Source organism: Anser cygnoides, unplaced genomic scaffold (assembly GCF_040182565.1).
Source record: "Anser cygnoides isolate HZ-2024a breed goose unplaced genomic scaffold, Taihu_goose_T2T_genome scaffold_50_1, whole genome shotgun sequence".
NCBI lineage: Eukaryota > Metazoa > Chordata > Aves > Anseriformes > Anatidae > Anser > Anser cygnoides.
Genome location: NW_027103073.1, coordinates 252,184 through 499,747, shown reverse-complemented (window position 1 = coordinate 499,747; position 247,564 = coordinate 252,184). Strand labels below are relative to the sequence as shown.

General features: G+C 48.0%; 1 long non-coding RNA gene and 1 pseudogene across 1 annotated transcript; both read left to right on the top strand.

Moving 5' to 3' along the window:
• The first annotated feature begins 33,730 nt into the window (after positions 1-33,730).
• Positions 33,731-233,927, top strand: LOC136789480 (uncharacterized). Its single transcript, XR_010828213.1, has 2 exons — positions 33,731-34,396; positions 231,633-233,927. It is a non-coding gene; the product is annotated as an uncharacterized lncRNA (long non-coding RNA).
• Positions 171,870-172,019, top strand: LOC136789481 (U1 spliceosomal RNA; annotated as a pseudogene).
• Positions 233,928-247,564: the final 13,637 nt, after the last annotated feature.

Genomic DNA, 247,564 nt, shown 5'->3' with positions numbered 1-247,564 from the left:
TAGCTGCCAGCCGGGTTAAACCACAACAGTCCTTTTGGCGCCCAACGTGGGGCCCGAAGGGTTGAGATATCGACAAATCCGACCAGAGTGTGTTAAACTAAAATTGGTATAAGTATTGGACCTGCTTAATAGTTGCTAGTCACGATGTTGATTGCCTTAATCTCCAGTCTGCTGTACCTGTATTCCAAATTGAGTTTTATGGTGAATTATTTATAGCCCGATGGGCCCATGACACCTCAGGCCATCAAGGTAGAGATGCAACCTACAGATGGGCTCGTGATCGAGGGGTGGACCTGACCATGGACACTATAGCACAGGTTATTCATGACTGTGAAACATGTGCTGCAATCAAGCAAGCCAAACGGTCAAAACCTCTTTGGTATGGAGGACGATGGCTGAAATATAAATATGGAGAGGCCTGGCAGATTGATTACATCACACTCCCTCAAACCCGCAACGGCAAGCGCCACGTACTTACAATGGTGGAAGCAACCACCGGATGGCTGGAAACATATCCGGTGCCCCATGCCACCGCCCGGAACACTATCCTGGGCCTTGAAAAGCAAGTCCTATGGCGACATGGCACCCCAGAGAGAATTGAGTCAGACAACGGGACTCATTTCCGAAACAACCTTATAGACACTTGGGCCAAAGAACATGGTATTGAGTGGGTGTATCACATCCCCTATCATGCACCAGCCTCTGGAAAAGTTGAACGATACAATGGACTGTTGAAGACTACACTGAAAGCAATGGGTGCTGGGACATTCAAAAATTGGGATACACATTTGGCAAAGGCCACCTGGTTAGTCAATACCAGGGGATCTGCCAACCGAGCTGGACCTGCCCAATCAAACCTGTTACGCACTGTAGAAGGGGATAAAGTTCCTGCAGTGCACGTAAGAAACATGCTGGGTAAGACAGTCTGGGCTACTCCTGCCTCAGGAAAAGGCAAACCCATTCGTGGAATTGCTTTTGCTCAGGGACCTGGATGCACTTGGTGGGTAATGCAAAAGAATGGGGAGGTCCGGTGTGTACCTCAAGGGGATTTGATACTGGGTGAGAATAGCCCATGAGTTGAATTGTAGTATGTTAATTATTATATAATACTGTATGTCATCACTACCATGATTGCTATATACCATAGATGGAAATGGTGATTAATTACAAGGTATTGGAAAGAGTGTAACCTGAGCATGACATAAATGGTATGGAATAAGGGGTGGATATCTGTCCTGGTTCCAGTTAGGACAGAGTTAATTTTCCCTCATAGTAGCTGGTAGGGTGCTATGTTTTGGATTAGGATGAGAAGAGCGCTGATAACATGCTGATGTTTTAATTGTTGCAGAGCAGTGTTTACACCAGGCCAAGGACTTTTCGGCTTCTCGCTCTGTCCTGCCAGCGAGCAGGCTGGGGGTGCAGCAGGAGCTGGGAGGGGACAGACCCAGGACAGCTGACCCAAACTGGCCAAAGGGGTATTCCATACCATCTGACGTCATGCTAAACAATATATAGGGGTGGCTGGCCGGGGTGGGGGGGCCGGCTGCTCGGGAATAGGCTGGGCATCGGTCAGCGGGTGGTGAGCAATTGCATTGTGCATCACTTGTTTTCTTACACATTATTATTGTTAGTACTATTATCATTATCACTATTATTATTATTATTGTTATTATTATATTCCTTATATTCCTTATATTATTATATTCCTGTCTTAATAAACTGTCTTTATCACAACTCACAGGCTTCACTTTCCCGTTTCTCTCCCCCATCCCAGAGAGGGAGGGGGGAGGGTGAGCGAACGGCTGTGTGGTGTTTAGCTGCCAGCCGGGTTAAACCACAACAATTTCCCGTAAGTCTCTTGTATATTCATCAGGTCTCTGAAAAATCATTAATGTAGGTTCCATCTCTATTCGTATGCATACTGGAGTCCTTGGGTGGTCGGTCGTCTGGCATACTCTGGTGGTCTTTTGTTGAAGGCCAGAAGTCTTCCTTGCTGCTTATCTTCTGGCCTTTACTGTCTTTGACAGACTTCAGCAGTCAAGCCAGTTCTTGTTGGTTCCATTAACTATGCATACAGTCTTTTGTTCCCTTATCTTTGGGTCGTTAACATATGTTGTGGTTTAACCGGGCTGGCAGCTAAACACCACACAGCCGTTCGCTCACCCTCCCCCCTCCCTCTCTGGGATGGGGGAGAGAAACGGGAAAGTGAAGCCGGTGAGTTGAGACAAAGACAGTTTATTAAGACAGGAATATAATAATATAAGGAATATAAGGAATATAATAATAACAATAATAATAATAATAGTGATAATGATAATAGTACTAACAATAATAATGTGTAAGAAAACAAGTGATGCACAATGCAATTGCTCACCACCCGCTGACCGATGCCCAGCCTATTCCCGAGCAGCCGGCCCCCCCACCCCGGCCAGCCACCCCTATATATTGTTTAGCATGACGTCAGATGGTATGGAATACCCCTTTGGCCAGTTTGGGTCAGCTGTCCTGGGTCTGTCCCCTCCCAGCTCCTGCTGCACCCCCAGCCTGCTCGCTGGCAGGACAGAGCGAGAACCCGAAAAGTCCTTGGCCTGGTGTAAACACTGCTCTGCAACAATTAAAACATCAGCATGTTATCAGCGCTCTTCTCATCCTAATCCAAAACATAGCACCCTACCAGCTACTATGAGGGAAAATTAACTCTGTCCTAACTGGAACCAGGACAAATGAATATCTATTTGTCCCAGTAATATAAGCACACTGCCAGTAACCATTGGTGCGCAAGTTAGGTGGAGCTATCCCCCTTGCGTCCGGCATGTGTGTGCAGCGCCGAATAAACATACCTGCTTTATAACTATTCTGAGGTTATGGAGTCTGATTTCCGCAAGTCAACATGAGCCATTCCATTATGTTGTTCATTGACTTTAAATGGATTACTGCCACAATGTGGTAAATTGAAACTGCATAAAGTATTTATATTTTATTTAAATGTGAGTTACTGAATTTACTTTCTCATTATACATTAAAGTAATGATTATCCTGTTTATTAGTGTTAAATATTTCATGGACTTCACAACATTGTATAACTTACTATAAATGAATAGAGGTCATTACATTACCCATTGTGTAAGACTGTATCTGCAGCAGTTCACATGGATAGAAAGCAGGAGAAAATCTGTGATGGAAAATAGAGGCCTCGATTGCCATCAATATTTCTGAGGAATCAGTGCGGTATATCTCAGTTGTTTCACTAAGAGAAAGAAAGAAAGAAAGAAAGGAAGGAAGGAAGGAAGGAAGGAAGGAAGGAAGGAAGGAAGGAAGGAAGGAAGGAAGGAAGGAAGGAAGGAAGGAAGAAAAGTGTTAAAACAGGAATTGCACCCTAATTTTTATGAATATATTTATAGAACTTCCACCTGGAAATATCTTAAACCAATCTACAAATGGATTTTCAATGTATTTGCAGAATAAAGAAACCATTACAATCACTACCAAAATACAGCTATCTGTGTGATGATGAAATATAATTGCAGTTTAACAAAGAGACCAGTATCATGCTGCATTTTAAGAAAACACATTGACCTATAACTGAATACATCAGCATATCTATAGTACAGATACATTACCATAAAGAAAGTTCCTAGATTTGCCCACTGTTTTCTGCAAAGCCAAACAATATCACTGCAGTCTACAAAGCTATTTAGAAGATTGTCTTGCTGAAAGAAGGGTCACATTAATTTCTTTGCCTCTGTTAAGTTCTTTATAAGTCTTTCTCATATTTATATCTAGCCAGTTGTTCTGTCATATTAAGAGATATCGCTTCATTATCCTGTTTAGTGGCTACTGAGCGCTTCAACCTATTTGTGATTTTCATCAGTGTCTGTTCTTCTGTGAAATTATGGAAGCTATTACTATTTGGATATCATTAAATCTACTTCTGCTCTTTGGTGGGGAGTTCCACAGGTTAACTGTGCTGTTGTACAATTATGCTTTAATACTTGTGAGACACTGCTTGTTTCAGCTGTAATTTGTAATTACATATATCACGATATTTTAATAAATATATTAATCTTCTTTTGACCACCTCCCTTTTTCCATAGCCTAAAACTCACTTGTGTGTATGATCTGACAGTACTTGAATGTGGGAGTTTTGACAGCACTAAATACTCACATCCAGTGTGCTCTACTGCTTTTGATGATGCTTTTTTTTTCTGGTGATATTCATTCATCATCACCAAAATGGCTAGTAAAAGATGAACACAGAGACTTCCCACGTTTCTTCACCTTCAGTCTCATAACTAGACAATTTTATTTTATATAATATATATAATATATATTATTAACTGTGGGAGTGTGGCCATGGGGGTCGACAAGCCCCATGGTTGGTGATAACATCAGACTCTTAACGATGAGGCCATCAGGAATGTAAAGAGTTTAGAAGGAACAAAGAAGGGTGATTCAGGAGACGCCTTGTTGTCTCAGATTGCTTGCTCTCCAGCCATTAAGACATGGAAGTTGCTGTGTGTTTGCTGTTGTCGGGCAAAGTTGCTGACCAATGACTAGTTAGTGGAAAAGGACTGCTGTGGAGAGAATGGTATAAGAAGGGAGCCTGTCCTCAATAAAAGAGTTGAATTTATCTCATCAATAAAGTAGTAGCAGTTACTGATCCTAAAAGAACCCTGGTGTCCGTGTGGTCTTTACGCCACAAATGGTGCCCGAGCAGGGACATGAAGAACAGGAACAGGGACCTGAAGAACAGGAACAGGGACAAGCTAACAGAACAGGGACAAAAACAAAAAAATGAATGAACAGGGACAGGCTAACAGAACAGGGACCAGGACAGGAACAGGGACGCTGATTGCCTCATGAAGATAGGTTCGGCTGAACTCAGCAAACCCCTCACAGAAGTGGAACTTGAGCTGAAAGGAAACTCATAGTGTGAGAAACACTCCGTAGCCAATAACTTAGGCTCAGGCGAGGATCTCAGTGAAGTAGTAATTTATTCGCGATTGCAATGGCGGGCGCCCCACAAGCAGGAGAGCGCACCCACTAGTTCCAAAACACAGTTTATATACTTTTTGATGACAGGACCCTCCCCTGTTTCCCCATTGACTGGGTAATCCAGGTTCACAATCTATCTGATGCTTCACAGACAATGCCTGGCCTTCAGTTGCTGGCCTGTTAAATTTCAAGCTTCTTTTGACTTTTTTACTGTTTGAAGTGGTAATGTTTCATCACTTATCTGATTTGACTTGACACCGTGATTTTCACCTAATTGCTCTAAGGAGTCCGGCTGTCTGCATTTTACAAGGTTTTCTGTTAAGCTTTCTTATCACTGTAAGCATATTTCAATACCACATTCCTTCCTTCTATACAATGTAACACTGCAAAAACAACATTTCCATTCCCACAATAGTGAAAGTCGCTGAAAGGAAGCGCACCCAAGGCGAAGGAAGCTCAAGCTGAGAGAAGCGGACCAGTGCACACAACTGCCCCTCACTGGCCGAAGGTAAGCAGTTGCTCGCTATGGGGAATCATATGTCCTTAGAAGCAATGAATGTCCTGGTAACCTTCCAGTTTATTCCCTTTATTATGAATTAGACAGTTTATGATCCTGAAACATGAGACCAAATTGAGGTCAAGGTGTGGGACTCTGCTACTAAAAACGACAAGGTTGCGGCGGGATTGCTCGGCACCTGGCGAGCAGTCTGTGAGGCCTTAAAGAGCCATGTGGGACCACAATCGGAAACGTGTGCTTTGCCAGACAGTGAGAGAGCTGCGGGCTCGTTTACTGATCCGCCTGCTACGCCATCACCCCCCCCTCCCCCCGGCTCCTACTTTCAGGGAGTGGTTATGAATATGTATATTCATCCTCATCGCAGTCTACAACTTCCTCGCGAGGGGGAGTGGAGAGGCAGGTGACCAGTTCTCCGTTATCACCACAGAATCACAGAATCACAGAATCACAGAATCGTCTAGGTTGGAAGAGACCTCCAAGATCATCTAGTCCAACCTCTGCCCTAACACTAACAAGTCCTCCACTAAACCGTATCACTAAGGGCTACATCTAAACGTCTCTTAAAGACCTCCAGGAATGGCGACTCAACCACCTCCCTGGGCAGCCCATTCCAGTGCCTAACAACCCTTTCAGTAAAGAAGTTCTTCCTAATATCCAACCTAAACCTCCCCTGGCGCAACTTTAGCCCATTCCCCCTCGTCCTGTCACGAGGCACGTGGGAGAATAGACCAACCCCCACCTCTCTACAGCCTCCTTTAAGGTACCTATAGAGAGCGATGAGGTCTCCCCTGAGCCTTCTCTTCTCGAGGCTACACAACCCCAGCTCCCTCAGCCACTCCTCGTAAGACTTGTTCTCCAGACCCCTCACCAGCTTCGTTGCCCTTCTCTGGACTCTCTCAAGCACCTCCATGTCCTTCTTGTAGCGAGGGGCCCAAAAGTGAACACAGCACTCGAGGTGCGGCCTCACCAGAGCCGAGTACAGGGGGACAATCACTTCCCTAGACCTGCTGGCCACACTGCTTCTTATACAGGCCAGGATGCTGTTGGCCTTCTTGGCCACCTGAGCACACTGCTGGCTCATATTCAGCCGACTATCAACCAGTACTCCCAGGTCCTTCTCGGCCAGGCAGCTTTCCAGCCACTCATCTCCCAGCCTGTAGCGCTGCTTGGGGTTGTTACGCCCCAGATGCAGGACCCAGCACTTGGCCTTGTTGAAATTCATGCAGTTGGCCTCAGCCCATCGGTCCAGCCTATCCAGATCCTCCTGCAGAGACTTCCTTCCCTCGAGCAGATCGACACACGCACCTAACTTGGTGTCATCTGCAAACTTACTGAGGGTGCACTCGATCCCCTCATCCAGGTCATCGATAAAGATACTGAAGAGGACCGGCCCCAGCACTGAGCCCTGGGGGACTCCACTAGCAACCGGCCTCCAACTGGATTTGGCTCCATTCACCACAACTCTCTGGGCCCGGCCATCCAGCCAGTTTTTAACCCAACAAAGCGTACGCCAGTCTAAGCCACGAGCAGCCAGTTTCTTGAGGAGAATGTTGTGGGAAACGGTGTCAAAAGCCTTACTGAAGTCAAGGTAGACCACATCCACAGCCTTCCCCTCATCCACCAAGCGCGTCACTTGGTCATAGAAGGAGATCAGGTTCGTCAAGCAGGACCTACCTTTCATAAACCCATGCTGACTGGGCCTGGTCATCTGGTTGCCCTGCAAGTGTCGCGTGATGACACTCAAGATAATCTGCTCCATGAGCTTCCCGGGCACTGAGGTCAAACTAACAGGCCTATAGTTTCCCGGGTCTACCCTCCGACCCTTCTTGTAGATGGGCATCTGTTGTGGTTTAACCCGGCTGGCAGTTAAACACCACACAGACGTTCGCTCACCCTCCCGCCTCCCTCTCTGGAATGGGGGAGAGAAACGGGAAAGTGAAGCCGGTGAGTTGAGATAAAGACAGTTTATTAAGACAGGAAAATAATAATAACAATAATAATAATAGTGATAATGATAATAGTATTAATAATAATAATGTGTACGAAACAAGTGATGCACAATGCAATTGCTCACCACCCGCTGACCGATGCCCAGCCTATCCCCGAGCAGCCGGGCCCCCCACCCCGGCCAGCCACCCCTATATATTGTTTAGCATGACGTCAGATGGTATGGAATACCCCTTTGGCCAGTTTGGGTCAGCTGTCCTGGGTCTGTCCCCTCCCAGCTCCTGCTGCACCCCTAGCCTGCTCGCTGGCAGGACAGAGCGAGAAGCTGTAAACTCCTTGGCTTGGTGTAAGCACTGCTCTGCAACAATTAAAACATCAGCATGTTATCAGCGCTCTTCTCATCCTAATCCAAAACATAGCACCCTACCAGCTACTATGAGGAAAAATTAACTCTGTCCTAACTGGAACCAGGACAGCGTCACGTTTGCTAGCCGCCAGTCGACTGGAACCTCCCCTGATAGCCAGGATTGCCAATAAATAATGGAAAGCGGCTTGGCCAGCTCCTCTGCCAGTTTGCTCAGTACCCTCGGGTGGATCCCATCTGGCCCCATCGACTTGCGTACATCCAAGTGTCGTAGCAGGTCGCCAACCCTTTCCTCATGGATAGCGAGGGCCACATCCTGCTCCCCATCCCCTTCCACCAGCTCAGGGTACCAGGTATCCAGAGAACAACCGGTCTTGCCGCTAAAGACTGAGGCAAAGAAAGCATTGAGCACCTCAGCCTTTTCCTCATCTTTTGTAACTAAGTTTCCCCCCCGCAAAACAGTTTCCCCCCAGTGACAGGACCCACGGGAACGGTGTTGAGCTGAGGCAGGGGAAGTTTAGGCTGGACATCAGGAAGTGGTTCTTCACTGAGAGGGTGGTTGCACATTGGAACAGTCTCCCCAGTGAAGTAGTCACTGCACCAAGCCTGTCTGAAGTTAAGAAGCGATTGGACTGATACCTGAGTTCTCCACTGGATGCGTAAGCCTGAAGATCGAATGTCTGTCAGCCATGAGCTGGTTGAGCGTCTCTTGGGGGGCATGTGGTTCAGTCAGAAAGGAGGGATGCGTTCTACAGAACATGATTTTTGCACGGTCTTTTTTCAAGTAAAACCCTGTAGCTCTCAAATCCAAAGTCTTGGTATTCCTTTGTTCTTATGTCTGTATTGAAATACTTTAAAAGTTGAACAGAGCTGTTCAGAGCTTCTTGGGGCAGCTTGTTCCTTGGGGCCATGCAAAGAGGCAGCCAAAGACTAGGACTATCTCAATGATTCTTTTTCCAATACAGCCAACAGTAAGACTGTGTAAGATAGACAGATAAGGAGATGCTAAAGAGTTTCCCCTGAGTTTTCTTTGTGTTACCTTAAAAGTTTGAAGCTAGAGGCTTTGAGTCCTCTGCAAAAGGAAGGTTTTTTGCTGTTGTTGGGTATTTGCACCCAGGCTCTTTCCAGAAATAGCTGTCATGAACCTTCCAAGTTGTTGTGGTTTAACCCGGCTGGCAGCTAAACACCACACAGCCTATTCTCACCCAGTATTAAATCCCCTTGAGGTACACACCGGACCTCCCCATTCTTTTGCATTACCCACCAAGTGCATCCAGGTCCCTGAGCAAAAGCAATCCCACGAATGGGTTTGCCTTTTCCTGAGGCAGGAGTAGCCCAGACTGTTTTACCCAGCATGTTTCTTACGTGCACTACAGGAACTTTATCCCTGTCTACAGTGCGTAACAGGTTTGATTGGGCAGGTCCAGCTCGGTTGGCAGATCCCCTAGTATTGACTAACCAGGTGGCCTTTGCCAAATGTGTATCCCAATTTTTGAATGTCCCAGCACCCATTGCTTTCAGTGTAGTCTTTAACAGTCCACTGTATCATTCAACTTTTCCAGAGGCTGGTGCATGATAGGGGATGATAGGGGAAATCAAAAAACAAAAAAAGAAACCTGCTATCAAGTGCCACAACCCTGTTGATATCAGCAGAGCCCCACTGATGAATCTTGCTGTGAGTGTGCTCCAAGACTTTAAGCAAGCACTAGAGCACCTTAGGGAGCATGAATTCAAGGCATCAGACCGGATGCACAGCTGAGGGAGAAAACTGCACATAAAAGAGGTTGACTAAACTGCTGAAGCTTAAAGGTGAGAGCTGAACTTACCTCCCCATAGGTCCTTTTTCTTCATCTTGTCAAAATTTGTATTCTCCCCCAGTGACTCTATGTCAAATATAATTCACTGGCCAGCTCCATAGTAACTGCTTACCAGACAGAAGATATCAGTGACATGGACATGAGCTGGAAGGATGAGAAGAGCTGGAGATACCCAGGCCCTTTTCTGCCACTGCTTCTTTGGCAAGTCAAATAGACTGCATCCATCTCACCTTATTTTAGCTATCCAAAGTATATTTATAAGCCTAAAATAGTCACTAAGATATGTCGAGAGAGAGAAAATTGATGATTCCTCTTGCCTATCTGTGCATTTATCTCCAGGTGAGACAATACTACAAATTATTCTGTATTTTAGATATATGATATGTAAGATGTTCTGTGCATGTATGTAGCCAGGGGGAAAACTATAGTATATGTATAGGCATAACTAATCTGATTTCAGGTATGTTTTTATACAAGTGAGGTCTTTAGAACTGGAATTTGGAAAAATAATCTACGTTGTGGAGGAAGCTGCCATTTTCTCTCTTTTTTTTTTTTTAAGGTTCAAGTAATTTTGAATCTGGATGTCTTCAACACAAGGCTTGATTATAAAGTTTGAAAAAATTCTCTCGTGATAGCTTTATTTTGTCTTATGACATACTGTGTTTTTTTCTTTAAAAAAATCTGAAGAAGATTCACATGCTATTATTTTCAATGTCATTTACAAATGCAGATTTCATAACCATATTTATAGAACTTCCACCTGGAAATATCTTAAACCAATCTACAAATGGATTTCCAATGTATTTGCAGAATAAAGAAACCATTACAGTCACTATCAAAATACAGCTATCTGTGTGATGATGAAATATAATTGCAGTTTAACAAAGAGACCAGTATCATGCAGCAGTTTAAGAAAACACATTGACCTATAACTGAATACCACAGGCAAATATAGTCAGAAATTTTAAAAATCAGATCAAATTTAAATTAAGATTGAAAAGAAACAGTACGGAGAGCATTGTGTAGATAAGGTACCTGTTCACAGGAACAAATAATAAACCCAAGTCAAAATTTACTTAGACTTCCATGAAATTCCTGTTTTCATACAAAAATATTTACACAAGATATCTGGGACACACTACCGAATTGTCAAGACCTACATTTTCCTAAAGTAGATTTTCTATCAACTTGCTCAAACGAAATTTAAAAACAAAACAACAAAAAACAACATCAGCACAAGAAAACAGTGTTAACACTCTTCTTGAGAAACAAAGCACATACAAATCCCTCCCAACACACAAACAGCAGAGAGGACTATGCTCCCCTATTCCTTTAATGACAAAATCAACTTTTGAATGCTTTTATGAAGCACTTGCTGAAGTGGTAAGATCACTAGCATTTCTGTAACAGAGAACATTTTGCATGCAATTGAGAGTTAAAAAAGTCTTAGTGACAGTAATGGATATTTATATATAAAGAATTAGTATCAGATATTGAGTTATATACAGTGATTTCCTAGAATGTTTTGTTTTGCCTTAGCACACTATAGAACTTGCCAATGAATTGTGAACATTAAACTGAAACAGATCTCATGGGCCACTGAATCTAATTTCTTATTGCTGTGTATGTCTCAGTGTATGTCTTTTTCGTGAGCTTGTTCAAAGGCTATATTTAAAATAGACACATTTTCTGGGTGATTTGTTTCTCGGTTTTTTGGTTTTGTTTGTTTTGTGTTTGTTTGTTTTCCTCCAGCATTTCAATCATTCATCCAGGGAAATTATTATCATGGAGAAAAAGGAATAAATAAATTCTCAAACCCTGTTGTTTGTATGACTGAAAATTCAGTATGGCACCTAAATATGAAATACTGCTTACTACCTCTCCCTCACTGAGAATACTTTCAATGACAAGAATGAATACAAACAACTACTTCTATGTCTGATGACAAGTCTGTTGGCCTTCTGGAAAGGGGGAGAAAGGAGTAAGTTATAGAATTATAGAGTAATAGTTGCCTGGTCATCTCCACATACAAGATTTTTTTTTTTTCAAGAAACAAGCTGAGCAACGCAGGACCTCTGGAAGCTCCCTCAGAGGCAGTGAACACTCCACCTTATTTCTTCTCTGTATATCTGCAAGTTACGTAGGAGAAAATGAACAAAACAATCTGTAGGATGGGAGAATCCCAGACAGAGCCACACTACACTAAACATACTGTGTTTTTAGCTAGCTGGGCAACAAAAAGATGTGCTTCCAAGCAATCACCTTCAGTGTTGCCCAGTGCCAGGACAAGAGGCAACAGGCACTAACAGGAGCACAAGTGGTTCTGCCTAAACATCAGGAAGCAGGTCTGTACTATACAGATGACAGCACTGGCACAGGATGCCCAGAGAGCTTCTGGAGAATCTTCTCTGAGATCTTCAAAAGCTGCCTGGATGTGGTCCTGGGCACCCTGCTCTGGGTGGCCCTGCTTGAGCAGGGGTTGGACCAGACGGACCCTTGAAATCCGTTTCAACCTCAGCCGTCCTGGGATTCTGTGGTAACTCTGGAGAGGGTCTTAAAACTTGTATCCGGTGTGAGTTAAGTATGGCATAGCTGGCTGAAATAGAAAATAAATGGATTCTAATGTCTAACATGCTGTCTGCAGTAAACATTTTATCCTTGGCAAATGTCAAACATAGCTGAGTATTTGCGAATGTTAGCAGGAATTTGCATAGCACAGTGTGAGTTACATAGTGTGCATTATGGTGTGCAGTCTGCAACTTCATTTGTACTCCAGTTCTTTTTCAAAGCCATTTATCTGATAAGATACTGTCGTGGTTACCCTTAATACAAATTTGCTGAACAACAGTGTTAAATGGCAAACATAGCCTCAACAGGCATTTTTTATTCTCCCCAGGCCAGCGTATTTTATATTTCTGCAAAAATATATTTCTTAGTTTTTAAAATAGCTTAATCAAAAAAAAAACATATTTATTTGTTTTTTGAGAGCAGAGTGTTGTTCTTTGTACAAAACCTCAAGCTGAGAGATCAGGGTTGGATCCCAACCCTTGGTGTTCTGCAAGGATGTGGTGATATTTAACTGTTTAACTGGGATTCTTCTGGACGAAGCCTATCGTGTAAACACCTGATAAGTTTTAGATGTCTTCTGTAGAAGATGAGGTGAATCATATTTTAGATTATAAAGTGAGTCTGGATGACTGTCTCAGGGTTTGATACCTCTGCTGTGGTCACAGGAGTTATCCACCTGTGAATTTATTCATTTTCACATATATATTTCATTTCACACACAGTGATCTCTGTGCCGCTGCACAGCCAGGGATGCACAGCCGGCTCATTTAGGATTATTTGGAACATGAGCTTCATGGGCTACTTGAGCTGTATTTGCTGCACAGAATTTGTTCCTAGTCTGTAAAACAAGGGCATCACATCTCTTCAGATAGCAATAATTTTCCCAGGTTCTGTGGACTCCTGAAACTATTTTAAATACTACTGATTATGCACCATGAATAAATCAAATACAAAACATTGTAGTACATGTTTTTAATTCCACGTCACAGCACTCTCCTTCAGCTGAAGTTGATGGGTTTTTTTTATTGCAGTCACTGCTTTCCTTATCTATATTCTCAGTACCTTCACCCCAATAAACTGAACTATGGGCTTTACTAGATTTCACCTCCCGCTAACTCTGCTTTTTACACAGCTTAGGATAGGTTTTTACTCCAGAAAAGTTTCACAGGTACTCTAATTTGTCTTTCTTTGAAATTCAGTATCCAGTAAATTTTGCTTGTTTGGAATCTAGAATCTTGAAAATGTTGATAATTTCACACAAGAAGACTTTGGAGCTCTGTGTTTAGATGTCAGTGGGCATTTCTAGCTGTCACTGGTGGCTTTTCCACTGATGTGCTTAATACATTTGGATATCAGTTCCTAGCCAAAAAAAAAAAAAAAAAAGTTTAACAAACAGGACCAGAAACATATGTTCTGAGGAAACTGATTACACATTGTTGTCTGCTTTATCTTTCTTTTCAATTTTAAGGTAAGAACCATTCCATGAAAAAAAATAAGGGTAACAGCAATGACAAGAACGTCTGTTAAAGAAAGAAAAAAGATTTTATTGGGTTCGGTTATAACTAGGACAATAACAGGTTATAAATAACATGGTGTTATACTTTGACATTGGTAACAAGGTAAACAAATCACATTGTTTTCTCCCTAGTTCCAGATAGGTTGAATGGCTAACTATGAGTGCATAAAATAAATATATCTGCTAAAAGTAGCAAGAGAGCAGCTAGCTGGTCACTGTTTTCAGCGAGGCAGACACCTGGCTTTTCCTCTCAGCCAGCACATTCCTGCCAGAAGTTATGAACGACTGTTTGCAACTACCTGCTATAAACAGCCTGGGACAAATTAACTCTTAATTGGTTTTCAATTACACTCTAGTATTGGGAAACTAAAAACAAAAAACAAGTTTTACCCGACTATCTAGAATGTTTCTTCTTTTCAAGTTTGCCATTAGTCTGAAACTAACACTGCTACTCTAAAAGCACATATTTTCTCTCTTTGCAGTTTGCTTTGATGCAGTCATTTCTTTCCCTTTCACAGATTATATAGTCACGAGCAGGAAAGGCAGCATTCAATTTGGAAAATGACCTATTAGTTCTGTCTTTGATTGCATTTTAAAAGAATGAAAGCTGCTGAGTGTGACTTTACGAAACAGGAGATGCATTCAACCTGCCAGGTGTAAGCAAGTTCTTTCTGGTTGTTTGTCTGGCCTTTATCCAGAGCTCACAGTGCTGACCATGTGCTACCCACTCATGTTTGCACACCGCTGTGGAAGACTCTCTCTGTTCAGTTTTCACAGGATCTCAGAGCTGGCAGTGCTGCCTGTGCTGTTACCACAGCCAGTTCATCCCAGTGCCAGAGTGAATCCGCTTGATGCTGGCCAGATGCCTCTTCACTGTCACCTGAAACTTTTTCTTCTCGCATTTCACAGGGAATATTTCAGGGTCTGGTTTGCAGTGCAGAGAAGAAAGCTGGCTACTACAGACTGCCTCCCAGGAAACAACCCACCTCATCTTCAAAGGAGCAGCTGAAGGCTTTATGCACTCAGTGGTCTGTTAGAGTTCACTAGAAGGGCTGGATGAGCTCCTTAAAAGAGATGTGGTCTTCTTCCTTTGGGACAATTGGAATTTAAGCTCTTCAGAGTCATGCTGAAAGAAAAGATACTGGTACTCCTGGTACTGGGGCTCTCACCCAGTATGAGAAACCCATAAGGGGTGGTGATTTTGGAGAGGTGGGGCAAAGAGAGGGCAGCTCTGGTTACTGGGTGTTGTGGTTTAACACGGCCAGCAGCTAAGCCATTCAGCTAAGCCACACAGCGGTTCGCTCACCCTCCCACCTCCCTCTCTGGGATGGGGGAGAGAAACAGGAAAATGAAGCCTGTGAGTTGAGATAGAGACATTTTATTAAGACAGGAAAATAATAATAACAATAATAATAATAGTGATAATAATAGTATTAATAATAATAATGTGTACGAAACAAGTGATGCACAATGCAATTGCTCACCACTCACTGACCGATGCCCATCCTATCCCCGAGCAGCCGGCCCCCCCAACCCAGCCAGCCACCCCTATATATTGTTTAGCATGACGTCAGATGGTATGGAATACCCCTTTGGCCAGTTTGGGTCAGCTGTCCTGGGTCTGTTCCCTCCCAGCTCCTGCTGCACCCCTAGCCTGCCCACTGGCAGGACAGAGCGAGAAGCTGAAAAGTCCTTGGCTTGGTGTAAGCACTGCTCTGCAACAATTAAAACATCAGCATGTTATCAGCGCTCTTCTCATCCTAATCCAAAACATAGCACCCTACCAGCTACTATGAGGGAAAATCAACTCTGTCCTAGCTGGAACCAGGACAGATATCCACCCCTTATTCCATACCATTTATGTCATGCTCAGGTTACACTCTTTCCAATACATTCTAATTAATCACCATTTCCATCTATGGTATATAGCAATCATGGTAGTGATGACATACAGTATTATATAATAATTAACATACTACAATTCAACTCATGGGCTATTCTCACCCAGTATCAAATCCCCTTGAGGTACACACCGGACCTCCCCATTCTTTTGCATTACCCACCAAGTGCATCCAGGTCCCTGAGCAAAAGCAATTCCACGAATGGGTTTGCCTTTTCCTGAGGCAGGAGTAGCCCAGACTGTTTTACCCAGCATGTTTCTTACGTGCACTACAGGAACTTTATCCCCTTCTACAGTGCGTAACAGGTTTGATTGGGCAGGTCCAGCTCGGTTGGCAGATCCCCTAGTATTGACTAACCAGGTGGCCTTTGCCAAATGTGTATCCCAATTTTTGAATGTCCCAGCACCCATTGCTTTCAGTGTAGTCTTTAACAGTCCATTGTATTGTTCAACTTTCCCGGAGGCTGGTGCATGATAGGGGATGTGATACACCCACTCAATACCATGTTCTTTGGCCCAAGTGTCTATAAGGTTGTTTCGGAAATGAGTCCCATTGTCTGACTCAATTCTCTCTGGGGTTCCAAGTCACCATAGGACTTGCTTTTCAAGGCCCAGGATAGTGTTCCGGGCGGTGGCATGGGGCACCGGATATGTTTCCAGCCATCCGGTGGTTGCTTCCACCATTGTAAGTACGTGGCGCTTGCCGTTGCGGGTTTGAGGGAGTGTGATGTAATCAATCTGCCAGGCCTCTCCATATTTATATTTCAGCCATTGTCCTTCATACCAAAGAGGTTTTGACGGTTTGGCTTGCTTGATTGCAGCACATGTTTCACAGTCATGAATAACCTGTGCTATAGTGTCCATGGTCAGGTCCACCCCTCGATCACCAGCCCATCTGTAGGTTGCATCTCTACCTTGATGGCCCGAGGTGTCATGGGCCCATCGGGCTATAAATAATTCACCTTTATGTTGCCAGTCCAGGTCCACCTGAGCCACTTCAATCTTAGCAGCCTGATCCACCTGCTGGTTGTTTTGATGTTCTTCAGTAGCTCGATTCTTGGACACATGAGCATCTACATGGCGTACCTTTACAACCAGGTTCTCTACCCGGGCAGCAATATCTTGCCACAATGCCGCAGCCCAGATGGGCTTGCCCCTGCCCTGCCCGTTGTTCTGCTTCCATTGCTGTAACCACCCCCACAGGGCATTTGCTACCATCCATGAATCAGTATAGAGATAGAGAACTGGCCACTTTTCTCGTTCAGCAATATCTAAAGCCAGCTGAATGGCTTTCACTTCTGCAAACTGACTCGATTCACCTTCTCCCTCAGCAGCTTCTGCAACTCGTCGTGTAGGACTCCATACAGCAGCTTTCCATCTCCGATGCTTTCCCACAATACGAGAGGACCCATCAGTGAACAGGGCATATTTCTTCTCATTTTCCGGTAGCTTGTTGTACAGTGGGGCTTCTTCAGCACGAACCACCTCCTCCTCTGGTGATATCCCAAAGTATTTGCCTTCTGGCCAGTCCATAATCACCTCCAAAATTCCTGGGCGACTGGGGTTTCCTATTCGAGCCTGCTGAGTAATCAGTGCAACCCACTTGCTCCATGTAGCATCAGTTGCATGATGTGTAGAGGGGACCCTTCCTTTGAACATCCAGCCTAGTACCGGCAGTCGGGGTGCCAGGAGGAGCTGCGCTTCAGTACCGACCACTTCCGAAGCAGATCGAACTCCTTCATATGCTGCCAATATGTCCTTTTCAGTTGGAGGGTAGCGGGCCTCAGATCCTCTGTATCCCTGACTCCAAAACCCCAGGGGTCGACCTCGAGTTTCCCCAGGTTCTTTCTGCCAGAGGCTCCAGGTGGGGAGCTGGAAGGAAGCTCGTACTGAAAGACGATGAAAGGAAACGCACCCGAGCTTGAAGGAAGCTCGTACTGAATGTCACTGACTGGAAGCCCACCCGAGCTGGAATGCAGTAAGTATTGAAAGCCGTTGACAGGAAGCGCACCCGAGCTGGAAGGAAGCTCGTAATGGAAGTCTCTGAGAGGAAGCGCAACCGAGTGGCAAGACAGGTCGTACTGTAAGTCGCTTAAAGGAAGCCCACCCGAGCTGGAAGGAAGCTTGTACTGAAAGTCGATGAAAGGAAGCGCAGCAGAGCTTGAAGGAAGCTCGTAATTAAAGTCACTGAGAGGAAGCATACCCAAGGTGGAAGGAAGCTCTTACTGAAAGTCACTGAAAGGAAGCCCACCCGAGCTTCAAGCAAGCTCGGAACAAAAGTCGTTGAAAGGAAGCGCACCTGAGCTTGAAGGAAGCTCATCAATAAAGTCGCTGACAGGAAGCGCACCCGAGCTGGAAGGAAGATCTTAAACAAAGCCGCTAAAAGCACACACGAGCTCTAAGGAAACTTGTACTGAAAGTCGCTGACAGGAAGTGCAACCAAGCTGTAAGTCAGCTCGTACTGAAAGTAGCTGAAAGGAAGCGCGCCCGAGCTGGAAGGCAGTTAATATTGAAAGTCGCTGAAAGGAACCGCACCTGAGATCCAAGGCAGCTCGTACTGAAAGTCGCTGAAAGGAAGCGCACAGGAGCTCCAAGGCAGCTCGGAATGAAAATTGCTGAAAGGAAGCGCACCCGAGCTTCAAGACAGGTCATACTGAAAGTTGCTGAAAAAAAGCGCACCCAAGCTGGAAGGCAGCTCCTACTGAAAGACACTGAAAGGAAGTGCACCCGAGCTTGAAGTAAGGTCTTAAACAAAGTCGGTTAAAAAAAGCACACCCGAGCTCTAAGGAAACTTGTACTGAAAGTCCCTGAGAGAAAGCACACCCGAGCTGGAAGCAAGCTCTTACTGAAAGTCGCTGAAGGGAAGTGCACCCGAGCTGGATGGCAGTAAGTACTGAAACTCGCTGAAAGGAAGTGCACCTGAGCTGGAAGGAAGCTCGTACTGAATGTCGCTGGTAGGAAGCACACTCGAGGTGGAAGGAAGGTCGTAAGGAAAATCGCAGAAAGGAAGCGCACCCGAGCTTGAAGGCAATAAGTATTGAAAGTCGCTGACAGGAAGCCCACCCGAGCTGGAAAAAGCTCGTAATGAAAATCGCTGAAAGGAAGCGCATCCGAGATGGAAAGCAACAAGTATTGAAAGTGGCTGACAAGAAGTGCACCGGAGTTTGAAGGAAGCTCGTAAATAAGTTGTAAAAGGAAGCACACACGAGCTGGAAGGCAGGAAGTACTGAAAGTTGTTGACATGAAGCGCACCGGAGCTTGAAGCAAGCTCGGATTGAAAGTCGCTGAAAGGAAGCCCACACGAGCTGGAAGGCAGTAAGTATTGAAAGTCGTTCACAGGAAGCGCACCCGAGCTGGAAGGCAGCTAGTACTAAAAGTCACTGGCAGGAAGCACACCCAAGCTGGAAGGAAGCTCGTACTGAACGTCGCTGAAAGGAAGCGCAGCCGAGCTCGAAGGAAGGCGGTAATGAACTTCGCTGAAAGGAAGCACACCCTACCTAAAAAGCAGCAAGTACTGAAAGTCGCTGAAAGCTAGCACACCCTAGCTGGAAGGAAGCTCATTCTGAAAGTCGCTGACAGGAAGGGCACCCGAGCTGGAAGGAAGCTCGTAAATAAAGTCGCTAAAAGGAAGCACACACGAGCTGGAAGGAAGCTTGTACAGAAAGTCGCTGGTAGGAAGTGCACTCGAGGTCGAAGGAAGCTCGTAATGAGAATCACAGAAAGGAAGCGCACCCGAACGTGAAGGCAGTAAGTACTGAAGGTCGCTGACAGGAAGCGCACCCGAGCTGGAAAGCAAAAACTACTGGAAGTGGCTGACAAGAAGCGCACCCGAGCTTGAAGAAAGCTCATAAATAAAGTTGATAAAAGGAAGCACACTCAAGCTGGAAGGAAGGAAGTATTGAAAGTCGCTGAAAGGAAGCGCACCCGAGCTGGAAGGAAGCTCATGCTGAAAGTTGTAGAAAGGAAGCGCAGCCGAGCGCCAAGGCAGCTCGTACGGAAAGTCACTGAAAGGAAGGGCACCCGAGATGGAAGGCAGCTCATACTGAAACTCGCTGAGAGGAAGTGCACCCGATCTGGAAAGCAGCCCATAATAAATGTCGCTGAAAGGAAGCGCACCATACCTGGAAGGCAGCTCGTGCTGAATGTCGCTGAAAGGAAGCGCACCCGAGCTGAAAGGAAGCTCGTACTGAACGTCGCTGAAAGGAAGCACACCGAAGCTGCAAGTGAGCTTGTACTGAAAGGCACTGAAAGGAAGTGCACCGGAGCTGGAAGGCAGCTCGTACTGAAAATCGCTGATAGGAAGCGCATCCGAGCTAAAAGGAATCTCGTACTTAAAGTCACTGAATGGAAGTGTACAGAGCTCGAAGGAAGCTCGAACGGAAGTCGCTGAAAGGAAGCGCACCCGAGCTGGAAGGCAGCTCGTACTGAAAGTTGCTGTAAGAAAGTGCATTGAAGCTGCAAGTTTGCTGATATTGAAAGTCTCTGCAAGGAAGCGCACCGGACCTGGAAGTTAGCTGGTACTGAAAGTCGCTGAAAGGAAGCGCACCCGAGCTGGAATGAAGCTTGTACTGAAAATCGCTGAAAGGAAGCACCCCCAGAGCTGGAAGGAAGCTTGTACAGAAAGTCACTGGTAGAAAGTGCACTCGAGGTCGAAGGAAGCTCGTAATGAGAATCGCAGAAAGGAAGCTCACCCGATCTTGAAGGCAGTAAATACTGAAAGTCACTGACTGGAAGCCCACCCGAGCTGGAAGGAAGGTCGTAGTGAAAGTCGCTGAAAGGAAGCGCACCCGAGCTGGAAAGAAGCAAGTACTGAAAGTCGCTGAAAGCTAGCGCACCGAGGTGGAATGAAGCTTGTACTGAAAGTAGCTGAAAGGAAGCACACCCGAGCTGGAAAGCAGCAAGTACTGAAAGTTGCTGAAAGGTAGCGCACCCGAGCTGGAAGGAAGCTCATCCTGAACGTCGTTGAAAGGAAGCGCAGCCGAGCAAGAAGGAAGATCGTACTGAAAGCCGCTGAAAGGAAGCGCACCCGAGCTGGAAGGAAGCTCGTACTGAAAATCGCTGAAAAGAAGCACACCTGAGCTGGAAAGAAGCAAGTACTGAAAGTCGCTGAAAACTAGCGCACCGAGGTGGAATGAAGCTTGTACTGAAAATCACTGAAAGGAAGCACACCCGAGCTGGAAAGCAGCAAGTACTGAAAGTCGCTGAAAGGAAGCGCACCCTAGCTGGAAGGAAGCTCATTCTGAAAGTCGCTGACAGGAAGGGCCCCCGAGCTGGAAGGAAGCTCGTAAATAAAGTCGCTAAAAGGAAGCACACACGAGCTGGAAGGAAGCTTGTACAGAAAGTCGCTGATAGGAAGTGCACTCGAGGTCGAAGGCAGCTCGTAATGAGAATCACAGTAAGGAAGCTCACCCGATCTTGAAGGCAGTAAGTACTGAAAGTCGCTGACAGGAAGCCCACCTGAGCTGGTAGGAAGGTCGTAGTGAAAGTCGCTGAAAGGAAGCGCACCCGAGCTGGAAAACAAAATCTACTGGAAGTGGCTGAGGAGAAGCGCACCCGAGCTTGAAGAAAGCTCGTAAATAAAGCTGATAAAAGGAAGCACACCCGAGCTGGAAGGAAGGAAGTACTGAAAGTCGCTGACAGGAAGAGCACCCGAGCTCGAGGGAAGCTCATACTGAAAGTCATTGAAAGGAAGCGCAGCCGAGCAAGAAGGAAGCTCGTAATGAAAGTCACTGAAAGGAAGCGCACCCTAGCTGGAAAACAGCTAGTACTAAATGTCGCTGATAGGAAGTGCACCCGAGGTCGAAGGAACCACATACCGAAAGTCGCTGAAAGGCAGCGCATCTGAGCTGGAAGGAAGCTTGTACTGAAAGTCGTTGAAAGGAAGTGCACTCTATCAGGAAGGAAGATCATTCTGAAAGTCGCTGAAAGGAAACCCACACGAGCTGGAAGGAAGCTCGTACTGAAAATCTCTGAAAGGAAGCACACCCGAGCTGGAAAGCAGCAAGTACTGAAAGTTGCTGAAAGGGAGCGCACCCTAGCTGGAAGGAAGCTCATTCTGAAAGTCGCTGACAGGAAGGGCACCCGAGCTCGAAGGAAGCTCATTGTGAACGTCGTTGAAAGGAAGCACATCCGAGCAAGAAGGAAGCTCCTACTGAACGTCGCTGAAAGGAAGCGCATCTGAGCTGGAAGGAAGCTCGTATTGAAATTCGATGAAAGGAAGGGCAACCGAGCTTGACGAAAATTTGAAATGAAAATCGGTGAAAGGAAGCGCATCTGAGCTGGAAGGAGGCTCGTAGTGAATGTCGCTGAAAGGGAGCACATTTGAGGTGGAAGGAAGCTCGTACTGAAAGTTGCTGAAAGGTAGCGCACCCGAGCTGGAAGGAAGCTCATACTGAAAGTCGCTGAATGGAAGGACACCCGATCTGGAAAGCAGCAAGTGCTGAAAGTTGCTGAAAGGAAGAACACCCGAGCTGGATGGAAGCTCATACTGAAAGTCGCTGACAGGAAGCGCACCCATTCTGGAAGGCAGCTCGTACTAAAACTCGCTGAAGGGAGATGCACCCAAGCTGGAAGGCAGATAGTACTGAATGTCGGTAAATGGAAATGCACCAAAGGTGGTAGGCAGCTCTTTCGGAAAGTCGCTGAAAAAAAGCGCACTCGAGCTGGTAGAATGTTCGTACTGAAAGTCGCTGAAAGGAAGTGCACCTGAGCTGTAGGGAAGCTCGTACTGGAAACCGCTGAATGGGTGCACACCTGATCTGGAAGGTAGCTCGTACTGAACGTCGCTGAAAGGAAGCGCATGCTGTCATGACGAAGATCATTCTGAAATTCACTGACAGGAAGCGCACCAAGGCTGGAAGGAAGCTCATACTGAAAATCGCTGAAAGGAAACGCATCTGAGCTGAAAGGAATCTCGTACTGAAAGTCATTGAATGGAAGTGCAACAGAGCTCGAAGGTAGCTCGAACGGAAGTCGCTGAAAGGAAGCGCACCCGAGCTGGAAGGAAGTTTGTAATTAAAGTCATTGAAAGGAAGAACAACCGAGCTGGAAGGAGGCTCGTACTGAAAGTCGCTGAAAGGAAGCGCACCCAAGCTGGAAGGAAGCTCTTATTTGAAGTCGCTGAGAGGAAGAGCACCAGAGCTTGAAGGAAGCTCGTACTGAAAGTCGCTAAAAGGAAGCACAGCCGAGCTGGAAGGAAGCTCGTAAATAAAGTCGCTGACAGGAAGTGCACCCAAGCTGGAAGGCAGCAAGTACTAAAAGTCGCTGGCAGGAAGCGAACCCTAGGTGGAAGGCAGCTCGTACTGAAAGTCGCTGAAAGGAAGCACACCCGAGCAAGAAGGAAACTCGTAATGAAAGTCACTGAAAGGAAGCGCACCCTAGCTTGAAATCAGCTAGTACTAAAAGTCGCTGACAGGAAGTGCACCCGAGCTCGAAGGAAGCTCATAATGAAAGCAGCTGAAAGGAAGCGCATCTGAGCTGGAAGGAAGCTCGTAGTGAAAGACGCTGGAAGGACATGCACCCGAGCTGGAAGGAAGCTTGTACAGAAAGTCGCTGGTAGGAAGTGCACTCGAGGTCGAAGGAAGCTCGTAATGAGAATCACAGAAAGGAAGCGCACCCGAACATGAAGGCAGTAAGTACTGAAGGTCGCTGACAGGAAGCGCACCCGAGCTGGAAAGCAAAAACTACTGGAAGTGGCTGACAAGAAGCGCACCCGAGCTTGAAGAAAGCTCATGCTGAAAGTCGCTGAAAGGAACCACAGTGAAGCGCCAAGGCAGCTCGTACGGAAAGTTGCTGAAAGGAAGGGCACCCGAGATGGAAGGCAGCTCATACTAAAACTTTCTGAAAGGAAGCGCGCCCGAGCGGAAAGGAAGTACGTACTGAAAGTCACTGAAAGGAAGCACGCTCAAGCTGGAAGAATGCTCGTACTGAAAGGTGATGAAAGGAAGCGCACCCTACCTGGAAGGTAGCTCGTACTGAAAGTCGCTGACACGAAGCGCAACCTATCAGGAAGGAAGCTCGTACTGAAAGTCGCTGAAAGAAAGCGCACCCGAGCTGGAAGGCAGCCTGTAGTGGAAGTTGCTGAAAGGAAGCACACCCGAGCTGAAAGGAAGCTCGTACTGAACGTCACTGAAAGGAAGCACACCGAAGCTGCAAGTGAGCTTGTACTGAAAGGCGCTGAAAGGAAGCGCACCCGAGCTGGAAGGCAGCTCGTACTGAAAGTTGCTGTAAGAAAGTGCATTGAAGCTGCAAGTTAGCTGGTACTGAAAGTCGCTGAAAGGAAGCGCACCAGAGCTGGAAGGCAGCTCGTACTGAAAATCGCTGATAGTGTAAGGAATAGTCCAGCAATTCGTGCCACTAAGGGGTGTGAAGGGTTAACATTGAGGCCTGGGTTTAGGCGAGAAGAGAACAAAGGGATTTCTTCAGAGAAAAACTGCTGGCTTTGCACGGACGTGCAGTAACTTCTGACAGCCGGCCAAGAGACCACTAGATAAGGAGGAAGAATATGAGCCTCCCTGTCCGAGCGGCCCCCGAGAAACTAACAGAGACTGATAAGCAGGCGCACCTGGGAGGACTTCGGATTCGGGAAACCAATTATAATAACCCTGCCTCTTCTAGAAGTAGTAATGAATATGTATTAGCCTAGGAGCATAAAAACCAGCCGCCTTACGTAACAGGTGTGCGTCCTGGTGGAGCAGAGACTCCCGGCACACCCAGCGCTGTTTGCTTGCCTCTATTCATTTAATAAATTGTAAACTTTGATTGTAATCCTATTTGGGACTCAGTCATTTATAACAATTGCGGTCTCGTCCGGGATGGCCTTGGTTCCTGAATTCTGACTTGATCTAGGAGGGGCGCCCCCACCATTTGGTGGCTCCTGTTCGAGTCAGGTCGGGGCTAATGCCATCTTGAACCTGAATAAGGGCAAGCAAAGATTTAGATTTTTTTATGAGCTCCCTTTGCCGGCTGCAGCACTATATTTTGCCCGTAATTCTGCGCGTGAAGATCCGAACGAAGACGACGGAGTCGTAAGTATTTAAGGCGTATACCGTTCGGTTGGGTGGGATTCGGTTGCCTGTGTGTGTGAGAGTGTGACTGAGACGGAACGTAGTTCCGAAGCGATTGTGGAGGTCTTCTAACCGCGGTTCCAATCTCCCGCGAGGGACTTGGCCGGTGAAGGACCGAAGCGATTCCTATAGGATTCGTGGGTGGGTGATAGGTCCTAAACCCCCTGCAAGACACTCTCACTAAGGCAACCAAGGGCTGTAGGAATTGCCACAGTAAAATTCCTAGATGGGTCAGACAAAATTGAAGACCCGGGACCAGAGAAAAGGGAGCAAATTACCAGACATACCACCAGAAAGTCCATTAGGGATAATGATTAGAAATTGGAACGATAGGGGCCTGCCCTAACACTAACAAGTCCTCCACTAAACCATATCACTAAGGGCTACATCTAAACGTCTTTTAAAGACCTCCAGGATTGGCGACTCAACCACCTCCCTGGGCAGCCCATTCCAGTGCCTAACAACCCTTTCAGTAAAGAAGTTCTTCCTAACATCCAACCTAAACCTCCCCTGGCGCAACTTTAGCCCATTCCCCCTCGTCCTGTCACGAGGCACGTGGGAGAATAGACCAACCCCCACCTCTCTACAGCCTCCTTTAAGGTACCTGTAGAGAGCGATGAGGTCTCCCCTGAGCCTCCTCTTCTCGAGGCTAAACAACCCCAGCTCCCTCAGCCGCTCCTCATAAGACTTGTTCTCCAGACCCCTCACCAGCTTCGTTGCCCTTCTCTGGACTCTCTCAAGCACCTCCATGTCCTTCTTGTAGTGAGGGGCCCAAAAGTGAACACAGTACTCAAGGTGCGGCCTCACCAGAGCCGAGTACAGGGGCACAATCACCTCCCTAGACCTGCTGGCCACACTGCTTCTTATGCAAGCCAGGATGCTGTTGGCCTTCTTGGCCACCTGAGCACACTGCTGGCTCATATTCAGCCGACTATCAACCAGTACTCCCAGGTCCTTCTCGGCCAGGCAGCTTTCCAGCCACTCATCTCCCAGCCTGTAGCGCTGCTTGGGGTTGTTACGCCCCAGGTGCAGGACCCAGCACTTGGCCTTGTTGAAATTCATGCAGTTGGCCTCAGCCCATCGGTCTAGCCTATCCAGATCCTCCTGCAGAGCCTTCCTGCCCTCGAGCAGATCGACACACGCACCTAACTTGGTGTCGTCTGCAAACTTACTGAGGGTGCACTCAATCCCCTCATCCAGATCATCGATAAAGATATTAAAGAGGACTGGCCCCAGCACTGAGCCCTGGGGGACTCCACTAGTAACCGGCCTCCAACTGGATTTGGCTCCATTCACCACAACTCTCTGGGCCCGGCCATCCAGCCAGTTTTTAACCCAACAAAGCGTACGCCAGTCTAAGCCACGAGCAGCCAGTTTCTTGAGGAGAATGTTGTGGGAAACGGTGTCAAAAGCCTTACTGAAGTCAAGGTAGACCACATCCACAGCCTTCCCCTCATCCACCAAGCGCGTCACTTGGTCATAGAAGGAGATCAGGTTCGTCAAGCAGGACCTACCTTTCATAAACCCATGCTGACTGGGCCTGGTCATCTGGTTGCCCTGCAAGTGTCGCGTGATGACACTCAAGATAATCTGCTCCATGAGCTTCCCTGGCACTGAGGTCAAACTAACAGGCCTATAGTTTCCCGGGTCTACCCTCCGGCCCTTCTTATAGATGGGCGTCACGTATGCTAGCCGCCAGTCAACTGGAACCTCCCCTGATAGCCAGGACTGCCGATAAATAATGGAAAGCGGCTTGGCCAGCTCCTCTGCCAGTTCGCTCAGTACCCTCGGGTGGATCCCATCCGGCCCCATCGACTTGCGCACATCCAAGTGTCGTAGCAGGTCGCCAACCATTTCCTCATGGATAGCGGGGGCCACATCCTGCTCCCCATCCCCTTCCACCAGCTCAGGGTACCAGGTATCCAGAGAACAACCGGTCTTGCCGCTAAAGACTGAGGCAAAGAAAGCATTGAGCACCTCAGCCTTTTCCTCATCTTTTGTAACTAAGTTTCCCCCCGCATCCAGTAAAGGATGGAGATTCTCCTTAGTCCTCCTTTTTGCGTTGATGTATTTGTAAAAACGTTTTTTGTTATCTTTAACGGCAGTAGCCAGATTGAGCTCCAGAGGAGCTTTGGCCTTTCTAATTTTGTCCCTGCACAGCCTCGCAACATCCTTATAGTCCTCTTGAGTAGCCCCCCCCCCTCTTTTCCAAAGATTATAAACCCTCCTTTTTCTCCTAAGCTCGAGCCACAACTCTCTGTTCAGCCAGGCGAGTCTAGTTCCGCGTCGGCTCGTCTTTGGGCACGTGGGGACAGACCGCTCCTGAGCCGTTAAGATTTCCTTCTTGAGGAGTGCCCAGCCTTCCTGGACTTCTCTGCCCTTCAGAACCTCCTCCCAAGGGACTCTGCCAACCAGTGTCCTGAACAGCTCAAAGTCAGCCCTCCGGAAGTCCAATACAGCGGTTTTACTGGTCCCCTTCCTGACTTTGCCAAGAATAGAGAACTGAACCATTTCGTGGTCACTCTGCCCAAGACAGCTCTCGACCAGCACATCTCCCACCAGTCCGTCACTGTTTGTGAACAGAAGGTCTAGCGGGGCACCTCCCCTGGTAGGCTCTCTAACCAGCTGCATCAGGAAGCTATCTTCCACGCTCTCCAGAAACCTCCTAGACTGCTTTCTCTGGGCTGTGTTGTGCTTCCAGGATATGTCTGGGAAGTTGAAGTCCCCCACGAGGACAAGCGCTGACAATTTCGCGGCTTCTGCCAGCTGCCTGTAGAACTCCTCATCCGTCTCCTCATCCTGGTTTGGCGGTCTATAACAGACCCCCACCAGGATGCTTGCCTTGTTGGCCCTCCCGCTGATCCTAACCCATAGGGACTCAACCTTATCATTCCCAGCCTCAAGTTCCTCAACATCAAAACACTCTCTAATATAGAGAGCCACACCACCACCCCTTCTCTGCTGCCTGTCCCTTCTGAAGAGCCTATAGCCAGACATTGCAGCACTCCAGTCATGAGAGTGGTCCCACCACGTTTCCGTGATGGCAACCAAGTCATAGCCTTCCCGCTGCACGATGGCTTCCAGCTCCTCCTGTTTGTTGCCCATGCTGCGTGCATTAGTGTAGATGCACTTCAGTCGGGCCATTGCCATCTTCCCCGGCTCTGCCATTGTTCCCCCCGGCACAGCTCCAACAAGCCTAATTTCAGCCCCATCCCCCTTCTTTCCTAGTTTAAAGCCCTCTCAACGAGCCCTGCCAGCTCCTGGGCTAGGATCCGTTTTCCCCTTAGAGATAGGGACCCGTCTGCAGTCACCAGGCCGGGTGCCAAGTAAAGCGCCCCATGGTCAAAAACCCCAAAATTTCTGTGTTGGCACCTGCCTCTGAGCCACGTGTTAATCAGGTGGGCTTTCCGTGTCCTCTCGGTACCCCTCCCTGCTACTGCAGGGATAGATGAAAACACCACCTGTACTCCCACTCCAGCCACTAGCCGTCCCAGTCCCCTAAAGTCCCGTTTGATAGCCTTCAGGCTTCTCTCATCAATATCATCACTGCCAGCCTGGACTATCAAAAGAGGGTAGTAGTCAGAGGGGCGGACCAGGTTGGGAAGCTTCCTGGCAACATCCCTGACCCTGGCCCCAGGGAGGCAGCAGACTTCCCTACGGGTAGGGTCAGGTCGACAAATAGGGCCCTCCGTTCCCCTGAGAAGGGAGTCGCCTACTACAATCACCCTTCTGTCTTTCTTGGTGGAGGCAGTCTTGAGGCGTGGAGTCGGCTTCCTCGCCCTAGGCATCCTCCTAGGTAGACTTTCTACCTCATCCACACCCACCGGAAGGAAGCGCATCTGAGCTGGAAGGAAGCTCGTATTGAAATTCGATGAAAGGAAGGGCAACCGAGCTGGAAGAAAATTTGAAGTGAAAACCAGTGAAAGGAAGCGCAACTGAGCTGGAAGAAAGCTCGTAGTGAACGTCGCTGAAAGGGAGCACATTCGAGGTTGAAGGAAGCTCGTAATGAAAGTAGCTGAAAGGAAGCGCATCTGAGCTGGAAAGAAGCTCGTAGTGAAAGACGCTGGAAGGACGTGCACCCGAGCTTGAAGGAAGCTCGTACTGAACGTCGCTGAAAGGGAGTGCATCCGGGCTGCAAGGAAGCTGGTATGGAATGTCGCGTAAAGGAAGCACACCCGAGCTGGAAAGCAGCAAGTACTGAAAGTCGCTGACAGGAAGTGTACCTGAGCTGCAAGGCAGGTCTTTGTGAAAGTCACTGAAAGGAAGCGCACCGGAGATGGAAAGCAGCCCATAATAAATGTCGCTGAAAGGAAGCGCACCCTACCTGGAAGGTAGCTCGTACAGAAAGTCGCTGACAGAAAGCGCACGCAAGCTCGAATGAAGCTCATACTGAAAATCGCTGGAAGGGCTCACACCTGAGCAAGAAGGAAACTCGTAATGAAAGTCACTGAAAGGAAGCGCATCTGAGCAGGAAGGAAGCTCGTAGTGAAAGACGCTGGAAGGACGTGCACCCGAGCTTGAAGGAAGCTGGTAATGAAAATCGCTGAAAGGAAGCGAACCCGAGCTGGAATGAAGCTTGTACTGAAAGTCGCTGACAGGAAGTGTACCCGAGCTGCAAGGCAGGTCTTTGTGAAAGTCGCTGAAAGGAAGCGCACCCGAGCTGGAATGAAGCTTGTACTGAAAATCGCTGAAAGGAAGCACACCCTACCTGGAAAGCAGCAAGTACTGAAAGTCGCTGAAAGGTAGCGCACCCTAGCTGGAAGGAAGCTCATTCTGAAAGTCGCTGACAGGAAGGGCCCCCGAGCTCGATGGAAGCTCGTAAATAAAGTCGCTAAAAGGAAGCACACACGAGCTGGAAGGAAGCTTGTACAGAAAGTCGCTGGTAGGATGTGCACTCGAGGTCGAAGGCAGCTCGTAATGAGAATCACAGAAAGGAAGCGCACCCGAACTTGAAGGCAGTAAGTACTGAAAGTCGCTGACAAGAAGCGCACCCAAGCTTGAAGAAAGCTCGTAAATAAAGTTGATAAAAGGAAGCACACTCGAGCTGGAAGGAAGGAAGTACTAAAAGTCGCTGAAAGGAGGCGCACCCGAGCTCGAAGGAAGCTCATACTGAAAGTCGTTGAAAGGAAGCGCAGCTGAGAGCCTAGGCAGCTCGTAGGGAAAGTAACTGAAAGGAAGGGCACCCGAGATGGAAGGCAGCTCGTACTGAAACTTGCTGAAAGGAAGCGCGCCCGAGCGGAAAGGAAGTACGTACTGAAACTCACTGAAAGGAAGCATGCTTAAGCTGGAAGAATGCACATACTGAAAAGTAATGAAAGGAAGCACACCCGAGCTGGAAGGCAGCTCGTACTGAAAGTCACTGAGAGGAAGTGCACCTGATCTGGAAAGCAGCCCATAATAAATGTCGCTGAAAGGAAGCGCACCCTACCTGGAAGGTAGCTCATACTGAAAGTCGCTGACAGGAAGCGCACGCGAGCTCGAATGAAGCTCGTATTGAAAATTGCTGAAAGGAAGCGCAACTTATCAGGAAGGAAGCTCGTATTGAAAGTCGCTGACAGGAAGCGCATCTGAGCTAAAAGGAATGTCGTACTATAAGTCACTGAATGGAAGTGTACAGAGCTCGAAGGAAGCTCGAACGGAAGCCAGTGAAAGGAAGCACACCGAAGCTGCAAGTGAGCTTGTACTGAAAGACGCTGAGAGGAAGCGCACGCGAGCTCGAATGAATCTCGTACTGAAAATCGCTGAAAGGGAGCGCAACCTATCAGGAAGGAAGCTCGTACTGAAAGTCGCCGATAGGAAGCGCATCCGAGCTAAAACGAATCTCGTACTGAAAGTCACTGAATGGAAGTGTACAGAGTTCTAAGGAAGCTCGAACAGAAGTCGCTGAAAGGAAGCGCACCCGCGCTGGAATGCAGCTCGTACTGAAAATCGCTGAAAGGAAGCACATTGAAGCTGCAAGTTTGCTGGTAATGAAAGTCTCTGAAAGGAAGCGCACCGGACCTGAAAGTCAGCTCGTACTGAAAGCCGCTGAAAGGAAGCGCACCCGAGCTGGAATGAAGCTTGTACTGAAAATAGCTGAAAGGAAGCACACCCTACCTGGAAAGCAGCAAGTACTGAAAGTCACTGAAAGGTAGCGCACCCTAGCTGGAAGGAAGCTCATTCTGAAAGTCGCTGACAGGAAGGGCCCCCGAGCTGGAAGGAAGCTCGTAAATAAAGTCGCTAAAAGGAAGCACACACGAGCTGGAAGGAAGCTTGTACAGAAAGTCGCTGATAGGAAGTGCACTCGAGTTCGAAGGAAGCTCGTAATGAGAATCTCAGAAAGGAAGCTCACCCGAACTTGAAAGCAGTAAGTACTGAAAGTCGCTGACAGGAAGCCCACCTGAGCTGGAAGGAAGCTCGTAGTGAAAGTCGCTAAAAGGAGGCGCACCCGAGCTGCCAGACAGGTCGTACTGAAAGTAGCAGAAAGGAAGCACATCCGAGCTTCAAGCAAGCTCGGAAAGAAAATCGCTGAAATATTGCGCACCCAAGCTGCAAGTCAGCTCCTACTGAAAGACGCTGAAAGGAAGTGCATCCGAGCTAGAAGGCAGGAAGTACTAAAAGTCACTGACAGGAAGCGCACCCGAGCTGGAAGGCAGTTTGTACTGAATGTCTCTGAATGGAAGCGCACCCGAGCTGGAAGGAAGCTCGTACTGAAAGTCGCTGGAAGGAAGCCCACCCGAGCTAGAAGGCAGTAAGTATTGAAAGTCGCTGAAAGGAAGCACACCCGAGCTTGAAGGATGCTCATAAATATAGTCGCTGACAGGGAGCGCACCCGAGCTTGAAGGAAGCTCGTACAAAAAGTCGCTTACAAGAAGCACACCCGGGCTGGAAGGAAGCTCGTATTTAAAGTCGGTGACAGGAAGCGCACCCGAGCTGGAAGGAAGCTCGTAAATAAAGTCGCTAAAAGGAGGCGCACCCGAGCTGCCAGACAGGTCGTACTGAAAGTCGCTTCAAGGAAGCGCATCTGAGCTGGAAGGAAACTCATATTGAAATTCGATGAAAGGAAGCGCAACCAAGCTGGAAGAAAGCTTGCAATGAAAATCGCTGAAAGGAAGCGCAACCGAGCTGGAAGGCAGCTCGTACTGAAAGTCACTGTAAGGAAGCGCAGCCGACCCTGAAGGAAGCTGGTAATGAAAATCGCTGACAGGAAGCACATCCGAGCTGGAAGGCAGGTAGCACTAAAAGTCGCAGACAGGAAGCGCACCCGAGCTCGAAGGAAGCTCGTACTGAACGTCTCTGAAAGGAAGCGCAAGCGAGCTGGAAGGTAGCTCCTACTGAAAGTCACTAAAAGGAAGCACACCTGATCTGGAAGGAAGCTCGTACTAAAAGTCACTGAATGGAAGTGTAGAGAGCTCGAAGGAAGCTCGAACGGAAGTCGCTGAAAGGAAGCGCACCGAAGCTGCAAGTGAGCTTGTACTGAAAGGCGCTGAGAGGAAGCGCACGCGAGCTCGAATGAATCTCGTACTGAAAATCGCTGAAAGGGAGCGCAACCTATCAGGAAGGAAGCTCGTACTGAAAGTCGCCGATAGGAAGCGCATCCGAGCTAAAACGAATCTCGTACTGAAAGTCACTGAATGGAAGTGTACAAAGCTCTAAGGAAGCTCAAACAGAAGTCGCTGAAAGGAAGCGCACCCGCGCTGGAAGGCAGCTCGTATTGACAGTTGCTGGAAGAAAGTGCACGGGAGCTGGAAGACAGCTCGTACTGAAAATCGCTGAAAGGAAGCACGTGGAAGCTGCAAGTTACCTGGTACTGAAAGTCGCTGAAAGGAAGCGCACCCGAGCTGGAATGAAGCTTGTACTGAAAATAGCTGAAAGGAAGCACACCCTACCTGGAAAGCAGCAAGTACTGAAAGTCACTGAAAGGTAGCGCACCCTAGCTGGAAGGAAGCTCGTACTGAAAGTCGCTGACAGGAAGGGCCCCCGAGCTGGAAGGAAGCTCGTACGGAAAGTAGCAGAAAGGAAGCACATCCGAGCTTCAAGCAAGCTCGGAAAGAAAATCGCTGAAATATTGCGCACCCAAGCTGCAAGTCAGCTCCTACTGAAAGACGCTGAAAGGAAGTGCATCCGAGCTAGAAGGCAGGAAGTACTAAAAGTCACTGACAGGAAGAGCACCCGAGCTGGAAGGCAGTTTGTACTGAATGCCTCTGAATGGAAGCGCACCCGAGCTGGAAGGCAGTTTGTACTGAATGTCTCTGAATGGAAGCGCACCCGAGCTGGAAGGAAGCTCGTACTGAAAGTCGCTGGAAGGACGTGCACCCGAGCTTGAAGGAAGCTGGTAATGAAAATCGCTGAAAAGAAGCACACCCGAGCTGGAAGGCAGCTTGTACAGAACGTCACTGAAAAGAAGCGCCCCCGAGGTGGAAGGTGTGATGTATAAGAAATGTTTGTTCATTATTTTTCATGGCTATATTAAGAAGGTGTTGTGGTTTAACCCGGCTGGCAGCTAAACACCACACAGCCGTTCGCTCACCCTCCCCCCTCCCTCTCTGGGATGGGGGAGAGAAACGGGAAAGTGAAGCCGGTGAGTTGAGATAAAGACAGTTTATTAAGACAGGAATATAATAATAACAATAATAATAATAATAGTGATAATGATAATAGTATTAATAATAATAATGTGTAAGAAAACAAGTGATGCACAATGGAATTGCTCACCACCCGCTGACCGATGCCCAGCCTATTCCCGAGCAGCCGGCCCCCCCACCCCGGCCAGCCACCCCTATATATTGTTTAGCATGACGTCAGATGGTATGGAATACCCCTTTGGCCAGTTTGGGTCAGCTGTCCTGGGTCTGTCCCCTCCCAGCTCCTGCTGCACCCCCAGCCTGCTCGCTGGCAGGACAGAGCGAGAAGCCGAAAAGTCCTTGGCCTGGTGTAAACACTGCTCTGCAACAATTAAAACATCAGCATGTTATCAGCGCTCTTCTCATCCTAACCCAAAACATAGCACCCTACCAGCTACTATGAGGGAAAATTAACTCTGTCCTAACTGGAACCAGGACAGAAGGGAACAATAGGAGTTGCTCAAGCGGCGGTAAAAACCTTGAGTCATCCTGCCTGTTGATGTCTCGGATATACGGTTGAGAGAACTTTGTGTAAACAGTACAATTGCCAACCCGATAACCCACTGCCCTATCTTAAGAAAAACTAACATGACCAAATAAGGAGGAGAAACACTGCAAACTAAGCAGAGGAAGACTACTGCCTTCATCCGCACGACCACCAGAGGGACAGAGACAACCCCCTAGCAACAATCGACGCAGCCGCAGTACTAGAAAGGGGCCACGTAACCCCCGAAGAACCTGATGATAAAAGGGGACTGCGAAAGGGGGAGGGTGCGCAACATTTGCAGGAGCATGGACTCCCCGGTCGCTCAGCGCTGTTTTGCTTGCTGATCGTTTACTCAATAAACTAACCGACTTATTATAAATTCTTTCTGGCTAAAGAGCAATTTATAACAAATTTGGTGCCGTGACTCGGATAGAGGTAATTTGATCGGGAAGCCTATCTAAGGGGGCGCCCCGCCGATTTCGGCGGCCTTCGCCGGGACTATTGCCGTTCGAACCCTTTACCGACGAACCCTAAATTTCGGGCAGCAAGCAAATAAAGCCGGCAAAACCCCTAGGTAATCTTTGTGCACGAAGGCCGAACAAAGACCCACGGGGTGGGTAAGTATAGGCCGGTGAGCCGTTCGGTTGGGGTTGGTGATCCCGGAGTGCATCTGTGTGAGACGTCCAATTGAGGACGAAGTGAGTGCGGACCCCTCAGTAGTGCGGTTCCCACATCCCGCGAGGGACTGGGCCACGACCAGGGGGAAGCGGCTGCGTGTGTGTGTGAAAGGCACTCCGGAAGATGGGACAGAAGAAGAGTAAGCCTTCTGGTCCCATGGGTGGGGTAATGCCTAGTGTTAGGTTGCCCCCTATTCCCCCAGATAGCCCACTGGGGTTAATGATTAAGAATTGGAGTGATTCCCCTTCTAGGCGGGGAAAGGATAAAGTAAAAATGATTCATTATTGTGTTGAAGTTTGGGGAGGTAGGCAAATTATTGGCCCATATTTGGGTCGTTTGAAGACTGGGTTTGTCAAGCCTTAAACGTTTATGTGAATGCAAAGGAACCTTTTTGTTTAGAGGAGAGCGAATATGCGAGTCTTTAGATTGGCTCAGAGAATCGGTTAATCTGTACCCTTTAAAAGAAAAAGGAGGGGCAAAATTACAAATTGTGGAGCCAAAATTACAATTTGTGGAGCAAGAGGTAAAGTACCTGGGTCACCAGTTAAGTAAGGGGACTAAGAAGTTAGACCCAGACAGAATCAGTGGAATATTGGCTTTAGCGTCCCCGCGAACTAAAAGGCAGGTACAGCAATTACTAGGATTAATAGGCTATTGTAGACAATGGATAGAGGATTATAGCGGAAAGGTAAAATTTCTCTATGAAAAACTGACTAGAGACGGGTTGCTGAAATGGACTCGGGAAGATGAGGAATGACTGAACAAGTTAAAGGAGGAACTAGTACGCCCCCCCCAGTGTTAAGCTTACCAGATTTAAGGAGGCCGTTTTTGGTTTTTTTTTGTGAACAGCGCAGAACGCACGGCATAGGGAGTGCTGGCCCAAGAATGGGCAGGGAGTAAAAAACCTGTGGCCTATTTGTTTAAATTATTGGATCCGGTTAGCCGGGGTTGGCCAAACTGTTTGCAGGTAGTGGTAGCTGCTGCCTTGTTAGTGGAAGAAGCACAGAAGATCACTTTTGGGGGGGAAATCAAAGTAATATCTCTACACAATATATGCGGGGTACTGCAACAGAAGGCAGAGAAATGGATCACTGACGCCAGATTATTAAAATACGAAGGAATTTTGATTTCCTCTCCAAAATTAACATTAGAAACAACCTCCCTACAGAACCCTGCTCAATTTCTTTATGGGGAACCAAATGAGTCCTTAGGACATGATTGCCTCCGAAATATAGAAGAGCAAACGAAATTGAGACCTGATCTAGAAGAGGTGGAATCGGTGAACAGATATATGTGGATGGTTCCTCGGGAGTAGTTGAGGGAAAGCAAAAATCAGGATACGTGTTAGTAAATGGGAAAACATTTGAGATAGTGGAATCTGGACCTTTGAGCCCTAGCTGGTCTGCCCAAGCTTGCGAGCTATGTGCCATACTGCGGGCCCTAAAATTGTTGAAAAATAAAAGCAGTACAATATATACAGATTCAAAATATGCTTATGGGGTAGTACATACATTTGGTAAAATATGGGAAGAAAGGGGGCTCATCAATTCACAAGGAAAGGGTTTAATACATCAGGAATTGATTACCCAGGTTTTACAAGCTATCAGAGAGCCCAAAGAAATTGCCGTAGTACATATAAAAGGGCATCAAAAAGGCCTCACCCCTCAGGTTAGGGGTAATAATCTAGCGGATCAGGAGGCAAAAAGGGCAGCATTAATGAGTATAAGAATTATAAGAACGAGGGAAGATTGCCCAGACTGTGGGAAATACTTAATACTTATACTTAATACTTAATATATAATAATTAATATAACAATCAATAATAATATAATAATATATAATAATGCTTAATATAATACTTAATACTTAATACTGTGGGAAAGACTTAAAGGAATTTCCATGTTATGATTGCTGGAAGGATTTTGGTTTTGATGCCATACAATGTAGTTGTCCGTTCTGGGAAGAGGAGGAAGGGAAATATATGCATTGCTACTTACACGGGCCCATATATACATTGCTCTGCTTTACGCTGCCAGAAAAGGATAAGATGGCTCAAATGGGTATAAAAGAGACCGATGAGGGTAAATGGGTATTGCCCGATGGACGGGAGATGCTCCCTAAGTCTGCAGCTTTAAGAGTGCTACGGAGGTTTCATGAAAACACTCATTGGGGAACTCAAGCGCTAGTGGATCAATTTGCTACAAAGTATATATGTATTGGAATATACAGTGTAGCAAAACGAGTTGTGAATGACTGCCTTGTCTGTAGGAGAGTGAACACCCAGCATATGAGAAAAAGAGTGTTAAGAGGTCGGGAACTGGCGCACCGACCTTTTGCCAAAATCCAACTAGATTTCACAGAGCTTCCAAAAGTAGGAAGGTACAAATACTTATTAGTGATTGTAGATCATCTCACGCACTTTGTCAAAGCCTTCCCAACGGCAAGGACAACGGCCCATGCCGTGGTGAAAATACTATTCGAAAATATCATCCTGAGATACGAGATTATAGAAACAATTGATTCTGACCGAGGTCTGCACTTTGTGTCGAAAGTGTCCTGAGAGACTAGGAAAGCTTTGGGGACAAATTGGGAATATCAGACTCCGTGGCACCCTCAAAGCTCTGGAAAGGTGGAACGAATGAATGGTGAAATTAACACTAGATGGGTCTGTTCATCGACGGGTGTTACTCCTTGCTTATCACTCAAACTCTTTAATGTGTCTCAAGATTTCTGTATACAGGTAATAAATGTACCAAGAATTCTGTACCATTCTGAAGAGTGCGGTGTGTATGCAGACCACACTGGAGTAGTGAGGGATACAATGATGAAACTCAGAGAAGGACTGGAAAAGAGGAAACGAGAGAATGAAACCAGGCAGAATTGGTACGAATCTTGGTTTAATTATTCACCTTGGCTTACAACTTTGCTGTCAACAATAGCAGGACCCTTGTTGTTATTAAGTGTTAGGGCTAACCTTTGGACCATGTATTTTCAACCGAGTAATCGCAATTGTAAAAAGCCGTTTAGAGGCAGCGCATTTGATGCTTATCCGTGCTAAATATGAGCCTGTAACTATGGATGAGGATGCAGAAACTTTAATGCTCAGTAGTCAGGCATACCAGGAATTAATGAACAAAATAACTAGCTAAAAGAAAAAGGAGGGATTGTGATGTATAAGAAATGTTTGTTCATTATTTTTCATGGCTATATTAAGAAGGGAACAATAGGAGTTGCTCAAGCGGCGGTAAAAACCTTGAGTCATCCTGCCTGTTGATGTCTCGGATATACGGTTGAGAGAACTTTGTGTAAACAGTACAATTGCCAACCCGATAACCCACTGCCCTATCTTAAGAAAAACTAACATGACCAAATTGGCCACTTGCCGAGGCGAGGCCACTTGCCGAGGCGACCGGCTCCAGGGCAGACGCGTGCTGCAGCGGAGCGCGGGATCGGGACAGGCAGGGCTATTTTTCAGGCATCGAGCCTACGTGAGGGAGCCGCCAGGCACCGGCAGCCCTCGTGAGGGAGGCTGACGAGGCGTAGGCGGAGCCAGCAGCGTCAGCGACAGCTCCTCCCCCCGGCAGCCCTTAGGGAGCGCGAGCGACCAGGAGCGCGGCGAACAGGGCCGGCAAACAGGGAGTGACGCGGCAGTTAGCGAGGCAGTTAGCGCGGGCAGGAAGGGCGGGCAAGAAGGGCGGGGACCCATCGTCGCTCTGTTGCAGCTACCTCTCCCTTCCGTGCTTGTAACCTGCTTGCGTAGAACCTGACCATGGTATCAACCAGGCAGAAAAGCGTGGCCTCCGCATCTCGTGCGGCATCTCCAGCCACGGTCACCACGGTGGCTACTCAGACGGAGGGATCCGTGAAAAACGCAGCCGTCCAGGTCCTGGGCTGCAGAGTGTGCCCCAGCCTTCTGTCGGTCTCCGACAGCAGTGGTGGGTATGCCTGTGGGAGGTGCGCCCAGGTTGAAGAACTGCTCAGCCAGGTAGCAGTGCTCCGGGAGGAGGTGAACAGGCTCAGAAGCATCAGGGAATCGGAGATGGAAATTGACTGGTGGAGGTGCACTCTACCCTCTCTGAGGCAGGCTCACGAACCTGCCACAGCACAGGCATCTCCTGTTATGCAGAAGACGGAGGTTCCCTCCTCCTGCCAGGCAGCGGGAGGAGACCTAGATCAAGGGGGGGAATGGAGGCAGGTGCCTATTCGGGGTGGTAGGCAAGCCCTCTCTCTGCCCACCTCACCTTCTCATCTACCCTTAAATAATCGATATGAAGGACTAGAACAAGACAATCTGAATGACAAAGTAGATAAAAACCCGTCCCAGCTGGAGGGGGCGCCTAAGACAAGGCGACCTACACATCGCATTGCCACATCATCCTTCAAAAAAGAAAGAAGGGCTATTGTTATGGGGGGCTCCCTTCTGAAAGGGACAGAGGGACCGATATGCCGACCGGACCCAACCCGCAGAGAAGTCTGTTGCCTCCCTGGGGCTCGGGTGAGAGACTTTGCCAAGAAAGTCCAGCGCCTGGTACGTCCCACTGACTACTACCCGCTACTGGTCTTTCAGGCTGGTAGCGATGAAGTAGCAACGAGAAGTCCGAAGGCGATCAAAAGAGACTTTAGGGATTTGGGGCGACTACTTAGAGGATCAGGGGCACAGGTTGTGTTTGCCTCTGTCCTTCCGATAGGGGGGATCGAAGCTGAAAGGCGTGCTGTTCACATAAACTCGTGGCTTCGAGACTGGTGTGACCGGCAGAACTTTGGGTTCTTTGATCACGGGAAGGTCTATGCTACACAGGGCCTGATGGCACCGGATGGGATGTGCCTCTCTCGGAGAGGGGTAAGGATCTTTGGTCAGGAGTTGGCAGGGCTGATAGATAGGGCTTTAAACTAGAGTCGAAGGGGGAAGGGGCTAAAACCAGGCACGCCGGTGAAAACCTAAGGGAAGGTACGCTAGAATCAGAGGGGCTGGGTGCCAGTGAGGTCCTTCGGGCAGATCCACAAGGTGCTGAGTGTAAGGAGACGCACCTGAAGTGCTTCTACACAAACGCACGCAGTATGAGGAATAAAATGGATGAGCTAGAAGTCCTGGCCCAGTCCCGCAACTACGACATCATCGGCATAAGCGAAACCTGGTGGGATGAGTCCTGTGACTGGGGTGTTGCGATAGATGGTTACAGGCTCTTCAGGAGGGACAGGCAGGGTAGGCGAGGTGGTGGGGTGGCGATATATGTGAAGCAGGGGCTGGACTGTGTGGAACTTCAGGTCGGCGATGGCAAAGTTGAGAGCCTCTGGGTAAGGATCAAGGGACGAACGAATAAAGGGGATGTCGTTGTGGGAGTCTATTACAGACCGCCTGGCCAGGACGATAGCGCCGATAAATTATTCTTTACAGAACTAAGAGAGGCCTCGAGATTAACTCCCCTTGTCCTTATGGGGGACTTCAACTTGCCAGACGTTAACTGGGAGTGCCACACGGCTGACACGAGCAAGTCCAGGAGGTTCATGAAGCACCTAGATGATAACTTCTTGGTGCAGGTGCTAACGGAGCCAACTAGGAAAGGTGCCCTCCTAGACCTGTTGCTAGAAAACAGAGAGGGTCTGGTGGGAGATGTGGTGATTGGTGGCCGCCTTGGTCAAAGCGACCATGAAGTGGTTGAGTTCAAAATTTACGGTGACAGAAGGAAAAGTGCCACCAAAACCTCATCCCTAGATATGGGGAAAGCGGACTTCAGGCTGCTCAGGGAACTAGTCAGCAAGGTCCCCTGGGAAACTGCTCTTGAAGGCCTCGATGTCCACCAGTGCTGGTCATTCTTTAAGCGATGCCTCCTAGAAGCACAAGATCAGGCAATTCCTAAATATCGCAAGTCAGGCAGGCGGGGCAGGAGGCCGGCGTGGCTGACCAGGAACATTCTAATGGAGATTAGGCGGAAACAGAGAGTGTTTCGCTACTGGAAGGAGGGCCAGGTGTCATGGAAAGAATACATGGATGCTGTTCGTGTTTGTAGGCAGAAAATTCGTGTGGCCAAAGCACACCTAGAGTTGAAGCTGGCTGTGTCTGTGAGAGAAAATAAAAAGGGCTTTTTCAGATATGTGAATGGAAAAAGGAGAACTAAAGAATACATAGGGCCGCTCCTTGATAGGGAAGGTCTCCTCACAGACAATGGCATAGGCAAAGCAGAGACGCTTAACGCCTTCTTTGCCTCTGTCTTCAATGCCGATGATGGGCTTCGGGACCCAGGGTGCCCTGAGCTGGAGGACCAGGACGGTGGGGATGACAAACTCCCAACCGACCCTGAACGTGTGCGGGATTTGCTACTCCACCTGGATCCCTACAAGTCCATGGGTCCGGACGGGATTCATCCCCGGGTGCTGAAAGAGCTGGCGGACGTCGTCGCGGAACCTCTCTCAATTATTTTTCAATGATCCTGGGAATTTGGAGAGGTCCCGGTAGACTGGAAGCTGGCAAATGTTGTGCCGATTTACAAAAAGGGTCAGAAAGAAGACCCTAGCAATTACAGGCCTGTCAGTCTCACGTCAGTGCCTGGTAAAATCATGGAGAAGATGGTTCTCGAACTTATTGAGGCGCACCTGGGGGACAAAGCAGTCATTGGTCCCAGCCAGCATGGGTTTGTGAAGGGTAGGTCCTGCCTAACTAACCTGATTTCCTTTTATGATAAGATCACCCGTATGATGGATCAAGGGAAACCAGCTGATGTGATTTTTTTGGACTTCAGCAAGGCTTTTGACACGGTTTCCCATAGGATCCTACTGGACAAAATGTCCACCATACAGCTAAATAAAAACATCATACGATGAGTGAGCAATTGGCTAACGGGCAGGGCCCAAAGGGTTATGGTAAATGGGGCTGCGTCAGGCTGGCGGGCGGTCACCAGTGGGGTCCCTCAAGGCTCCATTTTAGGGCCGGTACTTTTCAATATTTTTATAAACGATCTGGATGTAGGAATAGAAGGTATTTTGAGCAAGTTTGCTGATGACACCAAACTTGGAGGAGTTGTGGACTCGAATGAGGGTGGAAAGGCCTTGCAGAGGGATCTGGATAGGTTGGAGAGCTGGGCGATTACCAACCGCATGAAGTTCAATAAGAGCAAGTGCCGGGTCCTGCACCTGGGACGGGGAAATCCTGGCTGCACGTACAGACTGGGCGATGAGACGCTGGAGAGCAGCCTAGAAGAGAGGGATCTGGGGGTCGTGGTAGACAGCAAGTTGAATATGAGCCAGCAGTGTGCCCTGGCGGCCAGGAGGGCCAACCGTATCCTGGGGTGCATCAAGCACGGCATCGCTAGTAGGTCAAGGGAGGTGATTGTCCCGCTCTACTCTGCGCTGGTGTACTCGAGTGCACCTCGAGTACTGTGTGCAGTTCTGGGCACCACAGTATAAACAGGACATGAAACTGTTGGAGAGTGTACAGAGGAGGGCTACGAAGATGGTGAAAGGCCTGGAGGGGAAGACGTACGAGGAACGGCTGAGGTCACTGGGCCTGTTCAGCCTGGAAAAGAGGAGGCTGAGGGGAGACCTCATCACAGTCTACAACTTCTTCGTAAGGGGGTGTCGAGAGGCAGGAGACCTTTTCTCCATTAACACCAGTGACAGGACCCGCGGGAACGGGGTTAAGCTGAGGCAGGGGAAATTTAGGCTCGACATCAGGAGGGGGTTCTTCACAGAGAGGGTGGTTGCACACTGGAACAGGCTCCCCAGGGAAGTGGTCACTGCACCGAGCCTGTCTGAATTTAAGAAGAGATTGGACTGTGCACTTAGTCACATGGTCTGAACTTTTCGGTAGACCTGTGCGGTATCAAGAGTTGGACTTGATGATCTTTAAGGGTCCCTTCCAACTCAGGATATTCTATGATGCTATGATTCTATGAAATAAGGAGGAGAAGCACTGCAAACTAAGCAGAGGAAGACTACTGCCTTCATCCGCACGACCACCAGAGGGACAGAGACGACCCCCTAGCAACAATCGACGCAGCCGCAGTACTAGAAAGGGGCCACGTAACCCCGGAAGAACCTGATGATAAAAGGGGACTACGAAAGGGGGAGGGTGCGCTCCGTTTGAAGAAGCATGGACTCCCCGGTCGCTCAGCGCTGTTTTGCTTGCTGATCGCTTACTCAATAAACTAACCGACTTACTATAAATTCTTTCTGGCTAAAGAGTAATTTATAACAGAAGGCAGTAAGTATTGAAAGTAGCTGACAGGAAGCTCACCCGAGCTGGAATGCAGCTCGTACAGAAAGTCTCTAAAAGGAAGCGCACATGAACTGCAAGGAAGCTCGTAAATAAAGTCGCTGACAGGAAGCGCACCCGAGCTTGAAGGAAGCTCGTAGATAATGTTGGTAAAAGGAAGCACACCCGAGATGGAAAGTCGCTGAAAGAAAGCTCAGCTGAGCTGGAATGCACGCCTTACTGAAAGTCGATGAAGAGAAGATCATCCGAGCGGGAAGGACACCCGATAGGCACCCGAGCCTGAAGGAAGATCGCACTGAATGTCACTGAAAGGAAGTGCACCCGAGATGGAAGGAAGCTAGTACTTAATGTCGCTGAAAGGAAGCGCACTTGAGCTGGAAAGAAGCTCGTACTGAAAGGAAGCGCACCCGAGATGGAAGGCAGCTCGTACTGAAAACAGCTGAAGGGAAGATCATCCAAGCAGGAAGGACGCTCCTACTGGAAGTTGCTGAAAGGAAGCGGAACCGAGCTAGAAGGAAACTCGTACTGAAAGTCGCTGAAGGGAAGCGCACCCGAGCTGGAAGGAACCTCGTACTGAAAGTCGCTGAAAGGAAGCGCACCCGAGCTGGAAAGAAGCTCGTACAGAAAGTCGCTTTAAAGAAGCGCACCCGAGCTGGAGGGAAGCTCTTTCTCAAAGTCGCTGAAAGGAAGTGCACTCGAGCTGGAAGGCAGATCGTACTGAAAGTCCCTGAAAGAAATCTCACCTGAGGTGGAATGCACCCGTTACAGAAAGTCGCTGAAGGGAAGCTCATCCGAGCTGGATGGAAGCTCGTAATGAAAGTCGCTGAAAGGAAGCGCAACCGAGCTGGAAGGCAGCCTGAAATTAATATTGCTTAAAGGAAGTGAACCTGATCTGGAAGGAAGTTCGTTCTGAAAGGAAGCGCGATTGACCAGGTAGGCAGCTCATACTGAAAGTCGCTGAAAGGAAGCGCTCCAGAGCTAGAAGGAAGCTCATACTGAAAGTCGCTGAAATAAAGCTCACACGAGCTGGAATGCAGCCCGAACATAATGTCACTGAAAGGAAGTGCATGCGATCTGGAAGAAAGCTCGTATTGAAAGGAAGCGCACCCGAGCTGAAAAACAGCTCATACTGAACGTCTCCGAAAGAAAGTGCACCCGAGCTGGAAAGAAGCTCATACTGAAAGTCGCTGAAAGGAAGCGCACCCGAGCTGGAAAGAAGCTCGTACTGAAAGGAAGCGCACCCGAGATGGAAGGCAGCTCATACAGAAAGTTGCTGAAAGGAAGCGCACCAGAGCTGGAAGGAAGCTCGTACTGAAAGTCGCTGAAAGGAAGTGCAGCAGAGCAGGAAAGAAGCTCGTACTGAATTTCGATAAAAGGAAGCACACCCAAGCTGGAAGGAAGCGTGAACATAATGTCACTGAAAGGAAGTGCACCCGAACTGGAAGGAAGCTCGTACTGAAAGGAAGCGCACCCGAGCTGGAAAGAAGCTCGTACTGAAAGTCGCTGAAAGAAAGCTCAGCCGAGCTGGAATGCACGCCTTACTGAAAGTCGATAAAGAGAAGATCATCCGAGCGGGAAGGACGCTCATACTGAAAGTCGCTGAAAGGAAGAGCACCCAAGCTGCATGGAAGCTCGTGCTGAAAGGAAGCGCGTCCGAGCTGGAAGGAAATTCGTACTGAAAGTCGCTGAAAGGAAGCGCACCCGAGTTGGAAGGAAGCTCGTACTGAAAGTCGCTGAAAGGAATCGCACCCAAGCTGGAAGGCGGCTGGTACTGAAAGTCGCTGAAAGGAAGTGCACCCGAGTTGGAAGGCAGCTCATACTGAAAGTCGCTGAAAGGAAGCACACCCAAGCTGGGAGGAAGCTCGTACTGAAAGTGACTGAAAGGAAGCACACCCGAGATGGAAGGAAGCTCGTTCAGAATGTCGCTGAAAGGAAGCGCACTCGAGCTGGTAGTGTGCTTGTACTGAAAGTCACTGAAAGGAAGCGCACCCGAGCTGGAAAGAAGCTCGTACAGAAAGTCGCTTTAAAGAAGCCCACCCGAGCTGGAAGGAAGCTCATACTTAAAGTCGCTGAAAGGAAGTGCACCGGAGCTGGAAGGCAGATCTTACTGAAGTCCTTGAAAGAAATCTCACCTGAGGTGGAATGCACCCGTTACTGAAAGTCGCTGAAATGAAGCGAACTCGATCCGGTATTGTGTTCATGCAGAAAGTCGCTGACAGGAAGCTCACCAGAGCTGGAAGGAAGCCCGTACTGAACGTCTCTGCAAGGAAGCGCACCCGAGCTGAAAGGCAGCTTATACTGAAATTTGCTGAAAGAAAGCTCATACTGAGCTTTAAGGCAGCTTGTACTGAAAATCGCTGAAAGGAAGATTATCCGAGCTGGAAGGCAGCTCATACAGAATTTCGCTAAAAGGAAGCACACCCGAGCTGGAAGGCAGTTCATAGGTAAATAAGCTGAAAACAAGCAAACCCGAGCTGGAAGGAAGCTCATACTGAAAGGAATCGCACTCGAGCTAGTAGTATGCTTCTACTGAAAGTCACTGACAGCCAGCACACCCGAGCTGGAACGCAGCCCGAACTGAATGTCACTGAAAGGAAGCGCACCCGACCTGGAAGGAAGCTCGTACTCAAAGTCACTGAAAGGAAGCGCACCCGATCTGGAAGGAAGCTCATACAGAAAGTCGCTGATAACAAGCGCACCCGAGATGGAAAACAGCTAATATTGAAAGTCGCTGAAAGGAAGCACGCCTGAGCTGGACGGCAGCTCATACTGAAAGGCGCTTAAAGGAAGCGCACCCGAGCTGGAAGGAAGCTCGTACTGAAAATCACTTCAGGGAACCGCTCCAGAGCTGGAAGTAAGCTCGTACTGAAAGGAAGCGCACCCGAGCTGGAAGGAAGCTCATACAGAAAGTCGCTGATAAGAAGCGCACCCGATTTGGAAGGCAGCTCATACAGAAAGTCGCTGATAACAAGCGCACCAGAGCTGGAAGACAGCTCATATTGAAAGTCGCTGAAAGGAAGCACGCCTGAGCTGGACGGCAGCTCATACTGAAAGTCGCTTCAGGGAACCGCTCCAGAGCTGGAAGTAAGCTCGTACTGAAAGGAAGCGCATCCGAGCTGGAAGGGAGCTCATACGGAAAGTCACTGAAAGGAAGCGAAACCGAACTGGAAGGAAGCTCGTACTGAAAGTCGCTGAAAGGAAGCGCACCCGAGCTGAAAAACAGCTCATACTGAACGTCTCCGAAAGAAAGTGCACCCGAGCTGGAAAGAAGCTCATACAGAAAGTTGCTGAAAGGAAGCGCACCAGAGCTGGAAGGAAGCTCGTACTGAAAGTCGCTGAAAGGAAGTGCAGCAGAGCAGGAAAGAAGCTCGTACTGAATTTCGATAAAAGGAAGCACACCCAAGCTGGAAGGAAGCGTGAACATAATGTCACTGAAAGGAAGTGCACCCGAACTGGAAGGAAGCTCGTACTGAAAGGAAGCGCACCCGAGCTGGAAAGAAGCTCGTACTGAAAGTCGCTGAAAGAAAGCTCAGCCGAGCTGGAATGCACGCCTTACTGAAAGTCGATAAAGAGAAGATCATCCGAGCGGGAAGGACGCTCATACTGAAAGTCGCTGAAAGGAAGAGCACCCAAGCTGCATGGAAGCTCGTGCTGAAAGGAAGCGCGTCCGAGCTGGAAGGAAATTCGTACTGAAAGTCGCTGAAAGGAAGCGCACCCGAGTTGGAAGGAAGCTCGTACTGAAAGTCGCTGAAAGGAATCGCACCCAAGCTGGAAGGCGGCTGGTACTGAAAGTCGCTGAAAGGAAGTGCACCCGAGTTGGAAGGCAGCTCATACTGAAAGTCGCTGAAAGGAAGCACACCCAAGCTGGGAGGAAGCTCGTACTGAAAGTGACTGAAAGGAAGCACACCCGAGATGGAAGGAAGCTCGTTCAGAATGTCGCTGAAAGGAAGCGCACTCGAGCTGGTAGTGTGCTTGTACTGAAAGTCACTGAAAGGAAGCGCACCCGAGCTGGAAAGAAGCTCGTACAGAAAGTCGCTTTAAAGAAGCCCACCCGAGCTGGAAGGAAGCTCATACTTAAAGTCGCTGAAAGGAAGTGCACCGGAGCTGGAAGGCAGATCTTACTGAAGTCCTTGAAAGAAATCTCACCTGAGGTGGAATGCACCCGTTACTGAAAGTCGCTGAAATGAAGCGAACTCGATCCGGTATTGTGTTCATGCAGAAAGTCGCTGACAGGAAGCTCACCAGAGCTGGAAGGAAGCCCGTACTGAACGTCTCTGCAAGGAAGCGCACCCGAGCTGAAAGGCAGCTTATACTGAAATTTGCTGAAAGAAAGCTCATACTGAGCTTTAAGGCAGCTTGTACTGAAAATCGCTGAAAGGAAGATTATCCGAGCTGGAAGGCAGCTCATACAGAATTTCGCTAAAAGGAAGCACACCCGAGCTGGAAGGCAGTTCATAGGTAAATAAGCTGAAAACAAGCAAACCCGAGCTGGAAGGAAGCTCATACTGAAAGGAATCGCACTCGAGCTAGTAGTATGCTTCTACTGAAAGTCACTGACAGCCAGCACACCCGAGCTGGAACGCAGCCCGAACTGAATGTCACTGAAAGGAAGCGCACCCGACCTGGAAGGAAGCTCGTACTCAAAGTCACTGAAAGGAAGCGCACCCGATCTGGAAGGAAGCTCATACAGAAAGTCGCTGATAACAAGCGCACCCGAGATGGAAAACAGCTAATATTGAAAGTCGCTGAAAGGAAGCACGCCTGAGCTGGACAGCAGCTCATACTGAAAGGCGCTTAAAGGAAGCGCACCCGAGCTGGAAGGAAGCTCGTACTGAAAATCACTTCAGGGAACCGCTCCAGAGCTGGAAGTAAGCTCGTACTGAAAGGAAGCGCACCCGAGCTGGAAGGAAGCTCATACAGAAAGTCGCTGATAAGAAGCGCACCCGATTTGGAAGGCAGCTCATACAGAAAGTCGCTGATAACAAGCGCACCAGAGCTGGAAGACAGCTCATATTGAAAGTCGCTGAAAGGAAGCACGCCTGAGCTGGACGGCAGCTCATACTGAAAGTCGCTTCAGGGAACCGCTCCAGAGCTGGAAGTAAGCTCGTACTGAAAGGAAGCGCATCCGAGCTGGAAGGGAGCTCATACGGAAAGTCACTGAAAGGAAGCGAAACCGAACTGGAAGGAAGCTCGTACTGAAAGTCGCTGAAAGGAAGCGCACCCGAGCTGGAAAGCAGCTCATACTGAGAGTCACTGAAAGAAAGCTCACCTGAGCTGGAATGCACCCCTTACTGAAAGTCGTTGAAGGGAAGATCATCCGAGCTGGAAGGACGCTCATACCGAAAGTCGCTGAAAGGAAGCACACCCGAGCTAGAAGGAAGCTCATACTGAAAATCGCTGAAAGGAACCGCACCCGACACTGAAGAAGTTCATTCAGAAAATCGATGAAAGGAATTGCACCTTACCTGGAATGCAGCTCGTACGTAAAGTCGCTGAAAGGAAGTGTCCTCGATCTTGTAGTATGCTTGTACTGAACGTCGCTGACAGGAAACAAACCCGAGCTGGAAAGCAGCTCGTACTGAAAGTCGCTGAAAGGAAGCACTACCGATCAGGAAGTAAGATCATACTGAAAGTCGCTGAAATGAAGCGCACCCAAGTTTGGAGGAAGCTCGTACTGAAAGTCAATGAAAGGAAGCGCACCGAAGCTGGAAGGAGACTGGTACTGACAGTAGCTCATCGGAAGCGCAGCCGAGCCTGAAGGAAGATCGCACTGAATGTCACTGAAAGGAAGTGCACCCGAGATGGAAGGACGCTCGTACTGAAAGTCGCTGAAAGGAAGCGCACTTGAGCTGGTAGTATGCTCGTACTGAAAGTCGCTGACAGGAAGCGCACCCGAGCTTGAAGGCAGCTCGTACTGAAAGTCACTGAAAGGAAGCACGCCCGAGCTGGAAGAACGCTCATACTGAAAATCACTGAAAGAAAGCTACCTGAGCTGGAAGGCAGCTCGTACTGAAAACAGCTGAAGGGAAGATCATCCGAGCAGGAAGGACGCTCCTACTGGAAGTTGCTGAAAGGAAGCGGAACCGAGCTGGATGGAAACTCGTACTGAAAATCGCTTCAGGGAACTGCACCAGAGCTGGAATGAAGCTCGTACTGAAAGGGAGTGCACCCGAGCAGGAAGGCAGCTCATACTGAAAGGTACTGAAAGGGAGCGCACCCATGCTGGAAGGCAGCTGATTCGGAAAGTCGCTGAAAGGAAGCGCACCCGAGCTGGAAGGACGCTCATACTGAAAGTCACTGACAGGAAGTGCACCATAGCCGGAAGGAAGCTCTTTCTCAAAGTCGCTGAAAGTAAGTGCACCCATGCTGGAAGGCAGTTAGTACTGAAATTAGCTTAAAGGAAGCGCACCCAAGCTGGAAGGCAGCTCATTCTGAAATTCGCTGAAAGGAAGCACACCCTATGAAGAAGGCACTCCGTACTTAACGTAGGTGAAAGGAAGCACACCCGAGCTGGAAGAACGCTCATACTGAAAGTCGCTGAAAGAAAGCTCATCTGAGCTGGAATGCACCCGTTACTGAAAGTCGCTGAAGGGAAGCTCATCCGAGCTGGATGGAAGCTTGTAATGAAAGTCGCTGAAAGGAAGTGCAACCGAGCTGGAAGGCGGCTGCTGAAAGGAAGTGCACCCAAGCTGGAAGGAAGCTCGTACTGAAAGTCACTGAAAGGAAGTGCACTCGAGCTGGTAGTATGCTTGTACTGAAAGTCACTCAAAGGTTGCACACCCGAGCTGGAAGAACGCTCATACTGAAATTCGCTGAAAGAAAGCTACCTGAGCTGGAAGGCAGCTCGTACTGAAAATAGCTGAAGGGAAGATCATCCGAGCAGGACGGATGCTCCTACTGGAAGTTGCTGAAAGGAAGCGGAACCGAGCTAGAAGGAAACTCATGCAGAAAATCACTTCAGGGATCCGCACCAGAGCAGGAAGGAAGCTCTCCCTGAAAGGAAGCGCACCCAAGCTGGAAGGACGCTCATACTGAAAGGAAGCGCACCCGAGCTGGAAGGGAGCTCACACTGAAAGTCACTGAAAGGAAGCGAAACCGAGCTGGAAGGAAGCTCGCACTGAAAATTGCCGGAAGGAAGTGCACCCGAGCTGGAAGGAAGCTCGTACTGAAAGTCACTGAAAGGAAGTGCACTCGAGCTGGTAGTATGCTTGTACTGAAAGTCACTCAAAGGTTGCACACCCGAGCTGGAAGAACGCTCATACTGAAATTCGCTGAAAGAAAGCTACCTGAGCTGGAAGGCAGCGCGTACTGAAAATAGCTGAAGGGAAGATCATCCGAGCAGGAAGGATGCTCCTACTGGAAGTTGCTGAAAGGAAGCGGAACCGAGCTAGAAGGAAACTCATGCAGAAAATCACTTCAGGGATCCGCACCAGAGCTGGAAGGAAGCTCTCCCTGAAAGGAAGCGCACCCAAGCTGGAAGGACGCTCATACTGAAAGTCGCTGACAGGAAGCGCACCCAAGCCGGAATGAAGCTCTTTCTCAAAGTCGCTGAAAGGAAGTGCACCCGTGCTGGAAGGCAGTTAGTACTGAAATTCGCTTAAAGGTAGCGCACCCAAGCTGGAAGGAAGCTCATAATGAATGCCGCTGAGAGGAAGTGCACCCGAGCTTGAAGGCAGATCGTACTGAAAGTCCCTGAAAGAAATCTCACCTGAGGTGGAATGCACCCCTTACTGAAAGTCGCTGAAGGGAAGCTCATCCGAGCTGGATGGAAGCTCGTAATGAAAGTCGCTGAAAGGAAGCGCAACCGAGCTGGAAGGCACCCTGAAATTAATATTATTTAAAGGAAGTGAACCCGATCTGGAAGGAAGTTCGTACTGAAATGAAGCGCGATTGACCTGGTAGGCAGCTCATACTGAAAGTCGCTGAAAGGAAGTGCAGCAGAGCAGGAAAGAAGCTCGTACTGAATTTCGATAAAAGGAAGCACACCCAAGCTGGAAGGAAGCGTGAACATAATGTCACTGAAAGGAAGTGCACCCGAACTGGAAGAAAGCTCGTACTGAAAGGAAGCGCACCCGAGCTGGAAAGAAGCTCGTACTGAAAGTCGCTGAAAGAAAGCTCAGCTGAGCTGGAATGCACGCCTTAATGAAAGTCGATGAAGAGAAGATCATCCGAGCGGGAAGGACGCTCATACTGAAAGTCGCTGAAAGGAAGAGCACCCAAGCTGCATGGAAGCTCGTACTGAAAGTCGCTGAAAGGAAGCGCACCCAAGCTGGAAGGCGGCTGGTACTGAAAGTCGCTGAAAGGAAGTGCACCCGAGTTGGAAGGCAGCTCATACTGAAAGTCGCTGAAAGAAAGCTCAGCTGAGCTGGAATGCACGCCTAACTGAAAGTCGATGAAGAGAAGATCATCCGAGCGGGAAGGACGCTCATACTGAAAGTCGCTGAAAGGAAGAGCACCCAAGCTGCATGGAAGGCAGGCGCGTCCGAGCTGGTAGGAAATTCGTACTGAAAGTCGCTGAAAGGAAGCGCACCCAAGCTGGAAGGCGGCTGGTACTGAAAGTCGCTGAAAGGAAGTGCACCTGAGGGGGAGGAAACTCGTACTGAAAGTCTCTGAAAGGAAGCACACCCAAGCTGGAAGGAGGCTGGTACTGAAAGTGGCTTAAAGGAAGCGCACCCTAGATGGAAGGAAGCATGTTTAGAAAATCGCTGAATAGTGCAGCTCGTACTTAAAGTCGCTGAAAGGAAGCGCACCCAAGCTGGGAGTTAGCTCGTACTGAAAGTGCCTGAAAGGAAGCACACCCAAGCTGAAATGAGGTGGGTACTGAAAGTGGCTGAAAGGAAGCGCACCCGAGATGGAAAGAAGCTCATTCAGAATGTCGCTGAAAGAAAGCTCAGCTGAGCTGGAATGCACGCCTTAATGAAAGTCGATGAAGAGAAGATCATCCGAGCGGGAAGGACGCTCATACTGAAAGTCGCTGAAAGGAAGAGCACCCAAGCTGCATGGAAGGCAGGCGCGTCCGAGCTGGTAGGAAATTCGTACTGAAAGTCGCTGAAAGGAAGCGCACCCAAGCTGGAAGGCGGCTGGTACTGAAAGTCGCTGAAAGGAAGTGCACCTGAGGGGGAGGAAACTCGTACTGAAAGTCTCTGAAAGGAAGCACACCCAAGCTGGAAGGAGGCTGGTACTGAAAGTGGCTTAAAGGAAGCGCACCCGAGCTGGAAGGAAGCTTGTTCAGAAAATCGCTGAATAGTGCAGCTCGTACTTAAAGTCGCTGAAAGGAAGCGCACCCAAGCTGGGAGTTAGCTCGTACTGAAAGTGCCTGAAAGGAAGCACACCCAAGCTGAAATGAGGTGGGTTCTGAAAGTGGCTGAAAGGAAGCGCACCCGAGATGGAAAGAAGCTCATTCAGAATGTCGCTGAAAGGAAGCGCACTCGAGCTGGAAGGAACCTCGTACTGAAAGGAAGCGCAGTCGAGGTGGTAGTATGCTTGTACTGAAAGTCACTGAAAGGAAGCGCACCCGAGCTGGAAAGAAGCTCGTACAGAAAGTCGCTTTAAAGGAGTGCACCCGAGCCTGAAGGAGGCTCATACTTAAAGTTGCTGAAAGGAAGCGCACCCGAGCTGGAAGGACGCTCAAAATGAAAGTCGCTGAAAAGAAGCACACCCGAGCTGGAAGGCAGCTCATACTGAAAGTCACTGAAAGGAAGCACACCGGATCTGTAAGGAAGCTCATTCTGAAAGTCGCTGAATGGAAACAAAACCGAGCTGTAAGCAAGCTCGTACTGAAAGGAAGCGCACCCGAGCTGGAAGGCAGCTCATACAGAAAGTCGCTGAAAAGAAGCGCACTCGAGCTGGAAGAGAGCCCGAACTGAATGTCACTCAAGGGAAGTGCACCCGATCTTGGTGGAAGCTCGTACTGAAAGTCACTGAAAGGAAGCTCACCCGAGCTGAAAGGAAGCTCATACTGAAAGGAAGCTCACCCGAGCTAGAAGGCAGATCATACTGAAAGTCGATGAAAGGAATTGCAACAGAGCTGGAAGGCAGCTCGTGCTGAAAATCGCTGAAAGGAAGCACGCCTGAGCTGGACGGCAGCTCACACTGAAAGGCGCTGAAAGGAACAGCACCCGAGCTGGAAGGAAGCTCGCACTGAAAATCGCTTCAGGGAACCGCTCCAGAGCTGGAAGTAAGCTCGTACTGAAAGGAAGCGCACCCGAGCTGTAAGGGAGCTCATACGGAAAGTCACTGAAAGGAAGCGAAACCGAGCTGGAAGGAAGCTCGCACTGAAAGTCACTGAAAGGAAGCACACCCGAGCTGGAAGGCAGCTCGTACTGAAAATAGCTGAAGGGAAGCTCATCCGAGCTGGATGGAAGCTCGTAATGAAAGTCGCTGAAAGGAAGCGCAACCGAGCTGGAAGGCAGCCCGAACATAATGTCACTGAAAGGAAGTGCATGCGATCTGGAAGAAAGCTCGTACTGAAAGGAAGCGCGATTGACCTGGTAGGCAGCTCATACTGAAAGTCGCTGAAAGGAAGTGCACCAGAGCTGGAAGGAAGCTCGTACTGAAAGTCGCTGAAATAAAGCTCACCCGAGCTGGAATGCAGCCCGAACATAATGTCACTGAAAGGAAGTGCACCCGAGCTGGAAGACAGCTCATACTGAAGGTCTCCGGAAGGAAGCGCACCCGAGCTGGAAAGAAGCTCGTACTGAAAGTCGCTGAAAGGAAGCGCACCCAAGCTGGGAGGAAGCTCGTACTGAAAGGAAGCGCACCCGAGATGGAAGGCAGCTCATACAGAAAGTTTCTGAAAGGAAGCGCACCAGAGCTGGAAGGAAGCTCGTACTGAAAGTCGCTGAAAGGAAGTGCAGCAGAGCAGGAAAGAAGCTCGTACTGAATTTCGATAAAAGGAAGCACACCCAAGATGGAAGGAAGCGTGAACATAATGTCACTGAAAGGAAGTGCACCCGAACTTGAAGGAAGCTCGTACTGAAAGGAAGCGCACCCGAGCTGGAAAGAAGCTCATACTGAAAGTCGCTGAAAGAAAGCTCAGCTGAGCTGGAATGCATGCCTTACTGAAAGTCGATGAAGAGAAGATCATCCGAGCGGGAAGGACGCTCATACTGAAAGTCGCTGAAAGGAAGCGCACCCAAGCTGCATGGAAGCTCGTGCTGAAAGGAAGCTCGTCCGAGCTGGAAGGAAATTCGTACGGAAAGTCGCTGAAAGGAAGCGCACACGAGTTGGAAGGAAGCTCGTACTGAAAGTCTCTGAAAGGAATCTCACCCAAGCTGGAAGGCGGCTGGTACTGAAAGTCGCTGAAAGGAAGTGCACCCGAGTTGGAAGGCAGCTCATACTGAAAGTCGCTGAAAGGAAGCGCACCCAAGCTGGGAGGAAGCTCGTACTGAAAGTGCCTGAAAGGAAGCACACCCAAGCTGAAATGAGGCAGGTACTGAAATTGGCTGAAAGGAAGCGCACCCGAGATGGAAGGCAGCTCATACAGAAAGTTTCTGAAAGGAAGCGCACCAGAGCTGGAAGGAAGCTCGTACTGAAAGTCGCTGAAAGGAAGTGCAGCAGAGCAGGAAAGAAGCTCGTACTGAATTTCGATAAAAGGAAGCACACCCAAGCTGGAAGGAAGCGTGAACATAATGTCACTGAAAGGAAGTGCACCCGAACTGGAAGGAAGCTCGTACTGAAAGGAAGCGCACCCGAGCTGGAAAGAAGCTCATACTGAAAGTCGCTGAAAGAAAGCTCAGCTGAGCTGGAATGCATGCCTTACTGAAAGTCGATGAAGAGAAGATCATCCGAGCGGGAAGGACGCTCATACTGAAAGTCGCTGAAAGGAAGCGCACCCAAGCTGCATGGAAGCTCGTGCTGAAAGGAAGCTCGTCCGAGCTGGAAGGAAATTCGTACGGAAAGTCGCTGAAAGGAAGCGCACACGAGTTGGAAGGAAGCTCGTACTGAAAGTCTCTGAAAGGAATCTCACCCAAGCTGGAAGGCGGCTGGTACTGAAAGTCGCTGAAAGGAAGTGCACCCGAGTTGGAAGGCAGCTCATACTGAAAGTCGCTGAAAGGAAGCGCACCCAAGCTGGGAGGAAGCTCGTACTGAAAGTGCCTGAAAGGAAGCACACCCAAGCTGAAATGAGGCAGGTACTGAAATTGGCTGAAAGGAAGCACACCCGAGATGGAAGGAAGCTCGTTCAGAATGTCGCTGAAAGGAAGCGCACTCGAGCTGGTAGTGTGCTTGTACTGAAAGTCACTGAAAGGAAGCGCACCCGAGCTGGAAAGAAGCTCGTACAGAAAGTCGCTTTAAAGAAGCCCACCCGAGCTGGAAGGAAGCTCATACTTAAAGTCGCTGAAACGAAGTGCACCCGAGCTGGAAGGCAGATCGTACTGAAAGTCCCTGAAAGAAATCTCACCTGAGGTGGAATGCACCCGTTATTGAAAGTCGCTGAAGGGAAGCTCATCGGAGCTGGATGGAAGCTCGTAATGAAAGTCGCTGAAAGGAAGCGCAACCGAGCTGGAAGGCAGCCCGAACATAATGTCACTGAAAGGAAGTGCATGCGATCTGGAAGAAAGCTCGTACTGAAAGGAAGCGCGATTGACCTGGTAGGCAGCTCATACTGAAAGTCGCTGAAAGGAAGTGCACCAGAGCTGGAAAGAAGCTCGTACTGAAAGAAAGCGCACCCGAGATGGAAGGCAGCTCATACAGAAAGTTGCTGAAAGGAAGCGCACCAGAGCTGGAAGGAAGCTCGTACTGAAAGTCGCTGAAAGGAAGTGCAGCAGAGCAGGAAAGAAGCTCGTACTGAATTTCGATAAAAGGAAGCACACCCAAGCTGGAAGGAAGCGTGAACATAATGTCACTGAAAGGAAGTGCACCCGAACTGGAAGGAAGCTCGTACTGAAAGGAAGCGCACCCGAGCTGGAAAGAAGCTCATACTGAAAGTCGCTGAAAGAAAGCTCAGCTGAGCTGGAATGCATGCCTTACTGAAAGTCGATGAAGAGAAGATCATCCGAGCGGGAAGGACGCTCATACTGAAAGTCGCTGAAAGGAAGCGCACACGAGATGGAAAACAGCTTGTACTGAAAGTCACTGAAAGGAAGTGCACCCGACCAGGAAGTCAGCTCATACAGAAAGTCACTGAAAAGGAGTGCACCCAAGCTGGAAGGCAGCCCATACTGAACGTTGTTGAAAGGAAGCGCACCCGAGCTGGAAGGCAGCTCATACTGAAAGCCGCTGAAAGGAAGTGCAACCGAGCTGGAAGGCAGCTCATACTGAAAGTCGCTGAAAGGAAGCGCACCTGAGATGGTACTATGCTTGTACTGGAAGTCGCTGAAAGGAAGCGCACCGGAGCTGGAAAGCAGCTCGTACTGAGAGTCGCTGAAAGAAAGCTCACCTGAGCTGGAATGCACCCCTTACTGAAAGTCACTGAAGGGAAGATCATCCGAGCGGGAAGGACGCTCATACTGAAAGTCGCTGAAAGGAAGCGCACCCGAGCTGGAAGGAAGCTCATACTGAAAATCGCTGAAAGGAACCACACCCGACCCTGAAGAAGTTCATTCAGAAAATCGATGAAAGGAAGTGCACCTTACCTGGAATGCAGCTCATACGTAAAGTCGCTGAAAGGAAGCGCACCAGAGTTGGTAGTATGCTTGCACTGAAATCTGCTGAAATGAAGCGCATCCGACCTGGAATGAAGCTCCTACTGAATGTCGCTGAGAGGAAGCGCACCCAAGCTGGAAGGAAGCTCGTAATAAAAGTCACTGAAAGGAAGCGCACCCGAGCAGGAAGGCAGCTCATACAGAAAGTCGCTGATAACAAGCGCACCTGAGCTGGAAGGGAGCTCATACAGAAAGTCACTGAAAGGAAGCGAAACCGAGCTGGAAGGAAGCTCATTCTGAACGTACCTGAGAGGAAGCGCAACCGAGGTTGAAGGCAGCTCGTACTGAAAGTCCCTGAAGGGAAGCGCACCTGAGCTGGAAGGAAGCTTGTACTGAAAGTCGCTAAAAGGAAGCGCACCCGAGCTGGAAGGAAGCTCTTACTGAAAGTCGCTGAAAGGAAGCGCACACGAGATGGAAAACAGCTCGTACTGAAAGTCACTGAAAGGAAGTGCACCCGACCAGGAAGTCAGCTCATACAGAAAGTCACTGAAAAGGAGTGCACCCAAGCTGGAAGGCAGCCCATACTGAACGTTGTTGAAAGGAAGCGCACCCGAGCTGGAAGGCAGCTCATACTGAAAGCCGCTGAAAGGAAGTGCAACCGAGCTGGAAGGCAGCTCATACTGAAAGTCGCTGAAAGGAAGCGCACTTGAGATGGTACTATGCTTGTACTGAAAGTCGCTGAAAGGAAGCGCACCGGAGCTGGAAAGCAGCTCGTACTGAGAGTCGCTGAAAGAAAGCTCACCTGAGCTGGAATGCACCCCTTACTGAAAGTCACTGAAGGGAAGATCATCCGAGCAGGAAGGACGCTCATACTGAAAGTCGCTGAAAGGAAGCGCACCCGAGCTGGAAGGAAGCTCATACTGAAAATCGCTGAAAGGAACCGCACCCGACCCTGAAGAAGTTCATTCAGAAAATCGATGAAAGGAAGTGCACCTTACCTGGAATGCAGCTCATACGTAAAGTCGCTGAAAGGAAGCGCACCAGAATTGGTAGTATGCTTGCACTGAAATCTGCTGAAATGAAGCGCATCCGACCTGGAATGAAGCTCCTACTGAATGTCGCTGAGAGGAAGCGCACCCAAGCTGGAAGGAAGCTCGTAATAAAAGTCACTGAAAGGAAGCGCACCCGAGCGGGAAGGCAGCTCGTAATAAAAATCGCTGGAAGGAAGCTCACCTGAGATGGAAGGAAGCTCGTACTGAAAGTCGCTGACAGGAAGCACACCCAAGGTGGAAGGAAGCTCGTTCTCAAAGTGGCTGAAAGGAAGTACCCCCGTGCTGGAAGGCAGTTCATACTGAAATTCGCTGAAAAGAAGCAAACCCGAGCTGGAAGGAAGCTCGTATTGAAAGTCGCTGAGAGGAAGCGCACCCGAGCTGGAAGGCAGCTCGTACTGAAAGTTGTTGAAAGGAAGCAAACTCGAGCTGGTAGTGTGTTCATACAGATAGTCACTGAAAGGAAGCGCACCCGAGCTGGAAGGCAGCTCGAACTGAATGTCACTGAAAGGAAGCGCAACAGACCTGGAAGGAAGCTCGTACTGAAAATCGCTTCAGGGAACCACACCAGAGCTGGAAGGAAGCTCGTACTAAAAGAAAGCTCACCTGAGCTGGAATGCACCCCTTACTGAAAGTCACTGAAGGGAAGATCATCCGAGCGGGAAGGACGCTCATACTGAAAGTCGCTGAAAGGAAGTGCACCCGAGCTGGAAGGAAGGTCGTACTGAAAGTCGCTGAGAGGAAGTGCACCTGAGCTGGAAGGAAGGTCATACTGAAAGTCGCTGAGAGGAAGTGCACCCGAGCTGGAAGACAGCTCGTACTGAAAGTCGCTGAGAGGAAGTGCACCCGAGCTGGAAGGAAGCTCATTCTGAACGTTGCTGAGAGGAAGTGCACCCGAGCTGGAAGGAAGCTCATTCTGAAATTCGCTGAAAGGAAGCACAACCTATGAAGAAGGCAGCCTGTACTTAACGTCGCTGAAAGGAAGCGCACCTGAGCTGGAATGCAGCTCGTACGTAATGTCGCTTAAAGGAAGTGCACTCGAGCTGGTAGTATATTTGTACTGAAAGTCGCTGACAGGAAAGAAACCCGAGCTGGAAGGCAACTCGTACTGAAAGTCACTTAAAGGAAGCGCTACCGATCAGGATGTAAGCTGATACTGAATGTCGCTGAGAGGAAGCGCACCCAAGCTGGAAGGAAGCTCGTAATAAAAGTCACTGAAAGGAAGTGCACCCGAGTGGTAAGGCAGCTCGTAATTAAAAATCGCTGGAAGGAAGCTCACCTGAGATAGAAGGGAGTTCGTACTGAAAGTCGCTGAAAAGAAGCAAAGCCGAGCTGGAAGGCAGCTCATACTGAAAATCGCTTCAGGGAGCCACACCAGAGCTGGAAGGAAGCTCGTACTAAAAGGAAGCGCACCCGAGCTGGAAGGCAGCTCGTACTGAAAATCGCTGACAGGAAGCGCACCCAAGCTGGAAAGAAGCTCGTTCTGAACGTCGCTGAGAGGAAGTGCACCCGAGCTGGAAGGAAGCTCGTACTGAAAGTCGCTGAGAGGAAGTGCACCCGATCTGGAAGACAGCTCGTACTGAAAGTTGCTGAGAGGAAGTGCAGCCGAGCTGGAAGAAAGCTCATTCTGAACGTCGCTGAGAGGAAGTGCACCCGAGGTGGAAGGCAGTTAGTACTGAAATTCACTTAAAGGAAGTGCACCCGAGCTGGAAGGAAGCTCATTCTGAAATTTGCTGAAAGGAAGCACACCTTATGAAGAAGGCAGCCCGTACTTAACGTCGCTGAAAGGAAGCGCACCTGAGCTGGAAGGAAGCTCGTAATAAAAGTCACTGAAAGGAAGCGCACCCGAGCGGGAAGGCAGCTCGTAATAAAAATCGCTGGAAGGAAGCTCACCTGAGATAGAAGGAAGTTCGTACTGAAAGTCGCTGACAGGAAACAAACCCGAGCTGGAAGGAAGCTCGTTCTCAAAGTGGCTGAAAGGAATGTCACTGAAAGGAAGCGCACCCGATCTGGAAGGCAGCTCGTACTGAATGTCACTGAAAGGAAGCCCAACAGACCTGGAAGGAAGCTCGTTCAGAATACCACTGAAAGGAAGCGCACCCAACCTGGAGGGAAGCTCATATTTAAAATCGCTGAAACGCAGTGCACTCGAGCTGGAAGGCAACTCGTACTGAAAGTTGCTTAAAGGAAGTGCTACCTATCAGGATGTAAGCTCATACTGAATGTCGCTGAGAGGAAGCGCACCCGAGCTGGAAGGCAGCTCGTAATAAAAATCGCTGGAAGGAAGCTCACCTGAGATAGAAGGAAGTTCGTACTGAAAGTCGCTGACAGGAAACAAACCCGAGCTGGAAGGAAGCTCATATTTAAAATCGCTGAAACGCAGTGCACTCGAGCTGGAAGGCAACTCGTACTGAAAGTCGCTTAAAGGAAGCGCTACCTATCAGGATGTAAGCTCATACTGAATGTCGCTGAGAGGAATCGCACCCGAGCTGGAAGGCAGCTCGTACTGAAAGTCACTGAAAGGAAGCTCACCTGAGATAGAAGGAAGCTCGTACTGAAAGTCGCTGACAGGAAGCACACCCAAGGTGGAAGGAAGCTCGTTCTCAAAGTGGCTGAAAGGAAGTACACCCGAGCTGGAAGGCAGCTCGAACTGAATGTCACTGAAAGGAAGCGCACCCGATCTGGAAGGCAGCTCGTACTGAATGTCACTGAAAGGAAGCCCAACAGACCTGGAAGGAAGCTCGTTCAGAATACCACTGAAAGGAAGCGCACCCAACCTGGAGGGAAGCTCATATTTAAAATCGCTGAAACGCAGTGCACTCGAGCTGGAAGGCAACTCGTACTGAAAGTTGCTTAAAGGAAGTGCTACCTATCAGGATGTAAGCTCATACTGAATGTCGCTGAGAGGAAGCGCACCCGAGCTGGAAGGCAGCTCGTAATAAAAATCGCTGGAAGGAAGCTCACCTGAGATAGAAGGAAGTTCGTACTGAAAGTCGCTGACAGGAAACAAACCCGAGCTGGAAGGAAGCTCATATTTAAAATCGCTGAAACGCAGTGCACTCGAGCTGGAAGGCAACTCGTACTGAAAGTTGCTTAAAGGAAGTGCTACCTATCAGGATGTAAGCTCATACTGAATGTCGCTGAGAGGAAGCGCACCCGAGCTGGAAGGCAGCTCGTAATAAAAATCGCTGGAAGGAAGCTCACCTGAGATAGAAGGAAGTTCGTACTGAAAGTCGCTGACAGGAAACAAACCCGAGCTGGAAGGAAGCTCATATTTAAAATCGCTGAAACGCAGTGCACTCGAGCTGGAAGGCAACTCGTACTGAAAGTCGCTTAAAGGAAGCGCTACCTATCAGGATGTAAGCTCATACTGAATGTCGCTGAGAGGAATCGCACCCGAGCTGGAAGGCAGCTCGTACTGAAAGTCACTGAAAGGAAGCTCACCTGAGATAGAAGGAAGCTCGTACTGAAAGTCGCTGACAGGAAGCACACCCCAGGTGGAAGGAAGCTCATTCTCAAAGTGGTTGAAAGGAAGTACACCCGTGCTGGAAGGCAGTTCATACTGAAATTCGCTGAAAAGAAGCAAACCCGAGCTGGAAGGCAGCTCATTCCGAAACTCGCTGAAAGGAAGCGCACCCGAGCTGGAAGGCAGCTCATACTGAAAATCGCTTCAGGGAGCCACACCAGAGCTGGAAGGAAGCTCGTACTAAAAGGAAGCGCACCCGAGCTGGAAGGAAGCTCGTTCTGAAAATCGCTGACAGGAAGCGCACCCACGGTGGAAGGAAGCTCATTCTCAAAGTGGCTGAAAGGAAGTACACCCGTGCTGGAAGGCAGTTCATACTGAAATTCGCTGAAAAGAAGCAAACCCGAGCTGGAAGGAAGCTCATTCCGAAACTCGCTGAAAGGAAGCGCTCCCGAGCTGGAAGGCAGCTCATAGTGAAAATCGCTTCAGGGAACCACACCAGAGCTGGAAGGAAGCTCATACTGAAAGTCACTGAAAGGAAGCCCACCTGAGATGGAAGGCAGCTCGTACTGAAAATCGCTGACAGGAAGCGCACCCAAGCTGGAAGGAAGCTCGTTCTGAACGTCGCTGAGAGGAAGTGCACCCGAGCTGGAAGGAAGGTCGTACTGAAAGTCGCTGAGAGGAAGCGCACCCGAGCTGGAAGACAGCTCGTACTGAAAGTCGCTGAGAGGAAGTGCACCAGAGCTGGAAGGAAGCTCATTCTGAACGTCGCTGAGAGGAAGTGCGGCCAAGCTGGAAGGCAGTTAGTACTGAAATTCACTTAAAGGAAGCGCACCCGAACTGGAAGGAAGCTCATTCTGAAATTCGCTGAAACGAAGCACACCCTATGAAGAAGGCAGCCTGTACTTAACGTCGCTGAAAGGAAGCGCACCTGAGCTAGAATGCAGCTCGTACGTAATGTCGCTTAAAGGAAGTGCACCCGAGCTGGAAGGAAGGTCGTACTGAAAGTCGCTGAGAGGAAGTGCACCCGAGCTGGAAGGAAGCTCATTCTGAAATTCGCTGAAAGGAAGCACACCCTATTAAGAAGGCAGCCCGTACTTAACGTCGCTGAAAGGAAGCGCACCTGAGCTGGAATGCAGCTCGTACGTAATGTCGCTTAAAGGAAGTGCACTCGAGCTGGTAGTATACTTGTACTAAAGTCGCTGAGAGGAAGGGCACCCGATCTGGAAGACAGCTCGTACTGAAAGTCGCTGAGAGGAAGCGCTACCTATCAGGATGTAAGCTCATACTGAATGTGGCTAAGAGGAAGCGCACCCAAGATGGAAGGCAGCTCGTACTGAAAGTCACTGAAAGGAAGCTCACCTGAGATAGAAGGAAGCTTGTACTGAAAGTCGCTGACAGGAAGTACACCCAAGGTGGAAGGAAGCTCATTCTCAAAGTGGTTGAAAGGAAGTACACCCGTGCTGGAAGGCAGTTCATACTGAAAATCGCTTCAGGGAACCACACCAGAGCTGGAAGGAAGCTCGTACTAAAAGGAAGCGCACCCGAGCTGGAAGGAAGCTTGTACTGAAAATCGCTGACAGGAAGCGCACCCAAGCTGGAAGGAAGCTCATTCTGAACGTCGCTGAGAGGAAGTGCACCCGAGCTGGAAGACAGCTCGTACTGAAAGTCGCTGAGAGGAAGTGCACCTGAGCTGGAAGACAGTTAGTACTGAAATTCACTTAAAGGAAGCGCACCCGAGCTGGAAGGAAGCTCATTCTGAAATTCGCTGAAAGGAAGCACACCCTATGAAGAAGGCAGCCTGTACTTAACGTCTCTGAAAGGAAGCGCACCTGAGCTGGAATGCAGCTCGTACGTAATGTCGCTTAAAGGAAGTGCACTCGAGCTGGTAGTATACTTGTACTAAAGTCGCTGAGAGGAAGGGCACCCGATCTGGAAGACAGCTCGTACTGAAAGTCGCTGAGAGGAAGCGCTACCTATCAGGATGTAAGCTCATACTGAATGTGGCTAAGAGGAAGCGCACCCAAGATGGAAGGCAGCTCGTACTGAAAGTCACTGAAAGGAAGCTCACCTGAGATAGAAGGAAGCTTGTACTGAAAGTCGCTGACAGGAAAGAAACCCGAGCTGGAAGGCAACTCGTACTGAAAGTCACTTAAAGGAAGCGCTACCGATCAGGATGTAAGCTGATACTGAATGTCGCTGAGAGGAAGCGCACCCAAGCTGGAAGGAAGCTCGTAATAAAACTCACTGAAAGGAAGTGCACCCGAGCGGTAAGGCAGCTCGTAATTAATAATCGCTGGAAGGAAGCTCACCTGAGATAGAAGGGAGTTCGCACTGAAAGTCGCTGACAGGAAGCACACCCAAGGTGGAAGGAAGCTCATTCTCAAAGTGGCTGAAACGCAGTGCACTCGAGCTGGAAGGCAACTCGTACTGAAAGTCGCTTAAAGGAAGCGCTACCTATCAGGATGTAAGCTCATACTGAGTGTCGCTGAGAGGAAGCGCACCCGAGCTGGAAGGAAGGTTGTACTGAAAGTTGCTGAGAGGAAGTGCACCCGAGCTGGAAGACAGCTCGTACTGAAAGTCGCTGAAAGGAAGTGCACCCGAGGTGAAGGAAGCTCATTCTGAAATTCGCTGAAAGGAAGCACACCCTATGAAGAAGGCAGCCTGTACTTAACGTCACTGAAAGGTAGCGCACCTGAGCTGGAATGTAGCTCGTATGTAATGTCGCTTAAAGGAAGCGCACTCGAGCTGGTAGTATGCTTGTACTGAAAGTCGCTGACAGAAAGTGCACCCGAGCTGGAAGGGAGCTCGTACTGAAAATAGCTTCAAGGAACCGTACCAGAGCTGGATGGAAGCTCTTACCGAAAGGAAGCGCACCCGGTCTGGATGGCAGCCTGAACTGAAAGTCACTGAAAGGAAGCGCACCCGAGCTGGAAGGAAGCTCGTTCTGAAAGTCACTGAAAGGAAGCGCAAGCGAGCTGGATGGAAGCTCGTACTGAAAGGAAGCGCACCCGAGCTGGAAGGAAGCTCATAGTGAAAGGAAGCGCACCCGAGCCGGAAAGAAGCTCATACTGAAAGTCGCTGAAAGGAACTGCAACCGAGCTGGAAGGCAGCTAGTACTGAAATTAGCTTAAAACAAGCGCACCCGAGTTGGAAGGAAGCTTGTTCAGAAAATCGCTGAATAGTGCAGCCGACCTGGAATGCAGCTCGTACTTAAAGTCACTGAAAGGAAGCGCACCCGAGCTGGAAGGAAGCTCGTACTGAAAGTCACTGAAAGGAAGCGCAAGCGAGCTGGAAGGAAGCTCGTACTGAAAGGAAGCGCACCCGAGCTGGAAGGAAGCTCGTACTGAAAGGAAGCGCACCCGAGCCAGAAAGAAGCTCGTACAGAAAGTCGCTGAAAGGAAGCGCACCCGACCAGGAAGTCAGCTCATACAGAAAGTCGCTGAAAAGAAGCGCACCCGTGCTGGAAGGCAGCTCATACAGAAAGTCGCTGAAAAGAAGCGCACCCAAGCTGGAAGGAAGCTCCTACTGAAAGTCGCTAAGAGGAGGTGCACCCAAGCTGGACGGCAGCTCATACTGAAAGCCGCTGACAGGAAGTGCACCTGAGCTGGACGGCAGCTCCTACTGAAAGTCACTGAGAGGAAGCGCACCCGAGCTGGAAGGAAGCTCGTACTGAAAGTCGCTGAAAGGAAGCGAACTCGAGCCGGTAGTGTGTTCATACAAAAAATTGCTGACAGGAAGCTCACCAAAGCTGGAAGGCAGCTTGTTTTGAAAGACACTGGAAAGAAGCGCAGCCAAGCTGGAAGGCAGCCCATACTGAACATTGTTGAAAGGAAGCGCACCTGAGCTGGAAGGAATCTCATACTGAAAGTTGCTGAATGGAAGCTCAGCCGAGCTGGAAGGAAGCTCATACTGAAAGTCGCTGAAAGGAAGCGCACCCGACCAGGAAGTCAGCTCGTACTGAAAGGAAGCGCACCCGAGCTGGAAAGAAGAAGGTACCGAAAGTCGCTGAAAGGAAGCGCACCCATTCTGGAAGGCAGCTCGTACTGAAAGTCGCTGAAAGGAAGCGCACCCGTGCTGGAAGGCAGTTAGTACTGAAATTCGATTAAAAGAAGCGCACCCGAGCGGGAAAGAAGTTCATTCTGAAATTCGCTGAATGGAAGCACACCCTATGAAGAAGGCAGCCTGTACTTAACGTCGCTGAAAGGAAGCACACCCAAGCTGGGTGGAAGCTCGTACTGAAAGTCGCTGAAAGAAGTGCACCCGTCCTGGAATGCAGCTCGTACTTAAATTGGCTGAAAGGAAGCGCACTCGAGCTGGTAGTATGCTTGTACTGAAAGTCGATGACAGAAAGTGCACCCGAGCTGGAAGGAAGCTCGTATTGAAAATCGCTTCAAGGAACCGTACCAGAGCTGGATGGAAGCTCTTACTGAAAGGAAGCACACCCGAGCTGGATGGCAGCCTCAACTGAAAGTCGCTGAAAGGAAGCGCACCGGAGCTGGAAGGAAGCTCGTACTGAAAGTCACTGAAAGGAAGCGCAAGCGAGCTGGAAGGAAGCTCGTACTGAAAGGAAGCGCACCCGAGCTGGAAGGAAGCTCGTACTAAAAGGAAGCGCACCCGAGCCAGAAAGAAGCTCATACTGAAAGTCACTGAAAGGAACTGCAACCGAGCTGGAAGGCAGTTAGTACTGAAATTAGCTTAAAGGAAGCGCACCCGAGTTGGAAGGAAGCTTGTTCAGAAAATCGCTGAATAGTGCAGCCGACCTGGAATGCAGCTCGTACTTAAAGTCACTGAAAGGAAGCGCACCCGAGCTGGAAGGAAGCTCGTACTGAAAGGAAGCGCACACGAGCCGGAAAGAAGCTCATACAGAAAGTCGCTGAAAGGAAGCGCACCCGACCAGGAAGTCAGCTCATACAGAAAGTCGCTGAAAAGAAGCGCACCCGTGCTGGAAGGCAGCTCATACAGAAAGTCGCTGAAAAGAAGCGCACCCAAGCTGGAAGGAAGCTCCTACTGAAAGTCGCTAAGAGGAGGTGCACCCAAGCTGGACGGCAGCTCATACTGAAAGCCGCTGACAGGAAGTGCACCCGAGCTGGACGGCAGCTCTTACTGAAAGTCACTGAGAGGAAGCGCACCCGAGCTGGAAGGAAGCGAACACGAGCCGGTAGTGTGTTCATACAGAAAATTGCTGACAGGAAGCTCACCAAAGCTGGAAGGCAGCTTGTTTTGAAAGACACTGGAAATAAGCGCACCCAAGCTGGAAGGCAGCCCATACTGAACGTTGTTGAAAGGAAGCGCACCCGTGCTGGAAGGAATCTCATACTGAAAGTTGCTGAATGGAAGCGCACCCGAGCTGGAAGGCAGCTCATACTGAAAATCGCTGAAAGAAAGCTCACCTGAGTTGGAAGGGAGCTCCTACTGAAAATCGCCGAAGGGGAGATCCTGCGAGCAGGACGGACGCTCATACTGGAAGTGGCTGAAAGGAAGCGGAACCGAGCTGGAAGGAAGCTCGTACTGAAAATCGTTTCAAGGATCCGTACCAGAGCTGGAAGGAAGCAATTACTGAAAGGAAGCGCACGCGAGCTGGTAGTATGCTTGTACTGAAAGTCTCTGAAAGGAAGCGCACCCGAGCTGGATGGCAGCCCAAACTGAATGTCAATGAAAGGAAGCGCACCCGACCTGGAAGGAAGCTCGTACTGAAAGTCACTGAAAGGAAGCGCACGCGAGCTGGAAGGAAGCTCATACTGAATGTCGCTGAGAGGAAGCGCACCCGAGCTGGAAGGAAGCTCGTACTGAAAGGAAGCACATCCGATCTGGAAAGAAGCTCGTACTGAAAGTCGCTGAAAGGAAGCACACCCAAGCTGGAAGGACGCTCATACTGAAAGTCGCTCAGAGGAAGCGCACCCGTGCTGGAAGGCAGTTAGTACTGAAATTCGCTTAAAAGAAGCGCACCCGAGCTAGAAGGACGCTCATACTGAAAGTCGCAGAAAGGAAGTGCACCCGTGCTGGAAGGCAGTTAGTACTGAAATTCGCTTAAAAGAAGCGCACCCGAGCTGGAAGGAAGTTCATTCTGAAATTCGCTGAATGGAAGCACACCCTATGAAGAAGGCAGCCTGTACTTAACGTCGCTGAAAGGAAGCGCACCCAAGCTGGTGGTATGCTTTCACTGAAAGCTGCTGAAAGGAAGCGCACCCGAGCTGGAATGCAGCTCGTACTGATAGTCACTCAGAGGAAGCGCACCCGACCTGGAAGGAAGCTCGTACTGAAAGTCACTGAAAGGAAGCGCACGCGAGCTGGAAGGAAGCTCATACTGAATGTCGCTGAGAGGAAGCGCACCCGAGCTGGAAGGAAGCTCGTACTGAAAGGAAGCACATCCGATCTGGAAAGAAGCTCGTACTGAAAGTCGCTGAAAGGAAGCACACCCAAGCTGGAAGGACGCTCATACTGAAAGTCGCTCAGAGGAAGCGCACCCGTGCTGGAAGGCAGTTAGTACTGAAATTCGCTTAAAAGAAGCGCACCCGAGCTAGAAGGACGCTCATACTGAAAGTCGCAGAAAGGAAGTGCACCCGTGCTGGAAGGCAGTTAGTACTGAAATTCGCTTAAAAGAAGCGCACCCGAGCTGGAAGGAAGTTCATTCTGAAATTCGCTGAATGGAAGCACACCCTATGAAGAAGGCAGCCTGTACTTAACGTCGCTGAAAGGAAGCGCACCCAAGCTGGTGGTATGCTTTCACTGAAAGGTGCTGAAAGGAAGCGCACCCGAGCTGGAATGCAGCTCGTACTGATAGTCACTCAGAGGAAGCACACCGGACCTGGAATGCATCTCGTACTTAAAGTCGCTGACATGAAACAAGCCCGAGCTGGAAGGCAGCTCGTACTGAAAGTCGCTGAGAGGAAGCTCACCCGAGCTGGAAGGAAGCTCGTAATGAAAGTCACTGAAAGGAAGTGTACCCGAGCTGGATGGCAGCCTGAACTGAAAGTCACTGAAAGGAAGCGCACCGGAGCTGGAAGGAAGTTCGTACTGAAAGTCACTGAAAGGAAGCGCAAGCGAGCTGGAAGGAAGCTCGTACTGAAAGGAAGCGCACCCGAGCTGGAAGGAAGCTCGTACTGAAAGGAAGCGCACCCGAGCCGGAAAGAAGCTCATACTGAAAGTCACTAAAAGGAACTGCAACCGAGCTGGAAGGCAGTTAGTACTGAAATTAGCTTAAAGGAAGCGCACCCGAGCTGGAAGGAAGCTCGTACTGAAAGTCACTGAAAGGAATCGCACCCGAGCTGGAAGGAAGCTCGTACTGAAAGGAAGCGCACCCATGCTGGAAGGCAGCTCATACAGAAAGTCGCTGAAAAGAAGCGCACCCAAGCTGGAAGGAAGCTCCTACTGAAAGTCGCTAAGAGGAGGTGCACCCAAGGAGGATGGCAGCTCATACTGAAAGCCGCTGACAGGAAGTGCACCCGAGCTGGACGGCAGCTCCTACTGAAAGTCACTGAGAGGAAGCGCACCCGTGCTGGAAGGAAGCTCATACTGAAAGTCGCTGAAAGAAAGCTCACCTGAGTTGGAAGGGAGCTCGTACTGAAAATCGCTGAAGGGGAGATCCTGCGAGCAGGACGGACGCTCATACTGGAAGTGGCTGAAAGGAAGCGCACCAGGGCTGGAAGGAAGCTCGTACTGAAAGTCGCTTCAAGGATCCGTACCAGAGCTGTAAGGAAGCAATTACTGAAAGGAAGCGCACCCGAGCTGGTGGTATGCTTTTACTGAAAGCTGCTGAAAGGAAGCGCACCCGAGCTGGAATGCAGCTCGTACTTAAAGTCGCTGACAGGAAACAAACCCGAGCTGGAAGGCAGCTCGTACTGAAAGTCGCTGAGAGGAAGCTCACCCGAGCTGGAAGGAAGCTCGTAATGAAAGTCACTGAAAGGAAGTGTACCCGAGCGGGAAGGCAGCTGGTAATAAAAATCTCTGAATGGAAGCTCACCTGAGATAGAAGGAAGCTCGTACTGAAAGTCGCTGACAGGAAGCTCACCCGCGCTGGAAGGAAGCTCGTTCTCAAAGTGGCTGAAAGGAAGTGCACCCGTGCTGGAAGGCAGTTCATACTGAAAGCCACTGAGAGGAAGCTCACCCGAGCTGGAAGGCAGCTCTTTTTTGAAAGACGCTGAAAGGTCGCGCACCCGAGTTGGAAGAAAGCTCATACTGAAAATTGGTGAAGGGAAGCTCATCTGAGATAGAAGGAAGCTCGTACTGAAAGTCTCTGAAAGGAAGCACACCCAAGCTGGAAGGAGGCTGGTACTGAAAGTGGCTTAAAGGAAGCGCACCCTAGATTGAAGGAAACTTGTTCAGGAAATCGCTGAAAGGATGCACAACCGACCTGGAATGCAGCTCATACTTAAAGTCGCTGAAAGGAATAGCACTCGAGCTGCTGGTATGCTTGTACTGAAAGTCGCTGACAGGAAGTGCAGCTGAGCTGCAAGGAAGCTCGTACTGAAAGTCACTGAAAGGAAGCGAACCCGAGCTGGAAGGAAGCTCTTCCTGAAAGGAAGCGCACACGATCTGGAAGGCAGCTCATACTGGACGTCGCTGAAAGGAAACACAAACGAGCTGGAAGGAAGCTCGTACTGAAAGTCGCTGAAAGGAAGCGCACCCGAGGTGGTAGTATGCTTGTACTGGAAGTGGCTGACAGGAACCGCACCTGAGCTGGAAGGAAGCCCGTACTGAAGGAAGCGCATCCGAGCTGGACTGCAGCTAATACTGAAAGCCGCTGATGGGAAGCGCACCTGAGCTGGAAGGTACCTCGTACTGAAAGTCGCTTACAGGAAGGTCACCAGAGCTGGAAGGCAGCTAATACTGAAATTTGCTGAAAGAAACCTCACCTGAGCTAAAAGGCAGCTCGTACTGAAAATCGCTGAATGGAAGCGCTCCCGACCTTAAAGGAAGCTCGTACTGAAAGTCGCTGAAAGGAAGCGCACTCGAGCTGGTAGTATGCTTGTACTGAAAGTCACTGACAGGAAGTGCAACCGAGCTGGAAGGCAGTCCGAAGTGAATTTCACTGAAAGGAAGCGAACCTGAGCTGGAAGGAAGCTCGTACTGAAAGTCACTGAAAGGAAGCGCACCAGAGCTGTAAGGAAGCTCGTACTGAAAGGAAGCGCACGCGATCTGGAAGGCAGCTCATACTGGAAGTCACTGAAAGGAAACACAGCCGAGCTGGAAGGAAGCTCGTAGTGAAAGGAAGCGCACCCGATCTGGAAGGCAGCTCATACAGAAAGTCGCTGAAAAGAAGCACCCCCGAGCTGGAAGACAGCTCGTACTGAAAATCGCTTCAGGGAACCGCACCAAAGCTGGAAAAAAGCTCGTACTAAAAGGAAGCGCACCAAAGCTGGAAGGCAGCTCATACTGGAAGTCAGTGAAAGGAAACACAACCGAGCTGGAAGGAAGCTCGTAGTGAAAGGAAGCGCACCCGATCTGGAAGGCAGCTCATACTGAAAATCACTGAAAGGAAGCGCACTCGAGCTGGTAGTAAGCTTGTACTGAAAGTCACTGACAGGAAGCGCACCCGAGCTGGACGGCAGCTCATACTGAGAGCCGGTGAAAGGAAGCGCACCCGAGCTGGTAGGCAGGTAGTACTAAAAGTCACTGACAGGGAGCCCACACGAGCTGGACAGCAGCTAATACTGAAAGCCGCTGAGAGGAAGCGCTCCCGAGCTGGACGGCAGCTAATACTGAAAGCCGCTGAGAGGAAGCGCTCCTGAGCTGGAAGGCAGCTTGGAATGAAAATCGCTTAAAGGAAGCGCACAAGAGCTGGAAGGAAGCTCGTACTGAAAGTCACTGAAAGGAAGCGCACCGGAGCTGGAAGGAAGCTCGTACTGAAAGGAAGCGCACCCGAGGTTGAAAGAAGGTCATACTGATAGTCGATGAAAGGAAGCTCACCCAAGCTGCAAGGCAGCTCGTACTGAAAGTCGGTGAAAGGAAGCGCATCCAAGGTGGAAGGAAGCTCGTGCTGAAAGTCGCTGAAAGGAAGCACACCCGAGCTGGGTGGAAGCTCTTACTGAAAGTCGCTGAAAGAAGTGCACCCGTCCTGGAATGCAGCTCGTACTTAAATTGGCTGAAAGGAAGCGCACTCGAGCTGGTAGTATGCTTGTACTGAAAGTCGCTGACAGAAAGTGCACCCGAGCTGGAAGGAAGCTCGTACTGAAAATCGCTTCAAGGAACCGTACCAGAGCTGGATGGAAGCTCTTACTGAAAGGAAGCGCACCCGAGCTGGAAGGCAGCTCATACAGAAAGTCGCTGAAAAGAAGCGCACCCAAGCTGGAAGGAAGCTCCTACTGAAAGTCGCTAAGAGGAGGTGCACACAAGCTGGACGGCAGCTCATACTGAAAGCCGCTGACAGGAAGTGCACCTGAGCTGGACGGCAGCTCCTACTGAAAGTCACTGAGAGGAAGGGCACCCGAGCTGGAAGGAAGCTCATACTGAAAGTCGCTGAAAGGAAGCGAACTCGAGCCGGTAGTGTGTTCATACAGAAAATTGCTGACAGGAAGCTCACCAAAGCTGGAAGGCAGCTTGTTTTGAAAGACACTGAAAAGAAGCGCACCCAAGCTGGAAGGCAGCCCATACTGAACATTGTTGAAAGGAAGCGCACCTGAGCTGGAAGGAATCTCATACTGAAAGTCGCTGAAAGAAAGCTCACCTGAGTTGGAAGGGAGCTCGTACTGAAAATCGCTGAAGGGGAGATCCTGCGAGCAGGACGGACGCTCATACTGGAAGTGGCTGAAAGGAAGCGGAACCGAGCTGGAAGGAAGCTCGTACTGAAAATCGCTTCAAGGATCCGTACCAGAGCTGTAAGGAAGCAATTACTGAAAGGAAGCGCACGCGAGCTGGTAGTATGCTTGTACTGAAAGTCACTGAAAGGAAGCGCACCCGAGCTGGAAGGAAGCTCATACTGAAAATCACTGAAAGGAAGCGCACTCGAGCTGGAAGGAAGCTCGTACTGAAAGGAAGCGCACCCGAGCTGGAAAGAAGCTCGTACTGAAAGTCGCTGAAAGGAAGCGCACCCATTCTGGAAGGCAGCTCCTACTGAAAGTCGCTGAAAGGAAGCGCACCCAAGCTGGAAGGAAGCTCATACTGAAAGTCGCTGAGAGGAAGTGCACCCGTGCTGGAAGGCAGTTAGTACTGAAATTTGCTTAAAAGAAGCGCACCCGAGCTGGTGGTATGCTTTTACTGAAAGCTGCTGAAAGGAAGCGCACCCGAGCTGGAATGCAGCTCGTACTGATAGTCACTCAGAGGAAGCGCACCGGACCTGGAATGCATCTGGAAGGAAGCTCGTAATGAAAGTCACTGAAAGGAAGTGTACCCGAGCGGGAAGGCAGCTCGTAATAAAAATCTCTGAAAGGAAGCTCACCTGAGATAGAAGGAAGCTCGTACTGAAAGTCTCTGAAAGGAAGCACACCCAAGCTGGAAGGAGGCTGGTACTGAAAGTGGCTTAAAGGAAGCGCACCCTAGATGGAAGGAAGCTTGTTCAAAAAATCGCTGAACAGTGCAGCCGACCTGGAAGGAAGCTCGTACTGAAAGTCGCTGAAAGGAAGCGCACCCAAGCTGGAAGGAGGCTGGTACTGAAAGTCGCTGAAAGGAAGTGCACCCGAGGGGGAGGAAGCTCATACTGAAAGTCTCTGAAAGGAAGCACACCCAAGCTGGAAGGAGGCTGGTACTGAAAGTGGCTTAAAGGAAGCGCACCCTAGATTGAAGGAAGCTTGTTCAGGAAATCGCTGAAAGGATGTACAACCAACCTGGAATGCAGCTCGTACTTAAAGTCGCTGAAAGGAAGTGCACTCGAGCTGCTGGTATGCTTGTACTGAAAGTCGCTGACATGAAGTGCAGCCGAGCTGGAAGGCAGCCCGAACTGAATTTCACTGAAAGGAAGCGAACCCGAGCTGGAAGGAAGCTCGTACTGAAAGTCACTGAAAGTAAGCGAACCTGAGCTGGAAGGAAGCTCTTCCTGAAAGGAAGCGCACACGATCTGGAAGGCAGCTCATACTGGACGTCGCTGAAAGGAAACACAAACGAGCTGGAAGGAAGCTCGTACTGAAAGTCACTGAAAGGAAGCGCACCTGAGCTGGAAGGCACCTCCTACTGAAAGTCGCTGACAGGAAGGTCGCCAGAGCTGGAAGGCAGCTAATACTGAAATTTGCTGAAAGAAACCTCACCTGAGCTCAAAGGCAGCTCGTACTGAAAATCGCTGAAGGGAAGTGCTCCCGACCTGAAAGGAAGCTCGTACTGAAAGTCGCTGAAAGGAAGCGCACTCGAGCTGGTAGTATGCTTGTACTGAAAGTCACTGACAGGAAGTGCACCCGAGCTGGAAGGCAGCCCGAACTGAATTTCACTGAAAGGAAGCGAACCTGAGCTGGAAGGAAGCTCGTACTGAAAGTCACTGAAAGGAAGCGCACCAGAGCTGTAAGGAAGCTCGTACTGAAAGGAAGCGCACACGATATGGAAGGCAGCTCATACTGGAAGTCACTGAAAGGAAACACAACCGAGCTGGAAGGAAGCTCGTAGTGAAAGGAAGCGCACCCGATCTGGAAGGCAGCTCATACAGAAAGTCGCTGAAAAGAAGCGCACCCGTGCTGGAAGGCAGCTCATACAGAAAGTCGCTGAAAAGAAGCGCACCCAAGCTGGAAGGAAGCTCCTACTGAAAGTCGCTAAGAGGAGGTGCACCCACGCTGGATGGCAGCTCATACTGAAGGCCGCTGACAGGAAGTGCACCCGAGCTGGACGGCAGCTCCTATTGAAAGTCACTGAGAGGAAGCGCACCCGAGCTGGAAGGAAGCTCATACTGAAAGTCGCTGAAAGAAAGCTCACCTGAGTTGGAAGGGAGCTCGTACTGAAAATCGCTGAAGGGGAGATCCTGCGAGCAGGACGGATGCTCATACTGGAAGTGGCTGAAAGGAAGCGGAACCGAGTTGGAAGGAAGCTCGTACTGAGAATCGCTTCAAGGATCCGTACCAGAGCTGTAAGGAAGCAATTACTGAAAGGAAGCGCACGCGAGCTGGTAGTATGCTTGTACTGAAAGTCTCTGAAAGGAAGCGCACCCAAGCTGGAAGGAAGCTCGTACTGAAAGGAAGCGCACCCGAGCTGGAAAGAAGCTCGTACTGAAAGTCACTGAAAAGAAGCGCACCCGAGCTGGAAGGACGCTCTTACTGAAAGTCGCTGAGAGGAAGTGCACCCGTGCTGGAAGGCAGTTAGTACTGAAATTCGCTTAAAAGAAGCGCACCCGAGCTGGAAGGACGCTCATACTGAAAGTCGCAGAAAGGAAGTGCACCCGTGCTGGAAGGCAGTTAGTACTGAAATTCACTTAAAAGAAGCGCACCCGAGCTGGAAGGAAGCTTGTACTGAAAGTCTCTGAAAGGAAGCACACCCAAGCTGGAAGGAGGCTGGTACTGAAAGTGGCTTAAAGGAAGCGCACCCTAGATGGAAGGAAGCTTGTTCAAAAAATCGCTGAACAGTGCAGCCGACCTGGAAGGAAGCTCGTACTGAAAGTCGCTGAAAGGAAGTGCACCCGAGGGGGAGGAAGCTCGTACTGAAAGGAAGCGCACGCGAGCTGGTAGCATGCTTGTACTGAAAGTCTCTGAAAGGAAGCGCACCCGAGCTGGATGGCAGCCCGAACTGAATGTCAATGAAAGGAAGCGCACCCGACCTGGAAGGAAGCTCGTACTGAAAGTCACTGAAAGGAAGCGCACCCGAGCTGGAAAGAAGCTCGTACTGAAAGTCGCTGAAAGGAAGCGCACACGAGCTGGAAGGCAGCTCATACTGAAAGTCACTGAGAGGAAGTGCACCCGTGCTGGAAGGCAGATAGTACTGAAATTCGCTTAAAAGAAGCGCACCAGAGCTGGAAGGACGCTCATACTGAAAGTCGCTGAAAGGAAGTGCACCCGTGCTGGAAGGAAGTTCATTCTGAAATTCGCTGAATGGAAGCACACCCTATGAAGAAGGCAGCCTGTACTTAACGTCGCTGAAAGGAAGCGCACCCGAGCTGGTGGTATGCTTTTACTGAAAGCTGCTGAAAGGAAGCGCACCCGAGCTGGAATGCAGCTCGTACTGATAGTCACTCAGAGGAAGCGCACCGGACCTGGAATGCATCTCGTACTTAAAGTCGCTGACAGGAAACAAACCCGAGATGGAAGGCAGCTCGTACTGAAAGTCGCTGAGAGGAAGCTCACCTGAGCTGGAAGGAAGCTCGTAATGAAAGTCACTGAAAGGAAGTGTACCCGAGCGGGAAGGCAGCTCGTAATAAAAATCTCTGAAAGGAAGCTCACCTGAGATAGAAGGAAGCTCGTACTGAAAGTCGCTGACAGGAAGCTCACCCGCGCTGGAAGGAAGCTCGTTCTCAAAGTGGCTGAAAGGAAGTGCACCCGTGCTGGAAGGCAGTTCATACTGAAAGCCACTGAGAGGAAGCTCACCCGAGCTGGAAGGCAGCTCTTTTTTGAAAGACGCTGAAAGGTAGCGCACCCGAGTTGGAAGGAAGCTCATACTGAAAATCGCTGAAGGGAAGCTCATCTGAGATAGAAGGAAGCTCGTACTGAAAGTCTCTGAAAGGAAGCACACCCAAGCTGGAAGGAGGCTGGTACTGAAAGTGGCTTAAAGGAAGCACACCCTAGATGGAAGGAAGCTTGTTCAAAAAATCGCTGAACAGTGCAGCCGACCTGGAAGGAAGCTCGTACTGAAAGTCTCTGAAAGGAAGCACACCCAAGCTGGAAGGAGGCTGGTACTGAAAGTGGCTTAAAGGAAGCGCACCCTAGATGGAAGGAAGCTTGTTCAAAGAATCGCTGAACAGTGCAGCCGACCTGGAAGGAAGCTCGTACTGAAAGTCTCTGAAAGGAAGCACACCCAAGCTGGAAGGCGGCTGGTACTGAAAGTCGCTGAAAGGAAGTGCACCCGAGGGGGAGGAAGCTCATACTGAAAGTCTCTGAAAGGAAGCACACCCAAGTTGGAAGGAGGCTGGTACTGAAAGTGGCTTAAAGGAAGCGCACCCTAGATTGAAGGAAGCTTGTTCAGGAAATCGCTGAAAGGATGTACAACCAACCTGGAATGCAGCTCGTACTTAAAGTCGCTGAAAGGAAGCGCACTCGAGCTGCTGGTAAGCTTGTACTGAAAATCGCTGACAGGAAGTGCAGCCGAGCTGTAAGGCAGCCCGAACTGAATTTCACTGAAAGGAAGCGAACCCGAGCTGGAAGGAAGCTCGTACTGAAAGTCACTGAAAGGAAGCGAACCCGAGCTGGAAGGAAGCTCTTCCTGAAAGGAAGCGCACACGATCTGGAAGGCAGCTCATACTGGACGTCACTGAAAGGAAACACAAGCGAGCTGGAAGGAAGCTCGTACTGAAGGAAGCGCCTCCGAGCTGGACTGCAGCTAATACTGAAAGCCGCTGATGGGAAGCGCACCTGAGCTGGAAGGCACCTCGTACTGAAAGTCGCTGACAGGAAGCTCACCAGAGCTGGAAGGCAGCCCGAACTGAATTTCACTGAAAGGAAGCGAACCTGAGCTGGAAGGAAGCTCGTACTGAAAGTCACTGAAAGGAAGCGCACCAGAGCTGTAAGGAAGCTAGTACTGAAAGGAAGCGCACACAATCTGGAAGGCAGCTCATACTGGAAGTCAGTGAAAGGAAACACAACCGAGCTGGAAGGAAGCTCGTAGTGAAAGGAAGCGCACCCGATCTGGAAGGCAGCTCATACTGAAAATCACTGAAAGGAAGCGCACTCGAGCTGGTAGTATGCTTGTACTGAAAGTCACTGACAGGAAGCGCACCCGAGCAGGAAGGCAGCTCATACTGAGAGCCGGTGAAAGGAAGCGCACCCGAGCTGGTAGGCAGGTAGTAGTAAAAGTCACTGACTGGAAGCCCACATGAGCTGGACGGCAGCTAATACTGAAAGCCGCTGAGAGGAAGCGCTCCTGAGCTGGAAGGCAGCTTGGAACGAAAATCGCTTAAAGGAAGCGCACAAGAGCTGGAAGGAAGCTCGTACTGAAAGTCACTGAAAGGAAGCGCACCAGAGCTGGAAGGAAGCTCGTACTGAAAGTCGCTGAAAGGAAGTGCACCCGAGCTGGAAGGCAGTTAGTACTGAAATTCACTTAAAAGAAGCGCACCCGAGCTGGAAGGAAGTTCATTCTGAAATTCGCTGAATGGAAGCACACCCTATGAAGAAGGCAGCCTGTACTTAACGTCGCTGAAAGGAAGCGCACCCGAGCTGGTGGTATGCTTTTACTGAAAGCTGCTGAAAGGAAGCGCACCCGAGCTGGAATGAGGCTCGTACTGAAAGTCACTGAAGGGAAGCTCATCTGAGATAGAAGGAAGCTCGTACTGAAAGTCTCTGAAAGGAAGCACACCCAAGCTGGATGGAGGCTGGTACTGAAAGTGGCTTAAAGGAAGCGCACCCTAGATGGAAGGAAGCTTGTTCAAAAAATCGCTGAACAGTGCAGCCGACCTGGAAGGAAGCTCATACTGAAAGTCTCTGAAAGGAAGCACACCCAAGCTGGAAGGAGGCTGGTACTGAAAGTGGCTTAAAGGAAGCGCACCCTAGATGGAAGGAAGCTTGTTCAAAAAATCGCTGAACGGTGCATCCGACCTGGAAGGAAGCTCGTACTGAAAGTCGCTGAAAGGAAACGCACCCAAGCTGGAAGGCGGCTGGTACTGAAAGTCGCTGAAAGGAAGTGCACCCGAGGGGGAGGAAGCCCCTACTGAAAGTCTCTGAAAGGAAGCACACCCAAGTTGGAAGGAGGCTGGTACTGAAAGTGGCTTAAAGGAAGCGCACCCTAGATTGAAGGAAGCTTGTTCAGGAAATCGCTGAAAGGATGTACAACCAACCTGGAATGCAGCTCATACTTAAAGTCGCTGAAAGGAAGCGCACTCGAGCTGCTGGTAAGCTTGTACTGAAAGTCGCTGACAGGAAGTGCAGCCGAGCTGGAAGGCAGCCCGAACTGAATTTCACTGAAAGGAAGCGAACCTGAGCTGGAAGGAAGCTCGTACTGAAAGTCACTGAAAGGAAGCGCACCAGAGCTGTAAGGAAGCTCGTACTGAAAGGAAGCGCACACGATCTGGAAGGCAGCTCATACTGAAAATCACTGAAAGGAAGCGCACTCGAGCTGGTAGTATGCTTGTACTGAAAGTCACTGACAGGAAGCGCACCCGAGCAGGAAGGCAGCTCATACTGAGAGCCGGTGAAAGGAAGCGCACCCGAGCTGGTAGGCAGGTAGTAGTAAAAGTCACTGACTGGAAGCCCACATGAGCTGGACAGCAGCTAATACTGAAAGCCACTGAGAGGAAGCGCTCCCGAGCTGGACGGCAGCTAATACTGAAAGCCGCTGAGAGGAAGCGCTCCTGAGCTGGAAGGCAGCTTGGAACGAAAATCACTTAAAGGAAGCGCACAAGAGCTGGAAGGAAGCTCGTACTGAAAGTCACTGAAAGGAAGCGCACCAGAGCTGGAAGGAAGCTCGTACTGAAAGGAAGCGCACCCGAGCTGGAAAGAAGCTCGTACTGAAAGTCGCTGAAAGGAAGCACACCCAAGCTGGAAGGCAGCCCATACTGAAAGCTGCTGAAAGGAAGCGCACCCGAGCTGGAAGGCAGCTCATACAGAAAGTCGATGAAAGGAAGCTCACCCGAGCTGCAAGGCAGCTCATACTGAAAGTCGCTGACAGGAAGCGCATCAAGGTGGAAGGAAGCTCGTGCTGAAAGTCGCTGAAAGGAAGTGCAACAGACCTGGAAGGAAGCTCGTACTGAAAGTCGCTGAAAGGAAGCACACCCGAGCTGGGTGGAAGCTCGTACTGAAAGTCGCTGAAAGGAAGCGCACCCGAGCTGGAAAGAAGCTCGTACTGAAAGTCGCTGAAAGAAGTGCACCCGTCCTGGAATGCAGCTCGTACTTAAATTGGCTGAAAGGAAGCGCACTCGAGCTGGTAGTATGCTTGTACTGAAAGTCGCTGACAGAAAGTGCACCCGAGCTGGATGGCAGCCCGAACTGAATGTCACTGAAAGGAAGCGCACCAGAGCTGGAAGGAAGCTCGTACTGAAAGTCACTGAAAGGAAGCACACCTGAGCTGGAAGGAAGCTCGTACTGAAAGTCACTGAAATGAAGCGCACCTGAGCTGGAAGGAAGCTCGAACTGAAAATCGCTTCAAGAACCGGACCAGACCTGGAAGGAAGCTCGTAGTGAAAGGAAGCGCACCCGAGCTGGAAGGCAGCTCATACTGAAAATCGCTGAAAGGAAGCGCACCAGAGCTGGAAGGAAGCTCGTACTGAAAGGAAGCGCACAATCTAGAAGGCAGCTCATACTGGAAGTCACTGAAAGGAAACACAAATGAGCTGGAAGGAAGCTCGTACTGAAAGGAAGCGCACCTGATCTGGAAGGCAGCTCATACAGAAAGTCGCTGAAAAGAAACACACCCGAGCTGGAAGACAGCTCGTAGTGAAAATTGCTTCAGGGAACCGCACCAAAGCTGGAAGGAAGCTCGTACTAAAAGGAAGCGCACCAAAGCTGGAAGGCAGCTCATACTGGAAGTCACTGAAAGGAACACAACCGAGTTGGAAGGAAGCTCTTACTGAAAGTCACTGAAAGTAAGCGAACCTGAGCTGGAAGGAAGCTCTTCCTGAAAGGAAGCGCACACGATCTGGAAGGCAGCTCATACTGGACGTCGCTGAAAGGAAACACAAACGAGCTGGAAGGAAGCTCGTACTGAAAGTCACTGAAAGGAAGCGCACCTGAGCTGGAAGGCACCTCCTACTGAAAGTCGCTGACAGGAAGGTCGCCAGAGCTGGAAGGCAGCTAATACTGAAATTTGCTGAAAGAAACCTCACCTGAGCTCAAAGGCAGCTCGTACTGAAAATCGCTGAAGGGAAGTGCTCCCGACCTGAAAGGAAGCTCGTACTGAAAGTCGCTGAAAGGAAGCGCACTCGAGCTGGTAGTATGCTTGTACTGAAAGTCACTGACAGGAAGTGCACCCGAGCTGGAAGGCAGCCCGAACTGAATTTCACTGAAAGGAAGCGAACCTGAGCTGGAAGGAAGCTCGTACTGAAAGTCACTGAAAGGAAGCGCACCAGAGCTGTAAGGAAGCTCGTACTGAAAGGAAGCGCACACGATATGGAAGGCAGCTCATACTGGAAGTCACTGAAAGGAAACACAACCGAGCTGGAAGGAAGCTCGTAGTGAAAGGAAGCGCACCCGATCTGGAAGGCAGCTCATACAGAAAGTCGCTGAAAAGAAGCGCACCCGTGCTGGAAGGCAGCTCATACAGAAAGTCGCTGAAAAGAAGCGCACCCAAGCTGGAAGGAAGCTCCTACTGAAAGTCGCTAAGAGGAGGTGCACCCACGCTGGATGGCAGCTCATACTGAAGGCCGCTGACAGGAAGTGCACCCGAGCTGGACGGCAGCTCCTATTGAAAGTCACTGAGAGGAAGCGCACCCGAGCTGGAAGGAAGCTCATACTGAAAGTCGCTGAAAGAAAGCTCACCTGAGTTGGAAGGGAGCTCGTACTGAAAATCGCTGAAGGGGAGATCCTGCGAGCAGGACGGATGCTCATACTGGAAGTGGCTGAAAGGAAGCGGAACCGAGTTGGAAGGAAGCTCGTACTGAGAATCGCTTCAAGGATCCGTACCAGAGCTGTAAGGAAGCAATTACTGAAAGGAAGCGCACGCGAGCTGGTAGTATGCTTGTACTGAAAGTCTCTGAAAGGAAGCGCACCCAAGCTGGAAGGAAGCTCGTACTGAAAGGAAGCGCACCCGAGCTGGAAAGAAGCTCGTACTGAAAGTCGCTGAAAGGAAGCGCACCCATTCTGGAAGGCAGCTCGTACTGAAAGTCACTGAAAAGAAGCGCACCCGAGCTGGAAGGACGCTCTTACTGAAAGTCGCTGAGAGGAAGTGCACCTGTGCTGGAAGGCAGTTAGTACTGAAATTCGCTTAAAAGAAGCGCACCCGAGCTGGAAGGACGCTCATACTGAAAGTCGCAGAAAGGAAGTGCACCCGTGCTGGAAGGCAGTTAGTACTGAAATTCACTTAAAAGAAGCGCACCCGAGCTGGAAGGAAGCTTGTACTGAAAGTCTCTGAAAGGAAGCACACCCAAGCTGGAAGGAGGCTGGTACTGAAAGTGGCTTAAAGGAAGCGCACCCTAGATGGAAGGAAGCTTGTTCAAAAAATCGCTGAACAGTGCAGCCGACCTGGAAGGAAGCTCGTACTGAAAGTCGCTGAAAGGAAGTGCACCCGAGGGGGAGGAAGCTCGTACTGAAAGGAAGCGCACGCGAGCTGGTAGCATGCTTGTACTGAAAGTCTCTGAAAGGAAGCGCACCCGAGCTGGATGGCAGCCCGAACTGAATGTCAATGAAAGGAAGCGCACCCGACCTGGAAGGAAGCTCGTACTGAAAGTCACTGAAAGGAAGCGCACCCGAGCTGGAAAGAAGCTCGTACTGAAAGTCGCTGAAAGGAAGCGCACACGAGCTGGAAGGCAGCTCATACTGAAAGTCACTGAGAGGAAGTGCACCCGTGCTGGAAGGCAGATAGTACTGAAATTCGCTTAAAAGAAGCGCACCAGAGCTGGAAGGACGCTCATACTGAAAGTCGCTGAAAGGAAGTGCACCCGTGCTGGAAGGAAGTTCATTCTGAAATTCGCTGAATGGAAGCACACCCTATGAAGAAGGCAGCCTGTACTTAACGTCGCTGAAAGGAAGCGCACCCGAGCTGGTGGTATGCTTTTACTGAAAGCTGCTGAAAGGAAGCGCACCCGAGCTGGAATGCAGCTCGTACTGATAGTCACTCAGAGGAAGCGCACCGGACCTGGAATGCATCTCGTACTTAAAGTCGCTGACAGGAAACAAACCCGAGATGGAAGGCAGCTCGTACTGAAAGTCGCTGAGAGGAAGCTCACCTGAGCTGGAAGGAAGCTCGTAATGAAAGTCACTGAAAGGAAGTGTACCCGAGCGGGAAGGCAGCTCGTAATAAAAATCTCTGAAAGGAAGCTCACCTGAGATAGAAGGAAGCTCGTACTGAAAGTCGCTGACAGGAAGCTCACCCGCGCTGGAAGGAAGCTCGTTCTCAAAGTGGCTGAAAGGAAGTGCACCCGTGCTGGAAGGCAGTTCATACTGAAAGCCACTGAGAGGAAGCTCACCCGAGCTGGAAGGCAGCTCTTTTTTGAAAGACGCTGAAAGGTAGCGCACCCGAGTTGGAAGGAAGCTCATACTGAAAATCGCTGAAGGGAAGCTCATCTGAGATAGAAGGAAGCTCGTACTGAAAGTCTCTGAAAGGAAGCACACCCAAGCTGGAAGGAGGCTGGTACTGAAAGTGGCTTAAAGGAAGCACACCCTAGATGGAAGGAAGCTTGTTCAAAAAATCGCTGAACAGTGCAGCCGACCTGGAAGGAAGCTCGTACTGAAAGTCTCTGAAAGGAAGCACACCCAAGCTGGAAGGAGGCTGGTACTGAAAGTGGCTTAAAGGAAGCGCACCCTAGATGGAAGGAAGCTTGTTCAAAGAATCGCTGAACAGTGCAGCCGACCTGGAAGGAAGCTCGTACTGAAAGTCTCTGAAAGGAAGCACACCCAAGCTGGAAGGCGGCTGGTACTGAAAGTCGCTGAAAGGAAGTGCACCCGAGGGGGAGGAAGCTCATACTGAAAGTCTCTGAAAGGAAGCACACCCAAGTTGGAAGGAGGCTGGTACTGAAAGTGGCTTAAAGGAAGCGCACCCTAGATTGAAGGAAGCTTGTTCAGGAAATCGCTGAAAGGATGTACAACCAACCTGGAATGCAGCTCGTACTTAAAGTCGCTGAAAGGAAGCGCACTCGAGCTGCTGGTAAGCTTGTACTGAAAATCGCTGACAGGAAGTGCAGCCGAGCTGGAAGGCAGCCCGAACTGAATTTCACTGAAAGGAAGCGAACCCGAGCTGGAAGGAAGCTCGTACTGAAAGTCACTGAAAGGAAGCGAACCCGAGCTGGAAGGAAGCTCTTCCTGAAAGGAAGCGCACACGATCTGGAAGGCAGCTCATACTGGACGTCACTGAAAGGAAACACAAACGAGCTGGAAGGAAGCTCGTACTGAAGGAAGCGCCTCCGAGCTGGACTGCAGCTAATACTGAAAGCCGCTGATGGGAAGCGCACCTGAGCTGGAAGGCACCTCGTACTGAAAGTCGCTGACAGGAAGCTCACCAGAGCTGGAAGGCAGCCCGAACTGAATTTCACTGAAAGGAAGCGAACCTGAGCTGGAAGGAAGCTCGTACTGAAAGTCACTGAAAGGAAGCGCACCAGAGCTGTAAGGAAGCTAGTACTGAAAGGAAGCGCACACAATCTGGAAGGCAGCTCATACTGGAAGTCAGTGAAAGGAAACACAACCGAGCTGGAAGGAAGCTCGTAGTGAAAGGAAGCGCACCCGATCTGGAAGGCAGCTCATACTGAAAATCACTGAAAGGAAGCGCACTCGAGCTGGTAGTATGCTTGTACTGAAAGTCACTGACAGGAAGCGCACCCGAGCAGGAAGGCAGCTAATACTGAAAGCCGCTGAGAGGAAGCGCTCCTGAGCTGGAAGGCAGCTTGGAACGAAAATCGCTTAAAGGAAGCGCACAAGAGCTGGAAGGAAGCTCGTACTGAAAGTCACTGAAAGGAAGCGCACCAGAGCTGGAAGGAAGCTCGTACTGAAAGTCGCTGAAAGGAAGTGCACCCGAGCTGGAAGGCAGTTAGTACTGAAATTCACTTAAAAGAAGCGCACCCGAGCTGGAAGGAAGTTCATTCTGAAATTCGCTGAATGGAAGCACACCCTATGAAGAAGGCAGCCTGTACTTAACGTCGCTGAAAGGAAGCGCACCCGAGCTGGTGGTATGCTTTTACTGAAAGCTGCTGAAAGGAAGCGCACCCGAGCTGGAATGAGGCTCGTACTGATAGTCACTCAGGGGAAGCGCACCGGACCTGGAATGCATCTCGTACTTAAAGTCGCTGACAGGAAACAAACCCGAGCTGGAAGGCAGCTCGTACTGAAAGTCGCTGAGAGGAAGCTCACCCGAGCTGGAAGGAAGCTCGTAATGAAAGTCACTGAAAGGAAGTGTACCCGAGCGGGAAGGCAGCTGGTAATAAAAATCTCTGAATGGAAGCTCACCTGAGATAGAAGGAAGCTCGTACTGAAAGTCGCTGACAGGAAGCTCACCCGCGCTGGAAGGAAGCTCGTTCTCAAAGTGGCTGAAAGGAAGTGCACCCGTGCTGGAAGGCAGTTCATACTGAAAGCCACTGAGAGGAAGCTCACCCGAGCTGGAAGGCAGCTCTTTTTTGAAAGACGCTGAAAGGTAGCGCACCCGAGTTGGAAGAAAGCTCATACTGAAAATCGCTGAAGGGAAGCTCATCTGAGATAGAAGGAAGCTCGTACTGAAAGTCTCTGAAAGGAAGCACACCCAAGCTGGATGGAGGCTGGTACTGAAAGTGGCTTAAAGGAAGCGCACCCTAGATGGAAGGAAGCTTGTTCAAAAAATCGCTGAACAGTGCAGACGACCTGGAAGGAAGCTCATACTGAAAGTCTCTGAAAGGAAGCACACCCAAGCTGGAAGGAGGCTGGTACTGAAAGTGGCTTAAAGGAAGCGCACCCTAGATGGAAGGAAGCTTGTTCAAAAAATCGCTGAACGGTGCATCCGACCTGGAAGGAAGCTCGTACTGAAAGTCGCTGAAAGGAAACGCACCCAAGCTGGAAGGCGGCTGGTACTGAAAGTCGCTGAAAGGAAGTGCACCCGAGGGGGAGGAAGCTCATACTGAAAGTCTCTGAAAGGAAGCACACCCAAGTTGGAAGGAGGCTGGTACTGAAAGTGGCTTAAAGGAAGCGCACCCTAGATTGAAGGAAGCTTGTTCAGGAAATCGCTGAAAGGATGTACAACCAACCTGGAATGCAGCTCATACTTAAAGTCGCTGAAAGGAAGCGCACTCGAGCTGCTGGTAAGCTTGTACTGAAAGTCGCTGACAGGAAGTGCAGCCGAGCTGGAAGGCAGCCCGAACTGAATTTCACTGAAAGGAAGCGAACCCGAGCTGGAAGGAAGCTCGTACTGAAAGTCACTGAAAGGAAGCGCACCAGAGCTGTAAGGAAGCTCGTACTGAAAGGAAGCGCACACGATCTGGAAGGCAGCTCATACTGAAAATCACTGAAAGGAAGCGCACTCGAGCTGGTAGTATGCTTGTACTGAAAGTCACTGACAGGAAGCGCACCCGAGCAGGAAGGCAGCTCATACTGAGAGCCGGTGAAAGGAAGCGCACCCGAGCTGGTAGGCAGGTAGTAGTAAAAGTCACTGACTGGAAGCCCACATGAGCTGGACAGCAGCTAATACTGAAAGCCACTGAGAGGAAGCGCTCCCGAGCTGGACGGCAGCTAATACTGAAAGCCGCTGAGAGGAAGCGCTCCTGAGCTGGAAGGCAGCTTGGAATGAAAATCGCTTAAAGGAAGCGCACAAGAGCTGGAAGGAAGCTCGTACTGAAAGTCACTGAAAGGAAGCGCACCAGAGCTGGAAGGAAGCTCGTAGTGAAAGGAAGCGCACCCGAGCTGGAAAGAAGCTCGTACTGAAAGTCGCTGAAAGGAAGCACACCCAAGCTGGAAGGCAGCCCATACTGAAAGCTGCTGAAAGGAAGCGCACCCGAGCTGGAAGGCAGCTCATACAGAAAGTCGATGAAAGGAAGCTCACCCGAGCTGCAAGGCAGCTCATACTGAAAGTCGCTGAAAGGAAGTGCAACAGACCTGGAAGGAAGCTCGTACTGAAAGTCGCTGAAAGGAAGCACACCCGAGCTGGGTGGAAGCTCGTACTGAAAGTCGCTGAAAGGAAGCGCACCCGAGCTGGAAAGAAGCTCGTACTGAAAGTCGCTGAAAGAAGTGCACCCGTCCTGGAATGCAGCTCGTACTTAAATTGGCTGAAAGGAAGCGCACTCGAGCTGGTAGTATGCTTGTACTGAAAGTCGCTGACAGAAAGTGCACCCGAGCTGGATGGCAGCCCGAACTGAATGTCACTGAAAGGAAGCGCACCAGAGCTGGAAGGAAGCTCGTACTGAAAGTCACTGAAAGGAAGCACACCCGAGCTGGAAGGAAGCTCGTACTGAAAGTCACTGAAATGAAGCGCACCTGAGCTGGAAGGAAGCTCGAACTGAAAATCGCTTCAAGAACCGGACCAGACCTGGAAGGAAGCTCGTAGTGAAAGGAAGCGCACCCGAGCTGGAAGGCAGCTCATACTGAAAATCGCTGAAAGGAAGCGCACCAGAGCTGGAAGGAAGCTCGTACTGAAAGGAAGCGCACAATCTAGAAGGCAGCTCATACTGGAAGTCACTGAAAGGAAACACAAATGAGCTGGAAGGAAGCTCGTACTGAAAGGAAGCGCACCTGATCTGGAAGGCAGCTCATACAGAAAGTCGCTGAAAAGAAACACACCCGAGCTGGAAGACAGCTCGTAGTGAAAATTGCTTCAGGGAACCGCACCAAAGCTGGAAGGAAGCTCGTACTAAAAGGAAGCGCACCAAAGCTGGAAGGCAGCTCATACTGGAAGTCACTGAAAGGAACACAACCGAGTTGGAAGGAAGCTCTTACTGAAAGTAAGCGCACCCGAGCTGGAAGGAAGCTCATACTGAAAATCGCTGAAAGGAAGCGTACTCGAGCTGGTAGTATGCTTGTACTGAAAGTCAGTGAAAGGAAACGCACCCGAGCTGGAAGGCGGCCCGAACTGAATGTCACTGAAACGAAGCGCAACAGACCTGGAAGGAAACTCGTACTGAAAGTCACTCAAAGGAAGCGCACCCGACCTGGAAGGAAGCTTGTACTGAAAGGAAGCGCACCCAATCTGGAAGGCAGCTCACGCTGAAAGTCACTGAAAGGAACCGAAACCGAGCTGGAAGGAAGCGCACCCGAGCAAGAAAGAAGCTCATTCTGAAATTCGCTGAATGGAAGCACACCCTATGAAGAAGGCAGCCCGTACTTAACGTCGCTGAAAGGAAGTGCACCCGAGCTGGAAGGCAGCTCGTACTGAAAGTTGCTGAGAGGAAGCGCACGCGAGCTGGAAGGAAGCTCGTAATGAAAGTCACTGAAAGGAAGCGTACCCGAGCGGGAAGGCAGCTCGTAATAAAAATCGTTGAAAGGAAGTACACCTGAGATAGAAGGAAGCTCGTACTGAAAGTCGCTGACAGGAAGGACACCCAAGGTGGAAGGAAGCTCGTTCTCAAAGTGGCTGAAAGGAAGTGCACCCGTGCTGGAAGGCAGTTCATACTGAAAGCCACTCAGAGGAAGCTCACCCGAGCTGGAAGGCAGCTCTTTTCTGAAAGACGCTGAAAGGAAGCACACCCGAGCTGGAAGAAAGCTCATACTGAAAATCGCTGAAGGGAAGCTCATCTGAGATAGAAGGAAGCTCGTACTGAAAGTCTCTGAAAGGAAGCACACCCAAGGTGGAAGGAAGCTCGTTCTCAAACTCGCTGAAAGGAAGCGCACTCGAGCTGGTAGTATGCTTGTTCTGAAAGTCGCTGAAAGGAAGCGCTACCGATCAGGAAGTAAGCTCATACAGAAAGTCGCTGAAAGGAAGCGCAACCGAGCTGGAAGGAAGCTCGTACTGAAAGTCGCTGACAGGAAGCGCACCAGAGCTGGAAGGAAGCTCGTACTGAAAGCCGCTGAAAGGAAGCACACCCGAGCTGGGAAGAAGCTCGTACTGAAAGTAGCTGAAAAGAAGCGCACTCGAGCTGGTAGTATGCTTGTACTGAAAGCCGCTGAGAGGAAGCGCACCTGAGCTGGAAGGCAGCTCGTACTGAAAGTCGCTGAAAGGAAATGCACCCGTTCTGGAATGAAGCTCATACTGAAAGTCGCTGACAGGAAGCGCACCCGAGCTTGAAGGCGGCTGGTACTGAAAGTCGCTGAAAGAAAGTGCACCAGAGCTGGAAGGAAGCCCGTACTGAACGTCGCTGCAAGGAAGCGCACCCGAGCTGGAAGGCAGCTAATACTGAAATTTGCTGAAAGAAAGCTCACCTGAGCTGGAAGGCAGCTCATAGTGAAAATCACTGAAGGGAAGATTATCCGAGCTAGAAGGCAGCTCATACTGGAAGTCGCTGAAAGCAAGCGCACCCGAGCTGGAAGGAAGCTCGTAGTAAAAGGAAGCGCACCCTAGCTGGAAAGAAGCTCGTACTGAAAGTCACTGAAAGGAAGCGCACCCGAGCGGGAAGGCAGCTCGTAATAAAAATCGCTGAAAGGAAGCTCACCTGAGATGGAAGGAAGCTCGTACTGAAAGTGGCTGAAAGGAAGTGCACCCGTGCTGGAAGGCAGTTCATACTGAAAGCCACTGAGAGGAAGCTCACCCGAGCTGGAAGGCAGCTCTTTTTTGAAAGATGCTGAAAGGTAGCGCACCCGAGCTGGAGGAAAGCTCATACTGAAAATCGCTGAAAGGAAGCGCAACCGAGCTGGAAGGAAGTTCGTATTGAAAGGAAGCACACCCTAGCTGGAAGGCAGCTCGTACTGAAAGTCGCTGAAAGGAAGCACACCCGAGCTGGAAGGCAGCTCGTACTGAAAGTCGCTGAATGGAAGCGCAACCGAGCTGGAAAGAAGCTTCTACTGAAAGTCGCTGAAAGGAAGCGCACCCGAGTTGGAAAGAAGCTCGTACTTAAAGTCGCTGAAAGGAAGTGCTACTGATCAGGAAGTAAGCTATTACTGAAAAATGCTGAAAGGAAGCGCACCCAAGCTGGAAGGCGGCTGGTACTGAAAGTCGCTGAAAGGAAGCGCACCCGAGCGGGGAGGAAGCTTGTACTGAAAGTCTCTAAAAGGAAGCACACCCAAGCTGGAAGGCAGCTCGTACAGAAAGTCACTGAAAGGAAGTGCAGCCCACCTGGAATGCAGCTTGTACTTAAAGTCGCTGAAAGGAAGCGCTACCGATCAGGAAGTAAGCTCATACTGAAAGTCGCTGAAAGGAAGCTCTCCCGAGCAAGTAGGAAGCTCGTTCTGAAAGTCGCTGATAGGAAGCACACCCGAGTTGGAAGGAAGCTCGTACTGAAAGTCGCTGAAAGGAAGCGCACCCGAGCTGGAAAGAAGCTCGTACTGAAACTCGCTGACAGGAAGCTCACCCGAGCTTGAAGGCGGCTGGTACTGAAAGTCGCTGAAAGAAAGTTCACCGGAGCTGGAAGGAAGCTCGTACTGAAAGGAAGGACACCCGAGCTGGAAGGCAGCTCGTACTGAAAGTCGCTGAAAGGAAGCGCAACTGAGCTGTAAGGAAGATCGTACTGAAAGGAAGCACACACGAGCTGGAAGGCAGCTCGTACTGGAAGTCGCTGAAAGGAAGCGCAACTGAGCTGTAAGGAAGCTCATACTGAAAGCCGCTGAAAGGAAGCACACCCGAGCTGGGAAGAAGCTCGTACTGAAAGTAGCTGAAAAGAAGCGCACTCGAGCTTGTAGTATGCTTGTACTGAATGCCGCTGAGAGGAAGCGCACCTGAGCTGGAAGGCACCTCGTACTGAAAGTTGATGAAAGGAAGTGACCTCGATCCGGTAGTGTGTTCATACAGAAAGTCGCTGACAGGAAGCTCACCAGAGCTGGAAGGAAGCCCGTACTGAACGTCGCTGCAAGGAAGCGCACCCGAGCTGGAAGGCAGCTAATACTGAAATTTGCTGAAAGAAAGCTCACCTGAGCTGGAAGGCAGCTCATACTGAAAATCACTGAAGGGAAGATTATCCGAGCTAGAAGGCAGCTCATACTGGAAGTCGCTGAAAGGAAGCTGTTGTGGTTTAACCCGGCTGGCAGCTAAACACCACACAGCCGTTCGCTCACCCTCCCCTCTCCCTCTCTGGGATGGGGGAGAGAAACGGGAAAGTGAAGCCGGTGAGTTGAGATAAAGACAGTTTATTAAGACAGGAATATAATAATAACAATAATAATAATAATAGTGATAATGATAATAGTATTAATAATAATAATGTGTAAGAAAACAAGTGATGCACAATTGCTCACCACCCGCTGACCGATGCCCAGCCTATCCCTGAGCAGCCGGCCCCCCACCCCGGCCAGCCACCCCTATATATTTTTTAGCATGACGTCAGATGATATGGAATACCCCTTTGGCCAGTTTGGGTCAGCTGTCCTGGGTCTGTCCCCTCCCAGCTCCTGCTGCACCCCTAGCCTGCTCGCTGGCAGGACAGAGCGAGAAGCCGAAAAGTCCTTGGCCTGGTGTAAACACTGCTCTGCAACAATTAAAACATCAGCATGTTATCAGCGCTCTTCTCATCCTAATCCAAAACATAGCACCCTACCAGCTACTATGAGGAAAAATTAACTCTGTCCTAACTGGAACCAGGACAGATATCCACCCCTTATTCCATACCATTTATGACATGCTCAGGTTACACTCTTTCCAATACCTTGTAATTAATCACCATTTTCATCTATGATATATAGCAATCATGGTAGTGATGACATACAGTATTGTATAATAATTAACATACTACAATTCAACTCATGGGCTATTCTCACCCAGTATCAAATCCCCTTGAGGTACACACCGGACCTCCCCATTCTTTTGCATTACCCACCAAGTGCATCCAGGTCCCTGAGCAAAAGCAATCCCACGAATGGGTTTGCCTTTTCCTGAGGCAGGAGTAGCCCAGACTGTTTTACCCAGCATGTTTCTTACGTGCACTACAGGAACTTTATCCCCTTCTACAGTGCGTAACAGGTTTGATTGGGCAGGTCCAGCTTGGTTGGCAGATCCCCTGGTATTGACTTACCAGGTGGCCTTTGCCAAATGTGTATCCCAATTTTTGAATGTCCCAACACCCATTGCTTTCAGTGTAGTCTTCAACAGTCCATTGTATCGTTCAACTTTTCCAGAGGCTGGTGCATGATAGGGGATGTGATACACCCACTCAATACCATGTTCTTTGGCCCAAGTGTCTATAAGGTTGTTTCGGAAATGAGTCCCGTTGTCTGACTCAATTCTCTCTGGGGTGCCATGTCGCCATAGGACTTGCTTTTCAAGGCCCAGGATAGTGTTCCGGGCGGTGGCATGGGGCACAGGATATGTTTCCAGCCATCCGGTGGTTGCTTCCACCATTGTAAGTACGTGGCGCTTGCCGTTGCGGGTTTGAGGGAGTGTGATGTAATCAATCTGCCAGGCCTCTCCATATTTATATTTCAGCCATTGTCCTCCATACCAAAGAGGTTTTGACCGTTTGGCTTGCTTGATTGCAGCACATGTTTCACAATCATGAATAACCTGTGCTATAGTGTCCATGGTCAGGTCCACCCCTCGATCACGAGCCCATCTGTAGGTTGCATCTCTACCTTGATGGCCTGAGGTGTCATGGGCCCATCGGGCTATAAATAATTCACCTTTATGTTGCCAGTCCAGGTCCACCTGAGCCACTTCAATCTTAGCAGCCTGATCCACCTGCTGGTTGTTTTGATGTTCTTCAGTAGCCCGAATCTTGGGCACATGAGCATCTACATGGCGTACCTTTACAACCAGGTTCTCTACCCGGGCAGCAATATCTTGCCACAATGCCGCAGCCCAGATGGGCTTGCCCCTGCCCTGCCAGTTGTTCTGCTTCCATTGCTGTAACCACCCCCACAGGGCATTTGCTACCATCCATGAATCAGTATAGAGATAGAGAACTAGCCACTTTTCTCGTTCAGCAATATCTAAAGCCAGCTGAATGGCTTTCACTTCTGCAAACTGACTCGATTCACCTTCTCCCTCAGCAGCTTCTGCAACTCGTCGTGTAGGACTCCATACAGCAGCTTTCCATCTCCGATGCTTTCCCACAATACGACAGGACCCGTCAGTGAACAAGGCATATTTCTTCTCATTTTCTGGTAGCTTCTTGTACAGTGGGGCTTCTTCAGCACGAACCACTTCCTCCTCTGATGATATCCCAAAGTATGTGCCTTCTGGCCAGTCCATAATCACCTCCAAGATTCCTGGGCGACTGGGGTTTCCTATTTGAGCCCGCTGAGTAATCAGTGCAACCCACTTGCTCCATGCAGCATCAGTTGCATGATGTGTAGAGGGGACCCTTCCTTTGAACATCCAGCCTAGTACCGGCAGTCGGGGTGCCAGGAGGAGCTGCGCTTCAGTACCGACCACTTCCGAAGCGGATCGAACTCCTTCATATGCTGCCAATATCTCCTTTTCAGTTGGAGTATAGCGGGCTTCAGATCCTCTGTATCCCCGACTCCAAAACCCCAGGGGTCGACCTCGAGATTCCCCAGGTTCTTTCTGCCAGAGGCTCCAGGTGGGACCATTCTCCCCGGCTGCGGTGTAGAGCACATTCTTTACATCTGGTCCTGTTCGGACTGGCCCGAGGGCTACTGCATGAACTATTTCCTGCTTAATTTGTTCAAAGGCTTGTCGTTGCTCAGGGCCCCATTCAAAAGCATTCTTCTTACGGGTTACTTGGTAGAGTGGGTTTACAATCAGACTGTAATTTGGAATATGCATTCTCCAAAACCCCACGACACCTAGGAAAGTTTGTGTTTCTTTTTTGCTAGTTGGTGGAGACATAGCTGTTATTTTGTTGATCACATCCATTGGGATTTGACGACGTCCATCTTGCCATTTTATTCCTAAAAACTGGATCTCTCGTGCAGGTCCTTTAACTTTATTCTGTTTTATGGCAAAACCGGCCTTCAGAAGGATTTGGACTATTTTCTTCCCTTTCTCGAAAACTTCTTCTGCAGTGTCCCCCCACACAATGATGTCATCGATGTACTGCAGGTGTTCAGGAGCTTCCCCCTGCTCCAGCGCAGACTGGATCAGTCCATGGCAAATGGTAGGGCTGTGTTTCCACCCCTGGGGCAGCCGATTCCAAGTATATTGGACTCCCCTCCAAGTGAAAGCAAACTGTGGCCTGCACTGTGCTGCTAGAGGGATGGAGAAAAATGCATTAGCGATATCAATTGTGGCATACCACTTGGCTGCCTTTGATTCCAGTTCATACTGGAGTTCTAGCATGTCCGGCACTGCAGCACTCAGTGGTGGCGTGACTTCGTTCAGGCCACGATAGTCCACTGTTAGTCTCCACTCACCATTAGACTTTCGCACTGGCCATATAGGACTATTAAAAGGTGAATGAGTCTTGCTGATCACTCCTTGGCTCTCCAGTTGACGAATTAGCTTATGGATGGGACTCAGGGAGTCTCGGTTGGTGCGATATTGCCGCCGGTGCACAGTTGTGGTAGCGATCGGCACTTGTTGTTCTTCAACCCTCAGCAACCCCACAACAGAAGGGTCCTCTGAGAGACCGGGCAAGGTAGACAACTGTTTAATGTCCTCTGTCTCCAAGGCAGCTATGCCAAAAGCCCAGCGGAACCCTTTCGGGTCCTTGAAATATCCTCTTCTAAGATAGTCTATGCCAAGGATGCACGGAGCATCTAGGCCAGTCACAATACGGTGCTTTTGCCACTCATTACCGGTTAGACTCACTTCAGCCTCCAATACAGTTAACTGCTGGGATCCCCCCGTCACACCATAAATACAGATGGGCTCTGGCCCTTTATAGCTTGATGGCATTAGAGTACATTGTGCACCGGTGTCTACGAAAGCCTTATACTTCTGTGCGTCTGACGTGCCAGGCCATCGAATCCACACAGTCCAATAAACTCGATTGTCCCTTTCCTCCCCCTGGCTGGAGGCAGGGCCCCTCTAGTCCTGGTCAGAATCTTCGTTTCTGTGTTTAAAGGACTGCCTGCTGGAAGTTGGAGCAGCAAACTTTTCAGAGAACCCCTTTTTCCCAATTGTTTTCTTTTGCAATTCACGTACCCGTGCCTCTAGGGTCGCAGTAGATTTTCCATCCCATTTTCTCATGTCCTCTCCATGGTCACGTAGGTAAAACCACAGGGTGGCGCGGTGTGTGTGCCCACCATATTGTCTTCCTTGCATAGATGAACGTTTACCCCTAATAGCTGAGACACTGGTTTGTACAGGTGGGGAGGAAAATAATCTCTCTTCAAGTTGGTGGATCTTTTCAGAAAGTTTCTCCAAAGTATTCTCTTTTAACTGGTGGACACTGGTTCGTTCAGGTGGAGGGGAAGATAATCTTTCTTCAAGTTGGTGGATCTTTTCAGAAATTTTCTCCAAAGCATTCTCTTTTGGCTGGTGGACACTGGTTCGTTCAGGTGGAGGGGAAGATAAATTCTCTTTAAGTTGGTGGACCTCTTCAGAGAGTTTCTCCACAGCCGAGACACAGGCCTGTAGGGAAGAGGAGAGATTTCCTTCGTACTGCCGGAGTATTTTAGTCACTTCATTCACTGTGGGATTCTCCTCCGCTTTCCAGGCTATTATTGCCAATGAGCTGGCATATGATGATGGGGCACTCTGTACAAACTTCCGCCACATGGGTAGTGTACACCGGACTGCATCTGGATCTGCGGATGTTTGTGTGTCGTCTAGGTCCTTATAAATTACTTCCCGTATGGCCAATTCCCTCAGGTACTGAATTCCCTTCTCCATGGTGGTCCATTTGCCTGGTAGACATACAAGTTCTTCCTTGAAGGGATACCTTTCCCGCACAGCTGACAGGAGACACCTCCAGAGGCTGTGGGATCGTGCTCCATCTCCAATTGCTTTGTCAATGCATGCGTCCCTAGCAAGGGATCCCAGCCGCTTGGCTTCCTTCCCCTCTAATTCCACATAATTGGCTCCGGTGTCCAACAGGGGCAACTTGCACTGCTACAGCTCGTTTCTCTGACCCAGCCACAGGGTCTGCCACAGGGGTTGGAATACCCTCTGCGGGGTCAACTTGCACTGCTACAGCTCGTTTCTCTGACCCAGACACAGGAGTGGGAGCAGCTGCAGGAGCTGGAGCGGCTGCAGAAGCTGGAGCTGGAGCAGCTGCAGGGGCTGGAGCGGCTGCAGGAGCTGGAGCGGCTGCAGGAGCTGGAGCGGCTGCAGGAGCTGGAGCTGGAGCAGCTGCAGGAGCTGGAGCGGCTGCAGGAGCTGGAGCTGGAGCGGCTGCAGGAGCTGGAGCTGGAGCGGCTGCAGGAGCTGGAGCGGCTGCAGGAGCTGGAGCTGGAACAGCTGCAGGGGCTGGAACGGCTGCAGGAGCTGGAGCGGCTGCAGGAGCTGGAGCTGGAACAGCTGCAGGGGCTGGAACGGCTGCAGGAGCTGGAGCGGCTGCAGGAGCTGGAGCGGCTGCAGGAGCTGGAGCTGGAGCGGCTGCAGGAGCTGGAGCTGGAACGGCTGCAGGAGCTGGAGCGGCTGCAGGAGCTGGAGCTGGAGCGGCTGCAGGAGCTGGAACTGGAGCGGCTGCAGGAGCTGGAACTGGAGCGGCTGCAGGAGCTGGAACTGGAGCGGCTGCAGGAGCTGGAGCGGCTGCAGGAGCTGGAGCTAGGTTGCTAGTAGCATCAATTGCAGCTCGATAGGCACAAGCCAGACCCCAGCACGCTACAGTGATTTGTGTCACTTTGGAACTGCCAGAGTCATGACACCTTTTTTTCAAGCATTCTGCCAGCTTTTTAGGATTTTGCAGTTGTTCAGGGGTGAATGTCCAAAACACTGGAGGTGACCACTGCTCTAGAAACCTGCCCATATCCTCCCACACTCCCTGCCACTCGCAACTATCCCGCCTCAAGACAGATCTCCGGATGAGATTCCTAAGTAGTTGTTTAACCCTCAACAAAACCTGAGAGTTCATTCAGGAGACATAACAACAAGAGCAGGCTGGTCTGAGTATCCCAAGGATATTCAACATCTCGGAGAACCACCGTAACTAGCTCGGGGGATAAGAGGGTGGTGGTGAAGGAGAAAGGGAGAGTGAACAGGTAGGGAAACATGTCTTCCCCTGTCCCCTTCACAGATTGGCTCCCTAACGAAAACAGGCAATAGCTGTAGTTGCTAATAGTTTCCGAGATATGGTTTCCAAAGTATAGAGTCGACGTCAGTGCTGAGTACAAATACCAGGTTAAAGTCGTGACCAGATATTTCATCATTTCATAAGCCATTGTTACACCGCACAGTACCATAACAATCTTAAACCAGGGCCCGGAAAGGATAAACAGCGCAACAGGGAGCACATACAGAAAGTAACGCACTATAAAACTCAATTTGGAATACAGGTACAGCAGACTGGAGATTAAGGCAATCAACATCGTGACTAGCAACTATTAAGCAGGTCCAATACTTATACCAATTTTAGTTTAACACACTCTGGTCAAATCTGTCGATATCTCAACCCTTCGAGCCCCACGTTGGGCGCCAAAAGGGCTGTTGTGGTTTAACCCGGCTGGCCGCTAAACACCACACAGCCGTTCGCTCACCCTCCCCTCTCCCTCTCTGGGATGGGGGAGAGAAACGGGAAAGTGAAGCCGGTGAGTTGAGATAAAGACAGTTTTTTAAGACAGGAATATAATAATAACAATAATAATAATAATAGTGATAATGATGATAGTATTAATAATAATAATGTGTAAGAAAACAAGTGATGCACAATGCAATTGCTCACCACCCGCTGACCGATGCCCAGCCTATCCCCGAGCAGCCGGCCCCCCACCCCGGCCAGCCACCCCTATATATTGTTTAGCATGACGTCAGATGGTATGGAATACCCCTTTGGCCAGTTTGGGTCAGCTGTCCTGGGTCTGTCCCCTCCCAGCTCCTGCTGCACCCCCAGCCTGCTCGCTGGCAGGACAGAGCGAGAAGCTGAAAAGTCCTTGGCCTGGTGTAAACACTGCTCTGCAACAATTAAAACATCAGCATGTTATCAGCTGGTGGAAGGTGGAAGGAAGCTCCTTCTCAAAGTGGCTGAAAGGAAGTACACCCGTGCTGGAAGGCAGTTCATACTGAAAGCCACTGAGAGGAAGCTCACCCGAGCTGGAAGGCAGCTCTTTTTTGAAAGACGCTGAAAGGTAGCGCACCCGAGCTGGAAGAAAGCTCATACTGAAAATCGCTGAAGGGAAGTGCACCCGAGCTGGAAGGAAGCTCGTACTGAAAGTCTCTGAAAGGAAGCACAGCCAAGCTGGAAGGAGGCTGGTACTGAAAATGGCTTAAAGGAAGCGCACCCTAGATGGAAGGAAGCTTGTTCAGAAAATCGCTGAAAGGAAGTGCAGCCGACCTGGAATGCAGCTCGTACTTAAAGTCGCTGAAAGGAAGCGCACTCGAGCTGGTAGTATGTTTGTACTGAAAGTCGCTGACAGGAAGCGCACACGATCTGGAATGCAGCTCCTACTGAAAGTCAGTGAGAGGAAGCGCACCAGATCTGAAATGCATCTCATAATTAAAGTCGCTGAAAGGAAGCGCACCCGAGCTGGAAAGAAGCTCGTACTGAAACTCGCTGACAGGAAGCGCACCCGAGCTTGAAGCGGCTGGTACTGAAAGTCGCTGAAAGAAAGTGCACCGGAGCTGGAAGGAAGCTCGTACTGAAAGGAAGCACACCCGAGCTGGAAGGCAGCTCGTACTGGAAGTCGCTGAAATGAAGCGCACCCGAGCTGGAAAGAAGCTCGTACTGAAAGTCGCTGAAAGGAAGCGCACCCGAGCAGGAAGTCAGCTCATACAGAAAGTCGCTGACAGGAAGCTCACCCGAGCTGGAAGGCAGGCCGTACTGAACATTGCTGAAAGGAAGCGCACCCGAGCTGGAAGGCGGCTGGTACTGAAAGCTGCTGAAAGGAAGCGCACCAGAGCTGGAAGGCAGCTCGTACTGCAAGTCGCTGAAAGGAAGCGCACCCGAGCTGGAAGGCAGCTCATTCTGAAAGTTGCTGAACGGAAGCACACCAGAGCTGGAAGGCAGCTCGTACTGAAAGTCGCTGAAAGTAAGTGCACCTTAGGTGGAAGGAAGCTTGTACCTAAAGTTGCTGACAGGAAGAGCACCCGAGCTGGAAGGACGCTCATACAGAAAATCGCTGAAATGAAGCGCACCTGATCTGGAAGGAACTTCGTACTGCAAGTCGCTGAAAGGAAGTGCACCCGAGCTAGAAGGAAGCTCGTACTGAACTTCGCTGAAAGGATGCACACCCGATCTGGAAGGAAGCTCGTACTGAAATTCAATGAAAGGAAGCAGACCCGATCAGGAAGGAAGCCTGAAATAAAGGTCGCTGAAAGGAAGCTCACCTGAGCTGGAATGCACCTCCTACTGAAAGTCGATGAGAGGAAGCACACCCGAGCTTGAAGGAAGCTCATTCTGAAACTCGCTGAAAGGAAGGGCACCAGAGCTAGAAGGGAGCTTGTAATGAAAGTCGCTGAAAGGAAGCTCACCCGAGATGGAAGGAAGCTCATTCTGAAACTCGACGAAAGGAAGCTCTCCAGAGCTAGGAGGAAGCTTGTAATGAATGTTGCTGAAAGGATGCGCACCCGAGATGGAAGGAAGCGCGTTGTGAAACTTGCTGAAAGGAAGCGCACCAGAGCTAGAAGGAAGCTTGTAATGAATGTCGCTGACAGGAAGTGCACTCGAGCTGGAAGGAAGCGCGTTCTGAAACTTGCTGAAAGGAAGCGCACCAGAGCTAGAAGGAAGCTTGTAATGAAAGTCGCTGAAAGGAAGCGCACCCGAGATGGAAGGAAGCGCATTCTGAAACTCGACGGAAGGAAGCTCACCAGAGCTAGAAGGAAGCTTGTAATGAATGTCACTGACAGGAAGCGCACCCGAGCTGGAAGGCAGTTCGTACTGCAAGTGGCTGAATGGAAGCGCACCCGATCAGGAGGGAAGCTCGTACTGAAAGCTGCTGAAAGGAAGCGCACCCGAGCTGGAAGTAAGCTCATACTGAATGCCGCTGAAAGGAAGTGCCCCTTAGGTGGAAGTAAGCTCATACCGAAAGTTGCTAAAAGGAAGCGAACCCAAGCTGGAATGCAGCTCGTGCTGAAAGTCCCTGAAAAAAAGACCACCCGAGCTACAAGGAAGCTTGTAATGGAAGTCGCTGAAAGGAAGCGCACCCAAGCTGGAAAGAAGCTCATACAGAAAATCGCTGAAAAGTAGCGCACCCGAGCTGGAAGGCAGCCTGTACTTAACGTCACTGTCAGGAAGCGCACCCGAACTGCCTGAAAGCTCATACTGAACGTCGCTGAAAGGAAGTGCACCCGTGCTGGAAGGCAGCTCGTACTGAAAGTTGCTGAAAGAAAGTTCACCCGACCTGGAATGCAGCTCGTACTTAAATTCGCTGAAAGGAAGCGCACTCGAGCTGGCAGGCAGGTGGTGCTCGAAGTCGCTGATAGGATGCGCTCTTTACCTGGAAGAAAGCTCGTACTGAATGTCGCTGAAAGTAAGTGCACCTTAGCTGGAAGGGAGATCGTACCGAAAGTTGCTGACAGGAAGTGCACCCAAGCTGTAAGGAAGCTCGTACTGAAAATCACTGAAAGGAAGCGCACCTTAGCTGGAAGTCAGCTCGTACTGCAAGTCGCAGAAAGGAAGCGCACCTTAGCTGGAAGTCAGCTCGTACTGCAAGACACAGAAAGGAATCCCACCCAAGCTGGAAGGCAGCTCCTACTGAAAGTCGCTGAAAGGAAGCGCACCCGAGATGGAAGGAAGCTCATAGAGATAATCGCTGACAGGAAGCGCACCCGAACTGGCTGAAAGCTCATACTGAAGTTCGCTGAAAAAAAGCGCACCCGATCTGGAAGGAAGGTCGTACTGAAAACCACTGAAAGGAAGCGCACCTGAGCTGGAAGGCAGCTCGTACGGAAAGTCACTGAAAGGAGGTGCACCCGAGCTGGAAGCAGCTCATACTGAATGTCGCTGAAAGAAAGCGAACCTGAGCTCCAAGCCAGCTAGTACTGAAAGTCACTGAAAGGAAGCGCACCCGAGCTTGAAGGAAGCTCATGCTGAAAGTCGCTGAAGGGAAGCGCACCCAAGCTGGAAGGCAGGTATCTGTAAATCGCTGAAAGGAAGTGAAGATGAGCTCCAAGACAGCTACTACTGAAAGTTACTGAAAGGAAGCGCACCTGAACTGAGTGAAAGCTCATACTGATCATCGCAGAAAGGAAGCGCACCCCTGCTGGATGGCAGCTCGTACTGAAAATCATTGAAAGGAAGCGCACCCGAGCTGGAAGGCAGCTCATACTGAAAGTCGCTGAAAGGAAGCGATACGTATCAGGAAGGAAGCTCGCACTGAAAACTGCTGAAAGGAAGCGCACCGGTGCTGCAAGGCAGCCTGTACTGGATTTCACTGAAAGGAAGTGCACTCGAGCTGGAAGGCAGCTCCTACTGAAACTCGCTGAAAGGAAGCGATACCTATCAGGAAGGAAGCTCATACTGAAAATCGCTGAAAGGAAGCGCTCCCGAGCTGGAAGGCCGCTCGTACTGAAAGTCGCTGAAAGGAAGCGCACCGGAGCTGGAAGCAAGATCGTACTGAAAGTCTCTGAAAGGAAGCACACCCTATCAAGAAGGAAGCTCGTACTGAAAGTAACTGAAAGGAAGTGAAACAGGAAGCGCACCTCAGCTGGAAGGAAGCTCGTACCAAAAGTTGCTGACAGGAAGCGCACCCAAGCTGGAAGGCAGCTCTTACTGAAATTCGCTGAAAGGAAGTGCGCCCGAGCTAGAAGGAAGCTCATTTGGAAACTCGACGAAAGGAAGCTCACCAGAGCTCGAACGAGGCTTGTAATGAAAGCCGCTGAAAGGAAGCGCACCCGAGCTGGAAGGAAGCTTGTAATGAAAGTCAATGAAAGGAAGCGCACACCGTCGGGAAGGAAGCTCGTACTGAAAGTGGCTGAAAGGAAGCGCAACTTACGTGGAAGAAAGCTCGTACTGAATGTCGCTGAAAGGAAGCGCATCTTAGCTGGAATGAAGCTCGTACCGAAACTTGCTGACAGGAAGAGCACACAAGCAGGAAGGCAGCTCGTTTTGAAAGTCGCTGAAAGGAAGCGTACCCGAGCTTGAAGGAAGCTCATTCTGAAACTCACTGCAAGGAAGCGCAGTCGAGCTGGAAGGAAGCTTGTAATGAAAGTCGCTGAAAGGAAGCGCACCCGAGCTGGCAGGAAGCTCGTACTAAAAGTTGCTGACAGGAAGCGCATCCAAGCTGGAAGGCAGCTCGTACTGAACGTCGCTGAAAGGAAGCGCACCCTATCAAGAAGGAAGCTCGTACTGAAAGTAACTGAAAGGAAGTGCACTCGAGCTGGAAGACAGCTCGTACTTAAAGTCGCTTAAAGGAAGTGCACCCAAGCTGAAAGCAGGCTCGTACCGAAAATCGCCGAAAGGAAGCGCACCCGAGCTGGAAGCAAGATCGTACTGAAAGTCTCTTAAAGGAAGCACACCCTATGAAGACGGAAGCTCGTAATGAAAGTGGCTGAAAGGAAGCTCAATGGAGGTGGAAACTAGCTCGTTCTGAAAGTCGCTGAGAGTAAGCGCAACCTATCAGGAAGGAAGCTCGTACTGAAAATTGCCTAATACAACTGCACCCGAGCAGGAAGGCAGCTCATACTGAAATTCGCTGAAAGGAAGCGCACCTGAGCTGGAAGGAACCTCGTACTGAAAGTCGCTGAAAGGAAGTGCACAAGAACTGGAATGAAGATCATTCTAAACGTCGCTGAAAGGAAGCGCAACCTATCGGATTGAAGGAAGCTCATACTGGAAGTCTCTGAAAGGAAGCTCACTTGAGCTGGAATGCAGCTCCTACTGAAAGTCACTGACAGGAAGCGCACGAAGCTGGAAAAAAGCTCGTAATGAAAATCGCTGAAAGGAAGCGCACCTGAGCTGGAAGGCAGCTCGAACTCCAAGTTGCTGACAGGAAGCGCACCCGAGCTGGATGAAAGCTCATACTGAACGTCGCTGAAAGGAAGTGCACCCTAGATAGAAGGAAGCTTGTACTGGAAGTCGCTGACTGGAAGCGCACCCAAGCTGGAAGGAAGAACGTGCTGAAAGCCGGTGAAAGGATGCACACCCATGCTGGAAGGCAGTTGGTACTGAAATTCCGTGAAAGGAAGCAGACCCGATCAGGAAGGAAGCTCGAAATAAAGCTCACCTGAGCTGGAATGCACCTCCTACTGAAAGTCGATGAGAGGAAGCACACCCGAGCTAGAAGGAAGCTCATTCTGAAACTCGCTGAAAGGAAGGGCACCAGAGCTAGAAGGAAGCTCGTACTGAAAGTCGCTGAAAGGAAGTGCACCCGAGCTGGCACGAAGCTCGTACTGAAAGTGGCTGAAAGGAAGCGCACCCGATCTGAAAGTAAGCTCATACTGAAAGTCACTGAAAGGAAGCGCACCTTAGCTGGAAGGAAGCTCGTACCAAAAGTTGCTGACAGGAAGCGCAACTTACGTGGAAGAAAGCTTGTACTGAATATCGCTGAAAGGAAGCGCATCTTAGCTGGAATGAAGCTCGTACCGAAACTTACTGACAGGAAGAGCACACAAGCAGGAAGGCAGCTCGTTTTGAAAGTCGCTGAAAGGAAGCGTACCCGAGCTTGAAGGAAGCTCATTCTGAAACTCACTGCAAGGAAGCGCACTCGAGCTGGAAGGAAGCTCGTACTGAAAGTCGCTGAAAGGAAGCGCACCCGAGCTGGCAGGAAGCTCGTACTGAAAGTGGCTGAAAGGAAGCGCACCTTAGCTGGAAGGAAGCTCGTACTAAAAGTTGCTGACAGGAAGCGCATCCAAGCTGGAAGGCAGCTCGTACTGAACGTAGCTGAAAGGAAGCGCACACGAGCTGGAAGGAAGTTCGTACTGAAATTCGCTGAAAGGAAGCGCACCCGAGCTGGAAGGAAGCTCATACTGAAAATCACTGAATGTAAGCGCACTCGAGCTGGAAGGCAGCTCGTACTGAAAGTCGCTGAAAGGAAGCGCACCGTACGTGGAAGAAAGCTCGTACTGAATGTCGCTGAAAGGAAGCGCATCTTAGCTGGAAGGAAGCTAGTACCGAAAGTTGCTGACAGGAAGTGCACCCGTGCTGGAAGGCAGCTCATACTGAAAGTCGCAGAAAGGTTGCACACCTGAGCTGGAAGGAAGCTCATTCTGAAACTCGCTGCAAGGAAGCGCACTCGAGCTGGGTGGAAGCTTGTAATGAAAGTCGCTGAGAGGAAGCACACCCGTGCTGGAAGGCGGCTCGTACTGAAAGTTGCTGAAAGGAAGCTCACCAGAGGTGGAATGCAGCTCGTACTGAAAGTCGCTGTCCTAGTTCCTGGCAAGGGGCAGGGAGTGTGGGAGGATATGGGCAGGTTTCTAGAGCAGTGGTCACCTCCAGTGTTTTGGACACTCAGCCCTGAACAACTGCAAAATCCTAAAAAGCTGGCAGAATGCTTGAAAAAAAGGTGTCATGACTCTGGCAGTTCCAAAGTGACACAAATCACTGTAGCGTGCTGGGGTCTGGCTTGTGCCTATCGAGCTGCAATTGATGCTACTAGCAACCTAGCTCCAGCTCCTGCAGCCGCTCCAGTTCCAGCTCCTGCAGCCGCTCCAGTTCCAGCTCCTGCAGCCGTTCCAGCTCCTGCAGCTGCTCCAGTTCCAGCTCCTGCAGCCGTTCCAGCTCCAGCTCCTGCAGCCGCTCCAGTTCCAGCTCCTGCAGCCGCTCTAGTTCCAGCTCCTGCAGCCGCTCCAGCTCCTGCAGCCGCTCCAGCTCCTGCAGCCGCTCCAGCTCCAGCTCCTGCAGGCACTCCAGCTACAGCTCCTGCAGCCGCTCCAGTTCCAGCTCCTGCAGCCGCTCCAGCTCCAGCTCCTGCAGCTGCTCCAGCTCCTGCAGCTGCTCCAGCTCCAGCTCCTGCAGCCGCTCCAGCTCCTGCAGCCGCTCCAGCTCCTGCAGCCGCTCCAGTTCCAGCTCCTGCAGCCGCTCCAGGTCCTGCAGCCGCTCCAGCTCCAGCTCCCGCAGCCACTCCAGCCCCTGCAGCAGCTCCAGCTCCTGCAGCTGCTCCCACTCCTGTGGCTGGGTCAGAGAAACAAGCTGTAGAAGTGCAAGTTGACCCCGCAGAGGGTATTCCAACCCCTGTGGCAGACCCTGTGGCTGGGTCAGAGAAACGAGCTGTAGCAGTGCAAGTTGCCCCTGTAGACAAGGTGAAAAAATGGTATAGAGGCTCAGGTCGTTTAGAACGCAGACAGTCTTCTGCTAAGTCTGGGCATAGCAAAGACGAGGCTGGGCCATCAAAGGTGCAGGAGACTGAAGATGAGGATGGGGATGTCGAAAAATCAACAGTAACTACCCGGACTCTATACCAGCGTGAGCTAGGAGATGTGCGAAAAGATTTTGGTCACTGTATAGGTGAGCAGCTTGTCACCTGGCTGCTCCGGTGCTGGGACACGGGAGCCAATTATGTGGAATTAGAGGGCAAGGAAGCCAGGCGGCTGGGATCCCTTGCTAGGGATGCATGCATTGACAAAGCAATTGGAGATGGAGCACGATCTCGCAGCCTCTGGAGGTGTCTCCTGTCAGCTGTGAAGGAAAGGTATCCCTTCAAGGAAGAACTTGTATGTCTACCAGGCAAATGGACCACCATGGAGAAGGGAATTCAGTACCTGAGGGAATTGGCCATACGGGAAGTAATTTATAACAACCTAGACCACGCACAAACATCCACAGATCCAGATGCAGTCCGGTATACACGACCCATGTGGCGGAAGTTCGTACGGAGTGCACCATCATCATATGCCAGCTCATTGGCAATAATAACCTGGAAAGAGGATGAGGGACCCACAGTGAATGAAGTGGCTAAACAACTCCGGCAGTACGAAGAAAGTCTCTCCTCTTCCCTACAGGCCTGCATCTCGGCTGTGGAGAAACTTTCTGAAGAGGTCCACCAACTTGAAGAGAGATTATTTTCCTCCCCACCTCTACAAACCAGTGTCTCAGCTATTAGTGGTAAACGTTCATCTGTGGAAGGAAGACAATATGGTGGGCACACACCCTGTGCCACCCTGTGGTTTTACCTACGTGACCATGGAGAGGACATGAGAAAATGGGATGGAAAATCTACTGCGACCCTAGAGGCACGGGTGCGTGAGTTGCAAAAGAAAACAATTGGGAAAAAGGGGTTCTCTGAAAAGTTTGCTGCTCCAACTTCCAGCAGGCAGTCCTTTAAACACAGAAACGAAGATTCTGACCAGGACCAGAGGGGCCCTGCCTCCAGCCAGGGGGAGGAAAGGGACAATCGAGTTTATTGGACTGTGTGGATTCAATGGCCTGGCACGTCAGACGCACAGAAGTATAAGGCTTTCGTAGACACCGGTGCACAATGTACTCTAATGCCATCAAGCTATAAAGGGCCAGAGCCCATCTGTATTTATGGTGTGACGGGGGGATCCCAGCAGTTAACTGTATTGGAGGCTGAAGTGAGTCTAACCGGTAATGAGTGGCAAAAGCACCGTATTGTGACTGGCCTAGATGCTCCGTGCATCCTTGGCATAGACTATCTATAGTCCCATCTATAGTCCCATCCATAAGCTAATTCGTCAACTGGAGAGCCAAGGAGTGATCAGCAAGACTCATTCACCTTTTAATAGTCCCATATGGCCAGTGCGAAAGTCTAATGGTGAGTGGAGACTAACAGTGGACTATCGTGGCCTGAACGAAGTCACGCCACCACTGAGTGCTGCAGTGCCGGACATGCTAGAACTCCAGTATGAACTGGAATCAAAGGCAGCCAAGTGGTATGCCACAATTGATATCGCTAATGCATTTTTCTCCATCCCTCTAGCAGCACAGTGCAGGCCACAGTTTGCTTTCACTTGGAGGGGAGTCCAATATACTTGGAATCGGCTGCCCCAGGGGTGGAAACACAGCCCTACCATTTGCCATGGACTGATCCAGTCTGCGCTGGAGCAGGGCGAAGCTCCTGAACACCTGCAGTACATCAATGACATCATTGTGTGGGGTGACACTGCAGAAGAAGTTTTCGAGAAAGGGAAGAAAATAGTCCAAATCCTTCTGAAGGCTGGTTTTGCCATAAAACAGAATAAAGTTAAAGGACCTGCACGAGAGATCCAGTTTTTAGGAATAAAATGGCAAGATGGACGTCGTCAAATCCCAATGGATGTGATCAACAAAATAACAGCTATGTCTCCACCAACTAGCAAAAAAGAAACACAAACTTTCCTAGGTGTCGTGGGGTTTTGGAGAATGCATATTCCAAATTACAGTCTGACTGTAAACCCGCTCTACCAAGTAACCCGTAAGAAGAATGCTTTTGAATGGGGCCCTGAGCAACGACAAGCCTTTGAACAAATTAAGCAGGAAATAGTTCATGCAGTAGCCCTCGGGCCAGTCCGAACAGGACCAGATGTAAAGAATGTGCTCTACACCGCAGCCGGGGAGAATGGTCCCACCTGGAGCCTCTGGCAGAAAGAACCTGGGGAAACTCGAGGTCGACCCCTGGGGTTTTGGAGTCGGGGATACAGAGGATCTGAGGCCCGCTATACTCCAACTGAAAAGGAGATCTTGGCAGCATATGAAGGAGTTCGATCTGCTTCGGAAGTGGTCGGTACTGAAGCGCAGCTCCTCCTGGCACCCCAACTGCCGGTACTAGGCTGGATGTTCAAAGGAAGGGTCCCCTCTACACATCATGCAACTGATGCTACATGGAGCAAGTGGGTTGCACTGATTACTCAGCGGGCTCGAATAGGAAACCCCAGTCGCCCAGGAATCTTGGAGGTGTTTATGGACTGGCCAGAAGGCAAATACTTTGGGATATCATCAGAGGAGGAGGTGGTTCGTGCTGAAGAAGCCCCACTGTACAAGAAGCTACCAGAAAATGAGAAGAAATATGCCTTGTTCACTGATGGGTCCTCTCGTATTGTGGGAAAGCATCGGAGATGGAAAGCTGCTGTATGGAGTCCTACACGACGAGTTGCAGAAGCTGCTGAGGGAGAAGGTGAATCGAGTCAGTTTGCAGAAGTGAAAGCCATTCAGCTGGCTTTAGATATTGCTGAACGAGAAAAGTGGCCAGTTCTCTATCTCTATACTGATTCATGGATGGTAGCAAATGCCCTGTGGGGGTGGTTACAGCAATGGAAGCAGAACAACTGGCAGCGCAGGGGCAAGCCCATCTGGGCTGCGGCATTGTGGCAAGATATTGCTGCCCGGGTAGAGAACCTGGTTGTGAATGTACGCCATGTAGATGCTCATGTGCCCAAGATTCGGGCTACTGAAGAACATCAAAACAACCAGCAGGTGGATCAGGCCGCTAAGATTGAAGTGGCTCAGGTGGACCTGGACTGGCAACATAAAGGTGAATTATTTATAGCCCGATGGGCCCATGACACCTCAGGCCATCAAGGTAGAGATGCAACATACAGATGGGCTCGCGATCGAGGGGTGGACCTGACCATGGACACTATAGCACAGGTTATTCATGATTGTGAAACATGTGCTGCAATCAAGCAAGCCAAACGGTCAAAACCTCTTTGGTATGGAGGACGATGGCTGAAATATAAATATGGAGAGGCCTGGCAGATTGATTACATCACACTCCCTCAAACCCGCAACGGCAAGCGCCACGTACTTACAATGGTGGAAGCAACCACCGGATGGCTGGAAACATATCCTGTGCCCCATGCCACCGCCCGGAACACTATCCTGGGCCTTGAAAAGCAAGTCCTATGGCGACATGGCACCCCAGAGAGAATTGAGTCAGACAACGGGACTCATTTCCGAAACAACCTTATAGACACTTGGGCCAAAGAACATGGTATTGAGTGGGTGTATCACATCCCCTATCATGCACCAGCCTCTGGAAAAGTTGAACGATACAATGGACTGTTGAAGACTACACTGAAAGCAATGGGTGTTGGGACATTCAAAAATTGGGATACACATTTGGCAAAGGCCACCTGGTTAGTCAATACTAGGGGATCTGCCAACCGATCTGGACCTGCCCAATCAAACCTGTTACGCACTGTAGAAGGGGATAAAGTTCCTGCAGTGCACGTAAGAAACATGCTGGGTAAAACAGTCTGGGATACTCCTGCCTCAGGAAAAGGCAAACCCATTCGTGGAATTGCTTTTGCTCAGGGACCTGGATGCACTTGGTGGGTAATGCAAAAGAATGGGGAGGTCCGGTGTGTACCTCAAGGGGATTTGATACTGGGTGAGAATAGCCCATGAGTTGAATTGTAGTATGTTAATTATTATATAATACTGTATGTCATCACTACCATGATTGCTAAATCTCATAGATGAAAATGGTGATTAATTACAAGGTATTGGAAAGAGTGTAACCTGAGCATGACATAAATGGTATGGAATAAGGGGTGGATATCTGTCCTGGTTCCAGTTAGGACAGAGTTAATTTTTCCTCATAGTAGCTGGTAGGGTGGTATGTTTTGGATTAGGATGAGAAGAGCGCTGATAACATGCTGATGTTTTAATTGTTGCAGAGCAGTGTTTACACCAGGCCAAGGACTTTTCGGCTTCTCGCTCTGTCCTGCCAGCGAGCAGGCTGGGGGTGCAGCAGGAGCTGGGAGGGGACAGACCCAGGACAGCTGACCCAAACTGGCCAAAGGGGTATTCCATACCATCTGACGTCATGCTAAACAATATATAGGGGTGGCTTGCCGGGGGGGGGGCCGGCTGCTCGGGGATAGGCTGGGCATCGGTCAGCGGGTGGTGAGCAATTGCATTGTGCATCACTTGTTTTCTTACACATTATTATTATTAATACTATCATCATTATCACTATTATTATTATTATTGTTATTATTATATTCCTGTCTTAATAAACTGTCTTTATCTCAACTCACCGGCTTCACTTTCCCGTTTCTCTCCCCCATCCCAGAGAGGGAGGGGGGAGGGTGAGCGAACGGCTGTGTGGTGTTTAGCTGCCAGCCGGGTTAAACCACAACAGAAGCTTGTACTGAAAGTCGCTGGATGGAAACACATCCGAGCTGCAAGGCAGCTCGTACTGAAAGCCAGTGAAAGAAGCACGCCTGAGCTGGAAAGATCGTGCTGAAATTCACTGAAAGGAAGCGCACCCCAGCTGGAAGGCAGCTCGTACTGGAAGTCCCTGACAGGAAGCTCACCAGAGCTGGAAGGAAGCTTGTACTGGAAGTTGCTGAAAGGAACCGCACCCGTCTTGGAAGGTAGCTCGTACTTAAAGTCGCTGAAAGGAAGCTCATCCGAGTCGGTAGGCAGCTCGTACTGAAAGTCGCTGAAAGGAAGGGCACCCGTGCTGGAAGGTAGCTCGTACTTAAAGTCGCTGAAAGGAAGCTCATCCGAGTCAGAAGGAAGGTGGTACTGAAAGTCGCTGAAAGGAACCGCACCCGTGCTGGAAGGTAGCTCGTACTGAAATTCGCTGAAAGGAAGCGCACCCGAGCTCGAAGGAAGCTTGTTCTGAAAGTCGCTGAACGGAAGTGCACCCCAGCTAGAAGGAAGCTCATTCTAGAAAGACGCTGAAAGGAAGTGCACCCGAGCTGGAAGGAAGCTCGTACTGAAAGCCAGTGAAAGAAGCGCGATTGAGCTGGAAAGAAGATCGTGCTGAAATTCGCTGAAAGGAAGCGCACCCCAGCTGGAAGGCAGCTCGTACTGGAAGTCCCTGACAGGAAGCTCACCAGAGCTGGAAGGAAGCTTGTACTGAAAGTCGCTGAAAGGAAGCGCACCCGAGCTCGAAGGAAGCCCATTCTGAAAGTCGCTGAACGGAAGTGCACCCGAGCTCGAAGGAAGCTCGTTCTGAAAGTCGCTGAAAGGAAGTGCACCCCAGCTGGAAGGAAGCTCATTCTAAAAACACGCAGATAGGAAGAGCACTCAAGTGATAGTATGCTTGTACTGGAAGTCACTGAAAGGAAGCACACCCCAGCTGGACGTCAGCTCGTGCTGGAAGTCACTGACAGGAAGATCACCAGAGCTGGAAGGAAGCTTGTACTGAAAGTCGCTGAAAGGAAGTGCACCCGAGCTGGAAGGAAGCTCGTACTGAAATTCGCTGAAAGGAAGCGCACTCGAGCTCGAAGGAAGCTTGTTCTGAAAGTCCCTGAAAGGAAGTGCATCCCAGCAGGAAGGAAGCTCATTCTGAAAGTGGCTGAAAGGAAGTGCACCCCAGCTGGAAGGAAGCTCGTACTGAAAGCCAGTGAAAGAAGCACACCCGAGCTGGAAGGAAGATCGTGCTGAAATTCGTTTAACGGAAGCGCGCTCGAGCAAGACGGAAGCTCATTCTTTAAGTTGCTGAAAGGAAGCACACTTGATCTGGAAGGAAGCTCGTACTGAAAGTGGCTGAAAGGAAGCGTACCCGAGCTCGAAGGAAGCTTGTGCTGAAATTCGCTGAAAGGAAGTGCACGCGAGCTGGAAGGCAGCTCGTACTGAAAGTCGTTGAAAGGAAGCTCACCTGAGCCGAAAGAAAGGTGGTACTGAAAGTCGCTGAAAGGAACCGCACCCGTGCTGGAAGGTAGCTGGTACTGAAATTCGCTGAAAGGAAGCGCACCGAGCTCGAAGGAAGCTTGTTCTTAAAGTCACTGAAAGGAAGTGCACCCCATCTAGAATGAAGCTCATTCTAGAAAGACGCTGAAAGGAAGCGCACCCAAGCTCGAAGGAAGCTCGTACTGAAAGCCAGTGAAAGAAGCGCACCCGGGCTGGAAGGAAGCTCGTACTGAAAGTGGCTGAAAGGAAGCGCACCCAAGCTGGAAGGCAGCTCGTACTGAAAGTCGTTGAAAGGAAGCTCCTCCGAGTCGGAAGGAAGGTGTTACTGAAAGTCGCTGAAAGGAACCGCACCCGTGCTCAAAGGTAGCTCGTACTGAAAGTCGCTGAAAGAAAATGCACCCGAGCTGGAAGGAAGGTTGTACTCAAAGTCACTGAAAGGAAGAGCACTCGAGCGGATAGTATGCGTATACAGAAAGTCGCTGAAAGGAAGTGCACCCAAGCTGGAAGGAAGCTCGTACTGAAAGTCGCTGAAAGGAAGCGCACCCGATCTGGAAGGAAGAAAGCTCTTAGTGAAAGTTGCTGAAAGGAAGATCACCAGAGCGGGAAGGAAGCTCGTACTGAAATTCACTGAAAGGAAGCGCAGCCAAGCTCGAAGGAAGCTCATACTGAAAGTCACTGAAAGTCACCACACCCGAGCTCGAAGAAAGTTCTTTCTGAATGTCGCTGAAAGGAATTGCACCCCAGCTGGTAGGAAGCTCATTGTAGAAAGACACTGAAAAGAAGCGCACCCGTACTGAGTACTCAAGTGCTAGTATTCTTGCACTGGAAGTCGCTGAAAGGAATATCACCCGAGCCGGAAGGAAGCTCATTCTGAAAGTTGCTGAAAGGAAGCGTGCCCTAGGTGGAAGGAAGCTTGTACTGAAAGTCGCTGGATGGAAAAACATGCGAGCTGCAAGGCAGCTCGTACTGAAAGCCAGTGAAAGAAGCGCGCCTGAGCTGGAAAGAAGATCGTGCTGAAATTCACTGAAAGGAAGCGCACCCCAGCTGGAAGGCAGCTCGTACTGGAAGTCCCTGACAGGAAGCTCACCAGAGCTGGAAGGAAGCTTGTACTGAAAGTCGCTGAAAGGAAGCGCACCCGAGCTCGAAGGAAGCCCATTCTGAAAGTCGCTGAAAGGAAGTGCACCCGAGCTCGAAGGAAGCTCGTAATGAAATTCGCTGAAAGGAAGCGCACCCGAGCTCGAAGGAAGCTCGTTCTGAAAGTCGCTGAAAGGAAGTGCACCCCAGCTGGAAGGAAGCTCATTCTAAAAACACGCAGATAGGAAGAGCACTCAAGTGATAGTATGCTTGTACTGGAAGTCACTGAAAGGAAGCGCATCCCAGCTGGAAGGAAGCTCATTCTGAAAGTCGCTGAAAGGAAGCTCACTCAAGCTGGTAGTATGCTTGTAATGAAAGTAGCTGACAGGAACCGCACATGAGCTGGAATGCATCTCATAGTGAAAGTCACTGAAGGGAAACGCACTTGAGCTGGAAGGCAGCTCATACTGAAAGCCAATGAAAGAAGCGCACCCGAGCTGGAAGGAAGATCGTGCTGAAATTCGCTGAAAGGAAGCGCACCAGATCTAGACGGAAGGTCATTCTGGAAGTCGCTGAAAGGAAGCACACTCAAGCGCTAGTATTCTTGTACAGAAATTCGCTTAAAGGTAGCGCACCGAAGCTGGAAGGCAGCCCGTACTGGAAGTGGCTGACAGGAAACTCACAGATTCACAGATTCACAGATTCACAGATTTCTCTAGGTTGGAAGAGACCTCAAGATCATCGAGTCCAACCTCCGACCTAACACTAAGTACTCCACTAAACCATATCCCTAAGCTCTACATCTAAACGTCTTTTAAAGACCTCCAGGGATGGTGACTCCACCACCTCCCTGGGCAGCCCGTTCCAATGCTTAATAACCCTTTCGGTAAAGAAGTACTTCCTAACATCCAACCTAAAACTCCCCTGTCGCAACTTTAGCCCATTCCCCCTCGTCCTGTCACTAGGCACGTGGGAGAATAGACCAACCCCCACCTCTCTACAGCCTCCTTTCAGGTAACTGTAGAGAGCGATGAGGTCGCCCCTGAGCCTCCTCTTCTCCAGGCTGAACAAGCCCAGCTCCCTCAGCCGCTCCTCGTAAGACTTGTTCTCCAGACCCCTCACCAGCTTGGTCGCCCTTCTCTGGACTCGCTCGAGCACGTCCATGTCCTTCCTGTAGCGAGGGGCCCAAAACTGAACACAGTACTCGAGGTGCGGCCTCACCAGAGCCGAGTACAGGGGCACAATCACTTCCCTCGACCTGCTGGCCACACTGCTTCTTATACAGGCCAGGATGCCGTTGGCCTTCTTGGCCACCTGAGCACACTGCTGGCTCATATTCAGCCAACTATCCACCAATACTCCCAGGTCCTTCTCGGCCAGGCAGCTTTCCAGCCACTCATCTCCCAGCCTGTAGCTCTGCTTGGGGTTGTTGCAGCCCAGGTGCAGGACCCGGCACTTGGCCTTGTTGAACTTCATGCAGTTGACCTCAGCCCATCGCTCCAGCCTATCCAGATCTTCCTGCAGAGCCTTCCTGCCCTCGAGCAGATCGACACACGCACTTAGCTTGGTGTCATCTGCAAACTTACTGAGGGTGCACTGGACGCCCTCATCCAGATCATCGATAAAGATATTAAAGAGGACCGGCCCCAGTACCGAGCCCTGGGGGACTCCACTAGTGACCGGCCTCCAACCAGATTTGACTCCATTCACCACAACTCTCTGGGCCCGGCCATCCAGCCAGTTTCTAACCCAGCGAAGCGTACGCCAGTCCAAGCCCCGAGCAGCCAGTTTCTTGAGGAGAATGTTGTGGGGAACGGTGTCAAAAGCCTTACTGAGGTCAAGGTAGACCACGTCCACAGCCTTTCCCTCATCCACCAAGCGCGTCACTTGGTCATAGAAGGAGATCAGGTTCGTCAAGCAGGACCTGCCTTTCATAAACCCATGCTGACTGGGCCTGATCGCCTGCTTGCCCTGCAAGTGCCGCGTGATGACCCTCAAGATAATCTGCTCCATGAGCTTCCCCGGCACTGAGGTCAAACTGACAGGCCTATAGTTCCCCGGGTCTGCCCTCCGGCCCTTCTTATAGATGGGCGTCACATTGGCTAGCCGCCAGTCAACCGGGACCTCCCCCGATAGCCAGGACTGCCGATAAATGATGGAAAGCGGCTCGGCCAGCTCCTCCGCCAGTTCTCGCAGTACCCTCGGGTGGATCCCATCCGGCCCCATCGACTTGCGCACATCCAAGCTCCGTAGCAGGTCGCCAACCATTTCCTCATGGATAGCGAAGGCCACATCCTGCTCCCCATCCCCTTCCACCAGCTCAGGGCACTGGGCGTCCGGAGAACAACCGGTATTGCTGCTAAAGACTGAGGCAAAGGCGGCATTAAGCACCTCAGCCTTTTCCTCATCCTTAGTAACTAGGTTTCCCCTCGCATCCAGTAAAGGATGGAGATTCTCCCTAGTCCTCCGTTAGCTCACCATATCTCTATCACTGAGGATATCACTATCCTCACCATAGCTGGAAAGAAGCTCCTACCGAAAGTCGCTGAAAGGAAGTGCACCCCAGCTGGAAGGAAGCTCATTCTAAAAGTCACAAAAAGGAAGCGCACCTGAGCTGGAAGATAAGTAGTACTGAAAGTCGCTGAAAGGAACCGCACCCTTGTTGGAAGGTAGCTCGTACTGAAAGTCGCTGAAAGGAAGCGCACCGAGCTCGAAGGAAGCTTGTTCTTAAAGTCACTGAAAGGAAGTGCACCCCATCTAGAATGAAGCTCATTCTAGAAAGACGCTGAAAGGAAGCGCACCCAAGCTCGAAGGAAGCTCGTACTGAAAGCCAGTGAAAGAAGCGCACCCGGGCTGGAAGGAAGCTCGTACTGAAAGTGGCTGAAAGGAAGCGCACCCAAGCTGGAAGGCAGCTCGTACTGAAAGTCGTTGAAAGGAAGCTCCTCCGAGTCGGAAGGAAGGTGTTACTGAAAGTCGCTGAAAGGAACCGCACCCGTGCTCGAAGGTAGCTCGTACTGAAAGTCGCTGAAAGAAAATGCACCCGAGCTGGAAGGAAGGTCGTACTCAAAGTCACTGAAAGGAAGAGCACTCGAGCGGATAGTATGCGTATACAGAAAGTCGCTGAAAGGAAGCACACCCAAGCTGGAAGGAAGCTCGTACTGAAAGTCACTGAAAGGAAGCGCACCCGATCTGGAAGGAAGAAAGCTCTTAGTGAAAGTTGCTGAAAGGAAGATCACCAGAGCGGGAAGGAAGCTCGTACTGAAATTCACTGAAAGGAAGCGCAGCCAAGCTCGATGGAAGCTCATACTGAAAGTCACTGAAAGTCACCACACCCGAGCTCGAAGGAAGTTCTTTCTGAATGTCACTGAAAGGCATTGCACCCCAGCTGGTAGGAAGCTCATTGTAGAAAGACACTGAAAAGAAGCGCACCCGTACTGAGTATTCAAGTGCTAGTATTCTTGCACTGGAAGTCGCTGAAAGGAATATCACCCGAGCCGGAAGGAAGCTCATTCTGAAAGTCGCTGAAAGGAAGCGTGCCCTAGGTGGAAGGAAGCTTGTACTGAAAGTCGCTGGATGGAAAAACATGCGAGCTGCAAGGCAGCTCGTACTGAAAGCCAGTGAAAGAAGCGCGCCTGAGCTGGAAAGAAGATCGTGCTGAAATTCGCTGAAAGGAAGCGCACCCCAGCTGGAAGGCAGCTCGTACTGGAAGTCCCTGACAGGAAGCTCACCAGAGCTGGAAGGAAGCTTGTACTGAAAGTCGCTGAAAGGAAGCGCACCCGAGCTCGAAGGAAGCCCATTCTGAAAGTCGCTGAAAGGAAGCGCACCCGAGCTCGAAGGAAGCCCATTCTGAAAGTCGCTGAAAGGAAGTGCACCCGAGCTCGAAGGAAGCTCGTAATGAAATTCGCTGAAAGGAAGCGCATCCGAGCCGAAAGAAAGGTGGTACTGAAAGTCGCTGAAAGGAACCGCACCCGTGCTGGAAGGTAGCTGGTACTGAAATTCGCTGAAAGGAAGCGCACCGAGCTCGAAGGAAGCTTGTTCTTAAAGTCACTGAAAGGAAGTGCACCCCATCTAGAATGAAGCTCATTCTAGAAAGACGCTGAAAGGAAGCGCACCCAAGCTCGAAGGAAGCTCGTACTGAAAGCCAGTGAAAGAAGCGCACCCGGGCTGGAAGGAAGCTCATCCGAGTCGGAAGGAAGGTGGTACTGAAAGTCGCTGAAAGGAAGTGCACCCGAGCTCGAAGGAAGCTCGTACTGAAAGTCGCTGAAAGAAAGTGCACCCAAGCTGGAAGGAATGTCGTACTGAATGTCACTGAAAGGAAGCGCACCCGATCTGGAAGGAAGAAAGCTCTTAGTGAAAGTTGCTGAAAGGAAGATCACCAGAGCGGGAAGGAAGCTCGTACTGAAATTCACTGAAAGGAAGCGCAGCCAAGCTCGAAGGAAGCTCATACTGAAAGTCACCACACCTGAGCTCGAAGAAAGTTCTTTCTGAATGTCGCTGAAAGGAATTGCACCCCAGCTGGTAGGAAGCTCATTGTAGAAAGACACTGAAAAGAAGCGCACCCGTACTGAGTACTCAAGTGCTAGTATTCTTGCACTGGAAGTCGCTGAAAGGAATATCACCCGAGCCGGAAGGAAGCTCATTCTGAAAGTTGCTGAAAGGAAGCGTGCCCTAGGTGGAAGGAAGCTTGTACTGAAAGTCGCTGGATGGAAAAACATGCGAGCTGCAAGGCAGCTCGTACTGAAAGCCAGTGAAAGAAGCGCGCCTGAGCTGGAAAGAAGATCGTGCTGAAATTCGCTGAAAGGAAGCGCACCCCAGCTGGAAGGCAGCTCGTACTGGAAGTCCCTGACAGGAAGCTCACCAGAGCTGGAAGGAAGCTTGTACTGAAAGTCGCTGAAAGGAAGCGCACCCGAGCTCGAAGGAAGCCCATTCTGAAAGTCGCTGAAAGGAAGTGCACCCGAGCTCGAAGGATGCTCGTAATGAAATTCGCTGAAAGGAAGCGCACACAAGCTCGAAGGAAGCTTGTTCTGAAATTCGCTGAAAGGAAGTGCACCCCAGCTAGAAGGAAGCTCATTCTAGAAAGACGCTGAAAGGAAGTGCACCCGAGCTGGAAGGAAGCTCGTACTGAAAGCCAGTGAAAGAAGCGCGCCTGAGCTGGAAAGAAGATCGTGCTGAAATTCGCTGAAAGGAAGCGCACCCCAGCTGGAAGGCAGCTCGTACTGGAAGTCCCTGACAGGAAGCTCACCAGAGCTGGAAGGAAGCTTGTACTGAAAGTCGCTGAAAGGAAGCGCACCCGAGCTCGAAGGAAGCCCATTCTGAAAGTCGCTGAAAGGAAGTGCACCCGAGCTCGAAGGAAGCTCGTAATGAAATTCGCTGAAAGGAAGCGCACCCGAGCTCGAAGGAAGCTCGTTCTGAAAGTCGCTGAAAGGAAGTGCACCCCAGCTGGAAGGAAGCTCATTCTAAAAACACGCAGATAGGAAGAGCACTCAAGTGATAGTATGCTTGTACTGGAAGTCACTGAAAGGAAGCGCATCCCAGCTGGAAGGAAGCTCATTCTGAAAGTCGCTGAAAGGAAGCTCACTCAAGCTGGTAGTATGCTTGTAATGAAAGTAGCTGACAGGAACCGCACATGAGCTGGAATGCATCTCATAGTGAAAGTCACTGAAGGGAAACGCACTTGAGCTGGAAGGCAGCTCATACTGAAAGCCAATGAAAGAAGCGCACCCGAGCTGGAAGGAAGATCGTGCTGAAATTCGCTGAAAGGAAGCGCACCAGATCTAGACGGAAGGTCATTCTGGAAGTCGCTGAAAGGAAGCACACTCAAGCGCTAGTATTCTTGTACAGAAATTCGCTTAAAGGTAGCGCACCGAAGCTGGAAGGCAGCCCGTACTGGAAGTGGCTGACAGGAAACTCACCATAGCTGGAAAGAAGCTCCTACCGAAAGTCGCTGAAAGGAAGTGCACCCCAGCTGGAAGGAAGCTCATTCTAAAAGTCACAAAAAGGAAGCGCACCTGAGCTGGAAGATAAGTAGTACTGAAAGTCGCTGAAAGGAACCGCACCCTTGTTGGAAGGTAGCTCGTACTGAAAGTCGCTGAAAGGAAGCGCACCGAGCTCGAAGGAAGCTTGTTCTTAAAGTCACTGAAAGGAAGTGCACCCCATCTAGAATGAAGCTCATTCTAGAAAGACGCTGAAAGGAAGCGCACCCAAGCTCGAAGGAAGCTCGTACTGAAAGCCAGTGAAAGAAGCGCACCCGGGCTGGAAGGAAGCTCGTACTGAAAGTGGCTGAAAGGAAGCGCACCCAAGCTGGAAGGCAGCTCGTACTGAAAGTCGTTGAAAGGAAGCTCCTCCGAGTCGGAAGGAAGGTGTTACTGAAAGTCGCTGAAAGGAACCGCACCCGTGCTCGAAGGTAGCTCGTACTGAAAGTCGCTGAAAGAAAATGCACCCGAGCTGGAAGGAAGGTCGTACTCAAAGTCACTGAAAGGAAGAGCACTCGAGCGGATAGTATGCGTATACAGAAAGTCGCTGAAAGGAAGCACACCCAAGCTGGAAGGAAGCTCGTACTGAAAGTCACTGAAAGGAAGCGCACCCGATCTGGAAGGAAGAAAGCTCTTAGTGAAAGTTGCTGAAAGGAAGATCACCAGAGCGGGAAGGAAGCTCGTACTGAAATTCACTGAAAGGAAGCGCAGCCAAGCTCGATGGAAGCTCATACTGAAAGTCACTGAAAGTCACCACACCCGAGCTCGAAGGAAGTTCTTTCTGAATGTCACTGAAAGGCATTGCACCCCAGCTGGTAGGAAGCTCATTGTAGAAAGACACTGAAAAGAAGCGCACCCGTACTGAGTATTCAAGTGCTAGTATTCTTGCACTGGAAGTCGCTGAAAGGAATATCACCCGAGCCGGAAGGAAGCTCATTCTGAAAGTCGCTGAAAGGAAGCGTGCCCTAGGTGGAAGGAAGCTTGTACTGAAAGTCGCTGGATGGAAAAACATGCGAGCTGCAAGGCAGCTCGTACTGAAAGCCAGTGAAAGAAGCGCGCCTGAGCTGGAAAGAAGATCGTGCTGAAATTCGCTGAAAGGAAGCGCACCCCAGCTGGAAGGCAGCTCGTACTGGAAGTCCCTGACAGGAAGCTCACCAGAGCTGGAAGGAAGCTTGTACTGAAAGTCGCTGAAAGGAAGCGCACCCGAGCTCGAAGGAAGCCCATTCTGAAAGTCGCTGAAAGGAAGCGCACCCGAGCTCGAAGGAAGCCCATTCTGAAAGTCGCTGAAAGGAAGTGCACCCGAGCTCGAAGGAAGCTCGTAATGAAATTCGCTGAAAGGAAGCGCACCCGAGCCGAAAGAAAGGTGGTACTGAAAGTCGCTGAAAGGAACCGCACCCGTGCTGGAAGGTAGCTGGTACTGAAATTCGCTGAAAGGAAGCGCACCGAGCTCGAAGGAAGCTTGTTCTTAAAGTCACTGAAAGGAAGTGCACCCCATCTAGAATGAAGCTCATTCTAGAAAGACGCTGAAAGGAAGCGCACCCAAGCTCGAAGGAAGCTCGTACTGAAAGCCAGTGAAAGAAGCGCACCCGGGCTGGAAGGAAGCTCATCCGAGTCGGAAGGAAGGTGGTACTGAAAGTCGCTGAAAGGAAGTGCACCCGAGCTCGAAGGAAGCTCGTACTGAAAGTCGCTGAAAGGAAGCGCACCGAGCTCGAAGGAAGCTTGTTCTTAAAGTCACTGAAAGGAAGTGCACCCCATCTAGAATGAAGCTCATTCTAGAAAGACGCTGAAAGGAAGCGCACCCAAGCTCGAAGGAAGCTCGTACTGAAAGCCAGTGAAAGAAGCGCACCCGGGCTGGAAGGAAGCTCATCCGAGTCGGAAGGAAGGTGGTACTGAAAGTCACTGAAAGGAACTGCACCCGTGCTGGAAGGTAGCTCGTACTGAAAGTTGCTGAAAGAAAGTGCACCCAAGCTGGAAGGAATGTCGTACTGAATGTCACTGAAAGGAAGCGTGCCCCAGGTGGAAGAAAGCTTGTACTGAAAGTCGCTGGATGGAAACGCATCGGAGCTGCAAGGCAGCTTGTACTGAAAGCCAGTGAAAGAAGCGCACCCAAGCTAGAAAGAAGATCGTACTGAAAGTCGCTGAAAAGAAGCGCACCCCAGCTGGAAGGCAGCTCGTACTGGAAGTCACTGACAGGAAGCTCAACAGAGCTGGAAGGAAGCTGTTAGTGAAAGTCGCTGAAAGGAACCGCACCCGTGCTGGAAGGTAGCTCGAACTGAAAGTCGATGACAGGAAGCGCACCCGAGCTCGAAGGAAGCTCGTACTGAAATTCGCTGGAAGGAAGCACATCCGAGCTGCAAGGCAGCTTGTACTGAAAGCCAGTGAAAGAAGCGCGCCCGAGCTGGAAAGAAGATCGTGCTGAAATTCATTGAACGGAAGCGCGCTCGAGCAAGACAGAAGCTCATTCTGTAAGTTGCTGGAAGGAAGCGCACCCGATCTGGAAGGAAGCTCGTACTGAAAGTGGCTGAAAGGAAGCGCACCCAAGCTGGAAGGTAGCTCATACTGAAATTCGCTGAAAGGAAGCGCACCCGAGCTGGAAGGAAGCTCATACTGGAAGTCACTGAAAGGAAGTGCATCCCCGCTGGAAGGAAGCTAGTACTGAAAGCCAGTGAAAGAAGCGCACCCGAGCTGGAAGGAAGCCTGTACTGAAATTCGCTGAAAGGAAGCACACGCGAGCTGGAAGGCAGCTCATACTGAAAGTCGTTGAAAGGAACCGCACCCGTGCTGGAAGGTAGCTCGTACTTAAAGTCGCTGAAAGGAATCTCATCCGAGTCGGAAGGAAGGTGGTACTGAATGTCGCTGAAAGGAACCGCACCCGTGCTGGAAGGTAGCTCGTACTTAAAGTCGCTGAAAGGAAGCTCATCCGAGTCGGAAGGAAGGTGGTACTGAAAGTCGCTGAAAGGAACCGCACCCGTGCTGGAAGGTAGCTCATACTGAAAGTCGCTGAAAGAAAGTGCACCCGACTTGGAAGGAAGGTCGTACTCAAAGTCACTGAAAGGAAGAGCACTCGAGCTGGTAGTATGCGTATACAGAAAGTCGCTGAAAGGAAGCACACCCGATCAGGAAGAAAGCTCTTAGTGAAAGTTGCTGAAAGGAAGATCACCAGAGCGGGAAGGAAGCTCGTACTGAAATTCGCTGGAAGGAAGCGCACCCAAGTTCGAAGGAAGCTCGTACTGAAAGTCACTGAAAGGCAGTGCAGCTGGAAGGAAGCTCATTCTAGAAAGACACTGAAAAGAAGAGTACTCAAGTGCTAGTATGCTTGCACTGGAAGTCAGTGAAAGGAACATCACCCGAACCAGAAGGAAGCTCATTCTAAAAGTCGCTGAAAGGAAGCGTGCCCTAGGTGGAAGGAAGCTTGTACTAAAGTCGCTGGATGGAAAAACATCCGAGCTGCAAGGCATCTCGTACTGAAATCCAGTGAAAGAAGCGTGCCCGAGCTGGAAATAAGATCGTGCTGAAAGTGGCTGAAAGGAAGCGCACCCGAGCTCGAAGGAAGCTCGTACTGAAAGTCACTGAAAGGAAGAAAACCAAGCTGGAAGGCAGCTCGTACTGAAAGTCGCTGAAAGAAAGTGCACCCGAGCTTGAAGGAAGGTCGTACTCAAAGTCACTGAAAGGAAGTGCATCCAATCCGTAAGGAAACTCATACTGAAAGTCGCTGAAAGGAAGCGCACCCGAGCTGAAAGGCAGCTCATACTGAAAGTAGCTGAAAGGAAGCGCACTCGAGCTGGAAGGAAGCTCGTAGTGAAGGTCGCTGAAGGGAAATGCACTTGAGCTGGAAGGCAGGTCATACTGAATGTGAATGAAAGAAGGGCACCCGAGCTGGAAGGAAGCTCGTACTGAAAGTGGCTGAAAAGAAGCGGACACGAGCTCAAAGGAAGCTCGTCTTGAAAGTCACTTAAAGGAAGCAAACCGAGCTGGAAGGCAGCTCGTACTGAAAGTCGCTGAAAGAAAGTGCACACGAGCTTGAAGGAAAGTCGCACTCAAATTCACTGAAAGGAAGTGCATCCAATCCGTAAGGAAACTCGTACTGAAAGTCACTGAAAGGAAACTCACCCCAGCTGGAAGGAAGCTGTTAGTGAAAGTCGCTGAAAGGAAGATCACCCGAGCCGGAAGGAAGCTTGTACTGAAAGACGCTGAAAGGAAGCATACCCGAGCTTGAAGGCAGCTCGTACTGAATGTCGCTGAAAGGAAGTGCACCCCAGCTGGAAGGAAGCTCATTCTAGAAAGACGCTGAAAGGAAGCGCACTCGAGCTGGAAGAAGGCTCGTACTGAAAGCCAGTGAACGAAGCGCACCCGAGCTGGAAGGAAGGTCGTGGAGAAAGTCGCTGAAAGGAATCCCACCCAAGCTTGAAGGAAGCTCATTCTGTAAGTTCCTGAAAGGAAGCGCACCCGAGCTGGAAGGCAGCTTGTACTGAATGTTGCTGAAAGGAATGGCACCCGATCAGGAAGGAAGATCTTAGTGAAATTCGCTGAAAGGAAGATCACCAAAGCCGGAAGAAAGCTCGTACTAAAAGTCGCTAAAAGGAAGCGCACCCGAGCTGGAAGGAAGCTCTTACTGAAAGTCGCTGAAAGGAAGCATGCCCCAGGTGGAAGGAAGCTTATACTGAAATTCGCTGGATGGAAACGCACTCGAGCTGCAAGGCAGCTCGTACTGAAAGCCAGTGAAAGAAGCGCGCCCGAACTGGAAAGAAGATCGTGCTAAAATTCGCTGAAAGGAAGCGCACCCGAGCTGGAAGGCAGCTCATACTGGAAGTCACTGAAAGGCATCACACCCGAGGTGGAAGGAAGCTCTTACTGAATGTAGCTGAAAGGAGGTGCAGCCCAGCTGGAATGAAGCTCATTCTAGAAAGATGCTGAAAGGAAGAGCACTCAAGTGCTAGTATGCTTCTACTGGAAGACGCTGAAAGGAAGCGCACCCGAGCTGGAAGGCAGCCCGTACTGAAAGTCGCTGGATGGAAACGCATCCGAGCTGCAAGGCAGCTCGTACTGAAAGCCAGTGAAAGAAGCGCGCCCGAGCTGGAAAGAAGATCGTGCTGAAATTCGCGGAAAGGAAGCGCACCCGAGCTGGAAGTCAGCTCGTACAGGAAGTGGCTGACAGGAAGCTCACCAGAGCTGGAAAGAAGCTAGTACCGAAAGTTGCTGAAATGAAGCACACCCCAGCTGGAAGGAAACTCATACTGAAAGTCACTGAAAGGAAGCGGACCCGAGCTGGAAGACAGCTCCTACTGAAAGTCGCTGAAAGAAAGTGCACCTGAGATGCAAGGAAGGTCGTACTCAAAGTCACTGAAAGGAAGCGCACTCGAGCTGGTAGTATGCGTATACAGAAAGTCGCTGAAGGGAAGCACACCCCAGCTGGAAGGAAGCTGTTAGCGAAAGTCGCTGAAAGGAAGCGCACCGGAGCTGGAAGGCAGCTTGTACTGAAAGTCGCTGAAAGAAAGCGATACCAATCAGGAAGGAAGCTCGTACTGAAATTCGCTGAAAGGAAGCGCACTCGAGGTGGAAGGAAGCTTGTACTGAAAGTCACTGAAAGGCATCACACTCGTGCTGGAATGAAGCTCTTACTGAATGTCGCTGAAAGGAAGTGCACCCGACCTGGAAGGAAGCTCATTCTGAAAGTCGCTGAAAGGAACCGCACCCGAGCTGGAAGGAAGTTCGTATTGAGTCGCTGAAAGGAAGCGCACATTAGCTGGAAGGAAGCTCGTGCTGCAATTCGTTGAAAGGAAGCGCGCTCTAGCAAGATGGAAGCTCATTCTGTAAGTTGCTGAAAGGAAGCGCACCCGAGCTGGAAGGAAGCTCGTACTGAATGTGGCTGAAAGGAAGCGCACCCGAGCTCGAAGGAAGCTCAGACTGGAAGTCACTGAAAGGCATCACACCCGAGCTGGAAGAAAGCTCTTATTGAATGTCGGTGAAAGGAGTTGCACCCCAGCTGGAATGAAGCTCATTCTAGAAAGACGCTGAAAGGAAGAGCACTCAAGTTCTAGTATACTTGTACTGGAAGACGCTGAAAGGAAGCGTACCCAAGCTGGAAGGCAGCCCGTACTGAAAGTCGCTGAAAGGCATCACACCCGATCAGGAAGGAAGCTCTTACTGAATGTCGCTGAAAGGAACTGCATCCCAGCTGGAAGGCAGCTCGTACTGAAATTCGCTGAAAGGAAGCGCACCCGAGCTCGAAGGAAGCTTGTACTGAAATTCGCTGAAAGGAAGCGCACCCGAGCTCGAAGGAAGCTCATTCTGAAAGTCGCTGAAAGGAAGTGGAACCGAGCTGGAAGGCAGCTCGTGTTGAAAGTCACTTAAAGGAAGCAAACCGAGCTGGAAGGAAGCCCATTCTGAAAGTCGCTGAAAGGACGTGCATCCAATCGGTAAGGAAGCCCGTACTGAAAGTCGCTGAAAGGAAGCTCACCCGAGCTGGAATGCATCTCCTAGTGAAAGTCACTGAAAGGAAAACGCACTGGAGCTGGAAGGCAGGTCATACTGAATGCCAATGAAAGAAGCGCACCAGAGTTTGAAGGAACATTGTGGTGAAAGTCGCTGAAAGGAATCCCACCCAGGCTGGAAGGAAGCTCATTCTGAAAGCCGCTGAAAGGAAGCGCACAAGAGCTCGAAGGAAGCTCGTTCTGAAAGTCGCTGAAAGAAAGTGCACCCGAGCTGGAAGGAAGTTCGTACTCAAATTCACTGAAATGAAGTGCATGCAATCCGTAAGGAAACTCGTACTGAAAGTCGCTGAAAGGAAGAGCACCCGAGCTGGAAGGCAATTTGTACTGAAAGAAGCTTAAAGGAAGCATACCCGAGCTTGAAGGAAGCTCTAACTGAATGTCGCTGAAATGAAGCGCACCTGAGCTGAAAGGCAGCTCATACTGAAAGTAGCTGAAAGGAAGCGCACTCAAGCTGGAAGGAAGCTCGTAGTGAAAGCCAGTGAAAGAAGCGCACCCGAGCTGGAATACATCTCATAGTGAAAGTGCACTCAATCTGGAAGTCAGCTCGTACAGGAAGTGGCTGACAGGAAGCTCACCAGAGCTGGAAAGAAGCTGGTACTGAACGTTGTTGAAAGGAAGCACACCCCAGCTGGAAGGAAGCTCGTACTGAAAGTCACTGAAAGGAAGCGGACCCGAGCTGGAAGGCAGCTCCTACTGAAAGTCGCTGAAAGAAAGTGCACTCGAGCTGGTAGTATGCGTATACAGAAAGTCGCTGAAGGGAAGCACACCCCAGCTGGAAGGAAGCTGTTAGTGAAAGTCGCTGAAAGGATGTGCACCGGAGCTGGAAGGCAGCTTGTACTGAAAGTCGCTGAAAGAAAGCGACACCAATCAGGAAGGAAGCTCATAGTGAAAATGGCTGAAAGGAATCTCACCCGTGCTGGAAGGCAGCTCATACTGAAAGTTGCTGAAAGGAAGCGCACCCGATCAGGAAGGAAGCTCGTACTGAAAGTCGCTGAAAGGAAGCGCACTCGAGCTGGAAGGAAGCTTGTACTGAAAGTCACTGAAAGGCATCACACTCGTGCTGAAAGGAAGCTCATTCTGAATGTCGCTGAAAGGAAGTGCACCCGACCTGGAAGGAAGCTCATTCTGAAAGTCGCTGAAAGGAACCGCACCCGAGCTGGATGGAAGCTCGTATTGAGTTGCTGAAAGGAAGCGCACATTAGCTGGAAGGAAGCTCATGCTGAAATTCGTTGAAAGGAAGCGCGCTCTAGAAAGACGGAAGCTCATTCTGTAAGTTGCTGAAAGGAAGCGCACCCGAGCTGGAAGGAAGCTCGTACTGAAAGTGGCTGAAAGGAAGCGCACCCGAGCTCGAAGGAAGCTCAGACTGGAAGTCACTGAAAGGCATCACACCCAAGCTGGAAGAAAGCTCTTATTGAATGTCGGTGAAAGGAGTTGCACCCCAGCTGGAATGAAGCTCATTCTAGAAAGACGCTGAAAGGAAGAGTGCCCCAGGTGGAAGGAAGCTTGTACTGGAAGTCGCTGAAAGGAAGTGTACCCGAGCTGGAAGGCAGCCCGTACTGAAAGTCGCTGAAAGGCATCACACCCGAGCTGGAAGGAGGCTCTTACTGAATGTCGCTGAAAGGAACTGCATCCCAGCTGGAAGGAAGCTCATTCTGAAAGTCGCTGAAAGGAAGAGTGCCCCAGGTGGAAGGAAGTTTGTACTGGAAGTCGCTGAAAGGAAGCGTACCCGAGCTGGAAAGCAGGTTGTACTGCAAGTCACTGACAGGAAGCTCACCAGACCTGGAAGGCAGCTCGTACTGAAATTCGCTGAAAGGAAGCGCACCCGAGCTCGAAGGAAGCTTGTACTGAAATTCGCTGAAAGGAAGCGCACCCGAGCTCGAAGGAAGCTCATTCTGAAAGTCGCTGAAAGGAAGTGGAACCTAGCTGGAAGGCAGCTCCTGTTGAAAGTCACTTAAAGGAAGCAAACCGAGCTGGAAGGCAGCTCGTACTGAAAGACGCTGAAAGGACGTGCATCCAATCGGTAGGGAAGCCCGTACTGAAAGTCGCTGAAAGGAAGCTCACCCGAGCTGGAATGCACCTCCTAATGAAAGTCACTGAAGGGAAACGCACTGGAGCTGGAAGGCAGCTCGTACTGAAAGTCGCTGAAAGGAAGCGCACCTGAGCTGGATGGAAGCTGTTAGTGAAAGTCGCTGAAAGGAAGATCACCCAAGCCAGAAGGAAGCTTCTACTGAAAGTCGCTGAAAGGATGTGCACCCGAGCTGGTTGGTAACTTGTACTGAAAGACGCTTAAAGGAAGCATACCCGAGCTTGAAAGAAGCTCATATGAAAGAAGCTGAAATGAAGCGCACCCGAGCTGAAAGGCAGCTCATACTGAAAGTAGCTGAAAGGAAGCGCACTCGAGCTGGAAGGAAGCTCGTAGTGAAAGTCACTGAAAGGAATTGCACCCGAGCTGGAAGGCAACTTGTACTGAAAGACGCTTAAAGGAAGCATACCCGAGCTTGAAAGAAGCTCATATGAAAGTAGCTGAAATGAAGCGCACCCAAGCTGAAAGGCAGCTCATACTGAAAGTAGCTGAAAGGCATCACACCCGAGCTGGAAAAAGCTCGTACTGAAAGTCGCTGAAAGGAATTGCACCCGAGCTGGAATGCAACTTGTACGGAAAGACGCTCAAAGGAAGCATACCCAAGCTTGTAGGAAGCTCATACTGAAAGTAGCTGAAATGAAGCGCACCCGAGCTGGAGGAAGGCTCGTACTGAAAGCCAGTGAAAGAAGCACACCCGAGCTGGAAGGAAGATCATGCTGAAATGCGTTGAAAGGAAGCGCGCTCGAGCAAGACGGAAGCTCATTCTGTAAGTTGCTGAAAGGAAGCGCACCCGAGCTGGAAGGAAGCCCATTCTGAAAGTCGCTGAAAGGAAGCGCACCCGAGCTGGAAAGAAGCTCGTACTGAAAGTCGCTGAAAGGAAGTGGATCCAAGCTGGAAGGCAGCTCGTGTTGAAAGTCACTTAAAGGAAGCAAACCGAACTGGAAGGCAGCTCGTACTGAAAGTCGCTGAAAGGAAGCGCACCCGAGCTGGAAGGAAGCTGTTAGTGAAAGTTGCTGAAAGGAAGATCACCCGAGCTGGAAGGAAGGCTGTACTGAAAGACGCTTAAAGGAAGCATACCCGAGCTTGAAAGGCAGCTCATATGAAAGTAGCTGAAAGGAAGCGCATCCGAGCTGAAAGGCAGCTCATACTGAAAGTAGCTGAAAGGAAGCGCACTCGAGCTGGAATGCATCTCATAGTGAAAGTCGCTGAAGGGAAACGCACTTGAGCTGGAAGGCAGGCCATACTGAATGCCAATGAATGAAGCGCACCCGAGCTGGAAGGAAGCTCATTCTGAAAACAGCTGAAAGGATGCGCACTCGAGCTGGAAGGAAGCTCATACTGAAAGACGCTTAAAGGAAGTGCACCCCAGCTGGAAGGAAGCTCCTATAGAGTCACTGAAAGGAAGCGCACCCGAGCTGGAAGGAAGCTCGTTCTGAAAGCCAGTGAAAGAAGCGCACCCGAGCTGGAAGGAAGATCGTGCTGAAATTCATTGATAGGAAGCATGCTCGAGCAAGACGGAAGCTCATTCTGTAAGTTTCTGAAAGGAAGCGCAGCCGAGTAGAAAGGAAGCTTGTACTGAAAGTTCCTAAAAGGAACCACACTCGAGCTGGAAGTTAGCTTGTATAGAAAGTCGCTGAAAAACCATGCACCCGAGCTGAAAGGATGCTCATACTGAAAGTCACTAAAAGGAAAAACACTCGAGCTGGAAGGTAGCTCGTACTGAAAGTGACTGAAAGGAAGCGCACCCGTACTGGAAGGCAGCCTGTACTGAAAGTCGCTGAATGAAAGCGCACCTGAGTTACAAGGCAGCTCATACTGAAAGGCAGTGAAATAAGCGCACCCGAGCTGGAAAGAAGATCGTGCTGAAATTAGCTGAAAGGAAGCGCACTCGACCTAGAAGGAAGGCAGTTCTGAAATTCGCTGAAAGGAAGCGCACCCAAGCTGGAAGGCAGCTCGTACTGGAAGTGGCTGAAAGGAAGCGCACCCGAGCTGGAAGGAAGCTCGTACTGAAAGTCGCTGAAAGGCATCACACCCGAGCTGGAAGGAAGCTCTTACTGAATGTCGCTGAAAGGAAGCATGCCCCAGGTGGAAGAAAGCTTGTAATGAAAGTCGCTGGATGGAAATGCATCCGAGCTGCAAGGCATCTCGTACTGAAAGCCAGCGAAAGAAGCGCGCCCGAGCTGGAAAGAAGATCGTGCTGAAATTCGCTGAAAGGAAGCGCACCCGAGCTGGAAGGCAGCTCGTACTGAAAGTCGCTGAAAGGAAGCTCACCAGAGCTGGAAGGAAGCTCGTACTTTAAGTGGCTGAAAGGAAGCGCACCCGAGCTCGAAGGAAGCCCATTCTGAAAGTCGCTGAAAGGAAGAGCACCCGGGCTGGAAGGCAGCTCGTACTGAAAGTTACTGAAAGGAAGCACACCCGAGGTGCAAGGAAGCTCATACTGCAAGTTGCTGAAAGGAAGCACACCCGAACTGCAAGGAAGCTCATACTGCAAGTCGCTGAAAGAAAGAGCACTTGAGCTAGTAGTATGCTTATACTGAGAGTCGACGACAGGAAGCGCATCTGAGTTGGAAGGAAGATCGTACTAAAAGTCGCTGAAAGGAATTGCACCCGAGCTGGAAGGCAGCTCGTACTGGAAGTCACTGAAAGGCATCACACCCGAGCTGGAAGGAAGCTCTTACTGAATGTCGCTGAAAGGAAGTGCATCCCAGCTGGAAGGAAGCTCATTCTGAAAATTGCTGAAAGGAAGCGTGCCCCAGGTGGAAGGAAGCTTGTACGGAAAGTCGCTGGATTGAAACGCATCCGAGCTGCAAGGCATCTCGTACTGAAAGCCAGTGAAAAAAGCGCGCCCAAGCTGGAAAGAAGATCGTGCTGAAATTCGCTGAAAGGAAGCGCACCTGAGCTGGATGGAAGCTGTTAGTGAAAGTCGCTGAAAGGAAGATCACCCAAGCCGGAAGGAAGCTTCTACTGAAAGTCGCTGAAAGGATGTGCACCCGAGCTGGTTGGCAACTTGTACTGAAAGACGCTTAAAGGAAGCATACCCGAGCTTGAAGGAAGCTCTTACTGAATGTCGCTGAAATGAAGCGCACCCGAGCTGAAAGGCAGCTCATACTGAAAGTAGCTGAAAGGAAGCGCACTCAAGCTGGAAGGAAGCTCGTAGTGAAAGCCAGTGAAAGAAGCGCACCCGAGCTGGAATACATCTCATAGTGAAAGTGCACTCAAGCTGGAAGTCAGCTCGTACAGGAAGTGGCTGACAGGAAGCTCACCAGAGCTGGAAAGAAGCTAGTACCGAAAGTTGCTGAAATGAAGCACATCCCAGCTGGAAGGAAGCTCTTTCTGAAAGTCGCTGAAAGGAAAGGGACCCGAGCTGGAAGGCAGCTCCTACTGAACGTCGCTGAAATAAAGTGCATTTGAGATGGAAGGTCGGTCGTACTCAAAGTCACTGAAAGGAAGCGCACTCGAGTTGGTAGTATGCGTATACAGAAAGTCGCTGAAGGGAAGCACACCCCAGCTGGAAGGAAGCTGTTAGCGAAAGTCGCTGAAAGGAAGCGCACCGGAGCTGGAAGGCAGCTTGTACTGAAAGTCACTGAAAGAAAGCGATACCAATCAGGAAGGAAGCTCATAGTGAAAATGGCTGAAAGGAATCTCACCCGTGCTGGAAGGCAGCTCATACTGAAAGTTGCTGAAAGGAAGCGCACCCGATCAGGAAGGAAGCTCATTCTGAAAGTCGCTGAAAGGAACCGCACCCGAGCTGGAAGGAAGCTCGTACTGAAAGTGGCTGAAAGGAAGCGCACCCGAGCTCGAAGGAAGCTCAGACTGGAAGTCACTGAAAGGCATCACACCCGAGCTGGAAGAAAGCTCTTATTGAATGTCGGTGAAAGGAGTTGCACCCCAGCTGGAATGAAGCTCATTCTAGAAAGACGCTGAAAGGAAGAGCACTCAAGTTCTAGTATGCTTACACTGGAAGTCGCTGAAAGGAAGCGTACCTGAGCTGGAAGGCAGCCCGTACTGAAAGTCGCTGAAAGGCATCACACCCGAGCTGGAAGGAAGCTCTTCCTGAATGTCGCTGAAAGGAACTGCATCCCATCTGGAGGGTAGCTCATTCTGAAAGTCGCTGAAAGGAAGAGTGCCCCAGGTGGAAGGAAGCTTGTACTGGAAGTCGCTGAAAGGAAGCGCACCCGAGCTGGAAAGCAGGTTGTATTGCAAGTCACTGACAGGAAGCTCACCAGAGCTGGAAGGCAGCTCGTACTGAAATTCGCTGAAAGGAAGGCGCTGAAAGGTTGGCGACCTGCTACGGAGCTTGGATGTGCGCAAGTCGATGGGGCCGGATGGGATCCACCCAAGGGTACTGCGAGAACTGGCGGAGGAGCTGGCCGAGCCGCTTTCCATCATTTATCGGCAGTCCTGGCTATCGGGGGAGGTCCCGGTTGACTGGCGGCTAGCCAATGTGACGCCCATCTATAAGAAGGGCCGGAGGGCAGACCCGGGGAACTATAGGCCTGTCAGTTTGACCTCAGTGCCGGGGAAGCTCATGGAGCAGATTATCTTGAGGGTCATCACGCGGCACTTGCAGGGCAAGCAGGCGATCAGGCCCAGTCAGCATGGGTTTATGAAAGGCAGGTCCTGCTTGACGAACCTGATCTCCTTCTATGACCAAGTGACGCGCTTGGTGGATGAGGGAAAGGCTGTGGACGTGGTCTACCTTGACCTAAGTAAGGCTTTTGACACCGTTCCCCACAACATTCTCCTCAAGAAACTGGCTGCTCGTGGCTTGGACTGGCGTACGCTTCGCTGGGTTAGAAACTGGCTGGATGGCTGGGCCCAGAGAGTTGTGGTGAATGGAGTCAAATCTGGTTGGAGGCCGGTCACTAGTGGAGTCCCCCAGGGCTCGGTACTGGGGCCGGTCCTCTTTAATATCTTTATCGATGATCTGGATGAGGGCGTCCAGTGCACCCTCAGTAAGTTTGCAGATGACACCAAGCTAAGTGCGTGTGTCGATCTGCTCGAGGGCAGGAAGGCTCTGCAGGAGGATCTGGATAGGCTGGAGCGATGGGCTGAGGTCAACTGCATGAAGTTCAACAAGGCCAAGTGCCGGGTCCTGCACCTGGGCTGCAACAACCCCAAGCAGAGCTACAGGCTGGGAGATGAGTGGCTGGAAAGCTGCCTGGCCGAGAAGGACCTGGGAGTATTGGTGGATAGTTGGCTGAATATGAGCCAGCAGTGTGCTCAGGTGGCCAAGAAGGCCAACGGCATCCTGGCCTGTATAAGAAGCAGTGTGGCCAGCAGGTCGAGGGAAGTGATTGTGCCCCTGTACTCGGCTCTGGTGAGGCCGCACCTCGAGTACTGTGTTCAGTTTTGGGCCCCTCGCTACAGGAAGGACATGGACGTGCTCGAGCGAGTCCAGAGAAGGGCGACCAAGCTGGTGAGGGGTCTGGAGAACAAGTCTTACGAGGAGCGGCTGAGGGAGCTGGGCTTGTTCAGCCTGGAGAAGAGGAGGCTCAGGGGCGACCTCATCGCTCTCTACAGTTACCTGAAAGGAGGCTGTAGAGAGGTGGGGGTTGGTCTATTCTCCCACGTGCCTGGTGACAGGACGAGGGGGAATGGGCGAAAGTTGCGCCAGGGGAGTTTTAGGTTGGATGTTAGGAAGTACTTCTTTACCGAAAGGGTTATTAAGCATTGGAACGGGCTGCCCAGGGAGGTGGTGGAGTCACCATCCCTAGAGGTCTTTAAAAGACGTTTAGATGTGTAGCTTAGGGATATGGTTTAGTGGAGTACTTAGTGTTAGGTCGGAGGTTGGACTCGATGATCTTGAGGTCTCTTCCAACCTAGAGAAATCTGTGAATCTGTGAATCTGTGAAGCGCACCCGAGCTCGAAGGAAGCTCATTCTGAAAGTCGCTGAAAGGAAGTGGAACCTAGCTGGAAGGCAGCTCCTGTTGAAAGTCACTTAACGGAAGCAAACTGAGCTGGAAGGCAGCTCGTACTGAAAGTAGCTGAAAGGACGTGCATCCAATCGGTAAGGAAGCTCGTACTGAAAGTTGCTGAAAGGAAGCTCACCCGAGCTGGAATGCATCTCCTAGTGAAAGTCGCTGAAGGGAAACGCACTGGAGCTGGAAGGCAGGTCATACTGAATGCCAATGAAAGAAGCGCACCAGAGTTTGAAGGAACATTGTGGTGAAAGTCGCTGAAAGGAATCCCACCCAGGCTGGAGGGAAGCTCATTCTGAAAGTAGCAGAATGGAAGCGCACCCGAGCTCGAAGGAAGCATGTACTGAAAGGGACTGAAAGGCATCACACCCGAGTTGGAAAAAGCTCGTACTGAAAGTCGCTAAAAGGAAGTGCACCCCAGCTGGAAGGCAACTTGTACTGAAAGATGCTCAAAGGAAGCATACCCAAGCTTGAAAGAAGCTCATTCTGAAAGTAGCTGAAATGAAGCGCACCCGAGCTGGACGAAGGCTCGTACTGAAAGCCAGTGAAAGAAGCACACCCGAGCTGGAAGGAAGATGGTGCTGAAATTCGTTGAAAGGAAGCGCGCTCGAGCAAGATGGAAGCTCATTCTGTAAGTTGCTGAAAGGAAGCGCACCCGATCTGGAAGGAAGCTCGTACTGAAAGTGGCTGAAAGGAAGTGCACCCGAGCTCGAAGGAAGCTTGTACTGAAATTCTCTGAAAGGCATCACACCCGAGCTGGAAGGAAGCTCGTACAGAAAGTCCTTGAAAGGAAGCTCACCCGAGCTGAAAGAAAGGTGGTACTGAAAGTCGCTGAAAGGAACCGCACCTGTGCTGGAAGGAAGCTTGTACTGAAAGCCTGTGAAAGAAGTGCGCCCGAGCTGGAAGGCAGCTCGTACTGGAACTCACTGACAGGAAGCTCACCAGAGCTGGAAGGTAGCTCGTACTGAAAGTGGCTGAAAGGAAGCGCACCCGAGCTCGAAGGAAGCCCATTCTGAAAGTCGCTGAAAGGAAGCGCACCCGAGCTCGAAGGAAGCTCGTACTGAAATTCGCTGAAAGAAAGCGCACCCGAGCTCGAAGGAAGCTCGCTCTGAAAGTCGCTGAAAGGAAGCGCACCCGAGCTGGAAGGAAGCTCGTACAGAAAGTCGCTGAAAGGAAGCATGCCCCAGGTGGAAGGAAGCTTATAGTGAAATTCGCTGGATGGAAATGCATCCAAGCTGCAAGGCAGCTCGTACTGAAAGCCAGCGAAAGAAGCGCGCCCGAGCTGGAAAGAAGATCGTACTGGAAATCACTGAAAGGCATCACACCCGAGGTGGAAGGAAGCTCTTACTGAATGTCGCTGAAAGGAGTTGCACCCCAGCTGGAATGAAGCTCATTCTAGAAAGACGCTGAAAGGAAGAGCAGTCAAGTGCTAGTATGCTTGTACTGGAAGACGCTGAAAGGAAGCGCACCCGAGCTGGAAGGCAGCCCGTACTGAAAATCGCTGAAAGGCATCACACCCGAGCTGGAAGGAAGCTCTTACTGAATGTCGCTGAAAGGAAGCGTGCCTGAGGTGGAAGGAAGCTTGTACTGAAAGGTGCTGGATGGAAACGCATCCGATCTGCAAGGCATCTCGTACTGAAAGCCAGTGAAAGAAGCGTGCCCGAGCTGGAAGGCAGCTCGTACTGGAAGTCAGTGACAGGAAGCTCACCACAGCTGGAAGGTAGCTCGTACTGAAAGTGGCTGAAAGGAAGTGCACCCGAGTACGAAGGAAGCCCATTCTGAAAATCGCTGAAAGGAAGCGCACCCGAGCTGGAAGGAAGCTCGTACTGGAAGTCACTGACAGGAAGCTCACCACAGCTGGAAGGAAGCTCGTACTGAAAGTGGCTGAAAGGAAGCGCACCCGAGCTCGAAGGAAGCCCATTCTGAAAGTGGCTGAAAGGAAGCGCACCCGAGCTCGAAGGAAACCCATTCTGAAAGTTGCTGAAAGGAAGCGCACCCGAGCTCAAAGGAAGCTCGTACTGAAATTCGCTGAAAGGAAGTGCACCCGAGCTGGACGGAAGATCTTAGTGAAAGTCACTGAAAGGAAGTGGACCCGAGCTGGAAGGCAGCTCGTACTGAAAGTCGCTGAAAGAAAGTGCACCCGAGCTTGAAGGAAGGTTGTACTCAAAGTCACTGAAAGGAAGTGCATCCAATCCGTAAGGAAACTCGTACTGAAAGTCGCTGAAAGGAAGTGCACCTGAGCTGGAAGGAAGCTGTTAGTGAAAGTCGCTGAAAGGAAGATCACCCGAGCCGGAAGGAAGGTTGTACTGAAAGACGCTTAAAGGAAGAATACCTGAGCTTGAAGGAAGCTCGTTCTGAAAGTCGCTGAAAGGAAGTGGACCAGAGGTGCTAGGCAGCTCTTCTTGAAAGTCACTTCATTGAAGCAAACCGAGCTGGAAGGCAGCTCGTACTGAAAGTCTCTGAAAGAAAGTGCACCCGAGCTTGAAGGAAGGTCGTACTCAAAGTCACTGAAAGGAAGTGCATCAAATCCGTAAGGAAGCTCGTAGTGAAAGTCGCTGAAAGGAAGCTCACCCCAGCTGGAAGGAAGCAGTTAGTGAAAGTCGCTGAAAGGAAGATCACGCGAGCCGGAAGGAAGGTTGTACTGAAAGACGCTTAAAGGAAGCATACCCGAGCTTGAAAGGCAGCTCATATGAAAGTAGCTGAAAGGAAGCGCTCTCGAGCTGGAAGGAAGCTCGTAGTGAAAGTCACTGAGAGAAGAGCACCCGAGCTGGAATGCATCTCATAGTGAAAGTCGCTGAAGGGAAACGCACTTGAGCTGAAAGTCAGGCCATACTGAATGCCAATGAATGAAGCGCACCCGAGCTGGAAGGAAGCTCATTCTGAAAACAGCTGAAAGGAAGCGCACTCGAGATGGAGGGAAGCTCGTACTGAAAGACACTTAAAGGAAGTGCACCCCAGCTGGAAGGAAGCTCGTACAGAGTCACTGAAAGGAAGCACCCCCGAGCTGGAAGGAAGCTCGTTCCGAAAGCCAGTGAAAGAAGCGCACCCGAGCTTGAAGGAAGATCGTGCTGAAATTCATTGATAGGAAGCATGCTCGAACAAGACGGAAGCTCATTCTGTAAGTTTCTGAAAGGAAGCGCAGCCGAGTTGAAAGGATGCTCGTACTGAAAGTCACTAAAAGGAACCGCACTCGAGCTGGAAGTTAGCTCGTACTGAAAGTCGCTGAAAGGAAGCGCACCCGTACTGGAAGGCAGCCTGTACTGAAAGTCGCTGAATGAAAGCGCACCTGAGTTACAAGGCAGCTCATACTGAAAGCCAGTGAAATAAGCGCACCCGAACTGGAAGGAAGATCGTGCTGAAACTCGCTGAAAGGAAGCGCACTCAAGCGCTAGTATTCTTGTACAGAAATTCGCTGAAAGGAAGCGCACCCAAGCTGGAAGGCAGCTCGCACTGGAAGTTGCTGAAAGGAAGCACACCACCTGGAAGAAAGCTCGTACTAAAAGTCACTGAAAAAGCGCACCGGAGCTCGTAGAAAGCTCATTCTGAAAGTCGCTGAAAGGAAGCGGACCCGAGCTGGTAGTATGCGTATACAGAAAGTCTCTGAAAGGAAGATCACCAAAGCCGGAAGGAAGCTCGTACTTAACGTCACTGAAAGGCATCCCACCCGAGGTGGAAGGAAGCTCTTACTGAAAGTCGCTGAAAGGAAGCGTACGTGAGCTGGAAGGAAGCTCGTACTGACAGCCACTGAAAGAAGCGCACCCGTGCTGGAAGGAAGCTTGTACTGAAAGCCTGTGAAAGAAGTGAGCCCAAGCTGGAAGGCAGCTCGTACTGGAAGTCACTGACAGGAAGCTCACCAGAGCTGGAAGGTAGCTCGTACTGAAAGTGGCTGAAAGGAAGCGCACCCGAGCTCGAAGGAAACCCATTCTGAAAGTCGCTGAAAGGAAGCGCACCCGAGCTCGAAGGGAGCTCGCTCTGAAAGTCGCTGAAAGGAAGTGGAACCGAGCTGGAAGGCAGCTCGTGTTGAAAGTCACTTAAAGGAAGCAAACCGAGCTGGAAGGCAGCTCGTACTGAAAGTCGCTGAAAGAAAGTGCTCCCGAGCTGGAAGGAAGGTCTTACTCAAAGTCACTGAAAGGCAGTGCATCCAATCCGTAAGGAACCTCGTACTGAAAGTCGCTGAAAGGAAGCGCACCTGAGCTGGAAGGAAGCAGTTAGTGAAAGTCGCTGAAAGGAAGATCACGCGAGCCGGAAGGAAGGTTGTACTAAAAGACGCTTAAAGGAAGCATACCCGAGCTTGAAAGGCAGCTCATATGAAAGTAGCTGAAGTGAAGCGCACCCGAGTTGAAAGGCAGCTCATACTGAAAGTAGCTGAAAGGAAGCGCACTCGAGCTGGAAGGAAGCTCGTAGTGAAAGCCAGTGAAAGAAGCGCACCCGAGCTGGAAAGAAGATCGTGGTGAAAGTCGCTGAAAGGAATTGCACCCGAGCTGGAAGACAGCTCGTACTGGAAGTCACTGAAAGGCATCACACCCGAGCTTGAAGGAAGCTCTTACTGAATGTCGCTGAAAGGAGGTGCAGCCCAGCTGGAATGAAGCTCATTCTAGAAAGATGCTGAAAGGAAGAGCAGTCAAGTGCTAGTATGCTTGTACTGGAAGACGCTGAAAGGAAGCGCACCCGAGCTGGAAGGCAGCCCGTACTGAAAGTCGCTGAAAGGCATCACACCCGAGCTGGAAGGAAGCTCTTACTGAATGTCGCTGAAAGGAAGCGTGCCCCAGGTAGAAGGAAGCTTGTACTGAAAGGTGCTGGATGGAAACGCATCCGATCTGCAAGGCATCTCGTACTGAAAGCCAGTGAAAGAAGCGTGCCCGAGCTGGCAGCTCGTACTGGAAGTCACTGACAGGAAGCTCACCACAGCTGGAAGGAAGCTCGTACTGAAAGTGGCTAAAAGCAAGCGCACCCGAGCTCGAAGGAAACCCATTCTGAAAGTCGCTGAAAGGAAGCGCACACGAGCTGGAAGGAAGCTCGTACTGGAAGTCACTGACAGGAAGCGCACCCGAGCTCGAAGGAAGCTTGTACTGAAAGTCACTGAATGGAAGTGGACCCGAGCTGGAAGGAAGCTCGTACTGAAATTCGCTGAAAGGAAGAGCACTCGAGCTGTATGGAAGATCTCAGTGACAGTCACTGAAAGGAAGATCACCAAAGCTGGATGAAAGCTCATACCGAAAGTCGCTGAAAGGAAGCGCACCCGAGCTCGAAGGAAGCTCGTACTGAAAGTCTCTGAAAGGCATCACACCCGAGGAGGAAGGAAGCTCTTACTGAATGTCGCTGAAAGGAAGTGCATCCCAGATTGAAGGAAGCTCATTCTAAGTCGCTGAAAGGAAGCATGCCCCAGGTGGAAGGAAGCTTATAGTGAAATTTGCTGGATGGAAATGCATCCGAACTGCAAGGCAGCTCGTACTGAAAGCCAGTGAAAGAAGCGCGCCCGAGCTGGAAAGAAGATCGTGGTGAAATTCGCTGAAAAAAATTGCACCCGAGCTGGAAGGCAGCTCGTACTGGAAGTCACTGAAAGGCATCACACCTGAGGTGGAAGGAAGCTCTTACTGAATGTCGCTGAAAGGAGGTGCAGCCCAGCTGGAATTAAGCTCATTCTAGAAAGATGCTGAAAGGAAGAGCACTCAAGTGCTAGTATGCTTGTACTGGAAGACGCTGAAAGGAAGCGTACCCGAGCTGGAAGGCAGCTCGTACTGGAAGTCACTGAAAGGCATCACACCCGAGGTGGAAGGAAGCTCTTACTGAATGTCGCTGAAAGGAGGTGCAGCCCAGCTGGAATGAAGCTCATTCTAGAAAGATGCTGAAAGGAAGAGCACTCAAGTGCTAGTATGCTTGTACTGGAAGACGCTGAAAGGAAGCGTACCCGAGCTGGAAGGCAGCCCGTACTGAAAGTCGCTGAAAGGCATCATACCCGAGCTGGAAGGAAGCTCTTACTGGATGTCGCTGAAAGGAAGCGTGCCCCAGGTGGAAGGAAGCTTGTACTGAAAATCGCTGGATGGAAACGCATCCGAGCTCCAAGGCATCTCGTACTGAAAGCCAGTGAAAGAAGCGCGCCCGAGCTGGAAGGCAGGTCTTACTGGAAGTCACTGAAAGGAATGGCACCCGATCAGGAAGGAAGATCTTAGGGAAAGTCGGTGAAAGGGAGATCACCAAAGCCGGAAGAAAGCTCGTACTGAAAGTGGCTGAAAGGAAGCGCACCCGAGCTCGAAGGAAGCCCATTCTGAAAGTCGCTGAAAGGAAGCGCACCCGAGCTAGAAGGCAGCTCGTACTGGAAGTCACTGACAGGAAGCTCACCACAGCTGGAAGGAAGCTTGTACTGAAAGTCGCTGAAAGGAAGCACACCCGAGCTCGAAGGAAGCTTGTACTGAAATTCACTGAAAGCGCACCCGAGCTTGAAGGATGCTCGTTCTGAAAGTCACTGAAAGGAAGTGGACCCGAGCTGGAAGGAAGCTCGTACTAAAAGTCACTTAAAGGAAGCAAACCGAGCTGGAAGGCAGCTCGTACTGAAAGTCGCTGAAAGAAAGCGCACCCGAGCTTGAAGGAAGGTCATACTCAAAGTCACTGAAAGAAAGTGCACCCAATCCTGTTGTGGTTTAACCCGGCTGGCAGCTAAACACCACACAGCCGTTCGCTCACCCTCCCCCCTCCCTCTCTGGGATGGGGGAGAGAAACGGGAAAGTGAAGCCGGTGAGTTGAGATAAAGACAGTTTATTAAGACAGGAATATAATAATAACAATAATAATAATAATAGTGATAATGATAATAGTATTAATAATAATAATGTGTAAATAAACAAGTGATGCACAATGCAATTGCTCACCACCCGCTGACCGATGCCCAGCCTATCCCCGAGCAGCCGGCCCCCCACCCCGGCCAGCCACCCCTATATATTGTTTAGCATGACGTCAGATGGGATGGAATACCCCTTTGGCCAGTTTGGGTCAGCTGTCCTGGGTCTGTCCCCTCCCAGCTCCTGCTGCACCCCCAGCCTGCTCGCTGGCAGGACAGAGCGAGAAGCCGAAAAGTCCTTGGCCTGGTGTAAACACTGCTCTGCAACAATTAAAACATCAGCATGTTATCAGCGCTCTTCTCATCCTAATCCAAAACATACCACCCTACCAGCTACTATGAGGAAAAATTAACTCTGTCCTAACTGGAACCAGGACAGATATCCACCCCTTATTCCATACCATTTATGACATGCTCAGGTTACACTCTTTCCAATACCTTGTAATTAATCACCATTTTCATCTATGATATATAGCAATCATGGTAGTGATGGCATACAGTATTATATAATAATTAACATACTACAATTCAACTCATGGGCTATTCTCACCCAGTATCAAATCCCCTTGAGGTACACACCGGACCTCCCCATTCTTTTGCATTACCCACCAAGTGCATCCAGGTCCCTGAGCAAAAGCAATTCCACGAATGGGTTTGCCTTTTCCTGAGGCAGGAGTAGCCCAGACTGTCTTCCCCAGCATGTTTCTTGCGTGCACTACAGGAACTTTATCCCTGTCTACAGTGCGTAACAGGTTTGATTGGGCAGGTCCAGCTCGGTTGGCAGATCCCCTAGTATTGACTAACCAGGTGGCCTTTGCCAAATGTGTATCCCAATTTTTGAATGTCCCAGCACCCATTGCTTTCAGTGTAGTCTTCAACAGTCCATTGTATCGTTCAACTTTTCCAGAGGCTGGTGCATGATAGGGGATGTGATACACCATGTTCATTGGCCCAAGTGTCTATAAGGTTGTTTCGGAAATGAGTCCCGTTGTCTGACTCAATTCTCTCTGGGGTGCCATGTCGCCATAGGACTTGCTTTTCAAGGCCCAGGATAGTGTTCCGGGCGGTGGCATGGGGCACAGGATATGTTTCCAGCCATCCGGTGGTTGCTTCCACCATTGTAAGTACGTGGCGCTTGCCGTTGCGGGTTTGAGGGAGTGTGATGTAATCAATCTGCCAGGCCTCTCCATATTTATATTTCAGCCATCGTCCTCCATACCAAAGAGGTTTTGACCGTTTGGCTTGCTTGATTGCAGCACATGTTTCACAATCATGAATAACCTGTGCTATAGTGTCCATGGTCAGGTCCACCCCTCGATCACGAGCCCATCTGTATGTTGCATCTCTACCTTGATGGCCTGAGGTGTCATGGGCCCATCGGGCTATAAATAATTCACCTTTATGTTGCCAGTCCAGGTCCACCTGAGCCACTTCAATCTTAGCAGCCTGATCCACCTGCTGGTTGTTTTGATGTTCTTCAGTAGCCCGATTCTTGGGCACATGAGCATCTACATGGCGTACCTTTACAACCAGGTTCTCTACCCGGGCAGCAATATCTTGCCACAATGCAGCAGCCCAGATGGGTTTGCCCCTGCGCTGCCAGTTGTTCTGCTTCCATTGCTGTAACCACCCCCACAGGGCATTTGCTACCATCCATGAATCAGTATAGAGATAGAGAACTGGCCACTTTTCTCGTTCAGCAATATCTAAAGCCAGCTGAATGGCTTTCACTTCTGCAAACTGACTCGATTCACCTTCTCCCTCAGCAGCTTCTGCAACTCGTCGTGTAGGACTCCATACAGCAGCTTTCCATCTCCGATGCTTTCCCACAATACGACAGGACCCATCAGTGAACAGGGCATATTTCTTCTCATTTTCCGGTAGCTTGTTGTACAGTGGGGCTTCTTCAGCACGAACCACCTCCTCCTCTGATGATATCCCAAAGTATTTGCCTTCTGGCCAGTCCATAAACACCTCCAAGATTCCTGGGCGACTGGGGTTTCCTATTCGAGCCCGCTGAGTAATCAGTGCAACCCACTTGCTCCATGTAGCATCAGTTGCATGATGTGTAGAGGGGACCCTTCCTTTGAACATCCAGCCTAGTACCGGCAGTCGGGGTGCCAGGAGGAGCTGCGCTTCAGTACCGACCACTTCCGAAGCAGATCGAACTCCTTCATATGCTGCCAATATCTCCTTTTCAGTTGGAGTATAGCGGGCCTCAGATCCTCTGTATCCCCGACTCCAAAACCCCAGGGGTCGACCTCGAGTTTCCCCAGGTTCTTTCTGCCAGAGGCTCCAGGTGGGACCATTCTCCCCGGCTGCGGTGTAGAGCACATTCTTTACATCTGGTCCTGTTCGGACTGGCCCGAGGGCTACTGCATGAACTATTTCCTGCTTAATTTGTTCAAAGGCTTGTCGTTGCTCAGGGCCCCATTCAAAAGCATTCTTCTTACGGGTTACTTGGTAGAGCGGGTTTACAATCAGACTGTAATTTGGAATATGCATTCTCCAAAACCCCACGACACCTAGGAAAGTTTGTGTTTCTTTTTTGCTAGTTGGTGGAGACATAGCTGTTATTTTGTTGATCACATCCATTGGGATTTGACGACGTCCATCTTGCCATTTTATTCCTAAAAACTGGATCTCTCGTGCAGGTCCTTTAACTTTATTCTGTTTTATGGCAAAACCAGCCTTCAGAAGGATTTGGATTATTTTCTTCCCTTTCTCGAAAACTTCCTCTGCAGTGTCACCCCACACAATGATGTCATCGATGTACTGCAGGTGTTCAGGAGCTTCGCCCTGCTCCAGCGCAGACTGGATCAGTCCATGGCAAATGGTAGGGCTGTGTTTCCACCCCTGGGGCAGCCGATTCCAAGTATATTGGACTCCCCTCCAAGTGAAAGCAAACTGTGGCCTGCACTGTGCTGCTAGAGGGATGGAGAAAAATGCATTAGCGATATCAATTGTGGCATACCACTTGGCTGCCTTTGATTCCAGTTCATACTGGAGTTCTAGGATGTCCGGCACTGCAGCACTCAGTGGTGGCGTGACTTCGTTCAGGCCACGATAGTCCACTGTTAGTCTCCACTCACCATTAGACTTTCGCACTGGCCATATGGGACTATTAAAAGGTGAATGAGTCTTGCTGATCACTCCTTGGCTCTCCAGTTGACGAATTAGCTTATGGATGGGACTCAGGGAGTCTCGGTTGGTGCGATATTGCCGCCGGTGCACAGTTGTGGTAGCGATCGACACTTGCTGTTCTTCAACAGCGTCCTGGTTCCAGTTAGGACAGAGTTAATTTTCCCTCATAGTAGCTGGTAGGGTGCTATGTTTTGGATTAGGATGAGAAGAGCGCTGATAACATGCTGATGTTTTAATTGTTGCAGAGCAGTGTTTACAGCAGGCCAAGGACTTTTCGGGTTCTCGCTCTGTCCTGCCAGCGAGCAGGCTAGGGGTGCAGCAGGAGCTGGGAGGGGACAGACCCAGGACAGCTGACCCAAACTGGCCAAAGGGGTATTCCATACCATCTGACGTCATGCTAAACAATATATAGGGGTGGCTGGCCGGGGTGGGGGGCCGGCTGCTCGGGGATAGGCTGGGCATCGGTCAGCGGGTGGTGAGCAATTGCATTGTGCATCACTTGTTTCTTACACATTATTATTATTAATACTATTATCATTATCACTATTATTATTATAATTGTTATTATTATATTCCTGTCTTAATAAACTGTCTTTATCTCAACTCACCGGCTTCACTTTCCCATTTCTCTCCCCCATCCCAGAGAGGGAGGGGGGAGGGTGAGCGAACGGCTGTGTGGTGTTTAGCTGCCAGCCGGGTTAAACCACAACAAACCCTCAGGAACCCCCCAACAGAAGGGTCCTCTGAGAGACCAGGCAAGGTAGACAGCTGTTTAATGTCCTCTGTCTCCAAGGCAGCTATGCCAAAAGCCCAGCGGAACCCTTTTGGGTCCTTGAAATATCCTCTTCTAAGATAGTGTATGCCAAGGATGCACGGAGCATCTGGGCCAGTCACAATACGGTGCTTTTGCCACTCATTACCGGTTAGACTCACTTCAGCCTCCAATACAGTTAACTGCTGGGATCCCCCCCGTCACACCATAAATACAGATGGGCTCTGGCCCTTTATAGCTTGATGGCATTAGAGTACATTGTGCACCGGTGTCTACCAAAGCCTTATACTTCTGTGCGTCTGACGTGCCAGGCCATCGAATCCACACAGTCCAATAAACTCGATTGTCCCTTTCCTCCCCCTGGCTGGAGGCAGGGCCCCTCTAGTCCTGGTCAGAATCTTCGTTTCTGTGTTTAAAGGACTGCCTGCTGGAAGTTGGAGCAGCAAACTTTTCAGAGAACCCCTTTTTCCCAATTGTTTTCTTTTGCAATTCACGTACCCGTGCCTCTAGGGTCACAGTAGATTTTCCATCCCATTTTCTCATGTCCTCTCCATGGTCACGTAGGTAAAACCACAGGGTGGCGCGGTGTGTGTGCCCACCATATTGTCTTCCTTGCATAGATGAACGTTTACCCCTAATAGCTGAGACACTGGTTTGTACAGGTGGGGAGGAAAATAATCTCTCTTCAGGTTGGTGGATCTTTTCAGAAAGTTTCTCCAAAGTATTCTCTTTTAGCTGGTGGACACTGGTTCGTTCAGGTGGAGGGGAAGATAAATTCTCTTTAAGTTGGTGGACCTCTTCAGAGAGTTTCTCCACAGCCCGAGGTCGAAGGAAGCTCATTCTGAAAGTTGCTGAAAAGAAGCGCACCCGAGCTCGAAGGAAGCTCGTACTGAAATTCGCTGAAAGGAAGAGCACCCGAGCTGGACGGAAGATCTTAGTGAAAGTCACTGAAAGGAAGTGAACCCGAGCTGGAAGGAAGCTCGTACTGAAAGTCACTTAAGGGAAGCAAACGGAGCTGGAAGGCAGCTCGTACTGAAAGTCTCTGAAAGAAAGTGCACCCGAGCTTGAAGGAAGTTCGTACTCAAAGTCACTGAAAGGAAGTGCATCCAATCAGTAAGTGAACTCGTACTGAATGTCGCTGAAAGGAAGCGCACCTGAGCTGGAAGGAAGCTGTTAGTGAAAGTCGCTGAAAGGGAGATCACCCGAGCTCGAAGGAAGCCCGTTCTGAAAGTCGTTGAAAGGAAGAGCACCCGAGCTAGACGGAAGCTCGTACTGAAAGTCACTGAAAGGAAGCGCACCCGAGCTGGAAGGAAGCTCGTACCGAACATCACTGAAAGGCATCACACCCGAGGTGGAAGGAAGCTCTTACTGAATGTGGCTGAAAGGAGTTGCACCCCAGCTGGAAAGAAGCTCATTCTAGAAAGACGCTGAAAGGAAGAGCACTCAAGTGCTGGTATGCTTGTACTGGAAGACGCTAAAAGACGCGCACCCGAGCTGGAAGGCAGCCCGTACTGAAAGTCGCTGAAAGGCATCACACCCGAGCTGGAAGGAAGCTCTTACTGAATGTCGCTGAAAGGAAGTGCATCCCAGCTGGAAGGAAGCTCATTCTGAAAGTCGCTGAAAGGAAGCGTGCCCGAGGTGGAAGGAAGCTTATAGTGAAATTCGCTGGATGGAAATGCATCCGAGCTGCAAGGCAGCTCGTACTGAAAGCCAGTGAAAGAAGCGCGCCCGAGCTGGAAAGAAGATCGTGCTGAAATTCGCTGAAAGGAATTGCACCCGAGCTGGAAGGCAGCTCGTACTGGAAGTCACTGAAAGGCATCACACCCGAGGTGGAAGGAAGCTCTTACTGAATGTCGCTGAAAGGAGTTGCACCCCAGCTGGAATGAAGCTCATTCTAGAAAGATGCTGAAAGGAAGAGCAGTCAAGTGCTAGTATGCTTCTACTGGAAGACGCTGAAAGGAAGCGCACCCGAGCTGGAAGGCAGCCCGTACTGAAAGTCGCTGAAAGGCATCACACCCGAGCTGGAAGGAAGCTCTTACTGAATGTCGCTGAAAGGAAGTGCATCCCAGGTGGAAGGAAACTTGTACTGAAAGGTGCTGGATGGAAACGCATCCGAGCTGCAAGGCAGCTCGTACTGAAAGCCAGTGAAAGAAGCGTGCCCGAGCTGGAAGGCAGCTCGTACTGGAAGTCACTGACAGGAAGCTCACCACAGCTGGAAGGAAGCTCGTACTGAAAGTGGCTAAAAGCAAGCGCACCCGAGCTCGAAGGAAGCCCATTCTGAAAATCACTGAAAGGAAGCGCACCCGAGCTGGAAGGCAGCTCGTACTGGAAGTCACTGACAGGAAGCTCACCACAGCTGGAAGGAAGCTCGTTTTGAAAGTCACTGAAAGGAAGTGGACCCGAGCTGGAAGGCAGCTCGTCTTGAAAGTCACTGAAAGGAAGCAAACCGAGCTGGAAGGCAGCTCGTACTGAAAGTCGCTGAAAGAAAGTGCACCCGAGCTGGAAGGAAGGTCGTACTCAAATTCACTGAAAGAAGTGCATCCAATCCGTAAGGAAACTCGTACTGAAAGTCTCTGAAAGGAAGCGCACCTGAGCTTGAAGGAAGCTGTTAGTGAAAGTCGCTGAACGGATGTGCAACCGAGCTGGAAGGCAACTTGTACTGAAAGACGCTTAAAGGAAGCATACATGAGCTTGAAGGAAGCTCATACTGAAAGTAGCTGAAATGAAGCGCACCCGAGCTGAAAAGCAGCTCATACTGAAAGTCGCTGAAAGGAAGATCACCAATGCCAGTGGAAAGCTCGTACAGAAAGTCACTGAAAGGAAGCGCAACCGAGCTGGAAGGAAGCTCGAACTGAAAGTCACTGAAAGTCATCACACCCGAGGTGGAAGGAAGCTGTTAGTGAAAGTCGCGGAAAGGAGTTGCACCCCAGCTGGAAGGAAGCTCATACTGAAAGTTACTGAAAGGAAGCACACCCGAGGTGCAAGGAAGCTCATACTGCAAGTTGCTGAAAGGAAGCACACCCGAACTGCAAGGAAGCTCATACTGCAAGTCGCTGAAAGAAAGAGCACTTGAGCTAGTAGTATGCTTATACTGAGAGTCGACGACAGGAAGCGCATCTGAGTTGGAAGGAAGATCGTACTAAAAGTCGCTGAAAGGAATTGCACCCGAGCTGGAAGGCAGCTCGTACTGGAAGTCACTGAAAGGCATCACACCCGAGGTGGAAGGAAGCTCTTACTGAATGTCGCTGAAAGGAGTTGCACCCCAGCTGGAATGAAGCTCATTCTAGAAAGATGCTGAAAGGAAGAGCAGTCAAGTGCTAGTATGCTTGTACTGGAAGACGCTGAAAGGAAGCGCACCCGAGCTGGAAGGCAGCCCGTACTGAAAGTCGCTGAAAGGCATCACACCCGAGCTGGAAGGAAGCTCTTACTGAATGTCGCTGAAAGGAAGCGTGCCCCAGGTGGAAGGAAGCTTGTACTGAAAGGTGCTGGATGGAAACGCATCCGAGCTGCAAGGCAGCTCGTACTGAAAGCCAGTGAAAGAAGCGAACCCGAGCTGGAAGGCAGCTCGTACTGGAAGTCACTGACAGGAAGCTCACCACAGCTGGAAGGAAGCTCGTACTGAAAGTCGCTGAAAGGAAGCGCACCCGAGCTTGAAGGAAGCTCGTTTTGAAAGTCACTGAAAGGAAGTGGACCCGAGCTGGAAGGCAGCTCGTCTTGAAATTCACTGAAAGGAAGCAAACCGAGCTGGAAGGCAGCTCGTACTGAAAGTCGCTGAAAGAAAGTGCACCCGAGCTGGAAGGAAGGTCGTACTCTAATTCACTGAAAGAAGTGCATCCAATCCGTAAGGAAACTCGTACTGAAAGTCTCTGAAAGGAAGCGCACCTGAGCTTGAAGGAAGCTGTTAGTGAAAGTCGCTGAAAGGATGTGCAACCGAGCTGGAAGGCAACTTGTACTGAAAGACGCTTAAAGGAAGCATACATGAGCTTGAAGGAAGCTCATACTGAAAGTAGCTGAAATGAAGCGCGCCCGAGCTGAAAGGCAGCTCATACTGAAAGTCGCTGAAAGGAAGATCACCAATGCCGGTAGAAAGCTCGTACAGAAAGTCACTGAAAGGAAGCGCACCCGAGCTGGAAGGAAGCTCGTACTGAAAGTCACTGAAAGGCATCACACCCGAGGTGGAAGGAAGCTGTTAGTGAAAGTCGCGGAAAGGAGTTGCACCCCAGCTGGAAGGAAGCTCATACTGAAAGTTGCTGAAAGGAAGCACACCCGAGGTGCAAGGAAGCTCATACTGCAAGTCGCTGAAAGGAAGCACACCCGAACTGCAAGGAAGCTCATACTGCAAGTCGCTGAAAGAAAGGGCACTTGAGCTAGTAGTATGCTTATACTGAGAGTCGACGACAGGAAGCGCATCTGAGTTGGAAGGAAGATCGTACTAAAAGTCGCTGAAAGGAAGCACACTCGAGCTGGTAGAATGCTTGTACTTAAAGTCGCTGACACTAAGCGCACATGAGCTGGAAGGCAACGTGTACTGAATGACACTTAAAGGAAGTACACACGAGCTGGAAGGAAGCTAATACTGAATGTCGCTGAAAGGAAGCGCACCCGAGCTGGAAGGCAGCTCGTACTGAAAGTGGCTGAAAGGAAGCACACCCGAGCTGGAAGGCAGCTCGTACTGAAAGTGGCTGAAAGGAAGCACATTCGAACTGCATGGCAGATCATACTGAAAGCCACTGAAAGGAAGCGCACCTGAGCTTTAAGGCAGCTCATACTGAGAGTTGCTGAAAGGAAGCGCACCCGAGCCGGAAGGAAGCTCGTACTGAAAGTCGCTGAAAGGAAGGGCACCCGAGCTGGAAGGCAGCTCGTACTGAAAGTGGCTGAAAGGAAGCCCATTCGAGCTGATAGTATACATGTACTGAAAGTCACTGAACGGAAGCGCACCTGAGCTGCAAGGCGGTTTGTACTGAAAGTCGATGAAAGGAAGCACACCGGAGCTGGAAGGAAGCTCGTACAGAAAGTCGCTTACAGGAAGCTCACCAGAGCTGGAAAGAAGCTCGTACTGAAAGTTGCTGAAAGGAAGCACACCCCAGATGGAAGGAAGCTCATACTGAATGTCCCTGAAAGGAAGCACTCCCGAAATCTAAGGAAGCTTTTACTGAAAGTTGCTGAAAGGAAGAGTACCTGAGCTGGAAGGAAGCTCGTACTGAAAGTCACTGAAAGGAAGCGCACCTGAGCTGGAAGGCAATTCATACTGAAAGTGGCTGAAAGGAAGCGCATTCGAGCTGATAGTATGCTTGTATTAAAGTCGCTGCAAGGAAGCGCACCTGAGCTGGAAGGAAGCTCGTACTGAAAGTCACTGAAAGGACGTGCACTCGAGCTCGAAAGAAGCTCATACTGAAAGTTGCTGAAAGGAAGCTCATCTGAGCTGCAAGGAAGCTCGTAGTGAAAGTGGCTGAAAGGAAGCACACCCCAGCTAGAAGGAAGCTCGTACTGAAAGTCGCTGATATGAAGCACACCTGAGATGGAAGGATGCTCGTACTGAAAGTTGCTGAAAGGAAGAGTACCTGAGCTGGAAGGAAGCTCATTCTGAAAGTCGCTGATAGGAAGCGCACCTGAGCTGGAAGGCAATTCATACTGAAAGTGGCTGAAAGGAAGCACACCCGAGCTGGAATGCAGCTTGTCCTGAAAGTTGATGAAAGAAAGTGCACTCCAGCTAGTAGTATACTTGTAGTGAGAGTCGCTGACAGGAAGCGCACCCACGTTGGAAGGAAGCTCGTACTGAAAGTTCCTGAAAGGAAGCGCACCCGACCTGGAAGACAACTTGTACTGAAAGACACTTAAAGGAAGCACAGCCGAGCTGGAAGGAAGCTCATTCTGAAAGTCGCTGAAAGGAAGCGCACCCGAGCTGGAAGGCATCTCATACTGAAAGCCGCTGAAAGGAAGCACACTTGAGCTAGTATTATGCTTGTAATGATTTGCCGACAGGAAGCGCACCCGACCTGGAAGGCAGCTCGTACTGAAAGTCGATGAAATGAAGTGCACGAGAGCTGGGAGGCATCTTGTACTGAAAGGCGCTGAAAGGAAGCGCACCCGAGCTGGAAAGAAACTCATACTGAAAGCCGCTGAAAGGAAGCGCAGCCGTGCCGGAAGGCAGCTCATACTGAATGTCACTGAATAGAAGCTCACCCGAGCTGGAATGTAGCCCGTACTAAAAGTCACTGAAAGGAAGCGTACCCGAGCTGGAATGTAGCCCGTACTGAAAGTCAGTGAAAGGAAGCGTACCCGAGCTGGAAGGCAGCTCGTACTGAAAGTGGCTGAAAGGAAACGCACCCCAGCTGGAAGGCAGCTCGTACTGAAAGGAAGCACACTCGAGCTGGGAGTATGCTTGTACTGAAAGTCGATGAAAGGAAGCGCACCGGAGCCGCAAGGCAGCCCATACCGAAAGTCGCTGAATAGAAACGAACCCGAGCTGCAATGCAGCTCGTACTGAAAGCCGCTGAAAGGAAGTGCACTCGAGCTAGTAGTATGCTTGTACTTAGATTCACTGACAGGAAGCGACCCGACCTGGAAGGAAGCTCGTACTGAAATTCGATGAATGGAAGCGCACTTGACCTGGTAGAATGCTCGTAGAGAAAGTCGATGAAAGGAAGTGCACCGGAGCTGCAAGGCAGCCGATACCGAAAGTCGCTGAATAGAAGCGAACCCGAGCTGCAATGCAGCTCGTACTGAAAGCCGCTGAAAGGAAGCGCACTCGAGCTAGTAGTATGCTTGTACTTAGATTCACTGACAGGAAGCGACCCGACCTGGAAGGCAGCTTGTACTGAAAGTCGATGAAAGGAAGCACACCGGAGCTGGAAGGAAGCTCGTACTGAAAGTTGCTTACAGGAATCTCACCAGAGCTGGAAAGAAGCTCGTACTGAAAGTTGCTGAAAGGAAGCACACCCCAGATGGAAGGAAGCTCATACTGAATGTCCCTGAAAGGAAGCACACCCGAAATCTAAGGAAGCTTTTACTGAAAGTTGCTGAAAGGAAGAGTACCTGAGCTGAAAGGAAGCTCATTCTGAAAGTCGCTGATAGGAAGCGCACCTGAGCTGGAAGGAAGCTCGTACTGAAAGTCGCTGAACGGAAGCGCACCCGAGTTGGAAGGAAGCTCGAACTGAAAGTCGCTTAAATGAAGCGCACCTGAGCTGCAAGGAAGCTCGTACTGAAAGTCACTGAAAGGACGTGCACTCGAGCTCGAAAGAAGCTCATACTGAAAGTTGCTGAAAGGAAGTGCACCTGAGCTGCAAGGAAGCTCGTAGTGAAAGTGGCTGAAAGGAAACACAACCCAGCTGGAAGGAAGCTCGTACTGAATGTCCCTGAAAGGAAGCACACCCGAAATCTAAGGAAGCTTTTACTGAAAGTTGCTGAAAGGAAGAGTACCTGAGCTGGAAGGAAGCTCATTCTGAAAGTCGCTGATAGGAAGCGCACCTGAGCTGTAAGGCAATTCATACTGAAAGTCGCTGAAAGGAAGCACACCCGAGCTGGAATGCAGCTTGTCCTGAAAGTTGCTGAAAGAAAGTGCACTCCAGCTAGTAGTATACTTGTACTGAGAGCCGCTAACAGGAAGCGCACCCAAGTTGGAAGGAAGCTCGTACTGAAAGTTGCTGAAAGGAAGCGCACCCGAGTTGGAAGGAAGCCCGTACTGAAAGTCGCTTAAATGAAGGGCACCTGAGCTGCAAGGAAGCCCGTACTGAAAGTCACTGAAAGGAACCGCGTTCGAGCTGGAAGGTAGCTCGTACTGAAAGTTGCTGAATGGAAGCGCTCCTGAGCTCAAAGGAAGCTAATATTGAATGTCGATGAAAGGAAGCGCACCCGAGCTGGAAGTAAGCTCGTACTGAAAGTGGCTGAAAGGAAGCGCAACCGAGCTGGAAAGAAGCTCGTACTGAAAGTCGCTGAAAAGAAGCACACCCCAACTGGAAGGAAGCTCGTACTGAATGTCCCTAAAAGGAAGCACACCCGAAATCTAAGGAAGCTTTTACTGAAAGTTGCTGAAAGGAAGAGTACCTGAGCTGCGAGGAAGCTCATTCTGAAAGTCGCTGAAAAGAAGCTCACCAGAGCTGGAATGCACCCCGTACTGAAAGTCGCTGAAAGGAAGCGCACCCGAGCTGGAAGGCAGCTAGTACTGAAATTTGCTGAAAGAAAGCGCACTCGAGCTAGTAGTATGCTTATACTGAGAGTTGATGACAGGAAGCGCACCCGAGCTGGAAGGAAGCTTGTACTGAAAGACGCTTAAAGGAAGCACACGTGAGCTCGAAGGAAGCTCATGCTGAAAGTCGCTGAATGGAAGCGCACGAGAGCTGGGAGGCATCTCGTACTGAAAGGCGCTGAAAGGAATCTCACTCGAGCTGCTAGTATCTCGTACTAAATATCACTGAAAGGAAGCGCACCCGAGTTGGAAGGAAGCTCAAACTGAAAGTCGCTGAAAGGAAGCGCACCCGAGCTGGAAGGCATCTAGTACTGAAAGCCGCTGAAAGGAAGCGCACCCGAGCAAGTAGTATGCTTGTACTGAGATTCGCCGACAGGAAGCGCACCCGACCTGGAAGGCAGCTCGTACTGAAAGTCGATGAAAGGAAGCGCATGAGAGCTGGGAGGCATCTCATACTGAAAGGCGCTGAAAGGAAGCGCACCCGAGCTGGAAGGCAGCTCATACTGAAAGTCACTGTGTGCAAGTGCACTCGAGCTGGTAGTGTGCTCAAACTGAGTGCCACTGAAAGGACGCTAACATGAGCTGCAAGGCAGGTCACACTTAAAGTCGCTGAAAGGAAGCGCACCCGAGCTGGAAGGCATCTCATACTGAAAGCCGCTGAAAGGAAGCACACTCGAGCTACTATTATGCTTGTACTGAGATTCGCCGACAGGAAGCGCACCCGACCTGGAAGGTAGCTCGTACTGAAAGTCGATGAAAGGAAGCACACCCCAGCTGGAAGGAAGCTCATACTGAAAGTCGCTGAAAGGAAGTGCACCCGAGCTGGAAGGCAGATCGTACTGCAAGTGGCTGAAAGGAAGCACACCCCAGCTGGAAGGAAGCTCATACTGAAAGTCGCTGAAAGGAAGCGAACCCAAGCTGGAAGGAAGCTCGTACTGAAAGTCGCTTAAGGGAAGTGCATCTGAGCTGCAAGGAAGCTCGTACTGAAAGTCGCTGAATGGAAGTGCTCCCGAGCTCGAAGGAAGCTAATACTGAAAGTCGCTGAAAGGAAGCGCACCCGAGCTGGAAGGCAATTTGTACTGAAAGACACTTAAAGGAAGCACACCCAAGCTGGAAAGATACTCATACTGAAAGGCGCTGAAAGGAAGCGCACCCGAGCTGGAAGGCATCTCATACTGAAAGCCGCTGAAAGGAAGCACACTTGAGCTAGTATTATGCTTGTACTGAGATTTGCCGACAGGAAGCGCACCCGACCTGGAAGGCAGCTCGTACTGAAAGTCGATGAAATGAAGTGCACGAGAGCTGGGAGGCATCTTGTACTGAAAGGCGCTGAAAGGAAGCGCACCCGAGCTGGAAGGCAATTTGTACTGAAAGACACTTAAAGGAAGCACACCCAAGCTGGAAAGAAACTCATACTGAAAGCCGCTGAAAGGAAGCGCAGCCGTGCTGGAAGGCAGCTCATACTGAATGTCACTGAATAGAAGCTCACCCGAGCTGGAATGTAGCCCGTACTGAAAGTCAGTGAAAGGAAGCGTACCCGAGCTGGAAGGCAGCTCGTACTGAAAGTGGCTGAAAGGAAACGCACCCCAGCTGGAAGGCAGCTTGTACTGAAAGGAAGCACACTCGAGCTGGGAGTATGCTTGTACTGAAAGTCGATGAAAGGAAGCGCACCGGAGCCGCAAGGCAGCCCATACGGAAAGTCGCTGAATAGAAGCGAACCCGAGCTGCAATGCAGCTCGTACTGAAAGCCGCTGAAAGGAAGTGCACTCGAGCTAGTAGTATGCTTGTACTTAGATTCACTGACAGGAAGCGACCCGACCTGGAAGGCAGCTCGTACTGAAACTCGATGAATGGAAGCGCACTTGACCTGGTAGAATGCTGTAGAGAAAGTCGATGAAAGGAAGTGCACCGGAGCCGCAAGGCAGCCCATACCGAAAGTCGCTGAATGGAAGGGCACCCGAGCTGCAATGCAGCTCGTACTGAAAGGAAGCGCACTCGAGCTGGAAAGAAGCTCGTACTGAAAGGCTCTGAAAGGAAGCGCACTAGAGCTGGTAATATGCTTGTACTGAAAGTCGCTGAAAGGATGCGCACCCGAGCTGGAAGGCAGCTCGTACTGAAAGTCACTGAAAGGAAGCACACCCGAGCTCAAAGGAAGCTCATACTGAAAGTCGCTGAGTGGAACCCACAAGAGCCTGAAGGAAGCTCCTACTGAAAGTCGATGAAAGGAAGTGCACCCGAGCTGGTAGTATGCTCATACTGAATTTGCTGAAAGGAAGCTCACCCGAGTTGGAAGGAAGCTCATACTTAAAGTCACAGAAAGGATGTGCACCCAAGCTGCAGGGCAGCTCCTACTGAAAGTCGCTGAAAGCAAGCTCACCCGAGCTGGAATGCAGCCCATACTGAAAGTCACTGAGAGGAAGCGTAGTCGAGATGGTAGTTTGCTCGTACTGAAAGTCGCTGAAAGGAAGTGCAATACAGCTAGTAGTATGCTTGTACTGAGAGTCGCTGACAGGAAGCGCACCTGGTCTTGAAGGAAGATCGTACTGAAAGTCGCTGAAACGAAGCGCACCTGAGCTGCAAGGAAGTTCGTACTGAAAGCCGCTGAAAGGAAGCGCACCAGAGCTGCAAGGCAGCTCACACAGAAAGTCGATGAAAGAAAGCGCGCTTGAGCTAATAGTATGCTTGTACTGAAATTTGCTGAAAGGAAGCGCACCAAAATTGGAAGGCAGCTCATGATGAAAGACACTTAAAGGAAGCACACCCGAGCTTGAATGAACCTCGTACTGAAAGTCGCTGAAAGGAAGTGCACCCGAGCTGGGAGAGATTTCATACTGAAAGTAGATGAAAGGAAGCACACTCGAGCTGGTAGTATGCTTGTACTAAATGTCGCTGAAAGGAAGCGCACCCTAGCTGGAAGGAAGCTCGTACTTAAAATCGCTGAAAGTAAGCGCACCTGACCTGGAAGGTAACTCGGACTGAAAGTCGATGAAAGGAAGCGCACTCGGCAGATAGTAGTGTACTTGCAGTGAGAGTCGCTGAAAGGAAGAGCACCCGAACTGGAATGCAGCTTGTACTGAAAATCACTGAAAGAAAGCTCAATCAAGCTAGTAGTATGCTTATACTGAGAGTCGATGACAGGAAGCGCATCCGAGTTGGAAGGCAGATCGTACTAAAAGTCGCTGAAAGGAAGCACAATCGAGCTGGTAGAATTCTTGTACTGCAAGCCGCTGAAAGGAAGCGCACCCGAGCTGGAAGGAAGCTCGTACTGAAGGACACTTAAAGGAAGCACACGTGAGCTCGAAGGAAGCTCATGCTGAAAGTCGCTGAAGGGAAGCGCACCTGAGCTGGAAGGCAGTACTTTCTGAAAGTCACTGAATGCTAGTGCACTCGAGCTGGTAGTGTGCTCGTACTGAATGCCACTGAAAGGAAGCTAACCTGAGCTGCAAGGCAGGTCACACTTAAAGTCGCTGAAAGGAAGCACACCCGAGCTGGAAGGCATCTCATACTGACAGTCGCTGAAAGGAAGTGCACCCGAGCTGGAAGGCAGCTCGTACTGCAAGTGGCTGAAAGGAAGCGCATTCAGCCTGGTATTATACTCGTAGTGAAAGTCGCTGAAAGGAAGCACACCCCACCTGGAATGAAGCTCATACTGAAAGTCGCTGAAAGGAAGCGAACCCAAGCTGGAAGGAAGCTCGTACTGAAAGTCGCTGAAAGGAAGCGCTCCCGAGCTGGACGGAAGTTTGTATTGAAAGTCGCTTACAGGAAGCTCACCAGAGCTTGAAAGAAGCTCATACTGAAAGTTACTGCAAGGAAGCACACCTGAGCTGGAAGGAAGCTCATACTGAATGTCCCTGAAAGGAAGCACACCCGAAATCTAAGGAAGCTTTTACTGAAAGTTGCTGAAAGGAAGAGTACCTGAGCTGGAAGGCAATTCATACTGAAAGTGGCGGACAGGAAGCGCATTCGAGCTGATAGTATGATTGTAATACAGTCGCTGCAAGGAAGCACACCTGAGCTGGAAGGATGCTCGTACTGAAAGTTGCTGAAAGGAACCACACCGGAGCCGAAAGGCAGCCCATACTGAAAGTCGCTGAATGGAAGTGCACCCGAGCGGCAATGCAGCTCGTACTGAAAGCCACTGAAAAGAAGCGCATTCAACCTGGTAGTATACTCGTACTGAAAGTCGCTGTCAGGAAGCACACCCCAGCTGGAAGGAAGCTCATACTGAAAGTCGCTGAAAGGAAGCGAAGCCAAGCTGGACGGAAGCTCGTACTGAATGTCGCTTAAGGGAAGTGCACCTGAGCTGCAAGGAAGCTCATACTGAAAGTCACTGAAAGGAACCGTACTCGAGCTGGAAGGCAACTCGTACTGAATGTCACTGAAAAGAAGCTCACCCGAGATGGAATGTAGCCCGTACTAAAAGTCACTGAATGGAAGCCTACCCGAGCTGGAAGGCAGCTCGTACTGAAAGTCGCTGAAAGGAAGCACACTCGAGCTGGAAGGAAACTCATACTGAATGTCGCTAAAAGGAAGCTCACTCGAGCCTGAAGGGAATGTGTTTTGAAAGACACTGAATGGAAGCGCACCCGGGCTGGAAGGAAGCTTGTACTGAAAGCTGCTGAATGTAGCATGCTTGTACTGAATGTCGCTGAAAGGAAGCGCATCTGAGCTGAAAGGAAGCTCATACTTAAAGTCACAGAAAGGATGTGCACCCAAGGTGGAAGGCAGCACTTACTGAAAGTCACTGAATACAAGTGCACTCGAGTTGGTAGTGTGCTCGTACTGAGTGCCATTGAAAGGAAGCTAACCTGAGCTGCAAGGCAGGTCACACATAAAGTCGCTGTAAAGAAGCGCACCCGAGCTGGAAGGCATCTCGTCCTGAAAGTTGCTGAAAGGAAGCGCACCCGAGCTGCAAGGCATCTCATACTGAAAGTCGCTGAAATGAAGCGCACCCGAGCTGGAATGCAGCTTGTACTGAAAGTCACTGAAAGAAAGTGCAATCCAGCTAGTAGTATGCTTGTACTGAAAGTCGCTGAAAGGAAGCGCACCCGAGCTGGATTGCAGCTTGTACTGAAAGTCACTGAAAGAAAGTGCAATCCAGCTAGTAGTATGCTTCTACTGAAAGTCGTTGAAAGTTAGCGCACCCGAGCTGGAATGCAGCTTGTACTGAAAGTCACTGAAAGAAAGTGCAATCCAGCTAGTAGTATGCTTGTACTGAGAGTCGCTGACAGGAAGCGCACCTGAGCTGGAAGGAAGAGCGTAATGAAAGTCGCTGAAACGAAGGACACCCAAGTTGGAAGGAAGCTCGTACTTAAAGTCGCTGAAAGGACGTGCACTCGAGCTGGAATGCAGCTTGTACTGAAAGACACTTAAAGGAAGCACACCCGAGATGGAAGGAAGATCATACTGAAAGCCGCTGAAAGGAAGGGCACCCGAGCTAGAAGGCAGCTCGTACTGAAAGTCACTGAAAGGAAGGGCACCCACGCTGGAATGCAGCTCTTACTGAAAGTTGCTGAAAGAAAGTGGAGTGAGGAGGGATGGAGACAGGTCCCTGCTCGACCTTTCAGGCAACACCCCCCCCCTACCGGCCCCACCTTCCCAGGTGCCCTTACGCAACAGATTTGAGGCCCTGGAGCTTGAGAGACCGGTGGGTGAGGACGAGGTAGAAAGTCTACCCAGGAGGATGCCTAGGGCGAGGAAGCTGACTCCACGCCTCAAGACTGCCTCCACCAAGAAAGACAGAAGGGTGATTGTAGTAGGCGACTCCCTTCTCAGGGGAACAGAGGGCCCTGTTTGTCGACCTGACCCTACCCGTAGGGAAGTCTGCTGCCTCCCTGGGGCCGGGGTCAGGGATATTGCCAGGAAGCTTCCCAACCTGGTCCGCCCCTCTGACTACTACCCTCTTTTGATAGTCCAGGCTGGCAGTGATGATATTGATGAGAGAAGCCTGAAGGCTATCAAACGGGACTTTAGGGGACTGGGACGGTTAGTGGCTGGAGCGGGAGTACAGGTGGTGTTTTCGTCTATCCCTGCAGTGGCAGGGAGGGGTACTGAGAGGACACAGAAAGCCCACCTGATTAACATGTGGCTCAGAGGCTGGTGCCAACACAGAAACTTTGGGTTTTTTGACCATGGGGCGCTTTACTCGACACCCGGCCTGGTGACTGCAGACGGGTCCCTATCTCTAAGGGGAAAATAGATCCTAGCCCAGGAGCTGGCAGGGCTTGTTGAGAGGGCTTTAAACTAGGAAAGAAGGGGGATGGGGCTGAAAGAAGGCCTGCTGGAGCTGTGCCAGGGGGAAAAATGGCAAGGCTGGGGAAGAAGGCAATGGCCCAGGTGAAGTGCATCTACACTAATGCACGCAGCATGGGTAACAAACAGGAGGAGCTGGAAGCCATCGTGCAGCGGGAAGGCTATGACTTGGTTGCCATCACGGAAACGTGGTGGGACCACTCTCATGACTGGAGTGCTGCAATGTCTGGCTATAGGCTCTTCAGAAGGGACAGGCAGCAGAGAAGGGGTGGTGGTGTGGCTCTCTATATTAGAGAGTGTTTTGATGTTGAGGAACTTGAGGCTGGGAATGATAAGGTTGAGTCCCTATGGTTTAGGATCAGCGGGAAGACCAACAAGGCAAGCATCCTGGTGGGGGTCTGTTATAGACCGCCGAACCAGGATGAGGAGAGTGATGAGGAGTTCTACAGGCAGCTGGCAGAAGCCGCGAAATCGTCAGTGCTTGTTCTCGTGGGGGACTTCAACTTCCCAGACATATCCTGGAAGCACAGCACAGCCCAGAGAAAGCAGTCTAGGAGGTTTCTGGAGAGCGTGGAAGATAGCTTCCTGATGCAGCTGGTTAGAGAGCCTACCAGGGGAGGTGCCCCGCTAGACCTTCTGTTCACAGTGACGGACTGGTGGGAGATGTGGTGGTCGAGAGCTGTCTTGGGCAGAGTGACCACAAAATGGTTCAGTTCTCTATTCTTGGTGAAGTCAGGAAGGGGACCAGTAAAACCGCTGTATTGGACTTCCGGAGGGCTGACTTTGAGCTGTTCAGGGCACTGCTTGGCAGAGTCCCTTGGGAGGAGGTTCTGAAGGGCAAAGGAGTCCAGGAAGGCTGGGCACTCCTCAAGAAGGAAATCTTAATGGCTCAGGAGCGGTCTGTCCCCATGTGCCCAAAGACGAGCCGACGCGGAACTAGACCGGCCTGGCTGAACAGAGAGTTGTGGCTCGAGCTTAGGAGAAAAAGGAGGGTTTATAATCTTTGGAAAAGAGGGCGGGCTACTCAAGAGGACTATAAGGATGTTGCGAGGCTGTGCAGGGACAAAATTAGAAGGGCCAAAGCTCATTTGGAGCTCAATCTGGCTACTGCCGTTAAAGATAACAGAAAACGATTTTACAAATACATCAACGCAAAAAGGAGGACTAAGGAGAATCTCCATCCTTTACTGGATGTGGGGGGAAACTTAGTTACAAAAGATGAGGAAAAGGCTGAGGTGCTCAATGCCTTCTTTGCCTCAGTGTTTAGCGGCAAGACTGGTTGTTCTGTGGATACCTGGTACCCTGAGCTGGTGGAAGGGGATGGGGAACAGGATGTGGCCCTCACTATCCATGAGGAAATGGTTGGCGACCTGCTACAGCATTTAAATGTACGCAAGTCGATGGGGCCAGATGGGATCCACCCGAGGGTACTGAGCGAACTAGCGGAGGAGCTGGCCAAGCCGCTTTCCATTATTTATCGGCTGTCCTGGCTATCAGGGGAGGTCCCAGTCGACTGGCGGCTAGCAAATGTGACGCCCATCTACAAGAAGGGCCGGAGGGTAGACCCGGGAAACTATAGGCCTGTTAGTTTGACATCAGTGCCAGGGAAGCTCATGGAGCAGATTATCTTGAATGTCATCACGTGGCACTTGCAGGGCAAGCAGGCGATCAGGCCCAGTCAGCATGGGTTTATGAAAGGCAGGTCCTGCTTGACGAACCTGATCTCCTTCTATGACCAAGTGACGCGCTTGGTGGATGAGGGGAAGGCTATGGATGTGATCTACCTTGACTTCAGTAAGGCTTTTGACACCGTTTCCCACAACATTCTCCTCAAGAAACTGGCTGCTCATGGCTTGGACTGGCGTACGCTTTGCTGGGTTAAAAACTGGCTGGATGGCCGGGCCCAAAGAGTTGTGGTAAATGGAGCCAAATCCAGTTGGAGGCCAGTTACTAGTGGAGTCCCCCAGGGCTCAGTGCTGGGGCCAGTCCTCTTTAATATCTTTATCGATGACCTGGATGAGGGCGTCCAGTGCACCCTCAGTAAGTTTGCAGATGACACCAAGTTAGGTGCATGTGTCAATCTGCTCGACGGCAGGAAGGCTCTGCAGGAGGATCTGGATAGGCTGGACCGATGGGCTGAGGTCAACTGTATGAAGTTCAACAAGGCCAAGTGCCGGGTCCTGCACCTGGGGCGTAACAACCCCAAGCAGAGCTACAGGCTGGGAGAAGAGTGGTTGGAAAGCTGCCTGGCCGAGAAGGACCTGGGAATACTGGTTGATAGGCAGCTGAATATGAGCCAGCAGTGTGCCCAGGTGGCCAAGAAGACCAACAGCATCCTGGCTTGCATAAGAAACAGTGTGGCCAGCAGGTCTAGGGAGGTGATTGTCCCCCTCTACTCGGCTCTGGTGAGGCCGCACCTCGAGTACTGTGTTCAGTTTTGGGCCCCTCGCTACAAGAAGGACATGGAGGTGCTCAAGAGAGTCCAGAGAAGGGCGACGAGGCTGGTGAGGGGTCTGGAGAACAAGTCTTACGAGGAGCGGCTGAGGGAGCTGGGGCTGTTTAGCCTGGAGAAGAGGAGGCTCAGGGGGGACCTCATCGCTCTCTATAGGTACCTTAAAGGAGGCTTTAGCGAGGTGGGGGTTGGTCTATTCTCCCACGTGCCTGGTGACAGGACGAGGGGGAATGGGCTAAAGTTGCGCCAGGGGAGGTTTAGGTTGGATGTTAGGAAGAATTTATTTACTGAAAGGATTGTTAGGCACTGGAATGGACTGCCCAGGGAGGTGGTTGACTCACCATCCCTGGAGGTCTTTAAGAGACGTTTAGATGTTGAGCTTAGTGATATGGTTTAGTGGAGGACTTGTTAGTGTTAGGGCTGAGGTTGGACTAGATGATCTTGGAGGTCTCTTCCAACCTAGACGATTCTGTGATTCTGTGAAAGTCGATGAAAGATAGCCCACTCAAGCTGCTGGAATGCTTGTACTGAAAGTCGCTGAAAGGAAGCGCACCCGAGCTGGAAGGCATCTCATACTGAAAGTCGCTAAAAGGAAGCGCACTCGAGCTGGAATGCAGCTTGTCCTGAAAGTTGCTGAAAGAAAGTGCAATCCAGCTAGTAGTATGCTTGTAGTGAGAGTCGCTGACAGGAAGCGCACCCGAGTTGGAAGGTAGATCGTCGTGAATGTCGCTGAAAGGAAGCCCACCCGAGCTGGCAGTATGCTTGTACTGAAAGTGCCTGAAATGAAGCGCACTCGAGCTGGCAGTATGCTTTTACTGAAAGTTTCAGAAAGGAAGGGCACCCGAGCTAGAAGGCAGCTCGTACTGAAAGTCACTGAAAGGAAGGGCACCCACGCTGGAATGCAGCTCTTACTGAAAGTTGCTGAAAGAAAGTGCAGTCGAGCTAGTAGTATGCTTGCAGGGAGTCGCTGACAGGAAGCGCACCCGAGTTGGAAGGTAGATCGTACCGAAATTCGCTGAAACGAAGGACACCCGACGTAGAAGGAAGCTCGGACTGAAATTCACTGAATGGATACGCACCCGATCTGGAAGGAAGTTCATACTGAAAGTCACTGAAAGGAAGCGCACTCGATCTGGAAGGCAGCTCATGGTGAACTGTCGCTGATTGGAAGCCCACCCAAGTTGGAAGGAAGCTCGTATGGAAAATCACTGAAATGAAGTGCACTCGAGCAGGCAGTATGCTTGTACTGAAAGTCGCTAAAAGGAAGCCCGCCCGAGCTGGAAGGCAGCTTGTACTGAAAGTCACTGAAAGACAGTGCACTCGAGCTAGTAGTATGCTTGTACTGAGAGTCACTGATAGGAAGCGCACCCGAGTTGGAAGGTAGATCGTCGTGAAAGTCGCTGAAAGGAAGCCCACCCGAGCTGGCAGTATGCTTGTACTGAAAGTCGCTGAAATGAAGCGCACTCGAGCTGGCAGTATGCTTTTACTGAAAGTTGCTGAAAGGAAGCGCACCCGAGATAGAAGGCAGCTCGTACTGAAAGTCACTGAAAGGAAGTACACCCATGCTGGAAGGCAGCTTGTACTGAAAGTCACTGAAAGACAGTGCACTTCAGCTAGTAGTATGCTTGTACTGAGAGTCACTGACAGGAAGTGCACCCGAGTTGGAAGGAAGATCGTACTGAAATTCGCTGAAAGGAAGGACACTCGAGGTGGAAGGAAGCTCGGACTGAAAGTCACTGAATGGATACGCACCGATCTGGAAGGAAGCTCATACTGAAAGTCACTGAAAGGAAGCGCACTCGATCTGGAAGGCAGCTCGTGGTGAATTGTCGCTGATTGGAAGCCCACCCGAGCTGGAAGGATGCTATTACGGAAAGTCACTGAAATGAAGTGCACTCGAGCTGGCAGTATGCTTGTACTGAAAGTCGCTGAAAGGAAGTGCACTCGAGCTGGAAGGATGCTCGTACGGAAAGTCACTGAAATGAAGTGCACTCGAGCTAGTAGTATGCTTGTAGTGAGAGTCGCTGACAGGAAGCGCACCCGAGTTGGAAGGAAGATCGTACTAAAAGTCACTGAAAGGAATCGCACTCGAGCTGGTAGTATACTTCTACTGAAAGTCACTGAAAGGAAGCGCACCCAAGCTGGAATGCAGCTCGTACTGAAAGCCACTGAATGCAAGTGCACTCGAGCTGGTAGTGTGCTTGTACAAAATGCCAATGAAAGGAAGGTAACCTGAGCTGCAGGGCAGATCATACTTCTAGTCGCTGAAAGGAAGTGCACCTCATCTGGAAGGCATCTCATACTGAAAGTCGCTAAAAGGAAGCGTACTCGAGCTGGAATGCAGCTTGTCCTGAAAGTTGCTGAATGAAAGTGCACTCGAGCTATTAGTATGCTTGTAGTGAGAGTCGCTGACAGGAAGCGCACCCGAGTTGGAAGGAAGAACGTACAGAAATTCGCTGAAACGAAGGATACCCGAGGTGGAAGGAAGCTCGGACTGAAAGTCACTGAAAGGATACGCACCCGATCTGGAAGGAAGCTCATACTGAAAGTCACTGAAAGGAAGCGCACTCGAGCTGGAAGGCGGCTCGTGGTGAACTGTCGCTGATTGGAAGCCCACCCGAGCTGGAAGGAATCTCGTACGGAAAGTCGCTGAAATGAAGTGCACTCGAGATGGAAGTCTGCTTGTACTGAAAGTCGCTGAAAGGAAGTGCACTCGAGCTGGAATGCAGCTTGTCCTGAAAGTTGCTGAAAGAAAGTGCACTCGATCTAGTAGTATGCTTGTAGTGAGAGTCACTGACAGGAAGCACTGAAAGTCGTTGAAAGATAGCCCACTTGAGCTGGTAGAATGCTTGTATTGAAAGTACCTGAAAGGAAGCTCACCTGAGCTGGAACGACCTCGTACTGAAAGTCACTGAAAGGAAGCTCACCCGAGCTCGAAGGAAGCTCGTACTGAAAGCCACTGAATGCAAGTGCACTCGAGCTGGTAGTGTGCTTGTACTAAGTGCCACTGAAAGGAAGGTAACCTGAGCTGCAAGGCAGCTCATACTTAAAGTCGCTGAAAGGAAGTGCACCTGATCTGGAAGGCATCTCATACTGAAAGTCGCTAAAAGGAAGCGTACTTGAGCTGGAATGCAGCTTGTCCTGAAAGTTGCTGAAAGAAAGTGCTCTCGAGCTATTAGTATGCTTGTAGTGAGAGTCGCTGAAAGGAAGCGCACCCGATCTGGAAGGAAGATCGTAATGAAAGTCACTGAAAGGAAGCACACCCGAGCTGGAAGGCAGCTCGTGGTGAAAGTCGCTAAAAGGAAAGGCACCTGAGCTGGAAAGCAGCTCGTACTGAAAGCTACTGAATGGAAGTGCACTCGAGCTGGTAGTGTGCTTCTACTAAGTGCCTCTGAAGGGAAGCTAACCTGAGCTACAAGGCAGCTCATACTTAATGTCGCTGAAAGAAAGCCCACCCGAGCTGGAAGGCATATCATACTGAAAGTCGCTGAAAGGAAGCACACTCGAGCTGGAATGCAGCTCGTACTGAAAGTTGCTGAAAGAAAGTGCAGTCGAGCTAGTAGTATGCTTGTAGTGACAGTCACTGACAGGAAGCGCACCCGAGTTGGTAGGAAGATCGTACTGAAATTCGCTGAAACAAAGGACACCCGAGGTGGAAGGAAGCTCGGACTGAAAGTCACTGAAAGGATACGCACCCGATCTGGAAGGAAGCTCATACTGAAAGTCAATGAAAGGAATCGCACTCCAGCTGGTAGTATACTTCTACTGAAAGTCGCTGAAAGGAATCGCACCTGAGCTGCAAGGCAGCTCATACTGAAAGTCACTGAAAGGAAGCACACGTGAGCTGGAATGAACCTCGTACTGAAAGTCGCTGAAAGGAAGCGCACCTGAGCTGGAAGGCAGCTCATACTTAAAGTCGCTGAAAGGAAGACAACCCGAGCTGGAAGGCAGCTCGTACGTCAAGTCACTGAAAGGAAGCACTCCCACACTGGAATGCAGCTTGTACTGAAAGTCCCTGATAGAATGTGCACTCCAGCTAGTAGTATGCTTGTACTGAAAGTCGCTGACATGAAGTGCTCCCGAGCTGGAAGGTATCTCGTACTGAAAGTCGCTGAAAGGAAGCCCACATGAGCTGGAAGGAATCTCCTACTGAAACTCGCTGAAAGGAAGCGCACCTGAGCTGGAAAGAACCTCGTACTGAAAGTCGCTAAAAGGAAGCGCACCCATGCTGGAATGCAGCGTGTACTGAAAGTCACTGAAAGACAATGCACTCCAGCTAGTAGTATGCTTGTATTGAGAGTCACTGAGAGGAAGCGCACCCGAGTTGGAAGGAAGATCGTACTGAAATTCGCTGAAAGGCTACGCACCCGATATGGAAGGAAGCTCATACTGAAAGTCACTGAAAGGAAGCACACTCGAGCTGGAAGGCAGCTCGTGGTGAAAAGCGCTCAAAGGAAGCCCACCCGAGCTCGAAGGTAGGTTATACTGAAAGTCGCTGAATGGAAGCCCACACGAGCTGGAAGGAAGGTCCTACTGGAAGTCGATGAAAGGAAGTGCACTCGAGCTGGTAGGATGCTCATTTTGAAAGTTGCTGAAAGGAAGCTCACCCGAGACTGAAGGAAGCGTGTTTTGAAAGACGCTGAAAGGAAGCGCGCTCCCGAGCTGGAAGGAAGCTCGTACTCAAAGTCTATGGAAGGAAGACCACCCAAGCTGGAAGGCTGCTCGTACTGAAAGCCGCTGAAAGGAAGCGCACTAGAGCCGGTAGTATGCTTGTACTGAAAGTCGCTGAAAGGAAGTGCACCCGAGCTGGAAGGAATCTCATACTGAAAGTCGCTGAAAGGAAGCGCATTTGAGCTGGAACGCAGCTTGTACTGAAAGTTGCTGAAAGAAAGTGTACTCGAGCTTGTAGTATGCTTGTACTGAGAGTCGCTGACAGGAAGCGCACCCAAGTTACAAAGAAGATCGTACTGAAATGCGCTGAAACGAAGGACACCCGAGGTGGAAGGAAGCTCGTAGTGATAGTCGCTGAAAGGAAGGGCTCTCATGCTGGTAGTATGCTTGAACTGAAAGTCACTGAAAGGAAGCGCACCTGAGCTCGAAGGAAGCTCGTACCGAAAGACGCTGAAAGGAAGCGCACCCACGCTGGAATGCAGCTTGTACTGAAAGTTACTGAAAGAAAGTGCACTCCAGCCAGCTTGTATGCTTGTACTCAGAGTCGCTGACAGGAAGCGCACCCGAGCTGGAAGGCAGCTCGTACTGAAAGTCGCTGAGTGGAAGCCCACACGAGCTGGAAGGAAGCTCCGACTGAAAGCTGACAAAAGGAAGTGCGCTCGAGCTGGTAGTATGCTTGTACTGAAAGTCACTGAAAGGAAGCGCACCTGAGCTGGAAGGTATCTCAGACTGAAAGTCGATGAAGGTAAGTGCAATCAAGCTGGAAGGCATCTCGTACTGAAAGTCGATTAAAGGAACCACACCCGAGCTGGAAGGAACCTCGTACTAAAAGTCGCTGAAAGGAAGCGCACTCAAGCTGGTAGTATGCTCGTTCTGAAAGCCTCTGAATGGAAGGAAGCCTGAGCTGAAAGAAAGCTCATACTTAAAGTAGCTGAAAGGAAGCGCACCCAATCTCAAGGAAGCTCAGACTGAAAGTCGCTGAAGGGAAGCGCACCCGAACTGGAAGGAAGCTCGAACTGAAAGTCACTGTAAGGAAGCGCACTCGAGCTGGTAGTATGGTTGTACTGAAAGTCGCTGAAAGGAAGCACACCTAAGCTGGAAGGCAGCTTGTACTGAAAGCCGCTGAAAGGAAGTGCACACTAGCTGGAAGGCAGGTCATACTAAAAGCCACTGAAAGGAAGCGCACTCGAGCTGGTAGTATGTTTGTATTGAAAGTCGCTGAAAGGAAGTGCACCTGAGCGGGAAGGAAGTTCGTGATGAATCAGACTTAAAGGAAGTACACCAGAGCAGAAAGGAAGCTCGTAGTGGAAGTGGCTGACAGGAAGCTCTCCCGAACAGAAAGGAAGTTCGTACTGAAAGCCACTGAATGCACGTGCACTCGAGCTGGTAGTGTGCTCGTACTGAGAGCCACTGAAAGGAAGCTAACCTGAGCTGAAAGAAAGGTCATACTTAAAGTTGCTGAAAGGAAGCGCACCCGAGATGAAGGGAAGATAAAATGAGAGAAGCGTACCCTCGCACACAACTTCCCCTCTCTTCCTGAAGGTAACAGTTTGCGCTGTCGGGAATTGTATTGCCTTAGAACCAAAGAATGTCCTGGTAGCCTTCCTGTTTATTCCCTGTATTACGATTCAGACAGTTTACGGTCATAAAACGTTTGACCAAACTGAGGTCAAGCTTTGGGACTCTGCTACTAAAAATGACAAGGCTGTGGTGGGATTGCTCAGCACCTTGCGAGCAGCCTCTGATGCCTTAAAGAGCCATGTGGGACTACAATCAGAAAAGTGTTTTTCCAAATAGTGAAGGAGCTGTGGGCTCGTTTACTGATCCGCCTTCTATGCCATTGCCCCCCCCCCCGCCCCGCCGGTACTGCCATCCCAGGCCTTTGATCTTGCGCCACTGGTGACCTGAACTATCCTTTAGATCCAGGCCCTATAGGCCCTGAAGAGGAGTCGGATCTCTTTCCCTTCGATCCGGGAGGAATAGGATACATAGGGCCCAAAGGCCGAGTTGCTTAACAACTTAAAGCGAGACATATTGTTCCCACGACTACCTCCTGAAACTCGACAGTGTTTGTAATCAAGAAAAGGAGTGGAAAGTGGAGACTGTTACGTGATCTGAGAAAAAATAATGAAGTCATGGAAGATATGGGAGTACTTCAACCAGGATTGTCATCTCCAACTATGCTTCCCCAGTCATGGACACTAATAGTAATAGCCTTAAGGTTTGTTTGTTACACATTTCCCAGAATTCGGAAAACTTTGCTATGTTTATGTTTCAATTGATACCTTTTCTGCCTGTATTTTTGCATCTGTCCATGCAGGAGAAAAGGCAAAAGATATGTGTAAACATTTTCTGTCAGCTTTTGCATCATTAGGAATCCCAGAAATGATTGAAACAGGTAATGGGCCAGGACATGTTGAAAGGGAGATAAGAGAATCTTAGCAGATGGGATGCTGATTAATGAATACCTAGATTGCTGTATTGAACTAGCAGGTCTTGCTGCTAACTATTGTGCAAATTAACCGAAGCAAGAAGTTCTGGGGCCCCTCACAAAGGGTAACTCATAATGAAGATAGAGAACCTGTCTCAAGAACCAGCTGAAACCGCTCCTGTGGTTCGGACAAAAGCCAAGGGCCCAAAACACAAGCGCCAGAAGAAAAGGTGAAAAGTTCAGATATGAGGAAGAGGAAGGAAGAGCCTTACTTCATCTCAAGAGACCATCTGAGATGACCACCAGAGAGCAGTACGCAGGCACGGATGGGAGGACCACATATAGATTAGTTCTTGGAACTAATTATAGTATGAGACCGGCATAGGTTATGCATAAGTATAAGCGCATTACAAAATCCATGCATATGTAAACTTACTCTGTATATAGCTAGGGCACACATTGTTAAGAGTGAGCGTAACTTTGAGGAATTATCCCTTACACTCCCGGCTCCAAAATAAAGGCATACCCACTTTAAAACTTACTTCATTGTGAGTTGTGGAGTGTTTCTGCGTACCAGTGTGGCCCACGCAATCCACTTTTTTCAGCAGTGGGGTATTTAACATCTGACAGGTATAGCCCATTAAAACCTATGCTTCAAAAACAAAAAAAGGGGGAGTACGTGTATGACCCCCCCAGGAAAAGGTAGCTAAAGCATGCTGTGTTCTTAATTTTTTAAATCGATGGACAGAGGAAGGTCCTCCAGTTCACAAACATTTTAATCATAATACCTTAAACTCAGTTAAAGAAAGGGCACAAGTCATGGTAAAAAATTAAAGCACCAATCATTGGGAAGGGCCCTACACTCTAATAACTTGGGGCCGAGGTTATGCTTGTGTTTTGACAGGAGCCGGTCCTAGATGGGTGTCAGCAAAATGGGTCCATCCGTCCGTCTCATCATCTGCCTTAACATGATCACAGCACTCTCCTCCACGGTGTGGACTCCAGCTCAACCAAAAAACAATGTATGGGAGGGTCCCGCTGGCACATGCAGGACCCACAAACAAGGACTCCAGGAGCTGGAGGGGCAGCCAGAGTCCCCCAGCTGGGCAGCACTCAGTGCCTGCCTCTCCCAGGGATGTGGTTACAAAGTTTGTTAAAGATAGGATTAGTATGCCTGGTAGTTCTTCTCTGTGTTTTAGTTTGTGTTAATCGTGCTTTCTTAATTTGTGTTAATCGCGCTTTTTTATGTTAATAAAGAAGGGGGAGATGTGGGAGTGTGGCCATGGGGGTCGAAAAGCCCCATGGTTGGCGATAACATCGGACTCTTAACAATGAGGCCATCAGGAATGTAAAGAGTTGAGAGGGAACAAAGAAGGGTGATTCAGGAGACACCTTGCTGTCTCAGACTGCTTGTTCTCCAGCCATTAAGACATGGAAGTTGCTGGGTGTTTGCTGTTGCCAGGCAAAGTTGTCGACCAATGAATAGTTAGTGGAAAAGTACTGCTGTGGAGCGAATGGTATAAGAAGGGAGCCTGTCCTCAATAAAAGAGTTGAAGTTATGTCATCAATAAAGTAGTAGCAGTTACTGATCCTAAAATAACCCTGGTGTCCATGTGGTCATTACGCCACATTCTATTTTTTTCCCCAACAATAAAATATTAACTTTTCAATAATGTATGAAGCATTAATCTACCTACGACAGATGAGGCATAACATGGTTAATGGATCAAAACTGACCGCTAACAGACTAGTGTTTCTCAACTTATATTAATATGCAAATACATCTCAGAAAGATTTTCACTTCTAAAATTTAATCTACCAAGAAATAGGTGAATAGGATACAGGAAAGAGGAAAAAACACAGCACTGTGGAAGGACACAGATCTTTTAAAAACAAAGGTATCTGAAAAAGCAGTTCCCATGATTCGCGGAAAACAGACTCCACAATCAGTAAGATTTAAAGTAAGTATGTTTATTCAGCGTTGGGCAGCACGGGGGGTAGTCCCACCAAAGTCGTGCACGCCCTAATGCGGCAGTTTGCTTTGGTTATATGCAGTAAAGAGTTACGTACGCATGAAGTTTCCAAATATGCCTATACATACGCATAACCTATCCTCGCTTAGTATTAAAATTAGCTCCAAGAAGTCATTTCCGTAAACTCCTCCCATCTGCTCTTGCACAGTGCCTTCTGCTGGTGGGTGCTGAGGGTCGTGAGGATGAAGTAAGATGTCTTCATCAGGGTTGAACTTTTCACCTCGTCTCCTTGCGCATGCTCTCTGAGCCCCTGGTCACAGTCTGAGCCACAAGGTTGGTTTGATCCAGTTCTCGGGGTTCGAGAGGTTCCTGTTATCTCAAGGCCTTGCAAGTTTGACATTCTTTATCTTGTCCTTTTATGAACAGTCCTCCTTATCTCTGAGCCCTTGGTCACAGTCCGAACCATAAGGTTGGTCTGATCTGGTTCTCAGGATCCCAGGGGCTCCTGTTACCTGGAGGCCTAAGCGCAGCACAGGCACAGTACATCGCAAATGTAGCACATATTAAGCAATGAGTGTTGCCTACATATTCATTCTTAATCAATTGCCCTCTAATTTCTAACCCCATGTCTCACCTAAGTGTCCAAGAAAAAGGCCCATCTTCAGTCTAATCTGGTTTCACATTATTTCAGAGCTCCAAATTAACTATTATGTAAAGTCATTCAAATGTAAGCAGTTTTTTAAATGTAAGGATGTTAACTAGTGCCTTAAGAATAACAGAGGAATACCTAGAATGAGTTTAACGAATGTCAGCTTAGACTGTTTTCTATTAGAAAAGGGGAGCTGTGGTCAAGAAACTTTTTTGATTCTTATTGCTAAGGCTGAAATTAGATATACTATAGGAGTATTCAAAGAATTTGCATCTCATCTAAGAAAGGGCAGTATATAGAAACCCTTCTTCTAAGGATCTTGGTATTGCAAGAAATCTATTAAGTATTCAGAACAGAAGAGGTCTATGTTTTTAAAATCATTTTCTAGTACTATAAGGTTGTCTTTCATTTGTAAGATTACTTTAGTAGGCCTGTAAACCTTTTTTTATACATCATTAATGTAGACTGCTTATATTCCTAGAGGCTGTTATAGTTAAAGCAAATATCTTTTTTTTTTTTGATACAGAAAGAGCACAAAAATTCAAAATATACACAGGCCTAAAAAAAGCAGACAAGAACAACACTCCTATTTCCTTCTATGAGGCCATGATTTCATCTCAAATGTATGCAAAGAGCTTCCTTAGTTTTATTTTTTTCCTCAAGTTTGACGTATTTTGATAGAAAAACTTTAATTAATACTGTAGTAAATTGATAAGTAACTAATTGCATTAAAGTGGTATAAGCATTAATTCTGAGTTACGTGTAAGCACTGCTCTGCTCCTGCTATCAGCTCAGTGATTTTACAATTACTGCTAGCCATGGATGATAAGAAAGAGTACTAGGCATATTTCTTATTTGTTAAAACAGTAAAAGGGCTTGTTTAAAGAGAAAAGTAATTCAGCAGATTTGAGAGACATTCTGAACCTAATTATGATGCTCTAACCAATCTTTTGTCACTATTTCAATTTCTTTCACTTACCTGCCAGAAATTCTGGCAATAATTAAAGTCAATAAGTGTAATAAATATGAAAAAAATAAAAATCTAATATGTGGTTATATTGATGCTTTGGTATTAAGCTTAATACCACAGAGAACACTTAGAAGGCAGCAACTAAAAGTTTGATGGATACAAAGTCACATTCCCCAGTATCACCTACCAGGTATAGCTGTAAAAAGAATACACAGTCTCCTAAAGACAGAAAGAAAAGTACTGAAGCATAGATGCTACTCAGCCTCCCTTGCAAAGAAAAAAAAAAAAAAAGAAAAAAGAAGAGGAACACTTGGTGACTTGAATTTTATACCTCTGTCAAGCAATTGGTTTGAATGAATTCTTATTTATTAATTATTCATTAAAACATTTGCACTTCTTCAGACATATTAACAAAGTTAATTAATGATTCAGGGCTAGAAATGGACCCCTGTAAAAGGGATATATGATGGACATCTGCCCTCATTTTGAAGCTGTTTTTTTTGTTATTTTTGTCTGTAACTCCAGCCAGCATGATCAATGGGTACATGTATTAGTATTAAGGACACTAGTTGTTATTTTAATTTTAACAGAGAGGATTTCTACCCTCATTCAGTAAAGAATTTAATCTCATTCAATGTTGTTTGATATCTCACGTGAGGCCTTTCCAGTGAAAGAGGAAAGGGTTAGTTCCTCTGCATAAAGTACTGCTAAGTTCTCCTTCTGTATATCCCTGTTCAGGAAAGACGGGAGCAGAAGGTCAGAGAGAAAAGTCCGTCTAGACAAAACAAAATAATGTGGCTTGTTTGGCTAACAAAGAAGCTGAATATGGATAACAAGGGTAAAGCTCAGGTGAGAGCTCAGCTTGAGAGATCAGTGTGACTACAAAAGCAAGTAGTTCAGTAGTAAATAAACTTTGGTTGGCAGTTGAAAAATATATTTTTTGATTACTTCAAAAACTTGAAAACAAAATGGACTAAGATATATTAGTTTTTATTTTTTCTGCTTATACCTGCAGGAATCTAGACTTGACTCCAGAGAGCCATTCCACTCTGTGTCATTTGTTTCTCTGTGTTTAGGTTTAGTCCTACTGACAATCACAAATGATCTTGTAAAGGGAGTACTGAATTGAAGCAAATGCATTTTTCCATAACTTGCCAGGGTATGTTGACTGTAATACTGCTATGAAGTTACCCTATTCTTCCCCTTTCCAGTAGCTGTTATTGGATCCTGTCAGACATTTGGCTAGGTATGTATTCAGTCTGACATGTACAGCTACCTTCATTTTAATTCTTGTACAATCTGATGGCAACAAGAATGCTATCAATTTGTGTCACTTTTCATGTCTTAGTGACCAGTGGTGATAATACATTGTAAATGCCTACAGAACAGTGTTTTCTTGCCTAACAAAACCAATGAAGACCTTGCTATTGTCTCTTTTCTGTGTATGGACTCACTGATAACTAATGAAGAGTTTTAATCTTTTCTTTATTAGACTTTGCAATTCTCATGGGAAAGGTAGAAATTTAATTTGTTTAGAGACCTCTAATTATTAAATATACTTGACTGGAAAATACTCAGTTCAAAAGCTGTTGGAAAGAGAAGATAAATACCTACACATATGTAACTGCAGTTTAATAAAACACACATCTTCAAGATAGCGTGCTTAAAAAAAGAAAATCTCTTCCTGCCCCCATAAATTTTGTAATCTGAGATTGAAAGAACATGTAACCAACAAATGCAATGAAAAGAATAGAAAAGGCAAAGGCAGAAACCATACAGAAACATTTCAATGCATATATTGACCACAGACACATAGTTGTATAGAATGTAATCTGAAAATCTTGAGTTTGAGGAGTTTACAAAAAATGGCCGCATTTTGTAAAATATTTCCTAAAGTGTATATTTACTGTAGTTGTCTGTTAATCACATGACAAAGTAACAGCTATTATGCATGGTCCTCACAACTGAGGTTCTGTGGTAAGTACAATAACCCATAAAACAGAGGTATCAAAAATGAGTTTCTGGTTGTACCTTTAATCTTCTGAAGCTGCAATCCTTAATGCAAATACAAAGATGATTTATCCTTATTCATTACTTACATTCATACTTACCTGGCAGGGGAGACACCATGATTAGGCAGGTGGTTTTCCCAGGGCGAGGCTCATCCCCTGCACTCCGGGTGTGCTGACACCTGCGATTTCCCCAAATGCGGGAAACTCGACTGTTTTTTTCTTTTTTCTTTTTTCGGGGAACTATAGGCCTGTCAGTTTGACCTCAGTGCCAGGAAAGCTCATGGAGCAGATTATCTTGAGGGTCATCACGCGGCACTTGCAGGGCAAGCAGGCGATCAGGCCCAGTCAGCATGGGTTTATGAAAGGCAGGTCCTGCTTGACGAACCTGATCTCCTTCTATGACCTAGTGATGCGCTTGGTGGATGAGGGAAAGGCTGTGGATGTGGTTTACCTTGACCTCAGTAAGGCTTTTGACACAGTTCCCCACAACATTCTCCTCAAGAAACTGGCTGCTCGGGGCTTGGACTGGCGTACGCTTCGCTGGGTTAGAAACTGGCTGGATAGCCGGGCTCAGAGAGTTGTGGTGAATGGAGTCAAATCTGGTTGGAGGCCGGTCACTAGTGGTGTCCCCCAGGGCTCGGTACTGGGGCCGGTCCTCTTTAATATCTTTATCAATGATCTGGATGAGGGCGTCCAGTGCACCCTCAGTAAGTTTGCAGATGACACCAAGCTAAGTGCGTTTGTCGATCTGCTCGAGGGCAGGAAGGCTCTGCAGGAGGATCTGGATAGGCTGGACCGATGGGCTGAGGTCAACTGTATGAAGTTCAACAAGGCCAAGTGCCGGGTCCTGCACCTGGGGCGCAACAACCCCAAGCAGAGCTACAGGCTGGGAGATGAGTGGCTGGAAAGCTGCCTGGCCGAGAGGGACCTGGGAGTATTGGTTGATAGTCGGCTGAATATGAGCCAGCAGTGTGCCCAGGTGGCCAAGAAGGCCAACAGCATCCTGGCCTGCATAAGAAGCAGTGTGGCCAGCAGGTCTAGGGAAGTGATTGTGCCCCTGTACTCGGCTCTGGTGAGGCCGCACCTCGAGTACTGTGTTCAGTTTTGGGCCCCTCGCTACAGAAAGGACATGGACGTGCTCGAGCGAGTCCAGAGAAGGGCGACCAAGCTGGTGAGGGGTCTGGAGAACAAGTCTTACGAGGAGCGGCTGAGGGAGCTGGGCTTGTTCAGCCTGGAGAAGAGGAGGCTCAGGGGAGACCTTATCGCTCTCTACAGTTACCTTAAAGGAGGCTGTAGAGAGGTGGGGGTTGGTCTGTTCTCCTACGTGCCTGGTGACAGGACGAGGGGGAATGGGCGAAAGTTGCGACAGGGGAGTTTTAGGTTGGATGTTAGGAAGTACTTCTTTACCGAAAGGGTTATTAAGCATTGGAATGGGCTGCCCAGGGAGGTGGTGGAGTCACCATCCCTGGAGGTCTTTAAAAGACGTTTAGATGTAGAGCTTAGCGATATGGTTTAGTGGAGTACTTAGTGTTAGGTCGGAGGTTGGACTCGATGATCTTGAGGTCTCTTCCAACCTAGAAATCTGTGATACTGTGATACTGTGATACTGTGATACTGTGATTACTTTAATCATAATAAAGGAATACAATAATTTAGTGAATATCTTTGTTCAGGTTAGCAAAAAAGCTGATAAATATTTGAATATAATAATAAAATGAAAGTGCTTGGTAATGGATTATTACATTTTATGGCCATACATTTAGTTCATATAATTCAAACTGTTTCACTGCATTCCATGAAGGAGAAAAAATTATGATGTACATACTAATTTTAAGATAGAGGTAAGTACAGAGAATCAGTTTAACAAAATAAAAGACAAATTTGCTTGTGTTTAATAGGTTTACACTTAGGACAGACTGACTAGACATGTTAATGTAAATAATGCTTGGGGTGAAGAGAACCTCTGTTGACAGCAAGGTTATTTTACACAGCCGCAGATTCAAACTCACCCTGAATTTCAGTCTCTCCACACTATAGCTGGTTATTAAACCTGGAGAGTATTGAATCAGTATTAGTGCTAGCATGTTAAATAAGTAAACAGTCAAATTGTAGCTTCATAAGGTGATTGTTCTTGTCCTGTGTCCCAGAGCAAGATCTCCAGTGGTGTCTCAAGGGTAGTTGACTGAGCAGAAGAAATTGGTTGTTTGATATATCTTTGAACAGGCTAACCCACTCACAGATTTCCTGGGATTCCTCCAAGGAGCAACACTGCTGAGCCCATTCCTGTCTCACATGCATGGAGATGAGAATTTCTCCCTTTGTTGTGCATAAAGTTGGTGGGCTCCCATAGCAAGTGAGGGCTTGTGGCAATAATGGTCCTAAGAGGTGGAGTGAATGCAGCACTCTACTGCAGGAACATAAAGGATCTACAGTCTCTAACCACTCCAGAATGAGGCAGAGGATGAAAAAAAAAATGCCAAACAACTTCCTGTAACTCCAGAAGATGGCTTTAACACCATTTCCTACTGTGAGCTCTGTCAGGAAAAGGCTCATGCAAGGCTTGGGACTGAAAAACTCTTAACTTTTCAATCTGAAGTTTTCAGTGGGTCTGCTTATGGAAGCAATGTGAATAAATGCAGAGTTTGTTGAAGGTCTACCAAGTATGCTTGATCTACATGGCTTCTTGCTAGGCATTTTTGCTTGCTTAGGAAAAGATGTTGGTTTGGAAGGATCCACAAGTGCACTTCCACTCTTACTGTAAATGTACTTTTCACGTGTTCCTTAACTTGCATGTTTTCCTGTAGCAGGTAAAATAATCTGGTATTGCTCTGAGAAGAATAGATTTTCAGTATTTCATTTCCTTCATGCTCTGCTTATTTGGCTTGTATTGAATTATTCCACTTTAGACAGATTTTCTCATGCTTTCTTCAGTGGGACATGTCTACTTGAACCAAACAATGTGACCTGCTTTTTGTTATAGTAGCATGGTTTCTGTACATTGCTAAATGTTTATCCTATTCCTACAGGTGTTGTACTGTGGCCACTGGCATAAAGGGTAGTGGAGGAAATGAGGATTTGCTCTGACCATCTGCCCAGTTCCATTGTTCTTAAGAATCAACTTTGTTATGAAAATAATATCAAGGCACTGGATAAAACAAGAAATTGTAGTCAAGAAACAGGGCCTTTGTTGTGTGACACCATCCCAGATGAGAATCTAGAAGCCATTTTACTTAAAGTTTATCCAAGGAAGCCATATTTTTGATGGTCCCACAAGACTTGTTTGCCTAAAATAAAATACATACATTCGAAATAAATTATTTAGCTCTGCTGTTGACATAACTGCTCCTCAGAAAGAACCCACCCATTTCTTGGCCTTCTTACTTTCTCTTAGAGGGAGAAGTTACTAACTTTAACTTTTCCTCTTTCCTTTTCCACAAGTGTGAAAGAACAGCTGCTGCCTGATATAATTATTTCAATTGTTTGCATGCTATAAAACTGTTAAAAGCAATTTTAATTTTAACAGTAAATAGGTTTTATTGCCAAGTTATGCTGTTGCTTATAGCTATAAGATGGCAATGGGTGGTTAAGAGTATATTAGATTCTGTATTATGTCTCCCGTATCCACTGTATAATCAATGAAGTGATATTATTTTGCCCTTAGGATATGAAAAAAATGCTAATGGAAGCAATTAAAAGTTATGAATAATACTGACACCTCTTTATTATCTTTCAGGTACACTCAGAGTTAACCAACACATTAAGTGGTAATGATGCAGTTAGTTATTTTCCAGTTTACATGATTAGTTCTGTGGCCTAGCTACCTTTATCTTGTGCTTTGAAGCCCTTCACACGAAGTTATTAGATTGGGGAAATAAAGTCAATAGATTTATAAAATGACCTCATAGATGATTTTGAAAGACATGGGTAAGTGACACTTCCATGGTCTACAGCACTAGCCTAAATAATGACAGTTATTCTGGATTCAAAGCTGGATTCCTTAGACTGAGAAGTTGGAAATCAGAATGGTATAAAAAAAAAAAAAGAATTATAGGGCTATGGACACAGAAATCTTGGTGTGGTGCAGTACATCTGACCTTTGTCCTAAATGCCTAAATCCACATTTAGAGCTGCAAAATGTGCCTGTGCTTACATCTTTATTTGATGTACATTCAAGGAAGTGTGCCTGAGTCTTGTAATAAATTGCACTTGATTGCATTTTTCCTAGCCGTGCGACTAGAGTACGTTATTGGTGAATCCATGACCATGTAGTTCAGTGCTAAGGGCGGTTATATGTGGTTGGTGAATCTGTGACTGCGATTGCGATAGTTCAGTGTCCCGAATCCGACCGGACCCGTGACGGTTAATCGGCTACCCTGAATCCGACCGGACCCATAACGGTTAATCGGCTACACTCCTTAACGCGACACCGATTCCCCTGTGCCACTCGGGGTGGGGGAGGAGGTGGAAGAGGGTGGATGGGGTTAGGCGTTTTTGGTTTCTTTCCTTTGTTTGTCACTTCTCTAGCTTGTTAGTAACAGGCGGTAAATCTTACTATCATCTCCCTACTCTGAGTCTGTTTTGCCTGTGAATATAATTGCTGAGCGATCTCCCCGTCCTTATCTCAACCCTTGAGCCGTATGTCGTATTGATTGATTTACTATCAAAACCCTTGAGCTTTGTGTCGTTTTTTCTCCCTCCTCAAAGAGAAAGGGTGAGTGAGAGAGCAGCTGTGGTGGAACTCGGCAGCCCACCCGAGTAAAACCATGTTGCATTAAGGGGTGTCACCAATTAACCATTACGGGTCTGGTCAGATTCAGGGTACTGAACTATCACAATCACAGATTCACCAATAACGCATTAACCGATAGGGGTCTGGTCGGATTCAGGACACTGAACTACCACGGTCACGGATTCACCAATAACGTATAACCGCCCTTATTCTAGTCACGTTCAATGAGAACTATCATGGCTAGGAACAATGCAGTTAAGTGCAATTTATTACAGCAATAGGTACACAGGTTCTTTGAATTGCCGGCGATAATTTACTGTCTGCAAAAGCAAGCTAGCATGCATGAAATACACAGGTGCGCAGCCTGGAAATTAACGCGTTAAAAGGCACATATTTATATTTCAGCCATCGTCCTCCATACCAAAGAGGCTTTGACCGTTTGGCTTGCTTGATTGCAGCGCGTTTCACAATCATGAATAACCTGTGCTATAGTGTCCATGGTCAGGTCCACCCCTCGATCACGAGCCCATCTGTATGTTGCATCTCTACCTTGATGGCCTGAGGTGTCACGGGCCCATCAGGCTATAAATAATTCACCTTTATGTTGCCAGTCCAGGTCCACCTGAGCCACTTCAATCTTAGCAGCCTGATCCACCTGCGGGTTGTTTTGATGTTCTTCAGTAGCCCGATTCTTGGGCACATGAGCATCTACATGGCGTACCTTTACAACCAGGTTCTCTACCCGGGCAGCAATATCTTGCCACAATGCCGCAGCCCAGATGGGCTTGCCCCTGCGCTGCCAGTTGTTCTGCTTCCATTGCTGTAACCACCCCCACAGGGCATTTGCTACCATCCATGAATCAGTATAGAGATAGAGAACTGGCCACTTTTCTCGTTCAGCAATATCTAAAGCCAGCTGGATGGCTTTCACTTCTGCAAACTGACTCGATTCACCTTCTCCCTCAGCAGCTTCTGCAACTCGTCGTGTAGGACTCCATACAGCAGCTATCCATCTCCGATGCTTTCCCACAATACGACAGGACCCATCAGTGAACAAGGCATATTTCTTCTCATTTTCCGGTAGCTTGTTGTACAGTGGGGCTTCTTCAGCACGAACCACCTCCTCCTCTGATGATATCCCAAAGTATTTGCCTTCTGGCCAGTCCATAATCACTTCCAAGATTCCTGGGTGACTGGGGTTTCCTATTCGAGCCTGCTGAGTAATCAGTGCAACCCACTTGTTCCATGTAGCATCAGTTGCATGATGTGTAGAGGGGACCCTTCCTTTGAACATCCAGCCTAGTACCGGCAGTCGGGGTGCCAGGAGGAGCTGCGCTTCAGTACCGACCACTTCCGAAGCAGATCGAACTCCTTCATATGCTGCCAAGATCTCCTTTTCAGTTGGAGTATAGCGGGCCTCAGATCCTCTGTATCCCCGACTCCAAAACCCCAGGGGTCGACCTCGAGTTTCCCCAGGTTCTTTCTGCCAGAGGCTCCACGTGGGACCATTCTCCCCGGCTGCGGTGTAGAGCACATTCTTTACATCTGGTCCTGTTCAGACTGGCCCAAGGGCTACTGCATGAACTTTTTCCTGCTTAATTTGTTCAAAGGCTTGTCGTTGCTCAGGGCCCCATTCAAAAGCATTCTTCTTACGGGTTACTTGGTAGAGCGGGTTTACAATCAGACTGTAATTTGGAATATGCATTCTCCAAAACCCCACGACACCTAGGAAAGTTTGTGTTTCTTTTTTGCTAGTTGGTGGAGACATAGCTGTTATCTTGTTGATCACATCCATTGGGATTTGACGACGTCCATCTTGCCATTTTATTCCTAAAAACTGGATCTCTCGTGCAGGTCCTTTAACTTTATTCTGTTTTATGGCAAAACCGGCCTTCAGAAGGATTTGGACTATTTTCTTCCCTTTCTCGAAAACTTCTTCTGCAGCGTCACCCCACACAATGATGTCATCGATGTACTGCAGGTGTTCAGGAGCTTCCCCCTGCTCCAGCGCAGACTGGATCAGTCCATGGCAAATGGTAGGGCTGTGTTTCCACCCCTGGGGCAGCCGATTCCAAGTATATTGGACTCCCCTCCAAGTGAAAGCAAACTGTGGCCTGCACTGTGCTGCTAGAGGGATGGAGAAAAATGCATTAGCGATATCAATTGTGGCATACCACTTGGCTGCCTTTGATTCCAGTTCATACTGGAGTTCTAGGATGTCCGGCACTGCAGCACTCAGTGGTGGCGTGACTTCGTTCAGGCCACGATAGTCCACTGTTAGTCTCCACTCACCATTAGACTTTCGCACTGGCCATATGGGACTATTAAAAGGTGAATGAGTCTTGCTGATCACTCCTTGGCTCTCCAGTTGACGAATTAGCTTATGGATGGGACTCAGGGAGTCTCGGTTGGTGTGATATTGCCGCCGGTGCACAGTTGTGGTAGCGATCGGCACTTGCTGTTCTTCAACCCTCAGCAACCCCACAACAGAAGGGTCCTCTGAGAGACAAGGCAAGGTAGACAACTGTTTAATGTCCTCTGTCTCCAAGGCAGCTACACCAAAAGCCCAGCGGAACCCTTTTGGGTCCTTTAAATATCCTCTTCTAAGATAGTGTATGCCAAGGATGCACGGAGCATCTGGGCCAGTCACAATACGGTGCTTTTGCCACTCATTACCGGTTAGACTCACTTCAGCCTCCAATACAGTTAACTGCTGGGATCCCCCTGTCACCCCATAAATACAGATGGGCTCTGGCCCTTTATAGCTTGACGGCATTAGAGTACATTGTGCACCGGTGTCTACCAAAGCCTTATACTTCTGTGCGTCTGACGTGCCAGGCCATCGAATCCACACAGTCCAATAAACTCGATTGTCCCTTTCCTCCCCCTGGCTGGAGGCAGGGCCCCTCTAGTCCTGGTCAGAATCTTCGTTTCTGTGTTTAAAGGACTGCCTGCTGGAAGTTGGAGCAGCAAACTTTTCAGAGAACCCCTTTTTCCCAATTGTTTTCTTTTGCAATTCACGTACCCGTGCCTCTAGGGTCGCAGTAGATTTTCCATCCCATTTTCTCATGTCCTCTCCATGGTCACGTAGGTAAAACCACAGGGTGGCGCGGGGTGTGTGCCCACCATATTGTCTTCCTTGCATAGATGAACGTTTACCCCTAATAGCTGAGACACTGGTTTGTACAGGTGGGGAGGAAAATAATCTCTCTTCAAGTTGGTGGATCTTTTCAGAAAGTTTCTCCAAAGTATTCTCTTTTAGCTGGTGGACACTGGTTTGTACAGGTGGGGAGGAAAATAATCTTTCTTCAAGTTGGTAGATCTTTTCAGAAAGTTTCCCCAGAGTATTCTCTTTTGGCTGGTGGACACTGGTTCATTCAGGTGGAGGGGAAGATAAATTCTCTTTAAGTTGGTGGACCTCTTCAGAAAGTTTCTCCACAGCCGAGACACAGGCCTGTAGGGAAGAGGAGAGATTTCCTTCGTACTGCCGGAGTAATTTAGCCACGTCATTCACTGGGGGATTCTCCTCCTCTTTCCAGGTTAGTATTGCCAATGAGCTGGCATATGATGATGGTGCACTCCGTACGAACTTCCGCCACATGGGTCGTGTACAATGGACTTCATCTGGATCTGTGGATGTTTGTGCGTCGTCTAGGTCCTTATAAATTACTTCCCGTATGGCTAATTCCCTCAGGTACTGAATTCCCTTCTCCATGGTGGTTCATTTGCCTGGTAGACATACAAGTTCTTCCTTGAAGGGATACCTTTCCTGCACAGCTGACAGGAGACACCTCCAGAGGCTGTGGGATCGTGCTCCATCTCCAATTGCTTTGTCAATGCATGCGTCCCTAGCAAGGGATCCCAGCCGCCTGGCTTCCCTGCCCTCTAATTCCACACAATTGGCTCCGGTGTCCCAGCACCGGAGCAGCCAGGTGACAAGCTGCTCACCTATACAGCGACCAAAATCTTTTCGTACATCTCGTAGCTCACGCTGGTATAGGGTCCGGGTAGTTACTGTTGATTTTTCGACATCCTCATCCTCATCTTCAGTCTCCTGCACCTTTGATGGCCCAGCCTCGTCTTCTCTATGCCCAGACTTAGCAGAAGACTGTTTGCGTTCTAAACGACCTGAGTCTCTATACCATTTTTTCACCTTGTCTACAGGGGCAACTTGCACTGCTACAGCTCGTTTCTCTGACCCAGCCACAGGGTCTGCCACAGGGGTTGGAATACCCTCTGCGGGGTCAACTTGCACTGCTACAGCTCGTTTCTCTGACCCAGCCACAGGAGTGGGAGCAGCTGCAGGAGCTGGAGCAGCTGCAGGAGCTGGAGCTGGAGCAGCTGCAGGAGCTGGAGCGGCTGCAGGACCTGGAACTGGAGCGGCTGCAGGACCTGGAACTGGAGCAGCTGCAGGAGCTGGAACTGGAGCGGCTGCAGGAGCTGTCGCTACGTTGCTAGTAGCATCAATTGCAGCTCAATAGGCACAAGCCAGACCCCAGCACGCTACAGTGATTTGTGTCACTTTGGAACTGCCAGAGTCATGACACCTTTTTTTCAAGCATTCTGCCAGCTTTTTAGGATTTTGCAGTTGTTCAGGGGTGAATGTCCAAAACACTGGAGGTGACCACTGCTCTAGAAACCTGCCCATATCCTCCCACACTCCCTGCCACTCGCAACTATCCCGCCTCAAGACAGATCTCCGGATGAGATTCCTAAGTAGTTGTTTAACCCTCAACAAAACCTGAAGCGCATTCAGGAGACATAACAACAAGAGCAGGCTGGTCTGAGTATCCCAAGGATATTCAACATCTCGGAGAACCACCGTAACTAGCTCGGGGGATAAGAGGGTGGTGGTGAAGGAGAAAGGGAGAGTGAACAGGTAGGGAAACATGTCTTCCCCTGTCCCCTTCACAGATTGGCTCCCTAACGAAAACAGGCAATAGGTGTAATTGCTAATAGTTTCTGAGATATGGTTTCCAAAGTATAGAGTCGACGTCAGTGCTGAGTACTAATACCAGGTTAAAGTCGTGACCAGATATTTCATCATTTCATAAGCCATTGTTACACCGCACAGTACCATAACAATCTTAAACCAGGGCCGGAAAGGATAAACAGCGCAACAGGGAGCACATACAGAAAGTAACGCGCTATAAAACTCAGTTTGGAAAACAGGCACAGCAGACTGGAGATTAAGGCAATCAACATCGTGACTAGCAACTATTAAGCAGGTCCAATACTTATACCAATTTTAGTTTAACACACTCTGGTCAAATCTGTCGATATCTCAACCCTTCGAGCCCCACGTTGGGCGCCAAAAAGACTGTTGTGGTTTAACCCGGCTGGCAGCTAAACACCACACAGCCGTTCGCTCACCCTCCCCCCTCCCTCTCTGGGATGGGGGAGAGAAACGGGAAAGTGAAGCCTGTGAGCTGAGATAAAGACAGTTTATTAAGACAGGAATATAATAATAACAACAATAATAATAGTGATTATAATGATTATAGTATTAACAATAATAATGTGTAAGAAAACAAGTGATGCACAATGCAATTGCTCACCACCCGCTGACCGATGCCCAGCCTATCCCCGAGCAGCCGGGCCCCCACCCCGGCCAGCCACCCCTATATATTGTTTAGCATGACGTCAGATGGTATGGAATACCCCTTTGGCCAGTTTGGGTCAGCTGTCCTGGGTCTGTCCCCTCCCAGCTCCTGCTGCACCCCTAGCCTGCTCGCTGGCAGGACAGAGCAAGAAGCTGAAAAGTCCTTGGCCTGGTGTAAACACTGCTCTGCAACAATTAAAACATCAGCATGTTATCAGCGCTCTTCTCATCCTAATCCAAAACATAGCACCCTACCAGCTACTAGGAGGAAAATTAACTCTGTCCTAACTGAAACCAGGACACCATGAGGCTAATTCTGGGCAAAGAGGGGAATTAGAAGGATCCCACCTCCTCCCGTGTATGCTGTGGATATGTTGATGGCACCAGGCTCCAGTGATTGTGGGAGAAGCCAAGAATTCACTGTTTAGTAGTTCCTGATGAGACTTGGGTGTCAGCCAGGGGTTATTTGCTCGGCACTGCCAGTGAGAAATAAATGGCCTTGTGAATATCCAGCAGTGGGAATTTAAGCTGCTCGCTATAGTTCCTGTGTGTACCTATGGGACCTTCATGTTAAATCCCTGTGGAGGCACTGAGGTTCCTGACGCCTCCTTATGGATCCAGGTCTAAACCAGCAGCGCTTTAATGGCCTGCTTCTACCTTTTCAGGTGGCATTAGGAAGCATTGTAAATCCAGAGAGCCAAAGCACTCAAAAAGCCACACTGGGATTCTGTTTCTGGAAATGCCTCACCAAATGTGAAAATAAATGAGAAAGAACTTTGTGGGCCAGATATGTATTAAAAGAGCAACAACCTTGGAAAAAAGAAAGGCCCTCAGATGCTACTGTAGGAAGAGGCTGTGGTAAATAAAGTGAGGGGTGGTGATGTGCTCTGGCTGGGATGCACCCAGAGACAGCCCAGCTGTCTTGGAGGAGCAGGACTGCTGTGAGGCTGTTGCCTAGAAAAAAAAGGTGATGTGCCTCTGTTGGACAGCAAAGGACCCGCCCACCTATTCTCTTCCCCTTGAATCTTTATTAATATAATTGTAGATGGGACTCTAATTGTGGCCTGGAATATTTATATAGAGGTCGGTTATACTGTATCCGTAGGACTACTTTGGGACTGGAAAGGAAGTACTTGCAGAAAGGATTTAAATATTTAAAGAGCACTTCAACCCAGTGCTTAAAGTATTCTGTTTCTTTTAGAAGCTTAGTAGGGCTGAATTCTGGAAAGCCAAACAACCTTTTTGCTGTGTGGTTTTCTATTTTTGAAAATCCATACCAAAACTGTGTATATGCGTTATAAAACCTAACCTTAAATTCATCTGGAAAATGACTTTATACACATTCTGTGACAACATTAGCTCTTATTAAAATATATGTCTCACAATGTCAAATAAGGGTAAACATACAACTTTATTAATCAGAGATTTTTTTTGTCAGAATTTCCACATGTCAGTATTGCCATTAGATAAATTTATGAAGACCAGAGATAATGGAATATTTATGTAAATTATCTTAACTAGATACTGCGAATCTTTTCAGAGCTTATGTCTTTATTATGGTAATGCCCCTGATGTCTATCTCATGTGAAAGCTACATTAATTATTTCCATTATTTTAATTCTAAATTCTTTTTTTATTCTATTATTTATTTATTTAATGTTTTGAAACACATAAGAGTAGCCTTATTTCTTAAAACTGATGAAGTCTACTTAAACTTTTAGGCTGACAAGCACAGATGGCTACAGTATTAAAAGCATTGTTACATGGTATAAATTTTTAATAACCTTTTCTAACTTTATCTGTGCTTGTTTTTGCATTTTCTTCTCTTCCCTTATCTTTAAATTAAAAAAAAAAAAAAATTATTCAGATTTCCCTAAACTCTAATATAAAACAAGCAATTTGTTCATTTTTTATTGTCTTTGTGAACTTGTGATGGATGTTTTTATGGGACTGGGCTGGAAGAAACTACATGTTTTAGCTTTTTTAATTATTATTCAAGTCAGTAAGGTGTAATGAAAACAACACTTACGGAAAAGTCATTTACTGCTGTTGGGACTCTTCATATTCTTCTCATTCCATGCCTGAGAGCAAAAAGAGATCTTGAAGCCTAAGGTGGGATATTCAGCAAACTTTTTGTGTTTCTGAACAGATGAAGCCTTGAGTGCACAATGCAATGCTACTGCACAGCAGATGTTCTGATCCCCATACTGGCAGGTATGCAAGACATTGCCAATGTCTCTTCTAGCCAGAGCTAAATGTTGTTTTCTACTTGCTTTTATTGATCAAAGAAGCAATCTGTCTGCTGTGCAGAAACTTGCAATTAGAAGTCCTGTTTACTGGCACCTTCTCTTTTTTTTGTAAAAATTCCCTTTAAACACCGGTTTGTATTCAATAAACAGTCTCAAATAAAAGTATTTTATTTTAGATTAGCTGAAATACAGAGAAGGCTTCATGCCTGAGATTTGCTCCTCCATGCACACAAGGTGTATCCCTTCTGTTCCTTCCCATAAAAGCACAAGCAGACCGACTATGTCATGGGAGAACTAACTGTTGAGAATATTGATGAAAACCAAATACAAATGGCAATCAGGACTTCTTGTTTGCAGAATATAAAAGACATATTTTTAAGCAGAAGAAAGACTCATTAATCAAGCGAGAATCCATAACGCAAACAATATGTATCACTGCTCAGAGACACCAAGCTGATAAAGTTGCTAACCGGAATTCAGGAAGAGCTATATAAAATAATCCTTAAGATCTTCATTTTATCGGTAAAAGAAAAGCAAATGAAGGACCACTTCAGTTGTGTTTGCAGCATAGTAGCTGCTGCTTTTCAATCTGAAGAAAACCTAGAGAAGAGGTAAATGTTTAAATATGAGCGATTTATTTTTTATCTATACTTTTCTATGTTTTTTTGTTTGTTTGTTTCTTTTGGTTTTATTGTTATTAATTATTATTATTCTCCTAATATCTGAACTGAGACAAAAAAGAATATGAAACTGATTATGGCATCGAATTAAAAATCAAGGTACAGAGCTGACATGATAGCTTATTGCCTTTGCGATGGTTGATTAAGAGTGCAACATATATTTTGGTTCTTTACTTTTACCTTTGAGTTTGTACTTGTAACCATGCAACTTCACTGTCAACCAGATTAGTTTTCAACCATATTGGTGAGTTCAGTGAGTTAATTTTCAGTTAAAGCAAGGAACTGTTGCGGCTGACAACATGAACATATAAGGGCCTCCACATGGAGGCGTGAGGAGGCAGGAGGCAGGTTGAAAGGAGAGGAAAGATCTTTTGGGTGCACACGTGCACACAGACACACCTGTTTCAGCCTCTGACTTGCCATTTGGAGTGGTCTTAATGTAGATACTGATGAAATAAGGAGCATCTTTTTGTTTTGTTTTGTTTACACTAATTGGTAAAATTTCAGTCAGAATCCAGTTAGTACCTTAGTAGTAGGTACCTTACAGTAGAGTTGAACAGAAACGGAACAGAAAGTGATGTGATGTAATGTGGAATTCCTATTTCCATCTTCCAAGTCATCTACAAGCAGTCGCATAAACAGAAAATGAGATGTTTGTCTTAGCAGCCAGATAAATTAGGTTACTGAAAAAGTACTGAGCTGACAGAATAACAATAGAGTACATATGTGACAGAGATGTGCATCTCTCTGATGTCAAACATCTGTGAACACCCACAGTCTCCAAAACACACCATGTACAATTTAAGGATGAGACTTTTTTGGTTAAACATGTATGTACTGGGATATTTGAAATGTTCCAGGTGTCCTGCCTGGAATCCAGACAGGATGCAAGTCACTTCCAGGTCATTTGTCTTATCTGTCAAGTTCTTTCCAAGTGTCCAAATCACTTCTTACATTTCAGATGAAGAAATTGTCTTGCTATATTTTAATTCCAAGCCACCATGTTTTCACCAACCGTGTTTCAGAACATCTTCCAGTAATGTTTTTACTAGGACTGTAACTTCAATTTGTGCTCCACTGGATCTGCTATGAAACCAACAAGAGTTTTTGGAATAAATTGCATATGTATAGAGAAAATTATGAAGACAATCGAAAGCTAACAGAATGTTTTAAATGTTTTAAACAGTAAGATATACAATAAATAACATACCTTGCTTTAAAATAATACTAAAAGATGTATTAATACATTACTACAGTGATATGGAGAACAGAGGAAAAAGACTGAAAACTGTCCTCTGTCTTCCTCTGGAGACAGAGGAAAACGAATCCAAAGTCATCTTCTCTTGAATTGCAATCAAGTTCCAACAGGAAAGGAGTTGCCATTTGTGTTCATTCTGTCTTTCCTTTCTTTTAATTCATCGTTCCTCATGGCAAAGTGGAATAACATGAAATATTGCTCTGGAAATGCTCTAAGCATTGTCTGCTGTGAGTGAGAAATGAATAGGGTTGATAGTTATGATCCATCAGCTTCCTTACAGTAACATTGTTTCTGTCTAAAAGTCCTAATAGTGATGTGGTTTATATCTTCTCATAGGTTTGGAGGGATATTTCATAATCTGGTATCGAGTTAACATTGTAGGCTGTTCTCTATTGAAGGACATTAATATCACAGAATCACAGAATCGTCTAGGTTGGAAAAGACCTCCAAGATCATCTAGTCCAACCTCTGCCCTAACACTAACAAGACCTCCACTAAACCATATCACTAAGGGCTACATCTAAACGTCTTTTAAAGACCTTCAGGGATGGCGACTCAACCACCTCCCTGGGCAGCCTATTCCAATGCCTAACAACCCTTTCAGTAAAGAAGTTCTTCCTAATATCCAACCTAAACCTCCCCTGGCGCAACTTTAGCCCATTCCCCCTCGTCCTGTCACCAGGCACGTGGGAGAATAGACCAACCCCCACCTCTCTACAGCCTCCTTTAAGGTACCTATAGAGAGCGATGAGGTCGCCCCTGAGCCTCCTCTTCTCCAGGCTACACAACCCCAGCTCACTCAGCCGCTCCTCGTAAGACTTGTTCTCCAGACCCCTCACCAGCTTCGTTGCCATTCTCTGGACTCTCTCGAGCACCTCCATGTCCTTCTTGTAGTGAGGGGCCCAAAACTGAACACAGCACTGGAGGTGCGGCCTCACCAGAGCCGAGTACAGGGGGACAATCACTTCCCTAGACCTGCTGGCCACGCTGCTTCTTATACAAGCCAGGATGCTGTTGGCCTTCTTGGCCACCTGAGCACACTGCTGGCTCATATTCAGCCGACTATCAACCAGTATTCCCAGGTCCGTCTCGGCCAGGCAGCTTTCCAACCACTCTTCTCCCAGCCTGTAGCGCTGCTTGGGGTTGTTACGCCCCAGGTGCAGGACCCGGCACTTGGCCTTGTTGAACTTCATACAGTTGACCTCAGCCCATCGGTCCAGCCTATCCAGATCCTCCTGCAGAGCCTTCCTTCCCTCGAGCAGATTGACACATGCACCTAACTTGGTGTCATCTGCAAACTTACTGAGGGTGCAATCGATCCCCTCATCCAGGTCATTAATAAAGATATTGAAGAGGACTGGCCCCAGCACTGAGCCCTGGGGGACTCCACTAGTAACCGGCCTCCAACTGGATTTGGCTCCATTCACCACAACTCTTTGGGCCCGGCCATCCAGCCAGTTTTTAACCCAGCAAAGCGTACGCCAGTCCAAGCCATGAGCAGCCAGTTTCTTGAGGAGAATGTTGTGGGAAACGGTGTCAAAAGCCTTACTGAAGTCAAGGTAGATCACATCCATAGCCTTCCCCTCATCCACCAAGCGCGTCACTTGGTCATAGAAGGAGATCAGGTTCGTCAAGCAGGACCTGCCTTTCATAAACCCATGCTGACTGGGCCTGATCAACCGGTTGCCCTGCAAGTGCCGAGTGATGACACTGAAGATAATCTGCTCCATGAGCTTCTCTGGCACTGATGTCAAACTAACAGGCCTATAGTTCCCCAGGTCTACCCTCCGGCCCTTCTTGTAGATGGGCGTCACATTTGCTAGCCGCCAGTCGACTGGGACCTCCCCTGATAGCCAGGACTGCCGATAAATAATGGAAAGCGGCTTGGCCAGCTCCTCCGCTAGTTCTCTCAGTACCCTCGGGTGGATCCCATCCGGCCCCATCAACTTGCGTACATCCAAGTGCTGTAGCAGGTCGGCAACCATTTCCTCGTGGATAGTGAGGGCCACATCCTGTTCCCCATCCCCTTCCACCAGCTCAGAGTACTGGGTATCCAGAGAACAACTGGTCTTGCCGCTAAACACTGAGGCAAAGAAGGCATTGAGCACCTCAGCCTTTTCCTCATCTTTTGTCACTAAGTCTCCCCCCACATCCAGTAAAGGATGGAGATTCTCCTTAGTCCTCCTTTTGGTGTTCATATATTTGTAAAAACGTTTTTTGTTATCTTTAACGGCAGTAGCCAGATTGAGCTCGAGATGAGCTTTGGCCTTTCTAATTTTGTCCCTGCACAGCCTCGCAACATCCTTATAGTCCTCTTGAGTAGCCCGCCCTCTTTTCCAAAGATTATAAACCATCTTTTTTCTCCTAAGCTCGAGCCACTACTCTCTGTTCAGCCAGGCCGGTATTCTTCCGCGCCGGCTTGTCTTTGGGCACGTGGGGACAGACCGCTCCTGAGCCATTAAGATTTCCTTCTTGAGGAGTGCCCAGCCTTCCTGGACTTCTCTGCCCTTCAGAACCTCCTCCCAAGGGACTCTGCCAACCAGTGTCCTGAACAGCTCAAAGTCAGCCCTCCGGAAGTCCAATACAGCGGTTTTACTGGTCCCCTTCCTGACTTCACCAAGAATAGAGAACTGAACCATTTCGTGGTCACTCTGCCCAAGACAGCTCTCGACCACCACATCTCCCACCAGTCCTTCTCTGTTTGTGAACAGAAGGTCTAGCGGGGCACCTCCCCTGGTAGGCTCTCTAACCAGCTGCATCAGGAAGCTATCTTCCACGCTCTCCAGAAACCTCCTAGACTGCTTTCTCTGGGCTGTGCTGTGCTTCCAGGATATGTCTGGGAAGTTGAAGTCCCCCACGAAAACAAGCACTGACGATTTCGCGGCTTCTGCCAGCTGCCTGTAGAACTCCTCATCACTCTCCTCATCCTGGTTCGGCGGTCTATAACAGACCCCCACCAGGATGCTTGCCTTGTTGGCCTTCCCACTGATCCTAACCCATAGGGACTCAACCTTATCATTCCCAGCCTCAAGTTCCCCAACATCTAAACACTCTCTAATATAGAGAGCCACACCACCACCCCTTCTCTGCTGCCTGTCCTTTCTGAAGAGCCTATAGCCAGACATTGCAGCACTCCAGTCATGAGAGTGGTCCCACCATGTTTCCATGATGGCAACCAAGTCATAGCCTTCCCGCTGCACGATGGCTTCCAGCTCCTCCTGTTTGTTGCCCATGCTGCGTGCATTAGTGTAGATGCACTTCAGCTGGGCCATTGCCTTCTCCCCCAGCTTTGCCATTGTTCCTCCTGTTACAGCTCCAGCAGGCCTTATTTCAGCCCCATCCCCCTTCTTTCCTAGTTTAAAGCCCTCTCAACAAGCCCTGCCAGCTCCTGGGCTAGGATCTATTTTCCCCTTAGAGATAGGGACCCGTCTGCAGTCACCAGGCCGGGTGCCGAGTAAAGCGCCCCATGGTCAAAAAACCCAAAGTTTCTGTGTTGGCACCAGCCTCTGAGCCACATGTTAATCAGGTGGGCTTTCTGTGTCCTCTCAGTACCCCTCCCTGCCACTGCAGGGATAGACGAAAACACCACCTGTACTCCCGCTCCAGCCACTAACCGTCCCAGTCCCCTAAAGTCCCGTTTGATAGCCTTCAGGCTTCTCTCATCAATATCATCACTGCCAGCCTGGACTATCAAAAGAGGGTAGTAGTCAGAGGAGTGAACCAGGTTGGGAAGCTTTCTGGCAACAATATGAAATTAATTTGGCCAGCCTGCAGATTTAAAAATAAAAAAAAAGCTCTTTTTTTTTTTTCTTAACCTTTGGTAATTATGTGATACTGATTCTCATTCTTTTTGGCTTTACACTATCAATTTTAATGCAAAAACAAGGATATTTTACAAAAGTAGTCTCCATAATATTGGGCTTTGCATTTTCAGTAAAACTTATCTTATTTGGACACAGTTATAGGCAGTGGAAGATCACCAGAATGCATCGAAGAAAGTGTTTGTGAAGATGGGGCTAAATCCTGAATTTTTTACTACTATTTACTTATAAGGTCCTTTAATCATTTTGGGGTAAAAGAAATTTTCCATGTTTATGACAGAAATCCAGCTCTGAAAAACATGTGAATATATTTATGTCCTTACACTCAGGAATTTCTAGCTCTTCTTTTCATGTACCAACTTCATCTGTGTTCAAAACATTGTGGAATTTTGCTAATGCATGCCACTTTATACATAGTTCCCAGTCCAATGGCACAAAAGATCCCAGGAGGTATGAAAGAGTTTCTGTGAAAACACACATTAATGGGCAGTTCACCTCTTTAGACTTTACAGTTTTGACAGAGTGGTAGAGATACTGGGATATCGGTAGCAGAGCAAAGGGATAGTGATGCTTTTAAGATCAGTTTTTGATGTTAAGTTTTGCTTGCTTTTGTCAGCTTCTGGTGTCTGTGAACACTCCCTGCAGCTACTCTGGTGAGGGTAGATGGGTTGCTTTTGTAGTGTTTGGTTTTATCACTCACTGGGGACTTTTCTCATGAATATCAGATTAAGCTTTTTGAATTCCTTGGCCTCATCTCTCAAATTTCTCTTCTGCCAGGTGTTGCTCCATCTATCATGCCCACTGATGCTGTTGCCATGTATCTCTAGGCAGACACTGCTGTTCTAAGAGGCTGCCACAGTAGACCAGTGCCAGATCCGGGGGTGGGATCTTACAGTGAGACTCAGCTACAGATTAAGATACCTAAATTTAGGTATCTGTAGGATCTATCTTTCTCAATAGGATAGAGGAAACTATTCAGCAGGACAAATCCAAATGTCTGAGTTAAGACAAGCTAGAAGGCTCTCTAGACTTTCTTGACTACATTATGTGTATGTTAGATAGCATCACCTAATCAACAATACGTATGTAGTACATGCAGAGTTATAGGGCACTGCACCTTCAGATTACTGTGCACAAGACTGTGGGACTCTTGCAGGCTCTCAGTAGGTGTTCTTATCCCAAGCAGATCTTTTTGTTACACTAAAGTATCTCACATCACACAGGAGAGTTATGTTTAAGTACTCTATGCTGAGACTTGCAGACAGGAAATATTCAGCTCTTACTGAGCATCCTTTCTTCCCTACCTGCTGGATAGCACCTTTCAAAAATTTTTCTAGTTTAATGTACTTGCTAAACTTTTATGTTAGTCTGTCTGTATCAGCAAGACTGGGTTTTTCAGAAGAAGAAATTATTCCAACTACTTATAACATTGATAAGATCCAGGTGTGAGAAAAATCTCAAATAATTTTCTTCAGACAGGATCTTCTGTGAAGCTATTTTATTCACGATTGCAATGGCGGGCATCCTGTCAATCAGGAGCGCATTTTAGTAAACAAAGCATAACCTTTTATTCCCTATTACCTGACACCTCATCACCTCCCCTGTTTCCTCATTGGCTGAGTACTACAGGTTCACAAGCTACTCGATGCTCCTCTATACCATATATGTACAATTTTTTTTTGATCAACCCTTTAATTTCTCCTTTCCGATGTTTTGAGAACTTGTGATCTTTGTTTTACTGTTCTCACGCTGCTCATCCTGTTTTTCTCAAGCTTCCACCTTATTTTGGAACACTGAGGCCTTCTACTGTCCACTTATCTACTTAGCATTTCTCCTTGTTATGACTACACAACTACCTTTGAATACAGAAAATTAGTTCTCTATTGCAAATTTGCATTAAGCAGTCTAAGTGTGATATTGTTACATAGCTCACTGGAGCAAGAATATATCCATTACAATCACATTTTCTGTTCATTTTGCAGAATAATGTGCGAACTAGTGAAACCATCCAGTTATTGCCAGCAATTGCAATGTGCTTAATTTTCACTGCTCAGTTTACTATGGTCAATGTCTGGAAAACAAGCAACAATCTTCTGCTCTTAGAGGTTTTATTTTATTTATTGTTTGTTTGTTTGTTTTGTTTGTTTGTCATACAGGTAAAAAAGATATCTTATTGTTGGAGGAAAGAAGAAACCTGATGAATTGTTATTATAATGAAAATATGAGAATGGGACAGTGCGTTCTTGAAGTTGTCCATTTCTTATATTAGGGTAAAAAATACCTCAAAGCAGCTTTCACCATCAGTGAAAACATATAAGGAATAGTCCCCGTCAGTAAGATCATGACTTAGCCCTAGCATAACTTTGTCCTTTTACTAATTGATGTTTTGAATTACTTCATAGTACCAGATATGTCTCAGGTGATTTTTGTACTAAAAAAAATATTGTTGTAAAAGGCAGCCTGCAATACAAAGGTCTCATATACATCCCTGATCTTGAATTATACCTGCAAGCAGTTCCTACCCACATATGACCTTCTGCTGACGTCTGCATAGGTACAGAAGTCTGTCCAGATAAATTAATCAACAAGATCATGAACAGGAGATGGAAAGTCAAAAGCATAAATGTGTACTGGGTCAGGCTGGGATGTTAACTTTCCCTGCAGCAGCCCATACAGTGCTGTGCTCTGCACTCGTAGCTAAAACAGCAATGGTATCACACCAGTGTTGTGTCTGCTGCTGAGCAGTGCTGGCACAGCATCAAGACTCTCTCTAACCCCCCTAGGGGTGGGCAAAGAAGTGAGAACAGAAACATCACCAGGGCAGCTGACCTAAACCAACCAAAGGGATATTCCATACCATATGATGTCACACTCAGCAATAAAAGGTGGAAAAAGGAGGAAGAGGGGAGGGGTGGGCTCTCATTGTAAAAACGTCTGTCCTCCTCCCGAACACCGGCTACGTGCGTTGAGGCCCTGCTTCAAGGACGTGATCAAGCATCGCTCATTTGTGGGAAGTAGAGAGTAATTTCTTTCCTCTGCACTTCCACATAGCCTTTGCTTGTTTCGCTTGGTTTTCCCTTTCCCCCTCCCTTTTCCCCTTTCCTTTTTCCCCTTTAGTTAAATTGTTAATTGTTTAGTTAAATTGTTTAGTTAAATTGTTTAATTAATAATAATCTTTCCTTAATAATTATTTTTTTCTTCCCTTTAATTAAATCATCCTTATCTCAACCCGTGAGTTGTTCTTTCCTTTACTTCTTCCCCTCCTCATCTAAGGAGGGGGAGTGAGAGAGCGGTTGTGGTGTTCAGCTGCCTAGCACGGTAAAACCATCACAGTCCTTTTTGGCGCCCAACGTGGGGCTCGAAGGGTTGAGATAACAGTAGAATTGATTAAAACGCTTACAACTAACACACTTACTTGCTAGTCACCATGTTCAGTGTCCTGTTAATATTGGCTTGTTTGATCATGTGTCATGCAATCCCTGTCATGTTCTCCTTTCTCCTCTATATCCGATCCGAGAATGTGCTACAATCTGTGTTCGTTCTTTTAAATTCGCTGTGCTGCCAAGCACTGGCCTTGGGTTTAATCTGGCATTCAGGCTCTGCACTGTTATCATTTGGGTCTCATGGAAACTATCTTTTAGAGAATATTCAGAATTACACTGCCTTCCTTTCCTCATCTGGAAGTCAGTTTATGAATAATATCAGGAATGGTGCCTCCTCCTTCTTTCACAGTGGGCTAATTACAACAGTTTCTGAGTATTTTGAATATCCATGTGTAACCCATATATTGCTATTCCTAATTCTGAATTACGGGTTTCCTCTTCTCTCTAAGAGTAGTCGATTGTTTAGAAAGCTTACCCGGGAATCTGTCCCGAAACAGTCTTGTGGCAGGTGGCAAGGTGCGTGGGAGGATATCGGCAGGTACCTGTCACGGGTGTCTCCTTCGATAGTTTTGAACTTCACCCCTGAACAAGTGCAAAATCCTAAAAACCTGAAGGAGGGAGAAGGGAAAAAGGCAGGCACCTCTAAAGCAGAGCCATCACAAAAACAGCAGGAAGAAGAGATGGAAATCATAAAGGAATCAGAAACCACTCGATCCCTATCCCTGAGTGAGTTGCGAGAAATATGAAAGGATTATGGTCGTCATCCAGGTGAACACATCCTCACCTGGCTGCTTTGATGCTGGGACACTGGGGCCAATAGCCAACAACTAGAAGGCAATGAAGCCAAACAGCTGGGATCCCTCTCTAGAGAAAGGGTCATTGACAAAGTAATTGGGAGAGGGACACAGGTTCTCAGCCTCTGGAGGCGACTCCTGGCAGCTGTGAAAGAAAGGTATCCCCATAAGGAAGATATTGTATATCAAGTAGGCAAGTGGGCCACTATGGATAAAGGTCTCCAGCGTCTGCGGGAATTAGCTGTGCTGGAGATGATTTATAGTGATTTGGACAATGCCCAGACACCTCAAGATCCCGATGAAGTCCAGTGCACAACATCCATGTGGCGTAAATTGGTGCAGAGTGCACCATCATCACATGCCAGTACACTGGCAGGAATTCATTGGGATGAGGGGATGGGACCAACAGTGTATACTATATCCTGCCAGCTTCAAAAATTTGAAGACAACCTCTCTGCTCCGCTACGGGCCTGTGTCTCAGCTGTGGAGAAACTGTCCAAAAGACTTGACCACCTCGTAGAACGAGCATATCCTTCCTCATCCAGACAGAGTGATATTTCAGCCACTAAGAATCAGTATTTTCCTGCTCGAGAGAGAGAATATCCAAGACGCACACCACGTGGCACCTTGTGGTTTTATCTGCGTGACCACGGGGAAGATATGAGGAAATGGGATGGTGTACCTACTTCAACCCTAGCTGCTCGGGTACGTGAACTGCAAGGAAATACAGCAGAAAGAAGAGGGGCTCCTAAGAAAAATGCTGCTTCGGTTTCTGTTGGGCAGTTCCCCAGAGGCAGTAGAAGAGCTGATGTTATTCTTGACCCCGATGAAGGGACCTCTGCTTCTCATTTGCAAGAATTAAGTGGCAGATACTCCAACCAGGACTAGAGGGGTCCTGCCTCTGGCCAGGTAGAGGAGAGGGATAACCGGATTTATTGGACTATGTGGATCCGATGGCCTGGCACATTGGAACCACAAGAATACAAAGCTTTAGTGGACACTGGCGCACAGTGTACCTTAATGCCATCAGGCTACCAAGGGACAGAACTCATCTGTATCTCTGGAGTGACGGGGGATCCCAGCAATTAACTGTATTGGAAGCTGAAGTGAGTCTAACTGGGAATGAGTGGCAAAAGCATCCCATTGTGACTGGCCCCGAGGCTCCATGCATCCTTGGCATAGACTACCTCAAGAGAGGGTACTTCAAGGATCCAAAAGGGTACCGGTGGGCTTTTGGCATAGCTGCTCTGAGCACAGAGAAGATTAGGCAGCTGTCTACCCTGCCGGGCCTTTCAGAAGACTCTTCCGTTGTAGGATTGCTGAAGGTTGAAGAACAGCAGGTACCAATCGCTACCACAACGGTGCACCGACAGCAATATCGTACCAACCGAGACTCCCTGATTCCCATCCATGAGCTGGTTCATCGGCTGGAGAGTCAAGGAGTGATCAGCAAGACTCGCTCACCCTTTAATAGTCCTATATGGCCAGTGTGAAAGTCTAATGGCGAGTGGAGGCTAACGGTGGACTATTGCGGCCTGAATGAAGTCACGCCACTGCTGAGTGCTGCAGTGCCAGACATGCTAGAACTCCAGTACGAACTAGAGTCAAAGGCAGCCAAGTGGTACGCCACAATCGATACTGCTAATGCATTTTTCTCCATCCCTTTGGCAGCAGCATGCAGGCCGCAGTTTGCATTCACTTGGAGGGGCATCCAGTACACCTGGAATTGATTGCCCCAGGGGTGGAAACACAGCCCTACTATTTGCCATGGACTGACCCAGTCTGCACTGGAACAAGGGGGAGCTCCTGAACACCTGCAGTACATTGATGACATCCTCGTGTGGGGCAACACAGCAGAAGAAGTTTTTGAGAAAGGGAAGAAAATAATCTAAATTCTCCTGAAAGCTGGTTTTGCCATTAAACAGAGTAAGGCCAAGAGACCTGCACAGGAAATCCAGTTCTTGGGGGTAAAATGGCAGGATGGACGTCGCCATATTCTGATGGATGTGATCAATAAAATAACAGCAATGTCTCCGCCAACTAGCAAAAAAGAAATGCAAGCTTTCCTAGGCCTTGTGGGACTCTGGAGAATGCATGTTCCAGGCTATAGTCAGCTTGTGAGTCCTCTATATCGAGTGACTCAAAAGAGGAACTATTTCGAGTGGGGCCTCAAGCAACAACAGGCTTTTGAACAAATCAAACAAGAAACAGCTCGTGCAGTAGCCCTTGGGCCTGTCCGTACCGGACCAGCTGTGCAAAACATACTTTACACTGCGGCCAGGGAGCATGGCCTCACCTGGAGCCTCTGGCAGAAAACCCCAGAAGAAACTCGAGGTCGACCTCTGGGTTTCTGGAGCCGGGGCTATCGAGGATCAGAAGCCAATTACACCCCAACTGAAAAAGAGATACTCATGGCATATGAGGGTGTTCGAGCTGCTTCAGAAGTTGTGGGTACAGAAGCACAGCTCCTCTTGGCCCCACGGCTACCTGTGTGACATTGGATTTTCAAAGGGAAAATTCCCACTACACACCATGCAACTGATGCTACGTGGAGTAAGTGGATAGTGTTAATTACACAGCGGGCTCGAATGGGAAAGCCTAATCGCCCAGGAATCCTGGAAGAGATCATGGACTGGCCGGAAGGCAGAGATTTCAGAATGCCGACAGAAGAGGTAACCCGTGCTGAAGAGGCACCACCATATAATGAGTTGCCAGAAGACAGAAAGCAGTATGTGTTGTTCACTGACGGATCCTGCCGTGTGGTAGGGAGCCATCGGAAATGGAAAGCTGCCGTGTGGAGTCCCACACGACAAGTCGTGGAGGCCATGGAAGGGGAAGGCGAGTCGAGTCAGTATGCAGAAGCAAAAGCCATGCAATTGGCCCTATAAATTGCCGAAAGAGAAAAAATGGCCAGTACTGTATCTCTACACTGAGTCATGGATGGTGGCAAATGCTCTGTGGGGGTGGCTGCAGCAATGGAAACAGAGCAACTGGCAGCGCAGAGGTAAACCTATCTGGGCTGCTACCCTGTGGCAAGATATTGCTGCTCGGGTAGAAAACCTGGCTGTAAAAGTACGTCATGTAGATGCCCACATGCCCAAGAGCCGTGCAACTGAAGAACATCAGAACAACGAAGAAGTGGATCGAGCTTCAAAAATTGACGTGGCTCAGGTGGATCTGGACTGGGGACGTAAGGGTAAGCTGTTTGTAGCTCGATGGGCCCATGAAACATCAGGACATCTGGGGAGGGATGCCACATACAGATGGGCTCGTGATCGAGGGGTGGACCTGACCATTGAGGCCATCACACGGGTTACCCATGAGTGTGAGACCTGTGCTGCAATCAAGAGAGCCATGAAGGTAAAATCTCCCTGGAACAGGGGGAGGTGGCTAGGGTTTCAATATGGTGAGGCCTGGCAAATTGACTATATCGAACCACTCCCACAAACCCGCCAAGGCAAACGGTATATACTCACCATGGTAGAAGCAACTACTGGGTGGCTGGAAACATACCCCATAAACCATGCCGCGGCCCGAAACACAATCTTGGGCCTAGAAAGGCAAGTGCTGTGGCGTCATGGTACACCAGAGAGAATTGAGTCTGACAATGGGAGTCATTTCCGAAACAATTTGGTCACCTCCTGGGCCAAGAGGCATGGTATTGACTGGGTGTATCACATCCCTTATCACCCACAAGCCTGTGGCAAGGTTGAGAGGTACAATGGACTGTTTAAGACTATGTTACGAGCATTGGGTGCTGGGACATGGAAACAATGGGACATAAATCCACCAGAAGCCACTTGGCTAGTTAACAACAGGGGGTCTGACAGCCATGCTGGTCCTGCCGAAACAAAACCCCTACACACGGTGAAAGGAGCTAAAGTCCCCATAGTGCATGTAGGAAAGTGGATGGGGAAGGCGGTGTGGGATGCTCCTGCCTCAGGAAAAGGCAAACCCACTCGTGGGATTGTCTTCGCCCAAGGACCAGGGTATACCTGGTGGGTCATGCAAAAGAATGGGGATATCAAGTACGTGCCTCAAGGAGATTTAACCTTGGGAGAAAACTAATCTGTAATCTAAGTTATATGTTGTAGGAAGACGCTGCAGGATCAACGACAGGTGAACTTCGCAAGGAACCGGGCAAGTGCAACAAGGACTTGAGCTAAGCTGGTGCTGGCGTCCAGACATCCAACTCCGCCTGCTGTGAGTGACCACTTTGGCAGATGAAGACGAAGTTGTCAAAAGTTCTTATGAACATTTTCCAAGAAAGACCTATAGGATGAAAAGACATACTTACCCATTGATCTGTTAAAGGACAAGGGACAACGGTGATGAGAATACTTACATGCTAAAGTATGGGGGACCTGAGAGTGACACAAATGTTATGGAATAAGGGGTGGAGGTTGTACTGGGTCGGGCTGGGATGTTAACTTTCCCTGCAGCAGCCCATACAGTGCTGTGCTCTGCACTCGTAGCTAAAACAGCAATGGTATCACACCAGTGTTGTGTCTGCTGCTGAGCAGTGCTGGCACAGCATCAGGACTCTCTCTAACCCCCTAGGGGGTGGGCAAAGAAGTGAGAAAAGAAACATCACCAGGGCAGCTGACCTAAACCAACCAAAGGGATATTCCATACCATATGATGTCACACTCAGCAATAAAAGGTGGAAAAAGGAGGAAGAGGGGAGGGGTGGGCTCTCATTGTGAAAACGTCTGTCCTCCTCCCGAACACCGGCTACGTGCGTTGAGGCCCTGCTTCAAGGACATGGTCAAGCATCGCTCATTTGTGGGAAGTAGAGAGTAATTTCTTTCCTCTGCACTTCCACATAGCCTTTGCTTGTTTCGCTTGGTTTTCCCTTTCCCCCTCCCTTTTCCCCTTTCCTTTTTCCCCTTTAGTTAAATTGTTAATTGTTTAGTTAAATTGTTTAGTTAAATTGTTTAATTAATAATAATCTTTCCTTAATAATTATTTTTTTCTTCCCTTTAATTAAATCATCCTTATCTCAACCCGTGAGTTGTTCTTTCCTTTACTTCTTCCCCTCCTCATCTAAGGAGGGGAGTGAGAGAGCGGTTGTGGTGTTCAGCTGCCTAGCACGGTAAAACCACCACAAAATGATAAGTGGGAACCATGAGCTATACTCCCGTTTCCTTCTTTTGTAACACTCCTCATAGGAGAGACCAGATCCTGATCAGCTGACATCTGTTTTATGACGGAAATGCACAAGGTATGACTGGGCAAGTGGCCTCTGGAGCAAGCAGCCAGTCACTGCATGAATGCCGGAAATGCTAGCTATGGTTTCAGCCTCTCTGAAAATAGATCTCTCACGAAAGAAGCAAAGTAATTTTAGACATAATGGAGTCACCTCATGTTGCTACCCATAAGCAGGTGCATGGAACATGGTAAAAACTAATAATTTACGCAAGACCTTTACTAAAGTGAGCAGTGTGATTATGAGCCAAAAAAAGGCTGTACATAGAAACAAAGACATGCCACATTAAGATAATAGGGAAAATGGTATTTCTAAAGTAAACTAAGCACATGTAAACAGAAGCAAGAATGTAATTTATATTTAGAGCTAACCTAAATTTACTTTTAGGAGAAGGAGAAAAGAATGAGACCTTTATCAGTCCTCACTGAGGAAACTCAGATGAGTTTCAGATAGACTCTTGTTAGAGGTAATGCACTGAACTACCTAGAAAGGATTCTGGGTCCTGTTAATGAGATGAGAATTTCAGGACACTGTGAATGATGGTCTGCATCTGTAATTTGAAAACATTGAAACTCCTATATGAAAGGCGAAATAACTTATGAAGGGGTCTTTCCCTAAGTTTATTTTATGAGAGAAGCCAGTAAGGAAATTAATCAGACCCAGTAAAAATAGGTCCAAATCCTAAGGGAAGCTGAATTGTCCTGGGAAAGGAAGAAAGAAGAGAACCATTTTATGCAGGATTTGTGGGGAGATGCAAGCTATAGGAGCAATATAGCAGAAGAATAACAGAAATCCCACCAAAACCACATTTTAGCCTGCAAGTAACAGTACAGGCAGTAAGAAAAGCATGTGGTCCCTGATAATATTGTGGGGTTATGTGGGGAAACACAACCCTGCTTAGGTATCCCTGCACCACTCTCAGTTACATAGTGTAAGCATTGCCCATCTATTATGGCTATACAATAAATTATTCTGTGCTTAGTAGGCAAATTAGAACTACTGATAAGAAAGTTGTGATGACACTCTGCTTGGGAGTGAGGAGAGAGAGAAAATGGTATGGGTCCTATCAAGCATTGTAATAGAATATTTCATAGGACATATTTCAAGGACAAGCTGAAGTTCAGAGAACTCCCATGCGTAGGCTACTGGACTATATTGTGCAAATTTCTATTACTCCTAAGGGGGCCGTGGAAGAAGCAATTAATAAATCCTGCACAGAAGAGATATCCTTGTATTCGCTGAAAGTTTCTCTGAGGATATCAGTGGTGAAAAGATGGCAGGAAAACTAGTTCAAGAATATAATTCAGTAACTTGCATGAGGTAAAGGCACTGAAGGGGAACAACAGCCCAAACTGATGTTAGATAGCTTTCCTTGTTTGGCTTCTGCCTAGGAGGGGATGCCAGAGGAGCAGTCCATTCAGATGCACAAGAACATGTTTGAATGCACCTCCTCTGCTCCATACTACCTAATCCCATGTAAATTAAGTCTGTAGTACAAGAACTTTAAATATTTAATTTTACTGCAGAAGAAGATGGAAACAAGAAAGGTGGAAGTCAGAGATGTGATGAGAAAGCAAACAGGAAAACACACTATATATCTTATGATTTCCCAAATATTCTTAGAACCATTATGGACTTAGTTTCAAAATGTGAAAGGAGTCTGTCAACATGTGTTGATTGCACACCCAGTCTGAAGGTTGTGAATCACTGAGGCAATTAACACACAAGTGCTACCACATATGAAAAACCGATAGAAACTCAGGAACTTTCCAGGATGTAAAGAAAACACAACCCCCTAAAAACGTCCCATCCTGTGATTCAGCTGTAGTTTCTGCAAGCCTTTGAAGTCTAAACAGCACAGACACAAAGCACATTTTGTTCCTAGTTCCCTGACAAACATGACAGAGAAGCATGCAAAGTTGAGATAACGTAGTGCTTTTTGGAAAAGAGCGATTTACTTCACCTTTAGACCTGAAGTGGTTGCATAATCTGATCATCAGCTTCAGAAAGGATGCTGAAGAAGATGCTGAAGATGCTAAATGCTCCCAAATGGTCTATAATGTGCGCTATTGAAGCTCAGATGCTGTGATGGTAAAAAACTGTCCAGATGAGATATTACCATTGATGGCTAGTCTGAGCAAGGTATATTTTCCAGGACACAGTACAGACAGCTGTCTGGAGCAGGAGAGTGATTCCTGTCGACATGCTGCTATACTTCTGTAGCTGAGGAAAGGTCAGGCAGAGAGAGAGGGCCCTGTACATATATTATGCTATCAGAGGTAAGTGCCTTGAACTGCAGGGTAGGTCAGGGTAGAGAGAGCCAATCCACACCCATGTAGCAGATAAAAACAAGCGTGAGCCAGCTCAGGATTTGTGGTGCTGGTGAGAGGTGCCTTAGGTGCCCTAACTATTGTAATGCTAAGGACCTTCTATCAGCAGTTCTGCAACCTGTCCTTAACTTGCAAATTGTCAATCTTTCATTTATACACCCTGAAGTTGCTTTTAGTATGGTATTCCAAATGCCATAATCATCACTGTCTTGCAGTGAAGCACTGTTATGAAAGTGGCTTCCACTCAGTTGTGTCACCCTTTCCTTCTCATGCTCTGCCTTGTGGCTTTTTGCAACACAATATTATGGTCTCTTTTCCTTATAGTTTCTAGTTTATAATGTTAGAGCCCATGGCAGATGTCAATGGGATGTTCATTCCCATTAAATATTAATAAATAATATGCATGCCCATAACTTAATAACCAATCATTACACAACACCCAGACTTGGTTGACTGTAGTGTTAGTGGCACCATAAACAGGAACTGCTAATGAGCAGGTCCTGATGGAAACTACACGAATATAGTGTGAAAAAAAGTTTGGGCTGACCAGCTACCACCCTGGAGAGGACACCAGAGGATGATGCTCACCTGGGGACTCTATCACTCCTCTTCCACACCGAGCACTGAGGAAAAGTTTTCCTGTTGCTTTTCCAGTCCTCCCCGTGGTAATTTTGAAATCAAGGTGTGCCGTCAGCTATGGAGCCCACAGACCTGTCTCAGCTTTCTCTGTGCAACACAACACATTTATTAGAGTGTGCCTGGTAAAGCATAAGGAACAAATTCAATTAACAGCAGGAAGAAACCTAGGAAATAGTGCTTCAGCACTGTGGCAATAATATAGCAAAGATCAATGAAACACTATAGGAAGGAAATGTGATATTTTAAAATTAAACCAATTCCACTCTCAAATTCTTGTAGATGCATACTTCAAAGCGCATACTCCAAAGCACCAAATTTCATCTATTCAGGTATTCTGGTCTGAATTACTTGCAATGACAGAAAACAAAGGACACAGTATATCCCATTACATCTCCTATGCTCTTCTTTGCTTGGCATCCTCCTGTCTATTTTGGATATCTTTTATACACTTAAGAAGCTGACAGAGAGTGTAACATTTTGTTACTCCATCTTGTCACACTACTGCAGGTTGTTAGGGTTATCCCACTGTGTTTTATCTCTTTATCTGGATGTCTTCTGGCTCTGTTATTTATCTTCCCACCATCATGTCTTAAAGACTTGAGGCTTGCTTTAGACTGTGTCATGTTTCAGTCTGGGTGAAGGTAGTCCCTTGCTATTAATCTCTAGTCCCTTTTGTCTCAATGTTTGTCAAAAAAAAAAAAAAACACCACTAACAACAATAAAGACTGAGTTCATATTCCAGTGGGGAAAAAATACCACCAATATCACCAAAAAAAAAGCTTAGGTAAAAAGTCATTATAAATGCTGCAGTATGCTGTGCCAGAATTTGCTTGGACAACTTTTTTTTTTTTTTTTAACCTTATTTTAGTCTTCATGACTGAACATAAATGATGTAATTTAAAGTGTCCAGGTAAGATAGAATTGAATAATTACTGTGATTATGTAGGAAATATATGTTGGCAGAATTTCTGAGTCCTCCTTGAATTGCTTCATCACAGTATTCAAGATTTTCTTCTTCTATCTTGTGATCATCTTTAGTTCATAATATATAGTTTCATTAACTCTTACTTCGAAATTTTGCTGGTCGATGACAATGAGAAAGCCTATTAACAGACTCCTTGCTAACAGAAGCGAGGTGCATTCATAGGGATAGTCAATCAGCATATTCCCTGTGAGAAAAGCTTCACATTTAACTTTCAAATAGGTGGCATGTAATTTGACAGGTTCATTTGGCAGTTTGGAAAGGATTTTTGATGTTGTCCAAGTTTTACATGATGTTCCCAGAATATATTTTCAGGAAAGCTCTTTTTATGGTAATTCTTCAAATCTTTGTAACACTGTGTTGAATTATTTCTTTACCATTAAGAGTACATCAGTGATGTAAATTGACTTAAATTAGAATACCATTTAAGACCATGCTGAAGCACTTAATGCACAACAGCTATTCTACCAAAGTGCTAGATCAATATAGCTGATTAGGTACATCACAGTAATGAAAAATTTGCACTATAAAAAAGACCACATGAAATCTACTCTTTTGTTGAGGCAGCTACTATATGCTGGGTGCAATCTAGGCACTGAAATTTTCTGAATTAATAAAATAGTGAATAGCTTGAAAGTCCTAAATAAAACTCAATTTCTGAACTCTGGATTCTCTTCTTTGAGATATATGCAGTCTTTGTCTAAAGTACCTGAACTATACATGTTGTGAACCTTTGTGACAGAAACTACATGACTGAGTCTGGGCCATACTGCATGACACCTGAAGAGACTAACAGATTGCTGGTCTGATCTATGGGTCCAGAAATAATTAAACTCCAAAATCAAGAACCTCTACAAGGCCTGCAGTAGTTTTAAAATATAGTGCAGATTGAAAGAAGGGCATCAGTAGATTGAAACTGTTGGTTCTGGAGACCTGATGCCCAAGCTACACACAGTTCAGGGAATTTTTCCTTTGGAATAACTCTGGTCCAGTCCAAGGGACTTAATGTGCATTTGCAGCTGAAATAAATTAGGCAGGTATGTTTTTTTTATAGATTATGTTGCTTCTTATCAAATACTCAAACTAAAGAAGTTCAAAATAAATCAAACACCTAATTAATCTCTAAATGCATAGTCTTGTCCCAGAGTCTTTACGCTCACAACTATTCTTTAAAGTCCTTGTACTAATCGTCAGGCAGGACACAATCATTTATTTCCTATTCTACTGTCTTATCTTCCAGGCACTTTCAAAATCTGCTGTCTTCTTCTCCCACATGTCTGATAAGCAACTATATTGTGTGTAATCCGTATGGATTGAGTCCCTCAGTACAGGGGTTGTTTGACTGTTTTTATACATATGCTTTTTAGAGTGAATCCATTCCAGAAGGTGTGTGCTCTGGACATGTCTTAGTTGCATGTTAGAAGAAGACCATGAATGTACTATGAACTCTTTCATAATATTGTTACCATGAAATGAAAATGCATGCACGCGACCATAGTCTTTTACCTGGAAAATCTGCATGCCAAGCCTGAGGAATCTGATGTCATGCATCCATGTCACATTGTAGACACACCTAAGGCATGAAATATCACTGCTACAAGAATCTTATCTTTAAAGTCATCAAAATCTAAACTCTGAGACAATTGAAATGCAGAATGATATCATGTATCTTGAAACTGTGAGAAAAATCCCAATAATTTTCTTCAGACAGGACCTTCTGTGAAGCTATTTTATTCGCAATTGCAATGGCGGGTGTCCTGCAAGCAGGAGTGCACAGTAAAAGTTTATCATAACCTTATATTCCCTATTACCCGACACCTGATTTCTCCCCCGTTTCCTCATTGGCTGAGTACTACAGGTTCACAACCTACTCAACGCACTTCTATACCATATATGTACAATTTTATTTGACCAACCATTAATTTCTCTTTTTCCTTTTTTTCCTTCTTCTCAGGACTTGAGGGCCCGTGATTTTTGTTTTTACTGATTTCGTACTGCTCATCCCGTTTTTCTTAGCTATCCTCCTTATTTTGGGACAGTAGGACCTTCCCCTTATCTGCTTAACTTACTCTCCACTGCTATGCTGCACAACCATTTTTGAATAAGCAAGGTTAGTGGAATTTTCCACTGCAAAAACACCTTCTATTGCAAAAACACAACTTTGTTTCTCACAGAACTATACCGAGTTTCAGTGCACACATTTCTGTTTCAAAGTACAATGAAATAACTTGAAAATGAGTTTATTATATTGCAGGAGGGAGCCGTCTTTCCAGTGTTTCCACCTGCAATAGGAATAATAGGCAATTAATATTTTATAAAACCTTGTGGAGCATGTACAGCAGCAATTACCGTAACTGTAATAACTGGTCTATGAATATGTATGACTTAAATCTTTCACAATAGCTGTATACATGAAAGACGTGATCAAGATATATTAGGACAGGAGTGAAGTGGTATATGAAGCTTTCGAAAACTGAATTTCATGGCATTTTGGTAGGAAATATTCATTCAACTGTATAGATAAAGTAGGATAATAGAATTTTCATGATCATGTCATCTGGAAAAGAAAACACTTGGGAATTTACTGTAAGACTTAATATTCAGTAAGTTAGAATTTTTTAACATAAATTAATCAGAACATTTGGACATATCTAAAAAACACTGAATTGATCATTCTATCCTGTTTATTTCATGTTATGCTGACAGATGGTAATTACTTCTGTCAGGTAATTCTTAGATCCAATGGCATTCACTAAAACTACAGCATAATTAAAGAGAAGAAATATAAAAGGATTCCTCCCTTAAGATCAACAAAAGGGAGTAACTGAGTCCCATTAGGCGGGGAGCAGGTAAGCTCCCATCCAAAGTCATTAAGGCTGTGCTCATGGGCAATTCTTACTTTGGTGGCAGTAGGTTCATTCCCACAAACATTTTAAGCATAGGTAAATATTACCTATGCTTAGCCTATGTATTACCCTCTATGCTATGTATTACCCTCTTGTGCTAAGCACAAACAGTGCACATCCCAACACACAATGAACGACAGAAGACTATGCTGGAGCTGTACCCTGCACTCATCTCTGAAATCCCAAACCTAGTTCCAACAAAACTGCTTGCACTGTCTCTACCTCCACCATATCTCACAATCCACATTGATACTATTCAGTTGTGCTGCTTTTTATCTAGCATTTTTGGTATTAAGCTGTATCTCAGATTTCCCTGAATATGAATCGGGCTACCTATGAAGCAGTCTGTGATACACTGGGATACATCACAAGCTTGCCTCTGTCTAGCAATAGAGGAGGGGAAAGGAGCAGTGGAAACACTGGGTGTCAGGTTTAAATGAAGATAAATGGTTGTTGGATGATTTTCTTAGATTTAGACCTGAATATCTTGGTATTATCTGGTGGATTATTAGGAACTGCCCTGAAGAAAACAGCAGAATCACAAGAGAGCTTCCCAAGTTGTCTAGACAGCTACTGAATTTGACTTATGGGACTGTAGTACAAGATTGTCAAGAGGTATAAGCTTGAGGATGATTTCAGGTTGGGACCTAATTGTTGCTGTAGACATAGCCCAAGCAATGGTTTAGAGAACAGCAAGGTGCTAAATGGGGTTTCCCTGGCCACAAACTGAGGTCTGGAAAATGGTTGGAGGGTTTGTGTCTTTGCCTCAATTTTGTAAGCATTTAAGAGCCTACAGCTGTTCTGAGAAGCTTTGCAGAAGAATGTTTCCCCAAGCCATCTGAAATCCTTGGGATTTTCATTTTCTTTGGCTGAATTTTCAGACTATACTGTTATCTACAGAAATGAAGGGGTGGCATTGAGCCTGGCTGGTAATCACTGAAGATGTGACTACTGTCTTTTCTCTCGGTATGACAAGAAGTGAAGGCAGCAAAGCTCCTTCTCAGTTCCTTGATGTTTATTCTCGAATCAACACTTCTAAGCATCAAGCGCCTTTAGGGCTCTCAGAAAGCAGTCAAGGTAGGATCCAGCAGCAGAACTAACCTAAGTGCAGTTTACTATCCAACAAATTTAACCCACTGCACTGTGAAATGGCAGGTATGTTTGATCCCCACAGCATGACTGAATACAAGAGGCTGCAGCACAACCTTAACCAGCAAAGCCATCAGGAAGAAAATAATACCACATTTAATCTACCATGTGTGGTGGTTTTACTTGAGTGGGCGGCCGAGTTCCAACTCAGCTGCTCTCTCACTCCCCCTCCTCAAAGAGGAATGGGGAGAAAAATACAGTGCAAAGGGCTCAAGAGTTGAGATAAGGATGGGGAGATCTCTCAACAATTATTGTGACAGGCAAAACAGACTCAGAGTAGGGAGATAGTAAGATTTATTGCTTATTACTAACAAGCTAGAGAAGTGAGAAACAAAGGAAAGAAATCAAAAATGCCTTCCCCCATCCACCATCTTCCACCTCCTCCCCCTGAGCGGCACAGGGGAATGGGGGAATGGGGGTTGCGGTCAGTCTATAGCGCTTCTTCTCCACTGCTCCTTCTCGGTCACTCTCTTCCCCTGCGCTGTGGGGTCCCTCCCACAGGATGCAGTCCTTGCTGAACTGATCCGACGTGGGCTTCCCACAGGCAGCAGCTCTTCAAGAACTGCTCCAGGTATGGGTCCGTACCACGGGGTCCATCCCTCAGGAGCAAACTGCTCCAACCTGGATCCCCCACGGGCAGCAGCTCCTGCCAGGTCACCTGCTCCTGCATGATCTCCTCTCCACGGGCTGCAGGTCCAGCCCGGAATCTGCTCCGGCAGGGGTCTTCCACAGGCCGCAGCCTCCGTCGGTGCAGGTCCACCTGCTCCACTGTGGTCTCCTCCACAGGCTGCAGCGTGGAACCCCACTCCACTGTGGTACTCCATGGGCTGCAGGGGGACAGCCTGCTTCACCGTGGTCCTCACCACAAGCCGCAGGGGACTTCTGCTCCGGCGCCTGGAGCACCTCTCCCCCTCCTTCTTCACTGACCTTGGCGCCTGCAGGGCTGTTTCTCACTCCTCTCACTCTCCCAGCTGCTGTGTAGCAGCATGTTTGTTGTTTTTTTTTTTCCCTTTCTTAAATATGCTCTCACAGAGGCACAAACAGCATCGCTTATTGGCTCGTCTCTAGTCAGCAGTGGGGTCCTTACCAAACATGAGACAGCTTCTAGATTCTTCTTACAGAAGCCACCCCTATGGCCCCCTGCTTCCAAAACCTTGCCACGTAAACCCACTACACCATGCTGTGGTGAAATTTGACTTTAGTTTACAAAAAGATTTACCGGGGCTTTATCTGGAATCACCAAATAAAAGAAAACACTGGTATTGGGTTAAGGATTAGAATCATATGATTGCTAATGAAAAATACATACTGAGCTAACAAGCATGTGCAAATTAGGTTCTTTTTTTCCCTCCTTCTTAACACAAGCTATAATATTCTATTTCACTAAGTGATCCTATCAGAATATTAAATTTTTCCATTAGCAGAATTAGATTAGGTCTTAATATTAAACCATGTACGTCAGTCCTATTAACCAAAATACGTTCCCCAGCCCTGCCACCATCCCGGTATTATTCCAGCTTTGACAGCTGGACACAACTTTGAATATTAGGAGCTGTCCTGGGTAAATGTTCATAATGAAGAGCAACAACTGGGAGGCCAATCCCTGCAGTCAAATAGGCTTAAACAAAAATAACATTTTTATTTTTTATGGAGCAAATTACTTGAAATGCCAAGCACATGGATTTAATGGATATGACTTTCTAAAGCCATAAACAATATTGGGTTTATATATATATATATTTTTAACAGCACAGCGGAAACAAATTAAATTTGCTCTGAGATGTACTTCTTGTAACTATCATCTGTGCTGTAAACATCCATAAACAGAAATTCAGTGTTACAGAAAACATAGCCCACTGAGGTGTTAAGCTGAAAGGTAGGTGGAAAGTAGGGTGAGCTTTTTCTGCAGAAAACATGTCTTTTTCCCAAATGAAAAGCCTTAAATGAAATTAATTTAGTGGATGGTTGGTAAATGATGCCTAATGTTCAATTAGGAAATTGTCTTATTAAAGCTGTTATGACTCTACAGCCCTGGGGTGGATACTCCATTTCATAGATATCTCAGACATTTGATTTTTATTCTTTATATTACTTGATAATATTTAGGCATACATTAGTCTGAATGGCCTAGCAAGAACCCTTTGCTTACACAGCCCTCCATAAAATCCCTATTAATGTATTAGAAACATAGTGGGGCAATGCAGTAAAACATTTGAAGAGAGGCTTTCAAGGTGGGCTGATCCAAATAAGTAACACATCATATTGATATTAGCAACTGCTAACCTAACAAAACAAGTGCAAATTCCCAACTGTCTGTTATCAGAACATGTGGATAACAGTAATGGAGTGGGTGATCTGTCCTCTGCAAGCAAAGAGGGTGGTGTTATCTAAGTCATATTTCGTACACAATGTTGCTCGATAAATTCACTTTCTGAGGGAGTTCAGGCCCTTGAAATGTGGAAGACAATTGATCAGAGCAGTGGTACAAGTCTGTGAACAGGTCAGAAAGTTAGTTTAAGAGAGACTGAAACATGAAATAGGAACATGAACTAAAGAGAACACTCAGGCAACATGATCACAGAATCACAGAATCACAGAATCACAGAATCACAGAATGGCCAAGGTTGGAATGGACCTCCAAAGATCATCTAGTCCAACCCCCCTGCTGAACAGGATCTCCTAGAGCATGTTGCGCAGGATGGCATCCAGGTGGGTTTTGAATATCTCCAGAGAAGAAGACTACACAACCTCTCTGGGCAATCTGTCCCAGTGCTCTGTCACCCTCACAATAAAGAAGTGCCCTCTCATATTCAGCCAGAACCTCCTGTGCTTCAGTTTGTGCCCATTGCCTCTTGTCCTGTCACTGGGCACAACTGAAAAGAGACCGGCTCCATCCTCTTGACACCCTCCCCTCAGATATTTATACACATTGATGAGGTCTCCCCTCAGTCTTCTCTTTTCCAGTCTAAACAGGACCAGTTCTCCCAGCCTGTCCTCGTATGACAGGTGCTCCAGTCCTCTAATCATCTTCGTAGCCCTCCTCTGGACTCACTCCAGTAGTTCCATGTCCCTCTTGTACTGGGGAGCCCAGAACTGGACACAATACTCCAGGTGTGGCCTCACCAGGGCTGAGTAGAGGGGGAGGATAACCTCCCTTGACCTGCAAAAAGAATTTTTTTTGGGGGGGGGGAAAAGTGTACAGTAGACTCTGTGATCTGGAGTAATGGTTATATACATTGCCATTCTGCTTTTCATAAAGTCCTAGAGGTCCCCGTGTCCGTTTCAGGTGGGAGACAATAAAACAGTGTTGCTGTTTTGTCTGCTTCACTACATCCAAGCACAAGCTTGCAGAAATGTGGCTATCCCAGCAGTTTGAGATAGCAGCTCTATGTTGAAGTTGTACTTGGGGCGTGTGTGCGCAGGTACTTGTGTCTGCCTGAGGGGACCGAAGCAAATATTCTGAAGCAGCAACAGGATGTATATCAACACCCTTCTCTCTCCTAACAATAACTAGATGCTGTTTTGTAATTAGGGTGATCAAGGGACATTTTTGTCACTGTGACACATAGCAATTGTGTCTCCACCTTGGTCAGAGCAGTGGAAGAATATACTGATTCACTGTAACCTGACAAGGATCATGCATCCATTCCCTTTGGCACTGGTAAAATGCTAAGCCGTTTTAACAGAATTACTGATGATTTAAAGGAGCACAGGGTAATGAAACCAGGCCCAGGCTCTTTGTAAATTCTCTCCATCCTAAGCTGTTTTAAATGAAACTGCTGGCAACAAAGCAATTCCAGAGAGATTCTGTTAATTTACAGGCAGCAGGGTAGCCGCCACATCTTGCTATTTTATTAAGAATTTCACTATATTGAAATCCTGTGCACTTGAAATCAACAGTAAATTTTCTGTTGACTTCAGTGAAGTCAGTATTTCACTTTTGGTACCCTTTTTATAGTCTGAGCTTGTGAGCACTTGAGACAGCCTGCTCTTTTAAAATAATAATAGTTGCAATATTCTGACTGCAGAGAGAGTTCTGTATATCTCTAGGAAAAAAAAAACGACAAAAGCATCCTGTACATATTTTTTAATCTCATAATTTAAAATCTTTATAGCCAAGACTCATGTTTTTTCAATGTTTCAACTGGTAATATTAAATAATATAATAGCAGAGTGCTGGAATAGATCAGCTCCTGAAAACATATTAATGTACTAAGCAATCAGCTCAAGATTGTTTGAAATAAACGTCTACTTGCTTAAATAAAGTCAGTTCATTTTCCTTTCTCTGGGTATGACTTACACCCTTCCCCAAGCATTTTTATCTTTTAACATAATTAAAAACCACTAAACAGTACTTCAGTTCATCATCCCCAACATCACTAATGGATCCTTTTTGCTTTCAGTGATCTGATGATTACAGATAATATTTCTCTAAAGAAAAATCATTCATATCAGAAGTACATCCCAGAGTAAATTTAATTTGTAACTTATGTGCTGTAAATATAAACACTGCTCTGAAAAGATTTGTGTTGTTTATGCTTTTATGTAGACATATTATTAAACCTGTTTTTTTTCTACTTTTTATGGCATTCACTCAAAATTGAAATGTCACACAGTCAGTTTAGTCTATATGACTATAGAGAGTTGCTTGCTGATTTTGCTTTTCATTATTACCCCTTACCCTGATGTCTCTATTCCATCATGCTTGCAAAGAGTAGATTATACTTTCTGGTTACAACTTATCACATTCTGTTCCTTTAAATGGAAGATGCCTTGCTCCTACAGGAAAGACATTTCATGGAGGGAAGCAACCAGGAACAACTGGGATGGATGCAGTAGATTATTGAACAAGATGCACCTTCTTGCTTTTGTTGTTCAGCTGCTGGTAAAGGCATATCTGACTAGCAAGAGACAGTTCTCTTTGTATACAGGAAAAAAATAAGATGCGTACAGTAGAATGTCTCTGTGTATGTCTGAATCTGGGCTTTGCCTTTGACCTACAGCCCAACAGTAGCATGCAATGATGAACAGTCTTCCTCTGCCTTGATAAGGTAGGGTGAGTCTTAAAGCACCAGGGAACTGCAGAGCCAAATGCTTGTCATGCTCTCTATGGCAGGGATAATTTTGTGTAGTTCTGTGGCCTTTGTTATTTGGGAATTGAATCGAGAGGCTCACTTTTGTTCCCTTAGGAAAGTAGGTTTAGTGGAAAGTTTTAACTAAACTTTCTGTTTATTATACAAGCACACACACAAATCCACAAACAAACAACAAAAAAACACCACTTTTCACCACTAGAAGTATGTCTTCTGCTGACAACACCGTCTTGACAACTTTGCATTTTCACTCAGATACACTGATTTCAAAGATAGCCTAGTGCAAGTGGGAGAACTGCTCTTGGATGAACAACTGTTGTCTTTGACATGATACCCTGAAGAAAGATATAGACAAAAAAATAAAAAGAGGAAAAGAGCAAGAATGGAGTTCAAAAATTTTGTGCCTTCTGTTAAAACTTAAGCTTTTTGTTTCTGTCAACTCATGGGTCTAGCAGTCTAGTTCCACTGTAATGTGGTTTTGCATTTTTTTCCATTCTCTAACAAGTGTATCTGATCTTTATTTATAGAGGCTTAATCCAAGCCTTTGATCTCAGCATTTTAAGTGGTGTTCAGTAATTGGGATGAGAAGTAAATTGAGAAGTAAATGTGTAAACCAGAAGCAACTATCAACAGTGTTATCTGTGTCATCTACCTCATGCTTCCATAATGCAGGAGAGTTGCTATGGCTGTTGTTAGAAAACATGTGAAACAAGACTTTGCTGATGGGATAGATGGATGCACAGCATGACACGCAGCACCTCCTACTGAAAAAGGAGGCTCCAGAAGCAACTCATGGCTGTTTAAGTCAAGCTGAGCTGTGTTTCTCACTCAGTATCTAGGAATTAAACCAGCCATCATACTTTCTAAAACAATTACCCAGTCAAAAGGCAAATAAATGTGGAATTCAAATTCCACATTTATTTCTTATAGTTTGGTCCTTGGATTCATATTCAGACTGAGGCACTATTTGTACAGTCTGGAAGACTTATGAATGCTGTTGAAGTTCATGGAAAATCTCTTACAGATCTTGGTAGGAATCAAGGTTTCACCTTTCATATGAATGGAAGATTTTAAAATGAATTGTTTCCATCTATCTTTATAACAATAAGCAATCATGTAACATATGTACATGGATTGCTAATTTATCCTGAGATCCCTTTGTGGTCTTTTGCTATAAAAGTTGATATACAGTGGTTTTGGTATAGTTTTTATTGTATGAAATTTAATTCTTGGATAATATGAAACTTGCTGACTTCAATCAGAGAAAATTGCTACAGCATAATTAAATAAATTCATGTTAAAATATTTTAATTCATCATATATTGCTAAATGTTCTCACCGTCTTGAATTTGGAAAGATAGCTAAGACTGTTGTTTAAATTGGCTTGTCATATGAAGACAGAATAGGAAAGGAATATAGATATTCCTTTTTCTTTATGTCAGGTGGTCCAGTTTTAGACACTTCAATTCAAGAAAGACATTGATAAGCTGCAGTAAGCCCAGCAAAGGCTGACACGACAGTCTAGGAGAAGCTGAGTAGATAGAGCCTCTTCACTGAGTGAATGGCAGGAAGACAGAAGATAATGGTCATAAAATAGGGGAGATTACAACCTGAAGTAAAGAAAATATTTCTCAACATGAGGACAGTCAAGCATTGCAACAGGTAGCCCAGGGAGGCTATGAAATCTTTCACATTAGAGGAGACTGAACTGAGCATAACATAATCTTTTAAAATGAAAATAATCTTTTTATTTTTAAGTTGAGCAGTTTTAAATCGAGCATTTCTCTGTTTGCTATGATTTTTTTACAGGGAAGACACATATATATACACACACAGGGAAAACTTTTATATATATATATATATATATATATATGGTTCTTTTCTTCCCTGAAATGAAAATGTCCAGGCAATTTACCCCCATTGGTAAAAATCAAAGACAGATCAATTAAATGTGACTTCATAACATTCTCCCTTTGCCAAGCACAGAATCATTAACTTGATTCAGAACTTATTTCATCAGCTCCAGAAGAAATATTCTGACTTTAATACTAAGTTTTGATTAATTAGGATATTCTCTTTGAGCTAATAAAGTCAGAATTTTGCTGTGCTACCAAGAGCATCTGTTACTATGCACAAAACTGATTTTTTTTTTCTTTTCCATTCTCTCCTACTTTACAGCAGCTAATAAAAAAAAGAAAGAAAAAGTTAATTAAATTCAGATGGAGTGTGTCAAGCATTGTCAAGATTTCAATGACTACTTTAATCAAAAGTAAAAGCCAAGTTGGCTAAGATAGGAGTAATTAAAAGTCTTTCAAAAAAAAAAAAAGTTTTGATAATGAAACTACCACATTACCAGACCATCATCAATTTGTCAAACACAAAGTGTCAAAGCTGCTGAACATACCCAACTGACATTAGCATTAGCACTAACTTAGAGTAGAATACCATAGAAAGTAAGCAAAAATTTAGTTATCGCTTTCTCTTTGAAAATCTTTGATGCTTTGATAGATGGATAAAGCAGATGTAGGTAAGGCCATTTACAATGTCTTCTGTCAGAGAATTTTGAATTTCACTATACAGAATAACAGTCATTAAGACAGAATACTTATACATTTATTTTTTATGGGTCACTAACGACAGTATCTATCTACTCCTCAGCACTTTGTAACACATCTGTTGTGGTTTAACCCGGCTGGCAGCTAAACACCACACAGCCGTTCGCTCACCCTCCCCCCTCCCTCTCTGGGATGGGGGAGAGAAACGGGAAAGTGAAGCTGGTGAGTTGAGATAAAGACAGTTTATTAAGACAGGAATATAATAATATAAGGAATATAAGGAATATAATAATAACAATAATAATAATAATAGTGATAATGATAATAGTATTAACAATAATAATGTGTAAGAAAACAAGTGATGCACAATGCAATTGCTCACCACCCGCTGACCGATGCCCAGCCTATTCCCGAGCAGCCGGCCCCCCCACCCCGGCCAGCCACCCCTATATATTGTTTAGCATGACGTCAGATGGTATGGAATACCCCTTTGGCCAGTTTGGGTCAGCTGTCCTGGGTCTGTCCCCTCCCAGCTCCTGCTGCACCCCCAGCCTGCTCGCTGGCAGGACAGAGCGAGAAGCCGAAAAGTCCTTGGCCTGGTGTAAACACTGCTCTGCAACAATTAAAACATCAGCATGTTATCAGCGCTCTTCTCATCCTAATCCACAACATAGCACCCTACCAGCTACTATGAGCTACTTAACTCTGTCCTAACTGGAACCAGGACAGATATCCACCCCTTATTCCATACCATTTATGTCATGCTCAGGTTACACTCTGTCCAATACATTCTAATTAATCACCATTTTCATCTATGATATATAGCAATCATGGTAGTGATGACATACATTATTATATAATAATTAACATACTACAATTCAACTCATGGGCTATTCTCACCCAGTATCAAATCCCCTTGAGGTACACACCGGACCTCCCCATTCTTTTGCATTACCCACCAAGTGCATCCAGGTCCCTGAGCAAAAGCAATCCCACGAATGGGTTTGCCTTTTCCTGAGGCAGGAGTAGCCCAGACTGTTTTACCCAGCATGTTTCTTACGTGCACTACAGGAACTTTATCCCCTTCTACAGTGCGTAACAGGTTTGATTGGGCAGGTCCAGCTCGGTTGGCAGATCCCCTGGTATTGACTAACCAGGTGGCCTTTGCCAAATGTGTATCCCAATTTTTGAATGTCCCAGCACCCATTGCTTTCAGTGTAGTCTTCAACAGTCCATTGTATCGTTCAACTTTTCCAGAGGCTGGTGCATGATAGGGGATATGTGATACACCCACTCAATACCATGTTCTTTGGCCCAAGTGTCTATAAGGTTGTTTCGGAAATGAGTCCCGTTGTCTGACTCAATTCTCTCTGGGGTGCCATGTCGCCATAGGACTTGCTTTTCAAGGCCCAGGATAGTGTTCCGGGCGGTGGCATGGGGCACAGGATATGTTTCCAGCCATCCGGTGGTTGCTTCCACCATTGTAAGTACGTGGCGCTTGCCGTTGCGGGTTTGAGGGAGTGTGATGTAATCAATCTGCCAGGCCTCTCCATATTTATATTTCAGCCATTGTCCTCCATACCAAAGAGGTTTTGACCGTTTGGCTTGCTTGATTGCAGCACATGTTTCACAGTCATGAATAACCTGTGCTATAGTGTCCATGGTCAGGTCCACCCCTCGATCGCGAGCCCATCTGTATGTTGCATCTCTACCTTGATGGCCTGAGGTGTCATGGGCCCATCGGGCTATAAATAATTCACCTTTATGTTGCCAGTCCAGGTCCACCTGAGCCACTTCAATCTTAGCAGCCTGATCCACCTGCTGGTTGTTTTGATGTTCTTCAGTAGCCCGAATCTTGGGCACATGAGCATCTACATGGCGTACCTTTACAACCAGGTTCTCTACCCGGGCAGCAATATCTTGCCACAATGCAGCAGCCCAGATGGGCTTGCCCCTGCCCTGCCAGTTGTTCTGCTTCCATTGCTGTAACCACCCCCACAGGGCATTTGCTACCATCCATGAATCAGTATAGAGATAGAGAACTGGCCACTTTTCTCGTTCAGCAATATCTAAAGCCAGCTGAATGGCTTTCACTTCTGCAAACTGACTCGATTCACCTTCTCCCTCAGCTGCTTCTGCAACTCGTCGTGTAGGACTCCATACAGCAGCTTTCCATCTCCGATGCTTTCCCACAATACGACAGGACCCGTCAGTGAACAAGGCATATTTCTTCTCATTTTCCGGTAGCTTGTTGTACAGTGGGGCTTCTTCAGCACGAACCACCTCCTCCTCTGATGATATCCCAAAGTATTTGCCTTCTGGCCAGTCCATAATCACCTCCAAGATTCCTGGGCAACTGGGGTTTCCTATTCGAGCTCGCTGAGTAATCAGTGCAACCCACTTGCTCCATGTAGCATCAGTTGCATGATGTGTAGAGGGGACCCTTCCTTTGAACATCCAGCCTAGTACCGGCAGTCGGGGTGCCAGGAGGAGCTGCACTTCAGTACCGACCACTTCCGAAGCAGATCGAACTCCTTCATATGCTGCCAAGATCTCCTTTTCAGTTGGAGTATAGCGGGCTTCAGATCCTCTGTATCCCTGACTCCAAAACCCCAGGGGTCGACCTCGAGTTTCCCCAGGTTCTTTCTGCCAGAGGCTCCACGTGGGACCATTCTCCCCGGCTGCGGTGTAGAGCACATTCTTTACATCTGGTCCTGTTCGGACTGGCCCGAGGGCTACTGCATGAACTATTTCCTGCTTAATTTGTTCAAAGGCTTGTCGTTGCTCAGGGCCCCATTCAAAAGCATTCTTCTTACGGGTTACTTGGTAGAGCGGGTTTACAGTCAGACTGTAATTTGGAATATGCATTCTCCAAAACCCCACGACACCTAGGAAAGTTTGTGTTTCTTTTTTGCTAGTTGGTGGAGACATAGCTGTTATTTTGTTGATCACATCCATTGGGATTTGACGACGTCCATCTTGCCATTTTATTCCTAAAAACTGGATCTCTCGTGCAGGTCCTTTAACTTTATTCTGTTTTATGACAAAACCGGCCTTCAGAAGGATTTGGACTATTTTCTTCCCTTTCTCGAAAACTTCTTCTGCAGTGTCCCCCCACACAATGATGTCATCGATGTACTGCAGGTGTTCAGGAGCTTCCCCCTGCTCCAGCGCAGACTGGATCAGTCCATGGCAAATGGTAGGGCTGTGTTTCCACCCCTGGGGCAGCCGATTCCAAGTATATTGGACTCCCCTCCAAGTGAAAGCAAACTGTGGCCTGCACTGTGCTGCTAGAGGGATGGAGAAAAATGCATTAGCGATATCAATTGTGGCATACCACTTGGCTGCCTTTGATTCCAGTTCATACTGGAGTTCTAGCATGTCCGGCACTGCAGCACTCAGTGGTGGCGTGACTTCGTTCAGGCCACGATAGTCCACTGTTAGTCTCCACTCACCATTAGACTTTCGCACTGGCCATATGGGACTATTAAAAGGTGAATGAGTCTTGCTGATCACTCCTTGGTTCTCCAGTTGACGAATTAGCTTATGGATGGGAATTAGGGAGTCTCAGTTGGTGCATTATTGCCGCCGGTGCACAGTTGTGGTAGCGATTGGCACTTGCTGTTCTTCAACCCTCAGCAACCCCACAACAGAAGGGTCCTCTGAGAGACCAGGCAAGGTAGACAACTGTTTAATGTCCTCTGTCTCCAAGGCAGCTATGCCAAAAGCCCAGCGGAACCCTTTTGGGTCCTTGAAATATCCTCTTCTAAGATAGTCTATGCCAAGGATGCACGGAGCATCTGGGCCAGTCACAATACGGTGCTTTTGCCACTCATTACCGGTTAGACTCACTTCAGCCTCCAATACAGTTAACTGCTGGGATCCCCCCGTCACACCATAAATACAGATGGGCTCTGGCCCTTTATAGCTTGATGGCATTAGAGTACATTGTGCACCGGTGTCTACCAAAGCCTTATACTTCTGTGCGTCTGACGTGCCAGGCCATCGAATCCACACAGTCCAATAAACTCGATTGTCCCTTTCCTCCCCCTGGCTGGAGGCAGGGCCCCTCTAGTCCTGGTCAGAATCTTCGTTTCTGTGTCTAAAGGACTGCTTGCTGGAAGTTGGAGCAGCAAACTTTTCAGAGAACTCCTTTTTCCCAATTGTTTTCCTTTGCAATTCACGTACCCATGCCTCTAGGGTCGCAGTAGATTTTCCATCCCATTTTCTCATGTCCTCTCCATGGTCACGTAGGTAAAACCACAGGGTGGCGCGGTGTGTGTGCCCACCATATTGTCTTCCTTGCATAGATGAACGTTTACCCCTAATAGCTGAGACACTGGTTTGTACAGGTGGGGAGGAAAATAATCTCTCTTCAAGTTGGTGGATCTTTTCAGAAAGTTTCTCCAAAGTATTCTCTTTTAGCTGGTGGACACTGGTTCGTTCAGGTGGAGGGGAAGATAATCTTTCTTCAAGTTGGTGGATCTTTTCAGAAAGTTTCTCCAAAGCATTCTCTTTTAGCTGGTGGACACGGGTTCGTTCAGGTGGAGGGGAAGATAATCTTTCTTCAAGTTGGTGGATCTTTTCAGAAAGTTTCTCCAAAGCATTCTCTTTTAGCTGGTGGACACTGGTTCGTTCAGGTGGAGGGGAAGATAAATTCTCTTTAAGTTGGTGGACCTCTTCAGAGAGTTTCTCCACAGCCGAGACACAGGCCTGTAGGGAGAGATTTCCTTCGTACTGCCGGAGTAATTTAGCCACTTCATTCACTGGGGGATTCTCCTCCGCTTTCCAGGCTATTATTGCCAATGAGCTGGCATATGATGATGGTGCACTCTGTACGAACTTCCGCCACATAGGTGGTGTACACCGGACTGCATCTGGATCTGCGGATGTTTGTGCGTCGTCTAGGTCCTTATAAATTACTTCCCGTACGGCCAATTCCCTCAGGTACTGAATTCCCTTCTCCATGGTGGTCCATTTGCCTGGTAGACATACAAGTTCTTCCTTGAAGGGATACCTTTCCTGCACAGCTGACAGGAGACGCCTCCAGAGGCTGCGAGATCGTGCTCCATCTCCAATTGCTTTGTCAATGCATGCGTCCCTAGCAAGGGATCCCAGCCGCCTGGCTTCCTTGCCCCCTAATTCCACACAATTGGCTCCAGCGTCCCAGCACCGGAGCAGCCAGGTGACAAGCTGCTCACCTATACAGCGACCAAAATCTTTTCGTACATCTCCTAGCTCACGCTGGTATAGGGTCCGGGTAGTTACTGTTGATTTTTCGACATCCTCATCCTCATCTTCAGTCTCCTGCACCTTTGATGGCCCAGCCTCGTCTTCACTATGCCCAGACTTAGCAGAAGACTGTTTGCGTTGTAAACGACCTGAGCCTCTATACCATTTCTTCACCTTGTCTACAGGGGCAACTTGCACTGCTACAGCTCGTTTCTCTAATCCAGACACAGGGTCTGCCACAGGGGTTGGAATACCCTCTGCGGGGTCAACTTGCACTGCTACAGCTCGTTTCTCTGACCCAGCCACAGGAGTGGGAGCAGCTGCAGGAGCTGGAGCTGCTGCAGGGGCTGGAGTGGCTGCGGGAGCTGGAGCTGGAGCGGCTGCAGGAGCTGGAGCTGCTGCAGGGGCTGGAGTGGCTGCGGGAGCTGGAGCTGGAGCAGCTGCAGGAGCTGGAGCAGCTGCAGGGGCTGGAGCTGGAGCGGCTGCAGGAGCTGGAGCTGGAGCGGCTGCAGGAGCTGGAGCGGCTGCAGGAGCTGGAACTGGAGCGGCTGCAGGAGCTGGAGCTGGAGCGGCTGCAGGAGCTGGAGCGGCTGCAGGAGCTGGAGCTGGAGTGGCTGCAGGAGCTGGAGCGGCTGCAGGAGCTGGAGCTGGAGCGGCTGCAGGAGCTGGAACGGCTGCAGGAGCTGGAACTGGAACGGCTGCAGGAGCTGGAGCTGGAGCGGCTGCAGGAGCTGGAGCGGCTGCAGGAGCTGGAGCGGCTGCAGGAGCTGGAGCGGCTGCAGGAGCTGGAACTGGAGCGGCTGCAGGAGCTGCAGCTGGAGTGGCTGCAGGAGCTGCAGCTGGAGTGGCTGCAGGAGCTGGAGCGGCTGCAGGAGCTGGAGCGGCTGCAGGAGCTGGAACTGGAACGGCTGCAGGAGCTGCAGCTGGAGTGGCTGCAGGAGCTGGAGCTGGAACGGCTGCAGGAGCTGGAGCGGCTGCAGGAGCTGGAGCTGGAGCAGCTGCAGGAGCTGGAGCGGCTGCAGGACCTGGAACTGGAATGGCTGCAGGAGCAGGAGCAGCTGCAGGAGCTGGAACTGGAGCGGCTGCAGGAGCTGTCGCTACGTTGCTAGTAGCATCAATTGCAGCTCAATAGGCACAAGCCAGACCCCAGCACGCTACAGTGATTTGTGTCACTTTGCCAGAGTCATTACACCTTTTTTTCAAGCATTCTGCCAGCTTTTTAGGATTTTGCAGTTGTTCAGGGGTGAATGTCCAAAACACTGGAGGTGACCACTGCTCTAGAAACCTGCCCATATCCTCCCACACTCCCTGCCACTCGCAACTATCCCGCCTCAAGACAGATCTCCGGATGAGATTCCTAAGTAGTTGTTTAACCCTCAACAAAATCTGAAGCGCATTCAGGAGACATAACAACAAGAGCAGGCTGGTCTGAGTATCCCAAGGATATTCAACATCTCGGAGAACCACCGTAACTAGCTCGGGGGATAAGAGGGTGGTGGTGAAGGAGAAAGGGAGAGTGAACAGGTAGGGAAACATGTCTTCCCCTGTCCCCTCCACAGATTGGCTCCCTAACGAAAACAGGCAATAGGTGTAATTGCTAATAGTTTCCGAGATATGGGTTCCAAAGTATAGAGTCAACGTCAGTGCTGAGTACAAATACCAGGTTAAAGTCGTGACCAGATATTTCATCATTTCATAAGCCATTGTTACACCGCACAGTACCATAACAATCTTAAACCAGGGCCCGGAAAGGATAAACAGTGCAACAGGGAGCACATACAGAAAGTAACGCACCGTAAAACTCAATTTGGAATACAGGTACAGCAGACTGGAGATTAAGGCAATCCACATCGTGACTAGCAACTATTAAGCAGGTCCAATACTTATACCAATTTTAGTTTAACACACTCTGGTCAGATTTGTCGATATCTCAACCCTTCGGGCCCCACGTTGGGCGCCAAAAGGACTGTTGTGGTTTAACCCGGCTGGCAGCTAAACACCACACAGCCGTTCGCTCACCCTCCCCCCTCCCTCTCTGGGATGGGGGAGAGAAACGGGAAAGTGAAGCTGGTGAGTTGAGATAAAGACAGTTTATTAAGACAGGAATATAATAATATAAGGAATATAAGGAATATAATAATAACAATAATAATAATAATAGTGATAATGATAATAGTATTAACAATAATAATGTGTAAGAAAACAAGTGATGCACAATGCAATTGCTCACCACCCGCTGACCGATGCCCAGCCTATTCCCGAGCAGCCGGCCCCCCCACCCCGGCCAGCCACCCCTATATATTGTTTAGCATGACGTCAGATGGTATGGAATACCCCTTTGGCCAGTTTGGGTCAGCTGTCCTGGGTCTGTCCCCTCCCAGCTCCTGCTGCACCCCCAGCCTGCTCGCTGGCAGGACAGAGCGAGAAGCCGAAAAGTCCTTGGCCTGGTGTAAACACTGCTCTGCAACAATTAAAACATCAGCATGTTATCAGCGCTCTTCTCATCCTAATCCACAACATAGCACCCTACCAGCTACTATGAGCTACTTAACTCTGTCCTAACTGGAACCAGGACAACATCTCAAACAAATTGTTATAACTTTTTACTCTCAGTACTCAATTAACAGGTAAGAAAATTGAAGCATACAGAGGTGATGTGACTCGTCCAAGGTTTAATATGTCATTGGCCAAACCATGGAAAGACCTTGAAGTTTCTAAGTCATAGCTCTATGCTCTGTCCTCTCAACAAAGCTAATGATGATACTGCTGTTTAATATTCACTTATCCAAAGTTAACATCATGCTATTTCAGCACAAAGGATGACACGTTTACTAACAAAGCCTCTGCATGTGAATAATGTCCCCCATAAAGCAAGTGTACCACCTTCTGAAGCAGATACGTGAGGTATAACAGTTATGTTCACAAAAAAAAATAAGAAAAAAGGATAAAAAAAGAATCCTCATTGAAACTGATTATTGCTGTGTATAAAAAAGAAAATTTAAAGAATAATTTGAAGTAGCATAACAGTCCATAAACACCATCACTATGTGATTACTCTTTAGAGAAAAGTATGAGGTGACTGAATGTGAATGTCCTTAATACAATGGATTTTAGAAGGAAAGCTCTGGATGGAGACAATATAAAAAATACAAGAAAGAAACAAACAGATGGAAGAGTCTGGAAGGCAGTGAACCTCAGGTCACAATTCACTTCAGCCTAAAACAGCCATCCAGATTTCATCAGATGAATTGTGTCTTTTTCTCTATAGTGGAGACATAGACAACCACCTTATTTCAAGTGTATGAATTCAACCCATACAACTGAGTTCCTCGCATTTTTCAGTAGTGCCGCCTGTGACTGCCAGTAAAGCACTGGGAAAATCTCAGGAGAGAGTATTCCTACACCTGGTATTGTGTGTTGCTAATTTATCACCAGGCTCTTGAGCTGTCTTGACAGTTGTAAAGGCTATGTCCCAGAGACTGCAATACTGGACATTCAATATATGGTGGTCTTGCTGGAATTGGAGGTTAGTTTTGCTACTGATGAGATAAAGATACAAAAAGAACACCTCAATCTAGTAATAATACATCTTTACAAAAAATGAAAGTGGCTATAGAAAGATATAACAACAAGATGGAGCATTTAACTTACACTTGATAGCAGAGTCACTGCTGTTAATTATAGGGTAGTCACTGCTAGTCACTGAAAGGTGAACATTCACTCACTCCATTAACTTATGAGCCTGGTCACCTGGACTGGTGTTCTTGGGAGCTCCAGAGCCACATTTAATAGCTTCCTTCTTTTCTTTCCTGTTTACCTCTTGAAATAATTCCTACTGTCACCAGTGACCAGATGCTGGAGCCAAAGATCATCCACTATATGAGACATGAGGTCCCTTTCTTTCTCTTGCCAAACACTTGATGCGTCACACACCCAACATACGCCTCCTTTACACATTTCTTCCATCTTCAGTAACTGATATGAGTTCCGGCAATATCTACCTTCTAATAGATTTTACAAGTGATGTACTTTAAAGCACAATTTTATACAAACATTTTATTAGAATCAAAGCAGTCAGTATGCTGAGAGCTCCACATAGGGTGAGTCTGCATATGCCTGTGGGACAGCATAATGAAGGAAGGACTGTGAAGCAATTTAGTGTGAACCTTGTTGGTCTAAGGACCAGATGTTTAATGTATTTGTTCTTGCAGTTAGGTGTATGACAGCAATAGCCTAACAGAAAGGCCAGCTGCCCTTGAATTAGGTCACTCTAGAGAGGGCTTTCTTGGCGTTTTATTTGTATACATTATTCTTGCTGTTGTGAGATTGAATAATCCCTTTCTTATTTACTGTTATAGAAAAAAAGCTGTGCTATTCAGAAGCCTTCCACGAGTAAGGCTCTGCAACAGAAGTCAGATTTCTTGCATTTTGTTGGTAAGATCAAATTTTATCATCACAGCCATGATCTCCCAATGATGCTATGGGGCTTTTCTGTGGCAGCAGACATCCGGAAGTCTGTGGTTATGCTGTCACAGCCACAAGAGTATGTTTTGATAAAAAGACTGTGGTGGAGGTATACCATTTCTATGGGGCTTGTCTGAGTGGAACATGGACCAAATTCCTTATGGATTTACTTTATCATAGAATCATAGAATGGTTTCATAGAATCATAGAATGGTTTGGGTTGAAAGGGACCTTAAAGATCATCTGGTCCCACCCCCATGGGTAGGGACACCTCCCATTAGATCAGGTTGCTCAAAGCCTCATCCAACCTGGCCTTGAACATTTCCAGGGATGGGACATCCATTTATGTGGGTTTCAGCTCATGTATTTAAAATTAAGTGCTTGCAGTAGACACAGGAGGAGGGATAGACAAGAGCCTGAACAGGAGAAATTGAAAAAAAAATCAAGAGGAAACGGTTGTTGAATATTAAAATTCCATTCAGTACTAATTTGTATAGCTCAACACCAAGAGAAAAAACAAAAGTATTCGGCAAACTCAAGCAGGAATGTAGACCAAATCTTGAGTCAGATTGATGATACCACAATGACTGTAATTCAAAGGGATTTAGATGGCAATACTTTACATTACAAGGAAAGTGTGATAACCATGCATGTAAATGTTAATTTCCATGGAAATTACAACAGTAAAGCACTCTGAGGTACTATCTTTCATGCAGCAAACGTTCCAGGGTACTTTACTGTTCAAAACAATTTAAAACAGCATCAGACAAACTTTTCTGTATTTGATTTAACATCAGCAATGAAAAACAGCTTTCTGCATTTCTAAAAATATGATAAATATTCTACATTCAGTGAGAAAACTTTTGCTATAGTGCCTTGACACCTCCACTCACCTGAACACTGTACTTTTATTCTACCTGTGCTTGTTAATACTTCTAGTTGGCCCTTCCATCTGTCACTGAACATCAACCCTCCCTCAGGCAACAGCTTTACAGCAATGAAAACCTACTAAATGGCATTTAAAGTTCACTCTTCCTTTGTGTCTCACTCTACTGGCGGAGAAGCAAATGTCTTCCAAAATAACATTTTAACTGCAAATGACACCAGAATATGTTACCTCCGGCTCTGAGGAATGATCCTTAGTTGCTCATTTTTTTGGCATTATTCTCAGATTAAATACCTCTGTGCTTAGAAGATCTGCACTGGAATAAGGTTTTGTAGGTTTGCCCTCAGTAGGCCAGCCTGTAGCAGTTGCACATTCATTTCTCATCTTCTTAGAAGGCTGAACTCCTTTTTCTTTTCCTTTTGTATAGATATGGTTTTCTCTCTTTGAAATTTGTGTGATTCCAGAGAGGTGACTTTGAAGGGCTGAGGAACATCTAGGAGGTGTTCTTTCACTTAGTTCTTTCATTATATTGATGCCATGTTTTATTAGCTGCAAATCTCTGAACCCTTTTGCACACTAAGTTAGTTCTAAATGCAAATCCTCCTTAAATGCTCTGGAATTAATTCTTATTATGTTTCAGCCAAATTTGGGATAGGAAAAAAAATTATCCTGATAAAAGGTTTTACCTATTTTCTAGCTAGTTTACTGTGAAGAATCATTTGCCATGCAAATACATTTATCTTGTCGGGGAAGTTAATTGGAATTTTAGGGTTATAATACATATTATATGGCTAATTCTTGCAAAGTTTGCACTAGTAAAATACTTTTACCTCTGTAGATGAGTTAAAATAGCATGGTTCACTTGTTGGCCCAAGGATTGGGTATGATCCATGGGTCCTTTTCATTTGACTATCTATCATGTCCATAGAGGATTGTTTGGCAGATACTTGCTGTTTGTCAAAAGCACTTTGTTGACACATTACTTTTTATTCTCACAAATTGTTGTTGAAATGCTCTGCATACAGTGATACAACATTCTGGCTCTTTACATTTGCCTACCAGCTTCATTTCAGAGTGTCTGAATTACCATTTCAAGCACTGTCTATAAAACTCCTGAAGAATTTACAGATAAAAATGAGCAAAAGATCATCTGCCATGTATAATAGAACTGAAGTGATGTGTAATGAATTCAGTTGCACAGAAATTATATTTCAGAAAGGACTTTGAATCTGGCTTTGAGTATTCAAAAAAATCCATACAGGAAAAAGAACAATTTCAAGGTAATTAAAATATTGTGCTTATTTGTGACTATAACAACACAAAATTTCATCACGAGGTAAAGGCAGAAACCTGAAAATGCCTAGAGACTCTGTCCCCTCCTGATGAACAACAATCTGGCCTCAGGTATTGCATGCCACTTCTCAGTTGGTCTACCGCAACATGATATTCCTGGCCATGATGTGATAAATTAGCGGGTGTTTGTTCATTGTCACAACGCATGATCATCGAAAGAAAAACAACGACCCCCAACAACGAACTGCGCAGCTTCAGAAGGTCCAACAAGTCCTGACAAGCCGAAACTTGGATGCTATAAAACGGCGACACTGAAAAGGGAAAGTTGCGTGCTGTGGTGGAGCGGAGACTCCCCAGCCGCCCAGCGCTGTTTTGCTTGTGCCTGCTTACTTAATTAATAAAATATTTCTGATAGACCAAGAAATTTGTATGGTCTCACTTATAACAAATTTGGTGCCGTGACTCGGAGGAAGGCGGATTGACTGGGAATCCCTCTAGGGGAGGCGCCTCGCCGATTCTGGCGGCCCCGGGAACGGGAAATCCCGCTCGAGCCCTTCACCGACGAACCCAAAATTAGGCACAAGCAAATAAAACCGGTAACCCCAAGCAATCTTTGTGCACGAAGACCGAACGAAGACCCACGGGGTGGGTAAGTATAGGCCGGTGATCCGTTCGGTTGGGGTTGGTGATCCCGGAGTGCGTCTGTGTGAGACGTCCAATTGCGGACGAAGTGAGTGCGGACCCCTCAGTAGTGCGGTTCCCACATCCCGCGAGGGACTGGGCCACGACCAGGGGGAAGCGGCTCTGTGTGTGTGTGAAGGCACTCCGGAAGATGGGACAGAAGAAGAGTAAGCCTTCTGGTCCCATGGGTGGGGTAATGCCTAGTGCTAGGTTGCCCCCTATTCCCCCAGATAGTCCACTGGGGTTAATGATTAAGAATTGGAGTGATTCCCCTTTTAGGCGGGGAAAGGATAAAGTAAAAATAATTCATTATTGTGTTGAAGTTTGGGGAGGTAGGCAAATTATTGGCCCATATCTGGGTCATTTGAAGACTGGGTTTGCCAAGCCTTAAACATTTATGTAAATGCAAAGGAACCTTTTTGTTTAGAGGAGAGCGAATATGCGAGCCTTTGGATTGGCTCAGAGAATCGAGTTAATCTGTACCCTCTGTACCCTTTAAAAGAAAAAGGAGGGGCAAAATTACAAATTGTGGAGCAAGAGATAAAGTACCTGGGTCACCAGTTAAGTAAGGGGACTAAGAAGTTAGACCCAGGCAGAATCAGTGGAATATTGGCTTTAGCGTCCCCGCGAACTAAAAGGCAGGTACGGCAACTGTTAGGGTTGACCGGATACTGTAGACAATGGATAGAAGATTATAGTGGAAAGGTTAAATTTTTATATAACAAGCTGAATAAGGATGGATTACTCAAATGGACAAAAGAAGATGAGGAACGACTGAACAAGTTAAAGGAGGAACTAGTACGCCCCCCCCAGTGTTAAGCTTACCAGATTTAAGGAGGCTGTTTTGTTTTTTTTTTTGTGAACAGCGCAGAAGGCACAGCATACGGAGTGCTGGCCCAAGAATGGGCAGGGAGTAAAAAAAACAAACCTGTGGCCTATTTGTCTAAATTATTGGATCCGGTTAGCCGGGGTTGGCCAAACTGTTTGCAGGTAGTGGTAGCTGCTGCCTTGTTAGCGGAAGAAGCACAGAAGATCACTTTTGGGGGGGAAATCAAAGTAATATCTCTACACAATATATGCGGGGTACTGCAACAGAAGGCAGAGAAATGGATCACTGACGCCAGATTATTAAAATATGAAGGAATTTTGATTTCCTCTCCAAAATTAACCTTAGGAACAACCTCCCTACAGAACCCTGCTCAATATCTTTATGGGGAACCAAATGAGTCCTTAGGACATGATTGCCTCCGAAATATAGAAGAGCAAACGAAATTGAGACCTGATCTAGAGGAGGTGGAATTACCCATCGGTGAACAGATATATGTGGATGGTTCCTCGAGAGTAGTCGAGGGAAAGCAAAAATCAGGATACGCGTTAGTAAACGAGAAAACATTTGAGATAGTGGAATCTGGACCTTTGAGCCCTAGCTGGTCTGCCCAAGCTTGCGAGCTATATGCCATATTGCAGGCCCTAAAACTGTTGAAAAATAAAAGCGGTACAATATATACAGATTCAAAATATGCTTATGCCCATTCCCCTCCCCTTACTCTGTTTCACTATTACAGAAGAAGACAAGATGACACAAATGGGGGTTCAAAACAAAAAAAAACAAAAAACAAAAAAAAACGATAAAGGGAAATGGGTACTGCCTGATGGACGGGAAGTGTTACCAAAATCAGTAGCTATGAGGGTGCTACGGAGATTTCATGAACAGACGCACTGGGGTACTCAGGCGTTGGTGGATCAATTTTACAGTATCACAGATTTCTAGGTTGGAAGAGACCTCAAGATCATCGAGTCCAACCTCCGACCTAACACTAAGTACTCCACTAAACCATATCGCTAAGCTCTACATCTAAACGTCTTTTAAAGACCTCCAGGGATGGTGACTCCACCACCTCCCTGGGCAGCCCATTCCAATGCTTAATAACCCTTTCGGTAAAGAAGTACTTCCTAACATCCAACCTAAACCTCCCCTGGCGCAACTTTCGCCCATTCCCCCTCGTCCTGTCACCAGGCACGTAGGAGAACAGACCAACCCCCACCTCTTTACAGCCTCCTTTAAGGTAACTGTAGAGAGCGATAAGGTCTCCCCTGAGCCTCCTCTTCTCCAGGCTGAACAAGCCCAGCTCCCTCAGCTGCTCCTCATAAGACTTGTTCTCCAGACCCCTCACCAGCTTGGTCGCCCTTCTCTGGACTCGCTCGAGCACGTCCATGTCCTTCCTGTAGCGAGGGGCCCAAAACTGAACACAGTACTCGAGGTGCGGCCTCACCAGAGCCGAGTACAGGGGCACAATCACTTCCCTAGACCTGCTGGCCACACTGCTTCTTATGCAGGCCAGGATGCTGTTGGCCTTCTTGGCCACCTGGGCACACTGCTGGCTCATATTCAGCCGACTATCAACCAATACTCCCAGGTCCCTCTCGGCCAGGCAGCTTTCCAGCCACTCATCTCCCAGCCTGTAGCTCTGCTTGGGGTTGTTGCGCCCCAGGTGCAGGACCCGGCACTTGGCCTTGTTGAACTTCATATAGTTGACCTCAGCCCATCGGTCCAGCCTATCCAGATCCTCCTGCAGAGCCTTCCTGCCCTCGAGCAGATCGACACACGCACTTAGCTTGGTGTCATCTGCAAACTTACTGAGGGTGCACTGGACGCCCTCATCCAGATCATCGATAAAGATATTAAAGAGGACCGGCCCCAGTACCGAGCCCTGGGGGACACCACTAGTGACCGGCCTCCAACCAGATTTGACTCCATTCACCACAACTCTCTGGGCCCGGCTATCCAGCCAGTTTCTAACCCAGCGAAGCGTACGCCAGTCCAAGCCTCGAGCAGCCAGTTTCTTGAGGAGAATGTTGTGGGGAACTGTGTCAAAAGCCTTACTGAGGTCAAGGTAAACCACATCCACAGCCTTTCCCTCATCCACCAAGCGCATCACTTGGTCATAGAAGGAGATCAGGTTCGTCAAGCAGGACCTGCCTTTCATAAACCCATGCTGACTGGGCCTGATCGCCTGCTTGCCCTGCAAGTGCCGCGTGATGACCCTCAAGATAATCTGCTCCATGAGCTTTCCTGGCACTGAGGTCAAACATTTGCCACATATTATATGTGTATAGGGATTTATAATATAGCAAAGAGGATCGTAAATGATTGCATAACTTGTCGGAGGGTAAATGCTCAACACATGAGAAAAAGGGTCCCGGGAGGAGGACGAGAATTGGCACATCGACCTTTTGCAAAGATTCAATTAGATTTTACTGAACTTCCAAAAACGGGGCGATATAGATACTTGTTAGTTATTGTAGACCACCTCACAAACTTTGTTGAAGCATTCCCTACGGCAAGGGCCACAGCTCAAACCGTGGTAAAGATATTATTAGAAAGCATCATACCCAGATACGGGGTAATAGAAGCAATTGACTCTGATCGAGGCCCACACTTTGTGTCAAAGGTATCCCGAGACACGATGAAGGCTCTGGGAATTAAATGGGAATATCACACTCCCTGGCATCCTCAGAGTTCGGGAAAGGTAGAACGAATGAATGGTGAAATTAAAAAGCAACTAACAAAGCTTATGATAGAGACTAAAACCTCCTGGGTGAAATGTTTACCGCTTGCACTATTGAATATCCGGACATAGCCCCGAGCCGATGTTGGAATCTCACCTTTTGAAAGGCTGTATGGTATGCCTTATGATTTAGAGATGCCATCTGATCACCCCCAGGTACAGGATATCCAATTAAAACCTTATTTAATACAGCTTATGAACCGACGGAGGGAGTTGCAAGCGAAAGGCTTGGTGGCTAGATATAGCAATCCATAGGATACAACCTGGAGATAGGGTTCTAATTAAGACATGGAAAGAAACGTCTTTAACACCGCGGTGGGGAGGCCCCTATGTTGTTTTACTTATCACAGAGACGGCTATCCGGACGGCTGAGAAGGGGTGAACGCATGCCAGTCGCGTGAAAGGACCGATCCAGAAAAGCAAATGGGAAGCGGTCGCAGGCCCTGATGACTTAAAGCTCACGTTGAAACGAACTCGATAAGTATGGTCTAACTGTCTATGTATCGTAAAAAAAAAAAAAAAAAAAAAAAAAAGGAGGAGAGGGGACCCTGTTTGATCAGAAAAAGGTCGCGGTTACCTGAGAAACTCCCCTGAAGAACACTGCTGCTGCCGAGAAGAACCTGCACCTTGTAGTTCGCTGCAACCGAACTGACAAGCGAGGCAGAGAGTGAAATGGTGGGGACTTACGTGGCCAGGTAAAGAACTCTGGAAAATGGGCCCTAGCCATTTTTTTTTTTTGCGATACATAGTAATGGGTACGATTGTTTACACTGTTCCTGGGTCTGCGCACCCTCACAAACCTTTTAAATGGAGCCTGATTAGATGGGAAGATCACCATGTTGTTCAGCAGATAACTACTGCTGGGGGACTGATAGGGGAGGCATCATCTATATAAAGAAGGAAGAGACTAAGAGTCCCCAACGGGTGGGACCAAATCAGAAACTGTCGGGGAGTGTTTTGAGGATTCAGCCTACACAAGCTTTTAGAATGCTAACTGCTAATAGCCCTAAACCACTGGAGGTTGCTAATAGATCAGTAAACCCGGAGTACGGGATTAGAAATGAAGGGGTGACCGGGAATAACGTATGGAGAATCACGAATGCTAGTTATCAGTTGTTGAATCAACCAAATCCAGACGTGCCTAGACCTTGCTGGTTATGTCTTGATATAAGGCCCTCATATTACGACGCCATTGGGGATCTGGGAGAAACCACCCGTTCAAACGAAACCGATCCCCCACAATGCCATTGGGGAAGGGATGTAGGAATAACGTTAACGGAAGTAACTGGGAATGGCAGGTGCGTAGGCACGGTCCCTGGTGAGAAGTTCCATCTATGCAATATTACAGAAAATGTTACACAATTAGACAAAGAAAAATGGTTAATACCAGCAGATAACACCAGATGGGTATGTTCGTCTCTGGGGGTAACTCCATGCTTATCTTTGAAATTGTTCAACTCGTCTCATGATTTTTGTGTACAGGTAGTAATTATACCTAGGATTCTTTACCATTCTGAGGAGTATATGTACATCCAACATGCTATGGCAAAAAAACACTTAAGGAAGAGAGAGCCTATTACGACTGTCACTTTAGCCACTCTGATGATTCTGGGGGCTGCAGGAGCCGGAACTGGAATGGCCTCTCTGGTAAAACAAAGCCAAGAATTTACCTCTCTACGCATTGCTGTAGATGAGGATTTGGCCCGTATCGAGCAATCTATATCAGCTTTAGAGAAATCTGTACGACAAAATCGTAGGGGATTAGATCTGATTTTTCTACAACAAGGAGGATTGTGTGCAGCCCTACGAGAGGAGTGTTGCGTATATGCAGATCATACTGGAGTAGTAAGGGATACAATGACTAAATTGAGAGAAGGGCTAGAAAAACGAAAAATAGAAAATGAAGCCCACCAGAATTGGTATGAATCCTGGTTTAATTACTCACTTTGGCTCACTACACTGCTATCAACTATAGCAGGACCTTTGTTGCTGCTCATATTAACACTAACTTTTGTACCATGTATATTCAATCAAATAATCGCGATTGTAAAAAACCGATTAGAGGCAGCTCACCTTATGCTTGTGCGTGCGAAATATGAATCTCTTGAACAGGAGGAGAATGATGCAGAAACTTTAATATTGAGCAAACAAGTGCTTCAAAAATTCATCAATGAACAAAATATGTTAGAAAAAGAAAAAGGAGGGATTGTGATAAATTAGCGGGTGTTTGTTCATTGTCTTTAAAAGGAATTCAGAGAATCTGCTGAGAAGATAAGGTTTTGCAATTTACGACCTTGTTAAGGGGGAAGACTAAGCAAGTAGATAGTGGGGAGGGGGTGTTGGATAAACATCCTTGGTAAAACAAAGACTCTGTGAAATACTGTTTCCCGCTTCACTACCCTCCCCCTTGAACACGAGCACAACGCATGATCATTGAAAGAAAAACAACGACCCCCAACAACGAACTGCGCAGCTTCAGAAGGTCCAACAAGTCCTGACAAGCCGAAACTTGGATGCTATAAAACGGCGACACTGAAAAGGGAAAGTTGCGTGCTGTGGTGGAGCGGAGACTCCCCAGCCGCCCAGCGCTGTTTTGCTTGTGCCTGCTTACTTAATTAATAAAATATTTCTGATAGACCAAGAAATTTGTATGGTCTCACTTATAACAATGATGCCTTCACTGTTTAGGAAAAGCCAATTAGTACAGAATAGTGGAGCAAAATGAGAGTCTCCACTGCGTATGCTACTTTCCACCCAGGGAGAGAATAAAAGAGAAGCAATATGTGATAGTGCAGTCATGTTGCTTAATACGCTACTGGAAGGATCCCAGGTATTGTTGTGAGCAGACTAGTTGAAAAGCTCTGAGGAGCAGAACAGGATGGTTTGCTTCAAAAATGTGGAAAGAGGACAAAAGAAAACAGTTTATTTTTTGTTTGTGAGTGTTTTTTTGTTTTGGTAAATTAATCTCATTAAATATTTTGCATAAATGAAACTCCAAAATACTTATTCACATGACCAAGCAAATACAATAAATGAATGTGTGTTGTTTGTTTTTTTAAAAATATGTGGACTCATCCAGTACAAAATTAGCTCTAATTTTCTTCTAGACATAATTTGGTTCCAATTAGCATTTTCTCTCATAATTAACAGCCTACAGTGGTTGTAGTTGTGTGGGTGAGTACGGGTGGTTTGTGAGGGAAATGAAACTAAATTCTAAACAAAAAATGCTATAAACTAAAGGCCAAACCTGGAGGCCAACCTACCTGTGAAAGAAAAGTACATTTCTGTGTGGCATAATGACTACACGGAGACCAAGGTTCTTTAAGGATCAATAACTTTAACTCCCTATTGAGGGCAGGCTCCCTTCTTATACCATTAGCTCTACAGCAGTCCTTTTCCACTAACTATTCATTGGTCAACAACTTTGCCCGGCAACAGCAAACATTTTGCAACTTCCATGTCTTAACTGTTGGAGAACAAGCAGTTTGAGACAGCAAGGTGTCTCCTGAATCACCCTTCTTTGTTTCTTCTAACTTGTTTACATTCCTGATGGCCTCATCGTTAAGAGTCAGACCCCCATGGCGATACTCCCACATTTCTGCATTTTATCTACTGATCATCTCATGACACCTGAATCTGTCTTTAGCCGAAGCCACTCACATTTTGAGTGTTTTCAGCCTGTTTTGCAGGTGTAATATAGGGAGCTGGTGTTTTTAGAGCATATTCTGCGGAACATAAATATAAATAAATAAAGGAGATGTCATTGCCTTATGATACAAAACTTTGTGCTGAGGAAGAATCCACCCTTGTCCAGAGACATTTTACCTACTTTCCAGCTACAATATTTTTCTCCCTCTTTAGTCCCATCTGTCCTAGCAAACACTGACACATTTACTATGTACACAGAGCATGCATACCTTGAATTTTCAAACACCATATTTGCAAAACTGTAGGGGAGAGACTGTGTAATTCCTCCTTGATGTCACCTCTTATCCTTTTCCACAGCCACATCAGCAGTGATTGCCCATATTCAGTGGCAAAACTCCCATTCCCATTACTGTGAGAAACACTCTGTAGCCAATAACTTAGGCTCAGGCAAGGATCTCAGTGAAGTAGTAATTTATTCGCGATTGCAATGGCGGGCGCCCCACAAGCAGGAGAGCGCGCCTACTAGTTCCAAAAACACAGTTTATATACTTTTTGATGACAGGACCCTCCCCTGTTTCCCCACTGGAGTGGGTAATCCAGGTTCACAATCTATCTGATGCTTCACAGACAATGCCTGGCCTTCAGTTGCTGGCCTGTTAAATGTCAAATTTCTTTTGACTTTTTTACTGTTTGAAGTGGTAATGTTTCATCACTTATCTGATTTGACTTGACACCGTGATTTTCACCTAATTGCTCTAAGGAGTCCGGCTGTCTGCATTTTACAAGGTTTTCTGTTAAGCTTTCTTATCACTGTAAGCATATTTCAATACCACATTCCTTCCTTCTATACAATGTAACACTGCAAAAACAACATTTCCATTCCCACAATTCCCCCCTTTTCTCTTTTTATAATTTGTTGATTTTTGCAAAATTTTTCTCTAAGGTGTAATTTGGTAGATGTCTTCCTCTTCTTCACTTTCTTTGCTTTCCATTTCCTCTAATATCATCATCTTATCTGAGTAGGGTGGTGGATCCATGGTCATTTGTTTCGAAAGTGCAGTTTCAATTAACCGTTGGACAAGTCCCCTTACACAGGGGATAATGCAACAACCAATGGCTGTCAAAACTCCTGCTACTACAATCAAGGATGTAAATATGGACACTACCATCCCTTTCCATTTACCAAACCAAGATTCCAACCATCCTGTGATGGAAGTGTCTGCTCCTGAGTTTTCTGCCAATTCATTGGCAAGGGTGGTAAGCCCTTGCAATGCTCTAGTTACTGTGCCATCCGGGGCAGTATTGTTAGGGATAAAAGTACAACAACGGTTGCCCAGCATCACGCACACACCACCTTTCTCCGCAAGAATCATATCTAATGCTATTCTGTTTTCCCAAGCCATTTTGCTGGTGGCATCTAGTTGTTCAGCGATTCCTCTTATCGCATCTCTTGTATAGTTTATGAATCTCTGCTGATTATAATAGATATAATTAATCCAATCCACATTTTTATTAATTGTTACCCACCAGAACAGTGACTCAAACCCTGCAGCGATTTGATTCCTGGCTTCCTGTTCATCAGGAACTCCTCTAGGCACCCCAATAGAATCTATGTATACTCTATCATCAAATGATATTCCTAAGCCTCTTTTACTTCTTCTGGGTATTTGTGATGTTTCGCTTTCAAATGCCAGGGTGAAGGGTATAGCTAATTGAACAAGTGCACAAGTGCCTCCCCAGTTAGATGGTAGGGTGGACCGCAAGATCTTCCCTCCACAGTACCACCAGAGATCTGCCCTGGGGATCTCAAGTCTTGAATAGTTTCCCATCAAGTCCTCAGTAGCATTCAAGGTCCTCGTGCACAAGGCAAATTCTCCCAGATGCCGGGTAGCACTCACACCCTGCCGTGAGAGGCAAGCTGTATGGTTACCTATAGCTGTGGAGAATACAGGGGGAGCCCTGACATTGCTATCATGCAAGGAAGGGAATAGTAAAGAGAGAGACTTACAGGCCTCATTTCCCCAGGCAGTCTTTTCTTGGTACAATGCAATCATACATCGCATCCCTCGGGAGTCCTCGGTCCACCCCAATGGGCAGGGCACTATCTGGGCTATCGGTCGTCCCGAGGCACAAGCATAGCAATTGCTATGGTTGAGACTCTGGACAGTATATTTAACCCATTCTATCCAGGCATTCACATCCCCATACCCTGTTTCAATCTCAAATGTTTGCCTAAGATCTTTTATTTCTTTAACTGTGACAACTGCTGCATTTTGAAGAGGTTCTCCTGTTTTCTCTCCTGTTTTCCCTTTGAGTTTCTCTCTTTCTCTGATGGCAAGAGAGTATCGTTCCCTTACAGCTATTCTCAATCTGGCTGTTGGGTCTCGCCCAGTTACATCTGCTCCAAGACCAAAAGTACGGTTTGTAAGGTAATCAGCCTGACTAATTGTTATAGTTATTGGATTACATTGTAGATGCTGACAATTGGGCTGAACAGTTCCTTTAAATATGTTAATTTGTTTCTTTAACCTCATAAAATAAAGACTTGAGGCGGGTGTATGTGACCACCCTTTATGATTGGTCGTCCACCATACATCAGTCCATGCTGGGCAAGGGGGTCCTTCAAACATACTGCTAGTCTTAGGTTCAGGACAGAGATATTTGTGCTCTTTGCTCAATTGTCGTTGAGCATTTAAATCTCCACAAGTTAACACTTCACAAGCATCAAACGTGATGGATTGTGGTTCATAACTCTCTGTCACATTTACCCATATTTTGACTGGATACACTGTCTTTGCTATCATCTGGTCAAATCTTTTCCAAGTTTCCAATTGACCAAGGCCTTCTCTGAGGCCTACAATTATCAGAAACAAAATTAATAATTGATTTTTCCCTATCATTATCTTTAAACCTTAGGTTTCCAAATAATTATCAATACAAAGAATAAGATGTACACTGCTACTATAACGAACCCCTCTTGGGAGCACTTCAATTTGCTATAGATTTGTCCTTACAAGTCACATTCATTAGTTACCTGTGAAAATAAAAGGTTAGTTTACAATTGTAAGCTTTTATCCTGTTCAGTTTATTACAAAGTTTTTTTCTTTTTGATTTTAACTTTCAGCAGGTCTTCTGTAGGAACAACTTCCCAGGTGCTAGGGTCGATGGATGCCTTCACTCGAGTATAGTGAGTCCAACCTTTTTCTGCAGTTCTCACGGCTGTTTCAGTGGTTAGTACTACTTGGAATGGTCCTTCCCATTCAGGCTGGAGTTTTGATTCTCTCCAGGTGCGTATCAGGACCCAATCTCCTGCATGGAATGAATGTACTGGGAATTCCAAAGGTGGAGTTTGAGCCAACAGTCCACGAACCCTGAGAGATGCTAGGGAAGAAGATAATCCAAGTATATAATTTTTGAGAAAAATATCTTTAGTTTCAAAAATAGGTATTTCACCATTTCTCCCCAGGTACGGTAGTCCGAACAACATCTCATATGGTGAAACTCCTACATCTTTTCTAGAAGCAGTTCGAATTCTAAGGAGTGCTAAAGGTAAACATTTTGTCCAGGGAAGCTTAGTCTCTAAAACCAGTTTTGACAGATGCTTCTTTAATGTCTGATTCATTCGCTCCACTTTCCCTGACGAGGGAGGATGCCATGGAGTATGAAACTCCCCTTTTATTCCCAAGGTTCTCATTAATCCTTTTAAAATAGATGAAGTAAAATGACTTCCTTGATCAGAGTCTATATTTTCAATAACCCCATATCTAGGGATTATTTGTTCCAGGATTACCTTTATCACCACACTAGCTGTTGCTGATGCTGAAGGAAAAGCTTCTACCCATCCTGACAAATGGTCAATTAATACCAGCAAGTACTTAAATCTACCTACTTTAGGTAATTCAGTAAAATCTACTTGGATGCTCTGGAAAGGTCGAAGCCCTGGCTCCCGTCCACCCAGAGGTTGTTTCCGTAGAGCCTTGTTATTCACTCGTTGGCATGTTATGCAGCTATTACACACCTGTTTAGCTACAGTATACATACCTACACATATATATTTTCTTAATACCGCATCACACATTGCCTGTACTCCCCAATGACTTCCTTGATGTAGAAGAGCTAAAATTTCCCTCATTATTTGTTTATTTACCATTTCTCTCCCATCAGGAAGAATCCACCGTCCTTCAGACTCCTTCGCTCCTAATTCCCTAAAGATTTCTATCTCCTTTTCACTGAATATTTGCTTTTCAGGCGGGGGTTTTATTTCAGGTACAAGAAGCAGCTTTGCTTCCACTTCCAATTGCAAAGCTGATTCTTTAGCCTTTTCATCTGCAATTCTGTTTCCCCATTCAACTAGTGAGTTTCCTTTTTGATGTCCTTTCACATGCACCACAGCAATCTCTTCTGGTAGTAACATATTTTCCAAAATCTGTCTAATTAATTCTTCATGGACCAATTCCTTTCCCTTGCTGTTTACTAAGCCCCTTTCTTCCCAAATTTTTCCAAATGTATGTACCACCCCATATGCATACCGTGAGTCAGTATATATAGTTCCCTGTTTCCCTTTTAATAGCTTTAATGCTTGACTTAATGCATATAATTCACAAGTCTGGGCTGACCAATTACTAGGCAGTTTTCCCATTTCTTCGACGTTCCCATCTGTTCCTTCAATGATGGCATAACCATTACATCTCCTTCCTTGCACCACCCTAGAAGATCCATCTATAAACAATATTTCCCCTTCCTCTAAGGGCAGCTCTTGTAAATCTAATCTTATCTTTGTCTGGTAATTTATTAGATCTAAGCAGTTATGTTCCATATCTATTGGATCTTCAATTCCCTTTGACAAGAAGGAGGCAGGATTCAAAACAGGTTCTGTAGTTATAGTTAAATCATCCTTTTCAATTAGTATAGCTTCATATTTTAGTATTCTGGAGTCTGTCAGCCACCTTCCTGCCTTCTGAGTGAGAATAGTCTTCACTTGGTGAGGGGTAACAACAATCAGTTGTCCTCCAAAGGTCAATTTCCTGCTCTCTTCTACTAATAAGGCAGTTGCTGCTACTGCCTGAAAGCATTCTGGCCATCCCCGGGACACAGGGTCTAATAATTTAGACAAATATGCTACAGGTTTCTTCTTATCTCCCCATTCTTGGGTTAACACACCCAAAGCAGCACCCTCACTTACAGTTATAAAAAGATAAAATGATTTCTTTAAGGCAGGAAGAGCTAAGACTGGTGCTGTAATAAGATCTTTTTTTAATTTTTCCATTACTTCTTTTTCCTCTTCAGTCCAGTTCAGTATATTGGGTTCTTCCTCCAATAATTTGAGATATAATTTCTTTGTCTTCTGTGCATATGACTCTATCCACAGTCTGCAATATCCAATTAAACCCAAAAATTTTCTCAACTCCTTTTTTGTTTTAGGGAGAGGAAGTTGCACAATTCCCTGAATCCTTTCAGGGGTTATCCTCCTTTTGCCCTCAGAGACTAAATGTCCCAAATACCTAACCTCTTTTTCTACATACTGTAATTTATCTTTAGATACCCTTAGCCCATGTTCTCCTAAAAAAATCAGGAGTTTGTTTGTGGCTTCTCTTACCTCTGATTTTTCTACCCCAGATATCAATAAATCATCTACATACTGTAACAACATCACCCCTTTGGGAATCTGAAATATTTCTAAAATCTTTTCCAATTCTTGCCCAAACAAATTGGGAGATTCAGTGAATCCCTGAGGCAAAACAGTCCATCTATATTGCTGTTTACGGCCTGTTTCTGGGTCTTCCCATTCAAATGCAAAAATATCCCGACTTTCAGGATCCAGTGGGCATGCCCAAAAGGCATCCTTTAAATCTATAACACTGAACCATTTGTGCTCATAAGGGATTTTACCCATCAGGGTATAAGGGTTAGGAACCACAGGGTGGCGCTTTCGTGTTATCTCATTAACTTTTCTCAGGTCTTGTACTAATCGGTACGAACCATCTGGCTTTCGCACTGGTAAAATCGGAGTGTTATATGGTGACATACAAGGCTCCAAAAGACCATCTTTAACTAGAGTTTGCACTATAGGTTTCAGGCCCATTTTTCCTTCACAAGAGATAGGATACTGTCGTTGTCTAACTATCTCCCTCCCTTCTTGAACAGTTATCTTTAAGGGAGTTATATTAAGCCCTCCTCGATTTCCTTCCCTTACCCATACCATGGGATTTATTTCTTTCTCATCATTTTCTGTTAATAATTTCATTGAGACTGTTATTCCTTTTTTGCAGGTCTTCAATTGTAATCCTAATTTGACTATTAAATCTCTCCCCAATAAATTGGTCCCCGCTTCAGGTACATATAACAATTGCCCAGTGACAATTTTAGTTCCCCAATATAATTCAGTAGTTTCAAAAAGTGGCACTACCATACCAAATCCTTCTACCCCTGTTACTCGTAGAGTATTATTAGTTAAATTGAGTCCTGATATTTTATAAGCTAAAGAGGATCTGGCTGCTCCTGTATCTACTAAAAATACAACCTCTTTTTTATTAGGTCCCACTTCTAAATTTATCAAGGGCTCTTGGTGGGACCACTGTTCAAAGAACCCCTGACCCCCCTATTCAGAGTTTATGATGGCAAACAATCTTTCTTCCCTTTTCCATTCAGGACATTCTCGTTTAACATGTCCTGTTTGCCCGCATTTATAACATCCTTCCTGTACCTGCCGTGGCTGAGAAGGAGGTGGCCACTTTGATTTCACATTCATGTTCCCTTTTTCTTCTTGATTCCATCCCAATCCTTGTCTTTCCCGAAACTTCTTTTCCCGTCGGTCCCCCATTCTCTGCCCCACCACTTGATTCACTGTGGAGATCATCATTTTCGTCTTTTGTTTCTGCTTTTCATCTTCCCTCCTGACATACACTTTCTGCGCTTCCCTCAAAAGTTTTTCTAACGGCTCTTCGTTCCACCCCTCCAGTTTCTGAAGTTTCCTTTGTATGTCCGGCCACGCTTTCATCACAAAATTAATCTTCAAAAGCCCCTGCGCTATAGGGTCGTCAGGATTCATTCCTGAATACTTTCGCATCCTGTCCCTGAGCCTTTCCAAGAAATCACTTGGAGTTTCATCTTTACCCTGCTGAACCTCAAATGCTTTAATAAAATTCTGAGACTTAGGTACTGCTTCTCTAATTCCTCTAATTACCATTTCTCTCAAGTCTCTCATGTTAACCCTATCCTGCACATTATTGTTGTTCCAATTAGGGTCCACATTTGGAAATTTTTGTTCTGCTGGAATTACTCCATCTCCTGGAGGATGATCCTTTTCCCATTCCCGCATTGCTGCTCTTCTAATCATTCCTCGTTCTTCCCCTGAGAATAGCAGATTCAGAATTGCCATCATTTCTCCCCAGCAATATAGATTGGGTCCCAAAAACTGATCTAACTGTTCTGCTAATCCAATGGGGTCCTCAATGAGAGATTTCATTTCCTTTTTAAAATTTCGCACTTCTCCGCTAGAAAGGGGAGCATTCACATACCCTACCTGTCCAGGTCCCAGCGGCACTTCACAGAGAGGATACATAGCAGCTTCAGTAGTGTTAGTATTATTAGTACCAGGGAGTGGAAAATTCTCAAGGTCTTTTTTACATTGTTCCAATTCTTTTACCAGTTTGGGGTACCTCCTGTTCCCAGAGCTAATGTTATCTATAGTTCCTGTCTCTTCTTTCGGAGGAACTGCTACAGCAGCCGCTGCTGCTGCAGCAACTTGGGGGTTATAAGGAGGAGGTAAGTTATCCAGAAGGTCCCATTTATCACTTGTCTCTTCCTTTTTCTTTCCCTCTTTATTCTGATTTTTGCTCAAAACCAAATTTATTCCTTGTATCCAACAAGCTGCATACTCCGATTCTTCTTCCGAAAATGGAAATTTGTTATTAACATAAAAATTTAAGGCCTGACATACCCAATCTTTGTCAGACCCGTATTTTGGCCAAAATACTGCAGTTCCTTTAATTGGTTCTTTCGTCCAGACTGATACACAATATTTAACCATTTTCTTCCTATCTTTTTCCTTAGTTTTGGGGTTATTCTTCCAATTTCTCAACATCCTTCCTAAAGGACCGTCGGGAGGCACTCCCCCAGGGATATCTCCCTGTCCCCTGGAACTCATATTTCCCATTTTTCCTATCCTGGAAAATGGGGGTGTACTGCCAAGCACTTCCCCGTGCAAGGGCTACCGCACACCTATGAGTTTACCAGATTCCCTGGTGTACTTCTGAGCACTACCCCGTGCAAGGATTACCGCACACCAAATTTCCCTGGTGTACTTCCGAGCACTACCCCGTGCAAGGATTACCGCACACCAAATTTCTTGAGACTCTTCCTTTCTCTCCCTTATCTCACGCTTCGTCCGTCTCCGGCCGCGCCCCTCGCGGAGTTACGGAACCGCGGATCAGGACTCCACACTCGCTTCGTACAAAAGTACGTCTCAATCACACATCACACAGAGTCTCACCCGACCCCCAAGGCAATACTTAAGATTTCTTACCTTGGTCTGTGCACAGAGTTACCGGATCAATTCTTAAAACCCTGAGTGCCTACCTTCTTCCTTTTCCCCAATACTTCACGGATCCTGCCCCTTTAATCAGTCTCGGGCCCTCTGTCAGCTCTCCGCAGAGCCGCCACCATCGATGCACAGGACCGCTGAAATCAGCGGGGCATGCCTTCCTGCTGCTGCGGCGTGGGGCTCCCCAGTAGGTGACTGGATCCAGGACGAGCCCCCAAATTGTGAGAAACACTCTGTAGCCAATAACTTAGGCTCAGGCAAGGATCTCAGTGAAGTAGTAATTTATTCGCGATTGCAATGGCGGGCGCCCCACAAGCAGGAGAGCGTGCCTACTAGTTCCAAAAACACAGTTTATATACTTTTTGATGACAGGACCCTCCCCTGTTTCCCCACTGGAGTGGGTAATCCAGGTTCACAATCTATCTGATGCTTCACAGACAATGCCTGGCCTTCAGTTGCTGGCCTGTTAAATGTCAAATTTCTTTTGACTTTTTTACTGTTTGAAGTGGTAATGTTTCATCACTTATCTGATTTGACTTGACACCGTGATTTTCACCTAATTGCTCTAAGGAGTCCGGCTGTCTGCATTTTACAAGGTTTTCTGTTAAGCTTTCTTATCACTGTAAGCATATTTCAATACCACATTCCTTCCTTCTATACAATGTAACACTGCAAAAACAACATTTCCATTCCCACATTACTTGGTCAGGATCTATAGCATTCTCCCTTAAGGGACTCATAAGGGAAATATACTGTTGGACCAGTCCCAGTCTTGCAAAGTCTCTGCAAAACAGATCAGCTCCCTAACCAGGGAGCTCAACTTCAAAGCTGTGCCATTTCTGCATCACTACTTAGACAGCAGGGACAGACTTGCAGTGACTGCTAGTGATGAAAGAACAAAGGACTCCTATGCAGGTGAGGAAAATGATGTCAAAATGGAAAGGAAAGAAAATTGAAAAAAATCTCATCATGTGGGTTCCTGTTGAGATTTGGAAAAGTATATGAGATTTGGAAAGGAATATACATTAAGTGCATCTTCTGGGCATTTCTGTGCAAAAAAAAAAAGCTGTCAAATGGCTCTGTGAGATTTGTCACTGAGAACTATGGGGAAGACATGGAGCACTGGGAGCCCTGGAAGTTAGCTCAGCATCAGCAGTACAACCAGTTCCGTGAGATGCTGAGGCTGGGTAAACAATTAGCAAATAAATATTATTCTGAACAGCTGTGTCGGTTCTGGGACTGATCAGCTCACTCAAATATTGAGCTCTGCAGATCAGATCTAGCAGTGATGACAAGCCTGGATGATGCTGTGCCACCATCCCCACTGCTCAGTGTGGCTGTGACATTTGGCTACGAGCCTGGGAATGGGGGAAATAAAGTGAAGCGGGTTGGCTTTAAGTTTTTGAACGTGAATTTGTGGCTTTTTTTTTTTTTTTGCTAGGTGTAAAAAAGGAGCCGTCAGCGGAAAGAAGGGGGAGCCAGCACGACCGAGCAGAGTGCAGGGCCAGCTTGGAGCGATGCAGCAGATGCTCAGTGCCATCTAGTGGGAAGAAACATCGTGAGCACCAGGGAAACGAGGGTAGCTTTGTGAAAAGTACCTAATCACACCGGTTATTTCATGGACTTTTGCTTCTGGCGACTTCTACCCATCTGCAGGGAGCAGAGCCTTGCTCCTGGATGCATAAATACCTACTCATAACATGCACATCAGCTCAGGAAAGTTTAACAAAGACGTTTTGTTTGTTTGTTTGTTGTTGTGATATGGCTTAATCTTAGTGATATGGTTTAATGGAGGACTTGTTAGTGTTAGGTCAGAGGTTGGACTAGGTGATCTTGGAGGTCTCTTCCAACCTAGATGATTCTGTGATTCTGTGATTCTGTTAGGTTTTTTTCTTCTTCTTCCCTCCACAGAGAGCATCTACTTCCTCATATCTTGCAGCTCCAGCTCTAATGTATATGGTTCTGCAACAGTGAGCATTGCTCAGTGGCAAGAATTTCTACCTGTTATGCCAATCTAGTTTTCTGGTAACTAAGTTTGAAAAAAAAAAAGAATAAAAGAGAATGAAATTGTTCTTGTGGCTAAAGGTAGTTACAACAGACTTGTTCAGGAGACAATAATGTTACTTGGTGTCTGACTAATTAACAAATCAAGGCCTCTTCTCACTCAAGGTTTCCCTCTAATGAACCTAGGAACTGTTGTTTATTCACACATTAAACACCGAAGAATCAGTGTCCAACCTTTGTATCACTTTAACTGATGACATTAAAGCTGGAAGAAACGAGGAAAACTGTTTAGCTGATATGGTTGTTAAAAGATCTGTGGGAAACTGAACACATCTGCTCAGTATTTGGCTGGCCATCAGATCACCCTGTAGTTAGGGTGATCATCTTTTCTGATTAGTTGCTAAAACTATTATAAGAGGTCACAGGTTTACTGAAGCAAAAACAAAGAGGCAGAGTTAACATAACTTGTTTCTAAAACCAAAAGTGATTTTTTATTTTTCATTTTTTTCACCACATGTATGTTAATCTGGAAAAAACAGAACAAGTATCATCTCCAGAAATGTCACTTTAGGGTAAACTACAAGAAAATACCTCTTAAAACATTCTTCTTGCATCATGTTGTATGAATCCTATGTCCTGTTTTTTCAAGAGATTCATTATAATGTTGTTCAATAAGATTTAGTTTAACTTATATTCACCAAACTTACATGAGTCATTCTGGGAGTGTGGCCATGGGGGTCGACAAGCCCCATGGTTGGTGATAACATCAGCTGGACTCTTATCGATGAGACCATCAGGAATGTAAAGAGTTTAGAGGGAACAAAGAAGGGTGATTCAGGAGACTCCTTGCCACCTCTGGTTGCTTGTTCTCCAGCCATTAAGACATGGAAGTTGCTGGGTGTTTGCTGTTGCCGGGCAAAGTTGTTGACCAATGAATAGTTAGTGGAAAAGTTCTGCTGTGGGGCGAATGATATAAGAAAGGAGCCTGTCCTCAATATAGGGAGGCAACAGGGATAATGAAGTTGTGTCCTCAATATGAGAGATGAAGTTAGGCCCTCAGTAAGAGAGAGATGAAGTTATGTCACCAATAAAGAAGTAGCAGTTACTGATCCTAAAAGAACCCCGGTGTCCGTGTGGTCATTATGCCACAAATGGCGCCCGAACAGGGACCTGAAGAAAACAAAGAGGGACATGAAGAACAGGAACAGGGACAGGCTAACAGAACAGGGATAAAACCAAAAAAGGAATGAACAGGGACAGCCTAGCAGAACAGGGACCAGGACAGGAACAGGGACATTGATCGCCTCATGAAGAAAGGTTCGGCCAAACTGAGCAAACCGCTCAAAGAAGCTCATACTGAAAGTCACTGGAAATAGGCGCACCGGAGCTGGAAAGAAGCTCGTATAGAAAGTTGCTGGAAATAGGCACACTGGAGCTGGAAGGAAGCTCAAGCTGAGAGAAGTGGACCTGCGCACACAACTGCCCCTCACTGGCCGAAGGTAAGCAGTTGCGCGCTATGGGGAATCACATGGCCTTAGTATCAAAGAATGTCCTGGTAACCTTCCAGTTTATTCCCTTTATTACGAATCAGACAGTTTATGATCCTGAAACATGGGACCAAATTGAGGTCAAGGTGTGGGACTCTGCTACTAAAAATGACAAGGTTGCAGTGGGATTGCTCGGCACCTGACGAGCAGTCTCTGAGGCCTTAAAGAGCCATGTGGGACCACAATCGGAAACGTGGGGTTTGCCAGACAGTGAGGGAGCTGCGGGCTCATTTACTGATCCACCTGCTACGCCATCAGCCCCTCTGCCTCTACAGCAAACACAGGCTTTTGCTGTTGCGCCCCCTGATGACCTGAACTATCCTTTTGATCCAGGCCCTATAGGCCCTGAAAAGGAGCCGGATCTGTTTCCCTTTGATCCGGGAGGAATAGGATACATAGGGCCCGAAGGCCGAGTTGCTTAACAACTTAAAGCAAGACATATTGTTCCCACGATTAGCCCTGGAACTCTCCGGGGTTTGTAATCAAGAAAAGGAATGGAAAATGGAGAATGTTTTCTGAGAAAACTTAATGAAGTCATGGA